This window comes from Simochromis diagramma, unplaced genomic scaffold (assembly GCF_900408965.1).
Source record: "Simochromis diagramma unplaced genomic scaffold, fSimDia1.1 OVJJ01000463.1, whole genome shotgun sequence".
Classification (NCBI taxonomy): domain Eukaryota; kingdom Metazoa; phylum Chordata; class Actinopteri; order Cichliformes; family Cichlidae; genus Simochromis; species Simochromis diagramma.
Window position 1 is genome coordinate 2,822,002 of NW_024386941.1, and position 288,358 is coordinate 3,110,359.

The window sequence follows — 288,358 nt, forward strand, 5'->3', positions numbered from 1 at the left end:
ACACAGACAAAGGCAGTAAATCTCCAGGGTCTGATTCAGTGGGAACTCAATAACTGTTGCCAACACAACTGCGGCTCAGTTTGTAATATCGTTAGAGAGGACTATTGAGAGTCAGGAGTGTTTACAGTGCAGCTGCTGTCATACTGTATGAATGACTCAGATTTTCCAGTGAAAGTTAATAGAATGATGCCAGGTACTAAAGGGAAACTGATAGAGAAGTTTGACATGATGTAAATAAATAGAAATGGTAAAACAATATGGTGCAAACACTTATCTGTGAATGCAATCAAATTTACAGGTCAGGGAATATAAAGTGACTATAACAAAAAAAAAAACACATTTGCAAAAGAAAACCAATATATCTAGATAAATAAGAATACTTGCTTTCTTTTGGCAAATCCAGGAACTTCCTTCACTGGAGTGTTTCTTTTTCTCCCACTTGAGGGAGACCATCCCTCTCTCCTGCAGCAATGTGGCACACACCTCTCTCAATAGATGGGAGACTTGGGACAACTGAGACAATGTAAAACTGTCAAGGTAACCAGCAATATGCTGAATGATCTCCAAAGGAAGGCTGCTTAGGGGATCCAGATTTTGTGCATCATTCCTTTGAGGACTGAAGGTTTTCCCACCTGCACAGAGTGATGAATTGGCTTTTGGTTGGAGAGCCAGAGTGCTGCCATCTTTGGAGAACCTAACTATCGCTTCCTGACCTGTTGGGTGAAACCTCATCTGGGTGAAAGTACAACCAAGGTATGCTAAAGGGCAACGCTGCTGAAACCAGCCATTTAGAGAGGCTTGTATGTCAGAATGCACGTTCTTGAAGTGAAAGCAGTATTCATCACGGCGAAAGTAGTGGCCACACATGTAGCTGAAGGCTGAACTTGTTTTGTTGTGTCTTCTAGTGACAGATTCTGCTTCGATGTATAAATAAAGACGACAAGGTTTACCTGCTATGACATCAGCTAAGGAAGCATCTTGCTTGAAGGGAGCAGAAGAAAAGATGTACGTTTGTGTTCCTATATCTGTGTAAAGACCATCTGTCGACACACTCTCTGAGATCGAATGTCCCTTCAGTTCCTTTTCCAGGGAGCACAGAAGTGTTGTGCTAACCTCTTCACACTTTGGAAGATCCTCAATTGAAATGCCCAGATCTGAAGTGTCAACACTCTGGTGTGTGGTTTGGGCCTTGCGCGAGGGGTCTTTCAAGTGATTGCGCTTTGCTCGATAGCTGGTAGGCACATTAAATGTTCGGACGCTTTTCACCTCAATGGGCTCCAGACTCCCATAGACAAAATCCTTTTCTCTTGGTGTGCAAGCAGCAAGTTGCCCAAAGTTAATCAGCATTACCCCATTGTGCACCAGATACATATTATATTCTGCAATGTTGACTTCTTTGCCTAAACGCTCAAGGACCCCATCTTGCCATGGTGCAAGGCCAGTGGCACCGTCCATGGTTCTGGCAGTTACAGGACATTCTCCACCCTGGTGTAATTCTTTCTGACTCTTTGATGATTCTTGGTCTTCCTTTTCTTTTCCTTTTTCTCCCTTATTCAGGTTTTTGATGGTTTGCTTGCATCCCTCCTTCTCCTTATTGAATATTTTCTCCCAGGAGCTATAATTTTGAATACTTGTCACATCCGTGCACTTTGCCAAAGTATCTCTCTCCTCTTGACTCAGTTCTTTGTCCAACTTTGCACTGCCATTTTCTGTATATTCAGCACCGTCTACAGAACAGCAAGCATTATCTGCAGGACTGTTGATCCCAGCAGCAATGTTTTGCACGGCAGAATCCTCCAATATCAACTCGGGAAAAATGTTCTTCATTTTGATTGATTGAAACAGCTGCTCTTGGTCCCTATGAGCCATAGCAACATCAAGATTTTCCTCAGTGTTTACCACAGGGTTTTCAGAAACATTTCTATAAAAGGTCAGGTCAGTTTCTGAAATAGGCCAGCGGTTCCACTCCTGAGAGCAACAGACCAAGCTGGCAGGACAGACCTCTAAGTGTTTGGCCAGCCTGTGGCGCAGCATGGTGAGAGGACAGCCATAATAAACATTAAGGCAAGGGACTATCTCATTTGGACAGAGAAGCTGGTGCTCTTCTTGCTTGCACATGTGGAGGCTTGCACCACAGTTTTTGTGACATTTCACGACTATACATGAAACAGAGGTCTGCGCAGGGACTTGACAGTGGACATTGTAACACTTGTCACAATGCTTATGACAGCCCACTGGCATCTTCATGCTTTTTACCTAATGAGAGAGATAACCCAGCACAGAAGGTAGTAACAGTAGTAAAATTTTCAAGTAGAGTAAGACTTAAAAATTTCTGATAGTTTTAAAAAGTGAAAATTACTTTACATACCATTTTGGCTTAAGAACACAGCAGCGTGATCATCTAAGAACAAGTCAAACCAGAAACATGTTTACAGTCACATGCTGACCAAAAAACTAAAATTCACAGCTGATAAGTTGAATTATATGTTCAGGTTAAAAAGAAAAAAAATATGAAAACCACAAATCTCAAAGTTTTTCTTTGAAAAAAGCAATAAGAGTGGAGACAATAAGAGAAATATTTCTCACCCTTTGTTCCTTTGTTCACTGGCACCTCTGAATAACCTCTGCACTGTGTCTGGACAATATAAATAGACACAACAAAGGGGCAGACAGGCCAGTGGGACGGGGCACCATTGTCGCACAGCCATTAAGAGCCAAGGTCAAGTTACAGTCTCTACCACTGCTTCACACTGAGAGGGTGGCAATCAAAGCAGGTCCTCACATTCTTAAAAAAAAAGTTACCCTGTGCTTAAAAACATAAACATTTCAACTTGTTTGATTTACTGAGTTTCCAACATTATAATGTTAAAACTTTATAATTCTATTCCCTCTGATTGAACTTATTTGTTTTGATTTCCTTTCAAAATAACATATCCCATAACTGAATGAATAAATTACTTAATAAATATTTTTTTTATTTGATTTTATAGATGGGTGGCATCTAAAATACCAAATCAGTTTTTAGATTCATTAAAGTTTTTTTTCCAGTGATTATTTAATTAATCAAAATTTGAACAATGCAGTGTGTTGGGTTAGGTTAGGCTCATGTCATGTCTTCCACTAGGTGTCACTCATACACTTTCAGACACTCTACCAATGTTTCGCCAGCCAATTCTTACTACATATTAGTTGCATTTACAAAGAGAAGAGAACATACTGTGTAGAGGTTTTCTGCCCCATCTCATCAGGAGGAGATAAAACAGGAAGCCAAGGCCGTCACTTAGGCGCCGTAAGATAGAAAGAATATGGTTTAGGCTTTATGGCCCTGGGAAGAAGCTATAAGAGTAACTGTTAGATACTTCGAGATGTTGCCAGACACCCTCCTGTGCACATCTCCTGTCCGGACATTTGTAATGCTCAAAGTGTTGTATGGAATAATGAGAATCGTATGGAATAAAGAGATTGTTGATTGAGCATTTATACACCGAGTGTTGCTCTTCCTTCAGCCCAAAGATCAAAGAATTGGGGTATTTAACACTATACAAATTTTATTGATGTTTTTTGAGGCTTTTTGAACTGGAAACTGCTGCAGTTGTGGGAAACATGGTTCTGTCGGGAATTATCTTCATCAAACAAAGCACTGGTTTAATAAATCAAAACTAATCCACTCTAAAAGTCTAGTAAGCAGTAGATCCAAATAGTGCATATTTGAAAATGTTTACATTGTTTCTCCCCCATTCTCTTTCAGAAATACTGTGCTATGGTACAAATTGGGAGACATTAAACTTCTTAACTAACTCTAACTAATTACACTCATTCAAAATGAGACTGGTGGAACTACCCTTTTTTATTTAACAGCACCATCCTATAAGCATCTACTGACACCTGTTTTCCACCCTATGTTAAATGTGCTGTAGACTGAATTTCACAACTGGCATCTGGAAGTTTGGAAGTTTATTTTTTCTTTTCACCTGGCACAGATTACAATGCAGAGCTTATCAGAGGCAGCTGGTTCACTCTCTATAGGCTCTGCAATCAGCATACATTACATCGAGCAAGAGACAGAAAGAAAAAGAGAGAAAGAAAGCCTACTCTAAGTAAAATTACTTTTTGCAACAGAACAGCAGCACAGCTCAGACTGGAGTTAGATTAGTTGATTAATGTCTGAAAATTGCTTCCAGTTGAGTGCAGAAATGATTTATCAGCTTTGTAAAATTGCTTCAAAATTTACTAAAACTCTTTTAAATAAAATTCAATCAAATTAAAACTTTGATCATTGCATTGTTCCCCAGCATTTAGAGTAAGAAAATGCTTTTTATTTTGTCTCTGCACATTGCTGGTGATGTGATTTTCTGTGCTGCACCATGGAACGACCAGAAACTGTAATTTGAAGGTTAAAAAAATAATTTGCATCATCCAGTCTGTGTTTTCAGTCACATCTGTGTTTTTAAAAACAAGCACCAGGTTTAGATTTTTTTATTTCTGGCATAAAGTTGGTGGAAAAAATAATAAATCAACACCTTCCTCATAAGTGTTTATTTAATATATGCCTGAAGCCAGCAGCTGGTTATGGTAATTTAGCATAAAGACTGAAATAGAAAGACTGGCTCTGTCACAATATCTAGTTATTGGCACCTGCAATTTTCAATAATTGCCACACTCTCTTCACCATCTTGTTCTTAGTTGAATAAGACAGTATAAATGTAGCTTTCATTGCATTTTCAAATGAGAGGTACAGTGCTGTAAAAAGTGTTTTTCCCTTCTTGATTTTGTAGGTTTTTTTGCACAGATTTTCACACATGTGTAAGATAAATGAATTTTAATTTTAGACAAAGATAACCTGAGTAAATGACAGTGATTTCATATATTAACTGAAAGACACCCAAACCTACCTGGACCCAGGTGAAAAAGTAATTGTCCTTAAATCTAATAACTAGTTGGGCATCCAGACTTTGACTAGACCACTAATTAACACTTTTTCAAGGCATTGTAGTGTTTTTGTTTGTTTGTTTCGTTTTTTGTTTCGTTTGTTAGTTTTTAAAGTTTTTATGTGACCAATGAGAAAATTAAAAACAACATCCCAATCATGTTTTCAAAAAATGTAATTTTCATACTCAAACTATTCAGTGTCTCTTCTTTACTAATGGATGTGGTCATTGTCAAAGATGTAATTTCCAATGACGCAGCTGGAAGGCAGCTGTAGAATGGGCCCAGTCAACATAATTATCAAATTTGCATTACATGGCATGCATATGTATTCACTACATTTAATATTGGAAGTATTTTAAAAATGTCACTATATGTTTAAGTCATGGTTCTACCTTGTGAACCAAAGCCTAATTTATGCAGTTAAGTTTTTCTTATGAACTGAATTTTAGCTGCACATGCTAAGTCAATTTGAACTGTGCTGATTAAAAGTTTTCTGAAAAGTTTTGATAGTGTTTGGCATACCAGGTAAGTGTATTACTTGTACTTCCTAACTGTGCTGTCATTTATGGAAAATGAGCACAAACCGCACAAACTATGTCACAGTTGGATGTTTGACATGCAGCACAGCACTATAAATTTAGTTAACCAAGCCAAGCAAAAAACAAAACAAAACATGGTGCTTCAAAGTAGAAGAAGGAGAGAAGACAAAACGATGAGAATATTCCCAGGACTTTGGACCTCAACAGCATTGTCAATACTCTGTTCAGTAAGAAATGTTGAAAAATATACACTAATGTGTGTGTGTGTGTGTGTGTCTGTGTGTCTCTGTCTGTGTGTGTGTGTGTCTCTGTCTGTGTGTGATTACATTAAGATAAGATGGGTCCTAAATATTCAGGTCCCATCTTATCTTAATGACCTTATAGTATCACCCCATTGGAGCTCTTCGCTCTCGCACTGCAGGCTTACTTGTTGTTCCTAGAGTATTGAAATGTAGAACGGGAGGGAGAGCCATCAGTTTTCAGCCCCCTCTTCTATGGAACCAGCTTGCAGTTTGGATTTGGGAGACAGACACTATCTCTACTTTTAAGATTAGGCTTAAAACATTACTTTTTGCTATAAGCATATAGGGCTGGATCAGGTGACCCTGAATCCTCCCTTAGTTATGCTGTAATAGGCGTAGGCTGCCGGGGGATTCCCATGATGCACTGAGTTTTTCCTTTCCAGTCACCTTTCTCACTCACTATGTGTTAATAGACCTCTCTGCATTGAATCATACATGTTATTAATCTCTGTCTCTCTTCCACAGCATGTCTTTCATCCCGTCTTCCTTCTCTCTCTCCAAACGGTTGCAGCAGATGGCCCCGCCCCTCCCTGAGCCTGGTTCTGCCGGAGGTTTCTTCCTGTTAAAAGGGAGTTTTTCCTTCCCACTGTCGCCAAAGTGCTTGCTCATAGGGGGTCATATGATTGTTGCATTTTTCTCTGTATGAATTATTTTTGGGTCTACCTTACAATATAAAGTGCCATGAGGCCACTGTTGTTGTGATTTTGGGCGCTATATAAATAAAATTGAATTGAATTGAACGTTTAGACATCTTTGTGAGGACAGAAAATTGGCACATCACTATACTTGAATTTGAAGGCATTTTTGAGGCTCAATATCTGGTTTTAGTGTCAGGGTTACAATTAGGTTATGGTTAGGTTTAGGCTAAGGGATAGGGCTGGGCTTTCATTTTCGATGGTTAGGGCAAGCAGCTTGGGAAAGCATTATGTCAATTAGATGTCTGATTAAGATATGAGAACAAGTGTGTGTGTTTGAGTGATATATCTAGAAGCTAGTCCTCTGGAAATAATTGTTGAATAAGTAATTTTGTAAATGAGTGTGCTTGTTTGGCACGGTGACCCATCCAGTCTGTCTGTGAGGATCTGTTGTTAATGGGAGTCTCTCTTCTGTTCCATGCTTATAGGCTTTACAGTTGTCTTCATATTACTTTAGTTACACTAAATCTGTTTTGGGCTTGTGGTAGACAAGTTGAAGAAGATGAACCATGTTTATAGCATAAGCTTTAATAAATGTGTCCATTACCCAACTCCTGTATGTTGTCCATCATGCAGATGAAAAGCTGTACTGATGATACTGATATTGCTTTGTGATCTTATTTTTGCACTCACACAATGTGTATGAAAGAGAGATTGAGCAAGTAAGTGAGTTAGTAAGTAAGAGAGAGGGGGTGAGAAGATGATAAGAGTGCACACCCTGCAGCCCAACACTTCCACTAGATCGCCTCAATGTAGAGATCAGGGATTCAGGAATGTCTAAGGATTTCCTCTGTTCAGTTGAAATATAGATGACACTCAATAATATGCAATTTTGTGATAAATATTTTTCTTATTAACTAAAAGTTTCACTAAAAGTTTGCAAAGCAACAAAATGTTTAACAGAACACTGAACTCCCATTTAATGAAACTCAACTGAATACTCAGCTTGAGCTCTCATGCAACCTGGCAGCTCAAGAAGACGATAATTGCCGCTTGTTCATTTTCTGTGGCATGGATTTGAACAATTCTGAGGCTGTGAGGTTAATGATTCATGGAAGCTTCATGTCATTTAACTCTAATTTAATGTTCTGAAATGTGACTGGACAGGTTTAAATGTTGAAAGAAAAAAAGTCAAATTTGATTAATATTGAAGACATTCAAAATCTGACAGCACACAGCAGGACTGCTGGAAGTATCGCAGGTTTCATGTTTTAAAATGAACGTTTGCTTGTTTTCACCAGCACATAAAACAGTGCAAACTTCTACTCTCTGTAGAACTTCCTATAAATCTCATCCATTCTTTGGACATTTTCACTTTTATTACCATTCTTCTTAAAGAATGACTCAATTCCGGGACCTCCATCTAGTTTATTATACCTGGTAAAACTAAGCCTAAACAACTGGGAATGCAGAAAGATGAAAGTATTACTGTTGAGATTTCAAAGGCTCGGGAAATTGTGTTGGTACTGTGATTGTTACAGAGCGTGGCCTGGTATAAATAAGCTCTATGCTTTTTTGAAAATCAACAAAAGTGAAAACATGAGGTCTGTATTTAACTGTATTTTAACTTTTAGGCTGATAAACCAAAGACTTTTTGCAATGTCTGGAACTTACGGAATGATTCGGTTTCTCTTATGAATCTCACAAATTAGTTAAAGAGTGAATACATTTTGTTTATTCTGTGATTCAGCGCTGAAGGAACATTCAAACTCCACAAAGAAGGCACTTCTGTCTTTGAGGTGGTAGTGCTAACCACTACATTACAGTGCTGCATTACATTGCTTATATGAACAGATTTTTAGGTACACCTCAAATCATGTGTAAAATGCTATTTGAGATAAACTGCATTCATCACATGTGATAAAAACCTCTCATACTGTTTTGTAAGCACTTGTTCCCCTTCTGTGCCTGTATCATATTATTTATACATACATACATACATACATACATACATACATACATACATACATACATATAGCTATGCTTTTTTTCAATCCAAAAAGGTCTATTCAACTCATTAAACCATCTCCATCATTTTAATGTACTATAGTCTTTTTAACCTGACACTGCAAATTAGCTTGCAGCTGGAGGATACATTTAATAGTATATGCCTTTGGGTGTGTATTATACTACGAAGCCCTTCTGGACGACATATTGTAGCATATGGTCATCCCAAAATAGAAGAGAGAATGTCTATACTCAACTTCACACCTAGTTTTTACTTTCTCATTATACAGCCCCCCTACTCCCTTCCCACTTAATTAAGAAGGTGTCATACACATTTTCTTTTAAATCCCTCTCCAGTTCAGCTCTCCAGCCTCTTGTCGGATCTGACTGAGTAACGAGATGGTTTGCTAACCCTGACCAATGAACATGCAAATGTTTATAGCCATATCAATTTAGCTTCCGGCCTTTCTGCACCCAATATTCTGCTTTTAATTACGAAGACTAATTAAAAGTACCTTGTAATGAAGTCTGTGTAGGTTCCCCCCGGGGCAGGGTACTTTGTGTCATTTTGCATCATTAATGCAGAATAGGCTGAAGAATGACGAATTTTTAAAAGTTGTAAATGAGACATTTTACTCCACTTGTTCTCCTAATGTCTGGAGCTAATAACTGCAAAGAGAGGGAGGACACAGTGTAGAAGAAGTTTTCAGTACCAAGTCATTTCATGCCCAACGTACAGCAATAATAAATGACAGATCATGTACAGTAAAATTCATGAAAGAAGTAAAACAGTTGTTGTAGACAAGTTAAATAATAAAGTTCACTGAAGCCATTTATCACTTTGTCTCTTCCACAGATCTAAAGTTTTCACACTATTGTATGCTGAGTTGGTAAAATGACACACGGGGGGGTGTCTTTGTTTGGCTTGTGTGTGTGTGTGTGTTACATCAAGTGACAATATGACAGAGGAACAGTTTGCGCTTGCATGATTGACTTAATGCACATGGAACAACTTATGTAGCTATGATGCATATCAGCGTCATAGCTATTGAACAGTTATTGTTGGGTCCATTGAGGTGATTTACCATGCATTAATTGATTTTTTGGGCCATATATCCGATTGTATTTCCTTAAAACATTTTAATGGGTGATTGTAATTTTGTGATTCCATCCAACTAATGGCCCATTCCAACTGAACACATCATTTATCATATGAAATTGTGGGCAAATTAAAAACTACTCCAAGCCAGAAATGTCCATATGTAAAAATCTAGGATTCACCCTCTTTGGAATTGAAATGGCATTTCAATGACCCTTGAGGTCAATAAAACGACGAATAGCCAATTAACTTGTGTGAAGTGTAGCATCAGCAATTTTGAATTTAATGTGCATTCCCCATTCTGTGTATATTTTTCTATACTTGCATTGCCATTAAACTGAAAGCACAACAGCTGAACTGTTTTTAAATATGCTGTTTGAATAAAAGTGCTTTGACATGATCTATCTAGCCCTGAGCTGCTCTCCAAAGCTGCATTTAAGTTAAATGGTAAATAGCCTATATTTGTATAGTGCTTTACTCAGTCCCTAAGGAACCTATACCTCTTTACACCACATTCAGTCATTCACACATTGGTGATGGCAAGCTACATTGTAGCCACAGCTGCCCTGGGGCGCACTGACAGAGCCGAGGCTGCTGGACACTGGCGCCACCGGGCCCTCTGACCACCACCAGAAGGCAATGGGTAAAGGCAATGGTCTTGCCCAAGGACACAACGACCAAGACTGTCAAAGCCGGGGCTCAAACCAGCAACCTTCCGATTACAAGACGACCTGCCAACTCTTGAGCCACGATCGCCCATAGTTAACTTAATTACATGTGTACCTTTGGGTTTTGGGGAAGACTTGTGTAGGGTTGATGATAGCAAATTTGCTGCAATACCACAATGAGCTAACTGTGGTGAAAAGTTCCCATAGAACTGAATGTGATTATAAATAAGTTTTGCATCTATGTTAATCCTTTCTACACAATTAGGCATTGTTAAAAAGGTTCATTGACGTCTCTAAACACTTTCAGTCTCTGAACATTTTTGAAGTATATCATAGCACCAGCCGGTAACATGCATTCATATTTCTTTGGTTTATTTATATTCAGCTAAATGGTGATCAACATGTTGAAGCTATTATTAAAACAAAAATCAGCTTAAAACACAATCACAAAATGAACTGATGCGTAATGGTGGTTCTGAGTGAAAGAGCCTCTGACGGTTGCTGCTGTTTGTGAAAGTATCAAATAATTTTCACTTATCGCCTCCCCATTTCTGCTGTTTGTTTGCACTGAATAATTTCATCTGTGATCCATAGGAAAAAAAAAAAAACCACACAAGAGAATGTCACGCTATAGACAGTGATAAAGATAATTTCTTGTCAGGTGCAGGTAGAACAGTCTCTGTGTGTTTCAGCTGCTGTGGGGCTGAGTGATAAGCAGCAGACACTGATAAGAGACCTCAACAGACTCACAGGATGTGACTCCCACTGCTAACCTTTTACTTTTCCAACAAGTTTAGTAATGCACTGCAATAGTGTGTTTAAATACACATGTTTCAATTGCAATTATTCTAAAAGCAAGGAAGCTAAGTACTATGAGCGTGCAGCATTTTTCTTTGACCGCTGTGCTTTTAAAACAGCAGTTGGGCATATTTACATAGATTTTTGTGTTCTTTTGTCTTCTGCTAACAACTCCAATGTACAACATGCAAATTGTTTTTTTTTTTTAAATAACAGCAAAAGTTATTACTGGGAAATTACACCTGTGTGTCATAAAGTGCATTCTGAATCCTGGAAAATCCAGCTTTCAAAGCTATTTTATATCATGCTTTCATAATTTTAAGGTGTTCATTTCATCTAATGTTTACACATGTGCCTATAGTTCCTCTATAACCAAGACAGGATTAGGAATTAATGCAAAAAGAAAGCAGCAGACACAGACGGATTGATTGAGAAGGAGTTCTTTAAACAAATGTAATGAAAAGACTAATGATATTGATTCAATACAAATACAGCACTAATAGCTCCATTGGAGCTCTTCTAAATTAGAAAAACTGATGGACAGCTACAGCTTAGTGTGTCTTTTCTTTGTCTACACTTCTATTCATAGGTAGAGTCACTGTGTGAAAACGTACTCTGCGCCTCTGAATTTTGTACTCATTCAATCAATGAAATCTTGACCTATAAAACATGGATCATACATCATGGGGGGGAGGTTCACAAGTTTACGTGCAAAAACTGGGAAACACCTCGAGCACACAAACAATCACCTCTTTTCACCCCAAAAAGCCCACACTCAGTAGATAGTCCATGAAGCCACATGGATCAGAAATGTATGAAATACCCTGCTGTGCTCGTCTCCAATTACTGCCATCGATGTTTACCCCCGATTTGGCCCAGACTCTCACAGCATGCCCTGTTGGTCTCAGTCTCCTACAACTGCTGCCTGCAGCTCCTCTCCAAACGGGGGCGTGACTCAGCTACACAACTCCGGGGGAAATGCCACTCTCATGCTCCATTAGTCTCTGCGTCCCCAGTGGATGAAGAAAAATGTATTCACTACTGGGATATTGCTGCCACAGACATCTAAATAGCAACCATTCGTCCTTTCTGCTGTATCCTCAACGCATGGAATGACCTCATAAATGGAAGCATACTTGTGGACAAATCAGTAGAGGAGAAACTAAGTTTATAATCACAGCATGCGAAGATCAGGAGGTTGACAGCAATTATTTTACCCTGAAATTGCGCTACAAGATGAATATGGGTTATTTTCATGCAAAAATGAGCAACTGAAAAGAAGTTGAAGCTGAAAAGAATTTTGTGAGCATCCAGCTGACTATACAACAAAGCAGCACAGTGACCTTCAGACAAGGTTTTTCAAAGGTTTGCTGCAGGAGGATAATGATGGCTTTAGGTATCAGCACATATGTACATCTACAAGTCACCATGGTTTTTTTTTCCATTTGGAAATCATGGTTTTGTGACTATTTGTCAGTCAGCCAGCCCTGTAGCTCTAAATGGGAGGAATCACGAAGCAAATGCTCAGGTCACTGCTGCAGTATTGATTACCAATGGAAGATGTCTGATTCTCTTTCTCAAGTCTCACTCTTTACCCTGCCACAAACACTCAGGCACACAGAGGCGCACAACTAAATTATACTTTGCTGTTAGTCTGAACTCATTTGCAGTCAAACTACATGCTGGAAATGTTTATGCACAAGCTGTACAACTTACCAAGCAAACAGCACATACTGTACATGCTGTTTGCTTCAAAACCAATTTCCAATTTACAGTTGAAGTGTTGTGCTGTGGGTGTTTGTCGAACATACAGTATCATTCATTTAGCAGACATTAAATCTGAAAGCTTGGTGGGGTGTTTATTGAAGTCCTGACCCCGTCCTCCGCTCATTAAATTGATTCATGGATTCAATAAGTGGGGCACGGGCAGCAGGTGCGCATGTCGGTGCACACACAAGGCTCATAGGCATCCATCACACTGATCAGGTATCTTCAGCTTCTTCGCCATGCAGCACTCTCACACAACCCCTGCAGATGTTGCTGGCTCACAGCCCAGTCACACCACAGGCTAAAGTGTCTACTGTGGCCTACACATACACATTCTTAAAAAAAGCTAATAGAGATACAAGAAGATGCAAAAACACGCCCAGAGGAAACAGGTGCGGACGTCTTTATTCTCCAAAACGTTGTGCTTGATGAAAATAGCTGTGTCATTTAGGTCAAATGCCAAATGAAGTTAAATTGTCTTCTGGAAAAAGATCATTCACGCTTCACTGGACATTTAGAGCCTGATTCTAATCCGCACATCTAAAAATAGATGCACATCTTTAAACTCCACCTCAGTGATGCTGGTGATTTTTTGAGGTTTGGTGAAACTATCACATCATCTACTGTTTTGAGGAAAAACAAACAGCCTGAGGTTAAACGCCATCCGATTTTGTCATGGGTAATGTATTTGAACTTGCAAAACTGTGTTATTTTACCTCACTATAACAAACATCTGACTCAATTATACTCTGAAATGGGATAAAAGACTAAGCTAGACAAGATCTTTAGGAATAGTTTATTATTTGACCAATGATAATGATAAAGTGAACATGAATAGATAGCGGGTGAATCTCTCTCTTGCTTAAGAAAGCCTTTGAACTGACGTGTGAATTAATAGTAGGACCATCAAACCCATTTATGACCTTTAGATTCCTTTTAACTAGTTTCAAGTTTTGATGAGCAAAGGGTGAGAAAGAACAAAGAAACCCTTGCATGTTTCCTGAGAACACACGCTGGACAGGGAGTGTTCTTGTGTGTTTGAGAGAGGAAACTGGGACACACTTTGCTCTATACAAAAAAAATTCAACAGAAACCAAACATTTATGGGGACACACACAGCACACACACACATTTAGACTAAGCCTGATTCTATATTCATCTCTTTCCCGCCTATGGCTCACCGAGTTCTAACGCCTTCCATCGTTAGTGTGTATGGATACCTTCAAATGAATTATACTGAATCCGATTTACAATATTTATGAAGGAATTTTTAAGGTGTCCACCAGTGACTTCTGATGTGCCTGATTTCCTTCTGTAATTTGAATTAAATAAATAAAAAGTTACAGTGAAGTCATATAGATGCATTCCTATTTAGCCAGCTTTTTTGCTTATGACATATTATTACTATGAACTCTCAAGATAAAGATAAATAGCACTTGGGATTTAATTCAGTGGTGTATCTTCAAAAATGTGGATTTTGTTTAACCTCATTACATACAATGTTTACAGTGTCTTTCACTTTTCATTGAAATGTGGTCACAATGAATGGGAAGCATGTGATTTGAGCATATAAACCAGTCCATAGAAAAGTGAGTGAAAGTTCCTCGTAAAAGTTTAGTGTAAAATTATCTGAGTAACCAGAACTTTGTAACAGAAAATTCAGTCCCTGCAGCCCAAGTAATAAAAGAGAGTTCTGGGTCATCACTTGGAGTGCTCTGTTTGGGTGTTGCCACCATGGGTCAATCATTGGTTTGTGGACTACCATTTTAAAACCTTGTGTTTGACATTTTGGAAAGCACCGTCTTTATTTTTTAAATTTTATTTTTAAATGAAATGGTGCATGATTTATTTGCTTCCAGAAAATTATGATCCTGACCTTAATCTCTTCACTGAAAGCTTATTTTGTCTGTCAGAAATTCACCTTTTCTAAACCATTAAAAAATATTGGTGACAGGGAACGGATGGCTATAGTCTGTTATAGCTTAAATTTGTAGCTGTAGATTTTATATATTTAATAAAGTGCTGATAATAGAAGATTATAAGAGATGCAGAGCTTGGGCCTCAGTTCTGTTCAAACGTTACAGCATGCAGTGGAGACTTGGATCCAGACAGTGTATCATTGCAACACTGATACATCACATTTTAACAAGTACATGCTGCCAAAGCAAATTATTCTATTCCAGCATATTTTTCTATAGTCAAATTCTTGGTCAAGTGTTCATTATAGTGGACAAGGTTCAGGTTTCACAGTGAAAACATGCACTGGTGAGAAACCAAATAAATTGCTTCATACCTGGAACACTATCATTTCCCCACGGACTGACTAATGACATACCGAGAGAATTTGCTTGTTATGACCTCATTAGCTTTGCAAAATAATAAGTTTTTGCTAAGGCATTTTGTTTACCCAAGATTTGAACTTATACCTGTGAGAAGAGATAAAATCACCCCCATCCCCCTCAAAAAAGCATGAAATAAACAAAATAAATAAATAACTAGCACATGATTAATGTTGGATAATGGTACCATTACTTGGTGTTGGTAAACAGGATGAGCCTCATTAACAGGCTGCCATCAAATATGTTTATCATATCTAGCAGAACAGGACTTTTTTTTAAGACAAGAGGAGACTATTTTGAGCGCCACGAAAATGTTTACACGAAACCATTAATATCACACTTGGATCCATTAAATCATTCAAACAGAATGAGGAAAGAATGACAGCAACAAATGCACAGTGAAAAAGAAACTGTTTTAGATGTGAAAACTGAACAGGAGGAAATAGAAAGAAACTCTGAGCCATAGTTTTCAGGTGGAAAGTTTATTGCTCGTAAACTTTTAATTTTATTTAACTAATTACTCAATGTTTTTGTTTTGTTTTTTGTTAAATTGAATTCTAAATGGAAAAAGTAGTTCTAATTAACCCACACACTCAGCAGTTCTCTTCCTTAGATGAACACTTATTACCACACAATTTCTATTTGTGGCAAAGCTGTGCGCTGTCTTTCTTATTTTGCTGTAGCCATTGTTTAGAGTTCAGCCTGTGCTGAGGTGACAGTCTGTAGAATTGTCCAGAGAAAATGTACTGTGCCAAGACTTGGACCTCAAACAAAGCAGTGCGAGATTTCCTTTCTTCTCCGGTGCCCCAAGTACAAATTCACTCTGAGTCAGTTTAATGTCTCTGAGGTAGAAGTTTATTTATAGTTCAGGAGCAATGACATCAAAAGAGAAAAGGGGGAAGTTAAGAGTACTACTCATCCTTAACACTGAAAGGATATTTGAAATCCAGGTTTAAGAGTTTCATCTGGCTTACTGTATGCTGGACCACTGCTGTCACTGCAGTTCACATTCAGAATGCCAAAAGCTCTCAACTCTGCTTGAGGAGGCACGGTTGTAGATGTGGGGGGAAGCCACTAGTGTCCTCATCAACACACAAATACTCCCTGCAACTGCAGCCATGGGCATGAAGCCACAATTAATGGGAAGTGCACGTCCTCTGGTCTCCTCTGAGCATTACATCTCTCACTCGTGCCTTCCTACAGCCTCTCCAAGTTGGTGCTTTATGGCCAAACATTGGCATAGCACTCTGCTTAGAGCTGTGTGCACTCACTGTGACTGACTCTTTTTCTCCTAGTTAGAGGTAAAAAGCACGTCATGCTTCTGACTGTCCCCACATGCACTTTCAAAATTGACAGTTTTCCTCCTTCCACAATCAAAGTTCAGTAAAGATGATGAAGCGGGCAGCTGACAGGTTTTTGTTGCTATGCAGTGTAAATGTCACTGACTGGCCAGGTCATGTAAATATAGATATATATATTTTAAGTGATGAAAACTGGAAAGAAGCATCTCATTTTAGGCATACAGCCCTTCCCACCAGCTCTTTAAAACTTCTGTTTGTAGCAGGTACCCAATCAGAAGAAAGCTCATTTACAGGCAGGGTTTCCTTAAAGAAATCAAAGCTAAAGCTTGTTTGACATAATGAATGAACAGTGAGCGGATACACAAAGGCGTGGGATAAAATTCAGAATTCAAAAGAATTACTGTGAATCACACAAAGCTGCTGCAGCAGACTACAAGGATGAAAATATGGAGCTGAAAATGAACATTTTAAGCAGAATAATTTATGCTTTTCATCTCAGTTTCCACATCCATAATATTAAGACTACCATATACTATAATGTGCATATGCAGATTTTAAAGATTGCAAAAATAAATATTCGGATCATTTGAATACCCCTCGTATGTTTCATAACATCATATTACTCTCATTTTTATGACATCTTCTAATTAAACTTTGGAGATGATGTTCCCAACTTCTAATTAACATCAGTTCATGATAATTATAGAGGAGATCCTTAATATGAGAAAATGTTTGCAGTACATGTATTCACTTTGAACTGACTGGCTGCAAAAATAAGTACGAAGGAGCAGCAGAGGCCTAAATATATGTTGTTTATTTCTTTTCTACACCAAATTTCATGATGCACTCTGTGTGTTTGATTGACAAGAAACTAAGAAGGTCTAAAAAAATATGTAAGGAAAATGCACAACTACATAAACAGCATACAGGTAATCACAGCACTGGCCTAGTATCAGTCTCCCACCTATCACCACTGAGGCACTGTGGTCAAAATCTGACAAGTCTGTACCTGCTGACTCCTCCGTGGCAGATAAAAAGAAGATAGACTTGAAGCTTGCATCAGTTCTTGAAGCCCTATATTTTTGGGGCTGACAAATTTTAAAACTGCACTGTGAGAAAAGATACACCACATCTACTTGATACCAGTGCTTGGACACGATGGCAATGCTATGCACAGACACTAAAAAACATCCAGTTAAGCAAAAGGCAAGCTGCCACTGGTCTGCTTTCACTGCTCTGAGGTCAGTTCAAAATCGGCACTTTGTGTGGAACCACAGCTAGCGTTAGCAAGTAAATGAGCTTCAGTGATTTCGCATTGTAAGAGATGAGCTTCTTCTTGCTAACCACCTTGGCCAACTTGTGTGATGCAGAGAAGATGGAGCATGAAAAAAATGTTAATAACTTTATTAGTTCATCAGCAAGGAAATCTTTTACGATGGAGACGGGACAGCAGCTCTAACCATGTGCAGTGTGTGACAATACAGCCAGATGCAGGCTCAGCATCAGATTAGCATCTATGAGAATGTCTGAATGTAATAAGTCTAACCAGCTGTTTTACAAACACTCCACCTAACATTTTTCATTCATATTTTTAATCCCTCCCGTAGATATTGACAGTTAGCCATGTCTACTTAAGCCTTTGACCTCAGTTGTTTTTTTGTTTTGTTTTATTTTTCATTATCAATACACTTAAATATACTTTAAAAAACGTGGAAAACATGGAAAGGGATGGGAATGGCCCATATTCCATTCTGTCTGGGAGTGCAGAAAAAATAAAATATTTCATGAGGATGTGCAGGTTGTAGTTGAAATTTTAGCTCCCGACAGACCCTAAAATATTTCCTTCTTGGTTTGAATGTGTACGGGGACCATTTCTGGACAGGATATGGACTTATCTGAAGAGAATGTGGACAACATACTGTTAAAAAAGGCAGTCCACAAACACGGCATGTCAGTGATGCAACAGTTTGTTGTTGTTTGTGTTGGTTTTTTGTCTGTTTTGTATGTTATGATTAGTAATTTTCTTCTTTTTTGATGAATGAAAAACTCAATGAAGACATTTTTTTTTAAATAAAACCTTTCACTCTATATTGAGCAGATTTGATCTGGTTAGTTAAGTAGCAGAGAGGGTTGTTAATTTCAGCTGCTTTGGTGTGTTAATGGAACTAACAACAGATGCACTAGATGGGCAACAATGAGAAATCTGCAAAACAGGAATAGTTTTGTAAAGCAGAGGCCACTGACATTGTTTCCCTCCTCATCATTTCTGTCTGTTTTTTTACACTTATTTTGCTTTTTGTTAGGGTCCATGTTGCAGCAGTGCCTACCCTACAGAGGTTGCACAGGTGTTCCAACTCATCAAGGACAGCAGATCAATGTGTGCCATTACCATAAGATTCTCAAGAGAATGGACGAGATTCTGGGAGACAGGCAGTTACCCTAAGAGAGCCAGACAGGGAAGTAGAAGCCCCTTAACCCATCAGCAGGACTGCTATCTGTTCCTTTGTGTATTGAGAAACAGGGTGAGCATTGCCAGAGCCCTACATGCCACTTGTTTGAATCTCTCTGAACATACAAACAGTAACAGATTTCACAAGGATGGCCTGAGGGCTTGACATCCTCTAGTGGGCTCTATGTCCACTCCCCGGCACCGTGGTGCATTTGACATAGAATACCAAGTCCACCAGTGACACCCTGTGTTTTTCACAGATGAGAGCAGGTTCCCCCTGAGCACATGTGACAAACATGAAAAGGTCTGGAGAAGCTGAATGTTATGCTGCCTGTAACATCGCATAGCCTCATCAGTCTGGTGGTGGGGCTTCTATGGATGTACAGAGACCTCTGCAGACAAGAGAATGGCACCCTGACTGTGAATCCTTTGACCCACTGTCAGACCCTATGCTGTTTTCACAATGTCCAGGAGCTTAGTGATACCCTGATCCAGATCTGGGAGGCAGCCCTCCCATTGGTTGTCTCATTAGGAGCATGCCCTGATGTTGTCAGGCATGCATACATATAAAAGACAATTCTGGCTTTTGTATAAAGGACTAAAAAGGCCTGCCTCATCATTTTTTTCACTTCGATTTTTGGGGGTTTTATCATTCTCGGTAGATTGATCATTTTCATTTTCATCAAATGATGTGGCATCCTGTTGTTAATACCACATTACCCAGTCTATATCAGTATAGATATCCAAAATGTTTTTTTTGTTTGTTTGTTTTTTCCAATTGCAAATTGAAGCATTTTCAAAGTGTTTGTTTATTTTTTTCGAGCAGTACATATATATTTCCCTTCAGTGAGTCAGCATGCCAAACATTCGATTCAATTAATTGTTATTTATATAGCACCAAATCACAACAGCAGTCACCTTAAGGCACTTTGCATTTTAAGGTAGAGACCCTATAATAATACAGAGAAAACCCAAACAATCAAAAACCCCTTTGAGCAAGCGCTTGGAGACGATCTGTACTTGCCTGTGGCAGTCATGACATAAGGGTCAGGGTTGGATTAGAGGCTACGGACTTGTATCAGCATACCAGTTGTGCCATGAAGATACAGCAACTTGGTCTTCAAAGACTACTCACGAAATAATAATCCCTTTTTCATTTCTGTAAATTGTTTTTGTTATATTTATTTGCATGGACAATTTTACATTTTAGTTTTTACTTAAAAAGATCCTCTGTTTGTTCAAGGAAGAGGATTTATCCTTTAAGGAAAAAAAGCAGCTAAACTGTGTAACAGTGCCCCAGTGATCCTCTATTGTTTTGTTAAGCGAAGAAGATCCTCTCGAGGGAAATCTAGGTACATGATTTGTTTGTTGAATAAAGAGGGACTGGGCCGGGTCATTTTTCATTTCGCCAGTTGAACTGAATTGGATTGAATTGGATTGAATTGGATTCGTTAAATTGTCATGGATCGAACTGAAACGCAGGTGTTTTTGTATTTCTTTTTCTTCATTGCTTTTGGTGCTTATTTATCAAATTTTTCCGAGAAAGACTTTTTTATTTTGATGGGCTTGTGTTTATAATACACGTGTTTATAGTAATTGTGTGGACATCTGTTTTGAAATGTGCTTCAAAATGTGAGTGCTTTTGAGTTAACGGAGTTCAAGGGGCCACGAGATCCTAATTCATAAATCCAGGTGGGGAATTAACCCAAAACATCTCTCAGATGAGTGGCGTCTGAAAATAAAAGGACAAAAGAAAGGTCATTTTTGGAAAGGACAGATTATGGCTCTCTTCCTGAATTCAGTGTCCCCTAATAGACAGGATATTCTTTATCTACCAAGATTTGTCTATTAAGCAGCAACCTTACAGAGTCCATGCAAAACTATAGACATCGCTGACAAAATGTTTGGAATGGATATCATCAAACCTTTATCCTCTGCATGGTTCTCTCCGCTGGTCCTTATTCCCTGGATAAACAGAAAATGTTTGTCAATTACACAGATGTTTATCCATTACCTACTGTTTAAAAAAAATTGGACTCCCTTCTCCAACACTGACAGTGGTTGTTGGCAATGTTAGACAGACATGTACAGCACTGGGGCCAAGATTCAATTCAATTCAATTCTTTATTTATTTGTCACATGTAGTTATAGCTAGTACAACATACAGTGAAATGTTTTTCCTGGCTAAAAAATACTCCCCCCGACTGTGAGAAACATACTAGAAAAACTTTTACCTAAACTAAGAGAAAAAAAAAAAAACAGGGGTAAGAATCATATATAAAAATGTAAAAGTGTATAATATCCTGTATAATATATATAAAAAAGTGTAACAGGTGTAACAGCCATGTGTTTGTGCTTATAAGTATATCCATAATCGTGCAAAGTATTGCACTGTAATGATTTGAAAAACTATAAAAATATACATATTTACATCAAATCAAATCAAATCACTTTTATTGTCACATCACATGTGCAGGCACATTGGCACAGCACATGCGAGTGAAATTCTTGTGTGCGAGCCCCACAAGCAACAGAGATGTGCAAACACAACAACACAAACGAGCAAAATACAAGAATGGCCGACCTGAAACTAATAAATATACGTACAATATATAATAGTGTATGCATTTCTGGATGTGTATACTAAATATTTTCCTACGTGTGTGTATGTGTGTGTGTGTGTGTGTGTGTGTGTGTGTGTGTGTGTGTGTGTATACACACATTTTTACAAATTAAATAGTAAAAAAAATAAAAAATAAAATAAATAAATAAATAAAATAATAATAATAATAATAATAATAATAATAATAATAATAATAATAATAATAAAATATATAAAATATACAGAGTTGAATATGTGCAAAACAAGTGGCATTTATATACAGTGTGGAGTGCATAATGTTGAAGTTCCAGTAGTGAAGCTGAGGTGTCTATGACGTGTTCAGCAGTCTGATGGCCTGATGGAAAAAGCTGTCTCTCAGTCTGCTGGTACGGGACCGGATGCTGCAGAACCTCCTTCCTGATGGAAGTAGTCTGAACAGTTTATGGCTGGGGTGACTGGAGTCCTTGATGATCCTCCCCGCTTTCCTCAGGCACCGCTTCCTGTAGATGTCTTGGAGGGAGGGAAGCTCACCTCCAATTATCCATTCAGAGCACCGCACTACTCGCTGGAGAGCTTTGCAGTTGTAGGCGGTGCTGTTGCCATACCAGGTGGTGATGCATCCAGTGAGGATGCTCTCAATGGCACAGTGATAGAAGATACATAAGTACAAATGTATATAATATGATAAGATAAGATAAGGTTCAGGAAAGAAGAAAGTAAAGTGCGAATTATGTACTATGTGTGAGATTGTCCAGCATATTATCCGGTTTGCGTTTTTGGTTGAGGAGTCTCACTGTTTGTGGGTAGAAACTCCTCCTGAACCTTTCTGTTCTTGTTTTCAGGCTGCAGAGGCGTTTCCCTGACCTCAGCAGCCTGAACAGTTTATGGGCGGGATGGCTGGAGTCCCTAGTGATCCTGATGGCCCGGGATCTGCACCTTTCAGCGTAGATGTCCTGCAGTGCTGGTAGAGGTGTTCCCATAGTGCGTTCAGCTGTGCGCACAACCCTCTGCAGGGCTTTCTGTTGCTGTACTGTGCAGTTCCCGTACCACACCATGATGTTGTTGCATAAAATGCTCTCAATGACACCAGTGTAGAATCTCCTCTGTATATTCTTGGAGATCTTAAACCTCTTTAGACGCCTCAGGTGATAGAGGCGCTGTCTGCCTTTACTAATAAGGAATTCCGTATGTGTGCTCCAAGTGAGGTCCTCGTTGATGTGAACACCGAGGTATTTGAAGTTGGAGACTCTCTCCACAGGGGTTCCATTGATCTGAATTGGGGTGTGAGTTTTCTCACCTCTCTGTCTTCTAAAGTCGATCACCATCTCCTTTGTTTTGCTGATGTTCAAGGAGAGGTGATTTGCCTCACACCACTTTGCTAGTCCATCCACCTCACTCCGGTAGGCCCTCTCGTCATTCCTGGAGATGAGTCCCACCACCACTGTGTCGTCAGCAAACTTCACAATGGAATTAGTGGGGTGTCTGGCCGTGCAGTCCGCGGTGTAAAGGGAGTAGAGAAGGGGGCTCAGTACACATCCCTGGGGAGCCCCTATGTTCAGTGAGAGTGTATGGGAGTACACGTCCCCTATTCTCACTGACTGTGGCCTCGCGGTCAGGAAGCTATAAATCCACCTGCACAAAGATGTACTAAATCCCAGATCTTGGAGCTTACCCGAGAGGGTGTGGGGCACTATGGTGTTGAAAGCTGAGCTGTAATCTATGAACAGCATTCTCACATAATTTCCACATCCCTCATCTAGATGGCTCAGTGTGGTATGCAGGACCTGTGCTACAGCGTCTCCGGTAGAGGAGAGTTTTCCATGTCCTTTTGGCCTTTTCCAACTCAAAGGTATGCCTTTTGGTATTAACAATGTTCCATCTACTTTGCAGAAGGTGATGGATGTGACCATAGGTGATCTCAGAGGCTGGATCTGTATCTTCTGCTTGGATGATGATACTGGACATAAATGAGGTATGCCAAACTCACTTTCAAACTCAAACTCTTCCAAATGTCATTCCAGGGCCTCTAGCGACACTGTTGATGGAAAAAAAAAATGTGTACAAAACTGTCTGTCAAAAATACAAATCAGGAAGTTTTAAGCTGGTGGGAAAAATGGATCGATCATTTTAGACAGATGCTTGAAACATCTGTCCTAAATGTATTTGTCCACCTCTTTAGAGATTTTGGGATATCTAGAAGATCTGCTTTTTTGTTGTTTTTATTTTTCCCTATCCATTAAATTCCAGGGGGAATTGTATTCATGTATTCATGGATTACTACTCTCATTGGGTTGAATTGTACACACTGCAGAAAACAGCTGGGGTCCAACACAGATACAAATTTTGGTTCCAGATGCACTGCAGTTATTTTCGGAAATTCTGCAGTGATCTAAAATAATATAAAGGCAACAAAACAGGTAAAAGGTATCACGTGAGTTGTTAGATATTTGATAGGAAAAAGATTTAAGACACGAATGTTCAATAATTTTTGATACTGTTGAAATACTTGTTCTGAAAGGAGCCTGCTTTCCCAGGAAAACGTTCCAACCCAAAGAGGACATTTCCCTTTATGGAAGCGTGTCTAACCTTAATATGAATCCCAATATGGATCACTCAACACAGGAAATATGACAGGAGTAATGCTAATCCAAAAAAAAAGATTTTTTTCAAACTTTAAAATGCTCTGTTCATACAGTGTAACATCTTAAATATTCATGTATGTTCCCATCTTAATTAAGGATGTTTGTGCCGTGTATGTAAATTGTCAAAAAGTGTCACAAAACCAAGGACATATATTTATTGATTTGTTTTTAACTTTTTGTCACCGATTCTGTTCATAATTTTTATGGACAGAATTTCTAGGCATAGCCAAGTGGCGGGAGGCTTTCACTTTGGTGGCCTCAGGATCTCATCTCTGCTTTTTGCAGGTGATGTGGTCCTGTTGGCTTCATCAGGTGATGGCCTCCAGCTCGCCTTGGAATAGTTCACAGCCGAGTGTGAAGCGGTGGGAATGAGAATCAGCACCTCCAAATCTGAGGCCATGGTCCTCAGCCGGAAAAAGGTGGAGTGCCCACTTTGGAAAACCCACTTATTCAATCTTGCCTTTCCCTCTAGTTAATATTTCTTTTATGATTTTATATCATGCACTTTTATGCTCATTTAAATTCTTGTTTGCTCTGTACCTATTGCTTTCCTATGTATCAGTGACAGCTACCTGCTTGCATACTTAGTACTTGCTTTGGTCCTATTTCTATTATCCTCCTCCTATTCTCTATCTTACTTGTTAAGCACCTTGGCATACCCTTGGTTTTTAAGTGTGCTTTATAGATAAAGTTTATTATTATTATTATTATTTGGGGACGAGACCCTGCCCCAAGTGGAGGAATTTAAGTATCTCGGGGTCTTGCTCACGAGTGATGGGAGAAGGGAGGGGGAGATTGACAGATGGATTGGTGCAGCGGTTGCAGTGATGCGGACGCTGTACAGGTCTGTTGTGATGAAGAGACAGCTGAGTGTAAAAGCAAAGCTCTCAATTTACCGGTCGATCTATGCCCCTACTCTCACCTATGGTCACGAGCTGTGGGTAGTGACCGAAAGAACGAGATCACGAATACAAGCGGCGGAAATGGGCTTCCTCCGAAGGGTGGCTGGCCTCTCCCTTAGAGATAGGGTGAGAAGTTCGGCCATTCGGGAGGGGCTCAGAGTAGAGCCGCTGCTCCTCCACATCGAAAGGAGCCAGTTGAGGTGGTTCGGGCATCTGGCAAGGATGCCCCCTGGGCGAGGTTTTCCGGGCATGTCCCAATGGTAGGAGGCCCCGGGGCAGACCCAGGACACGCTGGAGAGATTATATCTTTGGGAACGCCCCCGGATAAGCTGGAGGAGGTAGCTGGGGAGAGGGAGGTCTGGGCTTCTCTGCCTGGGCGGCTGCCCCCGCGACCTGGCCCTGGATAAGCGGAAGAAAATGGATGGATGGATGGATGTAGAATCTTTTTACACTTTGAATTAACAGATCTGTCTAAAATGCCATGCTAATGTCATGCTAAAGTATTTATTTGTATTCAAAGGAGCTTGCAAAGAAAAGCGTCTGGACTTCTCTAAGTTACTTGAAGACGTTTCACCTCTCATCTGAGAAGCTTCTTCAGTTCTAAGGTCAAATGGTGGGAAGTCCCAGATTTAAACCTTAGTGGGAGTATCCCCCCACAGAGGGACAAAAGGACCCCCTGATGATCCTCTAATCACCTGAGCCAAGGTGTGAAAGTGGGTGTGGGTCCCAATCAGCCAGGTTTCGGGTGAGCTCATTGTGAAACCTGGCCCCACCTTATCATGCGAATACCTGAGGTCAGATGGCCCAGGATGTGAGTGGGCGTTAAGGCGTCTGGGGAGGGAAAAATTAAATAAATAAGAGGAGGAATCAAAGAGGAATCTGATTTATTTTTATTAAGAGTAGAAAGCAGCTTCACACAAATCTATATCTTTAAAAAATTCAGATGCATAAGATTTAAAACTCCATTTCTGTGCATACATATATGTTATGATCAAAGAGGAATCAATTAAAAATTGATTTATTTTACTGAGAGCGAGCTGTGGAGCTGAACTCTTGGACTGTATTAAAAAAAACTATTTTGAATTTACAATGATCACATTACTTTTTGTTGAGGAGAGAGAGATGCAATCAAGTTAGTTTTTAGCTAGTTTTTAGCCATGAAAGTAGCTTTTTTTCTTTAGTGGAATTATTATTTTTTATTTTTAGATGAAAATGTAAGGAACCTATTAAACTCAGTGGCAATACCAAGAAATCCCAAAAAGTCCCTTGAGGCTCTTCTGTTTCTTAGACTGTATGTTAAATTAATTTTTTTATTTTATTCATCACATACACAATCATACACAGTACAACATGCAGTGAAATGCTTGTGTCCGAGCAGACAGGCTGCAGACCATCTCAGAGCTTGGTTTAGCAAGGGGAGGGTCTAGCCAGGACCTTTACTGGATAGATCTAACTTTCAAAGGTGTGTCGTCGTACCACTACGCTATCCAGCTATAGTTGGATAGCGGGTTTGTTTAGATCAGTCAATATTATTGCTATGACAAGTTTGTCTTTTTATCAATTCATACTTTACTAATTTATAAATTATCATTTTGATACAATTAGACAAGATCATTCCTGGTCTTTACCCATCATTTAGTATTTCATTAACAAAATCAAAAACAAAGCCGAACAGGACCTTTTTAAAATCAGTTTGCAAAAGGTTGCCCTCTGACTTAAATGCCTCATTCCTCATCCTTGTAACTGTAACATAAATGTCTGGGTGAACATAATGGTTATTGATGGCTCTGATGGCAGTCATTACACATGCTGTGGGCAGCATATGCTCTTCCAGTGCTCTTGAAAGTCCTGCGGGGTTTAAAGAAGGGCGCTCGTCTAGACCTGAGTGTTTACACCAAACCAATTAAAGTATGTGCCACTACTTTTAAGGCAATCGCGTGTGCATTCATAGTCGATAAATCTGTTGCCATTTTTGCTCATTATTGTGATGTTAAATTCACTTAAGGAAACAGAGCATGAAGAGGTCTCAAAATATCAATAATGTTACCCTTCCTGGGAAAGTGTGTAGCTACCATACATAGTTTACAGTAGCATTAAGCAATAGTATACTAACAGCACAGCTCAGTAATGTATGAATGTGAAATTTAGTTGAAACATTTCACCTTTGTTGTTTCATGACATGCATCACTATAACACTTTGTGGAGGTGTGAGATCACTGCTTCTCTGTAACATCTCTATGACGAACATCTCACTGTTAAAGGTTACTTATTGATTCAGCCTGAGTTATAAATGCCATGTCTGTAAAGTGTACTTGCGCTCCACAGAAACACCAAAGTGAAAGAAAGAGTCAAGTATGACATCAGAGCAGTAGCTCTCTAAATAAACTTGCAGTCCGGATAACTGTTCCAATCTTAAACAATAAAAAAAAAAGAACAACAATAAGTTTTGAAGGTTGTCATATATTAGTGAATGACATGTGTGACTGCTTTCATGGTTGCTGATTTTCCAACACTTGTTCCATTGGGGTGGGGGGCAGCAATTTCAAGCTACATTTATCGCCTTGAACTTAAAAAGAAAAGCTGTGATGTTGCCATGAGTGATGACTGTTTAAGCTAAGATGTGGCACGAGCATGTGTTTCACTCATCTTTCAGAGTAATATCTGAAATTCTGAATTAGATGTCAGAGGTGAGCAGTCGACTGTAGACTAATGGACATAGCTGGAGTGAAGATTCGGAGGGGTATTTTAATCTGACGTCCAGTAGGGGAGAGAAAAAAGGCAAGCTCGGTTTAAAGTTTGCAGATAATGGGCTTCCCCATTACAGAGTGAGCCACATGCAGTTCTTGTTTTAGTATACATTTATTCATAGGCCTCTTCACAAAAACATAGGCTTTATGAAAAAAACATTTTGGAGGGATTTTAATTCTCTTTTTTTTTGAACCTTCGAACAGGGGTTTTCTTTGTTTTTAACTTTCAATTTCCATTGTAACATGCAATGTAAACATACAAAGTCATAATTGATCTGTCTATATATATATATATATATATATATATATATATATATATATATATATATATATATATATATATATATATCTGGTAGTGTGGATCAGTGAATCGATGTCTCTATATAGCAATGACATTGGAATGTCGTTTGGACTGGAGAAGTGTAGTCGGATGGTAACAAAGAGAGGGAAGGTAGTCAGAACTGAGGGGATTGAACTACCAGAAGGCAACATTGCAGACATAGAGGACAGTTACAAGTACCTGGGGATCCCGCAAGGAATGGGAACCATGAAGAGGCCGCTAGAAAAGCTGCAACCACCAAGTACCTGCAGAGGGTCAGGCAAGTCCTGAGGAGTCAGCTGAATGGTAAGAACAAGATCCGGGCCATCAACACATACGCCCTGCCCGTGATCAGGTACCCTGCTGGGGTAATAGGCTGGCCAAAGGAGGAGATAGAAGCCACTGACATAAAGACAAGAAAGCTCCTTACCATGCATGGAGGGTTTCACCCCAAGTCAAGCACCCTGAGGCTGTACGCTAAGCGGAAGGAAGGGGGCCGGGGACTGGTGAGTGTCAGCACCACAGTCCAGGATGAGACAACGAACATCCAAGAATACATTGGGAAGATGGCCCCAACTGACCGAGTGCTCAGTGAATACCTCAGGCAGCAGAAACCCAAGAAAGAGGAGGGAGACGAGGAACCATCATGGAAGGACAGGCCCCTGCACGGTATGTACCACCAGCAGATAGAGGAGGTGGCTGATATCCAGAAATCCTACCAGTGGCTGGACAAAGCTGGACTGAAAGACAGCACAGAGGCACTAATCATGGCAGCACAAGAACAAGCTCTGAGTACAAGATCCATAGAGGCTGGGGTCTATCACACCAGGCAAGACCCCAGGTGCAGGCTGTGTAAAGAGGCCCCAGAGACAATCCAGCACATAGCAGCAGGGTGCAAGATGCTAGCAGGCAGGGCATACATGGAACGCCATAACCAAGTGGCCGGCATAGTGTACAGGAACATCTGTGCCGAGTATAACCTGGAAGTCCCGAGGTCAAAATGGGAGATGCCCCCAAGGGTGGTGGAGAATGACCGAGCTAAGATCCTGTGGGACTTCCAGATACAGACGGACAAAATGGTGGTGGCTAACCAACCGGACATAGTGGTGGTAGACAAACAGAAGAAGACGGCCGTAGTGATCGATGTAGCGGTTCCGAATGACAGCAATATCAGGAAGAAGGAACACGAGAAGCTGGAGAAATACCAAGGGCTCAGAGAAGAGCTCGAGAGGATGTGGAGGGTGAAGGTAACGGTGGTCCCCGTGGTAATCGGAGCACTAGTTGCGGTGACTCCCAAGCTAGGCGAGTGGCTCCAACAGATCCCGGGAACAACATCGGAGATCTCTGTCCAGAAGAGCGCAGTCCTGGGAACAGCTAAGATACTGCGCAGGACCCTCAAGCTCCCAGGCCTCTGGTAGAGGACCCGAGCTTGAAGGATAAACCGCCCGCAGGGGCGTGCTGGGTGTTTTTTGGTTTGTTTTTTTAATATCTCTCTCTCTCTCTCTCTCTCTCTCTCTCTCTCTCTCTCTCTATATATATATATATATATATATATATATATATATATATAGATAGATAGATAGATAGATAGATAGATAGATAGATAGATAGATAGATAGATATCTACGTCGGCAGGCAGGCAGACTAAATGGAAAATACAATAACTAAATAAGAAGAACATTAAAAATTGTCCGAATTTTGAATGGTTGGGCTTTGAATATTTGAAATTCAGTTGTTATTACTGAGCACATCACATCTCAAACCTTGACATTCAACCAAAGGTTTCACATGGGTTTTGGTGAGCATTATTGAGTGCAAACATATTCTAAATAGAAATTCAAATAAAATATACAGATAGAAAAGGACAGGTTGTTCTACTTGGGTTGAGTGTATGATGAGGTCAGATAGACTTTCATTATGGAATCTAGGCTTTGTCCCCATCTAAGAAAAGAAAACACAATGTGTGTATAGTTCTCAAAACTCACACCCACACAGGCCACCTGCTCTCTGCTGTCAGGCCAGTCTTTGAGCTCATCAACCGCCCCCAATGATCAGCTTGAGATGGTGATATAAAAAAAAAAGTGTGAGCACAGAGTGTGTATAAGAGAAAGAAATAGCCTCCAGGTCTGAAAAGTGAATCCAGTGTTAAACATGAATTTTTTTGTACTGCCAGACTGATCGTATTACTTTTGTTTTTTGTATTGTATTTATTTACAAAAGTTATTTTTTGTATTTTCCACATATTCTGGCATATTTGGCTCCTGGTTGTTGACGTTGGTTTGTTAATGCCCTGACAGTGTGTCTATGACTTTAGCCTGTTGATTAAAGATTTGGGTCAATCCCTTTGGAGATTGCTTAACATTTTTTCACAAGTCTGGTTGAAACAAAAAACTGCCAAATGTGTTGCCATGACATTTGTTTTATCATGGTCCCTTCAGAACAATGTTTAATAATCTTAACTTGTCATCTAGTGCCATTAATAGGTCACAATTATTTGTCTGCACAACTATTCGCAACGAATCCTTTATGCAATGCTTTAGTTTAAATGTTATTTATTTAAAACTGTCATTGAATACATTTTAAAACATCAGTAATAGATGTGACCTCATCGGAAGGTTTTACCTACTAAAAAAGTTTCACATTGTATTGTTAATAGCTCCCCTTATGTTTATGTGTTTCTAGAGTTCTCAATAACCTGTTTATGTCCACATATATTTCTGTCGCCAGGTAACATCAACTCAGTACAACATAATACAACGTTATAATCAAAGATGCACTATGGGTTTAACGTATCCAGTATCTCTGTGAGAGTTTCATAAGCTTCAAGGTTTTATTTAAAGTTGATTTCATTTTTTTCCTTCAGCAAATATAAAATGCTAAATGCAGCTACTAAATCCTAGAGTGAAAACAGCACAGGTACCTCGATTTCATAGATGCAACAGCTTGCGTTATTAAAGTTAATGCTGTTTATGTTGGTCATTATTGGTTTATACACATGCATTACTTTCCTTAATTGCCATATTGAAACAGAGGGGGTCCAGCGTGATTAATTGTTTTCTGAAAAAGAAGGACCTAACGCTTAAGAGCCTGCATAGTTTAAACACACTTTGATCCAGTGAGCCACTTTTATGCAGCACCATTAAACATTAGCAGCGAGAGTCCAAAATGTTAATAAATTCACCAAAGTGCACATATTAACAATCATAACTGCATGTTTTAACAGATTGCATAATTTTACAGCACATCAGTGGCTTCCAAATGAGTGAAAAACATTTTAATTTCAGAACATTTTGTCAGTTTTGACCAAACAACGCTGTTTAACACTTGTTATTTTTGTGATTCGCTTAAGATGTTTTCTAACTGAATGAGAAGAGTCTTTTTATATTATATTTACAGAAGGCACTATTCCTCCATTTGTTCACAGCAGCTCTCGTCTGCTGTGGTCATGTGTTAGGAGTCCATGCAAAACAACCATTGCAACATTAAACATATCCCTCAGAAGACAATGAATGCCTTTTTTAACCACATTCCACACAAAGTATAATGTTACAGGCTTGCAAGAGGTTTCTTCCTACTGGTATTTAACACATCAAACAGCAGAACATCTCAGTTAAATTTATTTGTTATTAAAATGACTTAAAGGTCCTTACACCACAGTAGAAAATTATACATCTCCTTGAGATTTCTTGTTTAAAAAAATATGACAGACAAATGTAGAAGCAAGAGACACAGAACTTTCATCTAGATAAAAGCAGAAGATAATAACCGATTAAATGTTGCTTACAGTTTTACAAATTTGAGCTCATTAATCCTGGACATAAGGAAAGAAAATTCCTTCAAGGCTCCCTGACTAGCCTCATATTCTATGTAAAGTTACATTTATTGAGGTAGCAGTAGCTGGTAATATCTATGGTGTCTAAATGCTTGTACATCAAAGTTCCATATGATATGGAGATGATAAAAGAAGAGAAGAAGCTTAAATTTTGTTTGAGACAAAAAAAAAAATTATTGATACTTATGATATTGTTCATGATGCTAAAAAATAAATAAATAGCAAAATAAACAGAGACAGCAAATAATATCCGCTTTCTTTTCATTGGGTAAATTATTATCTTTTATTCAGTCTTGACTTTTGTTGCTGACCTCCTGTTTGAGCCATGGGGTTGTAAGATATAATCCTGTGGCACAGGGCTTGAAATTTTAATCTTGCTTTGATGACTCTAATTTGCTGGTGCATCCACACAATAGGCTCACCTTCCTCTACCGTAGCAGAGAAAAAATGACTTTGCATGTCCGTGAACATACGGTCCAAATAGTGGCAGTTGTTTGTTCAGCTAACAGCTCTTTGAAAGTAGTTATTAGTCATAAAACGCTCCTTTGATATTTGCATGTGTGGTAACATTTTCAGTCCAATAGAGGTGTGATGGTTCCCAAGGAATGGCAGATTTATCCTCCCCTGCCAACATAACAGAGGCCCTATTTTCTTGTTCAGTGAAGTGGAAGTGGGTGGTTCAGCACTGTTTGCCAATGTAATACCAAACAGATCTTATACAAACGCAATTAGAGCAGTGTTTGGTTCTGTTGTGCATAAAATTGATTGACAATTGGGAAGTAGCATTAGTCAGATGAATTTTGCAGTCTTCTGAGCGATTGTTTTCTTCAGAGGAGAAAGAAGAGGTATTCTTCCTGTGAAGGTGAAGACTTATCCTCAGAGCTGCAGGTTATTATGCTGGAAAAATAATCTGCGAGTCCCCAGTGGTTTTAGATTTACAGGGCTGTTTGAGCCAATCCAAATATCTAACTTTTGCTCAATCATCTCACCCGAAAACCCAAAGAGAAAGACATTAGAATATGGTGACTTCATTTGTGAAAAATACATGCAAAATTATACATATTCTTAAAGACTAAAATACACATGAGCACACTGTAATGCAGAGCATTTTTATCTCAGTGCTCTCTGCTGCCCATCTCTCCTTCTTTCCACCATTCTTCACTGCATGATTTGCATTGCGTGAGCCTAGAAGCCCCCTACAGTGGGTCTCTTTGATGTCGGTCGGCAGATGGAAGTAGTGCTTATACGTATAGTGATTGCTGTGAACCACAAGTGTACCCCCCGCTGCTCTGCTTTTCTTTTTTTTTCTGAGCTTAATCTCTGTATTATTATGTTAGATAAAAACAGTCTGTGCTGCAAATAGCAAAGACTGCAAAATAAAAAGCCAGATTTGTTAGAGAACTGTGTTTTCTTGGATATTTTGAAAGCTTTGTTTCCCAAACATGAATGGATGGAGGATTAAATGTGGCTTTCTTTGTATTTAAAATTTGGAACTGATATCATCAATTTACCGTCAACGTGTTTTTGATGTTCTGGGGACCTGTTTATTCCGCCAACGATGGCTTTTTGGGAAGTTATTTTTCATGTCAAATTCATATTAATAAGCTATTAAGCCTTGTCAGAACTTAAACTTCTCTTCCCCAAACAACCTTGGGCTTCATTAACACTTTGAACCTTGGGTGTGTTTTCTTCTCGCTTCAGTGATTCTGCTTCAGTGGCATTTCAAACTTTTTCCGTTGTCCCTTTTGAGGCTCAATAAGATGACTAACCACTGAGAGTTGTGCAGGTTTAGTAAGAATAGTTCTGCTTGAATGACTGAGTGAGACATTATGTGTAATTCACATGCTAAAATGGGTTTTAATGATCTTTTTAAATCAGAATTTGTCTAATGCGGTGTTCACAGCAGTAGAGAACATACACCACAAAGTCTACAAAACAGTGATCAGTAAAATCTCATAATCGCACATAAAAGTGTGATGGTCACTTTGCCAGTGACACTTGGATGCTTCAGCTCAGTTTCAGCTCCCCAAAGAAGATGGTGGTCATACTATTTCTGCCAACAAATTTAGATCTCCTGGTAATGTGGAACTTATCTCAAGTCAAATATTTGCCCTTAGATGCTGTCAAGGAGAGTAAAGAGCCAGGGGATGACGGGAGACAGCTCTCTCCAGCCCCTTCTGTTTGCTCAATACTCATGGGAAGTCCTGATACAGACAAGTCAATAATGGAGGAAGCGCCAAAGCAAATGTCTCCTCGGTGGATGAGGCTGGCCTGGCCAATGTCTGTTAGGGATCAGTATTTAGACATATATCTCAAAGGCCTTTTTTCTTCAATTCAGTTTGAATCAGTTTACTTGTATTTTTTGATTTCAACTTTTATCCAGTGTTTGAGTGCTCCTTAATCAATTGCACTGACTCTCTGAATGCCTGGAAACACAATTAGTGTGAGGCTTTCAATAAATGCAAAATCTCCATCTATTTGTTTGAGAGTTTTGAATGTAATTTTCACACAGTCTTATGCCACAGAGCCTCAGAGTTACACTGCTGGTCAGACAAAAAGGATGCACTCCCGGACTGAGCTCTTATCCCTGCACACGTACTGCACCTTAAACCTGTTTGTGCCACTCTTGACAACCAACTTATTCTCATTCCCAGTTTGTTAAAATAATTGGTTTGGTCTAAGATGTTGGCCTTACTGAGATATATGCACAATGTCTGTTGGTGCTCTGACAACTGTCCATGACAATGTTGGATGCAGAAAGTAAAAAGTCTCCAGACAGGTGGCATGTGTTTTTTCAGTTTTGATGAGACAATCCTTTATCTACTAGAAAAATACCTTTCTTGGAGCAAAACATCTTTATACTAGCATACAGAGACAGTCATTTCATTCTGACTCCCTCCACATAAATGTGTATTTTTTTTGTCTCGACAATGGCAGTCCCAGGTGTTGCAGACAGTGTATTTATTCAGCAATATGCTATTGTAAAGAGGAATGCTGAATGGGGATAGATGATCTCAAGTCTTGGCCCAGGAGACACAACAGCTCTAAAATGATCTACAAAGCATTTGATAAATCATTCATTGAGTCGGACCAGTGCATTTATTGATAGAGCACTCAGTCCTATAACACCCCAGACCAGATGATGACTTCATTTGTTGTGGCTGCTTTTAGGGAAAAGCTGTGATATTCTGCACAAAGAGCTATTTAGGCAGCGAAAGGCAGAATGGCTAACAGTTGCCCAGAGGTTGGGTTAAGGGATATAACTCTGTTAGTTCAGGGTGTTCCTCCATCATCTTTAAAATAAGACAGGACAAGAAGACGTGTATGGGAGTATCCACCTTAAAAGAGAGAATAGAAGAAGAGATATTGATTTATGGCCTCCTGCAGCTTTCCTCCCTCATTCATCATGCTGTCTGTGTGCACGCCGCCATCACTCCCCTGTAGGGAGCTTCTCTTCCTCAGCCAGCCACTCATCCACATGTCTGGGTAACAAGCAGTGTGCTCCACTCAGACCCCCAGCAACCCCCTCCAACCCCTTTTCCTCCACCGCTTCACTGTCACACACCCAGAGACGAACCATGACAGGATTACTCACAACACGCAGGGTTCTGAAACATGGCAGAGCTAGATATGTGCGGACGAATACCTCCTGTCACAGCACATCAAACAGCCTTTTGATTCCAAATTCATGAACAGAATTCTCTGTTTGTCAGCTAACATGTTTGAGGTAACGTTTCTCTTTGACAGACATTAATAGATGATGGAATTATTTTTTTTATGTTGTTATTCCGTCTGAAATAGTAGCTCGGGGGGTCGTACGTAATGCTGCTTTATCATCACTAATTGACACTGATTGTGGGTGGTTGTGCATGAGTGATTATTCAGTCAAAATGAACACAGCATAGAGGAGCGAGCATGACTAGAAGTCAACAAAGTTGTAAAATTTGTAGCGTTTAATCAAACATTTTGTTGCCATGAACTTTTGACACAGTCTTCACACTCAGCAGCCTAACAGCGTGTCTCTTATGTTGCTTGTATCATTTTTGTCATTTTGCCACTCCTGAATGAAAGGCCAGCACATTCTCGAACTGGCAGGAAATTGGAGAGCCTCATAATTAGTCATGTTTTTACTTAGTCAAATTAAACTATGATCCACTATGAAGAAGGTGGGCCACTTTGCCACGAGTACAAAATGTGTCTCAGCCTCTTCCACTTATTCATAAATGGGAAATCCTGGTCTGCCTGCACTGTGAGTGCATGATGTGGAAAGAATTTCCATTTGGTGTGAACCAATGACTGCAAGGCACTCACTATGTGCAAGTATGCTCCTACATCTGTGGATATATGCAGTAGAAACTACTATATCTGTTTACAGGTGTGAAATTAAACTGAACATCGGTGCATTGAAATTAAAGATGTATGTATTTGAAGTATGTTTTCTGTTTGCACTGAGATCTGAAGAGAGGGACTTGCATGGCCTGTCCATGGTTGTACTTCAGAAAAGACATCAGACAACATGTCTACAGACATGGAACAATGATATGGTTGCACAGCAGACCACTGGCCTTGGAAAAGTGGAGCGACACTGAGCGGCTGGGTTATTTTTGACTTCCTTTTTGACTGAAGTATTGACCTTTTTAAGTCGTTTCAAAATAGTTACGATATTAAAATACCACTAACAGCCCCAGATATTATCTCTTGAATATAAAAATAAACTAAATACTCAAAGCTTTTTGATTTTTTTTTTTTTTTGCTTCTTTCTGTTGTATTGCGTATTATGCTGATATTTGCACATGTGGCCTTTCACAGAGCAAGTTTGACTTCTGTGCACAGATCTTAACAAGCCCTTGAAACAAGTGTCAGCTCCTTCATTATTCAACAAAACAAAGTGACAATTGCACCTGTGTGATACTGGCTCATCTCATCATGCTGAAGTAGTCTAATGCTAATTAGCACCGTTTCTCGCTATGGGAGGTCTAAATAATTTAATTGCTCAACTCCGTTGCTACATTCAGAATGCTATAATTCTAAAAGGATGTGTTATTGTCTTGAATTTTAATGACCTCCTTCAGAAAGTCATACACTCTTGTTGCTTTTTACTGCTGCGTTCTTTTAAAAAAAACATTTTGTGTGTCATTAATGCATTCAAAAACAGAGGTCTACAAAATGAGCCGTTTATGAATATTCAATAGAGGCTTTGCCCTTTTGAGAGAAAAAAAAAAAGATGGCCTTTAGTGATGTACTGCCAAGGAAAAAAAGAGGGAGATTTCTCCAGGAATCTTATAACACTGGGCTACGTGGTGGGGTTTTTTTGGACTTCTTTTCTTTGTCAAGATCTTGTTTTGAATCTAGAAAAGACATCATAATGATATGAAGCCAGAAACTACATTACAGTATGGTATTATTTTTTTCTCTCCAGTCACTGACAGAAACAAGAGTGTTATCTCAATTTGATCTTTCAATTTGAGTAAGATCTTCCTTCACAGCAATGCCATTGGCTGGGGTCATCCGTCCTTCACCCATACAAGGGCTTCACGAAGTTGTGCAGCCTACCTCACCTAACATTACCATTGCCTCTCATCTTCCATGAATATTATCCTGCAGCATAGCAACAGCACATTCTCATTCTATTCCCTTTCCCTTCCTTCAAGGCCCTCACAAAGTCAACCCCAATTTATTCGCAAGGGATGGACTCATCATCACTCTGACCTGCCTCGCGAGCCGCTCTCTGCATAGGGATAACAGAGTCCTGCTGCTCATTCACATGCTGCTGTTCACACTGTATTTCATATATCTTGACTCTAAGTCAAACCGATCCCTACTCAGTCAGAGAAAATTAAAAACAGCAACTGCATTTAGATGAATGGGTGTTAAATGCTCACAGTTGAATGGAATATCACATCACTTCAGTATTATTCTTTTTACCGGCTGATCTAATAATCCTGTTCTTTGGAAAACATTTTAAGTGCTGCTTTTATCAAATTACCCAAATAGCCCAGTCAGCCTAGTTTATGGTTGGATTTTACTTTCCTAGACTGAATTTGAATGTTTTGGGGTTGTTGGTTTTTTTTTTCATTCCTGTGAGCACAACAAAGGGAAATTTCCCTGACCCTTGTCATTGTGGGGTGAAGGCACAAATCCAAAAGCCAGATTTTTCAAAACTCTAACTCATAAATATTTTTCATGGCTACATGCAGCTGGGACTAAGTAAGAAAAATGTGCTGTTTGTGTTTGGTTATATCCATCTCCTGTTTACTTACAATTTGCAATTTGCTGATGTGGCAGACGTGCCAGAAGAAATAATGGGTCAAAACAAATGTGCATAAAGACAGATCATTTATGTCCAATATAACACAACATGTGTTTTGACTTTTAGTAATGCAAAGAAACCAGAGAGTTCAGACTTTGTTGTTTTTCTGTACAGCGTGAATTAACCATATGGGGATGGCGATGAAACCTGAACATCATGACCATCAATAATACACGAGGCTTTCTTGTTTTGCTTTCGTTTTCATTTTTGAACCGCATCCTAATATCTACATAAATATCTAACATTTCCAAGAACTCATCAGAGGCCAAAATACACACACGAAACTCATCTTTCCAAGAAGGAATAATATGTTTTGAATGTGAAAACTGAATTATCCTATTCTCTGCTTACTCATGCTGTGAGCATTGTCAGTTTTTGATATTTTACTATGAATGGTATCAACCTGGGCCAGCAGCTGCTGGTTTTGGATTTGCTGTGCTGCCTGACTGATTTCAAAGCAAGAAAGAGATTTTACTACCCTCCATCATGTCTGCCTATGTCAGTTTGGAAAGTTTCATGTCCTTCAAGAACAGTTCTAACTAATGAAGCCAAACTGAATCAGAGGCACCCAGGCTGCACAAATTGAGCAGAGGATCTTTTTCAACCCAGCTCATTCCAGGAACAAGTTCTTGTTAGAAAGTACTTTGAGATTTTCCCTGTGCACTGGATATTCTGCTTGCCATATTCATACTAATGCCATATTGAATATGTATATATTGGCTTTTAAAAATGAAAATCTTGCAGTGGTTTGGAGCCTATAAAGTTTGGGCTGTATCTTAAAGCTAAACAGATATTGTTGTTAACAAATCATTTTCAAAGGTGTGCTTCGTATTCACCATGTCTTAGTTGTCTCCGAGTGATGGAGAGCATGTGTCTGTGACCACGCGTGCTGTTGCGTGCTCCAGATCACCCGCTGCAGGCGTGACCTTCCCTCTCTTGCTGCTTAACCTAATCAATTATGGTTCAGAACAGAGCCAAGGGAGAGGGGAGACAGAAAGCCCACGACCTTGTCAGAGCCCCGAGGAGACTGTGAATAATTCCCTTTGAGCCCCGTAAAGAAGGTTTTTCTGGCAGGAAGAGAAGAGTAAAGGTAGCTTGTTAAACAAAGACGAAAGAAACTTAAAAATAAATAACATGGTAACAGGTAGAAAGCAAAGATCGGGAGCCACTAGATTATCAGAGGACCTGAGTCAAGTCAACTATCTGAGTTATGGACTGTCAAACAGTGAGAAACATTGAAATTACCTCAAGTATAGTGTCTTCACTTTACAGCAAGATTCTTTGATCTCCATAAAGAGGATTTAAAAAAATCCAGATATGCCTCACATTTCATTTTTGTTTACAAGCGCAATTGTAAACAAAAAAATCAAATAATAATAATAGGAATATGTTGATGTGACAGTACAGTTTTTGTGTTTCATTGTTACTGCTGTTTAGTGCTTATTGTTTTCTGATTGTTGTGACTTGACATAAGAATCTTTTGTATCTCTCTCCAAATTAGAAAATTTCTCATTTCTATTCAGAATATGAGTTCTTACTTGTGACGATGAAAGGCCTTAAGCTGTGCCAGATGTCTGCGACGCAACTCACTGACTTTTTTTTTTTTTATTATTATTATGTTGGGCATGTACAACAGAAATATTGCTAACAGCTACTTAGCTTTAGTAGCTGTGCTTCACAAAAATTGATTTGAGGCTTTTATAAACACATAAAGACAGAGACACAGAAAATTGTTTTCATTTATCAATACAGTGACGTTTTGATGTTGATGCGGCTTAAAGCTCAGCAGCTGGGGGTCTCCTCTCATTTCTCTGCAGAGGCCTGAAAGTCACCCTGGCTGTCCACTGGGCTGCAGAGCTGCTCCTCAGACAAGTACAGTAATTAGAGAGTGTGTGTAGTAATATGGAAGCTTCCGTAATGATTGATGCTTTCCTGATCAGCGGAGAAAGCCTTGCAATGCTAATAGGCTGAGGGGCTTCAGAAGAAGAAGGTGGGTCTATAAGAATACCAACTTCATTGATTTCTAAGAGCACTAACTTAGATGATTTATCTTATCTTTTTTTTCCTATTTAGCTCCTATGCTACCAGGATGCAATATGACAGAGTTTTTCTTTAACTGTAGCTTCTGTTAGCTTTTATTGTTAGTGTAAGTCAATTTAAGCTTTTATAGTCAGTGTAAGTCAATTTCGATGGTATCTATTTTTTCATACTGTCATACCCTCATGAAATTGATCCAATACTGTTTTTAAAACTGCCTTACTTTTAACAGATGCCCAGCTGATATCAATCTGTTTACAGCCTCTCTTTCTTTACTGTATGTACAGAAGGTTAATCACTACTACATGCGCTCCCACTGGTACAGCCTACAATATGATAGTTTGTCTTCACACTGCAAGTGGGAAATAAATCTCTGTGTGTGTATATCTCGTGTTTCATTAGCAAAACACAGAAAAAGTTTAGCTAAAAGTGTAGTGGTTTATTGTGCTTTTCTTTCTATGCCACACAAGCTGCATTACAACACGTGGATAGTGCTACATTAACCAATGGATCTGATCTATACGATCATCGAGTATGTATGTAAATATTTTATTGTAAAATTGCAAATGTATATACACTGACTGGGCACATTATCAGGTACACCGTGCTCGTACTGGATCCCCTTTTGCCTTCGGAACTTTTTTATTTCTTTTCCCATAAATTCAGCAAGGTGTTGAAAACATTCCTCAGAGATTTAGGCCCATATTGATATGATGCCATCATGCAGTTGCTGCAGATTTGTCAGCTGCACATCCAGACATTTCCTCTTCATCTCTGTAAACCCGAAAGATGGTTGTGCAGGAAAATCGCAGTGTATAACCAGATTCTATAAAGCGTCTTGTGTGGCAATGTTCAAAGTTCTTCCCAATTCTGATGAACTTCAGTAGGTCATCTTAACCATGTCTAGCATGCGAAAATACATTACTGTCATATTATTATTAACATATTATATATGTGTTAACAATCCATTGGACAGGTGTAAAACAAAGTGACTTGTGAGTGTTGCTCGACAGTCAGATGACACTTGTAACTGCAGCAAGCACATCAGTGGGCTGAATGGAGATGATGTGATGGCATAGCTAAAAGAAGTTATGTCAAGAAAAAGTAATTGGCAGTTTTTTGTCTCACCTTTTGTCCTTTATAACTTAACGTTCTCCCAAACAGGCACTGAAGCATTTTTCTTTTCCAGCACTCCTGGTACCCATCTTTCTGTCTCAGCAGCTACCTGTTCCACCCATAGAGACTGCTGCCTGCTTGCCAATATTGTGTAGTTCACTGCAGTACATTGTCAGAAAATCCCATCTCTGTATCAGTTTAAGAAATAGGGGTGTATGCATGTTTTTTGACAACACTGGAACTACCACAGCATCAGAATTTTTATAATAATTTATAACTTTTGGATGTTTGGATAATAAATGACAGAGAAAGCACAGGTATCATTTTAAATCAGCAATGAAATCAGAAACACATTTTATTGTTCATGTTCATGGTAGAGCATGTAGCATGTGGTAGACTAGCCTTGATAAAATGGCTAATTGGGGCCAAATAGGCTGGCACATGCAGCACTTTCTAGGGCCACTAGGATGTTGACAAATCTGGCCACTGGGACATTTATTACTATTCGTATTTGTCTAAAAGCCAGCTAGGAATCTTATTCATTCATTTTTCTGCACAAACTGTGGGTAATACCAAATTGTTTCAAACAGGGGTGCAGTTGTTGTAACAGGAACTGCTTTACAGTAAAATTTTCAAGACAAAATTCAACTGAATTATAATATCCATGGTTCTGGTTCTTTAGCTGTCAAAACTTCAGTGTCATAGAGTAATAATATATGACACGTACATGTGAACAGCGAAAATCAGGCAATCCTAAATGTTATTTTTATTTTGTTAAAAAAAAAAGATTTATTCATTCAGAACATGCAAGCACATTTCCTGCAATTCTTATTTCACACTCGGCCAGTTTCACACACAGTTACATCTGGAAGCTGCCCAGTGCAGCCACAGTCTGTGCTGAGATTAGTATTCAGGCCTCAAGAGAGTCATTGTAAAGGACACAGTAGTGGTTTGTGTTGCACAAATTTGTTTGGGTATTTCAACTTGCAACTTTTAATATCATTAGGCTTCGCCTACATCACCCGGGTTAAACATAATCATCTGTAATGGCTGCAGTGCACTCTACAAGATTTCTGCATTCTATTTCTATGGCACTTTAAAAAGGCTGGGCCAAATTATATGAGGTTATGTTTTACACAGCAGTTATTCATTTGAAATTGTTTTGCTGAAGGGTCGGGTGGTAATGCAACTTAGAGCCATTTCAACAGCTTGTCTCTGCATGAATTCTTGTCTTTAGAGCAGCTTATTACCTTTTCGCTGCTGTATTATAGCCTGGGGAGGGCAAAATGTTGAGTTGGCGTTACTATAAGACATGGTTCTAGAAGGTTTTTACATCCCCTACAGTCTAGTGGGTATTTCAAATCACCAAAGTGTCTTTTGAATAGACAAATGCAATAGCAAATCATGCAGAGTGATGCCGAATATAAAATTTGTTTTCATACGTGCACAAATATGCTGTCAAAAGATTTGTGTCCTCCCACTGTTCAGCTTTCCTCTTCTGCATTTTTGCTTTGTTTGATAGTATAACGTTCAGGAGCTACAGGCAAAACCTGATCCGAACCTAGATCTTAAACTGAGGCTGAGACGATAAAGTATGCATGTTCCCCCTTACCAGCCTGACCCGAAGAGCTGCAAACTACTGAAAGAATTTCATTAGTAAATGTTTCAGCTGATGATTTAAGCCTCCCATTACATGAATTTCATAGGCTGCCAAAACACAGCAGAAGCTCAAACTGGTAACTGAGAAAAAGTATCAGAGTAAAACTCTGATGGAGACATATCTCATTATTGTTTCACCTTATTACGGTTCATGCTTCTGTTGTCTCGACTGTTGAGACATCAGTTTGAGCTTCTGTTGGCTGATCAGTGGAGATTCCTACACAATTACTCCACAGAGGGGAACCCTGCTGTATGCTCTGTAGCCAGCTGAGTGAGCAGGACAACCTGCTGCCTTTCATATTAATTGGTGATAGTAGTTATGCCTGACCAGTGAAAGTACTGAAATACTTGGAGGTACTTCTGTGAAAGTCGGCTGTTAGAGCTCTAAAACTAATGCTCCACTGAACATCACAGGGGGTCCTTCTTCCTGTGGCTATCCAGTTATACAATTCTTCCTCTTTCTGCTGAATTTGTATATTTTATAAAGCATTTTTGTTACAGAGATCGATGTTTTATTTTGGGGGTTTTTTTTATTCTAATTAGCTTCTGCCAAGTCTAAGTATTAGAAACTGATTTTTAAAAAAATCACAGATAAAGATTAACGTTCTGTGAAGGGAGAATTTACTGAACTGCCACATCCAATGCATAATCCCAAAGTTGCACGAAAGACAACCATGTTTAAATAACAAACCGCATATGAACACTTTGTCATCAGGAAGTCAGTGAACATATGGTGAAATGGATGCGCCCTCCGCAGTTGGTTTACCTGCAATTTGCAGTCGAGCCTCCACACTGATTCCTGCAGCAGCCGATGGTAGCTTGTTTGTTTCTAAAACATCAATCATAGTCACCTCCTAATGACTTATTCATTAAGTTCTCCAAAACACACATCTAGATGATGAGACTGGAAGGAGCATGTTTCAAGACACACAGTTGCAGAGTCTGCAGTCAGCATTCTGTGGAATTAAAGCCACTATTAATCAATTTTAGCCGAGCTGGAACAGATCCCAGACGCATGATCCTAAGAGCAAAAGACTGAGAAATGTGCTCTGTGAGTTTCTGTGTGTGTGTGTGTTGTTGGTGTGTGAAAGAGACAGGGTGGAGGGAGTGCAAATTCAAATACTAATAATGACTTGTAAACCACAGATAAACCGTGATGTCAGCACAAAGATCTTTATAAACTGGAGAACAATTAACTCCAAAAATGTATCTCATTTTCTGGTTGAGTGACTTTCTGATGGTTGCACACCTTCGTATTGCAAGATAATTATTTTCATAATGGTGATTAGGAGCTTATTCCACTGTTGAGTCCACTGCAAATCACTTGAGATGAAAGAGCCAGTTACACGCCCAAAATATTGTGTGATTGGCACCATAGGAAGCGTCATGCCTTACACTTTATGTTTTCCGGTCGGGTAAGGGAATATTACTGTGATCAAGGATGAATTCAAAGTGTAGCTCTAGGGTACAGAAAGCCTTTCCTGAGCTTCCTGCAGGGAAAGGACGACAACGTGTGTCCAGCTGTCAGGCACAGCTGCTGGCCTCTGAAGTGATACCCTGGGAGGGTGCAGTCTGCAGTGGGTGGTTGCAACACAGCTCCTGAGGTGGCCCCGTCAATTGGGTTATGACAGTGCTCTACCCCTATTAAATATCACTGTGTCCTTGGATCGTGCTGCTGTGCTACTATTATTGCTCTTACATAATAGAAACATTATGACGTCAATATTTTCTTCTTTTGAAGTAATCCGTGCAATTTGGTGTAGAAATCGCATGCAGCTCCAGCAGAATTGAACTGACCACGTTTGGAGGAGGGAAAACAGTTTTTCATGTTGAGGGAAGCAGATTCAAAGCAGCAATTTTTTGTGCGTTGTATGTTTGTGGATTGTTGGTCGTTTTTTTTTAACCCCCTTGAAAACACTGACCAGTTTTCTCATTGGCAGTGAAATTTATTTTATTTTTTTTCATCGACAGGAACACATTTTTCATAGTCCAGAATTTTGCCACAGAATCAATTCTGCATTGCGTTCAAGACTCCAAAACACAGCTGGGACATCTTGACTGATATATGATACTTTGCTTTGTGAAAAACTCGCACTGGCTGCCACATATTCCTTTGCGTATGCTTGGTTTATCATCTGTGATTTGGAATGAAGACAGGTGGAGTGAGCAGTGATTCTCTCATTTGAGGGGCTCTTGGCTGTGCTATGACACATGGATAATCCAACAAGGAATCAATCATTACATAGTTATTGAGGTAATAGGTGAGCAAATATGTTTCCTGGTGGCTGTCCTTATTATTCTGGGGCTAGTGGGGCCCCAGGAGACTGTAGAGCCAGATGGAATTGAAGTGTTGTCACTACTGACTGAACAGGTAATGAATTACTCCAGGACAAATGGGCCGCCACAAGGGAGATGAAGAATCCTACCACAAAGGGAGAGAGAGTGAGTGGCAGCATCCACCAACACACTTTTCCCCAATTTTATCCCTGTAAAATATTTTTTCAGTCTAACAAAGAAGTAGTGAATGGCTTGGGGGTAAAAGAGTGAATGAATGATTCAATTATGGGGAACCCTTAGAGACAAAAAACAAAGGATCAGACTAAATATATTCAGATCCAAGCAAAGAAATTGTGACACAGCATTTTTTTTTCCAGAATAAAATTACATGATACACGATAGTCAACCTTTCCAATTATAGAGTCCAACCCTTCCCACCCTCTTCTTTTTCTGGCTCCTGTTCTTGAAACCAGCTGATTTGTTATGACATTAGAGTAATGGTATTTCTCTGGTGACAGTCATTGCTAAGGGATATGATTACGCTGTGGTAATTATGATTGTTATTTCCAATCACAGCTGAATGGAGTCGGAGTGTGTTATTTCAGCAGCGCAGAAAGCACCAGAGTGACTATCTGCACTAGATGATTCTGATGGGGGCGATTCGAGATACAAGCGTTCTGCTGGCACAAGCACTGACAAATGCATTCTGTATTTCTGCAGGGAGACAGCAGACAATCTCACATTCTCTGCAGGTGGATCTACTGGTCGCTGAGACAGCTATATGACTTTGACAACACTTCAGTGGCTAGAGCACAGAGTAGTATGAAAATAAACAGCAAACTCGGAATGTGATTTCTTTTTTTTTTTCCTTCTTTTTTTCCGCCTCTCTCTGTTAAACTAAAAAAAAGCACACTGTGAATAATCTAAGAAAATGTTGCAAATTAGTTTTTACTCAAATCATTTGGAAACAATTTTACACCTGAAGAAACATTTATTATGTTGAAGCAGCACTGGCACTCATTTGAATTGTTATGTCTGCCTGATTAATGCAAAACTATCACTGATTCCATTTACTCTTTTGGGAGGGGAGTTTCTAAAATTTTGGTGTTTAGCTGTTAAATGTTCAGAGTCGCAAATCACATTCCTGATGGTTCTGTGCAAACTTTGCTCCAGCAGACACTTATTATGTACTGTCGTTTGTTTACTTTCAATAAGCTGCAGTCATGGAAAAAAGAAAGTACACCCTCTTTAAGTTTTAAAGATTTTTGCATAAAGACATACAAATTAATCTGATGCTTAAGAAGTCTTTCACTTAGGTTGACAACAACGACCAGAGATAACACTTGACATGTTACACTGTTTCATAAACATTGCCAAAAAACAGGGTGTATGTAGATTTTCACACATTGCTTCTCACTGTTTTCATAGGGATAAAAAGGGAAAGTAACAGCCAGGTGCTCCTAATAAAATCAACTTGATTAATCAGCAAGTAGAAACGTTTTGGCAGTTTGCTGGTCTTTCTAATTCAGGTGTGTGAGAACACGATGACAAGACAGAAAGACACTGGCAACCTTAAAGAAGCATTTGCTGCTGCTTATCTGTCTTGGAGGGGCTATGAGGCCATTTTCAAACAATTTAAAGTCCATCATTCCAGAGCAGGAAAGATTAGTCACAAGTGGAAAACATTCAAAAGGTTGCCAATCTTTCCAGGAGTGGACATCCCAGAAAACTGATCCCAAGGTCAAACTGTACAATGCTCAGAGAAACTGCAAAAATCCAAGGAGCTGCATATCAGACTCTGAAAGGCTCAGTTAGAATGTTAAATGTTAAAGTTCATGACAGTACAAATAGAAGAAACTGAACAAGTCTGGCTTGCTTGGAAGAATGGCCATGACAAAGCCTCTTCTCTGACTGTGCTAAGATGCTCCAAAATGCTGGCAAATGTCGATCAGCTAAAAGAGCAATTTTAAAGAAAAGCCAAAATTCGTCCACAGCAATAGGAGAGACTGATACAGGAAAACATTACTTCACTGACTTGAGACCATTACTTCAATGTACTTGAAGTAAGGGCTACCTTGTGTATAATGACACTATGTAATATGCCATGTGTTGTTGTTCACCCTAGGTTCTCTTTACCTCATTTAAGACCTGCTAAGAACCAGATTATTTTCATTACCTAAAACATAAAACAATAGAACTGAAGAAAGGTGAACCTTCTTTTTACCAAAACTTTAAGTGCTTATTGCTGATGAAACACACCACATTTCTACAGTAGGTGACCATGTCACTGTTCCTACGCAGCTCTATAAGTTCTTACCAGTGTTGATTAAGTACCATTAGTTTAGTTTTATGTTCAGTGTGTTTCTAGCTCAAGCTGGAAAAAAACAGCTCATATCAGCATTACACTAATTGCAAATTAGGCTTTTAATGTTGTGCTATGTGAAACATAGTTGTTCCCATTAAACAAAAAAATAAATGGTTATCTGAGGTTAATAGCCCAGCAGCCTTTTTGAAATAGAGCGAACACATTAAGACTGAATCACAGCTGATGTGACAGCTCTGTTGTCCCAACCTCACGAGCGAGTGGAACTGCTAACTAGCGCTTAACAAGTGCTAAATGCCAAACTAGTGATCCGTTCAGTGACAATGGTGATTCAGTCAATAATGAAACTTCACTGCTAAAGATTTTTCCTGCTGGACACGTTTAATGATCACCAGCTAACTTTGCTTATCTGCCATGTAGTCCTTAGCACTGCTGGCAGAAGCACCAGAAAAATAAAATAAGGGCTGCAAAAGTTAACCAACACAAAGATGTTGAAGTTGATGACTAAACACAGAAGAACCACAACTACAACCAAAAGAGTTTTGTAGCTCTTTGGGAAACTTTTGGGTAATAACTGTGGCATAATCACAATGAGCAAGTGTTTTCATGTTAAACACAGTGACACGCAACATTGATTCATTTTATAAAGAAACTGATTGAAAATATATTAAAGGATGTTTTTTCTGAAAACACATTCTTAAAACGTGAATTTATGCATAATACTGTGCAAAGGTTTTGAGCCACTCATCATTTCTTTACATTTTGCTTCCATGGGGCCAGACTTAGTTGTCAATGTTCTCCGGACTAGCAGTTGTCTGGAAATTTTTCTGTGAACATTGGTTACTTTTTCACTCATTTTCAGCCTGGTCCTTGTACAGTAGCAGGAGCAGAATGATGTTGTTGTTGTTGACAGGTGACCTGTTGAGGGTGTCCCCTGCCTGTCGCCCTATGGTAGCTGAGGTAGGCTCCAGCCCTCATCCCGCCAACCTGACAAGGAATTGACCCATTTGCCAAACATGTTGCATATCTCTGCATGGTGTGCAGTGTGTCCTTAAATTTGAGGAAACTTGTCAAGTGGAGGACAAAAGAAGAAGAATCAGACCAAAAAATGATGAACAGTATCTGAATTTTAAGTCCTTAAAAAAACAGAGAAAACCTGAGCGATGCCTCTGGCCCTGACTCATCTACTGTTCACCAAAACTTCAAAAATGGTTTCAATGGAAGTCATCAGTGTCAGGTAGCCATTCATTACGAAGGGTATGACAGATTACATAAGAACCTAACTAGCATATATCCGAAAATTTCGTTAGTGCGAGGTGTGAAAGATAAATTATAATAGGTGATTTCATACAACAAAAATCATTTAGAATTTATTCATTTTTATTTTACTTTACTGTTTTACAAAAACAAAATACTTGAAGACCCGTTTCCCTTTGCAGGAGCTGGAGTGGGCAGTTGGCTGCATGTAAAAGGTCAGAATGGCCAAACCTATGAAATGCCTGATGTCCCAGGTCACTCTTTCTTTCCTTATGCTTAGTTTTTGGACATACTTCCAGTTTGACAGAACTGACCACTAGCCAGATCTCCACACCTAATCTCATGTTTATTTGTTTAAATAAACAAATTAGCTTTCAAGTGAATGTGTGTGCGTGGACTGCTTCTCTTGTTACAAGCTTAACCATGTTTGTAACACTACCAGGATACACACTCTGAAACATCCTATGCATTCTGTCATCCGTCTGATCAGTGGATCTGACTATGCCTGCATTCTTACTTGTATAGTTTATGACAAGTGAGTCCAGTCGCATGTGAGATAGGAATGAGAAAGTGTTGTTTTGAAGTAAACGAAGTGTGGCAAAAAGTGAAAGCTGCTTTAATCAGTCTCCATCCTGCTTTTTCTTGCACGATTGAACAAAGTATGCCAATGAGCACTGCGCTTAATATCACTAGCATACATATAGTAATCATAATATAAGAGAAATACAATTCAGTTCATGTAACCCTTTCATGAAACAGTACTCTGTTTATAGTAACCATCGTCCTTAATGTAAATATGTAAGAAAAATTGTGTATGTTTCTGTTCTGTGTCCTGTGTACTGTTTGTTTGTATATGTGTCTTTCTGGCTGCTGGTACAACCAAATTTCCCCTTGTGGGACAATTAAAGGATTATTCTATTCTATTCTAAATACTGTGTTACATGAAAAAAGAAAAGTAATCATAAGCCAAGGTGAGCTTGCAGGTTTTTTCAGGCTTACAGCTTCCATGAACAGCTGGCATCAGACATGTGAACTGCCTCCTTGACCTTCTTTCAGGGATCTTCTGGTCTCTGGTCGATGAACTTCAACCCTTCCCACTTTTGGTGATGTGCGCAGATTTGCTCTGGCGCTGTCCGTTTTTACTGTTCGTGCTATTTCTATTCGTTACTCTTATAAGCAGGGAAGCATTCTGAAAACTCAACCAGACCTTGAGTTGAGATTATTGTGAAGCTAAGAATGCACTATTTGTCTCTTAAGTTGTAAAATCACAGGTACATTCCATTTGTCATTATGTGCCAGGGTAAAATGGGTAGCATTTTAAAATATGGATGAAAAAAATATTCTTGTTTTTTCAAACTCTTTGGTCTGTTCTCAACCATAAGGTGCTATTGGTTTTCTTTTGAATACGTAGTGTCTTTTCGCTGTATCTTAAATCATGCTGTGCTTATATTTGTAGTTTCATTTCATCTCGTTTACTTTAAACAGACTTTAAATCTTCAGCCTCTCGCTGTGACTTTTTCCAGCCACTTGCATGCATAAAGACTCTACTCAGCAGATGTTGGTGCTACCAGTAATGAAAAGAATCAGTCTACCAACCAAATAATAATTTACCACCTCTATCCAGTCAGCATCTGCTGAGCAATAAATATAAATTGCTAGGCATGTTAATGTAACTCACCATCTGTACTAGTATACCTTTAGTTTTTTTCTGCAGTTTCTATGGCTGGCACGTGTGAACAGACAGATGCACGACTTACACTTAGCAAATAAAACACAGACAGAGAGATGAACATATGTACACAAATACAGTATAAACTATTAAAAAGAAATGCTCACTCCAGCATTTTTGCTAAATTGGAAGTACTGTCAAATATTGACCCAACAGAAATATCATGTCAGACATTTCCTCTTTTCTGCACCAAAAATATGTGCTCTCTTCTATATTAAAAGCAAAAGTTGCTGCTGCAGACTAAAGCAATGGTGAAGCAGAGAGCAGTGTAGCACAACACAGCTCTCAGAGTGTGTAATGAAGATAAATTAAGACGTTTTGTTCGTGGATACTGCTGTGCTAGTCCAAATGCTGAGGCTAGGCCATCTCCTTAGCCTTTTCTTGGGAAATTGGGATTCAGTCGGCTGCAACAGCACATACCACCCTACAAACTACAGATGTCACATTCTGACAATGTTAGAAGTGCGAAAGTGTTCACTCCAGCACTGACAGAAAGAGACAGACTTGAAGGAAGGAAGATTATGTAAAGAACAGGTCCTGCCAAGTAAAATGACTGATCAGAGACGTGTTCCAGCCATGCTGTTGATTTTACAGCCATAGTACTCCGGCATGTGTCTTAATCATAAATGAGAGTGAGTGAAACCCCTCAGGAATCTGCCCAAAACAATTTAAATCCATCATTCACAGCTTAACATGCTTCCAGCAAGTCCACATCAAAGTTAATTATTGTATTTGGAAGAAGAAGGCAATGTGGCGCTATACTCACAGATTTAACCCACCAGTATTAGTTTGCCTTAACAGTTAAGAAAGTTTTCGAACCTGCCATGCAAATCATGGAACATGTGTGTCAGGTTCTAATTTTTAATCCTTTTCTTGCTGCAAAACACCACCTCTCTAATTACATGGCATGGCTGTCTTCTTAGTGCCAACAGCATGTTGTCATGTTGTCCCCCAAAGCTGTAATTACAGTTCATATGAAAATTAGTTGGTTACCACCTAAATGTCTACTCAAGAAAAGAACAGCTCTATTAGACTGGTGCTAATGGGGACCAAACACAGATTATCAGTAGCTGAGGTTTGTAAAGACTGGCTGAATGTCTCCTTCCTCCTATATAATCAAACATTCTAATGTTGCGTGTTTGTTCCATAGCTGTAAAGATGCAAGATATACATGCCTCTTTACTGACAAACAAGGCATAAATTTAACTTGTGGTGGTAGAAAGCAAGCTAATAGGTTACACTACAACAAAATAGAAGCTGACATGTGCTCACTGGAAATATGGCAGATTTTTATTTAAAAACCTTGATGTGTATAGCCATTATGGTCTACTTTATATTCCAAACAATCCTATGATATGATTATGTAAACCGTTAATGTGTGGTTTTGTTATCGTCAGTTACAGGTTCTTTATTCTGTGTTTTTTGGGTAAGATTCAAAAGTGAGGCATTGCTCTTTAAAAAGTTAATTCCTTTTGTGTTACTATCAAACTTTGGATCAAGGGGCCTCCTCTACAACCATAATAGCATATTGTTCATACAACACTGAAAAATACTAACTGATTGATATTTCATATCCTCTCATCGAAAATAATCCGCTGACCGGAGGTAACGCTCTAAAATGATGATGTGTAAGGTAGTACACACAAAATATAATGGGCTTATCTTCTGACAATTCATAATGTACACTATCAGGAAAGCTCTCTAAACGATGTAAGTGCCAACAAGTAAAGCTGTAAAAAGGACCCTTAAACTACTTCTTCTCAAAAGATGTGATCTAAAAGCTGATAAGAGCTACAAGCAGCAGAATGGATCAATTGTGCAATAGGAAGAGCATTCACTCATGGGTACTGTTTAATTAATGATGGGGGATAGAGATAGGCTGTTAGCTCCATATTGTCAGTCAAACACGCACAGAAGAGGGTGGCAATATGAGCTAAGTAACTGATATGTGAAACAGAAGGCACTAATCTATACTCTCTAGTCTAGAACCATTAATGTTCTGCTGAGAGGATGGGGATGCTGCCACATGACACACAATTTTTTTTGTTTTAAATGCAGAAAAACAAACATTATAATAAATAATAAATATATAGAAATAAAGTTCATTTATTAACGATATAATAAAGTCTTCAAAAAGTATAATTTTAGGTTGTGAAAAGAGCATAAAAGAAGCAGTTGCACAGAAATGAACTGAGGACCCATGTTTAATTTTAAATAGAAGACACGTCCCACCTTTTTATCCTGACATAACTCAAACAAACGCTCTTTTCCACCAAAGGATTCTCCTGATCTTACTTTGAAGTTCAGTGAGGTAGTAAAGCCTATTGATCCGGGAAGTCTGCATGGATCTGAAGTCAATCATGATCATCAATAAACACTTGTCCTGTCAAACAGTCCCTTGACAAGGAGTCAAACATCACCTTCAGCTCTTTTCTTGGTTTGTTAAATAATTGGTTTTTCATTTTTGTTTTCAGATTCAGTATTAGTTTTACTATTGATATGGTTTTAAAATCTGGCATCAAAGGGTGTGGATCTGAGGGAAAAACCAGGCAACACTACATATCCTTGAACCTGCTTTATTGTCAGTTTGGTCTCTAAATATGACCTGAATTCACAAATGTAAATAGTGGAGTATAAAATAAGACTTGAAAAAATGTGACTGACTTCATAAACTCATCATGAATTTACTAACCTGACAGATCAAGAGAGCATTTTCTATCGACATCTACAAAGACTTCTTTATAGAAGAATCTCCACCTACTGGTCATTACAAAAAATGCAGCTTTAAGAGGCTCTACATTAGTTTTACTTTTCAGACCCTAAAGTTAACAGGTAACAAATTTTCCTGTTTAAATGAATACAGCGGAACACCAGGTGTTTGATGAAGAAGGAAAAATAAGCTTCAAGTTAATTTTGTATTTAAAACTTTAATCTGCGAAATTGGTGAAACATGCTAAGCCAAAGTTAGCCATTTGCTACATACAGTAGCTGTTTATTGCTTATTACCTTAACAAGGTGAATGTTAAAAATAACGATAAAAAAAAAACATTTTTTGTCATATTTCACAATAGGCTAAAAATGGGGAGAAAATTCAGCAGCAAGACTCGACTGGAAATGTATATAAAAATTAGTTTTAATAAATTATCAGTGCCTTACACATGTGTTAATGGGGCTGTAGACGTGTATGTATTAATGAACAAAAAGGGGGGGAAACCCAAGTCAGCATTATATGCGCACTCTTGAAAAGAGGGGGTATATTCAGCCATTTACAAAGCAGGTTTTTTCCACCCCCACTTAATCAACTTCAGCATCAAAGGGACCAGCAGATAGAAAAGCATATTCCGACCAAGATCTTTGTACAGTGGCAGAAACCGATGCACTGATGCAATGCCACTCCTTATAACTAACTAAGGGCCACCTTTTTTTCCTCAGCACCAGGGAGATGGGATGCTGCGCTGCAGACAGAGCCTCAGCCGGCTGCAGCGGTGGAGGCTGACAGAGAAGAGACTAAACCAAAGCTACGTCCAGCACGACGCACGGCACCTCCAGTAAGCTCCCCGAAGTCGAGGACGAGCTTTCACGCTTCTAGGGGGTAAAGAGCTCGAGACCGAAAGAAGTGTACCTGTTTCCTGCTGTTTGTGCTTAAGGATGTGCTGTTTGCGCTGACTAACCACATAGAGCGGCAGAGAGGAGGACCCGGACTTCACTGGATATAACCGCTGCCATTCCGTCGTTTGGGTCAGCTACCACAGCAGCTATCACCCGGAGACCGAGGACGACTTTTTTGTATTTCCGTGAGTATTTTAAAGTATTTCACTTTACTCGCATTTCTTTTATTTTTCCCATCGATTGTAGAGCTGGATCTGTAAGAGCGAACGCGGGTTGTCTAAAGAGAGACAAGTTCTGGAGATTACAACCTGGAGATATCCATGAAAAACATAAAAATAAATAAATAAACGAAAACCTGTAAGGAGCTGAATAGTTTTGGGGGGTGCATTTTAGATTTCAGACTGTCCGCTTTGCTTACTTCCAACCACGCTGCTTCAATAACTTCTACCTTTTCCAAAAGAGTGACAGAGTCAAAATTAAGCATGTGGGCGATGGAGCTGTTTCAAGATGCACAAAACACACAACAAAGTGTCAAATTGAACCATTTCAGCTGCTCATCGCGCCTGGGGCTAGCTGAAATAATGACTTCAGTTTTGAAGTCAAATTAGCGGTGTCCTACAGTAAAGCTTCAGCAGTCTTAAAAAGAAAAAAACAATGTGTAGATTTGAGCTCTATGTTCTGTGTAAGAAAAAGAGCTGCACTGTGAGGGCAGGAGAAGATCTGTGTTTTTGGAGGGAGGATTGGATTTTTAGGTTAGAATAGAACAGGAGGCTTCTAACACACCACTTACCACACAAGTAGACCCATAGGAATTATCCAATCAGAGATATGCAGATTTGCCAAACTCTAATTTTGCAGCTTGGTTGTGTTGAATGCAAAGTGTAATACTATGGTCTAAGTGCACTGGTGACAGTTGGTTGTCCACTGTGGCTTTTAGGCTCACAGACATGTGTTTGGATGATGCACAGAAATGAAATGGCTATTATTAAGCAATTACTCAATTAGGATATGTTTTCTTTTCTTTTTTTTCCCCCTTAGAAGTTTGCGTGACTTTCTGCTCAATGACAGTAATTAGCCAAGCGGTGGCAGAAGGAATTAAGTCTGTCAAAGAAAAATGCACCCTTTCAAGGTCTTTCTGCTGTCAGCAACTCCCCTGCTGCTTGGGGTTTTCTTCATTTTTGCCACTCCGAGGCACTAAGAAACAGCATTGTAATAATTTAAGGTCACTAAGTATGTCAATACAATATTTAAGAGTCATAAAGTTTTAAAATGGAACATTTTTTTTTTCTAAAAATATAGAAACTAGTTTTGTCTGCATCCTTCAGTGGTTCCCAGAAGCTGACATGTAGTAGCAGATGTTCAGATCTGCTTTGAAGGTGGTAGATGTTCATATGCAGCATGTATCTGTGAAGCTCAAGAAAAAGACAGACATTTTCCAACAGTAAAAAAACAAAAACAATAGTTCATTACTCCATAAATTGTAAAATTGTGAAATATATGGCATTCGCTTTATTGACTCCCAGCGTGTTACATACGCAATGGTGTAAGTATAGTTTGTGTATGTGAGAGTGGGATATGCTGAAAGAAAAGTAGCCTTCTCTCTCTGATTTGCCTCATGAATTGTTCTAAACTCTGTGGCCTATGTCACATACAATACACCGTGGCAGAGCTACACTGCTTGCAACATGGATGCAGTCAATATGGAGTTTTGCTACAATGTCAAAAAATTCAGGCAAATTCAGCAAAACCATTTGTATCTTTGTTTTCTTACAACAGTGGCTTTCTGTTTTATTATCCCCTGATTCCATCTGGTATATTTCACTCTCAGCATGAGGACAAGGCTCCACTTTAACAAACATGGAGCATTTATGACTCAAGGAAGCTTTCCATATTTGACCATGAAAAAAAGGGTAAAAAAACAGAAACCTCACCTAAATATAGGTCAAATTTAACACCAATAGCTAAATATCTTTGAATTATATCTCTAAAACTGTATAGCAGTGTTACAATCATATAACCCACATCACAGTGTGGCTCTATGGTTTTCTGTTAGTGTAATAGAGCATCCATTAAGACTTAATGATGGAAGTATAACTTGGAGGCATGCTTGGGATTTCAAATGTCCTATAATTTGCCTTAATATTATTATAGATGTATATCTATATTTCATAAGCCCTATGTGCTTAAATGATTGCCATATCAGTTCATTGTACAGCTGGGTTTAATTTCCTAAGATTATCTGAAAATGGCTCATCTCACCAAGAGATGTATAGTTCAAGTCACCAGATGCAGTAATCAAAAGGAGATTCACCTGCATATCAGGGGGAAAGGTGGAGGGAACGCACAGCTGTGCTTGTTTCACTTGGCATGAATTAGAGGTTACCCCTATCTTTATCATATGTAAATCAGTTATTTGCTTGCAGCGCATGCTTTAAAATGTTTGTAAATCCACATGGGGGCAGGTGTGAGATGAAATGCAAATTAGTAAATCGGCTAACCTTGATTGAAATGAAAGATGTCTTGATGTTACAGCTGCCCCATCCTCCTAAATTAAATGACTATTGACATGGGCCAACAGACACGCATTTAGGGTATGGCTAATTAAAAACGACAACTCTGGTGAAGGCCTTTGGGACACTTGGGGGAAAAAAATGCATATCAGCAGTGACAAGAGAGAGGCTAGGGATAGAAACTGTCTCACCACCCAAGGGAATCATATTTTCACTGACAAATCTGCAACTAATAAAGTGAAAACGGACAAAAATGTTGTGCGGAGCACAAGTGGCGCTCAACATGTCCCTGTAGAGTGTTGTGAGCAAAGCTATTCAAAGGATAATATGGTATCACACTATATCCTGCTTTATTGTATAGAGCACTCTGAAGCTACTTCTACGGTGACAAAAGCGCAGTGAGGCAGTGATAGGAAATTGCTGAGCATCCTCAAATATATAAACAACATGTTTTTCACTGTCCAGAGGATGCAAGGGCTTAATTTTGTGCTCAAAACATAATCGTGACTAACAATGTAGGCCCTGGGAATATTCCATGCAGTGATTTGAGATGACATGCATTTGTTGGATTAAAGAAATTCCTTTTAAGAAGTGTTGGTAATCTTGACAGTGGCAAACTCCTCTTTGGCTGTCTTCCTATCTAGCACTTTGTTTGTAAGGCAGGCTGGTCTAGCACAGCCTGAAAGACAAACATCCCTCATGACCCATCTGACAACTTAATTTATATAATTGCTTAGAAGCATCTGTGTAAGAAAGACTGACTTTCAGCACCCTCATCCACTTGTCACTGTTATGAATGACTTGGATTTGATGTCCAATGAGTCAAACAGACAATCTTAAGTCGCACTGACATTGCAATGCTAAAGCGTGTGTGTGAACAAAATAAGTACTGTTAATTTGAGCGCAGTTTTGCATCCTTCAGCCTCGTATCTTCATCTCGCATGTACGTCGCTGCTTTGATCTGACTCGTGCGCTGCAGCCAGGAGGTTGTACAAAAACACCACGCACCATGACAATTGTGTGAGTTAGCAGTGTGTAATTAAAACAAGTGACGTGACTGCATCAACCTGGGGCTTTCCTTTCTTGATTTCTACTGCTTTCAGAATGGCTAAAATAACTTATTTTGGTTTGCTAATATATCCCACAGCCTCAGGTTGGTTAATTATGCTGCCCTGGTATCATTTGTCTTTGGGCTGTCCTCAGTGTGTTTAATTTGAGCAAGTGATCTGAAGATACCTGCAGGCTTCCTCTGCGCCACAGCTTAAATATGTGCTTTTAAAGTGTTAAAGGTTATTAACTGAAACAAAGCAATGTGTTTATGAAGTAGTAGTTGAAATGAAAACAGGAACACACTTGTAATCAAAATATGGGTCTCTCATTAGTTGAAATGGTAAATCTAGTTGATTATCGGGGCAACAAGGCAAACCTTTTGACTTCATTGATGAAATCTGCGCAGTAGCACCCTGTACTCAACATGTTACTTGCGTGCTGAAATAGGTGTAAGGAAGGACTTTGTCAGTGAAGCGAACACCAAGTATTTGCAGAGATGGTATGGAGAGAGTAGTGATGATGGTGGGGAATAGCCCGAGGATGGAGTGTTTTTCAGTAGGCAGCTCCTGATTTTATGTGACAGTAAAGGGCCTTATCTACCAGGGCCATGATGAAGCACAACACTCTTTGATTTTTTATCTTCCAAACGTCTAACAATCTCATGCTCTAGACAGATTAGTGAGATGAAGGTGTAAAAAACTGGCTATGCAGTTTCATGGGAGTCAAATACAGGGTCTAAGGCTATATCTGCATCATGCTGATAGTACAAAATGAAAGATTAGCTGAATTTAGTGACACTTTTGACTTTCAGATGAAAGAAAGTAAAATGTGATTATATAAATAAATAAAACATTTAAAAAAATATATATGTAACTGGTAAACAAGTTTGTGTTTGTCAGATTGGGAATGCATTCAAAAGTGTTATAACGACAGACAAAAAGGGGTTGCTTGCAAGCTATGTGTATAATCTTCAATAGAATTTGAGGCATAATAAGTTATTGTTACCTAAGATTCATAATTTTATTTGCATTCTTTTTTATACTGTTATATATTTAATTTTTGTTACCTCAAGCAGGGCATTGATACGCCAAATGATTCTTAGGAGGCAATTTTTTTATGCCTCACTTAAAATTCATTGGAGCTCACACCAGACTTTACAGCTCCATATCTACTCCTGTGGTATCTTAATAAGTCTTACCTCCAAAGACACGGAGAGCATGAGCAGTGTTTATAGAAATCAAAGGAACACTGAGAAACCAGTGATTTTAATGTAACATTTCACAAGTCCTGAGGCCGCGCCCATAAAAGTAATCCAGCGCCACCCCCATCAAAGTAGTTCCCTTCTACACCACTTGCACCTCTTAAATGTGCGTGATGCTCTCAGTTATTGGAAAACTGCAACAGTCTCGGAACTTTTTAATCATGTCTTGAACATAATTAGGTCGAATTACCTTTCACATTTTAATCTTTAACCCTAGTGAAAATGTCTTTAGGCCCTGTTGCTTAACGGCTGTTTTCTAGCTCGTTATTGCATTAACGATTTTTATGTGCTGTGTTTTCTCTTGTAAAAGTTTGATTGGAAATGAGGAATCATCTTGAGAACAGTTTTGTTTGACTTGTGCTGTATTTTTATATGCATGTTTACACCATTAATTCTAATTGCAGGTTACTGTCAGCTCTTTCAGAATGCAGACATATTCTTTCCAGAACAGTAACCTCAGTAGTTCTTGGACACATTTCAAGTCAAGTCCTTCGTAGCGTCTGCTCCTTCATGATGAACCTAATAGTAGGGATTTTTCCAAGGGAATGCTGTCCATTAAAAGAAGAGAGTGTTTTAGGGTCACCTTTCTTGCATCTTGCATGTTGAGTTGTTATATTCCACTCTCATGCCTCTTTCTCCCAAGAGATGAAATGTGTATGGAGGAATCTGTTGGAAAACAACTGAGAAGGCTGTTGTGCTTAGCTGTCTTGTGCAGTACCTCACCATTCGGTCTCCTGTGACAGCAACAGTGAATTTATTCTATTCTTATGAATGCATAAATTCTGAAGTATTGTTTTGTTAGGCTATGATATAATGGTACTCATATGAATGGGCAAGACCTGATCTTGGGTGATTTTCATTTTCTGTACCCAACTTTGAACTTATATAAACACGTTAGTTAAAGTCAATGATCTTGGGATTGTGTGATAAAGGAATTCAATTTAACACACTTCAGTATATAGTATCCATGGTGTTAAAAAAAGGCTTTTTTGTCAGACTTAATAAGAGTAAAATGTCTTCCAGATATTAGGATGATGTGAGGATTCATTAGGTGTTGGGATAAGACAGACCCACTGATGCATTTTACAGGAAATAAAAGAAAGGATGCTGTTCTGTGAAGCATCTATACAAAGCTGCTATTGTGTTGTGAATGCTGATGTTTGGGTTTACACCATTTCTTGATATCAGCTGTCAGCTTGCTGTGAGAAGCATTGTAATGATACTGAAAAAAAATACAAGGGAGATTAAATATTTTATTTTTTTTCCTTTTTTGCATTTGGTTTCATTTTCATTTCTTTCCCACATTTCACAGTAGCTATACCATTACTTCAATATGTGCAATTATTTTATATGGTTTATATTTTAATTTTCAAGTCAACGTTACCCATTCTTAATATCTCTTTAAATTGTAATGCTGTTATGCTCTTAATAAAACAATAAGATAGGCAACCTCTGAGCACTGGGTGAGAGGCTGCTGGATTGTTTCATTTTCCAGCAGTTTGTTGGAACAATGAATGCTGCAGTTAACATAATGGGAGATTGATGAGAGATGTGACCGAAAGGGGGGGCTACACAAAAATGAAAATGCCAAAAGTTCAGCCTGTGAAAATAAAACTGGCCAAACCTTTTTTGAAAAAGTTCAGAACATTCACTAAGCTGTACAACTCTACAATTATTGACTGTAATTCTCATTCTAGCACATCATGAGCAACTCCGATTGTTCGGCAACTGAAGGCTTGTAATTAATCAGCTACAGTACGTAGAACATCTGCTGTGCAGGAGAGAATCTCTGGTCTGAAACACACACACTTAGATCTACAGTTTCTAGGTAATTGAATTAGTTTAGCTTCAAAGGGAAAACATTTATGGAATGGTTTCAAATGGTTTAAAGGGCCATTCTCTTTTTTTCCAAGTCTTATTCTACTTACCACAAACTGTTCTGTGGTAAACAGATTAATTTGTAATCAAGCCTCAGAGTGTCTAATCTAATTTTCTGCGTTACCTAAGCATATTTAAAAACATGCAGAGAGCCATTATAGTGAAGAAATTTTCAGCCCGTTTCTTTATTTCAAAGACAAGCCCGAGAAAGAGTCATCGCTTACTGTCGTTTGTTGGAAATCTTTTATTGCTCTTACAATTAGAGAACACACAGTCTTCAATTCGAGCAACATTAAGTTCTAGTAGTATCTCCTTTGTTATTTTCTCACTCTGTGTGGGTGAGGAAAGGATGAACTTTCAACATGGAGTGGAGCGCACACTGAAAACAGCTGGAGTGGTGAAATCAGAGCAGAGGAGAGAAAAGCAACTAGAATCACTGAAAAACTCAGAAGTTTTTGCATTGTGCTAAAAGAAAAAAAGAGTGCATATAAAATTGTTATTTTTTTTCTTTTTCCTCATTTAATTTCTTTTTTGTATGTATGTGAATCTACTGTCTGTCTGAGTGATCAGAAGATGTTGTAGTAATAAAATCTGGATTTAGCACTTCAAAACAGCAGCTTGAATTTGATTTGGATGTGTCTGCTGCTTATTACTATAATCTCAGTGGATCATGTTCCTTGTACTATTTCATTTTTTTCTATTATCTGATAAAAGGAAACCTCAATATATGTTAACAATGACCATTTAAAGGGAATATGTACTATATTAAAATATAGTATATGTGAGCAGAGTAATGCAGCAGTCAGATTATTCACCATTCATGTATATTTTAAGACCACTAGCCTTAGCCTTAAAACATTGTGAGCCCAAGATACCTTTGTCAGCAGACAGGTGTTCTCTGTGTTTGGCAAAAAGTAAGTGCAATAGGGCGACAGGCACCGTGCACCCTGGACAGGTCTGCAAAAGTTCATACATGGAAAATTTGTGCGAGTTACCTTCTGCAGACTCTCTTGGTTGTGAATGAGCTGACTAAAGTTTTTCTTTCTATTGCGAGTGCAACAGAACAGTTTTTTAACTACACTTGGAGCTGGATATATTTCTCAGGGATTGCGAGACTTACGTTTGTTCACTTTCCACTTGGTAAGTAACCAAGAGGACTTAAAGCAACTTAAATGTTACACAATGATACCTCTGAAATAAGATCCTGTAAATGACAAGTAAAATGTATATTTAAACCAAGTTCTGCAACAGCTAAAAGGTATAGTGAACTTTTAATTGTAAAAGTTGTAATGTAATGCAATGAATGTAAAGTGCCCAGGAGGTTACATCTAAATGAACAGGTTTTCTTTATATATACTGGCTCAATCAATCACATAGTAGATAAACCATACTAAGCTGAATTCTCCTATACAATAGTTCACGACTGGTTTACAGTCAGGTAAAGCCCTTTACACAACAGACGTGTAAAATCAGTGGAAATCAGACTCACCTATGCCTATGCCTAATGCAGCTGTTCATAGCGGCGGCATAATTTGGCTGGACAAATATGAAGCATTTGTTTTTTCAAACCATATTCAATTTTTCAGATCCGAATAAAGAGATCTGACAACTGCATTGGGCAATCATCTTTCTGCTGTTTTACCTCAGAAACACAGCTGGATGCAGCCCTGTGTCAATCGACTCTCTAAAATTATTTCTCTGCAAATCACATGTGGTCCCAGCTGTCCCAAGAAGAGCTCAAACTTCCCCACTGACATTCTGAAAAATGTATGAAAGCGTCCACGATACAGCTTCAACTACATGATCAAACCATACAATTCTTCCTGTTGCTGCCTTCCCCTGAGAACTGAATCTTGTTGACTTGATTTTTTTCCACTGTGCATTTTTTAATATGAATTTTCTGCAAAAATGCAATCATTTGATGTTTTATATGCGTTACACGATGAGTTTAGATTCTAAAATTTGGGAAATTTGTGCAGTTTTTTTCATAATGAACTTGGTTTGTAATGGTATTCAAATACAAAATAGGACGGAATCATTAGGACTGAAAAATGAAGCCCACCAAAATACCAGTTTATTAAAAGCATTGCCTCATTTTGAATTTAACATGTCTTTAATAAGTTGGGACCAGGACAGCAGAAGGCTGGAGAAGTAAATGGTTAATATAAGAAGCTTTTACTGCATTTTTGCTATTTACTAAGTTAATTGACAACCGGTGAGTAACACGACTGGACATAAAAAGAGAATCTTAAAGCTGTCTTCCCCAGGCCAAAGCTCATTAACTGGATTGAGACAAAGTGAAAAACTGTTTTTTGGACAGACAAATTGAATTTTTGGTTTGGAAAACATTAACACTACATTCTCTGGACTAAGGAGGAGAGGAACCATCCCACTAACCATCAGCATGGTTTTGTAAAAACTGCATCTCTGATGATATGGGGGTGCATCAGTGCCTATGGAATTAGCAGCTTGCACAGTGGTGAAAGATATATATGTGATTTAGAGCAACATATACTCCCATCTTGATCTGTTTCAGGGAAACCCTGGCATATTCCAATAAGACATTACTTTTTAAACAGCATGGCTTTGTAATAGAAAAGTCTGGGTGCTGAACTGGCCTGTCTGTAGTCCAGGTCTTTCATCAACTGAACACATTTAATTCAGGACTGTTGATCAGCTAGAATCGATCCTATATCAGACAAAAATGAGATAACATTTCTCTTCCGGTAGTCCAACAGCCGGTTTCCTCAGTTCCCAGATGTTTACCAACCGTTGATAAAAGAAGAGGTAATGCTACACAGTGGTAAATGTGGCCTTGTCCCAACTAAAAACATATTGAATGTTTAAACTCAGACATTGTACTATTTCACAAAAAATATGAGCTCATATTGAATTGAATTGAATTGAATTCAATAACATGTCTCAGAAAAGTTAGCGGCGGTGACAGAGGTATACTGGTGTTAATGCCAGAGGAGGCAGTTATTGAGTCAGCAGAGTGCTGATGACTTTTGTACAGTAGGAACCTCGGTAGGCTCTTTAGAATAACTCAGACTTTCACAAGTCTTTGGAAAACGAGACTGCGCGGTTAGATGCTTGATTTTATACATCTTTAGCAATGTGGTTGAAAAAAACAAAGAATTCTGATGTTAAGACGTGTGGTCCGATACTGTTGTCCATATAGAGAATAAAAGAAAAAAATTCCAAGTGGTTAAATTCATAGTTTATATATGAACACATAACTCCAATTTTAGCCAAATTACATTGGCTCCCTGTTAAATATCGCATAGATTTGAAAATTCTTTTGTTCACTTTTAAAATTCTGAATAATTTAGCACCCAGCTATCTTTCTGAACTACTCCACTTATACAATCCCAACAGAGCACTAGGGATGGGTATCGTTTAGGTTTTATCCGATACCAGTACCAAACCGGTACTTTTGAAACGGTGCCGGTGCTTAAATGGTGCTCGAACCGGTGCTTAAAGAATGGAAAACACAAACTTTGTCCAAAAACCTCTCATGTTTAGCTGTTTTTTTGTAAAACGATAACAATGTTAGCCTTTTCTGCAACTATAGGGGATTTATGGCATCACTCTTGGCTGGAAGCAGTGCTTAAACAATGGAAAAAACACCAACTTTGTCCAAAAACCTCTCATGTTTAGCCGTTTTCCACTTTTTCTTTGGTCATTTTAGCCTTTTTGGCCAGGGTGAAGGGAGTATCTGCCATCAAACACGAAGACGGCCGCATGTAACTATGACGGTGTTTGGTAGTTCACCTTACATGCATTAATTTAATAACGTGGTTAGTAGGGGTGCAACGATACACAAAATTCACGGTTCGGTTCGGTTCGATACTTTGGTGTCACGGTTCGATATTTTTTCGATACAAAAAAATGTTCATGCATTTTTAATTTGTCATTTATTAAAATTATAAATATATATTTTAACTCAAAAGTACAGTTTTTAAATTTAACCCTAACCCTTGTGCGTGTTTTTTATTTTGACAGCGAATGCGCACCTGCGGACCACTTATGTGCAGCCCTGGTTATTTAGCTCATCATATTGCAGCCACAGAAATTCTTTTGTCCATGAAACCATAAAGCTGCACTTTCTTTTTGCCTTATAGTCTGATTTGTCATAACTTCTCCGTTTTGTGGTAAGCTTTTCTTTGGCTGTCACTTCTTCACCCTGACCTGTCTTATTTGGCTCAGCAGAACTGAAATGCTTTTACACGCTCACTCACATAAGCTCAGCGATTCTCTGCGCGATCAACCTCTCACATGTTTAAGCTTGCTGCGGGAGATTTCACTTGTCATGTTTGCATAGTAAGCTAACGATTAATAAGACGATGTCAGAGGAATTGGTGCACAAATTATCATCACTCACAGATCAGTGCTGTCGCTCTCTATACACAGTTCGCACGATTGCAAAGTGAAAGCAAAAAAACAAGCGCAAATTCAAACGCGACTTCAATATGTCACATATTGACAGTGGCTCACCGATGCCAATGACATAATTACCCAGCTACATTTCTGAAAGAATGCAAAAGCATTGACATATATTTTTCCTACAATAGCCCGACGGGCAGGGAAGAGATAGATTTTGGTAGCCCGACTGAAAAAATCGCTAGCCCCAGGACGTCGGGCTAGCGATATTGCAAGCCCTGTATCTGATTGAGGAATCACTCATCTTTGGAAAAGAGAGTTTATTACAGAGAAATGGCTCTTTCCAAAATAAAAGCTATACTATCCGCTTCTTCTGGGCTATATTCTCAGCAGCATAAGGAGAATCATGTGCTAACAGCTGTCTAAATGACTCGGCTAAAGTTAGTAGCATGCTTGCTTTTTTTTGTCTGCTTCCACTTGTCTTTACACTAGGATGATGTCGGCGTAAATGTGCAGTCATATTCGTTGTGTTCCCACTAGTGCTTTCAGGTTAATCTCGTTGAAATGACCTTAACGCCACAACACGGCAAATCTCCGTTAACGAGCTACCGCCGATCGCTCCGTGCATGGGGCTAGACGGCAAACACGTTAACGAGCTAACTGCGCTAACACACTAGTTCACACCAATGTAATTGAGCATTGCATGGCACATCCAACATACTGTTTTACTTTAGTCCATGACTCGCTTACCTTCAGGGTCATACGTCACATGAAAACCAAAATAATTCCAAACGCCAGATCTGAATGTTGCAAGTAGAGCTTAACTTCTGTCTCGCTAGCTTGCCCTGCGCTCTTCCTTCTGACTATGCTGTCTGTGTTGAGCGCTCAGTGGATCTGCGCTCGACAGTGCAGCCTAGGCGGAGTAGTCGAACACAGATTCACTGAGCGCTCAACACAGACAGCATCGTCAGAAGGAAAATTGATAAAATAAATTACAAATGTTGTATTGTTCGATACATATGCGTACCGAACCGAAAGCACTGTATCGAACGGTTCAATATCGATACGAATATCGTTGCACCCCTAGTGGTTAGCCTACTCACCGTAAATTACACACGAACAACATTAAGCTACTCACGCAGAGAAGAACGGCTGCTGCTGCCGTCATCATCCTTCATCATTTCTGCTACACTGGCAGGGCTAGGGGAAAGGAATCTACTCTTCGGGTTTTTGGGGGATGTTGCTAACTCCGGGTCAGATAACAGGCAACCCACCCGCAGTAGATGTGCCCGGTGTGAGGTCTCACAGCAAGCTATCAAATACGGCGCATTTCTCGGCTTTTAACAAAATGCTATACGTCGCCAGGTGTTTCATCAGATTCGAGGTGTTACCTCCTTTGACAGTATCACAGTATCAGCTTAAAGCACTTGTTGCAGGCTGCTGAGTTTCCATCTTTTGCTGTGAAGAACAGCCAGACTTTTGACTGCTTCACCCTGGGCATTTTTAATCTGTAGCTCTGCTCTAAAAGAACGTACGTACCTGGTCCTGCCTACTACGCTCGCAAAGGTAAAATGATTGGCTGGAATCCAAAGTGTATGGCATCTCAGGGAAAAAAAGAGCACCGAAATAAAGCACCGAGATGTGCGCTGCTTTTTGGTCTGGTTACTACCGTTTATGTCAGAACCAGTGCTATAATGGCACTGGATACCGGTACCCATCCCTACAGAGCACTTAGATCGTCCAAACACATGCTCCTAGCACAACCTAGGTCTCGATTGAAGTCGAGAGGTGACCGGGCCTTTGCAACCGTGGCACCTAGGCTCTGGAATAAACTCCCTGTTCATATTCGTACTGCCGAGTCTATCCAGTCTTTTAAATCATGTCTTAAAACGTATCTTTTTACTTTGGCTTTTGATTCTAACTAGTTGGCTGTTCTAGCTTGTTGTGTTGTTACCTATTGTTTGTGTCCTGTTTTATTGTTTGTTTTAATGGTCTCGTGCTTTTACTGACTGTGAAGCACTATGGTTAACATTGCTGTTTTAATATGTGCTATATAAATAAATAAATTTTGGTTTGATAATTTATTATCTGGAAGTAGTGTGTGTGTGTGTGTGTGTGTGTGTGTGTGTGTGTGTGTGTGTGTGTGTGTGTGTGTGTGTGTGCGTGCGTGTGTGGCCATTTCTTATTTAGATTTACTGACTGTTCCATATACTTGTGAAAAGCCTTGTGTTTTCAAAGTAGCCAAGACAAAGGCTGAAATGCTTTAATCATGTTGGTTATTGTTCATGGTCATCTTACAACATCACCCTCGGGTTTTCCTACAATACAAATCTATTTTTGAACCACTGTTTCACTGGTGCAACATAATCAAATTTGCATGAACTATTATCTGTAATTTGTTCATTGCGATTCGTGATCCCGCTTTAAAGAAATTATGCCAAATAGAAATTTAGTTGCTTATATGAACTAGTATATAGCATCACTGTGTTCTCCATAGTAAAAATGAAAGCACTTTATCACTTTAGGATCTGGACTGTTGAGATCAGATTCAAATAAATTGAGGCTTAATTAGGTGTATATATCATTGCCATAAATATTACCATGGGACTGCACTGAGAACTGCACTGGGAATGAATGACGAAGAAATACGTGGCTATGTTTCGGTAGCTGTTGTTTTTAATTTTTAAGTCACGAATCTTCGAAATTGACCACACATTAAAAAATAGTTATTCCTAATCAGACTGTTAATGCAGAATTCTTTTAAAAGCATCTTTACTACCAGCTTCCATTCTGTGGACCACACTATAGTTACCATAGCAACTTGTGCCCCTTGATTTGAGCGAGGAAAATCAGGTCACATTATTGCTATGTTGGAAGCGACCTTTACTTCACATTACAGATCTAATATTTGGATTCCTCTTTCCTGCCCACCATTCACTTTGCATCTCTGCTTAATTGTCTGCATTCAGTCAGAAATCAACATAATCCCAAACATGAATTTTAATCTTGATTAAATGCATTTTGGTTAAATTGCAGAGATTGTACCATCAAAGCAAGATTTTTTAAAATAAAAGCTCATCTTAGCATCTCCTTTATTTTTCTTTTTGTCTTTTAGCAGATAAATCCATTTACACCACTTCTGTTTCAGAGCACCTCTTTTAATTATCTGTGTACCAACAAAGAATTTACAACAAAATTCCTTTGTTTTGTATATTTCTTCTCATACATCTATTAAGAGCTACTAATTTATAGAATAAAACATCATTAACACATTAGTTTAGTTGGTTTTATTCAAATGTACCCTGTTACTTTGTTCTTAGCAATACAAGTGGCTGCGTTAATTGTGCAGACCTGAGCTCTAGAGATCCAACAATTAGTTTTGAGACAATCTCCTTCTGTGCCAGATCACATACTCATTAACTCTCAATTTTCAGTAGAGCTCATTTAAAGCATAATTGTGTGACACATGGAAACTGTGGTTCTGCCAGGGAAAATTTAAAGTACAAAGTTTCAGGTCCTCAAAACTGGTGTGTATGTGTGCATTTGTTTGTGTATTTGTGTGTTTATGAAGCAGTCTTGCCCAACTGTATGATACTGCAAAACCGTGTGCAGAGGGTAAACAAATGTAAATATGGTAATGTTTCCCTCACTATTTACACACATATATATCCACACACAACCTATTTTTAACAAAGCTGTTAAAACAAGTTGTTTCTGTCCAAAAAGCAGAACAAAAGAGGGATATTCGAGAGGAATATTTCTGGGTGCTGGATTGTTTAGTGCCAGCCAGTGCATGCAAAGCTGTATTTTTATCGGTGTTTTAAGGTTAGAAGAACGGATTAATTTACATATATTTTCTGATGAAAAAGTAAATATAACCAGATGCTGTAAGAGATTATGCCCTTTGGTATACGTTGGTATTGCGCTAGAAATGTGTTTAATTTATGGTGAGAGAAAGTATTTTAATTAGAGCAGTTAAACAACTGTAAAATGTAATTTATACCAAGCAGTGTATAATCTGCAGATCTGCAGTGCTTAGCATTTTATTGAGCATGGAATGATATGCCCCACAACCCATTTCACATCCAGGAGAGGTGTGACCTCTATGCTCCCCCCCCCCCCCCCCAAATCTGTTGGTGGACACTTGTAATGAAACAGAACCAGTGAGCTTTTTCTTTACTACTTTCCACACTTTGATCAAATATTTCTAGTTATTCATTTGATACAAATACACATGAACTTGAAAATTAATTGGACATATTTTTTGTTCAAGACGTTTTAAAAGTTTTTAGAGTTCAGCTGTCTCCTTGATTGTCTCAAATCAGCAACTCTAAACAAATGAAAGCAGTAATTATAGTTTGGGGTGAGTGACATAACCTCAAAATGATATCATGCTATTTCAAGGATATTTGCCAACATGTTATCAGTAATTGCAGCTTCCAGGCAGCAGCATTTATTAGTGCAAATAAAATGAAGGACAATATTCTTGCATTTTTTTTAGTAATGTGCTGTGGGGATGAACAAAAGTATTTGCAGGAGGTTGTTGAAGTAGCTCCATTTTTACTAAATCATAATGAGAGGCTACCATGTGGCTCTCACTGTCAGATGTGCCTAGACCTGACTGATTATCATGTGTGCTAGGGAACATAAACACAGGCAAGTTGTATTTTTGAGGAATAATTTTATTATTGAACAACAACCATGTTCTCAATGAACCCAAAAAACTCATTAATATCAAAGCTGAATGTTTGTGGAAGTAGTTTTTAGTTTGTTTTTAGTTTTAGCTATTTTAGGGGGATATCTGTGTGTGCAGGTGACTATTACTGTGCATAATTATTAGGCAACTTAACAAAAAACAAATATATACCCATTTCAATTATTTATTTTTACCAGTGAAACCAATATAACATCTCCACATTCACAAATATACATTTCTGACATTCAAAAACAAAACAAAAACAAATCAGCGACCAATATAGCCACCTTTCTTTGCAAGGACACTCAAAAGCCTGCCATCCATGGATTCTGTCAGTGTTTTGATCTGTTCACCATCAACATTGCGTGCAGCAGCAACCACAGCCTCCCAGACACTGTTCAGAGAGGTGTACTGTTTTCCCTCCTTGTAAATCTCACATTTGATGATGGACCACAGGTTCTCAATGGGGTTCAGATCAGGTGAACAAGGAGGCCATGTCATTAGTTTTTCTTCTTTTATACCCTTTCTTGCCAGCCACGCTGTGGAGTACTTGGACGCGTGTGATGGAGCATTGTCCTGCATGAAAATCATGTTTTTCTTGAAGGATGCAGACTTCTTCCTGTACCACTGCTTGAAGAAGGTGTCTTCCAGAAACTGGCAGTAGGACTGGGAGTTGAGCTTGACTCCATCCTCAACCCGAAAAGGCCCCACAAGCTCATCTTTGATGATACCAGCCCAAACCAGTACTCCACCTCCACCTTGCTGGCGTCTGAGTCGGACTGGAGCTCTCTGCCCTTTACCAATCCAGCCACGGGCCCATCCATCTGGCCCATCAAGACTCACTCTCATTTCATCAGTCCATAAAACCTTAGAAAAACCAGTCTTGAGATATTTCTTGGCCCAGTCTTGACGTTTCAGCTTGTGTGTCTTGTTCAGTGGTGGTCGTCTTTCAGCCTTTCTTACCTTGGCCATGTCTCTGAGTATTGCACACCTTGTGCTTTTGGGCACTCCAGTGATGTTGCAGCTCTGAAATATGGCCAAACTGGTGGCAAGTGGCATCTTGGCAGCTGCACGCTTGACTTTTCTCAGTTCATGGGCAGTTATTTTGCGCCTTGGTTTTTCCACACGCTTCTTGCGACCCTGTTGACTATTTTGAATGAAACGCTTGATTGTTCGATGATCACGCTTCAGAAGCTTTGCAATTTTGAGACTGCTGCATCCCTCTGCAAGATATCTCACTATTTTTGACTTTTCTGAGCCTGTCAAGTCCTTCTTTTGACCCATTTTGCCAAAGGAAAGGATGTTGCCTAATAATTATGCACACCTGATATAGGGTGTTGATGTCATTAGACCACACCCCTTCTCATTACAGAGATGCACATCACCTAATATGCTTAATTGGTAGTAGGCTTTCGAGCCTATACAGCTTGGAGTAAGACAACATTCATCAAGAGGATGATGTGGACAAAATACTCATATGCCTAATAATTCTGCACTCCCTGTATATTATTGATATTGTAATATTACACTTAAATTTAAAGAAATATACCAGTAGGATTGCAGATGATATGATATGGCACAGCGCTAATTAAAATATTCAGGGCTAAAATGAGTCCTTGACACTATTTCAATATGACCTTTGTTATACTGTCATCTAGATGGATGGTAGAGCTGGAATACATAGATAAGACACTAGATTTCCAACATTCATTAGAGTTGGTGCATTTTACATTAAAATAGTAACTTTTTCAACTAATATATAGTTGAACACTCATTTTACATTCATCAGGAAATTTTGTGAAGATCCGTTGATGGGTGTCTATGCTGTTTATTCTAAAATGTGTTGACTTTGCAGTTTGATTTGGATTTAAAACTCCTTTTGGGAATGCTTTTTAAAAAAACTGGAGATCAAAATGCTGTTAGAGCCATTTACTCATGAAATACATCCTTTACAAGGTTAGACACTATTGATGTTTTTTTTTTTTAAAATATAATCATTCACACTAACCTCAGCCAAAAAAAAAAAAAAAAAATCTTTACATTTATTTTTCAATTGCTTTACTTTCTTAATAGAAGGCCTGAGAAGGCACCACACTGACTGAATTCACAAAGAAAACTTGAATGTTTTTGTATTTTGTTGTTCACCTCGCTGCTAAAAACACAGTGTGAACTAAAGCAAGACTTTTATCAGTATAAGTTACTAGCATGAAAGCAAAAAGATAAACAGGAAAACAGGCTCTCTTTATCTTACTGAACCTTATAAATATGACATGTTCAAAGATCCCTTGAGAAATGTGCACCACTCAGAGAAGTGGGAGACAGGGGAATACATTTCAAATGGCCTAGTATGCGCAGAGAGTATATCTTTTTGGAAAATTGAGTTGAAAATCATTAACATGACAAATTTGTCAAGTCTTACAGTTTAACGATGAAGGGTTTACCCTGCCACTATAACAGTTCTTTCTGAAGCAACAGTCTTATTTGAAGGAAATTAACATATTTATGACTCAGCTTTCATTTTGATGGGGGGAATAAAGGTTTTCACCAGGATGAAGATGACCTTTTTTATATAGCAAGGAATAATCTAGCCTACATTAGTTGGTGGACATAACTTAATATGTTTTAGTTGTTGCTACATAAGTAAAAATATATCTTGAAGACAGCTCTTTGTTTACTTTGTCTTTTACTTTGTATTTTTTTTTTTCTCTATTTGTTTATTTATGAGTCAAAATGGCTAACAGGACCAGAAGGCTAATATGGTACATTAGCAACTTTAATGGTCAGGTTTTGCCTAAAACCCTGGCGCTTTGATTGAGGGATGTTAACTTAAGACTGGTCTCTCCCACTGGGCTTGTAATACACTGGCAGAAAACCCACATAACTATTCTTTGTAATGAACTAAATGAGGTGGTTCAGGCCTATGCAGAACAGCAAAAAGAAATCACCAGGTGCTATTTTGATCCAGTCAGCCAGATTAGAGTTGGCTTGATTAGACTCAGGTGTTGGCATTCAGGCTATTGCTGGAGGTTAACACATCATTCACAACATTAAAGGTATTCTGGTGTCCTTACCATTATCACTCTACTCTTGTTTTGCAGTATTACAGATGGAAATTTCATAAAATAGTCTGCCAAGCACAAAATGACAAAAACTTTCCACTTTTAGCTGTTGAATTGGAAACAATCTGCTTGTTTTAAAGTCTGAACACAAATGTATTTAGAAATGGTGCCTGCTTTAAAGAGGAGATGTCATGAATATGACAATATTTAAATGGTTGTTAACATGCATGTGTCCTTATATGTTCATGAAGTAAAAATCAGAGTTTCTGTGTGAACCTTGGACAGAATTTTAATGTTTACATGTATTGTTCTTGCCTCTGGATCTCTCAGGGTCTTTTATCCAGACTGCTTTACGTGGAGCGCAACAGCTGGCCTTTTGCTTTGACTTAGTGATGTTCAGCCTGTAGCTGCCATGTTGATCTACCTGGGTCTACTGTCACCTGAGGCTCTCTTTGGCCCCATCTGTACTTGCAGATTTGAAGTTAAGGCAGTTCAACAGGGACTGATGGCTGGCCTTGCAGGACAAGCTTTACAGTAAAAAAAAAAAAAAAAAAAAACACATAGATAGTGTCTAACTATCACTATTTTCCCCCACTACCTTCCATTATTTCTTTTGTTTTCCATGTATTGTTTTTTTCATTTGAATTATATTTAAAGTTTGATGTCATTCCCTTTTAATGATGTTTGTTAACTTCATGAATCATTCATCCATCTATCCATAATGGGGAGGCAGGTGAGTGGGATAAGTCATAGGGTGAGGTGCAAGGTACATCCTGGCCATGTTGCAAGTCCATCACAGAACCCAGACAGACAACCAGTCATGCTCAGATTCACACCTGTGGCCAATTTAAAATCACCAGGGAACTTAACAAGCATGTCTTTGCACTGTGGGAGAGAGCAAGACTACCCGGGAAAATCCCACAGTCACAGGAAGAACATGCAAACTCAACACAGAAAGGCCCCAGCCAGCAGGTTGCTTTGAAGCATAACCTTGTTGCTGTGGGGTGACAGTACTTACCACTACATTACTGTGCTTATTATGAATACCCATGTTAAATAATCCAGATCAGAAATCCTGATTAGTATTTTTGCCTTACTTGGCAGGCTTCTTGATGCTACGTGCTTCCTTGCAAATATCTGCTGAAGGTCAGTTTAATCTCTAGATGGGCTCTGTAGTAACTCCAACATTAAAATAACATTGAAAACAATGATTATCTGCCACAATACAATATAGGAATAATATGTGATTGTACTGGTTGTATTGCATTAAGTTTAACTTTATACTTTGTCAAATATATTTTCCTTAAACTTAAACTTTTAAAAAAAAAAAAAAAAATATGTAGAATACATTGTCAGTCTTCTCCTAAAAAAACCGAAATGGTATTCTTTGCTTTCTGTGTATCCCAGCAGCTGCAGAGACGATAACCACTTGCAGCTTACTGCTTTCTCAGTCCAAAAACAGACATTTGAACAGCCTCAGTATGCATCTTTGCTCTGATTTTAAAACAATGGTGGATTTTAACATTCAGTGCATTCATTTCATGATGATGTAAGTTTGTGGAATGTATCACATTTTTACTGTAAGGATTATTTGCATAGTTATCACCAGACTGCCAAATTCTAAAAAAAAAAAAAAAAAAAAAAAAGCAGAAAAAAAAAAAAAAAAAAAGCTACTTACTTAATAGGAAGGCAATGTCAAAATGAAAAATGTCTGTATGGTTGAATTCTTTTACATATCTTCATATATGTGTGCCACGTTGCTCATTTGGCTTTAAAGTGTCAGTATGTTCTCAGATTCAGTCTTCTCTAAGGACATATAAGTATTTCAGGCACACACTTAATTCTCCCTTTTTCATCACAACAGCCAGGCAGCACATGTAATTTTAACACTGTGAAAGGAGGTAGCTCCATTCAGGTGTGCACTATCTCATGGTGAAGACAATAATTGCCTGTTCTCCTCTTCCCTTTGGTAATTGTCTTTTGATTGAGGTCATCGGGACAATTAAAACCATTGAGGGGTGAATAGTGGCAGCCAGAGACTTTAGAAAGCAATGCTAGGTGGTAGAAAGGATGAACAAAATGTACAGAAGAGATAATTGTGTGTGGGAAGACCTAGTGAAGTCAGGATGAAACAGAATGACTTGGCGTGCTTTATCACAATCTATTAATTCTATGCCTTTTTCAAAAATCTGTTAGGGTAATAGAGTGTTCACAGGAGTGCAGTTTTCTATTTTTAAGAAGTTATACGTCTGTTATGTAAAGTAGTCACTCAGATTTCAGATCAAGTGACAGAAAGCTGTTGCTTTTTTTTATTAACAACAGACACTTCAGTGCCAAAGGCCAAGATAAAATGAACTCGAATCTGTTGAAGTCAATTTAACGTGAAGTACCTCTTACCTTCACTTGGCAGTAATGGAAACATCTACTTTGTTTTTACAGTAGGATTTTAAAACGTCAGTTGAGTATATTAGAACATAAAACTTTACAAATTAGCAAAGCTTGAAGGTTTACCTATAGTTGAATACTTCCATTTCACTATGCATAATAATGCATTATGCACATGTGGTTTTTTTAGAAGCAAAATATAAAGAAATAACAGTGAAGAGTTTTATATGTAGTGTGTGTGTGTGTGTGTGTGTGTGTGTGTGTGTGTGTGTGTGTGTGTGTGTGTGTGTGTACACACAAATTATATACATATGCATGTGTAAGCGTATTGTGTAGGTCTGAAAAATTAAATTTATTTTAAGAACAAATTAAGATATTTTTCTTTAGTTATACAAAATTATAAAAACTTTTGATTAAAATTTTATTTTTTCCCCTCTGTGCTCATTTAAAATAAAACATTTTAAGAGGTGAGCCTCCAAGCATACTTTGCATTTTTATGTTGAATTAGGCTGGATGATAATTGTTATTATCATTATTGGTGGCTTTGAAAGCTGACATTTAAATAAAATAAAGTAAGTGCTTTGAGGCATGATGAGGCGTTGTGATTTGGTGCTATATAAATAAAATTGAATTGATTAAAAAAAAATCTGTACAGAACAAATGCACAGTGACATTTAAATGCTTCAATTTTACTTTTAGAAATTTGTTTTTTGTTTTAAAATAACATTTACATGTAACCTAAAGGGTAGATGTAGAGCTGGAGAGGTGGCTCAACTGCCATTATTCTTAGACATAAATTCATTTTAGTTAAATCTAGCTATTCTTTGTAATTGTGCATGAGAAGAAAGTAGGTAGAAATAATATTTTCTTATTTTGGTAGTCATGATTTCAAGACTACCAAAATAACTTTAGCTGCATTAATCATGATTTCACATAAACCCGTGGTACCAGAAGAGGTAGCAGCTTATTGCGACTTTAGGGCATAGCATAGATATAAAACTAATTAGCAAAAATATTCGTAAATACCAACTTTTGATTTATGTAATTGTGCCAGTATGTTAACAGGGCAAATTACCACATCTTAACTGCAGTTGCTCGCAGCAGACATTATGATGTTGGAAAAAAAAAAAAGGGGGGGGGGGGGAGACACCTGGTCATACTTCTGAATTAAGTGAAATAACAAGTGGTTTTGCAAGAAGATTGTGAACTATCATTGAAATAATTTCATTTGCATAGATTTCTGCTTGGATTTCCTCAAGACCACGAAATGAAAATAGAATTTAAAAAAAAAAAGTAAATTACGGTTAGAAATATACATTATTATTACTCAGTGGAGAAAGCTTGGTAATGCGAGGATGTCATCTCTGATCTTTGGGAATGTTCATGAGCACTATTGTTCCATACACATTGCCTGTAGTTCTAATCAAAAACAACAGCACACTGATTAGGAACATTCATGTTGCTTTTGTTAAATTTACACCTTTCTCCAGCAATGTGAGATTGAGTTGAAGCTGAGACTGATTAGAGTGGAAAAAATGCCTTTCTTTAAATTTTATTTATACAGTGCCAGATCACAACAACAGTTGCCTCAAGGCGCTTTATATTGTAAGATAAACCCTACAATGTGTCACTCGATTAGAATTTGTAGTGACAGATTTTTTTCCTTCTAATTTTGCCCTGTATGTAGTGGAATCTACAGCAAACAGTAGTGATTTTTTTTAAGTTGAAGATTTAAGATTAATAAACAAGGTTTACTGTCCAGAAATTACAGCTGTTTTTCTAATCCCCCATTGGCAGAGGCTCAAACGTAAATGGACAGTTGTTTGAATTCAATGAAGAAGGTAAACTAATGAAACCTCTGGATGTTAGTGCCACATTTATACTTATTGGTAGCTGCTCCCTGGAACTCGCAGTATAACGTACATAGAAATGTTGATGCAGTGATGGAGGCAAAGCAGGTCATCTCTTAATTGGAAGGTTGTTGGTTCGATCCCTGGCTGTTCCAGTCTGCATCCCATGTTTATACAAGATACTAACCCCAAGTTAGGTAACTCCTACAAAGCATAGAATAAAAAGTGTTTATATAACTGGGTGAATGAGGCACGTTGTATAAGCATTGTGAGTACTCAGGTAGAGCTGAAAAGCGCTATATTAGAACCCGATTTACCATTGTAACGTTGGACCCAAGAAACATACGCTGGAGCGAATATGATGACAGCAGAACTTTTATTTAATACTGTGGTTTTTACTGGGACACAGACACTCCCGCTCTCTCTACTGCTGTCACGTCCGCTTCCCCCCTCCGGCCGTCACTGCCAACATATAAAGAGACACAATCACTGTCAGATCCCAGCACACCTGTTCACCCCGCCCCTGCGCCGCCCCAGGAGCTCACTGCGTCACCCCTCCTCTGCAGCTGGCCAGAGACCACACCCAGCCAAAAGGAACAGCGCAGCGCACGAGTAGATTACACAGGCCTGAATAAAAAAATAAGTGTTTATTCTAAATGTGACTGATTGTTTTGCTTTTAAATGTAGCAAATTTCTCAACACGGTCGTTGTTTTAAACATGTGGATAAAGATTTTGTCAGTGTGTCAAAATCCAGATTTCAGCTGTACAGAGTAGCAGCTTGGCAAGTGGCTTGTGTGTTAGCAGTGTTTCCTATGGTTAATGGACTGTGGTAAAGTCCATATTTCGTTGTGTTCACAGGATCAGAAAAGGAATATTTATATGACAACAGGTTTATTGTGAATTCGGCTGTATTAAAGAGAGAAGGAAAGAGCGGAGGAGAGACACAAACAGATGCAAATGAATGAAACGGAAACCCAGCTGAGTTTAGCTGCACTCAAGCACTTAGAATGACATGAAATGAGAGAAACACATACCCCATACTACTATTGGTTATAAACTGGACATTAACATTTTCAAAATTCATTGTTCTCCCTCAGCATTTGATTTCCATCAGACCTAAGAACACTGACGCTAACAGTTATGATTGGTAGCAAATTCCTCTTCCTGTGTGGACATGGTTGTTTGAAGTATTCACTACACTTTCAGTTCTTAGACTGATGGAAAAACATGAAAGTGTTAATTTACTAATTTGAAGTCTAAATTTGAAGTCTACATTTTGAGTATTTTCAGTATAGCTAAAAACTCATCTTTTTAAACTTGCTTTTGGTTGATTTTGATTTTTATGTTTTAGCTTCTGTGAAGCACTTTGTGATTTTTATGTTGAAAGGTGATATATAAATAAAATTTTACTTATTTATTTGCTGTCACTTAACCCTTCTTTGATACACTGATTTTTAAATTTGGCTCGGGTCAGCGTCACTACCAGTGGTATGAGGTGATACAGCACCTGGACCCTACAGAGGTTGCACAGGTAGTCCAACTCATCCAGGTTTCCTTTTGTTTGTTTATTTATTTGGGGCAGGGGCTTCAGTTATTTCAATTACAGCCTCAATTTAAAAATCATAGTGCTTTTTACTACTAACAGCATCACGTCTAACATGTGTGTTTACCACACGCTATTATACTCTGCTTAGCACTAATATAGGAAGACCTAAGCAATGAGGAGACTGAACACCTTTTAATGTCAGCTAACATTAGTTACCTACTTTAGTTTAAGGCTTGAATGTCATAAAAACCTCACAATGCAATGGAATTTTATTCCATTGGAACCTTTAAAGCTGAAAATCTAAAATGTAGTTATATCTGGATTGTTTGATTTAAAATCTACTGTAGTGGTGTACAGAGGCAAAAGTAGAAAGTAGTCTTATTCTTCAAATACTTACACACCTAACTGTATATTAACAAATTCAGTGTCTAATTCAGTTTTTGTTTTTTCTGATGCTGTCATGATGCACATCAAGACTTGAAACCTGATGTCATGAAGTGACCTTTCTGGATTCATTGTCATTCATTATTTCAGCCTTTCTGGAGCCAAACCAGTGAGACTGAAATAATGAATGACAATGACAATGCGGGCTCGGATGATGGTATTTTTGCATATTGTATCAAAATGAGTCTTATTTTAATGTAGCTCTATGATTCAGGGATTGTCCCCATGTCCCAGTGAAGGCATTGTGGATGCTGTTCATGTGTCAGGAGTAATGTTATGACTGTAGCAGCTCCAGGATTTGTCTGTAGATGTCTAACTGTCTGTTCGTTTGTGAACAAGACGGTGATCAGATTTACTTGTTGATGATATTGGTCAGGATTGGCTGATAATAGATGTTATGGTATCAGCATTATAATTTGTATTTGTATCATAATGCAGGAAAGGAATGATAGTGGAGTGTCTATCATGTGACTGTGGTCTTGATAGTCTTCATCTTAAGTTGCTTACTATTGTAGTTCGTGCAGATACATTTTTAGCAATGTATTCCACAGTCACTCACAACATTAAAATCACAGACTGGTGAAGTGTACTATTCTTTTTACAAACCATAGATCTTCTTCTTAATACAATTTGTTGGGCTTCAGAGCTTTTAATAGTGAAAACAGGAGATAAATCAAAATTTTACACGGGTGACTGTGACTCTTGTACAACAAAATCACCAAAAATGTGAGTTAAAAATGTCTTTGCTGTGTTTGGCTGTATTTACTTTCAAAATGATCACTATCTGAGGCTTCACTGCTCACTTACCCAAGGTGTGAGGCACTTGCAAAATATTAGGCACCTCTGTTTGTTGGCGCGGAGGGGGCATGGTTCCTGTACCATCAGTGGAATGTCATTGGCTAAGCAGTAGGATACTGTAAAATTAAAAAAAAAAAAAAAAAAAAAAATCTGCTAAAGTTAGCAACAGTGAGATGAGCTCAAGCATGACGGTCTCTGCTGTAAAAGAGAAGGATGTCAAGTGGACAAGGTGACCTAGTATCCATTTCAAAAATGCAGGAAAAAAATCTGATTCCCAGAATAAGCCCCAGAATTGAAAACAAAATACTTACCCAGTTAAAAAAAAAAAAAAAAAATCAAAACCACAAAAAAACTTAACACGAGCACTTAAGCAGCATCAAAAAGAACCCAATCCTTCTAACTGAGTCTCCATCAAGCAACCCACAAGCGCCGAAAGTTAAGCAGCATGCCCTCTGAAGACACCACAGGATGTCTGCTTGGGTCCTGTGTCCATGCTCTGACTGATCAGATGGGTCATTGCAGGATATGAGGCACTTGCAAAATATTAGGCACCTGCCTAATATTTTATGTATGCCATAAATACTGTTAATGATCAATAGATTATGTACCCTAACTGGTTCATGCTGACACATTTAGGATTCACTGGTAAACATTCACATACTGTCAACAATATGGGATCAAACATAGAAAGCCTTAAGCTTACTTTATCTAGCAAACACTAGATCCCCATTGTAAATTTGCACAATTCTTTAACTTAATAGTTTTTGCTCTAATTTGCTGTATATAATTATCAAGTTTAATGAGTTTTACATGCTTTTTTCTCTCTTCATTAGTAGAACAGGTTTTGTTTTGTTTCACCAAGCTATTCTTTTTTTTTTTTTTTTTTTTTTTCCACACTCACAAAAAGGTTAGAATTGGCACATGTAGATGCACTGTTAAATGTTAAATGAGTCACTTATTACACTGCTTCGTGTACTACGTGAGGCATCTGAAAACAAAAAAAAAAATCTTGAAAAACGTTGCTGTTATAATTTGGTGCATGTTCTATAGTAGTGTTTTGCATTAGATTAAGACTTCTGTATGAGTTTATGGTCCTGGTGGAGTTGTGAGTAATATATGCTTTAATAGCTGTCGATGTCGGGGTGCTCCAGTTATAATGAAATAATAATGAAATAATAATGAATGTAGTTGACATGGAGACTGTGAGATGTTTAATTGATACATTGGTTCACAGTCAGGCGCAAGTAGAACGGGATGGCTTTATTTCTATTGTGGATGCAGTCAAGGAGTCTGCTTGCCCCTGTTAGAGCAACAGCCTCAGGAAAGGAGAAACTCAGCAAGACTCTGTGACTGCAGTATACTGATAGAATACAGAAAAAATACAGAGCCAAGATTAAATTTATCAGGAAAAGACGTTTAAATGTGAACCATAACAAAGATCAACCACACCAAGAGAGAAAGCTGGTCAAAAGTAACAAAAACAGGGAGGGAGTGCTACCAGCTTTGTCTCAATATGCACTGAAATATAGAGTCTGCCTACTTGCACCTAAGAACAAGAGGGAAGAGATGAGAAGCAAGTGGGGTGAGCGAAGAGAAGAGGTACAAAAGGGCATGTAATAGCCCTTTTGTACCCTTTTGTACCTCAATGTAGACAACAGTGGTAAAACACTAAAAAACGCAACAGAGCAGAATATGTAAACGTGCAGTTGTCAGGAGGTGTTCTAAAACAACCTGAACACTGACATGGCTCGCAGATTGATTCCTTTTGTTGCATTTGCCACCTGCTTCACCCTTAATAGTGTTATGCATACTGTTTACCTCACCCTGAGGTTCCATGTTATTTCTAAGCACACACCTCATTGAAACGAGTGGCAAGTGTAGGACCAGGAACTTACCAACTAAGGGGCTCGACAACAGGACAAATAAAACACTGTCTGCCTCAAAGCAAAAAAGAACCATGCTATAGTTTTGTTTTGTTTTTTTAATGGGTTGTTTTTTTTTTTTTTTTTACACTTCAATCTAGTAGAGGGGTTTGTTTTCAGGACACATTTTCTTAATGCTGCTTACTTTCTAATATAATGCAATTTTGTTCTACTGCACATTATGTGTAGGTCCATAGACACAAATGCAGGAAAAGTGGGTTGCTCAAGGGCACATTCAGTGATATTAGTTGAGGGGATTCATCTGCAATGTATTTAGTATATATTCCAAACATTCCAATTCAGGGACCAAAAATTTAAGTCTAATCAAAAGTTCGCTTCTCTAACATTCATCATTATCCTCTCTTGTAAATGGTCCAGCTTATTAGTTGTTTTTAAGAGTTTGCCCCGGCTTTAACGTTTACAAATGGCTTGTCTTGGTCAAAGGAGTGAAACGGTGGCAAGATTAATCCCAGTATTATCATGTTTTAACCTCACCCTCTGCTTTCGGATTAAAACCTCTAGAGTGTGTAACGAGACATTTTAAAGAGCTTAGTAGTTTGTCTTGGCGGAAATACAAATATATCTCTAAGCTGTGTTTTCTGTTATACTTACCTAGATTTATTTTACCACAGCAAATGCATGAATATGAACATGTAAAAGAGATGATTTAGCTGAATCATATCTAACTCCAAATTTTTCTGTACATATTATATACTTTAAGTCCTGTAGTGTAGTATCAGAAGAGGAACCAGGATGCATATGGACAACAGATTAATAAATGGGTGAATAAATTACAACTGAGTCATTCAGCTGTATATAATTAAGTTTGTTTTAGTCTGTTTTCGGAGTTGCTTCCAGACCTCTTATAGGAAGAAGCTTGTCACTATCTGCTGTGTGGCAGGCAGGATGAGGACCCAAAAGGGTAAACTAAAGATGGCAGCTTTATTGCTGGAGAACCCCAGTACTTGTACAGAAAACTAGATACATTAAACTCAAACCACAGAATTAGTGAACCCAGAACTAGGAAATACTGGGGGCAGGCAGGACACACAGACAGCACATGGGAGTGGTACGACGTGACAACAGCTAGAGGAAACCACAGGGCTTAATACACCAGGGAGTAACGAGGGGATGGGAAACAGGAGGGAAGCACAGCTGGGGCTAATCTGACATAATGAGATAAGGAAACAAAGCAGAATACGCTGACATAGGACACAGACTGTCAAAATAAAACAGGAAGCATGAGGCATTCACAAGGACGTGGACTTGACACTGAGACAGACTGGAGAGACAGAGGGAACGTGGAGACAAGCGTGACTAGATGTAGAGCGTGGGACACGGGAAAGTACAGCGTAGACATGGGAACCGGGAATAAACACAGGCTAAGATAAATACTAAGGGAGGAAGAACTACAATCACTAAGAACTAAAGAAAACCAAAACTGAACAACAATAAATCAAAGAATCAAATAATATAATTACAAAGTTTGAAACAGAAATACTCAGTCGCAGACCCAGAACTCTGACAAAGCTGATCCAGAGGGTTTAATCTCTATGAATCTGCTGGTAGAACCTGTGGAGGGAGCCCGTTTTTGGATGCTGACAGACATGTGATCTTGGTCGTGTTTTAAGGATTTTTAAAACTAAAACCAGAAATGTTCAGCTGGAGCCTCCATTGGCCCCCTAGCTGCTCCGAGCATCCCACAGTGTCATTGCTGCAATCCCAGTCTACATCCCACAGATATAAAAAGGTGATGGGGTCGGTCAAAAAAGGAAGCATGAAAAAGATGATGATGTAAGGTTGGGATTTGGAGTAGCTTTGGAAATTCACTTAGTCCAGTATGATAATAATATCTAATCACAATAATAATAATAATAATAATAATAATAATAATAATAATAATAATTTGACAATAATAACAATAAAAATAATATAAATATGGAGAATAGAGTAAAGGAATAACAAAAAAGCAACAAAAACTCAATTTTAGCAATAAAAATAGTAATCGTAAACAGAAGAGGAAGGTTTTTATGCTGGAAAAAATTATCAATTGTGGTTAATAAACTATATCAGAACCACAGTTATGGTAAATTAAATAAATAATGACCTAATCTTACCTTTCATACATTTCCCACTCCACATTCCCACATTCATTTCAGTCTAATCCAATTAGTAAAAAAAAGAAAATAGTTTAGCATATATGTATATGTGTGTGTATGTATGTATATATATATATATATATATATATATATATATATAGTTGTATAAAAACATTTGTGGTTCTGGTACAATGTGTACATGTAATGTTACAATAAGGTTCAGCATTATCATTCTTTGATAATTACAGGAGCAAATGAATATGAGTATGATCAGTTCAGTCCACTAAATATGAGCAAAAGTCTTGCTCATATTTATAAAGTTGTAAAAACTTTATAAAGTGGTCTTAATTTTTAAAAAATAGTTCTACAGGCTTTCTGAAGGTCATACAAAGTCTTTCTTTGGACACTGACTACTTTTTGATCACTTGCAGTCCGGTCCTTACACTTGACTACATTCAAAATAATGTTAAGCTACTTAGCACTGACCTATGAATCATTCAAGAATTACAGTGAAAGGCACCTAACTCAAGGCATGAACCACTGTTGTCTCTACACAAAACAGCCAATATAGCAAGCAACCAATTGTAAATCATATAGTTTACTTTTACCTTGCTACTAGCAACATTATTCAAAAACACATTATTGGTTCCCATTTCTTTAGTTGAATCTAAGTAAAAATGGGATGGGTGTAAAATAGTATTTTTGCTACAGATTACAGAAAACATACACAAGTATTTTTGTACCTAGCAGCTCTTTGATTCCCAATGAGCTATTAGCTGAAAACTTGGCGCATCTTGGCATGTTGTGCAGTATGTCCTTAAAAAGTCTGAGGAAACTGGACAAATAAAGTACAAAAGAAAAAGTGTCTTTAAAGAAAGATCAATGGCAGATGAATAGGATCTGGAGGTCTTGTCCTTTAAACTGAGGAAAATAGCTTAACTGAGACCTGACAAAGGACCTGCCTGAGAGATACATGTGACCCTAAAGTTGATCTTCCTTCTGTTCACTGAAGCCTCATCAGACATGGTCCCACTGGAAGGGTTCCCTGTCTTATGAAAAACTGAATTATGAACTAAATTTGAATCAAAAATTTAATTAATAATATCTTCAACATGTAGAAATGAGGTCAGAAAAGTGGTTGAGTGAAGAAGAAAAGGAGTAAAGGAGTGGAGGCTCTGTCATGTACACACACACACACACACAATGAACACTCTCAGTCATGGATTGGCCTCCCCAGAGCCCAGACCTCAACATTATTGAAACATTGCGGGATCATCTTGATAAAGAGCTGAACAAAAGGCAAAAGGAGCTTTGGGATATCTTTTAAGAAAGCAAGAACGATTGTGTTCTTGTTCTTGAGTTTTATTGAAGAATAAAGGGGGCCATGCCAAATACTGACTTTGAAGCCTGTTAGAATTGTGCAAAAAAGCCTTTATATACATTTCCATTTATGATTTTATTCATTAAATCTTTGCACTTATTTCCCATTTTCCTTGAAAACTATAAAATAATAAAGGGTGGCTCAAGACTTTTGCATAGTGCTGTATATAATATATAGACACCAAGTGTTTATATGACAGTATGCACAAATGAGTGAGCAAGTGCAGCAGAGATGAGCATCATAGACTTGTGAAGTGGCTTCACTCATCACCTCTTAAACATATTTTTAGCATGATTATAGTCAGATGTTTGCAGAGGAGCAGGCAGATGTTTGTGGCTGCCAGTGTCCTGAGTATTTGTGCTTCTGCTGTTGGTATATTCTACTGATGCAGATGCTACTGGAACTACTTTGTGTATACTACAGCTACAATTTGTTTTGTATATGTACAAAAGATCCAACACCATGTTGCCCAGTTGTTTTATTACTTTATTTACTCAGCGTGTTGACAGACTCTGAGAGTAAGATGACAAGTTACACACTGCTTTTTGCAGGGCTGGAGAATGTATCTGATTGCATACATCTGTTAAATTTCAGCAAATAAACATTTTGTGTGTGTGTGTGTGTGTGTGTGTGCGTGTGTGTGTGCGTGTGTGTGTGTGTGTGAGAATGTGTTCCTATCAGTGACAAATGCTGTAATATACTATTGTGGCACTGATTACATTTCTGGTCTCAGCATTTGGTAGACTTACCTTTCCTGATCCACAAAATGTATGCTAATTGAAACAGGTGACAAGGTGAGGCAAGGGAGCGTGAAAATGATCATTACAACCACAATCTGGATATCTGTGGTAGCACATTTGCCATCACGGCTTTCATTTTCCTGAATGACTCAATATTTGTTGTGCTGATACCTTTGTTAAAAAATACAAAGGTTACATCCAAGACATCATTGTTTTCAAGCATAAATAGAAACATGTCCAAGTTGTTGAATAATCCATAACAAATTGATGAATTTCAGGGGGGGCTTAATATTTCTGGTGACAAAAAAACTACAAGCATACAGCAACAACAGGTCCCGTCAAAATACACAAGTGTCACGCTACATTGTAATTGAATCATCATAATTCATTCCATTTTTAGAAGGCTGTCGGAAGCATCTAAATTATGTGCTTGTCCTTCATTGTGTAAAATTCCACAATATCCTGCAATAAGCAGTTAATGAGAATATAGCTACCTGGGGAATGTTTTCAGGCAATGTTTGCGACTGGTGTTGTTCAGACTCAGCCTGACAAACAATGTCTGCACATATTTAATGGAATACGTCTTGTGAAAACACAAAGTAGAAGCATCACAATGAGGACTGTCAGTGGACATTGTTGTAACCTCTGCACCACCTCATTAATGCTCCTCTAGCTAAGCTGTGATCGGCTGGACAGAAGTGTTGCAGGATTCAGCTCCACAGCCCCCTAATGTATATAAATGAAAAGTTGCAGGCTACTGTGGAGTACTGAATATTCACTCTTTTTGTAGATCACTTTGTCATGTAGAAAACAAAATATTTGTCTTTTAGTAAAATACAAACTGTTAGAATTCTTCAGCATATGATAAGAGTGGCTAAATAAAATCTTTGAGTAAAATGTCAAATTAAGCATACATTAATTTTATGCTTGTGAATTATTTACTTTTTTTGAGCCCAGTTTCTGGTTGTACAATATCCATTGTATTGGCTTGTGAATCAAAGGCTATCTAAAATTGTTTTCCTCCCATGTGAAATTTACGGTTGACTGGAAAATGAAAGCTGATTCAACAAATGGCATGTCTGGCAGAATTCCGTGAAACACAGAGCAGTTGAGTTGGTTAAACCTTAGGTTGTCCAAGTACCAACACACTTTACTTGATGCATACAAAAAGGACCCGTGATCTCTTAAAATGACAAATACCTGACAAATATATATATATATATATATATGTATTGACATTCCACTTCCTGTTAATCACAGGTCACAGGTGATGCTAAATACTTTAGATTTCTTTAAAGAACCCTATTCATTCATTAGTATATTTTGATGCCTAAACTAAAGTGATGATCTTTATTTCATCCTGCAAATATGAATAAGCCATTTATATCTGACTTACAGCAGAACCAAGAAACATTTTAGCTTATATTCCACTTATTGAAGGATTACACTTCAAACTTATTGTGCTATCAGACAGCTGCCTAATCAGAGTCTAAGCCTAGATAAATGCGCTCTGCTGGAATTTAAAACTGTGACATTTATAAAAATGTCCTTCTCATATACTCATACGCTTTAGTTTCTCTGGTACAACATACCAAATACCCCGCTACAGCAATATTATGTTTGCATCATAAGACATCAGCGCTTTAAGAAATCTTTTAAAATAGGCCATGGTGACATGCTAGCTCTTCTCTACTAAATTCTATTAAGGACAAATGAACAACAACTCACACAAGCAATTAAAAAAAAATGTAAACAGTTTTCTACTGCAACTGAAAACATAAGATAAAATGACCAGAGACACGTCCTCTCAGCCACAGTAAGATTCCCAGCCATCATCAGACAGCAGAAGCTGTCCTATTGAAAGTACACGGGTTTGAGAAAAAGCAACCCAGTGTCTCTCATCAGCTTAAGTGTGCAGTGGACTGATGTGAATTTTACTCCTCAGTGACTCTCACTACAACTGAAGCAGTTTCAGGGCTCACATACCAGACAAGCTATAGCATGAATAGTATTCAAAGGCACTGCACCTTTTTCTAGTAGAATTACTGCGCTATATTTTAAATAGTCTTATTACACTACCTGCAAATGTAAGTGTAAACAGTGTGAAATGGTGTGGGATATGAAGTTTACTTAAGACTGCTACTAAGGCAACCTGATACAGAGTATCGTCTTTTTTTCCTCTAATATCCACAAAAAAGAAAGACACTTCTGGTTTCACTTATCACCTGGGGAGTAATGTGGGAGTAGTTCAGTCCAACGCGTGTCCAGGAGTTTGTGTGTCAATGAGCTGACCCATGTGTTCAAGAAAGAAGAGAAACTGCTTGGCTGTCTTAGGTGATTTTCTGTGTTTTAATGTATGCAGAATCCTTCTGCTCATGTTCTCTTACGCTGCTTTTGTATGATCTATTTTTACTCCCTTGTATTCATGTGAGACGCACAAAAGGTCAGAGAGAGGTGAAGGAGGGTGAACACTTTTTTTCCAAAAAGAAGAGAAATTTTCAACAAGCTGTGCAGACAACTGTCTAGACAGCATACAATCAGCTATTTAATTTATTATTTTTTTATATTACCAAGCATGGAAAGAAATAAGAAATGGCTAAGAAATAGGAACATAAAAACATATTCCTCATTTTGAGTCTGAGTTTGACATTTTTTTTCACCTGTAAAGAAAAAACTTTACAGGTGCCTTATTTATAGGGAAAATAGCTGATTGCTTGCAGTGAACAAGCTTTAGACAAAAAAAACTGCATATATTACAAGTAAGAATAATCTGTTTACCTTGCTTTCTTCTTTCTCTTTCATTTCCTTATGTTTTTCTATCTTTCTCTCTCTAAATAACAGCCTAATTTCTGTGTTACTAATTATTTAACCCAGCAGTACTGCTGCTGCATTGTGCATTGCAGGGGAGTGAATGAGGTGAAGCAAAGACAAGGACGGATAAATAATGAATGTGACATAACTCCTACTGGATCTGGACATGCTTCCCTCAACCCTCAGAGCTGTCTGTGCAGCTGTGTTAATGATCTAAATGACACAGACTTAAATAAAGATAAGAGACACTGTCACTGAGATAAAAGTGGAAGAGAGCAAAATAAAAAAAGAGATTTTAAATGAATGCACTCCTGTCAGATAACTGGGGAAATACCACTTTTTAATATAGAGATTATTGACAATGAGCATGAATAACAAGGTCAGCAAACCTTATTATAAGCACAGGCCCACAAAAACTGTATATTATGCAATATATATCCTGTTAGCACTGTAGACTCATCTGTAAGTTGAGGTGCAGTGGATATTTTATTAGTGTTTGCTATTGTGAACATGTTTTATGCTTAACTTATAACTCATTGTACTGAATAAAAAAAAAAAAAGGACTTTTGTGCAGGAATGAAACATACTCCAGTATTTTTGTTTTTATTTTATTTTTTTATGTTTACTGGTTTGCTGAACCAAGAAAGTTTATTTGTTAAAAAATGCACTGGGAATGATCTTTTAATAGATCAAGCAAAGCAATCATTAAGTTTGAACAAGTCTACAGGAGATAACCTTCATGTCCCTCCTCATGCAACTATACCACCGTTAGTCCAAGACTGGGTTTGTAATTAAAATTTAATTTTCCATTACCACTTTGGCTTCCAACAATTATAAAAACAAGATAACTGAGATTAAACGATTATTGTGTCACATCCGATAATGCAGTAAAGCCCCAGTTTGCTCTGCATTATCAATCCATTGTTTGAATATTCACCCACTGAAAAGAGAAAGGTGAGCTTGGGCTTTTACCGTCTTAAGGCAGGTCAGATTTACTCTACTGATGATGTGTTTTGGAGTAGTAAAACGCTCAGTACGAGAGGAACCGCTGGTGCAGACGTTAAGTGGATGTGCTTGGATGAGAAGCCAATGGTGCGAAGCTACCATCTGTGGAATTATGACTCAATGCCTGTAAGTCATAATCCTGGCTAGATGTGTTGATATCATAGTGCCATGAAAAGTTGGTGCAGGGAGCTGTTCATAACGCAGCTGGGGCAAAGCGCTGGATGATGGTCAGCTCTCTGCTGTGTTGCGTCACCTGTTTGTGGAGAATCTGGTGTTAAATCACCTGCAGATGACACAATTATTACTATTCACATATTATTGTGTATTTTAGTTTGAAGATTAAAATAGGTTTAGCTGGTCGTTGAATTTTGTGTATAAGAATTGGTTTATAAGGTTTGTTTAGTTAACAAAAAAGCCTCTTTTCTCTCTAATATAATAAGCTAAATACAGCTGAAAATAATTACAGACTTATAAAACGCGCTCCTTTTAAGCGTTAAGCAAAAGAGTTAAGCAAAAGGCGAACGTAGTGCTTTCAAAGAGTCCTTTATATATTGTAGCTGCGAAACATTCTTTATCGTGAAATTTCAAGGATTTTGTTGCTATTCACAAACGATTCACACTGTGTAACTGCAGCATGCGTTTGTCACTTCAGTAGCCAAGCTGGTGTCAGTCACTATCTGATTACATGATGCATGTTGGATTTTTCTCAGTACAAGATGTACAGCAGTTCTGTGGTATAATGGGAATTTAATAGCCGTGATAGACTGCATGCAATTAGAGAGGGTGTGAAGAGCCCAGGATGGGATAGTAGTCTTGCCCACTGTATAAATTTTGCATGAAATTATGGAGTGGGAGCAATCTTGTCATGTGTAACCCCCCTGAAGTCCAGATTGTGTGGTGTGAAACATCCCTGTGATCATGTGATAAGAAAATAAATGCACACTCTATTCAGTGAGATTTTCACAGGGATTTTTGATTGACAGCTGTTGTGTTCTACAGGGTGCTTCTGGTTGTATGTGATAAACAGAGGTACATCCTCCCACCAACTGATTTGTTTCCTAATGTTTGTAGGCGCAGCTTTAATGAAGAAGCAGACCTGCTAACATTCTTGCAGAAGGGACCTCTTCAACAAGTATGGGGTCACCATGGAAACCATTCCTCCTCCTGTCTGTCATCAGTGGCCTTTCAGGTAAGAAATTCAAGAGCTAGTGTTCAGAGACTATTTAGAAAAGATGTACAGAATAATTTAAAGTATTAATATTACAAAAAGACAATTATACAGTAATATCTAAAATGATAACTTGCCGGGGATAAATGTGCCACATGTAGGAGAATTTATTTATTCATTCATTTATTGGTGTCAAATATCGGGGATATTTTTTACACTTTCACATCTTTAAAAAGACACGTTTTGTATTTAAATCCAAGAAGTTATGTGCCAGGTTCTTCTTGGTGTCTAAAGGAGATAAAATTGGGAACACATTTGCACACCTTCTGTGGCTGCTGTACAAAGTAATTACTCATTACCAAGTTTTATTTTATACATACCTTTCTACCTAATTAATGAAGAAAGAATAAAAGTACATTTACGTAACATGAATGTATATCCAAGTACCTTTAAAGTATCAGGCAAGCTTAACTGGCTCAGTAGTAATTAGTTTCAACATACCAGTGCTCCGCTTTGTCTGTCTGGTATCCATTATCTTCCCATGCTACATCTTCACTAGTGTGCTTAGCAGTGAGCGCAAAATTTCAAGTTACGGATCAAGCGACTCCCTTGGTCAGTCTAGAACATGGATTTGCCGGTCTAATGGATTCTGCCCTTTTAACAGTTCTTTCAACCCACCAGAGAAGGGTTTGTGCACTCTGGGCCTTTCTCTGAGCTTCATTTATGGAAGTCAGAGAAGCTGCACTGACCTCACTGGTCTGCCTGTTAAACCATAATAATAAATGGAAACAACTGTTTCTTCAGTTTTAAACATTGTCTCTTGAGGCTGTTTGCTTCTGAATAAATTGTGGGCATATTTTTTAAAGTTAGGTATACTGCTGTAGAGCAGTATTGTACATTACAACCTTACAAAGGAACAAAGCGAGATATAATTTATTTTTAGCTGCTAAAAACATTATTTAACTTGTATAGAAGTGACATGAAGCAACAAAGAAAAAAAACCACAAATCTTTCTTTTCACTTTTCTCATTTTATGGTTCGAATGAAAATAGCTCATCCTGTATAAAACAACCATTGTTGTTCAGGCAACTATTCCTGATTCAGTATTGTGTGTTGTTAGCCCACATTTGCCACAGACAGAATTTAGGGTGGGCCACTCAGATATATTAATGGTCAATTTGGTGACAAATTCAAAAATGTCTAGCTCCAACCCACTTCCTCTCATTTTCCCACCAACGGGCTGGCTGGACAAGTTGCCTCTGTGATGGTCCTTGATATCACTCAGCTCCCTCTCCAGAGAGCCTTTAATCTTGTGGTCAGACAGACTCCCACTCCACTGTCTTGGACTGATTATATTTCTTAGTTAATGATTTTTCACAGGGTACTTGGCAATTTAAGTATTTGCATAGGAGCACTAAACATAATTCTGTGGGGGGAAAAAAAACGCTTGAATTATTATTCAATAAAAAAATTTAACATTAAAATTCGTTTCTTGGGACTGTCACGTAGGAAATTTCTTTTATACCTTTGATTGTGACCCACTGTTTTGCATTCATTAGATTGTGAATATATTTTATTTTATATATTGACATAAATCTATTACACATGGTTTTTTGTAGACAGTACAGTTTGTACCACAGAATGCCAATTATTCACAGTGCTGCATAAACATTACAGCAAACCAGACATTTACCACAATTTGAAAATGTTAACATCCCAGCAACTACTGTATACTGTTCAAGAAAGCCAAAGTGTGGGCTCCCAAACCTCTGCTACTGGTATTAGCAGGGAAGCTGCCTAACAAGCCTCCAGTGGTAATTTGAGCTTGAACTCCATCAGCTGACAGGCCTGAGCTTGTATTTCAAAAGCACCATAAGGTTTGATGTAGTCTAATCATAAGCATTTTGAACTGCTGTCTGTAAACTGTAATCATTGCTTCCCCAGGGATTTTGTAAAAGCAATGCGTGGAGCGCTTGGGAATGTGTGAATGAGATGGTAAAGCTGATGACTGACAATTTTGAGTTAGTTTTTAATCAAGCTGTTTTTCGTCACAAAGTGTCCAATTTTCAACTTTTAAATGCAATGCTTTTACAATACTTTTGAATCCCATTTAAAACCTTTGAAAGCAATGGTCTCAGTAGAGCTTTATGCACAAATAGAAGCATAAATATAAAAGGAGTTGTTTAACAAACTGTAGAACACTCATATATGGTAGCATTTGACAGCTGACCATCACTGACAGTGCTGACCACTGTCCATCACAAAGTGTGAAGGAGGATAATTATAGTGAGTTCCTGTTTTCTATTTTCTGTATAGCTTTTTAATGTGCCCTAAACGCATGAAGAAATGTAAGAGTTTATTCTCCCTTTAAAAAAAAAAAAGTATTTTAAATTCACAAGAAACTGCAGAATCACCGCAAAGTGCAGTGACTATTGAAAGCTTTTCAGCCTAACATGAGCACTTAAGAAATTTCTCATAAATGGCTTGTGTGTCTCTATGTGGGTGTCTCTTTGCTTTATGTGCAATAACAGAACAGGCCACGGTTGCTATAGAAGATTCTGATTTTTCAAACATGAATAGAGAAATAGGAAAACTGGTTGGAGAGTCAACAGACTCTGGTTCACTAAGGTCTACTATGGGACTTAACAATGAACCGAATCTTACAGTAGTAGTAGTACATTTGGCACAAATTCCCAATGAAAACAATACTACAAGGTATTGGTGTATGTATGAAGGTGGTAAGAAGATATCAATACTAACAGAAATTCCACTATTAAGTAACTGTGACTTGGACTTTTTAAAATTAGCTGACAGGAAGTTACTGTGGAAAAGAGAAGAGTTTTCAGTAATTCTTTTTCTGTTTGTCAAGACTTCAACAGTTTATCAAGTTTATGAACAGGGACTTAGCGGCTTGTGTAGTTAATTTGGTTCAGTTGAGCCAATTCTGTCCATTGATTTTTGATCTCAGGATTTGGTTTCCTGGTTCCTTAGATGTGTACAGTTGACAGAATTTGCTCTGCTTGCTCATTATGGGTGTCTCATCTCAGTACTACTACAATGACTTCTGTTGTCTTCCTGCTTTGTAAACTAGCTTCCTTTCAGAAAAAAAAGAATGCAAGGTTGTTTCTCCTTCTGGAATATAGGTGAACATATGTTCACATATACTGTTATGTACAACAAACTCAAGTATTTAAATGCTGTATATTTTTGCTATATTATTTTTAACTTGGTATTTTTTGCACTACACATATAGTGACATAGAAAGAAGGAAATACAAAGAATGTCATCAATTCTCCTACACTGATGACTGCAGTATTCACTGAACATATCTATGCAATTCAGCTGAAAATTGGATACAGGAAATGCAGTCTTTGTTTCATTCTTGTGTGATTTAGTCGAATGACAATGCCAGGAGATTTATCACAGTGTAAACAAAAGTATTTCATGATTGCATAAAAATCTAAAAATAAGACACCTACTGTTATGCATGTGCATATTTTTCATTTTCTTTAACCTTTATTTAACAGCATGATATGACTTTAGATTAAATTGTCTTTTGCATGTGTGTACAGGCTACAATAGACAGCAATACTATCAACAGAGTAGTAGTGCACGCGCGCAGACACACACACACACACACACACACACACACACACACACACACACACACACACACACACACAAATAAAAACATCTAAATTACACAAAACACATATGCCAATAGAGAAAAATACAAAAACAGCCAAAATGTATGAATTATAGCATCTGTAAAGCATAAACCAGTAAACACATTGTCTTGAGCCAAAATATGGGGGTAGTAATATTGAGTCAAGACATTGTTTTGCAACCTGAATAACATCCTAAAATCACAAATTCAGTTTGTGAGACCAGCTCCATTTAGTTGAGGACTCCAGGAGGGCAGAGCTTTAACTCAGAATACCCTTTTCCAAATATTTGGGGCAGATATTGTTGCTTGACAATGACAAGTTTTTAAATTTGTTTGCCTTCATTCTTCTTCAGCCAAACTTTTCAAGGGACTTCTTTTCATCATTCATCCATACATTAACACTAATTTTTGTCTTGAAGGTAACTGAAATGAATAGAGTCCAATTGTTGCAAATTTGTTGCAAATTGTTGTTACCTGAAAACTGTGATACCACAAATAGTTTGGGTCATAATGACGTTGAAGTTGAATCTTCCATATGTGGACTCTGAGGAAGAGCTGTTCAATTTATACAACACATATTTGACTAATGTTGTAATAATTATATATATATATATATAGATAGAGAGAGAGAGAGTTGTAGTTCTCCATTTTAGTCAGAACAGCACTGCGAACTAAGTGTGCTTTTAGTACTCACAACTATCAGAGATGTGTCACATTTTAGTAAGAGTGCCACACTTCAAACTGGTTTTCAATATTATCAGCAGTAGGAGCCGTGAGCAGCTGTTCCCACAGGTGTGATGCTGTCTTTGTCTAGTATAATACTTTTGACACAATGGTTTGTATAATGGATTTTTGACCCACTGTTCTCCATGAGAACAGAAAATACTCAGTTTGAAGACAGTAGTTGCTCCATTCTATTTTACTTTCCCCTGTGCCTCTCTTCGTTGTCATAGAAGGGTGTGGACCCTTCTATGACATAGAAGGGAGAGGGCACTAACAAAGTGGGTTGGGTAGGCATAATGTCTGGGGCCATTTTTTTTTTCTTTTTTTCCCACCTCAGTCCACCAGTGATTGAAATATAATATTTCTTGGAGTGTTAAGTGTGGAATGGTAATTCAGCTTTTCCTTGGTTAACTCAGAGGTATCTCAATATTAAAAGTGGGTTGCAGGGAATATAGATGTGTAGTGCCGTATAAGTGATGCATGAAGTAATTTTCACCAAGGGCAAAAGAGTCAAATGACAGAAATATGGCTGTGTGTGGGGAAACGAATGAGTATTTGCATGCAGTACACAGAGCCGGACCATGCAATGAATATATATTGCTGTAATTGTATACCTTGAAAAATAAACTTTAAAATATGGAGTTGTTATAAAAAGTGACACCCCCATTCCATAACTGCATCTCCCACTAGCCTAGCATCCCAATAATCCAAAAGTCATGGTCTGTTAGTCAGTGTACAGGAAAAGCAGTCATCAGTAATCACAAACCTGTGCTAACCTGGTACATTTAAACCGTGTTGAATACAAGGAATGTGGATGTCATGTTCCTGTGTTTCCTGTACATTATTTGATCAGTTTAAAATGTTTCAAGATTAATTAATTTCAACATGTTGGACTTCACCATCACACCTTGAACAAGTTGTTTTTAACTTACTTGTGTTTCCTATTTGTTAATTCCTCTTCTATTTTCACTGTCTCTTGTGCTTTATATTTCATTTCATTTCCACCTCTGTCTCATTACACCAGCTGTGTTCACTTCCCCTAATTGCCCTCTTGTGTGTGTGTATATATATATATATATATATATATATATATATAATGGTGTCTTTCCCTTTCACAGTGTCTGTTTTTGCTCCTTGTGTCATCCCTGCCCAAATTGTCGAGTCCTATATGAACCTTGCTATTTGGATTTTGGGATTTTCCATCAGTTTGAATAAAAGTGTTTCCAGTTTGTTCGATTGTCTACAGAGTCTGCATTTTAAGTTCTGCAAATGCATGACAGTGGAGTCTATTTTTGGTCCAACCATCAGGATAAAGAAAACGTATAACCTCCTCTGACTTTTTTTTTTCTTTTCGGATTATTATGCATCTTCAATATGAATTTTATGTTAAGAAAAAAAAGGAACAAGTACAAGCAGCATACTGAATTTACTCCCACACTTTCCATCAGGAGGTATGACACATTAATACCATAAATCATACAGTACCATTGCGGTTTCATTGTTACTGTGGCAAGGTTGAAGCAACTCATACAATCCCCATCGTACGCCAAGGATCATGAAAAAAGACTGGGTTTTAGTAAGTAGTCCACTGTGATATGAGGTGAAGTGAGGTTGCATATGATGTATGGATTGTTCTATCTGTAAAGATATTCCACTGAATAAATGGTCTCAAGCATAATCAGCTTCAGTCAATATAATCTTCCTGTGAAGGTCTTCATTAATCTTACAGGCTATGCCTAATCATGTCCATCTACTTGAGCACCCACGAATGTCTCACCTACTTACTGTATGTTATTCTAATTAATTTTTCACACCATTGTCCAGAGGCTGCCGACAAAGCCCCACAAGACTCTCATATTGTGCCCTGCACAGTGTCAGCCCAACGGCCTAATACAAGTGGATAGGTTTTCAGTGTTTCCCCAGTGTTTGTTTCTCCAGATCTCACCTCTGTTAACTCGAAACGTGTCATCCTCCTTTAGCCTCACCTTCACCTCTGTTGTTGTTTTGTTTGCATGTTAAGTCCCTTGTCTCAAATCCATGTACGTGTCCTTTGTAGGCACACTGCATAATAATTTAGAGTAGCTTATTACAGAAAGGTGATCTCCATTAAAGTAAACGTACAGTCTAGTAGTTTAAAACCGACGTCATAATAAAGACAAGGTAACAGGAATGTTTGACTTTTTGTTCTTTGTTCAAGTATAGAATGGCTGTTGCCTCCTTTGTTGATGTTATCATGAAGGTGGTGTTAAGACCTGAAACGATCACCGATGGCATTGCTCTGGAGCTCCCTGAAATACAGCAAGTGCAGGCCTTTCACCAACAATGAGTGTGACTGATTTTGCACCCACTGAAAGATAGGGATCAGCAGGATCTGCAAGGGTCATTGCTTTTATCAGATGAAGGTGACAGCTGACAAGTGCAAGTGCCCGTTGGCTTCAGCAGTCAAACAAATAAAAAAAGTTATTTGTCTGACTGCTGTATTTGTCAGGATTTAGGAATGCTATTTTTTCCTGAGAAAAGACAGTGATACGTTTTATAACCTCCACCAAACATTGTGTCAATTAAAGCATGCATGCAGTTTGTACAACATCCCTTTAACGTTATGTTATGTTTATTATAATAGTAACTTTTTGTTTGTCTGCTTGTCTGGTACCTAGGATGCCAGTGTATAATTTTGCATAGTTTTTCCAAACAAGCCAGGGAGCATGCATGTCTCTGTTAAAATCAAATATGTATAGTTTTATTTTAGTAGCAGCATCAAGATATCTGGTTATAGGCTCTGCTTTTTTCTTGTTAAAAATTCCTTGGTGGTGCCAGAGGTGAGACAAAAATGGCTACACTGCTTCAAGCTGACAGAAAAGGCAACAGTAACTCAAATAACAACTTGTTGTCCAAGATATGCAGAAGATCATTTTTGAATGCACAACACATCCTACCTTGAAGCGATGACTGTAGAGCAGATCAGCTATAGGAGGAGAAGACTGCACTGGGTGCCACTCAGCCAAGAACAGAAAACTGAGGCCACAGTTCATAAGGAACCACCAGAATGTGACAATTCAAGATTGATAAAATGTTTCCCGGTCTGATGAGTCTCAATTTCTGCTGCGGTATTTGGATGGTAGGGTCACAATGTGGCATAAAAAACATAAAAACACAGATCCATTCTGCCGTGTGTCAACACTTCAGGCTGGTGATGGTGCTGTAGTGAGTATATTTTTTTGGTATACTTTAGGCCCCCTTGTACAAACTGAGCATCATTTATATCCCACAGCCTACCTGAGTGTTGTTGCTGACCATGTGCATCCCTTTATAACTACAATGCACTCATGCTCTGATGGCTGTTTCCTGAAGGATAAAGCAGCATGCCCCAAAGCTCAAGTAATCTGAGAATGACAATAGATATAATAGCACCTTGTTAGATGTGGTTGAATAGGAGTTTCACACCATAGGAGTACAGCAAACAAATCTGCATTAACTGCATTATGCTATCATGTTGATATGGACTAAAATCTCATAGGAATGTTTCAGCACCTTTTATATATAATATAATACCTAAAGAGTGGCATGTGAGTGTATATCTTTTTTATGAAGTCAGTGGAAACAATAAATAATATTTGGATGGCTGTTACAATATAAATTCATTGAAATGACAGTAGCTTAATCACCACTGTTGTTATGTACTTTACAGGCACTGCAGCTTTACTATTGCATTAAGTGGTAAAGCTGTGTTAGTAATTCACAGTATTTTATTGTACCGTCTTGAACCCCTGGCATAATGAGCAACGACTATGTACTAAGCTCAGGTGTGTCTGCATTACTCATCCATAATGGGTGAAACTAAGCTGTTCGTGTGTGACTTAGAACTAGTTTACTGATATGAAGGAGAAAAAGGCTTCATCACTGCTTCTTAGGGCCTCTAAACACCAGATGCATAAAATCCATGCCAATATTTCATGAGTTGAAAATATTTTTCTTACTCATCTACTCTTAATGCAACCGTTCACACCGACCATGTAATTTAACTGGACAAATTTGCAACATTTTTTTTTTTTAAATCAAGCTCAATTTTTCAGATTTTTTTAGATTTTTGGAGGGATCTGACTAAACAGATCGGACAAATCAGATCACTGAATTTCTGTAGATGTGTAGTGAATACACAATGAGATGGAAATACTAAAATATTAGTCTTTCACTTCAGACACAGCGAGATGCTGATCCGGGTCAATCGGCTCTCTGAAATGATTTCTCTGCCTTTTCAGATGTGATCTCAGCCCTGCCAACAAGACCTCAAACTGCCCTACTTACATCCTGCAGTATGTACAAAAGCGTGATACAGTTTCAACTCCTGGATCAAACTACGAAATTCTCCCTACTGCTGCCTTCTCGTGAGAATTGGATGAACCAGAATCTCAGTTTCTTAGTTTTATTGTTAAGAGAAATCAGAACCAGCTCATCATGCCTCTATGTTGACGTAATTTTTTTCATAATGCATTTTTTTGATGACTAATTCATCACAAAAATGTAACGCGTTCAGTGTCTACATACATTACACGGCAAATTTCGATTTGGAATTTTTTTTATTTTTTTTTTCACAGTGCATTCAGTGTGTAACAGTCTAATGCTTGATTTAGTCTTCTGCAGGAAATATGTACATCCCAACTCAGGTTACCTAAATCATGTAACCAGAAACTCCTTTTATCCCTACACTGCAACCTTCCATGACATTCAAAGTCATTGTGGTATGCCTCAGCCAAACTGGTAGTACATATAGACATTTCTCGGCAGATGCACTCCAAGTTACACAGAAGGTTGTGGCATTGGGTTAAAATGGGGTTCCCGTTATGGCGAAAGTTACGATGTAGATCTGACGCAGAAGTATAATTCACGTGCTAAGTCTATATATGTATTGTAAAAGCTATTAAAACAATTAATAATACAATTAGACCTATAAAAGCAATGACAAGTATTATATTGTTTCACAAAGGGCAAGACAAGATAGGATATAAAAAATGCTTTATTTATTCCAACGGTTAGAAAATTACTGTGTTACAGTTATTTAGCTACACAGTAGCTTATGCCGTTGATTTAACAAAAGTCGCACACAGGATAGCACAAATTCACAAAGCCACCAATCCAAAAGTTTTTCAGAAAATCCTTCAAAAAATACCTAGTAACCAGTTTCTTTAGCTTGTCTCAACCTGACTGTCAGGAATTATGACTGTCTTACTGGTTTATTACTTTAGGGACACTTAGGTACATCAAGTATAATACAATGTAAAAAAAAATGAAAGCTACTTAGACCTTAATATTTAAAAAACACTAGATTATCATATCTGAGTGTGTCAGAATTGTGATAGTCCTACAATAGCTACAGTATGTTATATATTAAATGAAACCATAATGTTGCTCAAGCTCATGAGTATTTTAAAATCCCATGCTCCCTATAAGTATGACTCATTTTGTACTGTGAAAAACACTTCTGGGCTATTTTTTATGGTTCCGGCCCAGTCTGAATTTGCATCAAAGGCTTGTGTTAATACTCTTGGGGTAAGCTTTTATTTGATTCACTAGTCCTTGGGTAAAAATTACCCCTCATAGTTTTGTACTCTCTCAGGTATCCTAATGATTTGATTCTGATTTAGATGCTGTTGTTTGGTTACAAAATGATACATCCATTTCTATATATGCACATTCATAGTGTTGTAGTTATTATTATTTATCACCGTTAAAGCCTGATGAATCTAGTAACATTATTATTTATTTCCACTGCAGGAAGTATGCCAACTGGCATTGATGAGATACGGCATGTTTACGTGGAGATGTCCTGTTTAGCGAGAGAAATGAGCTGTATGTCCTGACAGTATTTTAAATCTTGACTAAATGAAGTCATTGCAGCTGTCATCTTTTAACAGATCAACCTGTTTTATAACAAGCTGTTTCCTTGTAATCATTCAGCTTCTTTCAACCATTACATCTTAGCTGTCAGTCAAAGATACTAAGTTGCTTTATACATTTTTGCATCAAATATGCTTAAGACCAGTCTGCTTCTGATAGCTTGGCCTCAGCTCAGTTATAAAAAATGCAGTTATATATTGTGTTCTGAGCTCTGCTTGAATTGCAAAAAAAAAATCAGTGTGACAAACACGATCATAAGCAGAACTTTGTGTGACTCACTCTGTATTCCTGTGTGACTCTAAATGTTCATTGCAGGGCATGACAGATCTTTCTAGTTTTTCTCCAGGGTTTCTTTACCCTACACCAGGCCTACAGGGTCATGTTGCCAGGCTGCATACCCATCATCTCATACATAAGTAACTACAATTCTGTGCAAAAGTACACCTCATGTCTATATATTTTGTCTACTAAAGAGTCAGACTTCTTTGCTATATTTTTAAAGTGGTCTCGAGCAATTGTCTTCAAGCGCTTTCAAAGTTTTTCGCCCCTTTCCAATGATTGGATTTAAAATACACTGACCTGACCATTTTCATAGATTTATTGGCACTGACCTGTGAATCCTTGAAGGCACCTAACTCTAAGGATGAGACACTTTTGTGTCTACACATTATAGATAACTTAGCAAAAAATGAAATTTAAATCATATCTTTAGGCACTTTGTTACTAGTAGCCTGTCACAAAGAGAGCATCTTTCGTGACTGAGGGCCCTCGTCTGTGTGGTAACAACTGGGTTTTCAAAGCTCATTTTCAAGCATGTGGGAGAAGTCCCTAAGTGTAGGAACAAGAATGTTCTGAGGGTGAATGTGTCACTGCTGGAAACTGGACCGAATACCATTGGTCAGTTTCTCAAGCAGCCTTGACACATGAGACCCACATTCCATCTCTACAATTCCTTCCCTCCGTAACTGTGAAAGCATGCTGACCAGTGATCGTACCTTTAGACCAAACATCCTGAAGGTCTTGGTATCTCCTGATATGAGAAGTTGCCTGTCCATTAACTCTGCAATACGCTGAAGGGTCAGCTGTCCATACTGCTGGTTGAGGGCATCCATTGTGTTGGTATAAGGGAACCTAAAGTTGCTACAGGAGTCGGCAATAAGCAGCTTAAGGTGATCCAATAATATCTGGAAACTGAAGCGTTTTGTTGCATCTGCTGGGAGAATATTTTCCTGGGCCATCCTCAACCATGCAAACTCCACTGGATTTGGGTATACAAAATCTAGGATGGTAGGCATGGGGCCCTGTAGTACCCCCACTGGACTCTGATGGGGGACCCATGCTCCTCCCATGCAGGTAATGCATGGGATGACAGGATATGGCATTATTTTTGTGCCTCTATTCTGGGCGCACATTTAAAAAAAAATTGCAAGTGCAAATGTTGCATTTTGAGTAGAAAATTATTTTGAGCAAAGAAAAGCTTAATTTGAGCAAACAAAATTCATTTCTGCGTGCAAGAAATGTATTTCAGTGTTTGCTATTATCCATATACACACACAATAACAGCTCCTCTCGCTCAGTTGTTGCATTTGCTCTTGCTCAGATTTCTGCTCTGTGTGCTGACAGAAATCTGTGGACCTGCTCTCAGTGTGTTGCTCAACATCTCTGCACCCTACACGCTCAACTCTTTCTGTACACGTTATAAATGTGCCACAAAACCAACCATTCACAGACTTGGATGCGAAGATTCTGATTAGCTGTTTTGTTCTCCAATCAGCTCACTAGCTACTCTATTCCGGAAGCACTGTCCAAAATGTAGCCAAATCCAGTGGAGTGGTTTGCTTTAAGCTAGATTAAAACCAACAATGGGCTTAAAAATGATATATTTTAAAATAAATAACATACTAACCAAAAATAGGTTTAGCTACACTAATACATTTCTTGTACACAGCAGAATTTTGTTCACTCAAATTAAACTTTTCTTCGCTCAAAATTATTTTCTCCTCAAAATGCAACACTTGCATTTGCAAAATCTTTTTATGTGCACTCAGAATAGCGGCACAAAAATAATGCCATAACAGGAGCACTTTTTAACAAATACTGCATTTAAAATATTTATGTTGAACATTACAAACAGTGCTAATATAAATGCATTGCATTATTACAATGCCATTAAGCCGTATTACTGAGGCTCTAAAAAGTAGCTAAAATTTTATTTTGGAATTCTCTCTCAAGTTAATATGATTTGTACCTTTCCAGGTGTTAAAGGCACATTTAATGAAGTACTGAAAGGTACTGTTGCAGACATCAGCAGTGAGAATATGATTTACACCACAAACTAAGCTGATTTTTGGCAGGATAAATGGTTTAACTGACTACCAACCAACTACTAATTGCTTTGCTTTTCAATGTTCAAACTCACAGTATCTTTAATTTCAAATGGAGTTCCATATCCTGTTTCTCAGCAGAATATGTAATACTGTAATTGCCTGCTCTCCATTTGCAGATTGCTTTTTTTTTTTTTTTTTTTTTTTTTATGCAGCTGACAAGTCCCCAAGGACACATAATTATTTCTCAGTTTTGTTCAGTTCTTTCACAGTACTTTATCATGTAGGGTAAGAAACTCCCACCCTCCTTTGCAGATATCTGATTAAGTTCTTCTTGAGCTTTAAGATTATAGTCTTATGCATTTTAGTTTGAGCCATATATTTGCACAGGATTGGTTCCATAGTACCAGTAATTTTAGCTATTCCTTAGCTGTATCGTGCGGTTGCTTTGAAACGTGTGAAACGAGGATTAAATTTCAAGCAGAAAAATACACTAATTGTTTATGTTTTCTTGAGTTATATTAATAGTATCACAAAAGTAAAACGAATTGGAACAATACCATTAAAAAAGTGGACTGAATTCTTCAGAAATAAGCTGCAGACATTTATGGTGACAGCGATGACTAGTGACAGCCTCGACGTCTTTTTTCAGAGAGGATATTATTCTGAACCTCCACGGTCTCTTTGACTTTAAAGGAATCTGTTTCTCTCCTGTTCTGTTACACTTACCATTTTATTCAATTTGAGACTTTGATGACAGTAATCTTCAGAATATGCAGTGTGTCTGTGGTTCCTTTTAAGAACTGCATGTTTTCACCTAAGGCATCATAAGTGCCTTTTTAGTCAGTACATCAAATGGTGCTACGCAGCAGATGCTCCAAAAAAAAAAAAAAACAGACTGTATGAGAGGCAAATGGGAAAACAGACTTCTAGATTTAAATTGTAGAATAAAAAAAATGTTTAAAAAAAGAAATTAGAATCTTTATGGGTAATTTCACACCTTTTTAACAGGTACTGTGGTAGTGATTTTGAAAATGACTTTTATATTAGGTGGATATTGGGACTTTAACAGACAGATATTTAATCTTACACAAATCTCTTAGACCCTGTGGTTACAATTTTACTCAGAAATTAGATCAACTATATCATTTCTATGCATTTTTTAGACATTGTAAGGTGTTTTTTTCTGTTTATTTCACTCTCTGAGTTTTACGACACACCTGCTTTCTCCTTTATTTTTGCCCGTGTGCTATGCCTTGTTTGTAAGCACTAGTTTGCTCCAAATTATTCTATTCCTTGCAGAATGAAAACTGACTAGAGTTGTTTTGCTGCTGAGTTTTATACTATACACTACACTGGAGTACTTTTCTCTTTGTTATTTATTAAAAAGGTTAGTGCTTTCGTAATTTGTTCTTTCAATTTGGACATCGACTTGCTGCAACAAATATCCACTAAAACTGAATTTGTTGTTATTGTTGACAAATTTAACTTCAGTTTCAGTTAACATCCTGAACATAAATGATTTATCCTTAAACTGTGTTCCACATTTTTTTTTCCCCCAGATTTTGCAAGAGCTGTTGCAGCACGGCCTATATCATATGCAGCAGTATTACGAATGAAGCCAGACAGCTCTTCTTCAGTGCTCAACTCACGCGGCAGACCTCAACACTACAGCAGTGGGCTGGTGACTCCTGACTGGCCTGCTTTCTCCAGTCACCCCCTGTCAGCCCTGAGTCTGCATAGCTCTCAGGAGGACTATAGAAGCGAAGGTAAAACTAATGGAGCAGTCAAAATCTCAGTTTGTTTTCTCTCAAAAGTTTTTGATTTGTTAGAGTTTGCGTTCATACTTGCATATATACAACCAAATGTTTCAATAGGGATACATATATATAAAAAAAACAAAAGCTTATTAATGGGAGAATTTAGACAATTTTTTTGCTGCATAGAAGTCATCTCCCATTTTATCCATGGATACCTAATATTTGGGTCCCTTTTGACTTAATTTACACTTTATAGTATACATTGTTTAGCAAAGTAGGAAGAGAAAGCTGAGTATGTTTTTTCTTTTATGGCATAGTATGTCTTACTAGCTATCAATGTCAGCTTCTAACTCCTTATAAGTAGAGAGCGCCACTTTTTCATGCTATTTTCTGTTGTTAGTTCTGGATTACATTCTCAGTCGGGGTCAACTACTTTCAAGTCACCCTATACAGGAGTGAGACCTGAATTGTGAAGTTCAGATGACAGTGTTCTCACCCGCCAAAATGAGCCTAACCAAAAGGGAAGGCACTCCAGAGTTTGACTGAGCTCCTCCAAAAGTAATTGGTGTGAATGCACTCTGCTATGTCTGCACTCTGGCAAGAGTTTGCCATATTAGGTTAGACTTTATATGTTTCTCTATGTTTAGGTTTGGTCTGGAAATGAATTGTACCTATCCGTTATCACCGCATTCTCCGGGGAGACCAGGGTCATGCCCTTTGTAAAATTGAAGTGGGATCATTGCAATATTGTGCTCACTGTGCTTCTGCCAGCATAGAAAGAAATAATGGATAGCTATGTCAAAGACAAGATGTAATACCCCAAATGCACAATGGAAACACAATATCATAAATTTACATGGGTCACTTAGTGTCCTGATTTCAAGAATTAATAAGTCTTGAGGATCTAATGACACATTGATGCTTTGATGTGATTAATTACATCATGCTTATTGCATCTGGAAGGCTCATTAATGGAAATCTGAAGCAGTTTCTCTATTGTCAAACCGGATCAGTAGTTCCTAATAAAGTGAGTCATATTAGAAGCAGGCATAAAATTATAATATCTAACCTTTTTTTTTTTTCATTTTTTGTTTCCTTTGTTACCTTCTTTTCTGTTCCAGGCGCTTGTCTATTCCTTTCTGCCTATCTTTCTGCCTTTTTTACTTTCTGACAGCATTATCACTAGGTAGCCATAAAATGACTTACATCTATATAACCAAGGTGAAGGTAATGCCTCTCCACTGTCAGTGTTGACAGGACCATTATACCATTGCACCGGATTGATGTTCAGTGGATGAAATGGATGCCAACAAGTAATGTACCGTTGGTGGATTGAAGGGGGTATTGCGTTTTTTGACTCTATGACTGACAGATGGCCATGACACTCGAAGTTGAATGACACATATGCTTGTGTATGTGTTTGTATTTTCTACAGACAAACACATAAACAAATACAAATGCACTTAAAGAATGATATGTGTTTTTTTTCATCCAACTCTCAAGTGTTTTCAAATTATCACAAACATGTTGGTTGAACAGCTCTTCAGTATTGCTGTGAAGAAGTAATTGTCCCATTCCTGATTAGTAATTTGTTTGCATATTTGTCATACTTAAATGTTTCAGACACATCAAACAGATTCTCCTATTAGACTAAGATACAGAGTGTAAAAAAAAAAAAATATAGATTTTAATTGAAAATACCATTCATTAAGAAAAAAAGCTATCCAAATCTACCTGGCAAAAGTCATTGCCCCCTAAACCTAATAACTGGTTGTGCCACCATTGGCAGCAAACCTGCAATCAAGCATTTGGCTGTTAAGTTAATTGGGATTCCTAGATTGGCTGTAGGTGTAAATGTGAGCACGAGTAGCCATCTGTCTCATGTCTGTTTCTTTGTTAAACCTGTGATGCACTAGCAACCTATCCAGGAGGTTGTCTTTGGAGTGTGACTAGAAGCCTCAGAGGGAACCCACACAGACACAGAGAGAACATACAAACACACTGAAAGGCTCCAGCCAGATGGTGGATTCGAACACAGGACATTCTTCCTGTGAGACAACAGTGTTAACTACAGCATCACCATGCTGCCCCTAAATAAAAAATAAATGCATTTAAAAAGTGTTTAATCACAGTTAATTAATTATTTAACAAGCAGGGTAGTTACTTTTTCCCTTAGTAAGTTAAATCGGCAATTAAAAGATAAGATAACTTTTATTAGTCCCACATGTGGGAAATTTGTTATCTTACAGCAGAAAGTGGAGAGTACAAAGTTACAGTAGCAAAAACGTTTGAATAAGATAAGAGAATAAGAATAAGAATAAGATACTGTACTACAATAGAATAAAAATACTTTATACAACAGAATAAAATACAATGTTGTCAGAACAGAATTTTGTATTTACTCAGGTTGTCAGGTTTCTTTTCATATAAATTACATTAAATTGTGTCAAATAATTGAGGAAAAAATTGTCCTTGAAGCACAGATTCTTTCCCAGAAGCCTTGAAAATTGAGGGAAGTCTGGAGCCTGTTTATTTCTCCTTAATTGAGTATGTGGGTTGCACCCATGAAAAACTTCAGACAAATTGACATTCAACAAATGTATTAATTTAACAAGCAGGTACCTTGGTAGCATCTGGAACAACCATGCACAGCTGCAAAAGCCTGGCCTTTCATCCTCATGCTAGTGACCAGCATAGTACCACACTGCTGTGGGATGGCATCTCATTCTTCATCCAGCATTTGCAGCAAGTCAGCCAATGTGGTTGTGTGTTTCTGACATAAACAGCATGCGAAAGCTGATCCCACAAGTGTTCAGTAGGGTTAAGATCAGCACTGTAGGCAGGCCATTCCAACCTCTACACTCACAAGGGAGTCTGGAGGGAGTCCCTGATAAACCCTGCTCTGTGAGGACGAGTGTTGTCATGTTGGAGGATAGAGTTCAGTCTCAGACTGTGGAGATATGGGATTTCCACTTGTTGCAGATTCTCAAGTTGATCTCTCAGTGTCGGGATTGGCTCCAGTGATGACAAACGTTGCCAGTGAGGGATATGCTGCCCAACACCATCACACTGCACCCACCAAAATCCACCAGCTGCCAGTGTACCCTGTCTCTGACATCCCATATTATATGGAACTTGGCCTTCAAATTGGAGAGGGTACTAGGACACACTAAAATAATATTGCAACCTGGGTTTTGCAGAACATTAGCTTGAAGTTTCCCTGTCCAGATCTTTGGAGCAGATATCAGTCTATCAATCAATAATTCAATCATTCCATCAGAGTACCCTGCCTTCTTGTCACACTCCAAAGACAAACTCTTGAAATAAGTTGCTAGTGCATCACAGGGTTAACAAAGAGATAGCCAAGAGACAGACAGCCACTCGTGCTCACATGTAGACCTAAAACCAATTTAGAATGCTGTAGGAGGATAGAGTTCAGTCTCAGACTGTTAACAGTCATGCCTTAGACTGTGGGAGGAAACTGGAACGCTTGGAAAAAACCCAAACAATCACCAAAAGAACATTCAAACACCATATAGAAAAGTGCCAGTCATTCAGTGGTTCAAACCCTGAGGCAACTGTACATAGCACTGCCCCACCGTACCCATAGTAAAGTCAGTTAAATCCATATTATGTTTGCCTTTGAGCGCAAACAGAATGCATATGAATTTTTCCTGTGGCTGTCTGCACAATAATGCATTGTAAATAATATACTGTGTACCAGAATTACAGTGTTGCCAAGAAAGACAGTGATAGTCATTTATTGTTTAGGCTCCAGCATACTGGATTTAAAATTAAACACTAAGTGTGAAACTTAAGTGTTAATTTTCTGCTTTAATCTGAAGGTGTTTACATCCTCACTGATTGAACACTGTAGGAATTCTCTTCCTTGTTAAACATATTTCCCTCACTTAAGGAGATGAAACTTAATTTAAATATTCAATACTGCTGGATGTTATTATATATTATATATTATTATCAGATGTAATAATATATCATTCTTATAATAATATGATTTAGACTGATGAATTAGGTCCACATATTTGTATGCTGATTGACATCACAATAAAAATGGGTGCTGCTCAGCTCGATATTATCTAATATCACTTCCTGAGTTTAATTACGTTTTTTAGGTTGTCTGTCCCTATATTTTTCTGTTCCTGCAATATATAAATATAAATATCATATAAATTCCATGTGAATGTATATTATGATAAGTCAATTCTGGCATTTCCTGCACCTTTTAGCAACATATATTATATGTTATGACATGGACTCACCTGAAACTTGATTGAGTTTGAAATACAAATATTTTAATAATTTTCAGTGGCCCATTCCCTAAACTAAGCGGGACAGGTGCAGCACACTGATATTGCTGAGTTTATGTCTGAATGTGCAGACAGAGAGCCGTGTAAATAAGATGCAGAAAATGTAAAGACCTGATGGGCTTCTTTTATTTTTAGAACTAGTAACACTGCAAGGACTGACATCAGTTGCTTTATATGCACTGTAAGGTTTGCAACTTAATATTGATTCATTTTCCTCCAGTGATGAGGATATTACTTCAAAAGCTATTTATTTCCCTGTAGAACAATGAATTGCTGACAGTATGAAAGAGATTATATACAGCGCGGGAAGAAAAAACAACATGATTCCCATTTTGTCATTGGATTATTTCTAAATAGCGGCAAATACTCAAGATTGAGTCACTCGTATTGTTGCATTGCTGACATTATGTACCAGATCAAATGCAGTGTCAGCTAGTGATGAATGCCCTAACCGTGTATTAAAATGGGTTCTGGGGATAATTCTCTGATTGTTATTGCCATGTTTATCTTCCAAATGTTATCTCTCCAACTCTCACACACGATGATGCTCTGCTCTTAATGACAACGGTTAACTGAACTAAATCTATGGTTACAGTTGTGGCCACAAATGTGACAAATATTTTGGATGTCAGAGCCAAAACATGGAGACTGTAAAAAACAATCTTGAGAAAGTGGCTCACATCCAAACTGGGTGCTGCAAGAATTTCAGTTCAGTAGTAGAGAATTCAATTGAGGATTGTTATGTAAGATAACTAAATTATAAAAATTACATTTTACACTAGCAAAGTTGCCATTAACTGAATGTACTGATAGATTCTGAAACTGTTAGTGTTGTCAGGAAAAAAAAACATTTTTTTGTGACAAAATAAAGCAGTGTTACTTCTGTTATTTGTTTCTCTTTTCTCTCCTAAACCAATTAAAAAGTATCACATAAATAAACAGTATTGCAAAATATAGTATAAAAACCTTCCCTAAGGCCAACTAAAGCAAAATGCTCAGTGTAATTATGTCTGTTAACCAGTTGGTTGTTAAGCTGGCTGTACCACTGGCATTGCATGGAGCCACTGCAGGTTGGAAGTTCAATGATTATGAAGTTAACAAAAATAGCTGATATTATCATGCTTAGCTTTGAGTTTTTTAATGTCAATGAAAGGTAGGGAAGGTACATGTTAGTCTCTGACGAGGGCATGCTGCTGCTTAAACTACTGATTTAAACAGCAGCATGCATGACTTGCATATATATATATATATTTATATATATATATTTATTCAGCTACTATATTCTCCTGTGTCACATGCAAACTTCAAAGAAGCTCTGTTTACAGAGCTTAGAATATCCCTAAATTCATCATCTCACAGAAAAACAATTCTTTTGAAGAACACAAGATTCAGCTGTCTTTTGCAATGTCTGTAAATCTGATGTGTAATGCAACTAGGAAGCCTGCCGTACAAGGTGCATCACTTTTCTGTTACCAGCCGAATGAAACAAAGAGCACTCGGAAGAAACAACGCAACTGCAACAGGGACTGTCAAGCAGAAAACTCCAGGGCTGAATGATACTGAAATAAATAAAAAAATTACTGACATTTCGCTTCTGTCTATTATATATTTCTTTTTTTTAAAAAGGCAGGCTTTTTCCCCGGCTGACTTGAGAAGCTCTGTTTGATAATAATTAATTATTCTACAATCTTTGAGGTGATTTTTTTTTGGGGGGATGTGCACCAGTATAGAAAAACTGAAAAATATTTTTTGGGCGTAAAAACGATCAATTCGTATACTTTAATACTATACAATACACCGAACACTAGAGGAGACGCCCCTCTGAAGGCCCATCATTATTGCTCCCTTCCTCAGGAGTGAGACTATTTTCTCCAGCACCATGCTTGTCGCCGAAAGGTGGATGCTCATGGCAGAATGTGTAACCCCTCCTTAACAGGTCCCATTTTGTGGGAGGGAGGAGTTGCAATCTGTTCAGAGAAAAGCAGAAGACTGGCACATTGAGAGAGGATGTACCCATGTGCCCTGTCCTGCTTGCTGGCAAGAAGGCTGCAAGGACGCCTGCACAGTTTTGTTTGGCCTGCACCCCAAACTCAAATGTTGCCTTTTTGTTAGATGCTCATTTTGCAGTCTGCCGCTCAATAGGTAACAAACTGGGTGTTTTGTAAATTGATTTTAAAATATTTGCACCAAAGAACCCTTCAGTCGAAGTAAATCAACTTATATGTGTCATAACAATTTAGTTTTCCTTGTCTGACACATATCCTCTGATGTGATTATTGACACATTACTGTGTAAGTGCTAGAAGGACATTGAAAACATTATACCTCCAAAAAACATTGATGTCTGGGTAAGTTTTTTGTAACCTGTAGTTCAGTGGCGTTTACAACTAAAGTTTTCTCTGTACTGTTGTAAAACAATCGTGTCTTGTATATATTGGTATAGCAAATTGGTTGACGGTTTCATCTTAGCTCTTTCATTAAAATCTATTTAATGAGGTCACACTGTAGGTACCTCTGGACTCCTAACAACCCATGTGTCCCCCATGTATGCTGCACGCTTTCAACTAAAAGAACAAAAGTATGACAGTTTTCCCTTTGAACTGCGCACATGCATTTGATGACAGTTGTGCTCTGTGCCTTAAAATGAAAGATCAAAAGTGTTCAAAATGTCATATTTCTTTGCTTTTGGGATATCCTATGAGTTAGGAAGTCAGTGATGTGGTAACGCATGGCTGGTAATTTTCTAGTGCGCAGTATGCATTTATAAGTTTATTTACCTACTGCTTACTAATAACAGAGGCTAAAATAATGATCTAAGATAGATTTTTAACTTGAGGTCACAAAAGTAACAGAGTAGTAAATGCCTCTAAACAATGTGCAGTTATTAATTTGGTGTAAGAAATAAAGATACAAGATAACTGATGTCAATAAAAAATAAACAGAATATAAAATGAACTGTGGAACAATGGTCAGAATTCCCATTGTTCCAGCTTCAAGTCTTCTTCCTAGAAGACTTGAAGCTTGTATAGCTGCAAAGGGCGGGCTGATATTAAACCCTATGGATTAATAACGGGATGTCACTCAAGTTCATATGCATATTAAGGCAGACAAGCAAATACTATTTTCAATACAGCGTATTTGAAATGAGCTTGTGTTCCCATTTAAACGCAATGGTCTGTCTTATTACATTTGTTTGTATATAGCAATTGATTAATACCATATTAAAGCACTTATATTAGAGTTACATACAGTAAATAATTTTGCTGAATATCAGATAAGGTCCTTTTAGTGTGTGTGTGTTGTTGTTGTTGTTGTTTTTTTATTTTTTTAATGTATTCTTGTGCTTGCCAAGAGTGTTATTTTAAAAAAGAAAGAAAGAAATAGAGGCCTGGTATCCACCATAGCAAAGAAGGTGAACACTGCAGAAAGATTGACAGAAAAAATAATGCTTGTGTTATAATATTCCCTCCAACAAATAAAAAAAATGCCTGTTTTCTGCTCAGTGGCAGCATCTTTAAATTATTCTGTAAAAGGACAGAAACAAATCTGTAAGAAGAGAAGATGGATAACAATACCGTACTAATGTTATCAGTCCCCTAACATGGTTGTTTACCATTTGATACCTTTGTTTAGCAAACTGTATGTGCTTGGATATCAAGTGCAAAGCCCAAAGAGATAGAAGATGTACACTCCCAAGCCAGGGCAACAAAAATACTTTAGTAAATAGCAAAGTCAGGACCATCACTTGTCTTTCGTTAATCACTCGCCCATTTAGTCAAACAGTAGTGTGTCCAAAAACGTCTAAAAGAAATGGGATAAAAGCTTAATGGATAATCTTAAAGGTTTAACTTATATCATCATTCATTTTTAACATAAGAAACCTAAAAGATTACCCTGAGGAAAGGATCACTTCTAACTTCAAAAGCTGTTATAGCTCTTGGAAGGACAATGCTTTTCAGGCGTTCTTGCTCAAAATTCAGTTTAGAGTGCCATTTTGAGGATTACTCAGTTCTTTGTAATGTTAGAACTAACAGATTAGTTATAAAATATATCGCCCAATCTGGAATGCACTAATTAGCCACAATATGAAAAAACAGACAGGTGAAGGGAATATTTTGTCCATAGTGCAGTGATCTTCCCTCAGGTCCTCACATATATCTGTTACTTTGACATGGACTAACCACTGGCAGCAACCTCCCTCAGCAGGAAAATGTAACCTGATGGCTTAAGAATCACAACAAGGAGTCCATCAACCTAGCCTCCAAGCTCTCTAGATCCCAATCTTGGTGACCATCAAAAATGCACCAAAGCAAGTCCAATCCACAGCGCCCCATCTTGTAACCTAAAGTCCCCAAATCCCACTGTGCACCCCAGACTTGTCATGTCCTTGCCCTGACTTGTCAGAGCTGTTTTTACAGAATAAAAGTGATACACACAATATTAAGCAGGTGGTTTTAATGTTGTGAAAAATTGCAAATTTCCTACTGTTTCATGCACAAATCAAATTCCAGAGTTCATAGAAAGCCCCCTGGCACTCTGTTATGATAATTATAATCATCTTTTCTCCATCTCTTCTTTTGTTGTAGAAAGTGAAGAGTTTGGGCCTGTTTTTATCCAGGAGCCAGATGATGTTATTTTTCCTTTGGATTCTGATGAAAAGAAAGTGGTGATGCACTGTGAGGCACGGGGGAATCCACCACCCACATACAGGTGTGGCATTTGTTTGTCTGTGTGCTAATTGAAATTTCAGCTTTAACTCTAAATTAGTTGGTCATTCATCACAAATATAACAAAAACCTTATTCCTCTTATGTTTTTCAGTTGGTACATCAATGGGACGCAGGTAGATTCAGAGGCAGATTACCGCTACACATTCATCGACGGAAACTTAATTATTTCCAATGCAAGTGAGATCACTGACTATGGAAAGTACCAGTGCAAAGCAGAGAACAGCATTGGGATTGTCCTCAGTCGAGATGCTTTATTACAGTTTGCATGTGAGTATGATTTCTCTGCTTTATTACACCAACTTTCTACCTAGTAAAGTTCAGATAACCGCACTGTAAGTCAGTATTTATTAAAACAAATGGAAACTGCATTTCATTTTTGACAAACTAAGAACTTCTATGAAGCAAATACTTAGCTTTAAGCCCTTTTGTCTCTCTGAGTCAAAATAGCCCTGTTTGGTTCTAGGGATAAATAAACACTATGCTTTGTTTTGTTTTGTTGCTGAATATAGTTCCCACAAGCTCCATCTGATACTGCTAAAGGGGTATATGCACTCGAGTGCAAGTGTTAAATGAGACCAAACTGCACGTTTCTTCCCACAGTATAATAAATATCAGAGGGTAAGGCAACAGCACACATGGAATCACCAGGGACACTATCCTTTAGTCAAAATGCATTGTTGGGGTGCTCTACAGTTTCCTCAGGGGCAATGACCATAATACTCTTACCAGTAGTTTACCATTCTCAGTCACTGAGTTGTTGCTAGAAAGAAAGGTACACAGTCTCATCCAGTGTTATGGAGCTTTAGAGTTCCTACAGAATTACTTAAGAGGCATCACTAGATTGGCCTGCAGCTGTGTAGCAGGCAAAATGGATGAACTTCTCTATAAAAACACAGCATTTCTTGACGCCCAGAGAACCAAGTGCTTTCTTTACTTTTGGTTGCATCCATTCACAAAGTTTCATATATATCAATATGATCCAAGTGAATAAAAATCAAAAGAGGACCAGTCCTAATTTAAGTGTAAGGCAGATTGCTTGGCAGGCTGGAATGCCCAGATGGTAAAGCACAGGCTTCAAAAAAGTTGTGCCTGTTTGTGAGGAACGCAAGATGTACTGCAACATGTACCCTCATCTGTGTTCTCAAACATATCCAGATCTTTTTCTCCTCCTTTTTAAACTTAAGGGTCATGTACAAATTTATGCTTGAGTTTTTTACTTCTAAAAAAAACAAACTAATCTACAACCAATTTATCAGGTTGCATTATCTATACCTAATATTAGCATTATTTTACTGCTATGCTCTTATTATCCCATTTAAGCACCTAGTGTATTTATAAGTCTAAGCCCAAAGCATAAAGATGTTGAACATGGCAAACATGGGAAAATATAGAAGGTGTTTCCTTTGTGAACTTCCTTAGGTTTCACAGTGGAGGACCCTGACAGCTAATGCTGTTGACTATCTCAAAGTAGTTCTCATATCCGAGGCTATGGGTATAAGAATAGATACATGTGAGTGAAAATTTAAAAGGTAAACATGAACCTTCATCCTCTATATTCAGGGAATCCAGTGGCTATGTTATACTACTGTGGGTATTTTGCTGGCGTTCTCATGATCCACTCGGTTCCTCTTGGAGGAACTGATGATTTTAAATTAATACAAAGTTGAACAAAGTTTCAGTTGGAACTGAAACTTTGTTCAACTAATTACCATACTTCCCATACTAACACACTCTGTTAATTCATTTAGGTTTTTTTCCCCCTTTTAGGGTATTTGTTTTTACTTAGAAGATGGTTAGTAGTGTGCTTCTGAAGTTTTAGGCCTTACACAACAACTTCAGACAGCACTGAATGACAGCAAATGTCTGTAATCCCCAGTAAGATTAAGTAGAGTACCAAATAAAACTGTAGAGTCCACCATTGTTTCGATAAATTTAAACTGTCTGGGCCTGACTCTGTATCAACCATCATATTTAAAGAGGCACATTTGTTGTATTTCAGCATTGTGTTTTAAAGAATCAGTTTTCTGTTTTGCAATGGACTCTTTATGTATAGCTTTTTTAGTTTTGTGTAAATACTTTTTAAGTTTCATTTCTATTGATCTAAAATCAGTAAAGATGCATTTTTGGGGCAACCTCCAGAGCATATGATTTGTTTTGAAGCAAATAAGGGTTTGTGAGATTTGCAAATCATTCCATTTTTATTCACACAGCATTCCAACTTTTTTTGGAACTGGGGTTGTGGATCATATTTTGGTCACTCTTTGTTTACTGTTGCAGTTCTTCAAGTGTATGCATTTTGCTTTGGTAATCATCTTGAAAAGCATGTGGTTTGAGCAGATAGTGAGGTTAGGGATATGTTGTGTTGATTGGCAGGTGTGTCAGGTGAGATGATGGCCAACTGTCACACATCAACTTCATCCAAACAGCCTTTCCACAAAATTGGATTTTCTAGTTTCAATAACAGGCAGGTCATCATGTTGTTACTATAGATATATATATAGATATATAGATATAGATATATCTATATAGATATATATAGATATAAAATTCAATGAGTTTTATTCAATCATTTTTTTTTCTAATCACATAATTTTCATGCAACAGTTTCCTTGCAAGGTTGCTGATATACAGAACACACTGCAAGTACTGCTGTTTGATACAATCCTTACACATAGTTCATTATGCTAAACTGTTATACCTGAGAGCAATAAAAAATATGTATGCACAGAAAACAAAATTCATATGATTTGTTATGATGTGATTAAAAAAATAAGCTCTAATAAGAGAAACTTTCTAAAAAATTTCAAAGATTGTGTGCTATGTTTAACAGCTGCCTTGTTGTTTCCTTAATAATGATATTTAACATGGGATTTGTGTGACTGAAGCTGCCTTTGCTAAACCATGAGCAGAAATAGTAGTCCAATCATTTCTTCTCTTCACTAGATTCATTCCAGGGTTTTTTCTACCATGTAAAATAACACATCTGTGTGACTGTTTCTTTTGCTTCGTGCAGTACAAATATTCAGCAGCGTGAATGTGCAGTAGGCTACATTTCTTTAAAGTGCAACCCTTCAAAAGGCTAGCCACAGAAACAAAGAAAGGTGCCCTGCAGCACACATTTAAATGCAGAACCTTCCTTCGCTCTTTCAGCATATCAAATGGTGGGTATTTATCACTCAGCATGAAGCTCAACTTTTCCTTCCCTTTTCATGTTAGCACTGCACATTTTTATGCAGTAGCACAGTGGTTGATTGCTTTACCTGGTTCAGATTCATATGGGTACTTCTTTTCCATGTAAACTGAACGTTTTAATGGAGTAATTGATGCTTTATTGAACTAGAAATCAGTGTTCAAGCTATGTGACTTGTGGAATGCATTACACGCATATTAAACAGCATATAGAAACCTGGCTTCTTGTAACTTTGACTTTAGATTGGAACATGATTACCCCAGTTAGATTGTAGAATTTAAAGCACAGCGCTGTAAATACTAAAGTCCTGCACCTGGTCTGAAAGAAGCCTCCAACTTCTATATAGTACCTGCAGCAGGTTGAGTTTGATTCACGCCTACTTAAAATACTAAAGGTTAATGGGCTTGATATTGTTTTGCACAAAAACTTAATAAGTACTATCAGAGAACATCTTGAAAGCCTCATCATAATATCATCATAATAAACATTCACAGCCCTTGTGTGTGTGTCAGTTCACCTAAATGTTTTTGCTACTTTATATGACTCAGGAAACTTTTGTTCTCTATTTCACACATTACAGTAATGTGTGAATTGTAATGGATAGTAAGTCAGATGAGCTATTGCATCTCTGGTTATGTTATATAATAGTAATAATAATTAATATTATTATTGGTTTAAATTTATTTTAAATAAATACATTTTTTTAACTTATTGGACTGAATCAATTTGAGTAGGCTGTCGGTGTCCCTCATTTATGGTGGTGGCTCTATGTTAATGCACTGTATTCATTTATCTCGCTATAGATAGCGGCCATACTGATCACAGCCCTGCTTCACTGAGTCATGAGAGAGTAAAGAGTGGACAAGGCAGAGTGCATGGGGAAAGGTTGAGTCAAGGCTCTATATATTCTATCCACTGGTCGTGTACTCTGTTCGAAAGATGTTTCAGTAGGATGCTTTTTTTCTCTTTGTTTTGAAATTCTGAGCTACTGAACTCACACTTGGGCTGCTTTTCAGCCGTGACTTTGAAGGCAGCAGGCAGAAAGGAGGCGTCTGATCTTTCTCTCCGAAGAGTCCTTCTCCCCCTCTCTCTTTTTGCGGACGTGAGGCTGGCCAAGGCTCAAGTCACTCCAAGCTGTACAGTAGTAATGAAATTATCAGGATGCTTTAAATCAAGCACTGGAAGAGCCACACACACCACTCTGATATGTTCTACATTATCAGATGTAAAGCTCATTGATTGAATTGATTCATACTGACCTTGAAACAACGGATTTACATTAAGCACCTGTTCCTTTGCTTGCTGCAGATTTCATCACTGACTTGGATTTTAAACATTTATATGGACATATGTTGACTTGTAATTTTTCTGGAAGCTTTAATGGCCATGTTTTTTTTTTGTTTTTTTTACGTTATTGAAAAAGTCAATAATATTAACTCGGGTACATAGCTTTAGCTTGTAAAAGGACGTTATATTTTCTTCTGGTTTCATACCATATTTAATGACTGAAGCACCCACTTGGTCTTAATTTGTCCTGTATGTTAAGTGATCATTCTGTCTATATAGCTTTTTGCACTTGTTAATCAAATAGTACTTCAGATTTCTTAGTGCTTACCTGATATCCCCCTTGTGTTGCTTCTTCCTGTAAAATGTTGAATTTCCTGTGTGCCTGGAGTTGTTTCCCAGGAATTGTCTACCTTTACCGTGTGTTTCAGACACACATCATAGCAAGTGTAGGCCCTTAAAGTAAATATACTAAAGTCTGGAATATCATTCATTATTGACAAATTTAGGCAAGCTGCCCAAGAAGACCCTTCTCTCCACAACATGTAGCCTGGCAGAATTTATTAAAGGGAGAGAATATACTGAAACGCTCATATCCACATCTGGTTGCTGCCAACTCCCGCAGCCACGTTGTAGGTCTGTAATTACTGTGGCTGTACTCGTGTCTGTGTTATTTACTCACCAATTACTCACTCAGTCATTTCATATTTTATCCTATTTTATCATTAGATAAAAAATCAATGTAGCTTCCTCATTGTCTGCTTACTAATTAAAGACATTGATCAAAGATAATGCATGAGTTATGTTGGAATCAAAAAGGGAAAAGATGTAGAACAAAGCTACACTGACAATAGAAGACAGGGTGGTGACAGCTGCGGGTGAATCAATAGGGAGCGCAGAGACAATCATTTCCATCCGTGCTCTGGTGGCATGCTGTTTCCAAATGGGCCAAGGTGTTATGACAGAGTATCTCTAGGATAGCTGTCCAAGACAATTAAAACAGGAAAAAATGGCAAGACAGCTACGGATGGGAATCAGAAATTGGTTCCGGTTCAGGACCTGTTCCAATCTATCGGAACTGTATCACTCCTGCTTTTTCCTTTTATCGGTGCTGGCATGTTTTCTGACATGAGCACATTGCACAACAGTGACATCAAAGTCATAACTGTGAAGCATGTGCAAATGTGCAAACTTTTTTCTTTTTCTTCTTTTAGGAAATTTTATTTAGGCGCAGAGAAAATAAAACAGTTGCATTAATTCTAAAACCCCAAGAAAAAAAAATACAGGAATCAATAAGCAGTTGGTAAATCATCCAAATTGTAAGTAGGTACTAGCAGTATTCCATCTATTTGCTTCCGCTTATCCTTTTCAGGGTCGCAGGGGGCACCGGAGCATATCCCAGCTGTCATAGGGTGTGAGGTGGGGTACACCCTGGACAGGACGCCAGTCTGTCGCAGGGCTAACACACAGAGACAGACAACCATTCGCACTCACATTCACACCTATGGGCAATTTAGATTGTTCAATTAACCTATCCCCACAAAGTGCATGTCTTTGGACTGTGGGAGGAAGCCGGAGTACCCGGGGAGAACCCACGCAAACATGGGGAGAACATGCAAACTCCACACAGAAAGACCCCGGCCTGATGTTGGAATTGAACTCAGGACCTTCTTGCTGTGAGGCAACAGTGCTAACCACCGTGCCACCATGCTGCCCCACTGGTAGTATTATCTGTAAAACTCATAGAAATACCTATCTCTAAAGTCAACAACAGTGAAAAACATTGAAATGTGGACAAGCCAATTGTCCCCATCTAACACTGAATTGAATGTAAAATGTGACTGGAATCAATTTTAGATAAAAGATCAATCACAGTTGTTTGTAAAAGACATTAGACATTAAAAGAAGCTATCTTCAGTCATTGGGATTCCAGGATTTTTAATTTTGTGTGTTGTTGTTCCAAGATTGCTCACTGTCAGGAGCTGATAAACTGTCCATTTAGTGCTGGATCTGTCTCTTTCTAGGCACAGGAAATGGTGGGCATAGCAAATTGATTGGTGGTGTGGACTGAGTGCTTGCAAATCCGAGTTGTGTGGCAGGTCATTCTATTGGGTGTTTAAATGAAAAAGTGCCGTATACCCAATGTTTTTTTCTTTTGTTTTGTTTTTTTTTTCTTAATCTTTCAATGTGGTCACTACCTGAACTATCCTTTAGTTATTTCACCAAAACAAAGTTCAGTAATCCAGTGAGGGGTTTTTTATTTCAGTTTTTAAAGACACTGACTATGCTGTGTATATATAAACATGATATTTAAAGGGCATGTACCACAATTTTCATTAAATGTGCCACAAAGTCAGTTTCACAAGTCACTCTGAGGCATAATTGTAAAGACTATGGAATGAAGGCCATGAAGACCTAATCACCTGCCCCAGGTTAGAGGTCTGTCACTTGAGCTCCACACTTTGCCATTGCTTCAGCTAAATGGTAGCAGCCATCATTATGCTCCAAAAAGCTACAATTCTGGAATGAAACATCCATTGTTCTACTCATGAACAGTAACAACAGGGTCAAAAAAAACATACTTGGACACATAACTCTATAATTGTAAAGTTCCATGTAATTTAAATTAGAACTTATTAAAAAAGTAAAATAGAAAAGAAAATGCAACTTTCTGGTTTTTACTGGCTTTTAACATTTTCCTGTTGTTGTTTTTTTACCACTGTAGTGGTTCAAAGTACGTAGTTTCAAAAGAAATACATAAGCTGTCTGTTTGTTCTTTGTCTCTCGCTGAGTACAGCGTGTTTTTGTGCAGGTACTATCACTCGGGGAGAACAAAAGCTTTATTGTTACCTCACCAAATCAAAATTACTTCCCTCATCAAATGATGAAGTCAAAGGCTATCAGCAGAAATAATGATGGTTCTGTATAAATTCATTATATCTTACTGTATTTGTTTTTATTTGCACTGAAAGCTTTCGTTTCCATGCTGTTCTAGATCTTGGTGCTTTCAGTACAAAGGCCCGGGGTGGGGTTTCTGTGCGTGAAGGCCAAGGTGTGGTACTCATGTGTACCCCTCCTCCCCATTCACCAGGTAAGAGTTTAGTTTTTCAATCACAGGCAGAAGAAGAAATTCATTTTTTGCTTTTATTACCACTCCAGTGTAAGTTATTGCTCCCACTGTTTATTTTTATGTTATGCATTGTATTTTGATTATTTATATTTCATAGCTGTTCACTGTCCTGTCTATCCATCCATCCATGCTGTTCATATTAGTGTGCCAAGTTACAGTGACCAAAGAGCCAGAACTCCACTTATGAAAGATTAAATTTACTGGATCATTACAACTAGAAAGAAATGTTACACGGCCAATTATTTCACACAGCCACCATCTTAAATGCCATATATTTAATATCCCTCTCTATAGTCGTCCTTAAATATAAGCTCTTATGAGGTTTTCTGTTTGCATCAGCTCTGTCATTCTCCTGCACTGCACCCATGGGAACGTTTGCCAAGTGCTCTTCAGCACCCATACACATTTCTAGATGCCATTTTGCATCTCATGGTAGCAACCAGAGAGTCGGTGACAAAATAGCTTGTTTAAAAGAGACGCAGTCAATAATTAATGTTGCGTAATGACTGACAGATGTAAGTGTAGTACAGAGTTTTCTCAACCTTAAAGTTTTTCATCAGTCATAGTGCAGATGTTGCCCTTGCTCAAGGAGTATGTGTGAATATGAATTTTTCACAGGGAGTTTGAAAATCAACCCCTCATACATACATGCATTTAATTTTTTGACCAAGGTCTCTTCTTGAATGCTTGGAACTCTGATTGGCATGTGATTGAAATCAAACACTGGCGATGATGTTAGCATGATGACAGCATAATGGAAATAGTGATTTTCTGTCTTTTGAAATTTGTTGCAGTCTTACTACTATAAACTGTAAAATTGACCCAGGTTTCATAATGACATACTTTAAGTCCCCCGTGTCGAATTGCTTGCATTATATTCATTATGCGGGCCAAGTGGATCAATACAGAATATATTATACAATCACTCAGCCGTTAAATGCGTAATTCAGGGCAACTGCATTAGATTTAAAATTTATTAGTCTAACAGAAAATCAGCATTTAAAGAGTAAATAAGAAAATCCATTGAAAATTTAATCTACAAAATACATTTGTGCTACACAGAATAATTGAAGGACCTTAGCTTGTTGATTAAGAAATTTCTGGTTTCCTGTACCTGTTCCTTGTATATATGTGGTTAAATGATACAGTAAGATACAAACTGCTTGTCAGGGAACAAGCTTGGATATTGTTGTCTTGATTTCTATTTTATAAGCTTACCTTCCCTCAACTATAAACCTAAGCTTCTAAGCTTTTACAGCATTGCATTTATCCACAAAAAGCGTTGCTACACTAATCATACTTTAGGCCAAAAATGAATAGTACTTGATCTCCCCTTTTTATGTTGTGATATTAACTTTTAGGTTTAAAAGGGATATGAGAGGCCAGTCTCAACATGTTGTTGAGCCTTTATTTTGATGCTTATTTTTTCATATTTACAGATTATACTCAAAAACACAATACAGGTAAGATTATGATTTATTTCTTCGGCATTGCTTACACGAAATGAAAAATGATCTCAAAAAACTTTGATTAGATGCCTCATCCATAGAATATCCTACTGTGATGAATGCTTTGGTGTGTCACAGTTCAAATTCATATTGAAGAGGGAGTGCTAAAAAAATGTTTGGGCTAAAATGGCTGTGGGAGGATTCAAAGACATTAAAATGCCACTTATTTTGCAAAGGCCTTGTGAGTAAAAATAGCTGTGAGTCACTGAGATATGAAAAGTTGATCATCTTCCGTTTGATGGTTTTGAGAAGTTTCTGTGTGTTTTGGGTAAATGCTGCGTATAAAGAATAGAAAGAGTGTAATGAAACTCTGGCGTCTTTGACAATGCTTATTGTCTAGAACAAGGTCTGTTATCTTTTATATCAGCAATGATATTCTGTGTTAAGTTATTCTTTTTAGTTTTACAGGGTCCTGTTTGACTTGTGGACCAGAATCTGGAATATCACTATTTTACCTGTTCTTCCCTCTTCAGGGAAGAATAGCAACATATGATGCTAACTTTGGACAGTAATCTGTTAAAATACAGTATTTAGGAGTCCACTAACACTGAGCTTAAATTGAGTGTTGAATTTAGTCATAAGATCTGTGCACTAATAATGTTGCATCTTTAAAACATCAGTTATTCATTATTTACCAAGAGGACAAGAAGCTTATCCTTTCTTTGTCTGTTTCTTTCATGGATTATGGATCCAGATCAAAGAGTTGTAGCACAAAAGTTCAATGTTCAATGGGATGCAGCATTCCACAGATTGAATTTAATTGTGTTTCACACTTTAATACTGATCTTGGCTATGTATAAATGTGTAACACATGGAAATATGTCACAGTTTAGCTCTGTATTTACCATATTCATCTATCCATTTATCCATACATTAAACTGTCACTTCTGCCACATTCATAAGGTACAAATGGCTAAAATACAATACATCTTACCACTTTATTTCATGGGTCAGGTATTTATATCTTCTACTCTTACTGCATTTTGTTTGAAATCTAAAAAAGATTGTGATCCATCTACATCGATAATCATTCAGAATTGTTTGCTATAAAAGCCAGCTAAATCTGTTTTTAATGACTCTGAATACATTCATAAGCACGTTCATACACATGACCAAGCTTATTGGAATCACTCTGTCCTGGAATAATACCCTATCATATGCTAGTTTTACCTTTCTGATAATCACCGGTTAATTAGATTAACCTCCCTGCAAATAACAGGGTCTTTAAAGTCTTCTTCTCTGAACTTTAAGCACCTTAATATTATTTTTTAGATTAATTTAGTCTGTGATGATCAATTGGCTTTGTTGCTACATAAAATCCATACTCATGACTCCTTTAAATCATCACTGTTTCAGTATTATATTGAGCATTAAGCAGTGTTAGGCAATAAGCAATAATGCAAAATGCATCTATACAGTACTTTAGACCATTTCATAACCAGTGTATTTGTAGTATATAAATGTTATATTTCAGTACATTGCAATAGTTTATTTGTTAAAGAGGTTAAGAAGACCTTTTTGGGTACTCTTACACAGATAAAGAGCTGATCAAAATTCATACATGTAAAAGTTTTTTTCCTAATGTGTTCAGTATCTGTCTTAACTTGCTTTTCAGAGATTATCTACAGCTGGGTGTTTAATGAATTCCCCTCGTTTGTCGCCGAGGACAGTCGACGCTTCATTTCCCAGGACACGGGAAACCTCTATATTTCGAAGGTGCAGCCCTCTGATGTAGGAAGTTACATCTGTCTGGTGAAAAACACAGTGACAAATGCAAGAGTTCTGAGTCCCCCAACACCTCTGACACTGAAAACCGACGGTGAGTGTTTTTTTGGGTACATAACGCAGAAAATTTTAAAGTTCAGTGTTTGTTTGACAGTAACAGAAAGCTAAAACTACATTTTATATTCTGCGTGTGTACAATATTGTGTAGAAATGCATTTGGAGGAAAATTTCAGATCAGATAGGTTAATAAAGTCGGGCGTTCTTCTGCTTTCCACTGAGCCTCATGTTTGTAGAGGGCGTTTTGAATTCCATACACACCATAAATAGATAGTGAGCAATGCTTTAACATTAGTGCGGGGAGCCTTCTTAGCTCACAATGTGCTTTGGTGAAACTGGCCATCGGGGAAATCATTTTCCTGCATAAAATTAACTGAATCAATGGCCCTTGCTGTGGATGGGAATTTGCTCTTTTATACTAGCCTCTCAGGAGCCATGGTGTGGAGTTGTTTGTTGGATACAGGTGTGGATTTCACCTACAGGCTTTTTTACATCCGACTACACAGAGAAACGTCCATCACTTCACGCAGGTGCCTGTCTTTGTCAAGGTTTCAAAGAGCCACTGAGATTACATCCCCAGTGAATCTGTGAAATGGCCTCTGTGCCTCAGAAACACGTTTGTTCCAAATGTTACAACGCAAATTTACCTCTTTACAATTACATGCCTTCCGGCAAGATTCTTGCTCTGTATTTGCATAACCTTGTGTGAAGTGGCCCTCTGAGACATACAAAACACTTTGCACATAACAGTGCTAAATTGGTTTGTGTCTCTGTAACTGAGCAGCAAAATGTAGTCATAAGGGCATATGGTCAGTCAGCTATTAGCATTTTAATATTTTTCATGGTTGGATAAAGAAACAGAAGATTAGTTGTTGCTGTGGGGGGTTTTTTTTTCAAATAGTGAATGAACGAAGGAAAATCAGTTCTGCACCAACCGTGTCCTATTTGGTAATGACACATGGGTTGAAGAACAGCACACTCACCTGCAACACAACACGGCCAAATCTAATCACTACACCTGTAGGTCCATTACGCCAAAGAACGTCTTGGCATCTCTTGCTCAAATCTCATGATGCTTAGCAGCCTCTTATGTTGTGAATTTGGGTGTAAAATTCTGAAAATTACATTGGCGCACCTCACAGCAGTCGCCCAAATGTTGCCGTGCTGTTCCCACCCTTCAGTCATTGGAGTCTGACCAATTAGACACTGCAATCTGTGCCTCAGTAAAAATGAGTGATTATTACACAGCAGACAGTTCAAGCTGGATCTGTGCGTGGCTCACCACTGTCAGCTCCAGCCCTCACTCTCTTAATCAAAACAAGCATCTGGGTTCCATTATACCCAGCTGGAGGCCATTGATCGTCAGATCACAATCCACCTTCAGCAGAACGGGGCTAAACGCTAAACTCCAGACTAATACACCTTTTAAAAACAGTTCATCTCAGAAACACCTCTTTGATTTTCTGCTTTAGTGAATTTCGAAGCAATTGCACAGTGTTGCCCTACATAGCATTATTTTGCTGTGGTTCTGGATGTGAACCAGTGTAAAGCACGTACAGCGTATACGTACATAGCTGTTTTGTTGCTTTTGCTTTCCCTCTAACATCCTTCTTTTATTTAACATATAGATATATTATTTCCATTAAATACAACACAAACCTCAAAGCAGTTTTACATTAATCAGCTTTGCGTTAGCGCCTATCGTGTTTACTTTAGGTGTGCATGCTTTAAGCTGTCAAATAATTGCCTTTATTGATACTTGTTATGCATAAAAACATTACAAAGTAAATTGTCACTGATAGTAAACTGATTACAGCTTTAGAAGTTATGGATGCATGCTTTTATATTAACTCCGTAAGACCCAACCCATCAAAAAATAGCCAGAAAATTCCGATTTTTTGGAACTGAGATATTTATTAACCCTTATTACAAAATCCACAAAAGTTTTTTTTTTTTTTTTTTTTGCTATATCATGGTGTTTATAATATCGCATTTGATACATTGGGCGTTTTTGGCAACTTTTTGTTAACAACAATTTTAGACAAAAAAAAAAGAGTTTAGTATTGATCATGTTGATGAGATAGAGGTCTCAGAAACTCATGTATTAAATATGATACAAATGGCATTATAGGGATAAAACAGTAGCTAAATCTGAGGTAATAAAACAAAATTCAAGAAACTGGACTGAAAATTGCAGATATATTCATGTCTTATGGTTAGTGAAAAATAAGGAATTTATCCATTAATAAATCTCATGTAGCTGGGAGAGTACCTTATAAATACAGAAATGAAACCAAAATCTATGGTGTATTTTTATTGTTTATACAGATAAGTGCTGCAATTTTTATTTGGGCTTCGGCAGCACAGCTGTTATTAATGTCATAACATATTTTCTGTCTCACTACTGTGTCAATAATATCAGTGAAAGACAATGTTTGCAGGCACATCTATGCATGGGCATGTTTTTCTCTGCTTCACTTTACTAAATTATTATTGAAGACCTCCGGTTCATAGATATATCGGATGTCAGAATGATTTTTTTGGCCAACATACTGTAAGAGGCATAGTCAAAACAACTCCCTGTCCTTGAATGAATACACATTTGAAAAGGAAAGAAAATAATTGTCATTGTTCTTAATAGCACATTGTATACGTCTATGTTCTTTTTGAAGTTTAAAAACATTTAATTTAAAGAGCGTTAAATGTGCTATTTTTAATGAAAACAAATATATAATGTGCATATAATGCATATAATCTGTACATGCACAGATTAATTAATCAAGTGCATATATAACCCGGGGTTGTCAGTTTATTATTTTATTTTATTTTCAATTAAAGTTTCAGAAGTTTTGATTTTGATCGGCATCATAAAACCTATCTGTTGCTGGGTCAGAGGCCTAATAATACATTCTTTTAAATTTGTATTAACTTGGATTTTCGGTAAAAGTTAACAGGCATTATACTTTGAAATTGGTTGGCAGAAGAATGAAATACAACGAGAAAATAATCAAATTTTCATGTGATTAATAAATGAAATTGGAACATAAAATATAATGCTACGCTGTAGGGTTGGTAATGTTTTAGCACACCGAGTCTACACATTAGTTCTTCCAATTCTATCAAGTCCAGCCACTGAGACTGAATATGATATTGAATATACTATGGCAAGAGCCAGTGAAATATTGCAAATTCATTATATGTGAAGGGCTGCTTTGGAGCCATAAATGTTGAGAATGAGATTGAAATTGAAAAGTTCTTTGGAACAAATATCATAAAACTCCTTTTCCATGCATAGTGGGCCACAATTCAATAACCCCACTCCCTTTCTTCATTCATTTTATCACATAAAAAGTGTCAGGTGCATGTAGTAGAAGGTGTAATTATGGTTTCTCAAATGTCATGCGGGTCATTTGTCCTGGTGCTCATGTACTTTATAATGCATGTGGAGTCATGCTACACATGCTCTGATATGTTTTGATGTGTATTCAGGTTCAGCTGTGGATGTGTGATGTTCAAATGCAATGATTGTGTATTTAACATTACCGTATGTCACCGTTCTCTTCACGCTGCTGCTAAGTGGCTCTCTTTGTATGCCTGCAGACTTTCCTGTTGGTTGTTTATATATGTATACACTGTTAATCTCTGTGTAAAAAGTAGTCAGTATTGCCTTCACTGGCACAATATTTTGCAAATCGTTGCCAGAGTCAGAACAGAGTTTGGAGAAAGAGCTTTAAAGTATGTCACCCCCCTGTTTTTTCCTGGAATCATTTACAGAAGAACCTGAAATTGGCAGAATAGATTTTCTTTGAGGGGTTTTATATCATTTTTTAAGGATCAAAAAATGGTTCTCCTGGTCAGTGTGAATGCTCCTGAGGATGCTTTTGTTCTCATATTATTGCATGTGAACTGGATGCTGTATTTGCTTGCTCGTTGCTTGTTGTGTGTCAGTTATATTTGCTCATTTATATTTGTATTTGTTACAAATTCTGCTTCTATCCTGGCCTTGGCTCTTGAAAAAGAGATTTTAATCTCAGTGAGACTTTTACCTGGATAAATAAAGGATTTAAATATAACACATATTTTCCTTTGAGAAAAGTAAAACATTCAGATAATATTCGTATTGCAAACACCCATTTAATAAGACAGATAACAGTAAATCCCTTTAAATGATGATGTTTTTCTTTGTTACACTTTTTTTTCTTTTTTGTTTATTACCATCTCTGACACATCATCCTAGTAAATGAAAATAAATAGCCGGCTTAACATACAGATGAATAAACAAAGGAAACGTCCTCTGGCGATGGCTTAGAACAGAGGTGTTAGTCATAGTGGCACTTAGCAAGACTGATAACATGTTATCACTTGTGTCCTTCACAATGTGTTTGTGAATTGTTGAGCGGATTACTAATTCTTGAGGACAATAGTAGGAGTCATTTTGTGTCTTCTGCTGGAGAATGTTTGTTTTTTGTTTGTACGTCATCTTAATGTGCTGTTTGTGTTTTCGTATAAAGCCAATATGTCACCTACAGACTTTTCCTTACATTCCCACATCTTCCAAGTATCTGCGACATATTAAGACAAATTAAATTGCAATCTACCAAAGTGCTAACCCTAGCTAATCTTGCTCATGCTTTAACCCACTGTTTTTGTAGGGATTCAAAATATAATTATTAAGTTGTGTGCTTTACAGCTCTGTCAATTAAATAGTCTTATTAAAATAACACTGTATAAACTTAAGGTTCATGGTTAAAATGATTTTCCAGATGGTGTGCAAAATATGCATTCCACACCTAAACACTGCTTTGATTTAACATACTGTTCATTTTAAGAGGTTTAACCAACACAAATCTCTAGGAAGAATACACTTATAGCATATAATTTTATCCTTCAGTTGTTACTCTTATTTTGAAAAAATTGCAGGTGAAAGAGGAAATGGGTGCCTAAATTATTTTTATTTCTTTGTTTGTCTGTATATGGGCAACAAAGTTGAACAAATTGTCATAACATCATATTGTTAAATCACTGCAGTCTGTTTCTGTGTCCACACTGCAAGACGCAAAGGAATAATAGCAAACTGTAGACCAACCAGCTATTGCAATACCTGCTTCTAATGTGTACAATTTCTCTTTCTTAACCCTTTTCAGGTGTCATGGGTGAATATGAGCCCAAAATTGAAGTGCATTTCCCTACATCTGTTCTGGTTGCCAAAGGAGTCACTGTCAGACTGGAGTGCTTCGCTCTAGGAAAGTAAGTAAACAAGGACATATTGCGCAAATATTGGTAGTTGTTTATTACAGCACTATCATTATTAATCACCAGGAACAGTAAAGTACAGCCTATCGCTGCTCTGTTGCTGAGAGATCCTTTAGATAATCCTGCCTGTGTTTTTTTTTCTTTCTTCCTTAAATTACATTATTCCATTACCTGAATGGGAAGCAGGCATATCTTGTCTTCAGGCAGTATGTTAAGTGAGTGTAGAGAAGTGCTGCATCGTAGCTTGGCTGTTAGATGGCATGTTAGTGCATGGTGGGGGTGGGGGTGGGGGGACTGAATGGGGAATTCAGCCCTAGGGACCCATGTGTTCTTATAATTGAGAGTCCTAATGTAGCTGTGTTTCCTGGGTGCTTTCAGGGTCCGTTATGAATGTAGAAAGCCAAGGTTATGTGTTTGGAGGGAAAAAAAAAGGGAAATTGGTAATAGTTGTTTGCCAGGAGGGAACACTCTTTATTCCACAGAGACTAAATCCAAACCACTCTCCACAGTTACTAAAGTTAGTGCTACTGGCTTCAATATTGCCTTTTGAAATATTTATTTTCTTTGTCAAAGTTCTGAAATTGGGAAAGACTTTATCTCTAAACACGGGTAGGTTAGATGACGAAAAGGGGAACTTTATTGGTAAAATCAGTCTAATCAGCAAGATTGCAAAACCACTGCAGTGGTGTTTTATATGACACAAAATAATTCTGGTAATAATTTATCATCTTTGCTCTATTTTATTTAGTATTTATGCAGTATAAATTATTCATTCCTATCTTAAGTGTAAACAGTCTCTAATCTGCGGATGACTAAGGGCCTCATAATTGTTTACTTTGATTTAATTTAATTATCCACATTATGGTGGTCATTTCCTAAATATATAGACACTGTATTATAATCTCACTCCCCTTGGCTTTTTCTATCAAGCAAAGCAGGAGTTTCTGAACAGTCTGCTTGATGGGAAACCCACTGAACAGCCAAACAGCTTGAATTCTTGCCCTGTGCCTCCTTCAATGAAGTAATTTGTGCATGATAGCTTTCAGTCAGACAGTGATCCCAGTGACTTACCCTTTTACGCAGAGATGAATGATTTATCAATGCACCCCATTAAGAAATGCCAGTCTTTATATAGCACTGAAAATGAAGTTAAAATGGGTTTTGTACTCCTGTTGATCAATATGTATGATGGCACTGCTATCTAGTACAGGGCAGAAAAGCTCTTTGTGTGAATGCCAAAGCTCCTTGATGTGATTGTCTGAAGGGCGAAGAGAACAACGAGACAATGAAAACAAAAACAATATGAATACTGCTCTTAACTTGAAGGAATTTTGAACTATGTTCACATCATAAGCTATTTTAGTGATGTCTGTAGGAATTAATCAAGATTTTTGTTTAACTGCACCATGTAGAGTTAGTAATCACTGTGGTTCCTGAGTTCCTTCATCCATAAAAAAGGTAAATTACAGCTTTGACTAGAAATAATAAGCAAAATACATATTACACAGTTATACAGTAATTCCAGAGTCCAGTGACTTTGAAAGAACCTTTGAAAAATAATTTCAAAGGTATTTTTAAAAGCAGCAATTTAGATAAAGTAAAAATCTAACTAATTAAAAAGACATTTTTGGTTTCAAGCTCCACTCATAAATATTTGGCCTTTTGGAAGTTTTTATCAATGATGTGCTGATTTTAATGTTGCCTCCCTGAAAAGTCTGAGGTGTTTTTGAGGTTCTCTTAGAGAACGCTGTGGACTGAGGGAGGCCTTTGGATCATAGTCACGAGTGATGGGAAGGTGGGCTGGCAGATTAGTGCAGCAATAGCAATAGGACTGTTGTGCTGAGGAGAGAGTTGAGACGAAAGGCAAGGCTTTCAGTTTACCAGTCCATCTTTGTTTCAACCCTTACCTTTGATCACAAAATCTGTGTAATGGCCGTAAAAATAAGTTCAGAAAAACAAACAGCCAGATAAGATTCCTCCGTAGGATGGCTGTGCTGAACTTTAGAGATATGGTGAAAAGCTCAGACATCCAGAAGAAGCTTGGATTAAAGCCTCCGTGTCAAAAGGAGAGTTAGGTAGTTCAGGCACCTAGTTAGGTTGCCTCCTGGGTGCTTTCCTCTGGAGGTGTTCCAGGCACACCCAGCTGGGAAGAGATCCCAGGATAAACCCAGAACCCACTGACAGATTATACATCTCATCTAGCTCTAGAACACCTAAGGATCCCCAGGGAGGTACTAGAAAGTGTTGCTAGAGAGAAGAACATGTAAAAACAATGCTCAGCCTGTTATTACTGTGACCTAACTTTGGATAATTGTACATTAGATGGATTGATAATTATAAATGCCAGAACCATGCACCCTCAAGTTGAAATCCTGCCTTCACAGGATCATCTATAAGTAACTCTGGAAAGTGCAATTCTGTTAGCTGCTTTTATTTCAAGGGTTACTAGACTATGAAGTTCATTGTAGTTCAAAAAGCCTTGTACATTCGATGGGTTACACATTCAACCCACTCATTTCCACTTAAAATATAATATGTAGCATGTGTTAGAAGGTTTCATCCAAATTGCTTTAGAGTAGTAGATATACTTTTTAGTTTCAGTGATCCCAGAGGGAATCAAGCTCTTGAAGCCCTGCAGTTAAAGCTGACCACTTAGTCAGCATGAAACTGTACCTCTTAACACAGCACATTTTATACTCTCTGTGCTGTTGTTAATGTTTGTGCTCTGATACAAACGTTAATAAAAACACCTTTGTCTTTCGTTTGGATACTTCTTTTAAAATGGTTTGGAATTTATTTTTTTTTTAAAGAAGAAATTGAGAGTTAGCAAATTAGCTAAATAGTGAGGCATTATCTAGGAATCAAGTTCTTTATTATATTTTGGTATTAGATTTCATTTTGCACCTTTTATTATGGAACAAGTCCAGATGAGGGCACATCAATTGTGTGGATTGCTAATTAATATGTAATCTGCAGAGCTTGCCTTTAGGTACATTTTTCAATTGAAAACGATAACACCTCACATAAACTCCAGTGTGTGACTCATTCAAAATGTTAGGGTATGAAATGCTTACTTTTAGAGTTTGATGAAACAGACCACAATCACCAGGGTTTCAGAGTCTACTGTCTACCTGTCTGCAGCTTCAGGAAGATGCTGACAGGAAGACTTCATACAATGAATGAACCTGTTCCCTCCCAGTCCAGCAAACATGTGCAGGCCCAGTGCTTATTATTCAGTCTCCAAAGCAAAATCCTTCCATGGACTCAGGAAGTTTTACCCCCATCGTCCAACCTCTCACAGTCCCTACAGATTTCCTTTGTTATCTGACTTGTCAACAGTGTAGTTGGAGCAAAGGTCTCCAGAAAATTGTCCATCAATAACATACAATGAAGTGCATCACAGCAACTCAGTGGCACATTCATGAATACTGATTAAGTCTTTGTGACTCTTTCTAGTAAAGATAGAGTATACTCATGTTCAGAAATCTGGAGTTTTGGTCATTCTAACATGTTCTTTCTGGAAACTATAAACTATTCCTATTCACAAGTCACGAACATCACACGGAGGTTCTGTCCAAAATGAAAAAGAAACATTTGTTTAATAAAACGTGATATGAATCCTAATTTGAGTCCATTGCAGCTCAAGGGAGTAACATTTCTGTCTTGACTAAATGATTGATGGGTTCAGTGGAGCTTTGTATGGTGTCACTTTTCTATCTTTCACAAAACTGTCAAATCTAGTCATATAGTCACTACTGATACTGTGCTTATACATAGGATGACATTCACTCTCTGCATGTGCAAGTAATCTATCAAAGGGATCTTTAGGGGAATACATGAATAAACAGGCGTTGATAATGGTTGCTGGAATATCAATTATTTAAAAAGAAAAAACCCTGATCTTGTAATAACCTCATTTGAATAATGTCCCTTTTCCTCTAATGTCTGGTATCTGTTATATCTATTATATATATATTTACTGTAACAAGTGAGACACATCTATCGTGGGTGGTCAAAGGGTCATTGTTTGATATGCAGAGCAGAACATTAAATTACTATCATGGGTTTTCATGACTTATGTGCAAATGAAAGATGACAGCCAAAGTTGTCTTTTACCTCAAGATGTTGATAGAAATTATACAGCATAGTGATGGAACTAATTATTCAATCCCCTGCTGTATTTAGAATCACGCTCAATTAAATGAGTGAGTTTGTTCATCAATAAAATAAATAAAATGAGCAGTCTCTAATTTTTATGGTAGTTTGATACAGAGAGACATGATATGAACCAAAAATACAGGAAAAAACATGTAACATGAAAAAGTATTTGATCTGCCACAAACCAGCCAGAATTCTGGCTTCCACAGATTGGAATCATTCAGTCAATTATAAATACTCCTAATCTCAGTGTGTATGAAGCACATCTGTCCACAGAATCAATTTTTGCCTTTCCAACCTCTCAACCTCACCTCACCAACCTCTTCACCGCCAAAGGAGCTGTCAAAGGACAGAAACTGTAGACCTGCAGAAGGCTGGAATTAGGGCTGTTCGATATAACGATATATATCGGATGACGATATAAAAACATCTATCGTTTCGTGGTGTCGCAAAATAAACTGTTTACGGCAATATTTTTTCATCGTTTTGATGGTCACTGTAGTGGCTATATTAATTTCTTAAAGTTCTCTCTTTCTCTTATATTTTATATAACCACACTACAGACGGACAAGCGCCTGTTTTTATGCGTTGTGGTTAGCAACAACGACGGTAACAGCATTACTATGGCGTTATTTTTATGCCACTATTCTGAGCACACGCAAAAGAAATTTGCAGGTGCAAGTGTTGCATTTTGAGGAGAAATTTATTTTGAGCGAAGAAAAGCTATTTCAAACACTGAAATACATTTTTTGCAGGCAGCAATAAAGTTTGTTCACTCAAATTTAGCTTTTTTTTTACGTGTGCTCAGAATAGTGGCACCAAAATAACGCCATACATTGCGTGTCCGCTTGTTTATGTTCCACATAAACCTTTCACAATAAAGCTCAAGATCCTGTTGAGACTTTTCAAAATAAACTGAATCACGTGAAAGAGCAGATTATTTACGGATGAGAATTAAAGAAGAGCCGCCAGGTGCTAAAAAATAAACCTTACACTCAAACGTTAGAACAGGCTTTTCCCCGCAGCACGCCGTGTAATAAATACTCACAAAGGAAACGGCGGCCTTTACAACTTATGTCTAAAAATGTATCGTTTCATGCATCGGTTAAAACACTCGACTCCAGCTACATGACGCGCAGCTGGAAACACTTCCCGCAAGACGAGCTGCCCGAGATTCACAGAATTTACAGAAAATGTTACATTTTTGTGATTTATATCGTTATCGGGACGATAGAATTCTTATATCGGGATATGAGATTTTGGTCATATCGCACAGCCCTAGCTGGAATGGCCTGCAAGAAGGTGATTAATGTTGCTGCAATTATTTAGAAGTGGAAGAAATATAACATGGTCATAAATCACCCTTGATCCAAAGCTTCATACAAAATCTTGCCTCATGGAGTGTTGATGATCACGTGGTGAATCAGCTCAAAAAATATGGCAGGAGTTTCAGAAGGCAGTTGGGACATACCCACCAAGAACAGCAGAGGTAACACAAACTGCGTTGTGATGGATTTTAGTCTTGCAGTGTCTGCAAGGTCCACCTGCTAAAGCTCTTTACATGAAGTTTGTATTTGTATACATTTTTATGAGTCAAAAAAAGTTCAATGCAAAAGCATCATAAAGATTCTTACTTCAAACTTTTAAACCACTTGTTTTCATCATCCAAAAGTCAATGATCATTAAAGAGGGATATCAGTGATGGAGAGTTGAAGATGCAAAAGGTTTAAATATCTTTTAAAGCTTTCACAGGCTGCATATATTTAAAATTTATTAAAGACAAGTCCTAAATTAATTGGAGCATTTGAAAGTGTCATTACAAGATCATTTATCTGTGAGTATATGGTACATGTTATTCTAGTCCCTTTTCTTAAGGAAGCCCTGAGTTTGAATTTCTTTAAATGATTATTTCTGAATTGAATCATGATCGTACTGTATGTAATTCTGCTTGTACACTTTATACTGTAGTTCAGTATTATTTATGCTACTGTATTACATGCTGTGGTGTGCCATGCTACTTTCTTCTTCTCGCAGCCCAGTGCCAACCATCACGTGGAGGAAGATAAATGGCAACATCCCCAAGAAAGCAAGACTCCGTAAATCTCAGGCTGTGCTAGAGATTCCCAATATTCAACTAGAGGACTCGGGAACTTATGAATGCAAAGCTGAGAATCCAAGAGGAAGCACTGCTTTCAAGGGACATCTGCAGGTCTACAGTGAGTCTAAGTATTTTTACATGTTTTGTCTTCACTGGTTTAGGGAAAAAATGGCACATTTTGATTATGTGGTGTTGGCAAACACCCCACCACTACCACACACACACACACACACTCCATTATTATGCATTATCTAAGAATGTGCTTGTATTAGCACAAGTGTTCATTCATTCCAGGAATGACAGTCTAACCAGCAGCTCTGCTATTTTGGTCCTTCTGAATTTCTTACTCATTTTTCATAAAGTAATCTTTGCCACTTAGTGTTTTCAAATTGAAGACTGTTCCTTAGGAATTTGCTGAACAGCCCGTGCTATAATTATGTATTGATCTACCCAAGATAATCCAAGAGCAAGGATTTATCACAGCAAGGAATGTGTTGTTTTGTTTGAGCTGAGAGAGAACTTAATAAGTGTGTCTTCTTCTAAACTATATCCCTGTTCATTTGATGCTTAATAGACTTCTGTGTTTGCTCCCAGGTGCATAATTTGATTTTTTTTTCTGTATTGTTTATATTATTAACAATTATTATTTATTTATTGATGATACATCTCATCTAAAAAATACTGAAGAACTGCAAAATTTAATCAAGAATTTTCATTATCTGTTTTGTGTTTGTGTATGATTATTCATTTTGGGGTGAATTTCACCTAAGAACAGTTTTTAGTTTTCTAATAATGAATTTCTGCCTGGTTTGTCGCCTTCTGTGATCATAAACTTATCTTTGAGGTTGCATGACTCCCAGTTCCTCAGTATTTGTGCCATGTGCTAGGCCCAAGATAATGGACTGCTTCAACCTTGGTAGGACACGTTTCCAAGGCCCTGTTCTTCTTGGCAACCTCCATTCTCTTGACATCACAAGGAGAATAGCGAGCCTAATTTGTAGCAGCCTCACACTAAATGTAATTTACACAGGTTAGCTGGTAGTTTGCACTTTTATTGTGAGGGAGACCTTTCTGACCATAATCACTCAATCAAACCACACAAAAAAAGTATTCTACTGAAGGTGCCATATGGAAAGAATAGAACGTGCTTGGCATGTTATTGTGAGAGAAACAGCTCAATAATGCGGGTGTCACACTGTCTGCACACTGCACAAGAAATAAACCACAGTGAAATGTGCACCATTTAAGTTGGGAAGGTGTGTCATAGTATATGCTAATTTGGACATTATTTGGAGGATTTAATTTCTTAAACAAAAACATGCCAGAAATATATGTATAAGCTTTGGCTAAGCTAAGTAAAATATATTTAAAGTGAGTTCTAAAGCCAAAAACATCATCAAAAAGTTGTCACAAGAAGCATTACAACTTTTTGGTTAGACTTACACACACACACACACACACACACACACACACACACATATATTAGGGGTGCAACGATACTCGTATGGATATTGAACCGTTCGATACAGTGCTTTCGGTTTGTACGCATATGTATCAAACAATATAAAGTTTTTAATTTATTTTATCAACTTTTCTTCTGTCTGTGTTGAGCGCTCAGTGGATCTGCGTTCCACTACTCCGCCTAGGCTGCACTGTCGAGCGCAGATCCACTGAGTGCAGCACAAGCTAGCAAGACAGAAGCTAAGCTTGTTGCAACATGGCAAATTGAACCTCCCCCACCCTCATTCAGATCTGGCCTTTGGAACTATTTTGGTCTTCATGTGAAGTATGACCCTGAAGGTAAGCGCATCATGGACAAAAGTAAAACAGTATGTCGAATGTGCCACGCAATGCTGAATTACATGGGTGGGAACTACTGCGTTAGCGCAGTTTGCTCGTTAACGTGTTGACATAGTCCAGTCCCAGGCGCTGGGCGATCCGCGGTAGCTCGTTAACGGAGATTTGCTGTTGTGGCGTTAACATCATTTCAGATTAACGCTGACAGCACTAGTGGGAACACAATGAATACGACTGCACATTTACCCCGACATCATCCTAGTGCAAAGACAAGTGGAAGCAGACAAAAACAACAAGTACGCATGCTGCAAACTTTACCCGGGTAATTTAGACAGCCGTTAGCACACGATCCTCCTTAAGGGGACCTGATATGTTTAATATGCTGCTGAGAGTATACCCTAGAAGAAGCGTATAGTATAGCTTTTATTTTGGAAAGAACCATTTCTCTGTAATAAACTCTCTTTTCCAAAGATGAGTGATTTCTGGATCAGATAGATTTATTTTTTTATTACTTTGTTGTTTCAGCAACATTACATTTAAAAACTGTACTTTTGAGTTAAAATATATTTATAATTTTAATAAATGACAAATTAAAAAAGCATGAACATTTTTTTTGTATCGAAAAAATATCGAACTGTGACACCGAAGTATCGAACCCAACCGTGAATTTTGTGTATCCTTGCACCCCTAATATATATATATTGATGTTTGCCTATAAGGTCTTGTTTGAGAGTGAAAGACATTCAAGCTAAAAGGGATTAAAATAAACTAGAAATACTCTGGATTTGTGACTCGCTGATTAGCATTTTCTTTCCCGCACAAGACTGACAGAATGTTCCTGCCCCAGTAAAAGGTTCTTGTATATTTTATAATCTTGTAAATGTACAAGAATTTAAAAAAGTCACAACCACAGATCAGAGGTGCAAGATGGAAAGAGACTAGAAGATAAAAAGAAAAACCTACAGCCTATACAGTGTTAAGATCTTGAGTTGTGAGAGAGATTTTCTGCAGTATGTGGAGTTGAACAGGAAATGTGGATGGAGCCTTGGGAACACAAGAAAGTAGGCTGTGGAGAAAAAGAGAAAAGTCTGATGGTGAGTCCCCAGGAAGGGCAGTTGCTTATTGCATAGTTTGCCTTGGCCTTGGACCAGCAGTGAAGTGGAAGGAAAGATAGAAGATTTTGACATACATGATACAAATAAGTGTAGCGAACAAACAAGGAAAATTGCTTCAGTGCTTACTCACTTGGGATTTGATTTGATTCAGTGCAAAAGTGCTCCTGCCTCTTGACATAAGTTTTAGTTCTTGATTTCCTTCAGTTACTATGACCTCCCTACAGTTTTGAGCATGTTAGCTTGACAATAACACAAAAACATGAAAGTGATCCCTACGAGAGTGGCTTTCTACACATCGGAGCCCCAATAAAAAGCTGGGCTTGAAATTTTTTTTCTTGCAAAATACATGCAAAACCAATTTGCATGGCCTGTAGTACTAATTAATATAAAGGTTTAATACACTTACTTCTTGTCCCCAAAATAAGCCATAGATCTGTTGTGCAGTACATGAATCAAAACTTCTCTTTTGCTTTTTCATGCTATTCTGTTTCATGTTACCAAAAAACATTAAGGAGTGCCCAGATTTGAGGACTTTTGTGTTAAGTGATAAACAACAAATAAAAAACATTAGTGTACATGAAAGAGAATGCAAAAACAAAAGGCTTGATGGTTTTAAAGATTAAAATGCTCAAATTAACTAATTAAAACATAAAATATTACTGAGATTAATAAAAGCAACATGTACACAAACATCAAATACATGGCACATCTGATTTGAAACTTAATTTATAAATTAGTAATCGTAATAGTTTATTTTTAATCAGTGACTGATTTTATTCAACTCTAATAAAAAATTCAGCCTTTTACGTTGTACGTTGACGATGTATTCATGCATGCACGTTCTTGTACCTGGTGTGCATTTCAAGGATACATTACTTATTCGTAATCTTTTTTTCTATCTTCAAGCCCTCCCGCAGTGGGTCAGAATGATTAATGATACTCAGATGGATAGTGGAGAGAAGCTCCAATGGGAGTGCAAGGCCATTGGGAGGCCCCGGCCCACCTATCGCTGGCTTCGTAATGGTTTGCCCTTGACATCGCAGGTACCCATTTTACTTCACAGTACCCTTTCTTTTGCTCTATGGAACATCTGAATCATCCTTGTGAATCTTCACATCGACTATATGCAGTAAAATCCTGCAAATTATCTCCGCATCCAGGAGGGACATTCCTTTATTCTTTTTTCTTTTTTTTTTTTGTTCCAGGGTCGACTTGAAATAGTGAATGGGGAACTGACCATTCACAAAGTGCAGCAGGCGGACTCGGGAATGTACCAGTGTGTTGCAGAAAACAAATATGCGGCCATCTACTCTAATGCTGAACTCCAGATTTTAGGTATGAGCTAAATGGATTTAAGTTGAGCAAAAGAATGTATCAAAAACAGAAAGGATTGGTGTGAATTACTTTAATTATGTTACTTTCCCTTTCTGCATATTGTTTTATTGAATGTCTGCAAAGAATAAATTGCAGACATTCAGTATTGACAGTTGAATAAGGTACTACATGATAGGTAAGGGCGGGTTGCTGAAATGCAAGCGGAGAACACTGAACTGTGAGATGTGCTGATTGCCAATCAATGGTCCCTGATTTAACCCAGGCGGTGGGCGGCATGAATAAAAGAACGCCTCTTATAGTTATATTCAGTGAGGTGTCTGCAAGCATTAAGCTTAGGAGAGTCCTGAATAGTTCTACCTTATTCTGAGAACAAAAACCAATGACTTGTAGGTATAGATTTATACTAATGGGAGCAAACACTAAGAGGAAGACATCAATGGTTTCTTTGATGGAGTTTAATGACTCCATTAGAATCTTATCTTCGCTCTATCGTTTGTCATCAAAGCCCAGACTACATTACTTCTCCCATTACTTAGGAAAACAAATCTTCGATCCGAACATGAATTTCATCGGTCATTTATTAGTCAGTCATTACTATTATCACTTAATAATCACTTATAACCATTAATATATCGGCCTACATGGTCTATATATTGATGGTGAAGTTTTCTCATCATTTCTAACAGAGTATCAGAGTATATGTATCTTTTTCTTGTTGCTGGTTTGGTTTTTTGTACATAACAAAACCTCCATCAGAAGCACTTTAATGATATTAAAGGCCAAAGAAGCTGTGTTCTTTCTTGAGGCTCCTGGGTAAAAAATATAACAGTCATACTGAATAGCTGTCCACTGTTCTGTCTTGATGCAGTATTTTCTCCCTGTCATTTTCTATACTGGGACACATCTGTGACACCCATTCCCCTTTCATGTTTCCCTGAGGGACAGTTTGATTTACTGTCTGTATGGCTTGCCCTTTTTTGAAGGCAAGTCTGTGGCCTTTTGAAAATCTTACTGCAAGTGGATATGTTTTTTGTTTTTTTGCCCAATATTTAAAAGATTAGTATAAAACCAGTGTAAAACAATCACTGCTCAGTTGATTTAAATTCAAAGGCTTGCCTGCAAGAACCAAAAGTGCTGTTTTTCTAAAAAGTTTTATCTGTGCTGACGAGGAGGTGCTTTTTGCCCTCCTTGGAGACAGAGTCACACTTGTGATATTTAGAGACTGTTGACGAATGTTTTCATAAGTATAACCCCCAGGCACATCTTCCTGGTGACCTGTGCTCTGTGGAGATGTCCACAAGCAAACACTATCAGGACAGATTACATGACTAATAACAGCCTGCAGATGAGCGATCACTAGAGGCTATGTGGGGGCAGCGGCTGCCCTCACGTCTGTGATCTTGTCCTCGATCCAGCTCTTACGGGAGCGTGGCGGGTGAAGTAATGCGGGTACTGCCACCAGCAGCTGTAGGCCTGCTCTTATTTTGATTAAAACAAATACGCACAGCAACTGCTCTGTTTTCTGCTACTTTCGTGTCTAGAGGGACCTCTGCCACTCAGACAGCTACTGAGGCTCAAAGACACAAGTGTCACAGGGAGAGAGGGGGTCAGCCTGTAGCTACAGATGGGATTGAATTGTCATTGTGTATAATGTCACCTATGAAGCATCATTCAGAATTTGAATAATCACAGTTGACTAAGCCCTGTAGCCTGTAGATGGCCTTGATTTGTAACTAAGCTATATGCTAGCACCACAACGTTAATGCCTGAAGCCTTTTTCTTACAAAATTATTGCTTCATTTGTTTTTGCAAGGCACTTATATTAATTGAAATTTCATATATATATATAGATGTGTGTGTGTGTGTGATTATAATACATAGCCAAAGTGGCTCATTTCACAGTAAATAAAATAATACATGTATGCATAAAAGCTCTCCTTGTAATACTTGTTATGAAAATTGTAGTTATTTGCAGTAAATTTCGATTAACACAGTGTTCTGAGTCATGATGTGCCAGCCTGAACCCTCTAGCATTTTTAAAATAATTACTTTGAAATACCACAGCTGAAAAGTCAGAACTGCATTATGCTTTTAACTTTTTTAAGTTTCAGCAATCGCACAGTAATTAAAGCAGCAATAAGCATCAGATATATGGGGTTTTTTTTGTTTTGTTTATTTAGTTTTATTTCTTAAGTAAGCAGGTGAATTTGAAAACAGTTTCAGATGAAATAAAATAAAACAAGAATCCAAATTTCCACTGAACAGATTATTCAGCTAGCTTGTGTGGAATTTTGCTGTAAGTGGGGGCTTACATTCTGGTAGAAGATGGTAATACTGCATTTTGTTAGAAGTCATTTGATTCATAGATTGTTTTAAAGCTACATCCACGATCAAATGTCCCTTAAAATAAGCACTTAAAGTAGTGAATCTTTATTAAAGAAATATTTGTTGTTTGTCTTACACAGCATCAGCACCCATTTTTCTCCCCAATCCCATACGGGTCATAGCCACACTTGGAAAAGATGTGTCATTAGATTGCAAACCAAAGGCATCACCCAAACCACGGATAACATGGAAGAGAGGAGACCGGAGGATAATACCAAATAAAAGGTACAAACATGACCACTCTCAAATGAAAGTAACTTTTAACATACTGGATATCTTATTTTGATCTTGTTCATTAGAATGCATGGAGTTTTTAAATTGTTTTTGTGCATTTGTCCCTTTGCATGCAACTTGCAAGAACCTCAGAGCTAATAGCTCTGCTTAGGATATTTGAGTGTGTAATGCGTGTGTCATCATGTTAAACTTAGAAATGTGACATATGTTCAACACGGTGTATGGTGTGATATGGTTGTTTTCATAAACCACTGTAGATACATGTCGTGTGCACTGTGTACAGGGGCTCAATGTTACAGGCGTGTCTATCAGTAGGGTAGATTTCTACTCTTAATTATGATTTTTGCTTTTAAACAGTATATCACCACAAGCCTAAGATTATGTACAAGTATTTGTGTAAAAACTAAGATAAACATGTAAAACACATAATCTACCTTAAGTAGAGCATCCTGTATAATAATATGTTGTTAGAATTGTTTCAGTGTTTGGAAAGAAATCTTTTAGACTTGACAAAGGATTCATTTCCACTTTTATCACTGGGAGGGGCAGCATACATTTTCTTTGAATAGTCGTAGATTTACAGTGCCGCAGCTCTTTTTTGTAATAGAATCCGATTTTTAGTTCATCTGTACAGTTTAGAGAATAAAATATTATGAGAGAAAGTTAATTGCTCTGTAAAATATGTATGAAGTCATGAAAAGTTTGTCTCCCTCGATATCTTTATATTGTTATTCATCCTAGTTTTATGGCATAAATTCCACTGTTATCATTGGAGCTCAGGCCCTTGAGGAATTGTCTACATGTCTTGTTGTAACACATCACAGTTTCATTACTGTAACTGAAATAAAGTGTCACTGCTAAAATAAAACACCTTAGGTACTGGCAAAGCTCTGGAGACTCATACTCAACCCCACCTCCTTCTCAAGGATGCTGACAATTTAGACCACACAATTGCATTTGGAATTCACATGCAGTTTGATGCATCATCTTTTATGAGAAACATCTCTCCATTGCACCTAGAGGGGGCTGAGCAAGGCGCGGGTCTATCAATCAAACTGAGCGACGCCGCTGAAATTATCAGTCATGGCTGAGCATCTCAAGTTTTGAGTGAGAGAATGGAACCTTTGTTTATCGGCCAAGATTCAGCAGTCTGTTGAACAGCCTCACAGCAAGGACAGCCAGTTGATAATCAGATCCTCAGTATGTGGCTCCTTCAAACAGGCAGGGACAAATCTTCCTTTCTCTAACAGGTGGAAGAATATTCAGGGATTAGTTTATCAGGACCGTTTCAGAGGTTAGTGGAAGTTTGTGCTATTTATTTCATTTTCGATTAAATTTAAAATAGTCTTCATAGGGTTCTTTTTGACATTTTTCTTGCAACTGATGGATGGGTCGTGATTAATGACGCTAAGGTTTTTGTCAAACCTTTGCAGATGTTTTTCATATCACTACACAACCTTAATCTTGTTTAATATCTAACTTCAAATAAACTGTCTGAAATTGCTAATCTCTCCCCTCCTAGTAATATATAATTCACTATAAAGTGCGACCTTTATATTTGTGAGGTGTTGTTGTTGTTTTTTTTCTTTATAAGCTCTACAATCAGTGTTTCACATTTTCGTATAGATTTTCTCTTAACATATTCAGTGTTTTGATAATCGCAGACTCAGATCTAATTACAATTTGACATCTTATGCATTGCAACTTAAGGTCGCTATAGTAGGTTAAGCAGGTAATTGTGTGTTTGTGGGAGGTGCTGTTCAAATGGAGATCAATCTTGTGAGAGGACGATTTCTATCTGAAAAATCCAAAATAGAGACGAGGAGATATGCGTTTGCAGGTCTTGGTCAGAGTGACTCCTGTAAGGATTTTCTGCCATTACCAATAGTAAAGAGTTTATGGGTGTAGAGACGTCCTATTCATGAAAGACCGGGAGGAATCGAGCGTCACGTTTATCTGGCATTGACAGCTGTGCTGACTTAATGAAGGTTTGTAATTAACATGGATTTCCACTAATGTTCAGGGCTTTTGTCTCTTAAATAGAAAGTATTAATCCTATTAGTTTGAAAGCACATGGCAGACTCATTTGAAATCTACAAACACTTTGTTTGAGAGCCAATCAGGAAGAGCATAATTTCACCATTTTTTTTATTATTGCAAAATGTTTTCCACAAATAATTTAAATAGGTTACTAATTTCATATGTGAATTATTATATTGTTGCAATCTGTTTTATTTCACTTCAGAGATCTTTCTTTAGATGAAGTTTTCAAATCCTATAGTTTAGCTGTGATCTTCTTATGTTTACATCACATATTCTGTTTACCCAGCCTTCCCTATCTTGTCCTTTCTGCCTCAGTGTCCTTGTCAGATGTAAATTTTTTTACGCTAATTTGAAAAATGTCTCCTGGCTGCAGATTGCCACAGAATTGTGTATGTGTGGCAAGATTTTTTAGTCACGCCCTCGTGAAGATCCCCTTGCCAATTTTAATCACCTTGCCCATGATGAAAGTGCTCAGTGTTGTAAATGTGAATGCCAAATAATGTGAATTAAATTACGGCAAAAGACCGGAAAACCTCACACCCCCTTGTTATTTTTGACGAGTGAAATTAATTTTCTAATTAAAAAGAAAAAGTACGTGGATGCACCTCAGTTGCCAATGGTGCGAGTTCATACACTTTTATATATCTTGCCTCAAAGGCAAGAATTTGAAAAAACAAAACTAACAATAATTTCAAAGTATTAACCACCTCCCCGTGATGTTTATGTTTAAAATTAGACATAACATAAACATAAACATCACAAAGGAATCTGTTTGCCCTAGAGAGCAGCGTGACATGATCACAACATGGTCACAATGCCATACTTTAACATGAATCCTGCTCTATAGCCATCTGCTCACACACCTGCTCTCAGGCTTTTTGTATATAGTTACAGCCACAGCTATCTTATGTCAACCAATGCATTTTCCAGCTGTTATTTACAACTCAGAGAGAAATGTTAAAACCTAATTACTATTGTCTTTCAACTGGAGACGGGAAAGCTGTGGGATTGTGGCTGTTTCTTTTTGTGTCTCCGGTGTGTATTTAAGGAGGGCAGCTTGGTGACATGTACATCTGCATTTGACAGTTTTTGCTTTAGATACATTAAATGAACATTTAAGGTTTCTCTGGCGCTACCATGAGCAGTCTGTAAGATGAATGCACTATTTATGTATACCTAACAAAGAATCTTGTCATCTATTCTTATTATTTTACTTTGTGTAGTGTTCTCTGCAGATTTTGTACTGAAATGTTTCATCAGTGACTTTTAAATTATTCTGCAATTAGAATAAATTGCAGCTGATTGTGTTCTTTTAAAGATTAAATATAGCAACGCATTGTAGTGAAATTGAAAGTCAGAGAAACAACTTTCTCTGTTCTTGACATCAAAACCTTGTCCTCATTATCTTTAAAAGCATTTCCCTTTAATCCTGTGCATGGTGGAGCTATTTAGTGGTATCAAAAAATCAAATTCATTTTCACATTTTTACTATGATTAATCTTTATTTCATGTGTTTATTTTCATAGTTTGTTGAAATCGAATTATATAAACAACTTTAAGATGTAGATCTAGTTGTTAGTATTTCAAGCATATCTCATGAGATTGCATATGCTCTTACCGATAGTGAATGTTACTATTCTTGTAACCCGAACAACCCCAAAACATATAACCTCATGCTTGAACTTGTTGTTTGAATGTGAATTTGTTTCTCATACCAGTATTGATTTTTGTGTCCTTTCTTATAGGATTATGCTGTTACGGAACAACACTCTGAAAATTGTTAACTCCAGCCGAGCGGATGAGGGGAACTATGTGTGCCGGGCAGAGAATCAGTTGGGCTCGGCAGAGATGACTGCCATACTGTGGGTAAAAGGTAAGTGATGCCCTGAAGGCCTTTATTTTCTGCCAAATTAGCACAAGTCGGCCACCAGTAAACAGTCCCCAATGTCATTTTTTCCTCCCCACCTTTGCTCGGGTGCCAGGGAATTTATTGTGCTTGCTCAGCCGTGAAGAAGGCCTCTCACATTCAAGAATCATATTACAAGGACACACTCTAGCAGTGTAATAGTATGTCTCATAGCTGCACTGCGCACAGTTTAGAACAGAGCTAACCAGGATATTTATCTGACAAAGGTGAGTGTTTTTGCCCAGGTTAGGCTTGGGTTCCCGTGATTGCTCTGCCTCTGATGTCACAGCTAAATGCACTGCCTTCCGTTAGCCTGAGGTGACAGTGCAGCAGCTTTGTGCTTTCAGAGGCCATGCGTGTGGTGCTTAGCCCGAGCAGAGTGGAGGTGACTGTCGGGGAGAGTGTGGTGCTGAGCTGCAAGGCGACACATGACACGTCACTGGATGTGGCTTTCCAGTGGTTCTTCAACCAGAAACCAATCAACTTTCAGTATGACGGTGGCCACTTTGAATACATCCAAACAGTAAGAGCCCGAGTAAGAGCAATAGTACTATTAACAGCAATTTTAACACATTTGCTTTTGTTCCTATCTAACTATTTATCTCTGTCTATCTAATTATCTGCATAAATATCCATATGTTCTGTGTAAACAGAAGGCTTTTTTCCCTTTTGTTTAATTTAAATTTTTCCACATTCATTGAGCCTGTCAACCAACCTATTTAAGTTAATTTTCCTACCAGTATTCTTACTGAACCAAACACTTGTTACACCTGAAAAAGGATCAGGTCCGCCAAAGGTCAGACACCCTTGTGGTATCATCAAAGCGAGTCAATAAATAACCCATTTATGCATATCAAAGACAGTCCTTTTGTTTTGAATTTCACCTGTGAACTGTGAAAATGAGACACTGACTCATACTGGCTCAGCTTTGAAGGTTTATCAGGGTCACCAGTGATTTAGTATGAGAGGTAAGGCTATTGTCAGCTTTTCTTCAAAGCTGACAAGCTTGGCTTGGTTATGGCAAAGTCTAAGATTCTGCTCACAACAAGTACACGGTAGTTATTCCCATCTAGAGTTAATATAGCACAGTATCTCCTCTTTGACTTTTATCCTCTAGAATTGACCAGGGTATACAGGATCAATGATCCTTTATATGCGATGTACCAGCAAAAGCAGAATATACACAGAAAGAAATGTAACCTTTGGCTTCCCTCAGCTACAGGACTGTTTCACTAACCTTGTCTTTTCACCTTCTTCATATTTATCTTTGTTATTTTTGCTGGACCGCTTCTGACCTCTATGTTTCACTTGTTTGTTTAGGACCAGCAGATCAATTGATGATCAATAGATCAATATATAATTTTCTGCCTCAAGGTGCAACATTTTTATACAAGTTAATTTAGTTTTGTGTTTTTTCAGAGGTGCTTTTTCCCTCTCTGCAAAAAAATAATTGGTCACCAAGTTGAAAACAAATCAGCAAGCTACTAGCAGGGAGTCCTGTTTATGTCACTATTCCTTTATCAACAGAGGATGTTAAAATCACATCTGCCCTGATATGTCCTCTGCTACAACCTGTCCTCTAGGGAGGAAGTATTTGCAGTGACAATTCTTTACAGGCACAACAGAAGCCTGGCTGATGCATGGTTTGTAATTTTAATCAGGTTTCCTGCTAAACAGCTGCCTGTAGACTTTGAATTATTCCCAGTCTTGCCTTAGGCATTTCTCATTTCAGCAGAGAGAAAATACGGGTAGCTGAAGAATGTAGCACCAAGCAAGCACCTGAATTAAACAGGAATTTTTCAAGCCACATGAGCCTCTACAAGATGTAAAGGAATCACACTTTTTGTGTCGAGCACATTTAGGCTTGCCTAATACCTAACTTTTTAATGCTTTCCTTTCCCAATTGCAGCAGTCTTCAACAGTGGATCTGATGATTAGGAACATTTTGTTGAAGCATGCTGGGAAATACGGGTGCAGAGCCCAGACCAGCGCTGACACTGTATTTGCAGAGGCAGAACTTCTTGTGCGAGGTAAGCTTGTTATCTGGCAGTACACTGTGACGTCTTGCGCGCTCTTTATTGCTGGCGACTTACTGCTTCTCTTGAACTAATCCACAACTGCAGTACAGAATTACCGTATTGCACACTCTTGGAGAATTTAGTCCAAGTCACTGTGCCACTTGGCTAGCTTTTAGGTGAACAGGAACATTGACATAATGAAAAACTATCTCGGTGAACATATGGGCCCATGTGGGCCCAAGACAGACTTTCAAATTTAGTGAGCCAGTGCTTTAAAGCTGTTAGTAATTCTCTGAAATAATGTTAACAATTTCTGGGAATCTATTAAATTAGCCCAATTTGTTACAAGTGCAGCTCATCTGGGAAGTTGGTTAATTACAGTGATCATTAGAGATTTGCTCCTGCTGGGGACAATTGCGCCAAGACTACTTCCACATTATTGCCCCTTTTTGATCATTTCTACTAATTTTACATTATCATGGTGAATGTCCTCAGCAGATGTTGCATCTGCATGAACAGGTTTGCTATGTGCTGTTAAATAGATTGACTGAAATGTCTAGTGATCAAATGCGTTGGTTATTTTTTGATTGTTGCTGAAAATTGCCCATGCAAGTTCTGGGCTTTTTGTTTTTTTTGACTGTTGTAATGACACATTAATGCATTGTCAGGCTAATCATCATTTTATGAGTGACACTATTTAAGCCTCATTGCCTGAGGAGTTTTCATGGGAGATGGCAGGAATATTTATAATGAAAGCAAATCTATGTCAAGTTAAGCTTTGCCTGTTGATTGTCTGTGTTATAATCGGGCAATACTTTAATATCAGTGGTTGGTGAGTGACACTGGAATACTGTTGTGCAGGTAGACTCAAACTGTTAGTGTTGGGGTTTAAAGTAAACCTCGAATGTGTTTTATTTTCTCTCATATATAACAATTACAATGGTTGACGCTCATATTTAATAGTCATAATTTCAAGTAATGAAGTCATATTTTTAACCTTCAGCTAAAAAAATATATTACTACTCTTATATGTAAAGATGTCACTGAGTATGTCACTCAGCTGGTGGCTGATGCCCTCAGATGTTGGTGTGTTGGTGGTCCTTGTCGTCTGGGGCTGGGCGCTCATGTATGTACCGGCTCACTCCTGGTGGCCGATTGGCAGGGCCTGGCTCCTGTGGCCCGGCTGGGCCCCTTCCGGGGGTTGGGATGCCCTCAGGCCTCTGGCCTCTGGGCCTGAAGCTCGGTCCTCTCTGGCACAGCTGGCTGCCGGCAGAGCCCGCGGGCACGCCACTGCAACCCCCTCTGGCCTCTGCTCCGTAGCTGCTGGGTGACCTCTCGTTTGGGGCTCTACTCAGCTCTTCCCAGGAGGGTGGCACGGTTCCCCCCCTTTTGGTGGTCCTCCTCGGGCCTCTGGATATCTGGGGCCTGGATCTCCTCCATACCTGCTTCATACCCTGGTGGACGGGGCTATGGCTCCCCACACACCCTAGCAGATCGTTACATGGAGAAACCTTTGGAATACAAGCATGCTGATCCACACAGGTGTACACACAGGTGTACACACAGGTGTGCACACGGGTGTTCACAGACGCGGACTACACCTTTCTTGGCTGCTGCCTCAGAGCACATTGTGTGCTGTCTATCTTGCGTGCTGCACAATATCGTTTAATATTTAGTATCTACTGTTATCTACTGCTAGCTAGTTTATTGTGATGGTGCTGTTTTTATTATGTTGCTCTTTTTTTTGTTTGCTTTCTCTTCTGTTTTTTTTTTTCCATACAGGTGATCCAGGTGTTTTGTTTGTTTTTCTTTCTTTCTTCCCCCCCTTTCTCACCGTCTCTTCTCCCCTTTGGTTTTCTTTCTCTCCCTCTCTTTCTTTCATTCTTTCTCCCTGTCCTATCCCCCAGTCATGTCTGTCCCGTTTGTAGCAACCGAAAATAAAATAAATTCATAATTATAATAAAGGTCAATCAAATGGACCAATATGGCAAGGCCATGATGATCCACTTGGTGAAATAAATCCGCTTGGCATCTTTCTTGGCCTTAAGACAACAATTCTGATGGCTAAAGATCCAAACGGGACACAAAAAAGAAAAAGAAAAAAAAAAAAAAGATGTCACTGAGTAGGGATGCTGTGTCATTAATATGATCATCTCAGGCTTATAGCAGTAACTTTCTTTTCTTTTTCATTTTTGACAGCCAGCCAATCAGAGGGGAGATAGTTTGAAAGAAAGTTATTCTTTAAGGGAGAGGAACTATGAACAGAAACTCCACTAAAACCTAGTACAACAAAAATAGTTTTGTCTGTCGTTATTTTACTTCTTCTTCTTTCTTTTTTTTATTTGACATTGTGGATTTTTCACTTTTATTAGAAAACCTATGGTGAGCAATCAGACAGGTAACTTGGGATGAAAAACGGGTGGGGGGGATTTGCAACACAGCTCCCTTGAAATGAAATATTATCTGTGCTATTATTAGTATGTAAAATATGCGATTTAATATGCACCCCTAGTTATGAGCCACAGTTTAATATGTTTTCATTACAGCTGACAAAACAAAACAAATGCATTAGTTAATAACAAAAAATATAAAACATGGTAGAGAAGCACGAATGCATCCCCCGGACATCATTATAGGTGGATATTTGTCTTGTCAACTGCACATCTGCAGAAAGGATGGTATTTATCACTGGCAATGGCTAGCATGTATCGTTCACATTAATTTTGAGTTGATGCAGTTATTTGCATGCAGACTTCAGTTTTTTTTTTATATATAATGAAAATATCTTTGTTTCCAAGATACAAAACATCTACAATTCAAATTGTTATTTTAAGCATCTGCATCATCTGCAGATACAACATTTAAATACCATGTACTATTAATAAGTAAGGACATAAAATAAACAGTAAGTTGTCTCCTACCTGTAAAAGCTTAAGCTGCTAACTAGCTGTAGCTAATAGAAATCAACTCATTCACTGCCCAAACACTGGCAAAACATTCCAGATAGACGCCTATGACGGTAATTATTTGGATCCCACAGTGCAAAGAAATGGCCCTTGCAGTGTAGCTTTCTCATGGGCACTTTTGGGGGGACGCAGTAGATTGATTTTCACTGAGCGCGCCACCTGTCTGCTTTTTCATTTACAGCTGTTCCCTCTAGAGTCCTTAGATGTTTGCTTTAGCTGCAGTATACGTTTACCTCTGAAGACTTAGGTAAACATATGTTCAGCTGTATTAAAACAGAGGAAGGTCTGCCGTCCAGTCACGCTGAGCAGAACTGGCAATTCCCTCCAAAAATCCAAAAAAGGAAGCGTCACTATCCCTTAATCATCGTCAAATCCTTGGCAATGAATCTGTGTCAACCTGCATCCTGCTTCACTTTAGTCAGTTTAGTATGTTGTGTTCTTGTCTGGTGTCTGTTTGTGTAAAGATTACAACAGGGAGCTGGTTTTGTCACCATACACGCACAGCTGCATTTCCCTCCTAATGCTTCCGCAGTTGCATCCATTAGTGTATCTAATTATAACAGCCCATAATGAAAACATCACAATGGGCCAGCTTAAAAATTGATTCAAACAGCAGCAAAGATTGATGATTGTTTGGTTTTTTCCTTTTTTGCGTGGCCATTTCAGAAGCGTTTTTCTTTTAAACTTTCAAACATGTTTTATCTGTGTCTCCTTTTTCTTCCACCAGGCCCCCCCGGACCACCTGGAGTGGTGATAGTGGAGGAGATCACAGACACCACAGCCACTCTGTCGTGGACACGTGGCGTCGACAACCACAGCCCCATCAGCACTTATAATATACAGGCCCGAAGCCCATTTTCATTAGGTTGGCAAACTGTCAAAACAGGTAATCAATAAGGAGCAAATTGCAGCCTGTAGATCTGGGAGGTTAATGTGAGGATATATACAAAGGTCGTAATCCTGCCCAAAGTTCTATACCAAGATAGAGAATCAATCCAACTAGATCAAGGTTACTGTTTTCAAGAGAAACAAATACAATTTTCTTTGGCAATCTTCTCTTACTTATATTAAAAGTTTGAATTCCTCGTTTTAAACAGTTGCTATAGAAAAAACTATGAAAACAGTGCTCTCTGATGCCCATGTAAACATTGCCTTCTACATGTGAGATTTTTAACAGTAGGAATAGGATACGATAGGATAAATAAGAAGCAAATTGATCGTATTCACTGTTTCATTCATTCAAGTGTTTGAATGAAGGCTATGCCTAACAGAGTATGAAGTCACTCCAGTGCAGTCCGAGTTTATTTTAGTTCTAGTTTATCTGCTTGTCCATGTGAGTCATGAATATGCAGCTGAACTTACCTCTACGACTGTGTATGATTGCTTACTGTCTGTGTTCAAGTTTTATCTCTTCAGGCTTAGTGCTTTTCTCCTTGCACCTTGGAAGTTGGTGAATTTGTTTCTAGATAACCTGGTTAGCAAGTGCATTTCTAACTAACTGTAATATTAAATATTTAATTTTTTTAATTTTAGAAGGCTTTAAAAATGCTCTTGTCGTGTATAGTAGTACAATTAAACAAATCACAAGAAGATATGTTAAAAGTCGATATCTATGAAGTTGTCTTAGGCTAAAATTAACTATGGGGATCATTTATGTCAAGTTGTAAACATGCTTATTTTTTCCAGTAAAGTTAAAATGAGACTCTGTTGGAATTGACTATTTTTGAAACTGCAGTTTCCAACAAAATCGCACTGTCATATCCCGACAATGCTTATGGCTTTAAAAAGAAATACTGTCTTACCAAGTAGTAGTACAGTAGTACAAGTTTAAATAAGAACACTTATTAACTAATACAACATATTACCCTTCCCTCTTGCACTCATACCACTGTTCTCAAAAGGGTAATTTCATTTTGCTCCTTGCCTTGTGCGTGTTGAGCAAGAGTCACTTCATCTTCCTGCAGACACTAAGCGAAGGAGGAGATGTGGCTGATGCGCCCGTTTGTTTCAGTCTTTGAGGCTGGTGCTGTAGTGCGACAGCTAGTCGGTCTTAATAAAGAACATGAAACATAGTTTTCTGTCATTTTCTAGTTGAATTCGGCTATTGTTCAGAGGTGCTCAGCAGAAAGTAATCTGAGCACATATCAAATGTCACTGGTGTGAATTTTAGTCAGTGTCATGTCAGCAGTAAGTAGGAAATTAACCTTTTGGGCTTGAATTATAAAACCGATCTATGTTCATTTAGTAAAAAACGCACTTTCAGTGCTTAGAAAGAAATCCTTTTCTTCTGTAACTACATGGAATAGCCATCAATTACTATCACTTAGCATTAAAGAATGAAGGCTTGCTAAGCGTCGTGTGTAATCCATCTTAATATGGCGTGTGATAATTATAGCAGAGTTTAAGGTGTGATAATGATTCATCCCCACAGATATATAAATCATACTTTGTATACCCTCCTCTCACATCATGTCTGTTCAACTACATTTAATTTGATAAAGCACAATTAGGTCTCTCTGATATATTGTCAGTGTTGAACTTGTTAAGATTAGCATGAAGGGGATTGGGTTTTTAGCTCCTGCTCCTTACAAACAGAGTTATCAGCTCATGTTTGGAGAGCAGCCTGCTTGACAGAGTGATCTCATTGTGAGCCGCTGTGAATGATAAGAGTGTAAGCTCCACTGCTTTAGAGACCTCTGGTTCATTTGTGACATGGATATGCTTTCAGTCAATGTTTGTTTGTTATTGCAGGATCAATATTGACAACGCTTGATTATGGCAGTGCTGAAGCAACTAGATTAGTTGCATTATCTCCTTGTAATTCTATTATAAATACATTCATAAAATCTGATTTATTTTTTTTCCTTTAGTCTGAGGCTGTAATTTAATTGCATTGGTTTGTTCTGCTGAAACTGCAAAAAATGGTTGAAATCACCTTCACTCTGTGTAACGTTTTAAGCTGTTGTTCATGCGTCAAAATGCCATATATCACCTTTAAAGCAAATTGTGTAACATCACCACCTGGTGTGAAAATATAACAAGTCACAGTGAATCTGTGAGGATGATAAAGAAGTTGTACAGTCCATAAGAACAAAGGAATCTTAGTTCACACTAGTTTTTAACTGAAAGGCAGGTTAAAATCTCCCAACACTGACATTTTGCATACAGGCATAAATTGTGACCCTTTTTTATGTCATCCTACAGTTTGACAGGATTAGATTTAAGAAATGTTATGCACAGTATGTTTTCATATGTAGACTTTGTCAACAGACTTTGTAAAAAAAAAAAAAAAAAAAAAATTTTGTAGGCCACAATCCAGGCTGTGTTGCTCTTCCAGATCTGTGCCACTTCTTGCCTGTTTCAGTGGCTTTTCACAGTGAAACACTTACTTAGTTGCATGATTGAAGTCAAAACCTTTGATTGTTTGGCCATAAAAAAAACCTCTGGCCTCTCCTGGTTGCATTTTATTTCTGTTTATTGCATGCTATACTATTCTTTGGAGAGGATTTTATAAAAGGCATATGATACCTTACTGATTTATTCAATGTGCTTTCTGCAAACACCTTTAAAGCGCTAAGCTGGCACTTAGGGTACTTACCTATTATATACTGTACATAAGGAAAACTGAAGTGCTATAACTGCAACGTTGTTCTGAATAAATAAACGCACAGGAAATACTCTTGTGTGCAGACCCAGAGCCAGTGACAGGAGACATGGAGTCAGCCATGGCTGTGGAGCTCAACCCCTGGGTGGAATATGAATTTAGAGTGGTGGCCACCAATGCAATTGGGACCGGAGATCCTAGTGCACCTTCGAGAGGAGTTAGAACTAAAGAAGCAGGTAATACAGATTTTGACAGACATCAGCTGTAAGAGCACAATTATATTTATTATAGTCAATTCAAAATCCAGTTGATAACTTATTGCTGTTAGAGAGCTTAGCTGTTGCCCCCATATGCCACTTCAGACCCATGTTGTATTCCCACTGTTTATGTACTCTATTTTAATTGGGGAGGACGTTGAAAGTAAGCTGCTTATGAATGTGAATTTCAACAAGTCTAGTGTTTCTGTAAAAGCAGCCAGGCTTTTAAAGCCCCAAGGCAACAACACAGCAAAATATAGCATTTACGGTGAGCAAAAATTCACTGTGCTGCTTCACTAACTGCTCATTTTCTGTCTGCAAAATGCAATAATTATAAAGGTCAGTGGTCATTTCAAAGTGGCTTATTTAATCTGTCCCATCTCTTCAGCGTAATTAACAGACTAATAGCTGTATCTACGCACAGTTGTGGTAATCCATCCCAAAGTTACAATACGTGATCTAAATGTCAACAAATAGGTTCCAGTTCAAAACACAGCACTGGAAACCTACAATAGCTCTCACTTTGATTGACAGATGTTTCAGTGAAGGCACAGCCACCAAATAAGGTAGTTTTTTTTTTTTTAGCTGTTTTCTGATGCTTTGACTATAGTTTTAAAAAAGGAGATTTTGTAGTCAGTGTTAACCTCTCTGTTTTCCACAGTCCCATCAGTGGCACCATCAAACGTTAGTGGAGGAAATGGGCGCAGACATGAACTGGTCATCTCGTGGGAGGTAGGTTTTCTGTCCAATTCACTCAAGTTTGACAATGTGCAAAATAAACGAATGAATTAAATGTGTTAAAGGCAAATCCCTTAATTTAAAAATAATACTTCTCACGAGCACAAGATCCAAACATTGGAATTCCTCTGAGACCGTATAATCATAAGCAGAAATAGCACATAAATAACATATAGAAGGATTTTTCTTTGAAATTCAAGATGCTAAATATATAAACATACTCCTGTTTTTACAGAATCTTATAAAAAGCTTGTCAATGTCTTGAGGCCAGATTGAAGATAGAAGAACAAGGAATAATGACTGCAATAATCAGTGCAAGTCAAAGTTACCCTGATAATAAATGTTACCCCAAAAGGATTTAGAAATACTAATACCATTTTTATTATCTTATCTCCGATTACTTTTATTCTCTGGATTCATAAAATAGTGCCTCTCGTTTTCTCCTGTGACCCTGTAGAACAAAGCAGTGCCTCTGGTAGTGGAAACCCACATGCATAAAGGCACATCATGATGATTATTTTTAGGATCATTTACATGAGTAAACATAAGAAGACATCTATAGCCTGTAAATATTCATCATTTAACTTGAGGAAGTATTACTCACTAGGATTAAAAATGTGATAATGGGACTCTGTGTAAGGAAATTTATCATCGCCTAGACGCGTCTGAAACAGCATGATGAGAATCAGTAATGTAATCCGAGAGTAAAAACGAGCCCACTGCAAGAAGGTTTATTGTAAACATCACTAAGTACATTTCTGACTTTATTCACTGTTTAACAGTGACTACTAAAAAGAAAAAAAATGCATATCATCTAATAATCATGTAGATGTTGCCGTCACATGAGCTGCATGTGCTGCTCATCCTAAAAAACTTCACTTCCTGGGAATACTTGTCAGACATTATTAAGGAGGATAAAGCATGGTTGATGGATGACGGTAGTCCTTGTGGTTCTAAGCTTGAAGGAAATGGTCTGATGGTTTCACGATACACAGATGATTGCATTCGTTTCCAGTCAGTTGCATTCACTTGAGGTGAGATGCGATGACTAGCTGCAGTAACGCTCGCTGTGTTTTTAGGGACTTGCATTTGATTGTCATGCTATTCCCAGAACCATCAGCGTGAGATCTAATTAACACATAGACAAAAGTTTCAGCAGCTCGAAAAAATAAAACGAGATCTTAGAGAAGTTGTGACTCTTGTATAGAACAAATTAATAGTACCTGTGATTACACTATCCTGCTAATACAAGGTTTTACATTTCCTTTTGTAAGAACCAAGTTTGGGATACAGCACTGTGCAAAAGTGGAGAGTCAACTCTCATTTCTTTATATTTTCCTTGGAAAAATTGGAAATGTGCTAACATACACGGATATGTTGTTTTTGCTACGGAATTTCTAGACACAGAACTGGTTCATCTTTCGATTCAGGTGACTTTTCTGTGCTTGAATATATAAGGTCATATAACACAACATAGGTCAGTGTTAAGTGCTTAACCAAGAAAGGGAAACATTCCTCTTAAAATGTTCAGATACAAGGACTAGGCCAAAAAATGATGGAAAAAGCAGCCAATGTCCAAAGGAAAACTTTGAAAGTAAAAACAACTTAACTTTACAAGAAAGTCTGGCTTCTTGGAAGCAAAATGGTAACAAGATGAGGGGTGACTCAGCTTTATCACAGTACTGTAGGTATCAGAGAAAATTGTGTAGTGCACAAATATACCTCATTAGACATTTTCTACTCACTTAAAACTTCCAAAATTAACATGTCTTTAGACAATGTGCAAAGGCCATAGTTCATAAACAGCAGGGCTCTATTTACATGTAGGCATAAGTTGAAGGATGAACTTGAAAACACTGAGGTTGCTTCTTCAGTTCTAGCTGTTTGTGACTTCATGTGCCCCAAAGTGAAAGGAGACAACTCAATAATGAGTTGGTAGAGTGGCCAACTACCGAGAATGTGTCATGGTGTGCTGTGTGGCAGGCAGGAATTGGACCCAAAATGCAGGACTCATGGAGGCAAAACGTGAACTTGAAGGCAGCTTTATTGCTGACCAAAGCAAAACCAAACAGAAAACCTAAACTGGAAAGCTAGAACCAAAATACACAGGAGAGACAGGAGGCAAAGGAATACACAAGCTAAGAAATATAGAACAGAAACCAAAACACCAGTAGTCATAAGCCAAGAACCAAAAGGAAAACAGCCCAATAAACAATAATATAGAATCAAAACACTGGGCCACAGGCCCAGGACCGTGACAGAATGGTGTCAAACATGAGTGTGTTTTACCCACAACCAAGGCTTACCTGCTGAGAGCGCAAGTGTCGAGTTCACATAAGTTTTTATCGTTTCCTTTTGTGAAATACAAAGCTCTTGAAACCTGAATTATTTATTCATTGTTCATCTGTCCACTTTCAGCACATCACAAAACTAACACATACAGTTTCTTGTCATGGCATTGTTGCTTTTATTGGCCCACTACACCTTCTGTGTGTACACGTTATAAAGTTTCTAACAAGCAGTGTTTCCCAGTGTCAAGCCACTAATACCGGCATTCACTCCAAAAGTTATTAATCAAACACCTGACTGTTGCAAAATACCCAAACCTGTTTTTTTATGTTCACCAACCTTTTCATTTTGATTAATTATTCTACTGTAAGTAATCGGCCGTGTTCTTGACAGATTGTTACGGTTCGCACATTGAAGTCTGTTGAAAAACATGTAGATCCGTTAGAAATGATTTCTCCACTGATAATTTCCTCAAAACAAACCATTCATGTCAGTTTCCCCCTTGTGTCTCCATTCACAACACCGGGCAACCAGGGAAAACAGCTGCACATTCCATCTTCTTCTGAACATGTCTGGCCACAGTAACACCTGGAGGTGTGCAGTTCTAATTACAGTCCAGGTGTGCATAGTCTGTATGCTTGATTGCAGCGATGTTTTGGAAAAAATGTTAAAATTTTCCTAAAAACTAGAAAATGAATTTTGATAACCCTAAGTTATATATTTTTTATATAAGAATACATTTTTATTTCTACTTCCATTCTACATGTGGCACGACAGTGGGACTGATTTGCAAACCAAATACAATTGTGCACTGTTGCATAGAGAAGACATAACTGTAAGATTATCTATTTTTTTATTGAACACCAGAAACAAAGAGGTAAACCACATTTAACTATACTACCGTGAAATAAGCTGTAGCACTACAGAATTCTTTCTCATCAGCTGTGTCAGGTGTAGGTGGTCAAAAGCAGACCAAAGTGCGCTTTTACACCCTAAACTCAAAAGTTCTTGAAGCTTGGGCCCTCGGTGTGTTGCTGATTGAAAAGAATTTCTCTGCTTCTTTGTTACTGTAACTTACTGCAGCTGTCATTTCCAACAAACACAACAGTTTGCACTACATACTGGAAAGTTCCTCAGCTGTAGAAACAAAGATAAAATAACCCAGGTGGTGATGCACTGAACTCCAAGGCAGCATTGACCCTTTTGTTAGGAAAGGCAAGGGAGATGCACATTATCTCCCTTGCCTTTCCTAGGGGGGTATATCACATAGGATGCCATGTGAGCTGTGAGGGGCTCAGGTGAACATTCATCATTAGGGCAAAGTGACCTTTTTCCATTTAGACACAGAGACGTGGGAGACCCATCTGCTGTGATATACTGGATGATTTTCTCTGACTTTCATTGAATTTATACTCAGATATGGAAAGTCATTGGCCCACCGGGACAGAATAGTTTTCCTCAGGACCAACCGTTGAACTGGCTGTTGTACAAAGGCAGAACATACACGAGATAACAGACTAAACATCTGTCTACAGTCATTTCCAGCACATGTGCAGATTGTGGTTATAAATGGCTCTGCATTTCAACATGTATAGATGATGTGTTGGGAGCTGTGGCAATATTACCAGGTTTATTACAAGCTTATTATTAACAATGGCCAAGGAGTGGCTCAAGATCATAGCTCATTGCATTTTAAACAGGGTTCTAATTTAGCCTTGAGAAATTTGCTTAAACATCACGGATCTTAAAATTAGAGGGCGCAACTTGGTAATAATTGCAAAAATTGCTGACACAGTTCAAAGACGGCCAGCTGGGCCGTTTACTACACAGAGCTACATCAGTCTGGCAAGTGATTAAGATGTACTGAATTTAAAATTTGGTCCCACCAGAGAGGCGCAGTAAAGATTAACCTTGACTCTTAGCGTCATGCTCTCTAAATCCAGAGGTGTTTATGAAAATCTGTTTGTAATCTCAAGCTACAATAGTTGTAGAAAATATAATAAGTTTCACAACAAGTAAGCGGGATATTAGTATGAACCATTTCCAAGTGGACAGCCTGGCTCTCAGCCAGATTCAGGCCAATGCAGCTACTGAATTGCTATGAGCAATTGCTGAGAATTTGCAATTGAGATCAGCTGAAGGATACATTAACAGGGGACCAGTGAACAGATGTAGAGGCAACTGACAGTTATTCTTGTAGTTATTAAGTATGGGAGCCCAACTGCCACTGGGAAGATAACCTTCACATCAGGAGATGTGCACCTCCATGGCACATTATGGGGGATAATGTCCATTCCAGATGGGATGCTGTTTGGTGGTAGACCATTTCCTATTTATAACTCAAGAGTGTCATTAGCTTGGCTAGTATAGCACAATGACATCCATCTTATAAATACCATAGCGCCCCATGTTGAGGGACGCATAAAGCTCATAAAATAACGATTGATGCTTGGTAGGACACAAAAGCCTAATAAAGAGCCCTTATGAGTCATGCGTGAATTTAAATAATTACAAACAACAATTTCTTGCTCACGATTCTCCTCATAAGGTTATAGCTGTGACTTTCGTTCACGCACATCCATGATCTGAAGAATTAGGTTCTTCCACGAGTGGCTCGGCATAAAAGTGAGAGCGAACATTATTCAGTCTCCTCATTTGTTTTCATTCAGACATTTTCTCCAGTCAGATCAAGTCACTTGTGAAGTAGCGAGCCTACAACAGTGAAAAATTTAAGTGCTTCTTCAAGAATTATATTGTCTCTCTGCCAATTTTGGGGTACAAGAATTGGTCACCCATCAGGAAGTGTGTCAGTTTTCGAGAGAATCACAGCACAATGCTGAGACACTTCACTTTGATACAGTAGCCTCCTTCTGGTTCTTGGCATTTTAAGTAGTTTTAGCTCTACCCTATTTGTTCTTGCTTCTGCTAAATGCTTTTGGAAATAAATCAAGACTCTGTCAGTGATCAATGGAGATGGATATTAGAGGAGACGGAGCAGGAATGTTAGCCCTTTTTGGCAGTCAGGGCATGTGAGCGCATGGCAGTTCCGCCTTTCCAATCATCTGTGGAAAGTTGTCAGAGCCTGGACAGCCATGGTGGGCAGGGTTATTAAGCAGGATGAATGACTAAACAGTCTCTGCAGCTTCATTCAGCCATCTCTTTAGAGGCGACTGCGAGAGACTGCTTTTACACTTGTAGCCAAAGGGAGGACCATTAGTGATGCCTCCATAGTCCCCATCACTGAGCCTTAAGACTTACCTCAGTTCAAACTCTGTCTACACTTATCTGTGACTATCTCACATCCCAAAGTCTTTCTGAACTTAACTAGCTAATTTGTTCATGCTGTTTTGTAAAGACCTGTGTTCCTTGGCATCTCTTTCAAATCTCTGCCAGACGTGAGAATAATTTTGATGGAAGCTAATTCATTTCCACTGATCATCCCTGTAATTAGGCAGTCACGGTGATTGGTCATTGTCGAATGAAATGTGAACTACATCTCTATTCCCGCGCAATCCCCCTACAGACCAGATAGCTAATGCGGGTGATGCCTTCAGGGGACTGTATCACTCTGAAGCTTATGCAAATCAACACATTACAGCAAATGCAGCATACTTGCCAAAAACAGGTATACAGGTGTTTGTCATTTATTAAATTTAGCCAAAGATTTAATCCCTGCAGCTCATATTTTAATTAGATTCTAGCTCACTTAATAAATTGGCACTTGATTTGATGAAGTACAGAGCAGCTGTGGAAGACACTTCCCAGTTTCACCACTATAGGAAAACCACAGATAATCACTGGAAACCCGTGTCCCCAAAATCCTCCTGTCAGACATGGAAAGATAAATAGCTACATAATGGGCACAACTGAGCCAGATATGATTTGTTTCCATTGCTCAAGACTGACTGCATCTTTATTAATACTGGCAGACAGTTGCAGTAAATGGGTAGGAAATTGAAAGCTGGTTAAACGGGATTACCGCAGAGGAGAAACTTCTTTTTTCATTCAATGAGATCCTTGCTTTCAATGATGAAGCTGTCCAGATTGGAAATTGTGCAAATGATGCACTTTCAGTCAAAGAGTTTAAGTGCTGCTGAGCTGCTTTTGTATTCTTATACCAGTGAAATACACTCCATGGTGATTGAGTCTCCTCCTTCTGTGTTTTCAGCCTGTATCTGAGGAGTTCCAAAATGGTGAGGGTTTTGGGTATATTGTTGCATTTCGTGCCAACGGGACACGAGGGTGGAAGGAGAAGATGGTGACTTCCGCAGACTCTACGATGTACAAATACAGGGACGAGACCTTCCCTCCTCTTACCCCCTTTGAAGTGAAGGTTGGTGTCTACAACAATAAGGGAGATGGGCCATTTAGCAAAGTTGTCATCATCCACTCTGCTGAGGGGGGTAAGTTAATATTCATGCTTGTATGAATTTTAAAGACAGAGGAGGAGTTGTTTTCTCCATTAGATCTTCACTGTTGTTTTACAGAGCCAAGGGAAGCGCCGTCTGATGTGAAAGCTTACGGCATTTCTTCCTCAGAAATTAGAGTGACTTGGAAATCGCCCACGCCTGGTCCTGGAAAACCAAGAGGATATGAGGTTTGTATAAATTATATCTGTGATTGTTTCTTTGCACACTTGCGGTGTGTGACATTTTGTAAAACGTTCTCCTTCTTGCATTGTTCTGTCCTTAATTTCTATTAATAGGTCAGCTACTGGAAGGACATGGAGCTGGAGGAGTCAGGAAAAAAACAACAAACTGTAAAAAATGAGACATCGATGGTCTTGACAGGATTAGAGGGGAACAGTGTGTATGCCATTACAGTAAAAGGCTTCAACAGCATTGGCCAAGGTCCTGGCAGTACTGCTGTCACAGCCAAGACCAGGAAACCCCGTGAGTACAGCACTGACACTAATCTCATAATACTATATATGGAATACAGGCTACTTGTTAAGTTTGCTTCCCTGTAAAAAGTGTAGTAATTGACCTAGTTGGCTGAAGCTCTCTTTTAAAGTCTTTTTAAATTTGGACTTTGGGTGTTGTGTTATATCCATAGCTCCTGCTCAGCCACCAGCCAACCTTCACTGGCTTCAGGAGGGCAACAACGTGTCCTTAAGCTGGGACCCCGTGAAGGCAAAAGACAATGAGTCTGATGTCATCGGGTACATGGTAATGATCCATCCTTATATTGTTCAGTTACATAAAATCTGGTAAATTGTTAATGCAGGGAGGAAAAGTTCCCAAACAAAGTATCCTATCCTCGATTTTGCTAAAGATTGATCTCAAACTCTCCTCGTCTCCACATGAGTAGCCGTGTTTATAGTTTATACACTGTGGCAAATAATTATTTGATCCCCTGCTGAATGCGTATGTTTGCTAACTCGCAAAGAAATAAACAGTCTTTAATGTTTATGGTCGTTTCATTTTAATGGAGAGAGACGGGATGTCAACGAAAACAAAAACACATTACATAAAAGTTGAATAATTATTAGGATCAAATAATTATTTCCCCGACTGTATCTTAGAGAAATGATACCTCTCGAAAAGATTGAAAAATGACCTATGATACACAACTATATAAATGCAATAGGTATTACCATTACCTTCAGCAGGGTTTACATTCAAACTACTACTTTCTAATAAAAATTGGCTTGCAGCATTTCTACTGACCTAGTCTTGTAACAAATAAGAATATATCTGCAAATACACTTAGCTTATTTGACCATTTTTTTCTTTCATAGGGGTCTGAATGCACTTTTAGTGTGATATACGAAAAAAAAAAAAAGTGAAGTAAACCTTCAATGTGCATATGTAATGCAGGTGTTACTGAAACAGGAGGGCAGAGGCCACAACCAGGTGACAAGAACCATTAACCCTTCAACCATGCTCTCACTGCCGGAGGGAGGCACTTATGTCATCGAGGTGCGGGCGCTCAGTGAAGGGGGAGAGGGAGCCTTCAGCTCCCAAGTTCGACTTGTCACTTCCTCTGGTAAGCTGGAAGCTGCTTAGTTGCCTCTCTTCTCACTCACATTACATGACCTCTGAAATCCAATTTCTATGCACAAGCTGTTTTCTCTTTGTAGCAATCTTATGTCCTGCCCTTAATTTAGTCACCACAGCTGTTCAGCGAGCCAAGTTTTCTTTGGCTAATACTGTTTTAATTACCTCGCCCACACAAACCTTCCTACTCCTGCACAGCCAATTAACTTCTAAGCAACAGAATGAACCGAAACTTTGCAGTGTTACGTGTGACCAGCCAGATTTTAAAGGCAGTTGCAGTTTTCCTCTTTGTCTCTATATTCCACCAGTCATTTTCCACCCTTCAGGAAAAAGATTATTTCCATGCAGCTACACACTCCCGATATATAGACCACTATATTGAATACATAATTTAGCATTAAAAAGAATTCATCTTTGTATTGACTCTCCTCTCATCCACTTGCTTTCCTTAGGTGTCCGAGCAAAAAGCAACCAGTGCTCAGTGCACTGCCTGCCACAGAGCCTAACATGGACTGCAATCCTCCTGGTTCTTCTGGTGCCTTCAGTTTCCTGGTGAGGCCACGGTGGTGTCCTCACTTTCATGAAGGGAGCCACCAGTCTTCTGCTCCCTTTTTCTCTCTGACTGCCTGCTTGCTTCGGCCTTACCCATCTCAAAGGGCCTGAGGTGTGCTGAAGGGGTTTGATTCTGCCAGTTCACATGCAGCTCTTCAGAGTACCTCCTTTTCAATTCAGTTTTCTTTGAGGCCCCGGACATTTGAGTTGCGCCATTCTTTCCAACATCACAATAGTGTTGTACTGTAGTATACATTATGTGGAAGGATTTGTTTAATCACTTAATTTAACATTATGTGTTCCTCTCAATGACTGGCATCTAACTACTTCCAGACGGCTCCTACAGCTCCGGGGCTCTACAGAGCATGAACAATTCCTTGAAAGCTGCTGTGGTAGTAATACAGGGATCAGCCGACCTGTTTCTTTTCATTACTTATCTGCATCAATTTACCCCTTGGCTGCCTAACAAGCAATGCAGCAGAGGCTCAGTAGAGATAAGTGCATTGTTTTCTTATTCACACATTGAGGAGAAAAAAGTTTTTTTTATGGAACCAAGAATCTTACTATTTCCAGACTTGCTTTTTGTACATTGTGTTACCTTTAGAGAAAAACAGTGGTGTGTGTCAGCTATGTCAAACTCTGTTTTTTGGTAGCAATTAAGCAATGCTTGGTGATACAGTTTGTTAACTGTTGGATGTATGGAAGTAGGAAACAGTGGTTTGGGTACATGCTGTGCCCAAACACATTAATAGACAAAGATAGCTCTGTACGGACTCCTGGTGTCAGTACAAATAAATGTGATGTATATTTTTTAAATGATTGTTTTTGGAATTTCTGACTTTCAGAAAAGAATGTCTGTTCGTATAGGTGTGTGTGCGTGTGTGTCCATGAAATAACTCAAATATCCAGTAGCTACACCCAAGGTATCCAGAAAACCATCTCTGAACACAAAAATGACACAAAAGGGTCAAACATTGAAGCAGACGGACTACAACATCAGGTGCTCATCTTCTGATGACTGCTTCCATCAGGACAACAGGCCATTCATTCACGTATTTAAACTAAAACTCAAATCATATAGAATCTTGCTGAGCTATCACACAGGTTTGCATTTTAAGGAGTCTTGGCCATGTGTCATGTAAGATATGGGTAGATTAAATTTCACATGCGTGGCATTAGAGGCCGCAAAACTTTGTGTGATAAAAGACACTCTGCAGAGCCAAATAGGACAGTATCAAGAGTATCTCTCCTTCCTCCTGGGCTTCTCTCTTGCCTTGTCTGCAGTAAAAGCTTATCTTACAGGGCAGAAATCCAAATGAATTTGCCTCAAGTGTAATTAATGTTAGTATGGAGATCTATAGTCCTAAAGCCTTCTTGCCTGAACCGACCTTTTGCTTCCTCTGCCTCTAGCTCTGTGGACTCTATTACAGAGTCAGAGTAACCTGGCTCACCCGCGCAGGTTCAGACAAGGGTGCTGGCTCAACCACAAGAGATACGACCACACAGCAGAACAGAGGACGAACACTGCTCCGAGCAGTGTCTATCCCATAGATACTCTTCTTTCGGACTTCTCTGTTTTGGTTACGTTCAAAAGGGGAGGATGGTGAGAGTGGTCTCCTCTTTCTAACTTGTACATCATTTCTGTCTGTAGTGCTAAGCATTAAGCTGTTTAATGTCAATGGAGGGGTTTTGTGGTGCTTTTAGCCTGTTCAATGATGTCGGCTCAAACACATGCCTCCACACAAGTGCTAATGTACCAACCTTTAATTATTCATGCAGCACCTGACTGTGTTGGCGCATCTGATTTATGATAATGGATTATGTATCCAGCAAGGGGACCCATTTGGTTCAGAGAGCCAGAAGCTATAGTGTCAGCAATTAAAACATGAACTCCCCCTAGGTTAATGTCAGTGTGTGTGTGTGTGCATGCATGTGGATGTGTGCAGGATATACTGTGCTTTTTAGTAATCTACAGTATATTCAATGGTATTGGGTCTAATGCATATTGCTTGAGATTAAAAAAACAATATTTTTGCTGTTTTTGATGACACTACTTGTAGTTACATTTTGTATGTTAAAAATAGGCTGCTATTACTGTAGTATTTGAATATTTTTAATGACTTGGCCATAGAAATAGACATAAAAATATTACCTTAGGTACATTTTTCTAACGTGTCTATAACCTGACCTACCTGTCTGTAGTGTGACTAAAGGAGTCACACTACACTGGTTTTGATTGGGTTAGCCGCACACCGACTAAAATGTCAAACCGAAAGCGGAGCAACCTTGCTCCGAAAACAATATTTTTGGAATTTAAATTTCAAAACAGATTGGATGATTTGAAGCTAGCATGCCACGTGTAAAGGTTGTCCCCTTGTCATTCTGAGTTAGCTTTCTCTGACACTTGCATCATGCACACAAGGAGGGTGACTCTGCTGTGTCAAAAACAGCCTTTCAAAAAACAACCAGCCAATATCTTCATACTGCCGCTTCATGCATTCCCTGCTGTCCTTCCACTTTATAAAACTTAGAGTCAAGTATTAAATTGTCTTTGCAGCGTTGTTGTTCAGGGAATCGCTTTGTGATTTAGAACTGAGCGATCCCTGTGACTTTGCTTTTGAGGCAGGTCACAGTTTAACACTCGTCCTGAAATTGCCAGAGAAGAACTGCGAAGAAGGGTCCTCCAACAGATGCAGCCGCTACAGTGAGAGGTAAACTGTAATATCATACAGTAAGAGATTTTCACATGCACTTCCATGTTTTTTCACTTAAAAAAAGGTCTTAAATCATACAGTTTTGGACAGATTTATCATGGGAATATGTTTGTTTTCTGAATCTTCTTTTAGGACAATTAGCAGATGCTACTAAATTGAAGGAAATATTTGGTTAATTTTATAGTAGTATGTTTTTAAAGGCTTATATGTGATATAAATCTGATGTAATATAAAATTGTATATATAAATCATTTATTAGCTGTTGAGTCTGCTTTACAGGTCACGCTGTATGTTTTGGTATTTAAATGTAAAAATATTACTCTTGGGACTTCTGATTCTGCAAGCTAATTTGAATTTGTTATTCGAGGTTTCTGTGATGTTTGGATTTTCAGCCTATTGGCCCCCCCGGCAGTGACAGGAATGGCAGAGAATGAGAATTAGGGAAGAATGTGAACAGAAGGATTAAAGGAAGCGCTTTGTAGTGAGAGTCAACAGAAAGCATCGTATTGCATCAGTCCACTAATCATCAAACACGATGTCTTTTGTCCTCTAAAATCATCTTCTTGACCATTTATTCTGAGGAAACCAAAATGCACAGTATGTGCAATATTTTTGACCTTTACATGACATAAAATTGTTTTCCTATTTTTTTCTTGCATCATAATTTATTTTCAGATTGTTATCCTTCCTATTAGCTGTAAATTAATGTCACTTGGTTTGCCGGTTAAGTCTCCAGGTTAAGTAATGTTGTTAAGATATTTGAACAAGTGTTGTTCAATTCAGAATTCAAAAACAAGTGTAGTGTATAAAGTATACCCTCTTCAGAACTAAACCCTGCCTGTGTGCTGGCAGATGGTGTACTATTAAAGGGGAACTTCTTGAAATACGCCAGTTAATCTGATATACTGTGAATCCTCACTCATAAGAAATTAAAGCAAAAGGGCCCCGCAGTGAGGCCTCATTAGGGAGACACATTTAAGAGTAAATCTAAGAAGCGAGAAGACAAATCTGGTTGATTAAACTTTCTTCTTGTTCTTCACACTTTGTGTTTTTCCTCTGTTTCTACTCTAAACATTTACCACTGAAATATAGTAATGAGATATGGGAAAATGTCTGGCGCTTGCTAAATCACATGATGTCTGCCTGCAAATAGTTTCCAAATATGATGTCTCATGCTGCTCAACAGAGAAAAAAATCAACATTTCCTAGATTTTTGCCTGCAGGTGTATTTCCTTTCAGGGAATAAGAGTCACATATGGTGATTTGTTTATACAGATCTTGGAATTCAGCCAAATCCCTGCAGATTGGAGACAGTGGTGATTCAGTTTTGGAGATCCGAGCTACTTTTCTCAAGACCCATTGTGTGAGGAAATATAATGGGATGGATGTGTAAATCTGGGGATAAGGAAGGAGCAGGCTGTATAGGAAGATTTAAAGGTCAAGCAAGAAAGCAGTCAGCTTAGTTTAGACCTCTGCCAAGACCTTATAATCTACCCAGTTAGCAGTTACTTTCACAATTGCACTGTGCAGATAGCTGAATATATAAAAGTAGACTAAATTTGACCCAAAGGTGACACATCCATGAAGGTCAGGGGGTCACCAATTTCATAATATCTGTTTCTAAGGGAAGCAATAACAAACACAATGAATTATCTATAAGAGTAATGTATGACACATACATTGTTGCAATGGTCTAAGGGTAATAGTGTTCATGAGGAGTTTTGTGCAAGTTTTTCAGGACCAGTTTGAAGCTTGGTTCAAGCACCCTGAATAAATATATTCAGCTACACAGTTTTGTTGACCTTAAAGTATCTTAATAAGATTGTGGTTCTGTTTTCAATTTGCTCATATCTAAAGTTGTCTGTAACTCTGTATGGCACACTGTCATTAAAATTTCACATTAAAAAGTAACATCGGGCAGAGGTTAGGACTGATAGGAATTCAGCTATTTAATCTAGAGGCATCTCACAATATTCTTACTTACTTGTGGATTTAGCATGATCTGAAATCATTAAAAGCATATATTATATGCCCCATAGAGCTATGTTCAAGTCAATCCAGTAGGCATGCATGAAAGTACTTGACTGCCCAGCAATCATTTTATACGTTCTTAGTTTAAACCCCAGTTATTTTATTTCTCGTTGCTTAAATAGAAATGAAAAGTAGTTTCAGAAAGACTCTCAAAAATTAAACATTTTAAGGCTATAGGGAATGTAGAGTGAATCCACACGATAATATCTAATTGTTTCTAAATTGCAGAACAGAAAAAGAGCAGTCATCACTTCCTTTTCAAAGAGGTAACTATTAGTAGTAGTATTTTTTTTTCATTGGCCATCAATGGGCCATTCATTAAAACTACACAGGTGACATTTATTGTGCATGTTGAAAGTTCTACCAAAAATGATCTGAAATGTATTGTTTCCTTGTAAATTGTATGTAATTTCATTAGTATAACCTTCTGGTTTTTTGTCTAGGTTATGGGTATAATGTGCTACTTTTTTACAATCTTCATAGTAAGTAGATTCAAAGATAATACCTAATGTTTTATTCATTGCTTTTAGAATCAGATGAATCAAAGTCCTATCGGTGTCTTTAATGCACTGGCTTCTTTCCTGATTGAACTGTCCTGTCCTGCCACTAAGACCTTGCTGCAGCCCCCATTCTCTATTTTCCATGACAGAAGGAGACAAAGGTAAATGTAGGGTTTATCCTTGGTCTGAAGTCTGGCTGTGCAAGAGAGCATCCAGTTCATCGCTTGGCCTTTTACTGCATCATTGCCTACTTTATAGTAAAGCCAGGTGCAGCGAACCTTTCGTAGAGCTGACATATTGCCTGATTTAAAGATTCCCTGGGCGGCAGGCCACAGTAAAACCTGGATCAGTTGAAGGAATCTGAGGGTTCCTTTAAAGTGAAACTAAGTCACAAAACAGTAAAGAGGTCACACTATTCTGCTTCTTTTTGGTATTCCTCTGTAAGTTTAAATTGGCTGGATTATCTCAAAGCTCCATATTTGCTCATTCTGCTGCTGCACTGAAACACGTGTGAATTTCCATGACTGATAGAATAAAGTCGAATCCGTGTCTGGCAGCTTCTTTCTTCATCTGGCTTGACTGAAATATTGATTTTCAAAAGTTTCACAATGTTCAAATCTTCAGTGTGCAAATTGCTCATCTATTCAGTTATGGAACCACTTGAGGAAGGATTTCAAATAATTTCATGTTGCACTTCTTACTTGAGTGACTGTTAATTTCATCTGGATATTTGAAAAATGAAAACCCACTACCCCTTGACTGCACCTAGAAATTCTGTCCATAAAAAAAAATCAGTCAGAGTTGTGGCAGAGTTCAACACCCACCAGGAACCAGCCTGACTTGTTGTTGGAAATGTGAACTAGCATCTCGATGTTATATGGGGACTGCATAGCCCATAACAATAGCCCATACTCTGAAAGCAACTCCTCAGGACACAGGTCAAATGCCTCCTGCATTCAAGCTTGGACTCTCCAGGTGGACTCCTCCTCGTCTGTTCCCTGGCATAGACCTTCACATGGAGGCTGAGGAGTGTGAACTGCTAGAAGTTGGAACACATCCACCAGTCCCCATTCTTAAGGTGAGAACCAATACCGTGGTCCAAATTTCCATGCAATGTTATAGAGGTGTGTCACAAAAAGAGGGCACATCATCCATCCCGTGGGCTCTGCCACCATGGAGTTCTTTAACTACCTCAGGGACTCTTCCCACATCCCCAGAGTCTGCTTCCTGAAAGTGTAAGTGGATTTGAGGAGAACCTCAAAATATTCTTTCTAATTCCTAACTTTCCTTTTAATTGCAGACAACAGCACATCATCCCAAATGAATATAGTGCGAGTACAGCATAGCTTCACCCTTCTGAATCACCTGACAGTTTCAGAGTCACTACTAGGCTAACCAAAAGTTTTGCTCCATGGCCTCAATGAACTGCTCCCACAACAACGTTTTCAGGTTTTGTTTTTTCCTGTTTGCAAGAGTGCTAACCACTCTGCCACACTTGGCCTGCAGGTACCCACTACCTGACTCTGAAATCCCACAAGCCAACCGATTTTAAAAAAAAAAAAAAAAAAAAAAAAGACTTCCTCTTCAGCTTAACAGCTCAATTTACTTCTGGTGGGTGTGTCCACCATCTAGTTATTGCCAGGCAGAAAAATTACAGTCACAGCTCAGTGCATCATCCTCAGCAACGAAGGTTCAGAACATGGTTCACTCAGACTGAACATCCACAGCCTCCCTCAGAGTGCTGTCCCTCAGATTTCTGCCAGAGGTTGAAGTTGAAGATATCTTTGACTGGAGTCTCTGCCAGTCGCTCTGAGTCTCACTGTATATGTGGGCACACCAGGTCTGTCCAGAATCCTCCCCCACCAGCTGATCCAACTCACCACCAGGTGAGTCAGCGCCTCTTTTCACCCGAGTGTCCAAGACAGAGAGTGAGCAAAATCATTTATTAGTTTAAAGTAAGTTTAAGTTCACACTTTGTATGCAGGACTTTTGTGATATCCCCCTCTGATAATTCTGCTTCCACCCAAATGAATTGGATGTTAATACATTTTGTTTGTGGTACTCGCAGTATTAAAAATCTCAGCATCAGTGCTTTAATGACAACAATGTCATGTGCTCTGGATATTTTACAGGTTTTTATGGGAAACAGTGTCTACTAAGAAAAGGACACGCGGTCTAGTGGACCAGAGCTGGCCAGCCAAAGCAACAAATCTGACCCCACTTGATGGTTTTCCAAAGAGTGTTTTTTTTTGTCATAAAAATGAGCTGCTGTTTCTATTTTAATGATACCAGCTTTATTTCACAGTAAACATCTAAATGTCCACAAGTTGAATAAATTTCAGTTCAATAAAGTAAAACACTATTGTTTACTTTCAAAGTACCCTACATGCGAATACTTGTGCTGTTGTAAATTCACTGTGATCTAAAATGTACATTTTTATCTGCAGGTAGTATCTGATCTTTATAGCAGCAAAAATTAAATTAAACTAATATAACTACAGCAGTGCCAGAGTTTATTTTAATTTAGTCTACTCTGCAGAATAAAATAGCTATTGACAATCGCTGGTCATTTTGGTGTATACTTCATATGGCCTGCAGGCAATCAACATCTAAAGGGTGGCTACAACAATGATACTTGTAGAATCAATACCTGGATCAATACTGTACATAGTGTCAATACGCTCAGGGCTTTAATCATTCATCTCTGATGTCTTGCACAAGGTTCTGTCAATGCGTCTTTCCGGTATAACAGCTTCACATCCTCAAAGCCCAACAGTAACCTGAGGTATAGTCCAACATGAGCGTCGGCATCCTCCTAGATTTTTGAGTGAAACCAGACATACACATATGCTACAGAATCAATATACAGGGAGTGCAGCTGTTGTAAGGCCATGATAAATGGGACAGACTTGAGGTGATTGAGCATGTCTGCTCCGATGGTGGTGCATTTAAATTGGGCTGTGCGTGTAAATGTTTTCCCTTAATTGGTAGCCAGAAGAGGTTTATCACCCGAGGTGAATACAGATTTGCAACATGGCAACTGAAAAGAAATTCAATTCAGATTTAATGAGCTTAAGACTGGATATCTAAGTTCACATTGATAGGCTGAGGAGAAAGAAACTTCTTGTTTTACTGACAGTTATATATATACCTTTTCTTCTTAGTTTTTTAACTGTGATTAATTTTCTAGGTTTGACCAATTGACTTTAAGCTGAAATGAAGTAATTGCTCTTTACCCTTCATCGTGCTACGTGTTTCCCTGTGTGGTAGGTTTAGCAGACTGATTTTTTTTTCCCTTTCTTTAAAAAAAAGGGGCTAAGTTTAATTCTGAAAATGTCCTAAAAGCAGCTGTGGTGGACCATAGATCACAGCAATCGCTTTTCAGGTGAACTAGACACAAAGTCTGTAGTGCTGAGGAGTTTTCTTGATTAACGTGTCCTCTCAGACAAATAGGTGCATTAGACAGCTTAGGGACTTTGGTGAGGGAAAAGCAAAATAAACTAAAGGAAACAGCTGCAGGAATCTAGAAAGACAAAGCAGAGACGAGAATTACAAGAAGCCATCAAATAATAGCGGGAGCTAAGATCTTTGCACATGGCAGCAGGCAAACTTGTCACAGTAAATGATTTTTAAAAAATGGCCATGCACAGAATGTCGATACTGCTCATGAGAAGATATTGTTGAGAGAGCATTTGACAGTTTTAACAACTGAAAATTCTTGTCAAGATTAGAAAAACAATTTTACTGCTCAAAGAAAAACAATTCAAGGAATTTCTCGTTATGTTAGAAAAATCGAAATAATCTGATGCTGTGGTGAAATTATTGGGAAGGCACTGCATGGAAGCACCGACATCAAGCTCGTGTACTGATAGATGACTGCAATAAAGTGCAGCTATCATTGCATTTTTCAGCCTATGTTGATGATTCTGGAGGTAATGGGTAAAAAGGAGATTTTACATGAATGTACTTGGTATCAAGAACGCCATTTATAGAAAAAACATCCACTGAAATCAATTGAGTCACTGATGTGTTTGCGGTAGTGCATACTGGCATCAAATCAATATAATATGGGCTTCAGAACATCCTGCTGGACGTCTTAACTGGTGCAATTGGTGGATAATCTTCTGAGATTTCCTCTGGGTTTCTGTTTCAGCAGCTGCACAGTTTGTTTTAAAGGGTTCAGTTTCGGGGTTTTCCATGCCACCAGAGCAACTGCGTGATTACTGTGTTTTCTTCAGAGGCTCCATGTATAGCCTCCTTGCCTGCTGGAGCTAATCTCAGTTTAGCATTTCCAAACAAAAGCTGCCTTTGTGGTTACTCAAACAATTGTAGACCACTAGAAGCCTCTGATCACGCCGTTTGTGAAAACAAAGACATGCAGTTTTCTGTTTGACTCTTTCTCAAATGGTAGTTTATACATGTAAGCCACATCTCCCACGTGGTCACCGGCTGGCCTGTCCCTAAGACCAAGGAACCTTTGGCATTAACACTTCTGTCTTTATGAGCCAAATGTCTCGCAGACATGCGTTAGAATATGCAAAAGAATGTAAAACTTTGAAGTGTTGTTAGTGCATTTTAACAAAAACAACAACAAAATCTAAAGGAACATTTAATAAAATTCAAGCATACAGAAACTGTTCCCTGACCTCTCTGTCTCTGTCTTCATATTACTACTGGATCAGTCTGTCTGTCTCTTATGATATTATATATAAACATATTATGAAAGATTTTTCTTTTACATGTAGTCTGGTCTATCTACGAAAACCTAAACTGATTAAATATATTTTCACTAAAATTATATTCTAATATTACATACATCGTTACTAGAATTTATTTATAGATTTTAATAACATTTTAAATGTTTTATTTAAAATTATGAATAAAATATTTAACACATAAACTACAAGCTAATTTACCCATTCTCTGAGAAAGACAAAACGTAGAAGCCGCTTTTTAAAATTCTTTTTAAGGTTGTTTATGATGTCCTAAGAAGGTAAAAAATAATAATAATTTAGATCTAAATAACTTTATTGCTTTGTGACATTGAGCAATGTCACATCACAGCCTGTTTACAATCTGCAGATGTTTTATGACAGAGGGATTTGTTACAGCTGAGCATCCAAATATCAGATGTCCCTTTTCCCCTCCTTCCTATAATACCTTGCATTTAACAGGCAGAGATGTTTGGCAAATCACATTGCGCATGAAAGCTATGGGTATAATCTGCTTTCAAGAAAAAAAGATAAGTGAGATTAAACCAGGCATACATGAGCTGAAAGTTTGGGCTGTGTTGATAGTGTGGTAACTCTGATGCCTTATCTGTGTGCAATATATATAAACATCCAAGTGTTGAAAACAGAAGTTATACCTACCCTTTCTTCTTCGGGGTAGCAATTTTTTTTTTTTTATCTTACTGTAAATAAATTTTCTTGTATAGAACATGACACTATAACAGCAGAATACCTGAAGGCAACCATTTAGAATTAGAATAAATCTTTAAAGTGGAAGCTGTCACTCACTTGGTTTGACTGACATAACTTCTGATGTGAGGCAAACGGAAAGTGGTTAGATAAGCCTTTTGTCTTTGTCTGTTAAATGCCTCGACCTTGGATTATTGAGCTTCTGTCAGCTGCAGTCTCCAATCCATGTTGCTTATTTGCCACCATTGTGCTTGTGTAAGGACATTCTGCAGAGGAGATAGATGGCACTTTTAAAAGTGTCTTTACAGACACTCAAGACAGTCATTAGTTGTGACCTCACCTGGCACGCAGGCGTAGGCTGGGAGGCTTATTTTGTGATGTTTAGCGTTATGTTTGTGAGTGTGAAAATAATAACTTGACATTTGCAAGCAGCATCTGCTGCACAGTGAGTGCTGCGATGAAAAATGTGGGAATGTGGTCTTACTCGTCCATTTTGGGAAAGTGTTTTGGACACATTGAGAAATGACTCGGTCCAAATGTCACTATGGGTAGTTTACTAAAGTTATGCCTGCTTGGATACCAAACTAATTTAACTAATGTACCAAAACATGACTGTGTGCTCATAAATCTGGGGATTGTTGCAGCAGCCTGTTGGTTTCCAAAGCTGTGGAAAAAGTCCATAATCTCCAAATATTAAACACTTCATTTGCACATTGTTATAAATGGCACTACATGAAGTTTGTGTTTTAAATGTTCATTTAGATCATTTCTGCCTGGTAATGAGTGGGCAATTTCTGCTTACATATTAGGCATTTTATTGTGTTTTACAATTTTGTGTGCGTGTGTGTGTTTGCTTTTCATTGTGCGTTATAAAAAGATGATGTATATTAAGTAAAGCATATTAATCGCAATAACTCATTGTCAACTATTTTAGGTATGCCGTGTCCAACTCGCTGTCAGACAAAACCTTTCATCTTGAGTGACACGGGGCAATAACCCTTTGAATTAGCAGGGCATTAAGGCCAGACTGTTTAACTTTTGAGAATACACACATCCATCCAGTTTCCTAACTGCTCACCCAACTTAGCAGGACACACACATTACATTTGAATCAATAAGTAACGAAGCATTTTAGCTCAATTATGTGCACTTAGTAATTTGGCCACTGGTAGGTAAACAGAGCAGGCTTGACATAGACATTGCTTAGTTTGCTGCGTGCATTATTTGTGCTGCTGTTACACGGCATGCTTACTAATCCAGATTGTCTAATAATGACTTTTCAAAGCAACAGAATCTTTGCTATTCTTGTGTAATTACCATATCTGGCCGGTATTACTGCTATTCTGTAAAGGTTACCTAATCTTTATCTTTATTTTATTTTTATTTTCCATTTTTTGTTATGAGCATCTCAGTCTCATGTGGCCTTTGTTGCTGTACAGAATATGTTGATTTTGCATCAACACAAACATGTAATAATGGCAGACAAAAGTACAATTCCTTGAAAAGGAATTTCAGTTAGAAGCAGTATAAAGTAGTATAAGCCGTTGTTGTTGACTGCTTGGACAGCATATCTGTCTGCAATTATTTTTTTTTCTTTCTGGGTCTCATAAAATGTCCGGAGAAGCTTGATTGAAAGGCGCAGCTGTGATGCAGCATGGCATATTGAATATGGTCTGTGAGGCATGAGTCTATGAGCCCTTGCTGAATTATATAATGGTTGATGAGGCTGGTACTGTTTTGGATGTGTTGTCTCTCATGTGTGCCAGTGCTCAGGATTTGGCTTTTCTCTGTGCTCTGTGGCAGCATTTAACCTGTCAAATGATATTCTATGCATCATGCTGATGGACTGTGAAAATCTTAACTTAATCTTAATCCATTATAACCATGGAAACGTGGGCTATATTAATATCGTTGCCGAACATAAAAACAGCAATGACTGAACCACTCAACCATACAGTGCTTTTAGTAGTGTGGGATCTTTTTAGGTATGACCCACACAAAGACCCTTTTTTCCCTTTTCAATTACCTGGCACAAAGCTTTAAGGATCCCAGAGAGAGCAAACAAAGCTTCTATCACTCAATCACTGTGTGCTTTTAAAATGGAAAGCCACGCAGTTATTAAGCCTTTCCTTCAAAACACATTCCTCTTCGAGAAAAGTGATTTCTTCTGAGAAAGCTTTCCTCAACTCACTGGTATTTTCCAAACATGAAATTGCCCCAATAACAGTTATTCAGCCTGAACTCTACAGATATTTTTGTTTCATCTCCAATAGACAAAGATTGCCTTTATGCCTTTATACTGAATGTGACATACACTTAGAATGTGTTGTTCGCATTTATATAGAAAATGCGTGACAACTTGGACATCTTAAACAGTGTGTTTCTATGAGGTGACCGAAGTAGTTTATCTTATGGGGAAGAAAATAAATACTCAGCAGCTCAGTGACACTCAGTGTCACCAGTTGTAACTGCTCACTTATATTTACTCACTTATATACAGTATATTGGTTCACCAAAGAACATAATACTCCTTCTTTGCCTCTGGGATATTGCCATATCACAGTGAGGCAATTTAAAAATTTCAAAGAATTGTTTGTGTGATTTCTCCTTTATAATACGCTCTGGGAGTTAATCTCTTTGGCCACTTTCTCCGTGTCAGCAGAAGAAATATTGGCTAGATTGAATAGAGAAACTTCAGGTGACATCGGACTAATGGGCTTTAAATTTAACCATGAGAAGTGAAGATGATTGGAAAAGTTTTTGAAGGAGGTAAAATTATAATACAGCCTCCCTGAGGATGAGTCAAAAGCATCGGAAGACCTGTGTAATTCTCTCTCTGATGGCAACCCTTAATACTGATTTATCTGATCAAGAATGTCTCAACAGCTTTCTCAGTTCTGCTCATGGAATACTAATAAACCATTTAATGAAGGCTAAGTACAGCAAGAACTGAACAGGACTGGGGCCTTACATACAGCTGTGACCTCGTTTCATTTTTTTCTCTGCTAAAAATGTGCTTATTTTGTAGTAACTTTAAGCCATAATTATTTCTATTAAAATAATACATACTGTGGGAAATGGTAATACCACCGCTCACATTGCAAACCTTACTTAAACTCCCTCAATCCACAAAACTTACTAAAGCCTGGTGTTTGATGAAAAACATATAAGCAGTGGCACCATTTCCAACCAAAGTGGCAATCAAACAGGATGTCTGGTCAAAAGCATTGGGTCCAGATGGAATAAGCTACAAAGAGAAAATTATCCAGTTTTACATGCAATCTGTTGTTTTCTGGTGGGACTAGAATATTGATGGGATCCTATGCTGTTTACTCCCAGATGGTTGAAACGAATTGTCTAATAAATTACACCAGTTAGTAGATATGTCTCAAAATTTAACCATAGTTCTTTGAAAGTGCCATTTTTTAAAAGTAATGAACAAGTATTTGTGATACGGGGTTTCATGTTTTGCTACAGAAAAAATGCAGTGGAAGAGTGTGTTTTCATATTGTACCATTATAAAAGCTTCCTCTCATTTTGACTTTAGATTTTTTCCTCCCTACAAATAGATTTGGAGTTTTCCTGGTCAAAGGGTACGTGATAAGAATATAAAGAGCAGCGGATCCTTCATTTTTCAGTGACATATTAGATGCGAACTATTCTTCTTTGAGCTAAAATAGAATCAAAGTCTTTTCTCAGATATGGAGGAAATCAAAAGCAGCTGCCAGCAGTTGAAGCTCTAACCTGCATATATCTGGTTTTAAAAATAAGAACAAAGGTTTCTCTTTAGTGTAGTAGCACTAAAATCTTTTAAGTACTATTCTCTGCTCCAAAGTTTAGCCACAGATTTTCACATCCACAGTAGTGATTGTCGATGTACCAAAACATCTTCACAGTGTGGGGGCAAGATGAAATCTTTCAAAGGGTAGTTTATTTGGCTCGATGGAGGCATGCTGCGGCTGAGAGGCTTGTTTTTTTGAATATCTGCTGTTCCAAATTAAAGCCAAAGTCCCAGTGAAGCACACAAACTGTTTGCTTACAAAGCTGGTGGAGCAGCTCTTGTAATTTATCACCCAGACTTAAATTTGTGCCTGGGGTCTACCTGGACAAGTGTGACCTTATGAAGGTCAATGAGGTAAAAAATAAAACCGCTTTGCTCCCGAGAACAACCCTTCTTATGTATACTGAGAAGATTTGTAAGTCAAAAGCTACACATGCAGAGACACAAGGCAGCTTTCATGTGTGCTGGACTGTATTTACTCTTTGGATCTAACATTTTCCAGAAGATGTGTCCTTTACCTGACACCGGATTCAACTCATATGCGACCGTGGCATTTCAAAGTTAAAAAAAAAAGAAAAAAAAGCTTACCATCCTAGTTTTCACTGTGCAGAGAAAAGCAATAAATTGAATCCCTGTGGACACTCCATGCTTTAGAGATGTCTCTTTCTGTAAAGAGGAGGTAATCACGCATAACTGCTCAAACATCATATGGACACAGGAGTCATAAATGAGAGAATGGCACTTGCCACTTTGGCAGATTGCATTGTCAGGAGGTAAACAATGGAAAGAATGAGGAAGGACTCATCTGATAGGAAATGTCAGAGCATGATTGGATTTAAAAAAAAAACCTTCTAAATTAGGCTCATTAATCACGAGCTAGGAAAACAGTGACAGGTCTTGTTCTCAAAAGCTCTCCTCTGGAACTAAGCTGAGTGCCACCCGGAAATTGCGCAATTACCTTAATACCTGATTTAAATGAAGAGTATGCATGGTGGTGTCAATTGTTAATTGGGGAAAACAGCTCATATTATTTAGAGGTAATTGCCATCACAAGAAGTCTAGTTATCTAATCCTATCTTTTTTTGCATAATTAACAAGACAGCATTGGCTTAAATTCACTCAGATCTGATGGTTCCCTTTTGTGCAGGAATGTGACTGAATGTTTTCTATAGCATAGTCATAAATGTAAGCTGCATCCCGACCAGTAATACATGTCAAGTGTGACATCTTAAACTCTATCATCTCTGCACTTTCAGACGAAAAATTGAGAGCTGTGTATTGAGCAGATTTTTTTTTCATAGTCCTTCTCAGTTATCATATTTCACCCAATAACCCAGTTCAGTACTGCAGAGTGCACACAGCAATTAACTTGAAGCAACAGGGTTTCCACTAATGTATCACATCTCTCCGCTCACTGTGTCAATGTAACAAACTGCACCCCCGAGGGCTGCTGCTGCAGAATGATGGCACAAGAGCTGGAATTGACGGGAGCATGTTAGGACCCAAAAACACCCCCCACCTCTCCCACCACAATGAGACCAGACAACTTCTCACAGCAACTGACTATCCCGCTGTGCGATGCAGCAATATTAGAGGAAATCTAATCAGAAGACCCCTGACTTGTGCATAATTTATTGCAGAGCTAATTCACGCTTATTCTGCATGGATTAATGATATTTGTTGTGAAATCCAAGTCTTTTTTTTTTTCCCATTTGAGCTGCCCATTCTCAATCAGGCAACATCATTGTAGCCCTGTTTAATGCAGTGAGAAAAAGGATGAGGATGTGGGAAAAGAGTGTCTCACATATAAATTATTTCCCCACTTGCGAAACAATGTGAAAGATGTCTCACTCACTAGTGTGTGCAACAAGCTTGTATTGCTCAAGCATGAGTGGCTTGTATATGCGTGTGCAAATGCTCCAAGACTGTCCTTTAATGGGTCATAGTTGGTCTCCTTAGGTGAATTCACGGAAAACGATATGTGCACCGCCTCTCAATAGACTCATGTTGGCATGACTAATATGAATGTGCGAATGCCTTCATGAGTGAGGAGTACAGGGGCACAGTTCTCTATTGAGTCTCATCTTAATTAAACCAAATTTACCTCAAAGACTCTACAGGCGGCTATTTTAGATTGCAATTAGCCATGCTTCATACAGCTAACCACTCGTCCTCAAGTCTCCACTGGTGTGTTGTTAAGGCGGTATTTTTGACCACTTTTTTTTTTTGCAAGATTTCTACAAATGTAGCATATGGCTGGAAACCAGCACATATTTATCTTTATTTTTGTGGAATTACTTGTTTATTGAACCACTTGCTTTTCTACAACAATATACCAGAAAACATTATTATAGCTAATCACATATCCCCAGGGAAACTCTCTGGACTTTTTTATCACATGCAAATGAAATATTTTAATGTTGGCCACAATGAGTGTTATACCTCTAAATGAATCCCTCCAGGATCCTGTTGAGTTTCATTCCCAGACTTGAGATTTCATCACCGTAAATGCACACGTGTAAGGACACACATGCTCCCACTGTTTTTGATTCCTCAGGTGCAGCCAGAGGCCAGTCCTTGTTCCAGTTCCACATGCTTGCAGCTGTTTGAGTGTAACTCACTTCTGCTATAAGTGAGGCATTTTCATCTGTGAGTTGCAGTCAGAGGAAAGTTAACTGTCAACCCTACAGATAATCACAGCTGAAAGAGTAACCCACAGAGGGTAATAGGGATGGATCTTTTTCAGGTGGTAAAAGCTTGAACTTATATCGCTCACCTATGGATTGCAGTGCATTGTGCACTTTAGTTTTATGGTTCTCAGTGAAAAACTTTTATATTAAAACACTGCAGCTTGCTCACATCTCAGAAACACTCATATATATCATTTTGATATTGAGATTAATTATTATTATTTTTTATCTTACTGTATTTGAAAATATAGTTTGACTACAGACCTACTGGCCATTGCTGGAATCTGATGGTAACACACAGTAACAATTCAGCTGTAGTCACATGACTTTGCCTGTAAAGGTTATCTGCCTCTGCTGATTTACCTCACTGCTACCTAGAGTAAGATCAGGTTTGTTGTTAGGAACGGTTGCTAGTTAGTTACCAAGGCAGAAATGTACAAGGCCACAGGGTGAAACTTAGAAAAAGCTTGTCTCTACTTACAGAGCTCCAGTCTGCTCTTAATTTTGAAGCATTAGGTTGTTATTGCTTTTTCATTTGTGGGTTTTGATTATAGTCATTGCTGCAGTATCTGCATCTTCGTGTAGTTATTACTTTAATCTTTGCTCAGAGATAAAGCCTCTTTCTCTCCCTCTGGCACTGTAAAGCATCATAGGTAAAAACAGTCATCCAAAGGATTTAGTGTGACTGGTGACAAAGCCTGTGCTTCACACCTACCAAGATATTTACCTGGAGTGTAAAATCATTATTGCTAACCTTTAGCATGAAGAGAATGTGACAAATCCCTGCCTCCAACTAGGCTCTAGCTTAATTACTTCCATTTACCAAGGTATTAGTTTAGATCCCTCTTCTTAAGCTCTCGATGATGCCAGTGAGATGCCATGGACATCTGCAGAGTTTACAGTTCACAATATTAGAAAGCAGCACCACTGGCATAATTTGACCAAAAAACAGTATATTTGGTGCAGTAGACGCTTTAAGTGTGTGCTAAGATATCGTAAAATAACAAAAGTGACAGAGGTCATTTAAGAAATAAATGGATTTTTTTTTAATGCAAAAGATTTCTATAGCATTGCATACTGTGGTTGTATCTGAGGCAAAACAAAAATTAGTTCCAAAATTCTCGCAATTGGCAATTCTTGTTTGTATTTCCACAGAAACTGAATTCAAATTTTAATCTCTCTATATATTTTCTCTTTTCAGTCATTTGTAGTTGATATAGAGATAAGTAGGTTGATTTTTTTTTTCGCTTCTTCTTCTTCTTCTTCATTATTATTATTGTTATTATCATTATTATCATTAACGTAATTAGGTTTAGTGTGAAACGCAGAAATCAGCTTAATTTTTTTCAAAATAACTTTTTTCGTTGCTTAAGTTAATGATGGACCTACCACATTTGTTGTAATCTGTCCAAAACTAACCAGCAGGAGTCATACGACCACTGTTTTTTAAGGTAGCCGACAAAAAAAGCGAAGAAAATCAAAGCGGAAGTGAGGAACTAAGCGGAGCAGGAAAAGTTTTTAGGGGGAACTTAGAAGTGGCTATTACATCGGAACTACGTGATGAAAAGTAAAAACCTTTGTATGCCTAGTTACAGAGTTTAAAAGCCAGCGTTGCCGTTGAGGGACAATGGGACTCCCCACTTTGGAGTTCAGTGACTCTTTCCTGGACAGTCCGGACTTCAGAGAGCGTCTGAAATGCCATGAAATAGAACTGGAGCGGACAAATAAATTCATCAAAGACCTCATTAAGGATGGGAATATGCTAATCACTGCGCTCAAGAGTAAGTAGCCCAGCATGGCCTTTTTTATTCTTTCAGTCCACAAATAAAACTACCTAAAACCTAGAGGCGACTTTCAATTAGCGGACACATTCATTATATTTCTTTTAAGACTTTTGTGCTAGTGTTTGAATGGTCCCGTCTCTCTTTGAACTGAAGCCACCGGGAGCTGAATAATTGTTGTCCTACTGGGAAACATTTATATTACTAGGGAAAAGCTTAAATCTATACAAAAGCCACATAATTCATTATTAAGGTTGTTGCAATGCAAGGGATTTGTTTGCTTTGTGTCTGCTTCCCTGGCTTCAATGCATGCATGCAGAGGCTTGTCTAACAAATCCCAGTGTCAGAACTGTTAGTGTCATATAAGTGGGTTTCCTCTGCTTTAATATTCAATCATAAAGCCACTTTCTGACATATGGATAACAACACTGGGGGTTAATTCATTGATAGAAAACGTTTTTTCTCTGAAGTAAGGAAAATACATATTGTGGGCTTTAATGTCTGCATGAGGATGTCAGTGAGGATGCCAGCATTCAATTTGAGAGGTCATTGTCCTCTCAAATTCCAAGTTAGGTCTCAGATTCCACCATGCTGATTAAAGTCGACTTCCTGCTCTTTCCCTGTGGGGAAGGAGTTTGGTCTGTTAACGTCAGAAGTGTGTCTGTGAAATGGAGAAAGATTAGAAATATAGGTCTAATAAAAATGGAAAACAGCTGGGTTGAAATAGAATGGGAAGGGCACACAGCATTGTGCCACACTGCGCACACTAACCCATCACTCACCACTGTATTTTTTTTCCCACAGTTTAACTCAACATGGGTCTGTCAGACTTTGCTGTGAGACGGCATCATTCTTGTCATGCTCTTACCTTTTTAATCACCATTCCTATATGTTTTGCTTTTTGCTGCTCTTGTGCTTGAGGCAGCGAAGCTGAAATTGCACCTTAAGCAGGGAGTAAGGTTGCAATATCCAACAATTTACACATTTAAGCGGATCTATTATGCAATTTAACAATTTTTTTGTGTATTTCTTCTTGGACTCTGTTAGAGTCCAAGTGTGATTCACAGTTCAGAGTTATCTTGTACTACTTGGTGCAGACCCCAAATTCATAGGGGTTTTTTGAGACAAGATTTTCACCCTTCCTTTTAGCAAACTTTCTTCTGACTGGGTGACCCTGACAAACCAAAGGTTTCAATGGCAAGTGAGCGGTGCTCCTGTGCTCACTTGCCATTGACTGTTAATATACCATACCATGGGATAGTAAGTAAAACTAGGCTTGTGTCTGCTGTGTATTGAGCACTGAACTGAATTTTAATAGCCTAAATTATAATAGTCCAAAACAAATTAACTTGATCTCACAAATGACACGTCTTGACTTAATTAACTCTTCTGGACTAATCAGCCAATTTGAAAAACAGGACACTGATGCTTATAATAACCACATCTTTGTTTTTTCAGTATCTAGTCTGGCAGAATGAGTTTAATGGAAATTTATATTGATAAATGAACACAAAGGCATACAGTGTTTAACAAAGTAACTTTTAAGTTTAAGCTCTTTGCGGTGTTGTGCTGTATTTCTTCCTTCTGGTTTCAGTTCCATATATCTGTACTAAGCGTACATCAGATCAACAAAAGTGAGGAGCACTTAGTATTTGTATCACCCTGCCATACCGTTGTATTGCTGACTCTAGTATTTCTCAGGGCAGCTGAAGGCCAAACCTATTTCATACCTTTTTTGCAGGAAAACTGTTCCATCAGTGGACAGGGCATCATAGGTGGACAGTAATACCCTTCTCAATGTTTTATTCACAACAGGGAGGATATGTCAAAGGCCTGCGCAAATTGTTTAATACCAAATAAGACCTTAAGACTTCAAGATAGACTATGCAGTGGCAAGACAGTGGCAAGTGGTTTGAGACTTTGATTGCCTTTGATGGGTTTATTGATGTAGAAACACTGCATAGTTAAGGCTCTACTAGATCCCAACCTACACGCCCCTCCATCTAGCTGATCTGTTGCTATATTGAAGTTTGAAATGAGAAATTCTTATTAACCAGTGTTTCGTGTTAGTGCGTCATCTTCCACAGTAAATAATCCTTAAACATGACCACAACATTACCAGTGTTTGAGCTACTTGGAAGGAATTTTCCATTGTGTTTGTCTTTCCTTTGTAGTCATGAGTGTCTCAGTCCTTTAACTGAATGCCCAGTTTCAGTCAGGAGTAGGGAGAGAGTGCAGGAAGTGAAGAGACGGAAGTAAATTATTGATGGTCTTTAACTTGGGACGCCGTAGAGGTTTATGACCCTTTATGACCTGTCATCAGTGGTGACATTACTGGAAGATATTTAATGGATCTTTTTTCCTGTTATCATCTCATGTTTCACAGCTGTAAAGTATCCTATAATGTATTTTTCTTTAAATGCTGTCTGAGTGAATGAGGTCTGTTGAGCCAGGTTGTTAATGTATTACCTGCAAAGTGGTTTGACATGTGCTGAAACTGCACTAACTGGCTCCATATAAAGTCAAGCATATGTTTGTTATGGGTAATTAAAGAGGGTGATTTTCTGGCTTTTAGGGTTAGTAAAGAAATTTTGTGACTACCATTGTTGCAGTAGTGAAGGAAACACTTTCGTCTGGAGTCTGTGACGTTTTCACATTTTAGATGCACTCTATTAGTTGGGCCAAAGTTTAAGTCATTTTAAATGTTTAAATACTTACCTCACACGATATCTTTAACTTTTTGTCATCAGTTGAAAATTAATTCTGTAATCTGGTAACAACCCCAAACATCCAGCCAAAGTCGTAAAAAACGATTTCTAGTCATATGTAGAACAAGAAGACTAACAGATGGTATGGCCCCCTCAGAGCTCTGGTCTCAACACGGAGGTGGTCTGGGATTACATAAAGAAACAGAAAACAGTGAGACAGAAGGACTTTGACTAGTTCTCAAAGATACTTTAAAGAAAATACCAGCCAAATACCTTGAACTGCTCCACTTGCTACATCTTAATCTCTGTGATGACTGTTAAAATATACCTGTAATGTGCATATGAATGTGCAAATGTTTCCGTATGTTCACGAACCAGCCTTGATCGTGCAGTTACTTTATGCAAATACACAGATAAAAGAAACTGTAGCTTTTCATGAATCAATCACCATTTAGATATTACAAATCTCTGTACCTTTGGTACTTTATATAGGCTCAGTTTCATGAAGATTGGAAAGGCTGTCTAAGCTGAGGTCAGGAACAAACATGACACGCATATATTACGATCATTATGGTATGATATGCAAGATACAATCAAAAGGTTCTTTGACTGTGAATATACAACTCAAAGACCTTACCAATCATCTCTAACTATAGTGACTTGTTGCAGGGATATGCAGCTCCCAGCACTCCAGCCACTTTTGAAGCTGTTCTTGAAGTCCCGTCCGTTAAGCTCATCAAGAACAATTCGTCATAAACCCTGGATCACTTCCAATCTGACAAAATGGCAATACTTCAGCATAAATGTTTTGGGGCAGTCGCTGAAATCTGATGGGATATGACTGCATTGTAGTAGTCAAAAGGTTGCCATCTCACCACAATTCAGATACCTTTAGGTAGAGCAGGGCGATATGACCAAAAATATTTATCACGATATACATTTGAAAATTTGTGATAACGATATAACTGACGATATAATTGACACTAGACAAAATACTTTACAACTCCACAACTTTATTAGTGCAAAAAAAAACAACCCATCAATGTATTTTCACTTAAACAAGCAGCTGTTTTTTTATGTGCATTAAAGTTATATAAAAATGTAACAGTGCAAATGCAAATTCCTTGCTGACAGTTTAACCAAAAGGCATTTCCAGTGGAAATTGGCCGACACATCCTCAGCATAACCGTGTATAATATCCAACGACGGCCCGCTAGCATGCGCTACCAAAAATAGTGCTTTGTTGTGTATCTGACGGACGAAAGCTGACCCAGCTCCACACCACTGAAGTTGCAGCATTTTTACAAACCAATTCTGGTTCATCCGTTTCATTCAACGATCCGCTTTCGCCGCCATGCTTTTTCCGACGTGTGCGTATGAAAACAAAGGCACTGCGCATGCGCGTTTTACCCATATTCTATCACGATATTTCATTTTTCCCAAAATTATACCGGTATTACCGTGAACGGTATGATATGGCCCAGCTATACCTTTAGGAGCCTGAGGACATTACAGTAAAACTTGCTATTGATAGTTTAACTTTGTAAAACCCTGCTAATGTCCAAGAAAACAGAGTAGATTATCATCCTACTCCTAAACTAATGTGCCTTCAGTTTTAGAGATTGTGACTTCGTCTATTTTTAAGCCCAACTCTCGTCACTAGTAATGATTCTTGACGTCAAGGTTGTCTGAGGATCCATGCTCTATTGTGAAAAATCTGTGTTACACAAGTGGTGACATTACATAGAATACATACTGACAGATGTTGCTCGCATGTGTCAGTGCTATTCCCAATTTATCACTAAGAGAAAAAAATGTAAACTTCTTTGTCCCCCTTCATATTAATACTAATGATGAAGGTTGTGGTTTAAAGATTTCTGAAACACGCTGTTTAAACAGTGATATGTGTCAACAGTAATTTGGTCAGGCGGATGTAAGTTGCGCGGTTTACACCTGTTGTAAATTACTAGTATTTATTATACCCTATACTTAACTGTATTAATTCACTAATTATCACTTTGGTAGAAGGGTGGGAGAACCACAGATACGAGGTAAATTATCATACATTTAACATGTGGTTGGCAAGTTTATTTTAAGAGTATAAGAGCAGAAAGCCACAGAATTGGAGGCTAGTGTCTCTTATATGAAATCTATTTGGTACCTTCTGTAACTTATGTGATGACAGTGTCTTTACTATGCAGCAAATTGTTTGATTAACATTACAGGTTCTACAACATCCTTTAAGAAATTTGGACACAGATACTCTTGCTGTATTTTCTATAGAATGAGTTAAACCATGCTGCAGTAACAGAAAAAAGTGAATAGTTACAGTTACAGAGAATATACTCATGGTTGACAGGCTAGTGACATTTATAAATATGTATGAAGAACGTGAAAAATGATGAGCCATAGCTAGTCTTACTTTGGCAAGGGGATCTCTAAAGACCTACGTAGACATGGGCACACATTCTTTTGGGTGACAGCTTGTATCCGTCATACATAATTTGTACGTATTTGTAACACAGTAAACAAACAGTTTGTTCCTTGCACTTAGTGTCATCAGAATGTACTTTGGTTAATTGTGCATCACCACACATCCTCCAGATATCCACTGTTCTGGCCCGGAGCTTGGGGTTCCCAAAAAATTCAATCCAAACTTCCAGGTGTTCCAGATGCTGTCTAATGTTATCTTCCTGCAAGATAACAAGTTCTAATTGAAAGCAAAAAAGATTTCTAGATCTTAAGTATTAACTTTTGTGACATCTAATGCGTTTCAGTGAGTGGAGACAGATGAGCTTAGTATAAAGTGGAAGACATGGTTTTATTATGCTACCTGATAATATATCTCTGCCACCGCCCCATAGCCATGCCTTTCAGCAGTGACGGAGTGATGCTTCCTCCTTAGGATATACAATAATGAATGGCTGACACGCACGGGGACTGTTATTAAAAGAAATCAGTATTTAAAAAATATGTAAACAGCAATTCTTCCAACTGTGCTTAAATAATTTAATGCTTTTATGTAACTCAATATAGTTATAATTAGTTGCTGCTATTTTATTAAATAAAAAGATGACTTGTAGACTTTTGTCAAAAGTGATTTCACAATAGCTTTCAGCTTTGGGAACTCTAAGTGTTTGTTTGTCTGAGGACAGATGATGCTCCCAAGGCTCAGCCACAGGAAATGTCCTGTAAACATGCTTGTATAACCATCCCCCATCCGCCCTCAGATAGCATTTGGCCTGACATCATTCTGCTTTACTGTGTGGGTGTGTGTATCTGCTTTCTCAGTGTCTGTTGGACTGTGACTAAGGCAGACTGTGTGTTGCCGGATTATGCCATTTATAATATATCGGTGCTACTTTGACTACATTGATGAATTTTAACTCATGTAATGGAAATGAAATGTAGAGGTAAATTATGCGACTTGTTTAGCAATAAAGCTGAGAGAAGCGGTAAGCATAGCTGCTGGAGACGTGGATATTATGTGAACAGATTTTGATAAAAGGATTAGACGTTGTATTCCTAAAAGCTGCTTCCCTTCAGACTGTGCAAGAAAATGTGTTAGACTTCATATTGAGGTCTGTTCTGAAGCACTCTGTTGTTAGTCTGTCAGTCAAACTGATTGTCACAAAGAGTACACCGTTCTCAAGCTCACAGTTAGCTGACTTACACTGAATGCCAGGTATTGTGGTTCATATGTATTTCACCTCCATAACATTCAAAATTCAATAATTAATCATTCAATATTTTTTTGTGTGTGTCATCCTGAATACAAACTGAAATATATAAATGTATATATAATACTGTGTAAAATGTTTCCGAATCCCCAGGCAAGTTAAGATTTTGCTTGGAAAAGTTGAAAGTAGGTGCAGTGATTTATTCAAATGTGTAATACATGGAAATACAGTATAATACAGTGAAAACAGAGTTTGTACAATTCTAGTGAGCTTGAAAGTCAATATTTGGTAGGGCAACCTTCCCTCCTCAACTCAGCCTAAACTCTCTTTAACAAGGTTTCTAATAATTTCTTTAAGAGCATTCAGGAAGTGTTCTCGAGGATTCTTGAGGAAATTCAAAGCTTTTCTTTGGATGCTGGCTGCCTTTTGTTCCATTCTGTCAAGAAGGACCCACACTGCTTCCATAATTTTGTGGTTGGGGCTCTTAAAAGGCCAAGAGGCAGTCATGACTAAGTGTTCCATTGGGTGGTTTTCCTATAGCAAGTGCTTTTAATGCATTAGAAGTGTGTTTGAGATCATTGTCACATTTGGTCATAATTTTGTCATTCACACTGTGTCAACTGAATAGCTGGTTTAGGGTTGAAATGCAGCCCTATTACAAAAACCACCATGATTTACAGATGGCTCTAGATACTCACTGTGGTACCTCTTTTATTGGTGACATTTTGAACCAAAAATGTCATCACATCATAAGACATTTTGCCACGTATTGTCGTATGTAGTTTGGTGTTCTTCAGCCTTTTACCTCTTCCTTTTCTTAAGACTGAGTTCTTGACCGCCACACTTCAAGTGAGGCTGCTTCTGATGGGGCTTTGGTGAACAGCAGATCAGCTGAAGAGAGGAGTACATCTCTTGGGGCCTGTGTCAGATATTTGCTGGGGGATTTTTTCTTAAGGATTTGACTTTCAGATACTGTTCATCTGTTGTAGATAGTTTTTTAGACCTGACATTTCATTTTCTGTCCTCTACTTGTCCAGTTTTCTCAAACTGTTTTGTCGTGTTTTGAAGGACTAACTGTTCACCGTGCTGAAATATGCCACTCTTTTGAAATCACCTTGTTGGTGGTCCTTTTCGTTGTCCTTTTTCATAGATTGAGCTAAACAAATGGGAACAAATTATGTTTTTGGAATAGGCTGCATTTAGCAATTTTTTAAAAATATAATTTAAAATTGGTGCCTGTTGTGCGTTGACATAACACTGGTTCATCCTTGGAGTAAGGTGTCTTTTATCCGCTTGAATCGTTCATAGGTCAGTGTTTAGTGACAAGGCCTAAACTGTAAAAAAGCTAAAAAGCTAAATGTCCTTCGGAAAACTTGGAGGACAACTCAAGACTGCTTTAGAAAAATGACAAGAAAGTCTGACTCCTTGGAAGCAAAATGCAAAGAAATGATGGGTGGACTTTTTCACAGCAAATGTATACTAAATGTGTACCAGTATATACTAACTAAAAAGATTTGTCCTTTATATTTGTCCACAGTGGGTTGAAATAAAAAAAAAAGTGATATTTTTGCAAACTGAATTGTCTTTCTTTAAAGTCTGTACTTAGCTGTTCTTTTACTAAATACATGCTTTGTTAAGTCTTATATTGAAAAAGGCCTTTGAGAACTGTTACTACTGTTACTACAAAGTAGTAATCGAGCTGATTTTATCAGAACTTTTTTGAGAAATAAGTTCATCTCTGTTAGAATTTGTACCAGATGTGTTCTCGATGTGTCTTCTGAAAGAAAATCTCTCAACTCAGTCTAAAGGCAGTAGACCTGGTGATAAATGGTAGGTGCTGGCCTGTCTGCCTTTCTTTTTTTTTCAATCCCGCAGAATTGCAGGGGTAATAACTCTGATCTTTTTCTTTGGTGCTAAAGAATAGGCTGTAGCATTGCATCAGCCTCACATCAAAGACTCAGTGTCAGTATCTTCCATCTTCTAAGTTGTTTTCAGCAATTTAGATAGCTGAAAATGATGTAGATGTGTATTCTGCATGAATATGTGGGGAAAGATGGTGTTTTTCCTCTTTCATTCTGTGAACTCTAACAAATTTGTTGAAAGAATTAATTAGCCAATACTTAATAGGCATAAAAGCAGATTTTTGGATATAAGTCATTGTAAATGACAAATTCACTTTAGTGCATAAAATAATTGAGACATACCTAGCTTCACAATAATGACGTGCAGTTCTTCTAGAAAATACAAAATTGCTGGATTAACTTTCTTTGTTTTGAAATGAGAAAACAACTGTTGTAATTGGAACATGGGGGACTACCACGTAGGATTTTAACTGTGAAGTATTTTGTAGATATGCTGTGGTTTCTAAACCCAAGATTTCAAACTGAATCTCTTCCATTAGTGCTTAATACATTCATATTAAGACCTCTCATGAGTTGCTAATTTATTATCCCATCTTAAACCACATTAGGGGGTTGAATCTGCTAAAAATACTAGAGTTACTGTGGACAAAGTTGCCTACTACAAATGCAAGTTACAGTCATTGCTGGATATGTATCGCTGACAATGCCATTAATGGCACATGATGTCAACATTTGAGAGCTATGTTTTTCACCATTCACCAGTAACAACAGACTATCCATGAATCCCATTTATCTCTAATGAACACATAAAAGTAAACAACAATCTGCTGGAAATTGTAATTACATAGCCATGTGTTTGTGGAAATCCTCAGCTCTCTATTAGTGTGGGGAGTTTTGTTACATAAATAAACTATTACATTTTGGTTACAAAGCTATATTGTTAGGCAGGGTTTATTCTAAGTAGGCTAAGCTACAGCTGATTACCATGCCATGTTAATGACCTGATCCAAAAAGGCCTGAACAAAAACTAGTAGTAAACACTTTAACTGCCAAACTCCAGAATTGAGTAAAACTGCCTGTTAAAGGTGTTGCTTGATGCTACAGCTGGATATATTAGATGAGGCTCTGTTTCGAACAACAGCTTGCGGTGGGAAAGTTTCTGTATGCTCCGTGAGTGCAAAGGACTGTCTGCTGGCTCTGATGCACTATCTCCCCTGCTGGGTGACTGACAGGCAAACGTAATAGTAAGCAGGTGGAAGAGGCCTTACCTGAAGGGCCGCTCTTCCATTACAATCCCTCCAAATGGAATCAAAGTGGCACAATGCACCCCACTGTTGCATCAAAGAGATCTCCCCATCTCTCATTAAGCTTGGTGCACAAAAGCTTTCCCCTTTGAAGACCTTCTCATCTGAAATCAGCAGTGTCTCACTGACAAGATAAAGTAGCTACGGTGTTTCTCATTGCAATGTTGATATATAGGCAAAGAGTGAGCTGTCTCTACAAAAAAAGAACATTATTGCAGATTGCTTTTTTTTTGTATATGTGCCTCAAGGAAGGCAAAGATGTATAGCAAAGTCAAGGAATGTAGCTTGTAAATGTGACACAGAATAAACTTAAACTCACTGTGAGTCATTTGGGGGAAGTGAAAACTTGTAGCTATTTAGCACAAACTGGAGACGAGTGCATAGTAAAGCTTTTTAATGGAACACATTTATTCCTGCGACTTAAGGTTTTAAAAGCTTTTCTGCATTAATTTGTGTTAAGGTACTTCATTATAACCCCAAAGAATTATTTAGAGGAGTGAAAGCACAACAAGGATGCTGCTGTGTAATTAGTGTTATAATGAGTATGTCAGTCACATTGTACGGTGAACTGGGAGTGCTGCAGACAGATGTTGTAATATGCCTGAAATTTAGCAGGTCAATTGGATAGTTTCTAAGATTCTTTTGAGATATGTTTCTTGAGTTTGCAGGGATTTTTGTGTAGAGGAAGTCTGTCAACTTTAAAACTTATTTTGAACTTAGTGAGGGTTTCAGAAATGTAATTGTTTCATAACCACCATCTTTGCGACTTGGGTTTAAAAGGTTGACATACTAGGAGGAAGTTTCTTGTATTAAACTGAAGCCTGGATCAACTAGAAATTGCTTAATAGATTTTAACATAGTATCAGTGCGTTTTACAGAAAATGAAGTAATGATGTTTGATTTCCTGCTGGGGAAATTGTTTCTTTTTCATGCTTTGGATACTAAAACCCAGGAGGGTGTTAATTTGGTACCTTACATATAAAAGTACCATAATCATGATTATGTGGTTCAACCAGACATAGAAACTATATGTTTTATTGACTGAGATATAGTTGCCACCCCAAAACTAAAAATAACTGAATTGCTCTTGTAGAGTGTATGGCTGCTATGACTATCCGTATTAGTCAAGTCCTAATAGTGAAATAAGTATGCAGTGTTTGCAGGAAGACTTTCAGGTTCAAATGTAGTGTTGTCTGTGTTTTGTCAGGCGCTGTCAGCAGATGGAATTTGGTAGTATGTGGTTGCCCTGGAGATGAGATAAAGGTTGTACCCAGGGGGTTTTGTTGTGCGATGACTGACAGCCATAGTTTCTTTCTCATATCTCTCACACTGGGCACTAACTGGCGTAGCTTTTCCATCCAGTAACGTCTTGCCTGGGTGGTCAGACCTCTGCTCTTTGATTAAAACCTATACAGGAGGATGGTACACAATACTATTGTTCCTTCAGTTACCTCTTACTGCATTCTCACTCTGAGAAGAATCATTGCTGTAAGTTAAATACTCTAATAGGAAAATACAGTGCAGACTGAGCTAAAATGTGTGCTGAGTATATAATTAGACAACAATGTTTTAAGGTGTTTAATGTAATGAGTAAAATCAGAAGTGGGTTGCTTCCTTTTTTCACCTCCCTTACTCAGGCATCAGTATTTTTTTCTTATACCAGTGTTTCACTTCATGTGGTAACATTTTCAGATTCACGCCTTATACGAGTTAGGCTTGTTCCTCTCATATTGAAAGCAGAATGCACCAAATTCTTGTTCCTGACAGAATAGGTGTATAAGAATAAGATGAAATATTCAGGGAACCACAGAGACTATAGTTCCTATATACAATGTGTCCTTTGTTCCATATTTTCTTCCTTTCTTACAGAATGAACTACTGATGTTTGGTAACAGTGTTACATGTGATGCATATTATTATATTTTCTTGATATGACCAATACAGAAACTGAATTGCTTTTTGAAGTTGTGAAGACTTTGCATTTATTGTATTTAGTGACAGTCCATTATGCATTGGAGGCTACAACTGCCTTAATTATTCATAGCATGCATTCAACAAAGTGCTGGTAGCATTCCTTAGAGTTTTTGATACTTATTGATATATGATAGCTTCACAAAATTGTTACAGATTTGTAACCAACACCTTCATGATGGATCTTGAAATATATGGTACATGGTTGCTTTTCTACTCTACCTGAGTACTCAAAGTACTTTTTACAACTTGTCTCATTCAGCCAAGCACTTCTTTCTGTGCTTTCTAGTACTTTCTATCTAACATTCACACACATTCATACTCAGAGAGCAGCTTGAGGTTAGTATTATGCTGAAGGCATGCAAAGTGGAGCAGCCAAGGATCAGACCACCAACCTTCTGATTAGTATATGACATGCCCTACCTCCTGAGCTACATTCACCCTAATATAGTGACTGTGGAGGACATTTAAGTTGCAAACTCTGTTTAAGACTATATGAGTTATGTGACACAGCACATTATCCTGCTGAAAGTGCCCATTAGAACATAACAACACTGTAGTTATAAAGGGATGGACACAGTCAGCAACTGCCCAGTTAGGCTGCTGTGTGTAAATGATGTTCAAATTGGCCCAAGAGGCTTAAAGTGGACCAGAAAGCAGCCCTTGTCATCATACCACTAGGAGCAGCTCAAACTGTTCAAGGTACATGTTAGGAGAGATTCGTGCTTTCTACCTCCACCATATGAATGTTACAGCACAAATCAACACCAATGTCATTACCCATATTACAAATTAACATGTTTCCAATGTTCTAATACTATAGATATATGTTCATATATATATATATATATGTATCCTGGCCAAAATAGACTGTCTATTTACCAGAATGCCTTACCATTAGCCAGTGGTACTACCCTGCCAATTTTGTGAGCCTGTGCCCACTGTAACCTCAATTTTTCTAATCTTAGGTGACAGCAGCCTATTGGGCACCAGTAGCAATGGAATGTTCATGAAGTCTCTTGACTGGTCTTTTAATTCTTTAGCAGAGTAGATTTTCTTGGCCATGTCTGCATGCCAGATGCATTGAGTTTGCACAGGTGTAACAAATAAACTGTCCAGTGAGTCTGTGCATTTAGATGCAGATTTCCAACAGTAAACATTCATGTTCAAACCAATAAAGCCTGGAATATGTTATGCTGATTACACCTTTACTGTTTCCCTGGGGATAAAACAATTAAGCTGTTCATTTATCTTCCTTTATACTGATCCCCCTGCCATTTATCTTTGCTGCTGCTAGTTTCAGTGGGATGGTTTCTTTGTAAGTGGTTGTGCTATATTTTCTGGAATATACATAGTTATTTGTGCTAATTCCTGATCTTAGTAAATAATGCATTTAAATAGAAAATAAATACATAATTGTTGCGCTAGCTCTCGTTTAAACATTGCCCAAAGTAAAATGTGGTACATTTGTTTTCCCATTGAGGTATAGTTATAAGCGAATCTTACCAGAAAGATTCAAAAGACTCAAATCTTGTTCTTCTACTTCGAGTTGCTTCCTTTAGCGGTTGCCACAGTGGATCAATTGCCTCCATCTCACCCTATGCCTATCATCCACCTCTGTCACACCAACCCTCTGCATGTTCTGCTTGTCTATATCCATGAACCTCCTCAGTGGTCTTCTTCTTTTCCTCCTGCCCGGCAGTTCCTTATTCTATATTCTTTGTTCAATATATCATAATTCCCTCCCCTGCACATGTCTAAACCATCTCAGCCTTGCCTCTCTCTTTGTCTCCAAACCACTCAACCTCAGCTGTCCTTCTGATATACTCATTTCTAACCCTGTCCGTTCTGGTCATTCCTAGTAAAAACCTTAGCTTCTTCAAACCTGCTACCTCTCTGCTAGCTCAGCTTCCTGTCTTTTTGTTAGTGCTACTGAATCCAAACCATAAATCATAGCAGGCCTCACTACCATCTAGTAAGCCTTCCCTTTCACATGTGCTGCTATCCCTTAACCACAAATCACCCCTGACACTCATCTCCACCTTGCACTCTCTTCTTCCATTCTCTTGTGCACTGTCCATCTCCACACCTTGTACCTTCATGGTTACAATTACTCATTCACACACACGTAGGTATATTAAAATCTATTTTCACAAGCACATTTATACAAATATCTAATTTATTATAAGATCTAAAGTGTAAATCAATCAATCTTCATATCAATGTTCATTATATGTGGGTATAAAAAACTGTCAGTCACCTCACCTATAAATATTATACAGAAATACACACAATCACACATATTACACTCTGGTTTCAAAAAGAGCAGTGAAATCAGGTTTATTATATAGACCTTATATTGTTTCCCTAGTCTTTACTTTCTTTGTGCCCACGTAATTCATAACACAGCTGCAGAAACTAAATTGCGAGTAATAACAATACACACTTTTTAGAGGATATTATTGGTTCACCAGTGGTTTCTTTTTCAGTACTAATTAGAGTGAGTGAGTAACGAACAAAAGTATTGTAATTTTTATTAGCTATTCAAGCTATTCAGGAAAAGCGCTAAAGTATTGACCAACTTCTGAACTAGTTTGTGCCCAACCACTATGCTTATTATGGGTAATCTAGTAGTTTGAAAAAGGTTGAAATGAAGGACATTTTTTTACCTTTAAGAAAAACCTTAAAAATTGGGAGCTGCTTTATTTATTTACGTTGAATGCTAATGCTGAAAGTATCCCTTTTTGTTTCAGTTTCATAATTATATATTTTTTTCTACAAAGCTCATTCAACTCCCTTCTTTTTAAGGAGAGCACCCAATCTTTTTAACAGTTTAATGTTTCCCATGAGCAGCCCATAACTCTGTGATTAAAGAATAGGAAATCAATACAAACTGACTCCATCACATTTACTTTTGATAATATAAAGATTTCAAGTCTGTGTCGACTCTTTCATTTGTTATTAAGCTGAAGTCTGTGAAGTCAGCTCAAGTGAATTTATTTGTACAGGCCAAAATTACATGCAATGGTTTACAGAGATATGAAACATAAAAATACATTAAAAACAAGAAATGAAACAGAATCATCAACATGTCAAAGAGAAAAAAAATGAAAAGAGAAAAAAAAATAAAGTACAATGAGCTAAATAAAACCCGTTAAACAGAGACACAGAGAACAAGAGAGAGAGATGGAATGAGAAAACATGCTTGCAAATAATAGTCACTGCAGCTGCATAATTAACATTTCTCTCCCCCATTATGAAACCATTGGACTGAGTAACTGAACATTACCTTTCTGAGCGACAGAAACGCCACCATTTCCTAAACCTTGAGCTCTTCTGAACCTATATTATTTGTAAATTCAGTTCTTTTGAGGAGAGAGAAGATTTAGTATTGTTCAAATAAAAGTACATTTGTTCTATAACTATTAAGATTACTCAAGATGTGCCGTATAGTACTAAGGCATCAATCAATGTCAATTACCTGTGTAAATATTATTCAGCTATCAATATTAAGCAAAATGCTTAAAGAAGAACCTCTCTGAAAGTTTCTTGAAAGTATCCACAGACTTTGCTTCCTTAATATTTTGAGGTAGACTGAGTTTGGGGGCAGATTTAATGGATGTCTACAAATTTGGCAGTGGAATATCTAAGAGTGCAGATAAGGTGATATTTTGGTAATATTGCTGAGATGAAAGGCACAATTAATGCGCGGCTTTATGCTCAGTCACTCCTAAATAAGCATGACTCTTAACGTCTGGTTTTATCCCGTATGTTTACTTGCCAAATGAGCGCCTTCAATTTCATTGAGGTAAAATAATTTCCTTTTATCTTCATTAACTTTTATTTATTTATTTATTAATGCCAGTTAAATTCAGGGCTAGAGTTCAGCATATATAGTTGTGTGTCATTGCGTTACGGCAATGGCAACGTTATGGCAATGAATATCGCAGTAGCAGACCAACACACCTGAATTTTTCATCACCCCAAGAAGTGCCATTAGATTCCTGATCTCCACAGCTGAAAAATAATTTCCTACTGGAGATATTTAATCCGATTCAGGAAATAGCATCATATTAGGAAAAACCTACAAGTAGTCATGATGGTGAATAAAGTAATCAAATTTGCCAAAAGCTAATCATAAATTAAAAACAGCCTTAGCATCATAGTTGAGTGTTAAATCTCTAATTATTATTTTATTTTATTTATTTTTGTGTGAGGGCAGGCTTGAATGCCTTCTGTTAAATGATTGTTGAGACAAAGAAAAGAAATAGTTAAAAAATATACTTTAACCTGGAAAGTGAAGGTTTGCGTTTTATTTCAGCCACACAATTACATTAAAGACAGGAGTGAAATTTGAGAATTGTCTTTAGTGCAGATGAAGAATGTGGTAGGGTTAATATTTTTTTCTGATATATATATATATATATATATATATATATATATATATATATATATATATATATATATATATATATAATTTTCTTTTTTGTAACAGGATGGAGTATTCCTCACATTTTCCAGAGGTGTGATGTTCCTCATCTCAAGAGAACAATAGTCTAGGGTTGCCTTCATTATCAGCAGTAATTTTTCAGAAATAATTTCCTCTGGCTTTTCTGACAGCTTTGTTATAAGATGCAACACTTTCTTTACAAGCTAGTAGATGGACTTCTAATTGAGTTTTTCTCCATCTCCTCTAAGCTACTCTGCAGACCCTTTTGAGCTCCTAGATAGAGGTGGTCAACCATGGGGATGATTTAACAGAGCACTTTTTTCCTACTTTGATTGGCATAATTAAATCTAGTAAATTAATTAAAGTGCTATTTCTTGTTAGTCATATCATCAACTGAAGAGTTAGTATTAATTTTGATGTCTGAGAAAATGAGTTCAGATATATTAAGTTCGGTGCTGCTATAAAAGACCCTTTACTTGATACTTTTATGGGTTTTTGACCACAAGGAAAAATAGCACCAAAACACTGTAGAGCAGTATCAGAGAGTGGAATGTTGTAGATATGTACAGCACATATTAAAAACAGAACTGTGTGACCATGCTCATCAGTAGGCCCATTAACCAAAATATCCCATGACTTTTTGGCCATTGCTGTTGCCATAGATATAAAGCAATATCAAAAATAATTTTGTCGAGGATTTAAATTCTATTATTTCAGAGTATTCTGATAAGCAGTGAGTAGCTTTTTGAATTGTGGTTTGTGGTTTATTAATTTTAGAAATGAGAACATTGGTTTTGCAAATGAACCAAGAGTAACAACATTGATGTTGAAGCTGAAGAATTAAGACAAAAGGTAAAGACCATATCCTGTAATACCAAAACTTTTGTTGTAATTTTAATGTTGCATTTTCCTGGGTTTTGATAAAGACTGTTAGGAAACATTACATTCAGGTGACTGTAACATTGGTAGGTTTGGTAAAGGTTGGGTTAATCTGAGCATCAGAGTTAAAAGATCATCCATTATTGATGGTCCTGTGAGCACACCCAGACAACTGCAGCAGGGCATCGATCTGAAATCTGCAGTTTTAGAGTCAAAGTGGGAACGATAGGAGCGCATCAATGGCACAATACATTTTCTGAGTTCCTCTCAGTGCTGTTCAGTGCAGCCTCTGCAACATTTACAAGTGGTCAGACAATCTTAAAACAACATATTTTTATGAACACTTCAGTGTGTGGTCTATTCGAGAAGAGAAGCTGTGAAGTTGTCTTTCTTAAATACATTGACATTGAATGAATCAGTGCTGACTGTTAGGGTTAGAATAATATCAGACCTCTCAAGCAATTTCTGTTCCTGTGAACTTTAGATTTTGTAACTTGATGGTTGCTCTTAAACTTTTTTTATTGTATTAAAGATAATTTGGAGCCTTCTTAACGAGCAAAATTCAAAGCTTTTTCAAGTATAAGAACAAACTGTATGCAAGCATGTAACCATAAACCTACGTGTGCCATTTACACTTGAGACCTGTAAAACCGCTGGTACTTAATAGTACTTAATGAGTCTTTTATATTTTTAATGAGTCTATTACATAAACACAGATTTAGCTCTATATACTGTATCTGTGTCAATTTTTTTTTTTAACTTTTGAGGGGTTTTTTAGGTAAAGACTGTTGAAGAGAGAATAATTAAGGTAAGAAGCAATTAGTGAGTCATTGTCAACAATAGATATGAGAACACTGCATACATTTGAACTGAGTGGGCTGGCAAATAAAAGGCAAAAGGCATTTTAGAATCTTTTCCTTGTTTTGTTTTTAATTATAAATCCAAAAGAAAGTTGAAATGTTGAAATATTCCCTCACGTGCCCGATCTTCACTCATTATTAAAATTTCACCTCAGCAGGCCCACACGTTAACCTTTACGTAACTGAGATATGAAACATATTAGCTTCAGTTGCACAATTAAAAACAGAGCAAAAATAACAACTGCAAGCAGGAATGAGGGAGCCAAGTACTTCCCAATAACAACTTCATGTGATCATGTCAAAAGTAAGGCTTTTTCAATTGGCTGCATAATGCTTCTAAGGCTTAACTTGAAGATTATCAGGACTAGTTATGATGGCAAGTCAATTAGGCTGACATGACTAGTTGACATATCTTGACCTTGACACCCCCGCACTTTTACCAGATGCAAGCGCTACTAATTATAAGCAGAAATGCTGAACATCATTTAGCAATACCTTTTTCTTCTAAAATGTATAATATGATCACTTCCAATTTTCTTTGTGCTGTTTCTGCTGCTTGTTAATGTCGGTGACAGGGCTGCAGTTTACCGGATTTCCTTAAAAGCTTGACTTGTATGGTACTTGTTCTGGTGGGGAGCAGAGCCAAAGTTTAACAATATAATGGGTAAAGTAGATTAGATGAAAAGTTGTTGAAAAATGCAATAAACACTGCCACATATATACAGATATACGCAGCAGTGTTCATTGCTATATATGGCATACATGAGATTGCATCTAATTATAACATGGCTGTGCAGTTTAGCGCAGCTACCAGGTTCCTCCACAATCACTAATCCAACGACACGAGGGAGTGACTGCAGTCGTTCTTTACAGAGCATATTCCAATACAAAATATTGTATTCACGTCTTTTGATTTATTTGTTCCTGTTTCATTTAGGCATTCAGTCTGAGAATTTCTTCACTTTTTTCCTGCTTTTTATGGATGCACTTCCTTTTATCCTGTCTCCACTGCCTGTGTCAACCCGTCTGTAATTCCCTCCCCCCACAGAAAGCGCAGAGTGGAGGAGTACTGGTAAATGAAAGATTTTTACCAGAAATACTTTTTATACTTAAAAGTCGACTGACTTGGGTCCACAGGAATTTCCTAGGTCTGAAGATCAGATGAATGATTATTAAGTAAACCACAGAACACACAGATAGAAGTTACTGAATTCATTGAAAAGTTAAGTTTGACGCATCGTGGCATGCTCAAGAAGTAGACATTAAAATGAAGTGACTGCCCCCAGTTGGTGTTCAGAGCTACAAACCAGTCAATTTGATTGGTTGGCATAGATTCTTACAGCAAAGAGACAAATAAGAAGATGGATAAGAACTCTTCTGGTGTCTATGCAGCTTCATTACTTGGCCCACAATTATAAGTGAGTCATGCGCTCGGTTAGCTTTATAGACGTCATCACTGTAGTTACTCTGACCCTTTCATTAAATGCAAAAAAACTGCTGCATTTCTTTCCTCCTTGTGATTTCAGTTGTAACTGTAATTAGATCTTCTCTTGAATCAACGACCTGATTTCTACCATACATATCATTGGTTTATAGTGTACATCTGTGTGTAAGATGGAAACCAGATTTTAACTGAGTACTGTTTATTTTTGTCTCGTCCAACAGTTTAAAACTCCCTGGTGTAAATGTGAAGGTGTGTATGTCTTTTAATGTGTGAAAATATGGAGAATTTTTGTGTAGCTCTCTCTCATCCAAGCTGTTATTTGAGGGAGGAGAAAAATGAAACAATAGTAAGTTGCAAGTTGATGTAGCCTAATTGGGGAAATTAAGTACATTTTTTAATATCCCACATAAACTTTTGAAAACTGTTGACAAGGCAGGCAGAAAAATGTAGATATAAAAAACCATTAATCAGCTATTAAATAGTTTCGTGCAACTTTTTTTAAGCAGCAACAGAAGTTAAGCTCATGGTGAGGTGTCTGTCTGTTCCCATTTAGTTCTTTTCTTTATTCCATGGATCAAAGAGAAAGTGGGAGGTTTTATATAAGGCAGGTAGGGTTCAGGAAATGATAACCTAGTCTTTTTTTTCCCATTGAGAGCATTAGATCAGAGACTGTTGAAGCACCTCTAATTCTTGACTGGACATGTTACACTCTGGTTGACTCATCAATCCAAACAAAGAGAAATTGCTCTTGGCTACTTCTGGCTCATTGCTATTAAGTCAAAGGTATAATACTTTGTATGAAGTAAACTTGTTCATAAACTTGTAGTTTTATGCATACAAATTTTAGAGACAAAGAGCTTACAACTGTGCTGCCTGCAGCTCTAACAATGATTGCAGGAGGTCAGCCTTGTAACTTTCTGACTGCAGCTTGAATCAATTTTCTTTGTTATTGGATCATATTTGGACCAGTTCACGTGCTATGCTGCGGTGTTTTGTTTCTCATTGCCACATTTGTAAATATGCCTCCAATCTTTATTGGACTTTATCTTGCTTCTATTCATCAGCAGTTATTACTAAGGCTTATAGATGCTGTTGTCATACAAAAAAATACTATGAAATTCTCCTGCTGTATTGTTAAATTCTTGTGGCTCATTTAAATCTTTTAAAAAATTTTCCACTGGCAGTCACACGCACTTGTGTTTTCATAGCTGGAAGGTTTTGGAGTACAAAAAATGACAGTACTCTCTGGAGGTTGTCAAAAAAGACATTTGATCAAGTTAAACTGTAGAATACAATAAAATCATAGATTTATACCTATAGCAGTGGGGAGTATCCAAGGGTGGAATTGTTCTATTGATTTGTATTTTCTGTGTGGGCTTTATCATTTTTGAGACAAAGGTTAGGCAGTTCATCTGGGCTTATTTTTTCAGATCCAGGTATTATGATCAGGCACCAGTAAATATTGCAAATGTGTGACTGTCAGTGGGCTTGTACATGGACAGACAGCAGTTCATAAAAGTGCATTATTTTGTTATCTGCTGTTATGAATTGTCAAGCTTTATGCTATTGTCAGTTTTCCAATGTTTAAAAGGAAAATATCTGTAGAAGTAGTAGGGCTGCAGTGATTTATCGAATAACTTGAATAACTCAATTAAAAAATATCCTTGAGTCTTTCCTTTGATGACTTTGAGACTTGCAGTAGAAATGAATTTAGAGGCCTTTTTTTGCATGCCAGTAAAAATGTACATGGGTCAGTAAAACTCTGAGCCACTGACCTGGGCTGTTAGGCTGGACACTGAATTATTGTTACAATTATTATTAATATGTACAGTATGAGAACACCTCTTTTCAGCAACAGGAAACGTTGCATCAAAGCACAGGTCAATCCTCAGTTCTCAGAATGTTAAGATGCTCACTTTTCTTAATTGAAGGCACCACATGCTATTTCAAAGGCTTACAGACCACACTTACTCATTCACTAGCACACTTCAGCGTGCAGGCAAACACAAAGACACCATACACATGAACAAACCATTGATCTATCTCATCCATACAATACTTTTAGAAGCATTTTTTGCCTCCTACTAATGTAAGAAAGCCTTTCAAAAAACCGAATAAAGGCTGTTTAATGAATGTTTTCATTTAGTTTGCGTTCAAAAGAAACCATTGAGCAGTTGATTTTAAAAGACTTGACTTTTGTCTGTTTTGAATATTAATTGTTGCCCATTAATAAGATAAAAACTAGGCCTATTTATATGCTGATGTTTTATGATGCAGCTGTGGTGCCCGGGGAAATAATTCCTTGCAACTTGACAATAATTAAAGCAATGCTATTGGATGTGGTGGTTATCTTGATATGGTATAACCATATGAAATTTCTGTCATTTGACTATCCACACGTCAGTCTCAACTTATAGAACTTGTAGCTGTTGTCCTGGGTTCTGCTTTGTTTCCGCTTTGACAACAAGTTCTGGGAGCAAAATTTTGGCACCCTTTACCAGGTGTTGCAAAATCTATTTCCAGTTATTGTGTGGGAAGGGATGGGGCACAAGGCTTTTGCTCATAATTGGCAAAAAGATCTGTTATATGAACTGAAATAAATGCAGCAACAGAGCAGAAACCAGTAATTTGTCTCTGTGTCCACTAAACTTTTTTGATGTGGAACAGCAGAATATGTTTTGCCCGAAGTGCGTCTTGTTTTCAGCAACATGCATCTGCTTGTTCCCATTTTGTGAAAGTGGAAAAGCAAAATAAAGTAAAATCTAGTGCAAAAGCAAAGTCTGCGAATTATATATGGTTATTGTGTATAGTCCAAGGAGGTTACATTAAATTTGCATTAAATTACATCACATTTTTCTTTTATAATGTACAATAAAATTTGATTCATGTGTCTTCAGTGTGCTTTTCATCTGTGGTATGCCTCATCTGATGCTCAGCCCATCTGATTTTCCAGATCTTTCTGCTGCCGTCCAGAAGTTCTCCCAGTCTCTGCAGGAGTTCCAGTTTGAGTGCATAGGAGATGCAGAGACAGATGATGAGGTGAACATCGGTGAGTCCAGTTTAACAAGGCACAGAGTATTCATCTCCTGCTAAAGTTTCACCTCTTGCATCACATCAATCAGATTTTTTTTTATCTGATTTCTCTTTTGTTTTATGTTTTAGTTTCTCGTAGGAAAACAGTTGCTGTGCCCACATGTATCATGCGGGCACTTGTCTTGTAAAGGTCACATGCTCAAACGATTCGTTTATAGTTAACCTGTATATTAGTAAAAGTAATTAACAAAGAAAGAAAATGCTGTAACACTAATGCTGTTCATTTTTTCAAATAAAATCCAGCGTGATCTTGGAATGGGGTTTGGCTTTGTGTATGGATGTTAAGCTTGTCTGCTGTGCATGTATAATTAATGCTATTGATTTGCTTATGATGCTTTTCCTGTATCTTTTCAAGCCTATATGAGATCAAAGGGACTAATTGTGATCAGTGTCAGAGATTAATGAAGGTGCAAACCTCCTAGCCTCCAAGAGGAATATGAAAGCAGCTGTGCAGAGGGCCTCGTTGGCTCTAATGGGCATGACTCCCAGTTTGGCCTCCTCTTCGTCTCTGTTTTTTGCACTGCTCATTATCCCCAGCTTGAGTCTTTCGCTCTGTGGAGCTGTAGACTGCTGAATTACTGTCCATCTGTGAGGGCTAGACTAGATATCGACCTCCTCTACAGGCTGTAATGTTCATCTGAATGCAAAATGAATAGTCCTTTTTTTCCCTCACAAAGCTGTTGTTACTGTGTGATGGCCATGGGTGCAGGAGACCAATTATATTTATTGGAAAAATCCACATCCAAATCTAAACCTCATTAGAATCAAGCACACTTTAATTAGAGACCCTTCCCTTGACTTCCCTTGTAATTAAGAATCTGATGATCTTAGACTCAACAATGGATGTTTTAGCAGCGCACCTGTAACTGAACCTTTTTGGCGATGCATGAAACTGGCACAGGAGAAATGGTTCTGATGACAGTTTCATGCCACGTGTTGGGAAGCATTTGTGTACTGTGTTATTTATAGACGTTGGCAAATTTGTTTGGGAAGTCTTTAATCAGGATCAAAGTAAAAATGAAAATGCAAAATAGTGTTTGTGTGATTTTGTGTCCACGTCTTCAGTATCCTTCCTGCAATACTACTCGGTTCATTCACCATGTCAGGGAGAAAAGGCCACGATTACTATTTGAGGAAAAAAACAGCCTGTTGAAATCAATCTAGTCATCAATGAAACTGAACTTTCTGACTGACATACCTAGACCCTTGTGTGAATGCCAGCCATGATCTTGATGCAGTATTGGTATAGTTCACTTTGATGCTCCTTACTTCCCCACATAACATTGGGATCCTGTATGTGCTGCCAGACAGGTTCATCTGACCTTCTATTGATTTCAGTCTATGACTTCCTGCAGTGACATTCACATTCCAAGCCAGAATGGGGCGAAAAGATTGATGTGGCTATAGAAATTTAAATCTTTAGAAAAGTTACAGCCCCAACTCATAGAAGGTCAATCCTTTAGTCGACAAGAACTGTTCAAATGTGGAATAAGTGAGATGAGCAAAAATCCAGCTCCGAAATGTTAAATATGGAACAGAAAAAGCATCATTTTAAGCACATAAAATTGATTGTAAACATACAGCTCTTGTTGTTGTCTAGCTACAGTGTGCAGAAAAATGTACATTTAAACAGCTTATCTTCCCAATTCATCTGTTCCTAAGGTACTAAACTTTATTTAATTTAGTGATTCACCGGGTTTATTGCCTTCCCTCCACTTAGCAGTGAATGATATGCAAGTTATAACCCCACTTTGACTCCCATTTCCTTTCTTCACAGTCTAATCTTGTCCCATCAGTGGCTCCAGCTGTGCCCTTTACCCCCTGAGAGGTTTTCACCGTTGATAGAGGAACTGGTAGCATTAATAGGAGGCCAGCCTGCCTGCAGGATCACTGGCACAAAATCATTGCTCCCCGGTCTTTAAAAGCTTTGGTGTGTAAATGGACCAAAGTGTCTAAGATGATGCATGGGTCCCTATGCCAGGCTGTCGGGGTTGATAATGATGTTACTGTGTTGGCAAGCAGAGCAGCTCGACCGCTGCTAAATGGCTAGACATAGGGTGACACAGGGGCTGACCAAGACAGGCCACGTTGTATCTGGCCTTCTATTTAATGAAGCTGTAAAGCTATCAAGGCACAGTTCTGTGTCAGATAAGCCTCGATGCATTGTATGCTGAATTCATCTGGCCCTGCAAAATGTAATATAAACCACTGAAGTATAACCCTGATGGCAGGAACATATCTCTATCACATCAGTCTCTCCTGTATTGTGACAGTATATTGCAAACCCTAGCTGTGGGAGAAAATAAAGGGAAGCAATCAGTGGGTTCAATTGAAGTATTGTTTTTTGTTGGTTTATTATTCCTTTCTTTTTACTGCTGGTCTTGGCTTAAATTGGACAGCTGCATGCTTTTATTAGGTTCTAAAATGTACTGCACTGAAAGGTCTGAAGCTGCAGTGCAAATAAAGATTTTAGCATCACGCCTCTCCAGTGCTCGTAGGGTGCCAGGACCAGCTGACGTTTAACGGCTATGCTTTTTTTTCTGCTTACGTATTTTTTTAATCATGTGACTGTGTCAACAGCCCAGTTCACTGTGTGTACTCTCTCAGCTGTGAATATATTGTGAAATGGGGACTCATACATACTGATATATATATTGACCAAACATTTTAATATGCCGATATGTCTTATTCTGTTTCAGCCCAGTCATTCAAAGAGTTCTCGCAGCTGTTGAACACCGTTGAAGAGGAAAGAAGACGCTTGGTAAGAATCCAATTTTAGACACCAAACAAAACCATAATTAAGATTTCAAACAGAAGCGCTGCAGTCTTTATTGCATCCGGTGATTGACAGCGATTTTTATAACTTGATATACAACAATAAAACAAAATCGCATTCACTAAAGCAAATATTGCCAATTATCTAGTTAATAGTTTCCTCTTATTTTATTTTGCGTGCTGAAAGTACGTTCACTTTTAATCTGTTTGCTTTGCTAAATCCAAACATTTGATTTTAAACATGGATTTTGTGTCTGGAATTTATAGTAGTCAATCAAGACGATAGAAATATCAGTGAGTTTGTGGTTGCGGTGGGTGGTCATATAAAGTTTTGCCGCAATGCTAATGATTAGTTGATGTAGTTGTAGCTCACAAAAAGCAAAATGGAACAGTAGCTGTTTATTTTACCATAATGAAATCAATTTGATTTGTTACTTATACTGAGTACTTAGTGGATCTGCTGTACCCTGTTGACCAGAGCATCACAGTCTCTAGTTACACAGCTTTACTAACTTAGTTTATAAGAACATAAGCTATTACTGAATTATAGAAACTGACATTCTTTAGAGGTTTTTATTCTTGGAAGAAACATTTTTCCTATGGGTTTCAGATGACTGGAAGTCAACAGTGCATAACATAATGATTGATACAGGTAGTAATATGAAAATACATTAAAACGGCAACGGAATGGAGAAACTTTGGCAAAACAATTTAAAGCCCCACATTTTCTTTGATGGATTTTTGAACTAAGATCGTTGGCTTTTTTTTTTTAGCATGGTACAAAAAGTGGCAGTTATGGCTCCGGTTGGCTGGTCTAAAGGTCAGAAAAAAAGGCTTCCAACTCCGCTGAATGCCTGCAGACAAACCAGGCATGACATAAAGGGCAAGGGCATTGGAGGGGGCCAGAGGGAGGGGCTTATGCCCCACCTGGTGTGAGAATGTTGCAGAACTGAGCCCACACACATACACACACACCTCAAACAACAGTATGGCTTTTTTCTTAGAGGATAAGCAGTTGACAGCAGACACGTTTTTTTGTGTGTTTGTCATAATTTAATTTTTTGGCTAATGACAGTATAGAGATATCTGTTGAAAAGAACAGAGTATTTGTCTGTGCACACCTCCACGTCATCTTATCCATGCATGGTTTTTCTAAGTGTGGATTAGACGTAGGGGTGCAACGATATTCGTATCGATATTGAACCGTTCGATACAGTGCTTTCGGTTCGGTACGCATATGTATCGAACAATACAACATTTGTAATTTATTTTATCAATTTTCCTTCTGACGATGCTGTCTGTGTTGAGCGCTCAGTGAATCTGTGTTCGACTACTCCGCCTAGGCTGCACTGTCGAGCGCAGATCCACTGAGCGCTCAACACAGACAGCATAGTCAGAAGGAAGAGCGCAGGGCAAGCTAGCGAGACAGAAGTTAAGCTCTACTTGCAACATTCAGATCTGGCGTTTGGAATTATTTTGGTTTTCATGTGACATATGACCCTGAAGGTAAGCGAGTCATGGACTAAAGTAAAACAGTATGTTGGATGTGCCATGCAATGCTCAATTACATTGGTGTGAACTAGTGTGTTAGCGCAGTTAGCTCGTTAACGTGTTTGCCGTCTAGCCCCATGCACGGGGCGATCGGCGGTAGCTCGTTAACGGAGATTTGCCGTGTTGTGGCGTTAAGGTCATTTCAACGAGATTAACCTGAAAGCACTAGTGGGAACACAACGAATATGACTGCACATTTACGCCGACATCATCCTAGTGCAAAGACAAAAACAACAAGCATGCTACTAACTTTAGCCAAGTCATTTAGACAGCTGTTAGCACATGATTCTCCTTATGCTGCTGAGAATATAGCCCAGAAGAAGCGGATAGTATAGCTTTTATTTTGGAAAGAGCCATTTCTCTGTAATAAACTCTCTTTTCCAAAGATGAGTGATTCCTCAATCAGATACAGGGCTTGCAATATCGCTAGCCCGACGTCCCGGAGCTAGCGATTTTTTCAGTCGGGCTACCAAAATCTATCTCTTCCCTGCCCGTCGGGCTATTGTAGGAAAAATATATGTCAATGCTTTTGCATTCTTTCAGAAATGTAGCTGGGTAATTATGTCATTGGCATCGGTGAGCCACTGTCAATATGTGACATATTGAAGTCGCGTTTGAATTTGCGCTTGTTTTTTTGCTTTCACTTTGCAATCGTGCGAACTGTGTATAGAGAGCGACAGCACTGATCTGTGAGTGATGATAATTTGTGCACCAATTCCTCTGACATCGTCTTATTAATCGTTAGCTTACTATGCAAACATGACAAGTGAAATCTCCCGCAGCAAGCTTAAACATGTGAGAGGTTGATCGCGCAGAGAATCGCTGAGCTTATGTGAGTGAGCGTGTAAAAGCATTTCAGTTCTGCTGAGCCAAATAAGACAGGTCAGGGTGAAGAAGTGACAGCCAAAGAAAAGCTTACCACAAAACGGAGAAGTTATGACAAATCAGACTATAAGGCAAAAAGAAAGTGCAGCTTTATGGTTTCATGGACAAAATAATTTCTGTGGCTGCAATATGATGAGCTAAATAACCAGGGCTGCACATAAGTGGTCCGCAGGTGCGCATTCGCTGTCAAAATAAAAAACACGCACAAGGGTTAGGGTTAAATTTAAAAACTGTACTTTTGAGTTAAAATATATATTTATAATTTTAATAAATGACAAATTAAAAATGCATGAACATTTTTTTGTATCGAAAAAATATCGAACCGTGACACCAAAGTATCGAACCGAACCGAACCGTGAATTTTGTGTATCGTTGCACCCCTAATTAGACGGTTAGAAAGCACAGTTGTAGAGTATAAACAGCACAGTGAAACATAAAATGCTTGGTAGTATTTTTGCTTTTACTTTTACTTTATTTGTTTTAAAGTTGCACATCTTTAAAGTTTAAGTTTTACAACTTTGTTAGTTCCCCTGAGTCGATGTTTTCATGCAGAAAAAGAACATATCCCGTGTCTAGCATTTAAAGGTAAAAGTAGCTGTTTATGAAAGTGGCACTAAGAGATGTCTCAAGGCAGCAATTACATTAGTCTACATACTTCAGCTGTACATCTGATTTAAGAGGTCTGATATGCAAATGTGACCAGCTGCAGGTTAGCAGTTACAGGTTTTGCAATTACCTCAGACATTTTCATTAGGACTGTGTTCACCGTGACGGAGGAATCTACAAACTTTATACTGCCACGTTTTTTAGACTGCAGAGAGTAAATGTTTGATACCAAAACTTTTATTTGAGATAACTCACTGAAGTTTAAGGTACAGATCTCACATAGGTTTGCATGTCTACAATATGTGGTTATTGTGGTTACATATATACAGCTATACTGACAAGCATTCACCCTCACATTCACACCCCACTTCTCACGCTAGGTAGCTGGGATGGGCTACAAGCTACCATATCAGATAAGTGTTAGACGATGGATGGATGGATGGATGGATGGACATGGCTATACTGTACCCATGCTTCTATGTTCTTGGATAGGCTTGCAATATATTTCTAAAATTATGTAGAGTTTCAGTGAATGTGAATGCGAATCTCACAGCTGACACTCAAAGCACAACTCAATTTTATGATGGAAAGAGTTGCACTTAAAGAAATGGGTCATCTCTCGTTAGACTACATACCTTTAAGGAATATTGTGTCATCCTAATCATTTTACAAGAATAAAGGTAACATTAATAAATGTATGTCACCTGTGAAACATGTTTCTTTTCTTTTTTTTCCAAAGCTCAGATTCTTACAAATGCATTAGATCATGCGTCTTCTTCGCAGTTAGTCAATTAATGCCAATCTATTTCACTGGCATCGGAAATTTTAACCAAGGTTAACCTTTTGTTTAACCAGGAAGTGAGTTCTTGAGATAAATAAGCTGTTTTGCAAGCCTGTCCGGGGTTGATAATGGCAACATTAAGCTAGCATGTTTTTTTGTTTGGCTTGTTTTTGGGGTGGTTTCACTAATCTGAGCTCCCAGAGAAAAACCTGCACAAGCACCCTAAGAGCTTCTTGCTGTGAGTCATTAGCAAAGCAACAATTGATAAATTATTATTCCATGTGCTCTTTGGATGTTGCATCAATGCAACATCCAAAGAGCATTTTCTATACGTAAACATAATTATCATCTAATAAAGAGCAGCAGGCCTTTCATTAGTGAGGTTGCCAGGCAGGCCCTGAGTCAGAAGGAGACCGTTTAAGAGCTTTGTATTTGAACAGTGATCGTGGAGATTTCGTCTGCTTTCACACAACATCAAAATTCTTACAAAGTTAATTTTCACTGTCTGGGCCCAGAATATGCTCATAGAAGTGATTCTTAATCTGGCGAGATTAGCTGCCTGGATAAATAAAACAAATAAGCTGCTGATTCTTTTCACATTTCTAAGTACTTTGTTAGATTTGGGGGAAAATGTGTTAAGAAACCCACATGCTGAAGAGGGATGCTTATCTAGTGCATTCAAATGTTGGGAGTGCCTGACTTTTCTCACTATTGCCTTAATTGCTGTGTCATAAACTTGTGCTTGAATAAGAGAAAGCAGCAGCTCTGACACCTGTGTTGCTCTGAGCTAGGAAGTAGTTCAGGAAGTGATGCAGAGCTTTCTAATTAAGACACCTGCATATACAAAGCATTAATGCAACGAAGAAAGTGCCAAAGTCTTCTGTATCTTAATTTAAATTCATATACCACGGGTAGTCATAATTGCTTGTTTGTGTGCCTGCAGCACCACTTCTAACAAACTTGATACTGAGTATGGGTGCATAGATGGTAGCATGAAATACAGCAAAATGTGTGTGTACGGTATATTAACTTGTGGGTGTGAAACACCAGTGTAACCTTAGAAATGAAAATCTTGGGCTATGATGGAATCAGTGGTGGGCATAAATGCTTCTTGCATGATTAGTTAGAAATATCAAAGGAAATAAATGTGTTTTGGATGCACTGAGAGTCTAAGGTTTGTACAGGTTATATATACAGGTTTGTCCTCTCCTGAATAAACATGCACTGTTGTTGTTTGTTTATTGCTTTTTGCATCTTTGTGTGTAATTCTCTTCCTCTGGGATGCTGGTGGTCATCTGGGGGCTGACAAAGAGGGTATAATTTATCTGTGCATTTATTAGGATTCAACACAAATACTAGGAAGCTGACACTAGTGCTACTGTAGACATAAAATTAAAAATTGACAGGACAGATACATATTAAAGCACGTTTGCATGTGCATTAATATGTAAATATTATGTAGTCGTGTCATTTCAAAATGGTGAAAAAAACAAAAACAAGTCAAAATGACAAGCAGAGACAAGCTGAACTGGATAAGAGAATTTAAATGACGGCACAGCTGAGAATCCAAAGTCATAGAAGTAAATTTAATAAATCAAAGCGGCTATGGCTAGGCAAAGAAGCTATGGGATGCAGCACTTCATTCATCTTTGATAGATTTAATAAGTAAAAACATATTCATAGCACACACACACACCCACTTCCCCCCCTACTTGCTTGAAAAGTATCCTCTTTGCATCATCTCGCCTCTCTTCACCTAGCAGTCTTCTGTCTCCTCAGATCTCTGGAATATGCAAGAAACATGGTTCTGATCTCTGCACTTTGAGCTGATTGTAATGTGATGCAGGAAGAAACGCTTTTTCTTATGGTTTTCTTTCTTTCTTGTTTTTTACCTGTGTGCATTCTAAATCTCTTGGGACACAGGTGCAATGTAACTAATGCCTTAGATAAACTTTGTATTTTTTTTAATCCCCGTGGTGTGAAAAAGTGACTTTTTGATATCATTTTCCAAGAAGATTATTCAAGGATTTTGTTTACTTTGAACTGAATGCTGCCTTATTTTTTTCTCCATTGCTCCTATATATGAAATGGAAACTTTAAATGACTCACATGACTTGGGGCATAAAACTGTGAATGATGCTCCTCAGTAAGCTACAACAAGTAATTTTTATAGAGCCAAACTGGTTATACCAAGTTCACTGATTGATATATACGTCCTAGTTTCCACTACAATAGCATCTTGATTTGATTTGAATGACCATTCAAATGCTTTCGGAAAGCTTTGATGAGTACAAGAATGTCATATTTGTCTTTTAATCATTCTTTTTTGTAGCAGATCAAATAAAAAAACAAACTGCCCTCAAACTGTTAGCATACATCATTTTTGTACAGAGAAGGTCAAACGTCCATAGATGACCACAAAACAAAAAATGAATGCTGTAGCACCCAGAATTTAAACACCTTTCAAGTCAAGTATAAAAGCTGATGAAAAAAGGTTAATGACACCACAGAGCTTATAGAGCTATTAAATTACTTGTTTTGCTATAAACAACATATTGGTGGCAACAAGCCAGTTATGTAGGAATAAAAGAAAAAGGGTTTAATATCAAACCCTTTAGATTCTCTAACCTTGCAGTCAGTTTAGGTCTCAGCTGAAAATTAATAATGAATTCATTTTTATTTGAAATGATTAAAGGAATATAAAATAAAGTCGAGTTTCTACCTGGTTTTTCTACCTGGTTAGTCTCGATATGATAACTCCACACTATTTTTTTTTTTAAAACAGCTGGAGTGTTTTGTAAGGCTATACTCAAAAGACTGAAATAACCCATTTACATAAGCAGTCAGACCCTTCACTTCATACTTGGTTGATTCACCTTTGGCAGCAATCGCAAACTCTAGTCTTCCTTGGAATGAGCCACAAGCTTGGAACAGCTTTCTTCTGGTTTCTCCTATTCTTGGCAGAATTCTTTTAGCTTACCTAGTTTGATGGAAAGTGTTGGTGGATAACAACCTTGAGGCCTCTCCAGAGATTCTCCTGACTCTGGCTGAGATACTCCAGGACTTTTACAGAGTTTTCGAAAAGCTGGTCCTGTGATTTCTTACTGGTATGATTTGTTGTTGTCAAAATGTAAAACTTGTCTGACTTGCCAAACATTGGCACCGTTTTGATACTGCCTCTAAGACTATGCTTGACTATGGGGACGACTGCGAATTGCGGCCAGATTGTGAAATTATATTTTCAGCATATACGCGCTTTTCTTTTCATGGTCTGAGAGTTTGTCATGTGCCTTTTGGCAAACTTCCAGCACGCTGTCATGTGCCTTTTTGTGATGAATGGCTTCCGCCTGGCCATTATACCAGAAGGCCTGATTGATGGAGTGCTGCTCTAATGGTTGTCCTTCTGTAAGTTTCTCCCATTTTCCCAAAGGAAATTTTGATCTCATTTATAGCGACCATTCGGTTAATCTAGTCTGACCAAGGCCCTTTTTCCTCAGTTACTCAGTCTGGCTGCTGATCAGATCTAGTAAGTCCTTAGGTGCTTTCAAACTTCTAACATTTAAAAATAATGCACCATGTTGTTCTTTGTAGCATTTTTAGTCCTCTTGAATTTTCCCTATAGCCTTTTATGGATGTTCAGGGAGATTATATCCCTCTGTCTCATTATTTGGCTTCCCCAGCTGTGAGACCTTAAATAAACAGTTACATGACTTTCCATTTAATTAAATTAGGTAAAAGTTGACCACAGTGAAAATCACCGATAGAAGCAGAATAAACCAGAGCCTAACTGCAATTCTAATAAAGTCTATTGTAGTCGAAGTCTAAATAGCAGACAGGTATCTCACACTGAACTACAAAGATGCAACAAAAAGTACTTCACAGCTTTTAATTCACAGTCAACTTTTCACTGTTACTGTGTGGCAATGCACAAAAAGGAAACTCCCTGAATCTCTTCCAGATCCACTGTCACAGTTTATGCATCTGACTGAGACAAACCAGGAGAAAAGTACAGATAACCAGAAAGTTTCATCTCAGTCTTTACAGCAGTTGGTCTTCAGAACTTAATTAGCACATCTCAAGCCAACACATGTTCACCAAATGTATGAAACATTTCCTAACAAGGAGACTATCCTATGCTCAAACCATGAAATATTGTGAGATATATCAGCTGAGACTTGACTCTCTGCTATTGTTAAACCACAATCACTGCCAGATGGTGTTTCTATTTTGCAGGTTTGTTTCCCCTAATAGATTACAGCAGACAGATGTGCTTGCAGCCACACATTAGTAAAAAGAATAGAAAAAAACTTGTCATGCTCAGACAGAGCAGTTGAAAACTTTCAGAAGCTGGCTGTGGGGGAAAAAAAGGAAGAACCCCTCCATCTAGTACCATTTCACATCTGGACTGAATCTGTAAGAAAAGCACAGACTGATGAGAGTGACTAAAAATGTAGATATTTCAGACTGGATATAGAGGAAATATGCATGTCTCAAATCAAGGTCCCTGTCATTTCTGGAGTATTACCTAGCGTGCTTTAAATCTAAGTTGCCTCTGGTGCTTGGACAAAATTCTTACCAGTAGCACAATTTCTGCAGGGTTTGTCAAGCATGAAGCTTTATATTGTCTGTTGGCTCAGCAGGCAGCCAGGCCTAAAATCTTTTTGCTTTGTGGCTTGTGATTGGCTTGTCAACTACCCAAGTGTGTTATTCCTCTTAAAAACTTCCCAAATTCTATCCTGGTAAAAAGATTTTTGCTATTATTCCCCAGTTGATAACCCTCCAACCATCAGAGAAATAGTGAAAATGGTTAAAGTTCTGCATGGTTGCATGGTTCAGCATTGTTGAGCATGTATGGCATTAAGGAGAAGAAGGGCAGTGCCCTGATGTTGGGGCTCTTGGAGTGATATCCATGTCCCCTGGGATAAGGCTGCGCTGAAAAACACATTGAGTTTTCATGGTGTTGTTGCTTCTGAAATGGAAGAAAAATCAGGTATATTTTTATATTTTGGTTACCTTAAGAGCAGCATAATATATTTGGGGGTTGGGAACAACTGAATTGCAGTTACTTTAAAGAACAGGCATGCGTAAACACATCAGTAGATAAATAGCCCAAATATTTTAGTCACCTTTTGCACAAATGTTCGCTTTGATTGCAGTTTGCCTTTATATTCGAAATGAAATGTTTCAGAAGATTCTGTCTCTCAACTTGTTACATACTGATGCTTCATCAGGACACCTACCAAGACAGCACAGTAACTCAAGCAGCGCAGTAGCTCAGTGTCTGCTGTCACTGCTGTGTGGAGTTTCCATGTGCTTAAGTAGTTTTCCTTTGGAAGCCTGCGTTTCTTCCACTATCAAGAACTTCCAAGGTTTATTGTTCTGTCATTGTGCCCTTTACGAAGACACTAATCTGGAGATGGAAGAATAGCAGCCAACAGACATTCACAGAAGAAGATGGGTATGTTGTGGGCAGCATAATTGCCCAACTTCCCACTGCAAGACTGGAGCTGGAGTCTATTCTTAAATTTTCCAGACTGCAACTACTCCTCCACAGTTATTTAAAGGAGTATCAAGAGCATTAAAATGCAATGTATACAATGCCAATATATATATATATATATATATATATATATATATATATATATATATATATATGTGTGAGACAGAGGGAAATACACTTCTCAAATTCATTTCCCCCTTTATTAAAGAAAAGCATTCCCTAATAGTCCCTCAGCTGCATGTGATACATTTATTCCCCATATTGAATTTCCTTTGGTTTACAAGTCATTCACAGACATGCAATTATACATATTTTGTGTCTTTGCCTGACATTAAATGCAAAAAGTGTGTCTGTGGTGAGCAATATGCTGCTGCTGTTTTCCCAGGATTTAACAGTACAGTAATTCTGCTATGTGGGTAGCTTGTGTGCTGGCCTGTGAACTGAGGAATGTCCCGTTGACCCTGAAACAACACAGTGAAATAAAGACAGTCATTGTTCTGAGGCACATTCATGGTGGCTTGTTTAATGAAAGTCTGAAAAGTATTTGGAGTGAACATCATCAAACCGTTGTGCTACACGCCCCAAAGCTAAAGTAAACCTCAGTTAGTATGAGCAAAAATTTCTCTGGTTATCACCCACTCTGGTTAATACATGCCGGCATGCTATGGCTATGTTATTTGTTTAAGAAATCCTCCACATGCAGTGTTTGACTGAAATTCTTTATTGCAATAGATAAATGTCATTTTAATTTTAGATGTTTTCCTTAAATCTACTGAGGTTTATATCAAGACTTTGTAATAATAATGGATTGCATTTTATATAGTGATTTTCGGGGCCCTCAAAGCACTGTACAATTCCACTATTCATTCACTCACTGGTGGAGGCAAGCTACAGTTGTAGCCACAGCTGCCCTGGGGCAGACTGACAGAAGCGAGACTGCCATATCGCACCATCAGCCCCTCTGGCCATCACCAGCAGGCGGTAGGTGAAGTGTCTTGCCCAAGGACACAACGACCAAGACTGTCCAAGCCGGGGCTCGAACCGGCAACCTTCCGGTTACAAGACGAACTGCCAACTCTTTAAGCCACGATCGCCCCACAAGTATCCCAAATCCCCACTTTGGGATACTTTTAGGATATTTTCTTGGAAAAGAAAATATGTTCAAAGTAAAGAATCTGTCCTATTTCATGATTCATTTTCCTTCTTGTGACAGTCACTTTTTACTTCCAAATAATGTGCTAGGTAACGATAATGCTTTAACAGCATAGCCCCCCCCCCTCCCAAAACCAATTTTCTCATCAAAGCAGGCCATGTTGATTGGTACTGGTGCATGGAAGTTGTGACTTCCGATCATGCAGTGAGTGATAGAAACCAGAGAAATAACCTGAAAGAGTTGAAGATTGTCACTGTTTTGAAACCAGTTCATAACACACTAGTGTGATTTCTTTCCTCTTCATTGCTCTTGTTATCTTTATGCTTTCTGCTTGTTACTGTTACACTTGAGTAAAACAAGGTCACTGATTCATCTGATGGAGAGCATTTTCTCAGTGTCTGGAGACAGCTGCTTCTCCAAAAGTGTGGAAACCGAGGCAACCACCAGAAGAGCTGTTTACTGATATGATGTATTTTTCTGTTGCTGGTGTCTTTTAAGGAGACACTGAGCCTTAAATGCTTAAATGCTTCACCGTGGAAAGGAGTTTTGAGAGTGCAACATGCATGCAAGAATTAATGCAGAATATGTTTAAACGCTAAATGTCTGCATGTTATTTCATTAGAAGAGTGATTTCACTGTATGTAAGTAGACACGCCAGTCCAACGTGTCAGTTTGCCTCTCCAAAGCGTGAAATGGACACACATGCAGCACCAGCAGGGCGAGATAAGATATTAAAAGCCAAGAAGTCGGTAGTGAGCAAAAAAGTGGGAAGTACATTTCAGGCTCCTTAGTCGCCAGAAACGATTAAGCTAGGCAGCTAATATGTTTTTACATGAAAATATGTTAATAAGGTCTGTTTAAACACTTTCCTGTTGGCATGAAATAAAATATCTCCCTCTGCAGATTACTGCAACTTCTGCATGCGTGTACATTTCACACTTTGGAGAGGCAAAGCGTGAAATGGCAAAGTGTGAAATGCACACGTGTCTGTTAAATGTTTTGCCGTGATACTGAGGCTACGTCCACACGTACACGGGTATTTTTGAAAACTGAGATTTTCAGTTTTCGTTTAAAAAAATAATCCCGTCCACATGTAAACACAGAAATGAAGAAAAGCGCTGCTAGGAACATGCCAAAGCAACAGGTGGCGATATATTCCTAACCGTGTAGAAATGTTGGCCAATCAGAAGTCTAGACGCCTCGGTGGGAAAAAGTAAACAAATCTGGGGCATAGAAGCAGAACCCAGTGGTATGTGTGGAGGGACAGTAACTGTGTGTGTATATGTAAGCATTTAAACACTGAAGAGAGTACAAGTAACAGTATTGTAGAAATTCATTTCACCAAAACAATAACGTGGCGCACAGTGTGACGTCAAAAAAGGCGCACACCTTTGACGCTGCGCTTTCTCCGTTTTTCTCGTCCACACGTAAATGCAAAAATGGAGTTTTCGAAAATATCCACCCTGGCAGGCATTTTTTAGAAATCTCAGTTTTCAGTGACCAAAAACGCCGTTTACGTGTGGACGAAAGATGCAAACGGATAGAAAAATCTGCGTTTTCAAAAATACCTGGGTAAACTCCTGCTAGGGTGGATATTTTTGAAAACTCAGTTTTTGCGTTTGCGTGTGGACGAGAAAAACGGAGAAAACACAGCGTCAAAGGTGTGCGCATTTTTTGATGTCACACTGTGCGCCAGGTTATTGTTTCGGTGAAATGAATTTCTACAATGGCGGACTTACACAAAATACCATTACTGTTAATTTTACTCTCTGCAGTGTTTAAATATACACACACAGTTACTGTCCCTCCACACATAGGACTCAGTTCTGCTTTTATGCACCATCTTTGTTTACTCTTTCCCACGCAGGCTGACTTCTGATTGGCCAACATTTCTACACAGATAGGAATATAGCGCCACCTGCTGCTTTGGCATGTTCCTAGCAGCGTTTTCCTTCGTTTTTGGCTTTTACGTGTGGACGGGATTTTATTAAAAGACGAAAACGGAAAATCTCCATTTTCAAAAATACCCGTGTACGTGTGGACATAGCCTGAGATGCTCACTCACTCATTGCCAGGTGTACTAACTTTTACGGTCTTTTAAGATTTAGCATGCTAGTTAGGCTTCGACACACGTTATTATGACGAATAAATATTACTGCTTTTTAATTACCAAGTAACAATTTCTAAATTAATTTACAATAATGTATAAATAACCTTGTAAGATTTACCAAAGTGTTATAGATTTTAGCACATTTTTTATTATTGTTTTGAGTTCCAGTTATTGCTCATATTTTAAGGTACTGGTAAGGCCCAAATGTTACTCAGGAAAACTAGGTAAGAATATCTGTTTATCACCACTTTATAAAAATCTAAAAACCTTTTCCATTTTGTGGCTCTTTTAATATTGCAGCTCTTTACCTGCAGACTGTTTGATACATAGGGATAAATGTGTGCAGACAGCAATCACAGCAGCCTCAAACTCTGGTAGCAAGAAAGGTCAAGCAGTCTCTAACTGTGCTTAAAACAAACAACAGAAAATCCTCATGGGACCCACAAACCAGCTACTATCTCCATTTCAGCAGTTTCTTTATATCCTTGCTTAACAGCTTACTCGCCAATCAGATGTGTAGGGCAAACGTGTCACATCTATCCTCACACTGTTGTGTTACTTTGTCTGCAGTAGGTTTGCTTTTATTTCATAGCTCATAAAAGTTAGGGAAGAATAGCTTTGCAGCTTGCTGCAGGTGCCACTGCTGCACTAGATAAAGATTTAGCTCAACGAGATTGTTACCCCCCTGACACACACACACACGCACACCTTCTCGGCAAAACAATCTGCAGAGAGAATGACAGACACGCATATCTATTGCAGTCCCTCTTCTAATAAAGGTTGTATCCCATTGTCAGCATGAAATAGAAAGTTTTATTTTGTCATGATGATACGGACGATAATGTTTATTATGCATTTAACGCACTGTATTAATTAGGTTTTGGGGGCTTTGCTTCCACATCTTTAATAAGTTTGACTAATTCCTTTTTGGTTGCTGCTGCTATCACTGTGGTTATTGGTGTGGTGTTATTGTTGCTGATATTTTTATTTGATGCCGCCGGGTGTTACTAGGTGTAATACAATTCAGGACAAAGAAGTACAGACGTCTAGCACGCAGTCTTTTTTCATGTAAGGCACACCCACTCATGTTATTGCATTTAAAGGCTGCGCCAGCAGTGCTTGTTAACATTCCTCAGATAGTCATCAGCAGTATTTCTCTACTGGTTTTTACACTTAATAAATTTGCACAATTATACATTCAAATTAGCTTCATTTCAGCCCCAAAGGCTTTAGATGACCATTTATAACTGACAGCTAAACAAAGGTGGGAACCTAAATGGGAAAATTAAATCACCCCCAAGAACGAAAGCCACTGTAAGCATGCTTAGTTAAGCCAATAACTTAATATTTATCACCAGGAGACTTATTCGTGCTGCAAAGGAAGAAGGACTGCTATTCTAGCAGATAACATTATATTATAACAAATAGATACTGACCAAAATCTACTGATTGATATGATTCTTTCTTATAATATATAATAAACAAATCAAACAGATTAAAATTAGGACGTTTTTTGTATTTTTCTCGTTAGATGTTAACCATTCTGGAAAATTGTGACCTGTTTCTGTCACAGGATTTTACTAAATTGTCACAGTTGACAGATTTTCACTTGCAAGCACCCACCGATAAAACACCTTCTTGTCAGGGCCCAGTTGGCTTTTTACAGAACTGTTTTTTCCGCCTGGAGCCACATTTTCTTGGAAAATGTGCGTGAGGGTGAAACTGCTACAACAACAACAAACAGAAATATGCTTTTTCATTTGAAAGATAGTGCAGCACGGTGGCCGAGCGGGCTTTTATGACGCCTCTTCAGCCAGAGAAAAATGGCAAGCCCGGTGTGTATGCATGTGGGTGAGTTTGTGTGTATTCAAAAACCAAGAGATTCAGTTGATTTGCAATGAAGAAGCACGGCTTTAGGTGTATTAAGTTGGAGTTTCATTGTGAGGACGCTGTCAAAACGGAACGGGCAAAAAGCCTATAAAAGTTATTTACTGCCCTGTTATAGACTTACATACTGAAACCAGTGAGACGGCGCAATATATAGTTTAATGCTAGAGTGATTATAAACTGCAAGTGAAATGCACCAACACAACCAAGGAACCACGGCCACGAGATATGCACTTTAAGCCATTCTAGACGATCTGAAACGTAATAAATAATATAAATATTTGCATAGAATATGAAATGGTTTTACCCAAACAGTGTTTTAGCAGCAGTTGTAAGTCATAGAGGTGAACATGAGAGGTGCTCTTCTAATAAAAGCTGACCTAAGTAATGATTATTTACAGGCTTTCTCTGCAGTAAACATAGATTAAAGAGGAAACTTAAAAAAAAGTCTGATATCCAGCAGAATATTTTTATTAAGGGAAAGATGAATGATACATGATGTTTCCAAAGGGTTTAAAGTTGATATTCACATTTAAATCGGTTCTAAAGATGTGTTTGAAAGGGGAAAATTTGAATTGGTACACTTCACAGTATTCAATTTGAGCTGGCCTTGGTGGCATTCTGGTCGGCCTCTGCAAATTAACCTCAGAGTAACACTTTTGATCTGCTTGATGTTTAGACTGGTAAAAGCAGGAGCATGGGAAATACAGCACATTGACATTCCTCTCCCTATCTGATAATGAAATTGCTTAGCGCTATTGCATCCTTTCAAGCATCACACTGTGCTCGCTCATATGGATTTAATCCTGTTGAGAGAGGCTGTTGCTGAGGGCATTCGGCACAATGCCAGTTTGAAAGTAATCCATTGAGTCTTAAATAAGATGGCCTCTTTCAAGTTTAACTGTCTGAATCAGCTTATTGGAAGATAATAATCAAAAGTGATCGGAAATCTTGAACATTTTAAATGTATTTTCCATTGCTTTGAATGTAATATGCATTAACTGAGACAAGAAGTAATCACGCTCCTATTATATCTAAATCCTGTCAGATTTCAGGTAGCAGTCGCCTTCAAGGACAATTAAACTCAGTAGTCATCGTCTCAGAAATCCAGAGAAGAACAAACTTGATATTTTTATCTCGCTTTCAGTCGCTTTCAAATATTAGATCATAATCTCAAAAGCCTGGAGTGCTGTGTATTTAATTGTCCTGTCTATTTAGCTGAACATGAAAAAAGTGTCGTTCTTGCTGTTGAGACGGTAGATAACACAACGACTTCAATACGACTGGAGGATTCTAACAGCTAAGAGATTATATTTTTTATATAACAGATCTGATGACCATCAAATGTCCTCTGTGCTTCTGGTGGAGTATTACTTGTAACCAAAGAGACTTGATTTATCTTACAGAGCTCCATTATGCTTTTAAACCCCATCTGGTGATGAATCATTTTGCAGGTTGCGAGATGATATTTTATATGTGAAGCACTTCCTACTTCAAATTTCCATCAAGCACCTGATTTTAGATGAAAGTTAAAGACTAAATGTTCAATTTTGTTTTAATATAACCTGAAATTATTTCAAATTCCCCCAAATGTTATTTGAGTCAAAAAGAGTAGTTAAAAAAACACACAAGCTCAAAATTACTGAACAATAGATTCTCAAGGTGCCCTGTGGTATCTGGCATGAAAACCTTTGCAGCAGAGACCTTAAATCTGGGCAGATGCTAGCTTGAGCCACCACAATCAGACTTATTACAGTACATCCCCCAACTCCCTTACCAGTTCATGGTTTGTCTTTCCTCCTATTTTCAGTTGTCTTGACAAAATAATTTGGCTTACCTACTCATCCTCATCTGTTCCCTTCATGTTTAATATATGAGAGAGGGACAAGCTGCTATTCATTTATGTTTGAGTAATCACAACATTTTGCTGGAATGCTGTATGTTGTATGAGTAATTGATTATAGTATTAAACAGTAGAAGTTTCGAGATGTTGTGGTTTTGAAGTTACTGTACTGTGCAAAAGTCTTGAGCTACTCATTTGTTTTATATGTTATTGGTTTCTGATTTTCTGTTTTGAAGTCTGTTCTGTTTTTGTTCTATTTTTTAGTGTTGTTACTATTAGGGCTGTTCAATATAACGATATATATATCAGATGACGATATAAAAACGTCTATCGTTTCATTTTACACTATCGTTTGTTTCGTGGTGTCGCAAAATAAACTGTTTACTGCAATATTTTTTCATTATTTTGATGGTCACTGTAGTGGCTATATTAATTTCTTAAAGTTCTCGCTTTCTCTTATATTTAATATAACCACACTACAGACAGAAAAGCGCTTGTTTTTATGCGTTGTCGTTATTTCCACATAAACCTTTCACAATAAAGCTCAAGATCCTGTTGAGACTTTTCAAAATAAACTGAATCACGTGAAAGATCTAGAGTATTTACAGATGAGAAGCAAAAAAGAGCCGCCAGGTGCTAAAAAATAAACCTTAGACTCAAACAGAACAGGCTTTTCCCCGCAGCACGCCGTGTAATAAATACTCACAAAGAAAACGGTGGCCGTTACAACCTATGTCTAAAAATGTATAGTTTCATGCATCGGTTAAAACACTCGACTCCAGGTACACGATGCCCAGCTGGAAACACTTCCGGCAAGATGAGCTGCCCGAGATTCACAGAATTTACAGAAAATGTTACATTTTTGTGATTTATATCGTTATCGGGACGATAGATGTCTTAATATCGGGATATGAGATTTTGGTCATATCGCACAGCCCTAGTTACTGTCACCATCTTTGTTATTTAAGCCAAAGGGGGCTGTATTTTAACAAGAGTGCTAAGTTATCAGCTAATGCTGGCAAGCTAGGTTAGAAAGCTACATCCATAAACATATACAAAGAGAGATTTCTGCTAATTACTTGTAACACAATAACACGATAATTTCATTCAATTGTTTTCAAATTAAAACACAGTTTTCTTCTCTCGTTTCTTGACATTTACTACAGGGGCTAACTTTAAAAAAAAAATCAGCTCTAAAGCTTAACATGGGTTTCATTTGAAGCCCTTTTGAACAGCTGCAAGATTGGTGACTGTAGTGTAATTATAGTGCATTATTACAACAAGTAAAAGTTACATATTTACTCTACAAGATTTTAACATCCACATCATAAAGGGAAAATGAAAACACTGCAGGCTAAAGAGATTGCATCTTCCTTTTCAAGTCACTCATTCTAGTTGGGTTTGGAGCTGACAGGGTTATTTTTAGACAGTGAAAATATGCTATGATTAATGGTTCAAAACAAAGACTCCATCTCGAGAAAGTCTGTGTTCAGAGGACTGTAGCTGGGAAGCTGATAGTCATTCTGAGCTGACACCACTAAATTAGTGCTGTTATCATAGATGTATCATAGAGCCCAGCCCTTAGTTTATCACTGGACAGAATAACACCTTAAATCAACCTTAGAGGCATGTCATTTATGGCAGTGCTTCCTGTGCTCCACCAGTCTGATGTCATCTGGTCTCGGTGGGTGAAAGCTCATACACAGAAAATTCAGAAGCACCTTAATGGCACCTTTTTGAACTGCTCACCTGCAGTTCAACATAGACAGTAATTGACACAGTGTATCTCAGCTTTTCAGTTTCTGTCTGGAATAAAAGCGGAGTGACTCCTCCAGAGACCTTTTTTCCGGTCACAGGAGAGGTCACCAGTATGTAGAGACATACTTCAAAAATTTAAATGCATTGCCAATTGAACTTGTAGAGCTGTGCTGCTGCACTGTGTTATAACTCACCAAGATTTGACAATACTGGTGCATCAAAGCTCATATAAAAAGGCTCCGATTTTGTCTGCCTTGCAAGACTATTGTTGAGTGCTTTATCTCATAGATCTGCTGCACTCATTTCGGTTCCGTGCAGTCACACACTGTTCATTGTCGCTGGCTTAAGAAATATTATTAAATGTGATTGCTCCATCTTCCACGTGTATTTTCAACTGTGTTCGACTTAAGCTGAATGATTCCATAATTTCCTGTGTGGCACATTTGTAGACCAAGCTTATTGTTAAAAAAGTGAATGGCTGCCAGATTACATTTTTGTGATATTTTTCTTTCTAATAATTCTTTTTGAAATAGTCTGAAGACTCTGGTTCTATCTTTCAGTCAAACTGACGTCTGTCTGTATCACTGCTTTCTTATGATTTTCATTTCAGATTCAGAATGCAGATGATGTGTTGATTACTCCTTTGGAAAAATTTCGTAAGGAGCAAATCGGCGCTGCGAAGGTAAGAGACCACCTACATGTGCAATTAGTAGCTGAACAGCGCAGGATATTTCATGTATTCTGACACACTCACCTCCTCTCCTAAGCCCCTTCATTTTCACTACAGTATGTAAATCATTAATTAAAAGTAAAATGTGACACTACCAAGAGAAGTGCCCTGCCCCTAATTAATGAGGCTAGTAGGGGGTATAAACAAATGTGTTGCTCTGCAATTGTGATCTTAAACGGTATTAACTCTTTTTAGTTTTCTATAGTAGTTAGTTTATATTCATTAAAACAAGACATATTGGACATTTACTATTTCTGTATCCAACTATGTTAATTAACACAAACTACATTTGACAGATTCCCCGTTTTGAAAACCACATTAATAATACAATACTTTATCCCATGCCATATTTCGCTTCATTTTTATATAAAAATAAACTTTTTTGTGCTGTGAAAAGGGCACTGCACGATAAAATTCTAGCTGCAAACTTTCAACATCTAATATATTTCACCTTCACCCATTTTATAATCAGATTACTTTAAACCTGATACGTATAATGCAGTCCTCACTAACCTATTGCATACAGGCTTTTGATATCAGTAGGGGTGTTGCTTGAAGGCATCCTGGTTCCACAGTGGACATGTTGTTGAGGCTGAAGCTGACTGCAAAGAACAGTGTGGGTTTGTTGCCACAAGCCATGCTTTCATTCCTGGCCAACGCAAAGGCATAAAATGAAAGTACAGCAGCTCGTTTGTGGTTATTCCCTTGGTGAGATCACACATGAACAAGCTTGTAGAATGCAAGCCTTTGCACTGCTCTCTCACACAGTTTGCAAGTTCATTCCTAACTTTATACTGAACTATGAATCATTTGCACATCTTTACACAACCCTGACCCCTGTGATGGTCAACCTAGCCTCAAAGTTAGACTCGCACATTTTGATTTATTTCACATGACTTGACAGCCACTGGTCTGTAAAAGCAGTCACCTTACTGTACGTCCAAAATAATGGAACAATCTCTCTTCACAGCGCTGAGGTGTGAACATAAATCATCTCCTTCTTCTGTCCAGGCCAAATAACCGATGTCACTTCATGTCTTAGGCATCACATGTATCTACCATAATGAAAAAGCACATTTTGCTTCCATTTCTTTCTCTCACTTCCCCATCACAGTGTTCAGTGCAATTGCATTGACTGACTATGTTTATAAAATGGTTCCTTAAAAGCCACAGCCCCTGTCACTCCCACTGCTGCTTATTTCCTCCGACCACTTTCTCCTAATGGCTCTCTCCTCCTACGGCCTATCCCCCGCTAAACATTAGCCCAACTAGAGTGAGATAAAAGGCTGACATCATGAGTGGCTGAGCAACTTTCCACTGTTCCGAGAATCTGGAGAGATCTGCAGGCTGTCTGACCCTTCCAGTTACTGCATTTCATGTCTGAGAACATAAGGTGGACAAATTGGGAGCTCTTGCCTTATATGGGTGTGCTGCGAGTAATCCCAAAGAGGTTACGTACCACTGTATCAGCTTCTTAGGCACAAGCACAACACTTCCATAGCAGCAACTCGCTAGCAGATTGACTGCAGCACTATAGGACATATTAGGCACGGTCTGCTTAGCACAAGGCTGATCCAAATGTTTGGAATGAACCCCCTCAAACTTCAGTGCAGTCTACTGTAAATACACATGCTTCCAGAACTCAAACAATCACATATTTTCACCGGAGCACCATATGCACTGGCTGCCAGACTGTGATGTAGAACTGAAATTGTTGTTACACTTCTTCTTTTTACTCTCAGGTATATGTTTCTGTTGCTTTCCCAGGTAACACAAACAATACTTTCAGAACTGAAATAAGAATTGAGAATGATCCTAGTTTCTGTTTATTTATACTGCTACAGTGACCACAGTTTACTTAATGGAGAGTAAATATGATGAACAGTTTGCTTTGTTCACCATGTTTAGTGTTCAACTTCTAAAACATCTGTAATATTCATTTGTGTTTAATGAATATTCATTAATATTTTATGATTTTTTTTTTTCAAAAGTGGGCCTGAAGTGTCACATAGAGCTGATGTTAAATCAGTACTAGAAAGCTTTGTGAACATTTAGGGGGGCAATGTGTGTGTATTTAGTGGTTGTCAGACCTTGAAATTTAAATAGGCCCCAGGGACACTTTGTCAAAGGAAATACCAGGGGGTGTCTGGCTGTGGGTGGCATTCTTCCTGTCTGAAATTTTGACACTATTATATTTCCTTCAAAGATCGTCTTCAACATTAGGGGCACTGTGGGGGTCCCACACTTGCTGAGTGTGAGGAATTAGTGCAAATAGACCCAATTGGGATACAGATGGCCACCAATGATTTGCAAGGTCCTACTGTACAAAGCGTGGTTAGACATCAGATGATTCTTAACTAGATTAGATATGACTTTTCCATCTATGCTGCATAATCCTAAAATATGCTGCTGAGTCAAGGGATCAATTAAAGTGGCCTGGGGATACACCTGCCAGCTGTGGCCAAAACCTTTGCAATCACACAGATAGGAACAGTATATTTTTATATCTTCATTAACCTTGGAATTTTTCAATCAGTCACTAGATGTAGGTAAGTGCCTCTTTGCGTGCACTTGACTGAGAACTTTTACTTGTATCCAATATACTTTAAATTGTATTAAAATACTGGAAAACAGGGCTGGCCCACAGACCGTATAAAAGATGATTATAGCTACAGTGATGTCAACTGCTGATTTCTAAAGTCCTGTTTTTGAGCCTGAAGATAAGCGTTTTCATCGTTAGCATCTCGGTTTCAAAGAGCAGGATGTAACAAAGAGGAATGGACTGACTGTAAAGCTGCTTGCTCATTGGCTAATGACTCGTCAATCATAAGTAGTTAGCTAATCAGCATACCATAGATAAGTCTAAACATAGTGTGGCCAAGATTTACAAAGAAGTTCTACTGAGAGCATAAACTCATCAGATCAGTCTTCAGATCCCTTCTAGTGTAATGCAGTGTAGGATGACTTTGTGTAACGCCATAGAGTAGCCAATTATGAAGTGTTTTTTACACTAAAAAATAAATGACATTTCATTTAGAGAGTTTCAAAAAAGTTCAACTTATCCGTAATTATATTAGGGATTTTTGAGCTATTTAAAAGTGAGAAATAGCTAGCTACTTCCGTTAGCCATTGCTAACAGCAAGCCAACAATTAGCTTTCTGTAACAGCATGGGTTATGGCAGTGGGAAAAGATGGTGAATTCTCCTGTCAGCTCATAGTTTTGGTCCTGTCTGCCTGATTTAATCTGGCTTGCTCACCTGGCACTGGATCCCAGAATTGACAATGGAATGTTCCATGCAGTACAGCACGGAGGTGGATTTAACATGTTTTTATATTACAGACTAGACACTGTCTGGCCTTACAAGAGCCAAAGAAGACAAACTGCCTTTACTACCCTGCTCTTTTAGCTCTCATCGCAGCCATGAAAATGTGAAGTGAGCATACCTCCCCCACCAGCAGAACTTTTGAAACACTTCATTTTGAAAAGAAAAAAAACAAAAAAACCCTGGGCAACATAGAGTTGTACACGTTTATGTGTCACTACTTCATTAACTATTCACAACAATCAATTAGTTGAAGCACAGACAAGCTGGTCGGGAGTCAGGAGCTGTCAAACACACAAACAGATTCACACTTTTACTGTGAAATAATTTGTTACGCAGCAGCTGTCTGATCAGACAAGTCTGAATATTTTTATGTTAAAAGTCTGATCCATTTATTAAAGTTAAAAATATTTGTTTCAGTTTCCCCCTTAAATTCAAAGTCAGTAACAGCAGTTGTGGTTATGTGGTTATATTATTGCACAGATGTTAACCATAAAAAGTGGGACCTCTCAGAATATTAGTACTTATAAAAACATGGGAGCAGGCAGTCTGATAATGAACTAGTTAGGGTGTTATTATTGTCTTGTTAAACTTCACAGAAGAGATGTTTCCTCTCAAACATATAGTGTTATCTTTCTATCTGATTTATTTCAAGGGTCAGTTAATCCAAATTACCAAAGCAGAGTTGACAGGCTTCAAATATCATCATCATATCATTTCCCTCCACAGCCCACAAGAATTGTTTTTAAGTATTCTTGTAAGCCATTGTTTACTGCTTAAGATTACACTGACCATGATAGAGAACAGACTATAGAAAAGAGTAGCAAACTAATATGAAATAAACTGGTGCCATGAGTTGGTTTTCCTTCTACCCTTAATTTTTCTGAGCCACCAGGTGCCCTTGAACCAAAGTATGATAAAATATATTTTATCATTTCCCAAAATTCTCAGGATGTTGAAGATCCCCTCCAGACTCCTTTGTTGATATTCGCTTTGAATATTAATTTATGTCTGATATACTTTTTTTTTCAAATAAAAAAAAATATATAAGATATGCAGACTCAGGTTTCCACATAGTCCCCTGGCTCTGCAAGAGTTCCCAGATCTGAATACCAGATAAGCCTGCACTTTTGTTACAGCTTGCCTGGTAAGGAAGCACCATTTTTTTAGCGGTTTAACTAGCAAATTTAATAAAACGTATTAAACAAAATAACGTAATTTTAATAGATGACAAAAATATAAAAATGATTGAATGTGAAAGGCAGTAGAATATTTTGTATTGGATGTATTTGAGAGTGGATATAGTTTGTCTGAGTTGCACAAAAACAACATGAAGGAGCTAAAAAGAAAGTGAGAGGGTAAATATAGGGCAGCCAGGCGAGCCGACTATCAGCGCCGGTTTTATAGCCTGCCCACCTAGGTATCTAAAACACATGCCGAGGAAAGGAATGTTGAGAGTAAAAACTAGGGGTCATCACAGCCTCGCACTTGTCATACTAGGACTGGACTGCAAAAGAATTTTAATGGCAGAAAGTCCTGTTTACTGGCAGAGAACTTCAGCACATCTGAGTTTCCCATTGTCAATAGAAGATTTTAAAAAGGACTTTGGGTTTGACACAAAGTTAAACTCCAGATTCCAACCAAGTAGAGGTTGCTCTGTTCTGGGAAACTGCATAAACAACCACCCCAAACTTACTGATGAGTATACTTCTTAATATTTATTGAAAATGTATATTATGATAGGCCGGGTACATCAAAAGCAAGAAAACTTCAAATAACAGTGACTGCAACTGATTGTTAAAGTTATAGCCAATATATTAGTTGGTGACAGATTAATTAATTATGCTTTGACCTTTTAACTACATTGTGCTTATAGACTGTGGTTGTGTTTGTTCACTATACGAGAACGACACATCCCAGCTGTATTAACATAAAAATCCATTGTATAATCAATGAAGGAAGTGCTGTCCTAGATACTATGCATTGCATAAAAAGGTTAGCAGCCTGTCAGTTATTAGTGTCGTAGTGATTTATCAAAAAATGCACAAGGCGATAAGGTAAGAAGAACAAAACGAGCTTTGAAAACATTTCTCCTAAGAACTTGAGATGACAGCACCGTGGATGATGCAGAGACTCAAACTTTGTGGTGCAAAAACAACAAAACGCATGAATAATGCGATGCAGATTGAATACATTTCTTTTTGTTATTCTCGTATCTGTTCCATCACTTCCCACTGTGCCCTACCCAATAAAGCAGAAACACTATTAAAACAATCTTTCTGAAAGTAATTACTTTTTCTCCTGATCATCAGAATTTCACAAGGCAGTAGACCTTGAGAGGTCGGTCTTTACCTGTTTTAAGGCAGCAGCCGTTCGCTGTAAATATATAAGATATTGCCTTTCGCAAAAGAAGTATATTAAATCAGATTATGCGCAAACAGTGAAATCATCCCGAAAAAGAAGAAGGATGCCTACAAGCATAAAGAAAAATTTAACATGAAAGATGGCGCTGAGTGCAGCTGCTGTGATAGCTTTGTCCCAGCTCATTGATAAGAAAGGCAATAAGAGTTTGGTAATATTTTGTCCTGTTATCCTGAAATAGATCAAACCATCTGAGACGGTTGGCTTTTTGAAATCAACTATGTTCTTTAGTCTGAAATATTTGTAGGAGGTAACATTATATAAACTAGCAAGGCCAGGCCTGCAGTGCTTGTTTATTCTTCATTATATCATTGTATATAGTGTGACAGTAAACACAGCTGAAAGTGTTTGTTACATTAATAACTTCTTAAAATGCTAATTTGTCTAGTTTCTTCAGATTTCGATCAAACAACACCAAACAACAATCTATGGCAGAAAAAAACAGTTTGGCATCGGCAGAGAAGATTTTGCCGAAAAGAGACGTTTTTCTTCCCGTAACCCACTTACTCAACTCTGCTGCTCAACCCACAAATGCAATTTCCTTACACATTTGGCAGCATTTAATGGCAAATAAAAAAGCTTCCAACAGTACCCTGCGATAATACATGATTCCCAGCATTTCTTTCAACCGTTGTATTGAATAGGGGTATTGGACTGTGAGGGCTGTGAATTTCTAATGGTACTGGTACCAACTGCTAAATTTCTGGAATCAACACATACCTGACTGGAATCAAATTTATAACATATCAATTTTAACTGTGATTTTTAAAAAATATTCATATTACTTAGATGCAAAACCCTGCTGAATAACTTGCTTGTTACCTTAAAAGTAATTTGTGTGGCCTGAGAGAACTTCTTAGTCACAGACTTAGTCATGAGCCAAGCTGACCTATGATATAATCCAAAACAAATAATCATCAAATCTGTCATCTTATTAGGAAGTTCCAAATGTCCAAATGATTCAAGTTGTTTTTCCCTATTTCTTATCTCTAGATTAGGTGGTAAGATGGTAAGAGGAAAGCTTCGCTTGACCTTGATGGGAGAGATGCCTAAGGGATCCTTACAATACAGACCTACTGCATATTCAAGGAAAGCTTGTCAAAAGATTTTCTTTTCCAGAGTATAATAAAAAAAAGCTTTTTGGAGATATAAAGATACCAGCGTTTTTCTTGCTGCATCTTTATTCAGCCTTTAAAAGTTGGTCTGTGATATACCAAGAAAATCCCACTGTGAAACAGAAAGGCATGCATACTATATTGCGGACTCTTATCTTTATCACTTTAAAGCCAGAAAACAAAGGGACTGATGAATATTGTTTAGACTAAAGCTTTGCGTTTTGCCTCACACACGAAGGATCTTTTCTCTGTTTTTTTTTTAAACTGCAGAAGCAGATGTTGTAATTATTTCATACTAATTGGCCAACTTCTTGTCTTCTCAGCAGGTGGGATATCAGGTAAAGATGGAGACAATTATTTATTTATTTATTTATTTATTTATTTATGTGGACCACATCCAGCTCCTGTGTGGTGAAATCACACATCAAAATAACCCAGCTATTGCTATTTAATCACCATTCTGGACCCCTGGTCCAATTAGCCGCCTCTAGCGAGCTCATAGAGATTTGTTTTAAAGTTTTCCCTTTCATGTCACTGCTCAGAGAATCCGTTTAAAATGAACAAGCGAAGAGATATCCCGCATGTGATTCCTCGCTAGACATTGATGTTTGTGTTCTTCCAGGATGGACAGAAATGAGGAAGTGTAGAGTAACAGTGTGTGATGGCTGGGGTTCTTTCCTCTGCATACACGTGCACAGAAACGTTCGACCTCCCTTGCCGCTTGCATCTGTTACCATGGCGATGAGAGGCGTAGAAATGATGGCCCTGAGGCTCGTTAGGGCCAGTGTCAAAACTAGCGATGTGCAGCTAGTGTCCAAATATTCCTCCTGCAGTCTTCATATCTGTTCTCAGCATCCTTTCTATAGCAAACTGAGAAGTCCTGATGACCAGAAAAAAAGCCGCCTGCAGTTTTTCCTCATCGCTTTCCTCCCTGCAATGTTACATTAGCAATTAGCAAAGTTACCCATACTACAGCTGCCATCAAAGCGCTCTTAACAGCAACATTAGACTTTTCTAGTTAGAAATTCCACTACAGAGCAATCTGCATCAGAATATTCTCTTCCTGCATCTGATTTATTCATGAGAGCGAACAAAGCAATCAGATGAGGAAATCTCCCAAGTGATAGGTTCATGTGTGTTTTGTGCACCACAGAGTGTCGGGAAGTGCTTTGACTTTATTCATTCCCAGCTAGATGATTACTCTCCAACGCTGGCATTAGTTTGTGTTAGAAACTCCCACTTTGCATGTGCTTGAGGGTATACATATATATATATGTATATATATCCACCCCAATGTCTTATGTCCCCACATGTTGGGCTTCAAAGCCTTTTCCTTGCACTGCAACTACCTTCTCTTGAAGACTTTTTGCAATTTAAATGCTCATATTCCACTCTGATTGCACAGACATATCCAGGGGCTGGGGGGTATGATCAACACATGGACAAACCAAGAAACACCTGGTGTTCTGCTAGGGTATCATTATGGTAGCACCAGTTTATACACGTCCTGCTTGGATCAAAACAAAGCAGTGCACTTTGGTGACTTAATCAGGCTGGCTATGCCTCACATATTCACTGTAGCTCTGAGTCACTGCCTGCACTTTGTAAGTGTGAAAGAGTTAGGCCAGACAGACAGAGAGAGGTTTGTTTTTGGGTGTTTTTTTTGTGAGGACTTTTCTGGTGTGCTCACACTGGTCAGCAGCGCTGGGAGATTCCTGCTGTGACTGTGGGGCTCAGCTAAACCTAAAGCTCTTAATTTAATGTGATCTCCAGTGTGTGTGTGCATGTGCGTCTGTGCGTTTGTGTGCATGTTTGTGTTTTCCCCAGGGCTTCTGCTGTATGCGTGCTCACAGAATAATGTCACATCACAGTGGCAGAGAAGACAGTCAGCTACCTTTTGTTCTCTAATAAAAAAAAACCTTAAGGGAAATTTATTTCCTGTCAGCTGACATCATTTTTAATCATGTATTTATTTTCTCATCCACCTGTGTATTTCTTTTTCTTTGTTTCAGGAAAGAGTGCTTATATACAACAGATTTTGTTTCCCCTCCCTCATTGCAGAAGAGATTATTTCTGAGTAGACGTGATAAGAAAGATGAAAATGAGATGCTGCTACATTAAATTATCTATTGATTTGATTTAATTCTTGTTGTATGTTGAAATGTTACCATGTCTTACTGTGAATTCCTCCACAGTTTTATTTCTGAGGTTTGCTGGGGCTGAACGCTGTTCTAGGTCATATCAGTAGCTAGCCGATTAGACTTGCTAAATTTCAGGGCCATGGGAATGAAAATAAACAAGAAGGATCTGGTTACAGTGGCCGTTTCCTCACACTTTCCCCAGCCCCCGCTTATTCTGCCTCTCCGCTCCTCTTTATGAATGTTTGCATTGCGAGATGAGCTTTAAGTAGGCAAAGCTTGGTTTAGAGGTCAGACTTGCAGATGAGGCATTTGAATGTCCTCACTGAGACAGGTTTTCACTGCTTGGGCATTTTGATTAAGTACTATAAAATGGATCTTCTGCGGGGCAAAATGTTTAATTTCTTTGTTCGTGCACTTTATGGATCGGCATCTCACATGAAAAGCCCATTTCCTGCGCCTTCTTCAGAGTCTTCTGAAACATGCTGACTGAATTCTGGGACTTGTAACTGTTGAGACTGACTTGTGTCTGTCGGTGGATAGCAAAGCAGAACAAGAAAAGAGATGCTAACATCAACTGGCCAGCTATGTGACAGTGCCAGAAGCATTATGCTATGTGTGATTTACAGTGCTGTGGGTTTCACTGTGAAGTTATGTACCTGCCTGTGAATAACAGAATAACAGTGCATTATTCTCACATGACCCATCGATATGCCGACATTGTCTGCTCCTCTGTGCGTTTGTTATAAGCCACTTTGAAGACCTGCAATAATCTATTGTCAGAAATTTTTAATTACATGTGGCAAATGGCATGAGAAACTGTAGTTAGACCTCCACCTAGTGGCAATCCATTCCCACACCCCCAGATCGGGGAATAAGTGACACATTTCTGGTAATGTTTAAGCCTTTCATGTGTCTTGTGAACCTTTTTAGGAGGGGAAGAAAAAGTTCGATAAAGAAACAGAGAAATACTACTCTACACTTGAGAGACACCTCAGCTTGTCATCCAAAAAGAAGGAAGCATATCTGCAGGAGGTAAAAAGAAAAACAAATTTTCTCATCCTGCAAACGTGTCTTTGAATAATGCAGTTTTATGGTCAGCCGAGTGTCTTTGGAAAATAAGCTGCTTGTGTGCTTTGCTGTGCTCCTTACCCCTCTCTCTAACAACAGACTATTTCCACGTGGTGATACAAACATTAACTCCTAGGTTGACGCTTGTCGTCGTTGTGGCACTAACCCTGGTTTGTTTGCTCGTTCTCAGGCTGACATGCAGATTGACAAGGAGAGACAACTCTTTTATGATGCGTCCCTTGAGTATGTCTTCAAAATACAAGAAGTGCAAGAAAAGAAGAAATTTGAGTTTGTCGAGCCAGTAAGTGAAGTGCCAGTTTTATATATTTCTCTGCTAAATTAGTTCTGCATTTTAAAGATGAAGGAGTACATTTTCATGCTTTGATATATTTTATTTGTAGTCAAAATACCACCAGATCTCTGTAACTACTACTACATTTCTTTTTTTTTTTAATGTCTATCATCCTGGAGTGAAGGCAGGTGCATTTATACAACACTCACAGGAACATAACCACACTTGTATATCCCACGTATTTGTCATCTTCATCACAAATTCTTTGTAATGTAGTTGATCCATTTGGGGAAGCTTGTGGGTAAAATTAGATGAAGTATCGGCTGTCAAACAAAAGAAGACAGAGTGCTAGTGCAAATCAAAGGCTTTATGAAAGCCCCTGCTTTATAGATATGTAGAGTCAATTTTAACATCTTTAGTGCAGATGCTACCAGGAAACATTAAACTTGTTTCCTATTAAATGTCTGGGAATGTGAGATGGGTGCAAAGTAGCTTTTTCAGACGTCCTACTCCCATTTGTTTACATCCACTGGCAACTTACCCACAACCCTGGCCCAAAAATGTAAATCTCCGGGCCCCAGGTAGTGCTCAAAATATGACAAGGCTCAACCTTGTGTGTGATGAATCTGGGCAAAGAAAAGATGGTTCATCCTTGAACATTTGATATACCAAGCCTCAGCCCAGAAATCAAATCAGTGGTTGTGTCTGAAGGTTTTACTGAAAGCAACTCCATGTTTGTGGGCCACACTTGTTCACGCAAGAGATGGCATCAGTTTGTTTCTCTGTAACAGTAGATCTTTATGCTTTATTTATGTGTGTATTTATTTATTAATATATTTAGATGTATCCACAATGGCCATGGATGTTTGTGTGTTCTACAAAAAACAAGATCAATATCTGTCTGCCATAAAAGCCGAAAACTTTTTTAAAATTTGATGATTTTTTTTTCCACTAATATCCTTTTTTCAGTTTTCTGCTTGTCAGTACAAAGATGTTCAATAAATTATCGATTTAAAAATAATGAGACTCAAATTCCTTCAACATGAGATTTAAAAGTGAACATCAACAATGTAACAAAAAATTCTGACAAAATGATTGGCAGAATAGAAAACAATGTACATATCATTGAGATGACATTATCATAATAATAATAACAATAGAAAAACGTCCGGATTACTTATATATTATAGGTAGGATATTCTATTATATGCTATTATAAATGTTTTCAGTGTGTAGAATGGATGTTCTGTTTTACAAGATGCCTTTAAAAAAACACTTGCCCATGTAAATAGGCAATCAAGTTCTTGTAATGTTTATTAACTCGATAATTCACCAATAAATATTGTTCCATTCCAGCTCCTGGCCTTTCTTCAGGGTTTGTTTACATTCTACCATGAAGGATATGAGCTGGCTCACGAATTTGAGCCGTATAAACAGCAGCTCCAGTTCAACCTACAAAACGTAAGTCTCAACACCTCAGGGGTTGTACACAAAGGCAACCAGCCACGTAATCAGATTCTGCAGCTTATCATACCCTGATATAACAAGCGGAGTTTTCACAAATGGATAGCTGTGTGATTAAATGAAATTCTTTGCTGCGCCGAGGATCGATATTTTCAGTGTTGCATTGCAGGCAGTAACTGTAGGCCATTTTATGGTGTGTCAAAAAAGACTTGGGAGTAAAAGTCTAGTTGCTGCAGTGCTGCCTTGTTCCATCACTATGTCCTCTCTACTTAGGTCCTGATGGTTCAAACATCTCTCTGACCCAATATGTCAGTTCTGTTGCCCTTACAGTTTCCACTCGGTAACCCTCTCTCGGATGCAGAGATTTCTGATGGTTACTGGATGAATGGAGGCTGCTTCACCACTCACTGAGATATTAAATGGCCTGATATTGACCTTTATGACTCCAAATAAGAGGCTGACATCTTCAAGATCGTGTTCTAATTTTAAATGACCTAAAAAGTATTATTTAAAAAGTCTAATGATAGTTTTTATTTATTTGTTCTTTGAGAAAAAAATAGATGTGTTTTTATTTTGAGAGATCAGAGATAACACAATGATAACATAACCCTAAATTTCCCACACAGACACGAAACAACTTTGTGAGCACCAAGCAGGAAGTGGAGAAGCTGATGAAGAGGATAAGGTCGGCAGATCAGGACTATAAACCACCCGGGCAGTGGACGATGGAAGGCTTCTTGTATGTCCAGGAGAAACGTGAGTCTTCCTAGCTGTGCTCCCAGCCATCCAGGCCATCTCACTCCCCTTCACTTTCAAGTGAATGGTTTTACATCCATCACCATAAACATGTCTCGAGTTCTCCCAGGCCTCTGCCGAAGAGATCCACTCACACAGAACTCATAATTCATCCTGTTTACGGATTCACTTTGATGTGCTCTCAAATGGGGGAGTTACCACAAATGGTAGATTATTATCAGCAGCAATAAACAACTTTTGATTTATCACACTAAAATTGCAAATTGATTTTCAGAAGTCTTTCCAGAAGCCTGTGATTCAGTGAAAAATTATTTTGCCTCAACTAGTGTTTTCTTCTGCATTTGTTCTGTCCTAGGTCCTCTGGGATGCACTTGGACACGTCACTACTGCACTTATGAGAAAAGCAGCAAAACATTCACCATGAGCAACACTGAAAACAAGTCAGCTGGGAAACAGGTACTTTACATTCACTTTCTTTTTTTTTTAGTTTAACATTTGCACGATAAAAAGCTAAGAAAAGAAGGAGCAGAGTGTAATCTGTGTGGAAAAAAAAGAGGCTTAAAGGCATGGTTAGTCCCGGGAGGAGAAAACGGAAAATGCCAGATTGACAAAACTGCAAATTAGGCGTAGAAGACAAAAGACTCGTTACGTCAAGGCAAACAAACATGTTTTATTTTTAAATAACAAAATGAACAAACAACACCGCAGGGGAATTCAAGGAATGAAAATAGTCCGTTAAACTAAACAGTTATAGTATCTTGCTTTCTAAGTGATCTAATGAATGTTTACTTCCTTTGTAGGAATTTATCGCTATGACTTAATGACACTTCATGTAGATCAAATGATAACTGATAATTATTTCACATTTTATGTATTAGATGAAAAAAAGCTTCCAATCAATCCTTTTTTTGTATGTAGTAATTGGATGATGATATGGAGTAACTTCCACAGGGAATACTGCTTAGCGCTGCTGCGTCTGGTACAAACCGACTGAAAATGTCAGCATGGTTTTGAAGTGTTTAGCTATCGCAGTTTAACCTTTTATTTTTCACAAAAAAGTATTTGTAGAAATACAGGTTCCAGTGAAGATTTAAAAAAATATGTGCACTTCAGTGCCACACAGATTAAAAAATTATGAAAACGTACTTTTAAAGAACTCCAGTAAACTTCAAGGGAGAAATTATTTAAAAAAATATCCCCATAACTGTGAGTTTCCGTGCATTTTTCTGCACATGTTACAGATATGGCTACATTCTGATTTACTAATGATCTCAGTTTCTTTTTATTTTTGAATAAAATCGAATAAAACACAGAAACCCACACACAGATGGAGAGGGAGAATATAAAGCCCAAAGCCAATGCAGGTGCAGGCGTATTTTTATCCACATATCTGGTGTGTTGCAGTTGGCTACAGTCAGTCTTACTGGCGTGCACAAGGGGAGGATGTGCTGTATGTGAGATATGGCTAATTCTCAGAAAGAAAGAACAAAACCCGTTCAGGAGGTAATTGAATTGGTACTTTCAGCTGACACTGAGGGCCTCTAATGGGAAATGAAAAACAAGGTCAATGATATAATGTAATTTTAAAACTATATTTTCGCGTGTTTAAAATCAAGATAATTGAAATAAAAGCTCTGCTTCTTGATAAGTGGATGATATGAATGCGTGCAATCAAGTAGCTTTGTTTGGGCTGACAGCCCAAATCAATTTTTAGGCATATGAAGATTGCATCGAGCTCGAGTTTAGAAAGTCTGAACCACCAAAAAGAAAAAACTAGCAAAACAACAAAAAAAGAATTTTGCAAATCCAAACCACAATGGTAAATGTTCTGTTTTTGTTGTTGTCGATGATTAAGGTTTTTTTCATTAGTTTTTCTCTTTTTTCTGTATTTCCAATCATATTTTCACAAAAGCACTGGACGCTCCGGATACATAAATCTTCTGGTTTCAAAGTACTTTCTGTGTCTCTCACAACAAACACACAGCATACATATTAGTCATTTCAGACTTGCAGTTGTAAATATATTCATTTTCATTCCATAATCATTTTTCATTGTATTTTTAACTAATTAATGACGAGTGTGTTTATTTCTAGAATGGTCTTGTCGTAAATCAGCCAGAGGTGTTCAAGCTCAAGTCCTGCATTCGGAGAAAAACGGACTCCATCGACAAGCGTTTCTGCTTTGATATTGAAGTGGCAGAGAGGTCTGTGATATGTATCCCTGAAAATGTCTAATAGCTTTCATAGGGTGAAAACACATGCAGAATGTATTATGTATTGCCTTAATCACCACCTACAGCCAAAAAGAAAAAAGAAAGTCATTGCACATCGCCTGCTGAATACTCATATTAGTAAGATAGCAGTTGGACACACTTTTTTCTTGTTAAAACTAACTTAACATAAGAACGACGAACTGCACGTGACATTTTGTGTTATGTTGAACTCACCAATACTGGAAATTAACCCAGATTCCCCCTGGAGTACACAACGTTTGAACATGCAAGAGCTGTTCAGGTTTGATTAACATCTTCAAAGACTCGGTTTAACAGTGTTAGACGTAATCAGCTCTGTTTGTGTCCTGCATGTTTCTCGAGTCCTCTCCCCCCGCTCCGTTTGCTGTATGTCTACATTATCATTATTTTTTTTTTTCTATTTTTGAACCCATCCCATCTTTTCTCTGTGTTCATGTCAATGTAGAAATGACATCTGTCGTGGAACTCTTTTCAGGCCGCTTCAGTTTTTCTGTAAAGTCCGGTATGTGAACTGACCAGTGCTGCCCTTTCAGTGCAGTTGCATGTGCTGCATGTGTCCTAATCATGTTGTTCACTCAATATTAAATCCAAACCTAATGAAATCCTGCTGCTTTCTTAGCACTTCACAAAATCTGACTTGGTCACTTGGTCAAGACACATTCTTAAATTATTTCTTCTTGTCTGCAATTACTCAAGTAACACACAATATTGAACTTAGAATTAATTCCTATTTTTTTCCCTTTCTTTTCAAAACCTTTGGCCATGTGGGAACATTCATAGTTGATTTGTTTTTAATGTTTCACGGGGAAATAGGATTACATATTGGGCAATGATCAAAAACATTTAAGTAGCTGTCAGCTGATTAACACTGGCTCAATTGACCAAGCCATCCATTATGAATGCTTGATATCAGTTCTTTATAGTGATTTGTACCCCAGAATAGAGTTAGCACATCACTGTGTGTTAATGTTGCACTGCAGCAGCAGGCTCAGCATTGCTCACGCTCGGTGAGTGTTGCTGAGCATGGACAATAACTGCAATTTATTTGCAGGACAACTCATTTATCATTAACTGCGCTGCCCCAAGGTACGTGTTCTAACCACAAGGACAATGTGGGCCAAGCTCCAGTCAGCTTCAAGCTCATCCATTAATCCCCATTATAATAAACATGCTGTTGCCCAAGTTTAATCAGGCCAGCCATCTCAGAACCTCATTTTTAACGGGTTGATTCACCCGAATTAGTAAAGAGGTATCCAGCTATGCGGATACTTTTATTTGCCCAGATTCTGAGATAGCCATCTCTGAAACATCCTCTGCCAGCCCAATAAAAAGAATTTCATTTGAGCTGCTCGTAGCAATGAAAGAAGAGTTTCATTAAAAATTTACCAGCAACGTGTCTTTCATAAGGACTTAAGGGAAAATACATCCATTAAAAAAATGATATGAGGTTGGATGAGGGTTTTGGGAAAGAGATGTTGTTAAATGATTTGAGAGCAACACAAATATAAATATTTTCTTCTGCGTTCACCTGTACGGCTGTGGAGTCTTTAATATTGGACAACTTAAAAGCTGGTGAAATAAATGCTAAACTGTCTGCATGTTAAAGTATCAGTAGGGGTGTTGTTAAAGGTGTAGCACTTTTTTTGTATTTTGGTTGAAATGACCTTTAACACATGCAAGCTGACACAGCTCCATGCTAGTACTAACTGCCACTACTGGGTGGGGTGACGTTTTTTGTTTGCCGCCATCATCAGATAGTGTTCTATAATTGTGTTACAGCCAACTGAAGCAGTGCCACAAATCAAGGCATAATGCCCCAGATTCTCACTACGCTGCACACAGTAAGGTGAAAGCAGATAAAGCCGTATGCATGTTGGGTGCAAAAATGAATCACTCTAATATTAAGAACTTGTAGCTTTTAATTGGAAGGGTAATGTGAAGCACAAAGTGAACTGAGGGCATAGATTGAAGTCAAGCATTTGCACATTAGCTATTTTAGTTACACTAGTCCTTTTATAGTGGTCTCAGCCAATATAAACATGGTCTGTCGAGGGGCCCCAAGGAAAAGAGATCAGACTGAGACCAGCTTTTCTCTTAAATCTTTCCAGGCATGGCGTTATGACACTGCAGGCACTGTCAGAGTCCAACAGAAGACTGTGGCTCGAGGCCATGGATGGCAGGGAGCCGGTAAGGAACTCTGCCTGTTCTTCTTTGAAATATTCATTCGGTGCTGGCTGCAGTTGGTCAGGTTTTTTTTTTAAGTCCTTTGTTTGGCAAGAAGACAATGCCAAAAATGAATTATTTGTCACTGGCACCCTCTTCTGGTGGCTTTCTGTAAGGTTTTTTGTTGTTGTTTTTAGGAAACCATGACCTCACCATTTACTTGTGCTAATAATAGGACAGTCTACTCAAATTAGATTCAGTGGGAATAAGGTTTTGACATTATCCTTTTCTTTCAGCGATTTTTTTCAGTTTTCAAGCTAAGGTAACCTTTACATTATAATGATTTTTGTAAACTCTCTCTAGATTTACAACCTGCCGGCCATATTAAGCAAAAAAGAAGAGAGTGAGTATTGTTTTTATATCTTTCCAAACTCCTTCAGGATTAAAATGTTTGCCTTTCAAATTCTTAAAACGTAAGATAATGAGATCAACAACATACACATATGAAAGAAATACTCGTTACCTATGACTATGCCTTTTCATTAATACTATAATTTTACATATGCCCACTCAGCAGGCATAGCACAGCCTCACAGTACAGGGCTGTGCTATTAATTTGAGCAGCGGCATAAGGGAGAGCTTATTATCCCACATGACGGGCGGTTATCCCAGGCAGTAATTGTCCTTTCATTTCTGCTCTTGTTTTGTGTTACAGCATATCTTAATGAGGCAGGCTTCAACTTTGTAAGAAAATGCATTGACCTGGTCGAGATGAGAGGTGAGGCGCTTCAATCTCTCAGCTTTCATGTGTCAAATGATTTGAATGCAACCTGGTTGTAATGATTAACAATGTGCTCGTTAGTGGACTTGACAACATGTTGCACTGGCACGAGTCCTAAATAAACACAAAGTCTTAGGTCCTTGTTCCAATTCATCCTTTTGCTTTTTTCACTGCCACACAGGCATAAACACAATGGGACTGTACAGAATTGGAGGCGTCAATTCTAAAGTGCAGAAGCTGATGACCACAGTCTTTTGTAAGTAACTAAAATCAAAAGTATTATCAGTGAACTAATGTACCAAGTCAAACCCCTTATTCTGTAATTCACAAGTGTCTGAATCGCCATGGTAATGTATGAATAGTTTTCTAACGTGATCTTTTCCAGCAGAGTGAGGAAAGAGGTCCTCCTTGTGGTAGGACAGTGTAACAGCAATTGGGCCTTATATTATGTTGTCATTATTTTATTGAATTACCCAAGGTAGTCTCGTCTGGATATATATATAACACATTTGTACAGGAAATGTCTGAATGAGTTTGTTAAATGTCTCTAAATCTTGACCCCCAGTGCTATGAGACACCACACACGTCACTATTTATTTTCAATTCTCCTTTGAGTCTCTTGACACAAGAAGAAAGTGTTTTCGGTCCTCGGTTGAGCAGCTTGACAGGTCATGTCATGTTGTATTGGTTTCTTAAGACAATTTGCAGCTTAAACTTACCTAGTGGTCATATAACAATAAAACATCTTTCCAATAGCATCCAAAGCACCTGTGGATATGGACCTGGACCCAGACATGTGGGACAACAAAACTATCACCAGCGGCCTGAAGAATTACCTCAGGTCAGCTCGCCCCACCATCTACGTGCACTTAAATGTCAGGAGTCATCCTTGCCTCCATAGTGCCTCTTTGAAACCTCTCTGATGATAGTCATACATTAAGTGCTGCGACTGACTCACCAAGGATACCAGCTGCATTCACAGGACCTGTGTCACTCAGGAAATAAATTGCAACTGTTTCTTTTTTCTTTTCCATCAGGTGCCTGTCTGAGCCTCTAATGACTTTCAAGCTCCACAAAGATTTTATCATGGCTGTCAGTAAGTTACAGTTATAACATATTACATATTTTATCAAGTTCTCTATTATCCTTTCTTGTATAGAACAGATTAGGAAGATATTGGTACAGTTCAAATCATATAGCACTAATGAATCAGGTGCATCTGATAACTAACTAATTATGTCAATTGCAAATGTTAAGCAGGATTTATGTGAAGAGATGTTGCATTAGAATTTTGAAAATCTTTATGAAACATTTTGAATTCATTTTAGAGATTTGAGCTTTGTGAGCACTACGTCTGGGTTATCAACGCAGGGAAAGCAAATGAGTCAGGACTAATCTGATTAAATCATTTCTATCTGAGGAAATACTTGTATGGATCTCAGGTCATCTCAAACTGTGATGTCAGAGTGACTCGAGTGTGACTTTGTAATGAGAATAACTTTTTTTTTTTAACCGTAAAAACCGTGAACTTAAACATTTAACATAACTTAAACATTGAGATAAATTTGCTGATATGTCCACTCGTGGGAAGATTAGCAGCTGTCCCAAATGCTTTGCAGTTTTTAATAATCTTTCTCACTTCGCAGAATGATGCACATAAAATTGCAATTCTCACATTGATGGTCAGCAAAAGTTTCTTCTCGTCTTTCCTTCTTGGCACTGTTGCCAAAAATCTGAATGCTACAGACCTGCAAACTGCCAAAACGTTTATAGAGGTGGTCGCATTCGCTGATGATCAGTTAATCAACTGTGTTTGATTAGCAGCTCCTGGCTGCTGCTTACTCTGTTCATTTCAATGGAAGTAGTAATGGCGTAGTTAATTGTTTACACACTACTTGTGCATTTTGGCTTAGTTTTGGGGGTTAAGTGTCAGGGTTAGAATTAGGGTTATTTTTATTAAATAAATAATGACACAGTAATATGTGATGTATTGTTCATGTGAGATTGTATTTACCTCATTTTAAGACCTGTTTAGGGCCAGAAGATAAAACCTTAGAATTAAAATGGGATGTACTTCCTTTTTCACACAATTACATCTGAAATATAATTATTCCATAAGTCAGTAGTGGCCAGCATTTCTACTCTTCCCTCATTTCTATTTATTTTCTTTCTCAGAGTCCGATGATCAGAACTACAGAGTGCGTGCTGTCCATGCTTTGGTTCATAAGATGCCTGAAAGAAACAAGGAAATGCTGGAGTTACTAACAAAGCATCTTGTCAGGTACATGTTCTTGTAATCAATCAATTAACTTGCAGACTTAACGTTACCTGAAACTAATTAAAGTTATCTGAGGCACTGCACCGCAATTGCAGGCGTCTCGCCAACTCTCACTATCTCGTAGACCAAAAAATATCACCTCATGGTTAAACATGTGAATTATTAGGGCAGCAATACAGGACTGCATCCTACGCTTGTATGATATGCTTATCTTCTAAACGCAGAGTTTCTGCACAAAACCAGTCTAACCTGATGACAGTGTCAAACCTGGGCGTCATCTTCGGGCCTACATTGATGCGATCACAAGAGGAGACAGTTGCCGCCATGATGAACATTAAGTTCCAGAACATTGTGGTGGAAATACTCATTGAAAATTTCAACAAGGTGAGTCACAGTTTGACTTTGAATGGCCTGGTATGCTTTTAATTATATCTGCATCAATAAAAGCATTCCTCGTGCAGCAGTTTTCTGAAGTAGAATATCCATATTTCCTTATTAGAACAGATTTATAGAAAAATCTCTTATGGTTTATAATCATTTTTCATGTTTCTCAAAAAACGACACCTAGACAGCAACAGATAGCAGAAGACACAGACGAGCGACAAGAATAATGTGTTTTATAATGCTATATGAACTTTCATATTCCAATGTTTATGTTAAATTCAATTGACATTTAGTCATGTGAATACATTGTTGCCACTAGTAGTATCATACATAAAGCACAAGCCGAAACAAATGGCTGCATCAGCACTGTGTATGTGTGTATTTCTCTGTGTGACTGTTTGCGCGCGCACTTGCGTGCATGAGTGTGTGCTCTGTGCCGTGTGCTAGAGGCACATACAGTCAAACAGTTAGCAGAGGAGAAAAAAATAGCAGAAGCTGGCTCTGAGATTAAATGTAACAAGTTCACATATATTTGTTTCATTTTTTAATTTAATTTGTTGCTTTTAAGCCAAAAGCTGAAGGCACCCAGTGAGTGAAAATGATTGCATTGGCTCACAACATTTGATGTGGCGTGCCTCTTTAAATACAGGATCCATGGAGAAGGTTTATTTCTTACAAGTGATGATGGTTAAGTATAATTTCAATTCAGTATAGCATTGTCTTGCTGAAATATGCATGCCTTCCTGATAAAGACATCTGCATCGGAGCATAGGTGGCTCTAAAACCCATCTATATATACCTTTCAACATTGAAAGTGTCACTCCAAAAGTGCAAGGTACCAATTCCATAGGCACTAATGCAGTGCCATACTATGAAAGATGCAGACTTTTTAACTAAGTGCTTATAATATGTAATGGTTCCTCTCCTCTTTAGTCCAGTTGACACTGCAGCCGTGTTTTCCAGAAAGAATTTAGAATTTTGATTTGTCTGACCACAGTTTTCCACTTTGCCTCGGTCTATTTTCAATTACCATTGGCCCAGAGAAGACTGCAGCATTTGTGGAGCGTGTTCAGATATGGCATCTGCTTTGATCCATAGAGCTTTAAACTGCTTTGTGGATAGCAGAGTGAACTGTGTTAAACAATAATTTCTGGGAGTGTTACTGAGCCTGTGAAGTTACTCTTAAATAACAGAATCATCCCTGATTTTAACACGGTGCTGCCTGAGGGAGAGAGTGGTATTCCCCCAACTGTTTCTTTTTTTTACCTCTTACTTTTCCAGCCTTTTGTCTCTAGCCGAACTTTTTTTAGATGTGTTGCTGGCCTCAAACTCAAAATGAGCTCATATTGTAATTAAAAGGGTATATTTTTAAATGTTTTCTATGTTCTATTGTGAATAAAACACAATTGACATTTACAAATCATGCCATTATTTTTTTGTTTTGTTTGTTTGTTTGTTTTTACATTATACACAGCGTCCCAACTTTTTAAGAATTGAGTTTGCACAGACAGCCTGTTGAAGAGAAACATCTCGCTGCCCCATTAAAACTACGAGGTTAGAGTAAAAGGATCAACACTATCAGATGTTTATATCATATCAGTTAAGAGTTCAAGACTCCTTCTATGTCAACTACCACAATTTTCCTCTGAAAGTGGAAAATGGTTTGACTTCCCACTGTCACCCTAAGAGCAGGTTTCATGGACCTAATTTCTCTCTTCCACACTACCCAAAATCAGGAGCATTTGGGGGATTAAAGTGAAGCTGGATTTGGGACTTTCAGGGATGGGTCATGGCTGCAAATGCATCTCTCAACTCCTTGCCTCTTCTTTAAAATTGCCACAGTTAGAAAGAAGCTCATGGGGCTCTTCTCTGCATGCAGTGAAATGTCTGTGGGACATAAGGAAACTGTCAGAATGGAACTGTAGGAGTTCAATATGAGAGTATCTGATGTTAATATTAAACATTATTCACCACAACATCCAAGTTTGATAGTTAAAGGCCTAAAACAGTCAGCGACTATGGACCAGAAGGTCAGTTTGCATAACCTCAATCTAGAAGAAGGTAAGTTAACTACATCCTTGTTGCTATCACAGTGATTTTTTTCTTGTCTCTGGGCAGCATATGTTTCTGCAAGGAAGACATTCATACCCCTGTTTAATTTTTGATGAATCAACCCCTCGCTTCTGAAGGGAGGGTGGAGGTGTCAGCATTATGTCTTAAATTCGGTGTATGGGCTGTCTTGTGAGGTGAATAAGCAATGGACAGAATCAGCTGACTCATCAAGAGAAATTGTAATGACGACCCCAACCATGTGCTCATTGTGCTCATGCTCCCTTTGAGCTTTATTGAACTATTTCAGTAGGTGTTATGGAGAATGGATTGTTGGACCCAACAACAATGTGCAGTTAAAAGTTAGAAGTTTTAATTTATCCACAGGATAATGATGCTCAACAAACATTATGATGTCAGAGGTGAATGCACAGTCATTTGAAAACTTTTTCCTAGGGCATGAAGCGGGAGAAAGTTGGAGGTTAACACATTTGACTTGTGGCATTTCTGTCTGTGGTCTCTCTGTGCACAGTTTAAGCTTTGCTGGCTCCCCTTAAAATCAAGATGCGTGGCTGCACCCTGAGTCAACATACTGTCAGTCTGCCCCAGGGCAGCTGTGGCTACAACTGTCGCTTGCCTCCACCAGTGTGTGAATGTGAGAGTGAATGAATAGTGGAATTGTACAATGCTTTGAGGGCCCCGAAAAGCGCTATATAAATGCAATCCATTATTGCATTTATTTATGCGTTCGTGGCTCAAGAGTTGGGAGTTCGCCTTGTAATCGAAAGGTTGCCGGTTCGAGCCCCGGCTTGGACAGTCTCGGTTGTTGTGTCCTTGGGCAAGACACTTCACCCGTTGCCTACTGGTGGTGGTCAGAGGGCCCGGCAGCCTCGCCTCTGTCAGTGCGCCCCAGGGTGGCTGTGGCTACAATGTAGCTTGCCATCACCTGTGTGTGAATGGGTGGATGACTGGATATGTAAAGCACTTCGGGGTCCTTAGGGACTAGTAAAGCGCTATACAAATACAGGCCATTTACCATTATTATTATTATTACTATGCTCCATCATCTAAGACAGCATAGGAATCAAAGGTCCTAATCTTGTTTCTAAGTCTTATTTTAATTACCTTTAGTGTGACTTTAGATAATATAATCTGTGGGTTCAAGTGCAACACACTGGATATCTGGGTTCTCTTCATTATGCCTGGATGCTGACTTGAGCAACATAATAATAAAGAAAACAAAGCACCATCACAATAAACTAGCTAGTCATAGATATCAATAGTTACTAAATAATAAACGATATTGTGCAGCACGCAAGATAGACAGCGCACAATGTGCTTTGAGGCAGCAGCCAAGAAAGCTGTAGTCCGCGTCTGTGAATACCCGTGTGTACACCTGTGTGCATACCTGTGTGGATCAGCATGCTTGCATTCCAAAGGTTTCTCCATGTAACGATCTGCTAGGGAGTGTGGGGAGCCACAGCCCCGTCCTCCAGGGCATGAAGCAGGTATGGAGGAGATCAAGACTCCAGACATCCAGAGGCCCCCAGAACACAAGAGACCAAGGAAGACCAACAGAGGGGCAGCCGCGCCACTGTCCCAGTAAGAGCTGAGGAGAGTCCCAGATGAGGGCTCACTCAGCAGCCGCGGAGCAGAAGCCAGGGGGAGTTGCAGTGACGCGCCCGTGAGCTCCGCCGGCAGCCAGCTGTGCCTGAGTGACCGAGCCCCAGGCCGAGAGGCCGGGGCCACCCCACCTCCGGAGTGGCCCGAGCGAGCCCCAGGCTCCAGGCCCCGATAAGCGGCCGCCAAGGAGTGAGCCGGTGTGTACCCAGACGCCCACCCCCAGACACAAAGAACCACCAACGCACCGACACCTGAGGGAGTCCGCCACTGGCAGGGGAAGTGGTGGTGGGTGGAGATAGGCCTCCAAACCTTGGAGGGCCTGAGATGTCCCCAGAGAGGTGGCGTCTGATACCCAACCTGACATATAGACACAGACATACAGGCACACACAGACACAAACATCCATTCCCACCCTCATGCTCTCATAGGCACTTACTCCACACTCAACCAACATGGAGACAGACATAAAGAGACGCTGTACACACAATCACACTCCCCAAGCGTACTCTACAAACCGGGTCTAGGTACCCTTGCCCCTGGAGGGGGGAATTGCACCCAGACCCAGGTGGTGTTACCCTTTTCCCTGCGGTTGGATGCTGACTTTTGCACCTAAAACAAACACCTGTTTTGCACCAGAGAATTGTGTGGAGCATGATACTGTAGTTGAATATGAGCCTGTATTGGGCCTGAGGCTGCTATATAAACTGCTGAGGTACACACTGGTATTCACACGGAGAATGTTACTGGAAAGGTAGGTAAAGGAGAACAAATAGAGTGAGGTTTCAGTAATAATGGGTGGAGGTCAAACTGCATATAATGCGGCCATGGCCTGCTGAACTGGTGGTAACTGAAAATATAGGCCATAGGTTGGCAAACTATGCTAAGCCCCTGCAGATACAGAGGGTTGGACTTGATGGGAACATACAAAGGAACAGATTGGTGGCATTTGGTCAGGAGGCAAATTATTTGGCCTTTAATGGGCACTTGAGGTGCTTGTAGAGCTGTAGATTGGCTTCTGGTATATAAGGAGAGAGAGGTTAGGTGTCAAAACTCAATTTGAAGGTGTATGAGAAGCCAATGTGGAGCTATAAGGCACACAAGGGGTAGAGACTGGATTAAATGGCACATTAGCTTTTGAGGCTTATGGTTCCTGAACCTGAGACTCCATTTGGAGGACTGCAGCAGGTCTTTTATGCTTATATGGTGCAAAGGTACAGTACCTATGACTATGAACAGAACAGGTTTGAGCAAACTGGCAGGATTTTCCACTATCAAGAGTGGATACGGATTCAGGTAAATTTGGTTCAGATCGTATGTTCTCATAGTGAGCTTCACTACTATCATTACAGAGGCTGGTTTATTCTCTCTCTGCTATTTTCTGTCTTATTAAATCAGTCTCGACTCTCTGAAATGGGTTCTACACACTTTCTTGGTTGCTTTAGGGGCTCGCCCTGAAGTTCTACTTTTTTAGTCTCACAGATGCATTGAAGGCATCCATGCTGCTTCTCATGATCTTTTGGGGTTGCTTCTGAATCCTTTCCAGCTCAAATGATCAAGAAAAAAACTACAGAGATGTTTGTACTGGTTTACTGAACACCCAGTGTCATAGCCCAAAGGCTGTTTTAAAGGTGGACAATTAATGGCAGTTAGGTAGCTTGTTCAATGGACAAGCGATTGTTTTTTTGATTGAGTAATCAGTGTTTCTTTCTGGACCTGTAGATCTTCCACCAGCCTCCAGATCCCAATGTGCCTCTGCCCCAGCCCCAGAGTCGACCTGGCTCTCGCAGGAGCAGGGCCATCTGTCTGTCCACCGGGCCCCGAAAACCCCGGAGCCTCTACACTCCCACACTGTGTCTTGCAGATGCAGATAGTGAGTACCAAGGAAGTGATGAGTGTCACAATTTGTTAAACCACGCCTTTAATATCTTTTAGGAATCTTTACACACAGTCTCCTACATTTAGGCCAGCTCTCTAAAGCTAATGAATAATATAATATCTAAACATTTTTTGTCTAAATTGCAAAGAAGCGAAAATCTTTTACTTGCTAAGCAGGTTTTAATGAGGGCCTTGTGTGCCTCGTCTCTGGTCCCTGCATAGGTGACGCTTTGAGCAGCAGTCCAGACAGCACCCCCATGGGGAGTATGGAGTCTCTGTCTTCCCATTCCTCTGAGCAAAACACCTCCTCCAAAACAGCTTCCTCTAGACAGAGGACATGTCAGGACAAGTCACTCCTGGACCTCCGCCGGACACCTTCACAGCTTTCAAATGGCCCCCAGAGTGCCGTGTTTGTCAGCAGTCCCGACTCGAGCTCCAGGGAGGACACGGGACGCACAGATGGCGAGTCAGAGGATGCTCTTAGCTCGTCCTCAGTCAGCACAACACCAAGGCTGTCTCCTGCACCCAAGAAAGCCCCACACTGTCGTGCTGACCTCAGGCCAGAGCTGCTAAACCGCTCAACTGCACCCTCTCTCAAATCATTGCATATATCCGAAGGTACGATAATCGTGAAGCGATGCCATTTGAAACGTAATTTGCAGTTATTTTGACTTAAAATCAAGTCGATCAGAATCTCATGAAAGTGAAATTTCAGGACAGAATAGATAAACTGGGTAGTTTTCACTGTTACGATTTATCCTTCAAGGGCTTTCAAAAACTGACAGTAGCTCGAGAATATTTTGTTATTTCCTGATTTATTTGGTGCAGCGTGATAGCTGTTCCTTAGTGTCTGCCTTTTGTTTCTATGTGTCATTTGCGAGTTATTATTTGTATGTCGCCCTTCAGGCCACAGGAGCTGCTCTGGATCTGTCCAAAGTTTATCAACACTGGAGTCCAAAGAGAGTTTAAAGCCTACTGAGCACCCAAACCTTCCACCAAAACAAGCGATCCGCCGCAGGATGGACACTTCAGTCAGCAATGGCTACCAAAGACCTGGCTCAGTGTAAAGAGCTTTAAAAAGCAAATCATTTTTCTCATCACAAGTTAGAGTTTTAACATGTCTCCACAAAATAAATACAAGGCAAACAGGCTTTTACATATATACTTGATTTTCTTTCTCCCTTCCTCTCTGTTTGCCCTCTGAGTTTTCTGCCTCCTTCATCTGTTTACGAGCATCGAGAGGTTTCTAAGGACAGATGAGTGCGTGTTGTGAGATTTATGTCTTTTCTGCTCTGGTGGGAGAGCTGGCCTTAATTACGTTCTGCCTGCTCTCGGGTTGCCGTGACCCAGCGCCAGTCTGCACTGGATCTCTTGAGATGAATAGATAGTTTGACTTGTCTTGTCTAAGAAGCCAGTCACACTTGTCTTTCAATTAGTTTTCCCGTATAGCATCCAGCTAGCTTGCCCTAGTCTCTGTTGTCCCCATGACTCTGGGGTTATGTCCAGGGTCAAGTGCGGCCTCGTTATATAGTTTAACTCAGTTGAGCTTTGTGTTAAAGCTGAGTCTGCCAGGAGGAAGGAAACCTCCCACATTGTGTGGTTAAGCCTTTCATTTCATTCTCAACAATGAAAAATGCTGGCAAGAGCAAGTAAACCAAGACAGCACTGATACATTATAATAGATAACACACAGTTACACTGTTTCATTATTTTAAAATCATCTTAATTGTCACTCATGCATGTCTTTAATGGCATAATTACAGCTTGACATACTTTACACAATGAAGTGCACTGAACTCTATTGTTTTTTTTCCGATTGTTTTCAGGGTGGCTGCCCGAGCATTGCTTTTTGAAAATGCCTCCACCCAACAGTCTGCTCCAGTTGGAAGGTGATAAAAAATGACAACCCCAAACAAGAGTTTGACCTAATCGATCCCACGCTTATCTCCTTAAATCTGCGATTACAAAGCATATTTTTGTTGTCTTTACAGAGATGCCAAGGCAATGTATTCCTGTGAGGCAGAGCACAGTCATGAGCTCAGCTTCCCACAGGGGGCACACTTCTCAAACGGTGAGCAGAAAAAGCGCAAACACATAAGCACATTTAACTGTCTGCTTGTAAGCCGACCTTCGCTTTACAGCAAAAGTGCTCGGATTCGAGATTGCAAATGATTCGTTGAAAGGCTGATCGGAAGTGTAAATACTGCACACACAAAGGGGGTAATTTGCCTGACCTGTGCTGACAGCAAAGAGCAGGAACTTGGTGAATTTCCAGTGTTGAAATGGAAAGTTTTTGCTCTTAGCGCGACACTCCCATATACATTATGAACATCCAAACAGTGCCAAGATTTTTTTTATTGCCTCCTGCTTGTTTCCATTAAGAGATGACTTGGCCCACAAACAGTCTAGGCAGGTCACTGTAACCTAGTAATGAAATGCACCAGTGCCGGTTTCCTCTTAGCACAGCCAGCAGAGCCAAATGCAAAAACGTCAACAAATGCTCCCCACAATTTACTAGCAGGCAGACTTTTATTGTTCTCCATTTTCTCTACATCTGAATTCAGCACATCTCTGCTAGATTGTATTTACCGGACATTTTACAGCTGTTTCCCTTTGTTTTGGTGAATCTCCGCAATAATTTAGTTTAGTTTTAATGGTTTAAACTGTTTGCGTTTCTTTCACGATGGCTAAAATTCAAATACTTCATGGGGACTGAATCTGAAGAGCAGACTAGCCCAGAGCCCTCCTCAATCTAATATTCAATAATTCTTGTAAATTATGCAGTCAAATATAGGCTCAGTGATTCAAATCAGCTTATTCCAGATCAGAAGTCTGAATCTGTTTTTTCACTGGCTCGGTATGTTTTTCTCTCTTCTGTCCTGTAGTCTACCCCTCTGTTGAACCAGGCTGGCTCCAAGCAACATACGAGGGAAAAACAGGTTTAATCCCAGAGAATTATGTTGTCTTCCTCTGACAGGTGGTAAACTTTGCATCTTTTCATGGTATCCATGGAAAACAAATCACACAATGTGCTTAAATCTCCCTATTATTATACTAATGCATATTATGCATTTTTAGCAGTTATCAAGCAGGTCAATAATTGCTTAAACAGTGCGACAAGTCCAAAGATATACCTCCCTTACTGTAATGACTATTGTGTGCTTCTGGAGAATGGACATTATTGTTAGATTTAACTATGTTGCCTGCTGGCTGCACTGAGTGACAACGTTCACTTACAAAATCACCAAACAATATCATATCCCATTTCACACATTTTATTCTCAGAAAAATATCATATTTTAACTTCCCATTATATTAGCAAAACATATTCATCAAGAAGTTAATGAAAATCTGCTGTCTCATAAACATTTGTATTGACTGTAATTTAACAAGCTGTGATTTAAAATGAGAAGATCTATTTGAATCTAATAGAAAAAAAATGTATAATGGGTTTGCACCTTAATTTTCATGTTTTTGTACTCTGATCATTGCTCATCCACTGAATCTCCTCACTGCTGCAGTGCACTTTCTGGTTCAGTAGCTACACGGTACTGTAATGTACATTAAAGTTTGTAAGTCTTTTTCTCTGTAATTCCACATCAAAAGATATTTACTTCTCATGACATTATTATTTTTATTATTACTATACACTGCTCACAATGATATATATCACATGTTTGTTTTATAATGTTACAAATGAATGTTACGAGAAGTGTCCTTGATACGCCGGTGTACTGGTAATGACAACTAGACAAGCATAGCGTTAACAGATAAAGTTCTATTTCTGTCACAGCATTTTTCTAAAGAAATGTTTCTAATTACATAAAAAGTTAACTTCATTGATACCGTTTAAGAAAAGCATAAAAGAAAAATCAACAACATGGTCACTTTGAAGTAAAGGTTTCTCTGGCTAGCCAAATTGTTTCTGGGAGTGCATTTTTAGTTTCGCTGTTGCCAAGATCAGGATGTTCTTTTCTTTTCCTTTTACATGTTAGGAATGCAAAGCAGCCTTGAACAGCGATGCCGGTCTTGTACTCCCTTAGAGTCTGAATTTGCAGGGGCAAGTTATATCATTGAAATGATATTCATATCCCAAATATGTAACATTTGGCATCCTTTTATATACTGGAAGTTTGATGCCTTGGAGACATCTGCTGTATCCTGACAGTGCATAAACATGTCTATAAATAAACTTAAGCATGATAGACCAGTTGTCCAAATTTCTTTGCTATAGTTAGTGAGTGGAGATAAAGCTTTGTAGCAGTAAAGTTCTCCTCAAGTGTTCTTCCTATCCATAAAGACATGACAATAAATTTTATTTTATTTTTTACATTTGGACCCTTTAATCTTGTCAAGCCAGTAATGTTTTACTTCAAATTTGTCACATTTCCTGGCCAAAGAACTCAGAAGTTGCGATAACTCAGGAGAAAATGTGGTTATTGTCCTGAATGGTCTGGATTTCTTAACAGTGCAACATTAATGGTAATAAACATGTTTGCAGTTGTCACTTGCATTGCATTAAGATCTCATTATTTACATGTACATTTATGTTGATGCAGATATGGATGTAAATTAAAGCTGGTGAGCTAAGTTTTGTTAAGAAAATATGGCTCATAGGTCACTTTTCGTTCTTATAAATATTTTAAACAAAGTTATTTTAAAGGCTTCACCTTCCTTAAGTAGGTATGGTGAGTTACTATGCTGGTATCCTGTATTGATTAGCTTAAGTCAAAAATTTCAATTTATTCTGCACCTTTCCTTGACAAATGTTAGCATTTTTGTATTTTTTTTTTATTTGTTTTGAATACAAAAATATCTCTAATGGTTTTCTTAAAACCTACTATGTTCAAAGCAAGTTTTATACACAACTTGTAGGAATGGAAATGGTGGATACACCTGAATAAAACATAGGAACTTTATTGATTGATGCCTCTAAATGTATAATTTTCAAGATATGTCTCTGCTAAAAAACATTTTAAGAAACCTGGTCATCCTGTTTAACCTCAAGCAAATTAGAGGCATTTTGGCAAAATGAAGGCTCTGAAGAATCCAGTAACAATGGGATGAGTAATCCAGACACAAGCTGTCTTCACAGAGCTGCAGTATCTGTGTTGGCAATGTCATTTGCTGTGGAATAAGAGGGGCCTCACCATGCCAGCAAGGACCTTGGGAAGCTGGGAGGCAATGACCTCTGACATCATCTCTGGAAACTCCACTTTCATGGCATCTGCCTGGATGAAGGTACTCAAACAGAACAGGTTGACCTTCTTTACTATCTGTTAAAAAAGAAACATCAATTTGTGTCTTGGTAGTTGTTAAAGTGGCAAAAATATATATACGGTTATACTGAGCTCTGTGGGGGAGCCTACATCATGAATGGCATCCATGAGTTTGGTGAGGTGGTAGAATCGCTGGGAACTTGCCACGATGCCCTTCTCCTTCATTTGAATAGCCTTGGTCAGCTCCCGGATGTAGTTTTGTCTCATTTCATCAAATGCTGCCTGACTTTTTAATCCTTCAAGAGGCACTAAGTGCAGAGAAGATATTTGCATATTTAAAATTGCACTAAACATTTCAAAACAGTATTGTTAGAAGAAGTAAAGAAATACTGGGGAGATGTTATGCAAGTACCAGCCAGCAATGATTTTAAAGGTAAATGCCGTTAGTAAAACTAGGATTGATAGCAGTTGCTACATAAATCTTGTCACACTGCTTTTATAAAACTGTCTTTATTGTGCAGTGCAGCTGTAACTGATCATAGCTTAGTTTGTAAGTCTCCTTAACAGCGTAAAATAGGACCGTGCGATATGACCAAAATCTGTGATTCGGTTTATTTTGAAAAGTCTCAACGGGATCTTGAGCTTTATTGTGAAAGGTTTAGGTCGAAATAACGACAACGCATAAAAACAAGCGCTTGTCTGTCTGTAGTGTGGTTATATAAAATATAAGAGAAAGAGAGAACTTTAAGAAATTAATATAGCCACTACAGTGACCATCAAAATAATGAAAAAATATTGCCGTAAACAGTTTATTTTATGACACCACGAAACAAACGATAGCGTAAAATGCAACGATAGACGTTTTTATATCGTCATCTGATATATATGGTTATATCGAACAGCCCTAGCATAACAGTCTTACCTGTGTTGAGCAATATTATGGCTTTCATGCAAAGAAACTCTTCGCGTGTAACTTGAAGATTTGCAAACTCCTGAGGAATAAACTGTATCGCTAGACAGAGGTCGTAAATTGGAGATCTCCTCATTTGCTCCCTAATGGACAAAAGCACAAAATGGTTTACGTCTCTGGATAACCAGTAGACTCTCTCTCTACTGAAATCACTAACTTATGGATAAAAGAGTTCATGAATCATCACCAACCGAAAGCCATCTTCAATTGCCGATGACTGTGGTTACTTACTGGCTAAGAACCAGATCAGGTGCAAAGTATAAATGTTCACCGGTGACATTCTGAAAGGAGCGCCACCCAAGAGAGAACACCATCATGTTCATCCACGAGTACTGGATGAGTGTCATCTGATCATTGATGTGTAGATTACGAAAACCTAAAAAAAGAAAAAGAAGAACATTTCATTCATAACATTTCTTCTCGTATATATATGGTTTTCCAGTAACAGTAACATTTTTGTCTCAGTAGGTGTTTACAGTCATATTAAACTATATTAAAATTTCCTGTCAAACACTTGACTCGGTGACAATATTCAAGGCATTACAAAGTCTTCTATCTTGGCGTTTAGGACTTTAGACTTCCAACAAGGCCCGCCACTAGATCCCCATGACAACAACTGTGATGGCCCTGAGATGCAGAAAGCTGTTACCTGGGAGAGATTTTGACCACTTCACAATCCACATCAGCTGTTTCTCACACAGCCTGTTGAGACTGGTGAGCAGAAGATGGGGAGCATCAGCCTGGGAGCTGTCATGACCAGAGTACACCACCTCTGGTTCGATGTTTTCAAGGATGTTGAGCATTTGTTGGGAGACTTGTAGCTCATGAATGCCTGGTATGTAAGACATGGGAGTCAAGGCTTGGCTGTCACCGGGCATGGTCATGTGGGACCGGAACATCAGGGATGGGGTCAAACCTGCGTCTTTCAAGGCCCCAAAGCGCTTCAGTTTCCTCCCTGTGACGTGAACACAAGTTCTGGTTTGATCTGATGGGAAACCACTAAATTCGTGCCAATAAGACATTTGAAAGAGTAAAGTTTTTGAGGGTTTTTTTGTTGTTGTTTTTTTTGAGTCATGATTTTCTTTTTAATCTAAACATGCAGAATATTCTCTTTGGTTTTAATCATGGTTTCTTGGGACTACATGATAAATAAAACCAAATGATACCTCCAAGCATCATTCCTGCTTGATAGCACTTTCGAAGGCGACACGCAGGGCAATTTTTTCTCCGAATTTTGTCCACAATGCAGTCATTCCGCCCAGCACAGAGATAGCTGTGATGGCCTGTTGAATGAATAGGTACAGACAATGCAAAACATTTTTAGCAGTTCTCCATTCCAAATATGTAGGAAACGGGAGAGGTCTTTAATAAGAAGAGAATGTGTTGAAGAGTTCTTGACTATTAGCATGAATACTCTACTCCACGCTGAGGCAGCACTCTGGCAGAAAATTAGATAGAGGCAAGGCTGTGAGGACAGAGTGACATGGCCACGGTGAGACATAGTGGCTCTAATATATCTCACATTGAAAGATAACAGGAGAAAAAAAAACTCCAAGTGGAAGAACAGGATGTACACTAGTAACTGTGATACTGTTGCTAATAACCTTTAACAACTACCACAAAAGGTCATTATTATTCTTTTAACTTGGTTTTAGGAAAAATTTATAAAGATTAACATAGAAAATACATGTCTAAGCACTAAGAGAGATTTTTCATTTGTTTAAATATCGTAGTATTACGTTAGTAGTACATTGTGCAGCATTTTAAATGAGGGACATGAGGACAGAATCAAAAGAAAGAAAAAGACAGTAAGGAGTAAAGCAGTGAAAACTATATATATATATATATATATATATATATATATTCATACACACACACACACACATATACACACACACACACACTGTGGTTATTTTGACATTTGTTAAAGATTTTCTTTGCTCACCTTCAACCGCTCTTTTAAAAAATACTTTACAGCTCCCACACGTTAAGACTCCATAGTGGCAGCCAGATGCCTCATCACTACAGATCATACACAGTCTCTGGGGTGGCATACTGGGGGGGAAAGTAAATATATGTGAAGAGAAAAAATATTCAGACAAAGACTACTGAGCGCTGTGGACTCTGCATTAGATAAAATATTTTTTGTTACATTCAGAAATACCTAGAAAACCGTTAGTCGTTGTAAAATGATAAAGTATGTGTTGACAGTTGTGTAATTAATTAGGCTACTCTTTGATCCTCGAGTTACACGTGCCAACATTCACACCTATCCAAACTGTGTTAAAAGTTTTGCGACACTGTTATGATTAATATGATTAAGATTCTGTCGGCAGTTATCACGCTGAGTAGTAGTTACCCGGGGAATGTGGAGAAAGGAGCTGGGTTCCTCTGAGGAAGAGTCTGGGTCTGGTTCTGCATCACATTGTAGCCACTAGTTCTGAACGGGTCCTCGTTTACCCCCGCCGACTGTCCCCAATACTGGGTCTCACCTGGAGATGCTTGCATCTGCCAACGAGGAACATCAGTCTTATATATCGACAATTGCCCAGCTGTTTGCGCGTTGGGATCGAAACTTGTCGATTCACCTTTGCTAAGCCCTAAGTGCTGCTTCCTGTCGGTGTCAGAACAGGTATCGAGAGTGGAAATCTCGAGTGATGGATCAAAGTTGTGACAGGGGATGTCCATAATCACAGAAGGCTCCTTTTCATCTTTGATGAACTTGCAAGCCCCGGAGGTAGAGGGGAGACTTGCGCCTGGTAAACTTTCAGATGCGGCCACGTTTGTCCTCTGAAGTTTAACAAAATCCTCCCACGGAACACCATCACATTTAAGATAGTCTCTGTTACGGTCATAAAAATGTTTTGCTCCAAGTGAAGGATCGACTGTGTTACAGTCTTTAAAAACTGCGCAGTCAGGGCTTGAATTAAGACCTTGGATCAGTGTGTTAACGTTTCCAAAATTACGCACAGAGGACATGCAATTTAGAAACCGTGAATCGGCCGGCAATTTTGTATTCGACCTACTGTATCCAGCTTCAATCACGTCACTTAGGCTTGTTTCGGTGGAATCAGCGACCGAAGTACTGTTGGTGCCCATCTTCCCGTTTGTTTTATTCTCCATTTTGTGAACCTCTAAGCGCACAACAGAGAGTGGAGGGCGCTCGGAGGTTGGAAGGTGTATGATAAGCTGTGATTTGGTAACCTTCCTGTAGTCCTCCTCCCCGTGGAAAAAGGCAGTCACTTGTCTTTCTTTCACATAAGGTCTATTCCATTAATATATATCTATATTTTTTCACTTGTTTGTATAACGAAAAAAACATAAAACGAAGTTTTGGCCAATGTTGATGAGAGCGCAACTACGACCCCCAGTCGATAATCTCGGCAGATTTATAAGCATAACCTTGTGCTGGTAGTAGTCATCTTTAAAAGTCACATCGATTGTTTTTATTCTTGTTTCACATATTCGTAGTATTCCTCATTCTGACTATAACGGTCCTCCAAAGGTTGCCAGGGGAAGAATCCAAGACAAGACATCTATGTGGTTGCACTGCTCTCACACCAGACTTAAACAATAGACCAAAGAGGAGAATCAACAGTGCATCACTTCAATGCCAATGGTCTTTTGTCTCCGCCCTACAGTTCATGAATTAAGTAAAATATGGGGAAGGCATTATTACCAAAGGAGAAAGTACTATAAACTCTTATCGCCATCGGAAAGACGAAGATAAACCCCAGTAACTCGCAAAATGGATAATCATTTCCAACATCACCCTTGTGATTTCTGCTAAATCACAAACTTTTGTCTGTTTTATTAGTTTTCTTCAAAGGAATATTTTTTATAACTTTAACTGACTGTTTCCTTTTTCATATTTAATCGATTTCATAGTGCTCGGAAACTAACCCTGCGTTTAAGCATCATAATTTTACTGTAGACAGATGAATATATAAAAAGACTTTGATAAAGTGAAGACTATCACCCATGTGGCCATCTAATGGCTACTGTTTATAAAATTGCCCTTTACCTTGAATTACTTTTTTGTTTTATCTTTAGCCTCAACCTTGTTAGATATTATAGAGGGTTTTATTTTTAAAGGAAATGTGAATGTTGCTGATGCATGTCGTTATTATTCACACAACGACCTTGGCCCCTATCTCCTGCGTCATGTTTTTGACAACATCAGAAACAATTCTCATGCTGTAATTGTTCTTCATATCTCCATAATGTGTTCTTTAATGTGCTGCAATGGCCTAGTTTTCTCACAAGTTTTTAAACTTTAAATATAGCTCCCATTGACCACCAACAGGCTTCGAAAAATCCTCTCATTTAATCAAATTTCGAATATTTCAGACACATGGGTAAATTTCCTGGGGATGTTAATGTTATAGATTCTTCTGGTGGTAATTGTATCAGTTTCGCTGTTTTATAACAGCCATGTCTGTCCTTGGTGTAAATGCTTCACAGCTGCATTATTCACAGGCTTGACAGTTAAAGCCTGGTTGTAGCTTTTAGTCTTTCTGCCTCACTATATGGAGGCGAGCTGGATGTCTACATGACAGGTCACACTGTTCTCGGATATTTTGCCTAACACCAAGCATGAGAGAGCACAACAGCATGTGGTGCAATGATTTTAAAAACGCATAATCTCTCATGGGATGAAGATAACCCGAGTAACTTTAATAACATTAAATAAACATTATACTCGGGTAATTAATATTTTGACAAAGAACAACATTTAAGAAAAAAAAATGATACAGTTTTGAACATCAAGCCTGGAGTTGTGTTGATTAACTGAAGTTACATTAAAGAAAAAGTAACTACTTTCCTCCAGCTACACTGAGCGCAGTTATCAGAAAGAAGCTTAATTGAGTGTTGCGACTGAGACAATCAAACATATCTTTCTGTTTTATCTGAATCGCTTTCTGGTTTTCAGCACCAGATGAATTACCTCCAAAACAAATCATGCAGATGACAGCAGTCAACTCAGAACTGTAGCCTAGTCAAAGCAACAGGAAAAGTTACATTACAGTTCCTTTATTGTAGCAATAAGCAAACTGTTCAGACACAGGCACGGAAAAAAAATCAAAAGACAAACAAATTAATAAGTTTACACAATGGAGAAAATGGAGGAATTTTTTTTTATAATGAATACAAAATATGTAGTTTTATCAGCTAAGTTGTGTCTGAAAGTTGTGTGTTAAGTCTGTGTCACAGAAACATTTGGCCTTGACTGAATCCCTCATTAATGAGAACGATGGAGTGTGTCCAGTAAATACATTTCTAATCTTTATTGTTTTTAAGAAACCATATCCAGTGTATGCTTCTGCTCTTCTTTCTGCTTCGCATGCATTACTTCTTCCAGCTGCCTCATGAGCTCTGTTAGTGTCTTCTTATCGTGCTTCTCCCTTTCCAGGAGCTCAAAGCGAAGACTGGAGATGTCATGTTTGATCTCTTTCAGTTCACCTGAGGAACAGCAAGTGAAAAGGATAAAATTGTGTTTTTTATGTGATCCTGGCATGAAAAGTAGCCCAGAAGAACTTACCTTCATTCACTTCATTGTTATCTTTATCCCTCTGTGCTTTTAAGATGTATCTTTTAATGAGACAATTCATTATTTTCTGTAATAAAGTAACAAAGTCATGATTATAGTTTTATTCTGCTCTGCTAATTATTTCCCTCACACAAGACACAATTCGGACTATTTGGACTGACATGTTATGGGTCCTTATGTGTATATACAGCAAATTTATTTTATGCCTTATACTGTTTCATAGGTATGATTCCATAGATGACACCAAAATAAATTACGAACTTTGCACTTTTTATGTGCACTTGTTTATGTATGCAAAACCTTTATCAGGAAAGACAATTTACTGAAAGCTCCTTTATAAAGCAGTTAATCAACATTTGGAGATTTAAAAAGCTTTACTTGATGACGGGTTGGACAAAGAGATGTTTCCCCAGCCAGATCGTCCTGTCGTCTTAACTAAGACAAAAACAACCAAAAGAAGAAGGTGTTAACATAGGTACTTACAACCCCAACCTGTACCTATCAATGTGACAAAAGAAGGCCCTGTAGACCCGCTGAGATGATATATATTCCAACTAGTACATTCAACAAAATTTGTTTGCAAAACTTCCTTGATTAAAATGTCGTTTCATCAAACGACACTGGTGGTGCCTCACATTGTTAAGCTCCATCTCATTGCGTGATTTTTTTGTGTGTCTGCCGGGAGGTACATTCCAGATGAAATCCTTTATACTCAGCAATAGACAAGATACTGATTTTGGGCAGGGCACAAGATTGAAGGGCACAGGCAGTGTGCCACTATGGTCAAAGTAAGAGAACCAGAGTTTAGCTCTTGCAAATTTCCACTCGACATCTGCATCATCCTGCAGGAAAAAAACAAAAACAAAAAAGATGTAAATTTAAAACACTGATAAATTTGGCAATCGGGCTTAAGATACAGTACCAGTCAAATCAGTTCTAAATTAGAAATATCAGTGATGAAGTTGTACCTCAATTTCTTGGAAAGAGCTGTTAAACATAGCAATGAGCATATTCAGCAAGACGACCACCATGATGATGTTGTACACCCCGTACAGAACGTAGCCTACATTCTCAATGAACTTATGGTTGATGTCAATCACCACTGATTTCACTTCTGACAGCCCAAAGATGGCCCAAAATAATGTTTTAAAACTCTCTTCAAGCCTGGAGTAATACAGAAATCAGAATTTAGTATAGTTCAACCATTGTGCCATATTTATTAGACACGTTTTGTGTGTAAAGGAAACATTTGATCATATTTTTCTAAAAACTGCGTTTTTGAAGTCGTTTGACACTTACGTTGTAAAGGCATCATTGTGTTTGGCTCCAAGGTAGTATGAGTACAGATTGAACATTCCTACCATGAAAGCCACAAACACTGTTACGAACACCACCATGAATTTAAATATGTCTTTCACCGTCCTTCCCAGAGAGATCTGCAAAGGCCCGAAGCGCTCGTTGGCGGGCAGGATGTACGCAATGCGGGAGAAACTAAGCACAACGGCAATTGCGTAAAGGCCTTCGGAAATAAGCTGCGGGTCTGAGGGCATCCAGTGGATTCGAGCTGGGAAAAAAGAGAGAGAGAGAGAGAGATGCTGCATGTAAGAACAGGTTTTATGATCTAAACTTTGTCTCTGTTAATATTATTACTTGTGTTAAGATTTATAAATCAAATACCAATAAAGATCATTTTTCATTTTAATGATGAATTTAAAAAATTTAATTGGGCTAAGAAGATAACACCTAAAAGTTTGTCTCTTTGTCCAGTGCAACATTAGAACAAAATTAAAATCTAAGACCAGCAACCTTTTATTTTAACAATGTAAACAAATATTGAATCCTTACCCATAATACCAACAACACTTGAATTTTTTTGGTCTACACTTACCAAGCTGGAAATACTGTATTTCAAAGGGTAACGTCATGTTGGACAGGCTATTATGGTGCTTGTCAATATAACACTGGGCTGAATATGCATGCCAAAAAGCCATTAATCTGGCAGTGAAAGACGTCATAAAAATGGTGAGGATGCTAAAGTCTAGAAGGTTCCAGGGTTCTGATATGTACTCCCGGATGTCCTGGGACCAAATGTTGTTACATTCTTCCCAGATCTTCCCTGTGGAGAAAAAAAAAGTGATTGGCAGTCCCATTTTTGCTCTTATATGAAATAGTGTAATAAAATCTTATCATGTACAAACATTATTAATAAGATTTGGATAGTATTTACATCACATAGGAATTTTTATTGCTGTTACTGGTAAATCATGTTTGACATAGCTTCAAAGTCTGGTCTGTAGTTTGAGATTTTCTTGGTGAATGTGGGCAATTTGTATCATAGCAGATGTGTGAAGATTAATAAATCTTGAATGATTTTGATGTTCTTACCCTGACATGCACAGCAGTGTAATATTAAGAGGACCCTGACTAAAATAATGAGAAATCCATAAGTATATTGGTGAGGGACAAAGTGTGTTTACGCTTATGACCTATGACCCAAGATATGATGAGAATTTCCATCCAGGTGAAGGGCGTGGTCTTCATACGAAAAAGCTGTGAAGGGTAATCATGGATGGTCATGTTGGGCAGCAGTGAAGTTCCCTCAAAGCGGTCTGCTGCATTCAGGACCAGTAGGCAAAGAAATATCATGAAGGAAGCTGCATGCGCCACAAACTTCAGGAAAGGGCCGCCCATAAGTTTCCCAAACTGAAGCGAGAGACAACAAACAGAACAAAACCTAAAATCACATATTTTTTTATACATATTTCAGTGATATATTTTATACATCAAAAGATACATGGCAGTGCTTAAGCCAGTCATAAAAACTGAAACATTGATGATGAGAAAAACTTCACAGGAAACTAAAAAAGTCAGCGCAATCCTACATTACAGCTTTGTTAACTTAGTGTTACCAGAATTTGGCAATTTAAAGTTCAGCAGGCATAATGCAACATTTGTATGGCAGGTTATTAGGTTATGTGCAACTTTTTTTGTAAACTAACCTTACTTGATGGTGCTATCCAGTAAATAAAAGCCAGTATAGGCAACCCAAGAGCTACACCGAGAACAAGAAGAATCTTAACTGCTGTTGTTTGCTGGTGGAGTCGAGATAGGTTTTCATACCAGATGGAAAGGAGTTGCTGTTGGCAGTTTGGATGTGCCACAAACTGCCTCATTTGAGTTTAAAGGTATGTGTTGTTTGCGTGTGTGCATGTGTGTGTTCATGCGAGACAAAGACAGACAGACAGAGACAGGAAGAGAAAAGGATTACTTTACACACTTTACATATTCAAACATGAGGTTGATGAAGGAAGCAAGATTGATTTAAAAAAAAAAAAAAAAAAGCTAAAGAGTGCTCATGTGCTTACCTTCTTAACCTCATATTTTATTGCAAGTTTTAACCTAATCAGGTTTTGTCTGTTCGTGGTGTCTGAGCTACGATATGATTCTTTGTCCCCATTTAAAATAGCCTCCACTTCCTCTGTGTTTCGACACAAATCCAGGAGCCCCACCACAAAGTCTTTACACTGCATGGACAGGTTCTTATAATCATTCTGTAACAGAGAACAGCAGCATATGCACTGTGAATGAGTGAAGCACATAAACAGACTGGCGAAAACATCAATATGCATCCTGAGTGAACACTGTAATTACTGTACCTTGAACTCTTTCTCAGTGTTGGCCAGAACTGCAAGCTCATTGCTCAGTTCCAGCGCTGCCATCACAGGATCTTCACTGGAGAGACAGAGATATGCTGGGCTGGCTAGACCTTTATATGCATTGATGCGGGACTGTGAATGGCTGAAAGAGTCATGCCTCCGCTGCTCACTACAGGTCTTGCACTGACAGTAGTAGTCATGGGGTCGTTCTATCCTGGCTCCCTTAAGAAGAAGTATATGCACTATTTCATACTCTTGGCACTGGCAAGCCAGAATGATGGGAGTGATGTCATGAGAGAACCGTGTCCCATCCTCATCATAGGAGAAAAAGTCATCATGCATCTCTGCCTGGCTGGGGCTGTTAGTCAGCCTTTGACTGTCTGCAAAAGCCTCGTGGTTCAGTATGGCCTCTACTATGCGAATGTAACCTTTACTGATGGCTAACAGCAAAGCATCTCCTATTCTGGCGAGGTCTTTCTTCTTTAGAAGAAGTCTGGTAAGTTCTAGATGCTCATTGGCAACAGCCAGCTGCAGTGCATTCTGTCCCATGTAGTTGACACAGTTAACATTGAGCTCTGGCAGCTCTTCCAACATCCGCCTCACTTCAGGGATATTGCCATATACTGCAGCTTCTAAAAAAACTTCCTCCTTCATAGAAAGGCAAGAGGAAGAGTGAGGATGAAATGGGTAACCGGCCCCCCAAAAAGCTTGTCTCCGGGGTTTGACCACAATTTGTCTTAGCATCGTGGCTTTCTCTTCATTGCTCCATCTAAAAACAGGTAAGTGTATTTAGTCATATGATCTTTAACACAGGGCTACAATCACATTTTAGGTTTGTAAAATTATTTCTGTAAGCCAAAATAGAACTACCTTTTCAGCTGGTAATCCCTCCTTTGCTAAAGTAAGATTAATAATTTCTCTCGAGGAAGATAAACAAATATTCTATTGCTTTAAAGGATAATTTTTTACCTTATATCACAAAAAGGGCTGGACAATGAGACAGCAGTGATCCAACCAGTGACTGAACAACAGTGTGCACAGTGGGTCTCTGCTGATTTATAACTCACACTAAATGTGTGACACCACCCACAGATTCATCATCTGCTCTCCTTCATTTCATGGGAGGACACTGACCATTCAGCCTCTGCTGGATTCACATGTCTTTTTAATTTAGTTACTGTTGAATAATCCAAAATAGACTATACATAACACCACTTGCTGATCATGGAAAACTTAGAACGTGTTACGTCTTAACCACAGACATTAAGCTGAGGTCATACCTGATGACAGTGACTATTTTTATTGCTAATTAAATCGCCATTTTTAAAAGAGAAAATCAACTTTCTGCTCACTAATTACATTTGAATAACAAGGTTATCTGAGGAGCTAATTGCTTCAGCACAAATAACCACCATGATGACAGAAGTTGACGATGTCCAGTGTATTCAGTCATAATTAGTGACATTAGTAACAAGATTTTAAGTAACTGAGCAATCCGTTAAATGCATGCAATACATGCAGAATTTGTTCTGATAGAGGGGCAGATCGTTTATATTTGCGAATACAATATAAACTGAATATGTATCCTGCTGTTAGGCCAGCGAAGGTGAAAAAATCCTTATTTAAACCGAAGTGGTTTAAATAAGGATTTAATAAGTGAAGATCAAAATAATATTTGAAACATATTTTCTGGTGAACTTTGTTTCCCTTCCTATATCATCTAAAGAGCTAGATGGAGAAAACAAATGAAATGAAAGATTTCTGTAGCATCGTAAAAGTAGCAATAACATCGATATTATGGAAATATAACAATATCATTATCTGTCATATATATATATATATATAGAGAGAGAGAGAGAGAGATTTAAAGGGGGAAAAACACGCGCTTCACTAACCTTGGGAAATACTGCTCCATCAGATGATTTATTAATTGTTTAATCTTTATGACCCAAATCTGCTTCGGTCATCGAGCTCATCCTGTAGCCTCTGGACCTTCTGTCAGAGTGGCTCTAACCCTGCGTCCAGTGTTGACTCTTGACGCTTACAGTGCTGCATTTGCACGCCCAAAGGGCGTTTTTCCTTTAGAATTTCCTTTGAAATATGGGTATTGGTGTGGGAATTATATTTATCTGTTATTTACTTTATTTTCAATCAATCTTCCCGTAAGCCCCCTAAAGCAAGATATTAAAGCACTTTGACAAACTGGGACTTTGGATCAGCAGAATCGCTCCAGCATAACAGGTTGTGTAGCCGAGGGCAAAGGGATTATATGTAATTACCCGAGTGCAGGATAGCAGCAATATCATCACTATACCCATATACAGTGTTTGACAAAGTAAGAGATAAAGCAGCGGCCCACTCGTCCGTAAAATGGCATACACAATCTGGAAAAAGCAGATTTTCAATAATCCTCTTAACTTCTGTTTTTATTAAAGATAAAAGGTAATACCAGCCCATCCTCGTATTTTACAAGCCCTCCTCTAAGAGTAGATATAAAAGCTGAGTAAAAACATTTTAACTATCCCACAGAAAGTTTTTAACATTAAAATGTGGATACCTTTAATTTCCAAATGTGCCTGAAGGCGACATGCACGTCTGGAGGAGTCCTGCGCCCTCTGCTGGACATAAGAGAAACAATCGCCTCTCTTGGTTGCCAAGGAGTCGCGTCCTCGGTCGCTATCATGGAGCAAGCGTACACAAACACGGCTGTGGACGTATCAACTTATTCGGATTTTTGTTCTCACTCTTTTACACAAGACAACGAGGCTGTTACTGGTCAGGGGAGGTCGCAACGATGTGGAAATTTACGCTACAAGTTTCACTTCGCCCTGAAAATGGTTGAGTGACTTAATCCGGCGTACTACGTTAGCTAAAAAGGACAAGTTAGCAGCTGCTAGCCGATTGAACCTGTACGTCTGCTCGGTGTCAGCGAAGATCAGCAGCCTCAGAGGATGCAAGTTCTTCAAGATCACTTCTTCTACCATTCGTATCCTACATGCATGAAGTTATTTGTGTTATAGAAATGTGTGTCGTGCACCCACGCTCGTTTTAAAACAAATGTAGAGTTCGGTAATGACCCAACTTGAAACTTTATTCGACCTGCTTGTATAATTCACGAGAACTTAATCATTACTGATTATTACTTTTACGCGACACATATCCTCTGACTACCATCAACAACTGCTCTCCTCAGCTGATGACTACCAGATATTCGAGGTTGAGAGATCATGCAAGTCTCGAGAAGGAGAGACAGCTTTTGGTTGAAGAGCAGAAGATATGCAAATCCCGAGCACGCAAATTCTCCCTGGAAACCAACCGACGCAGGAAGTCAGTTGTCAAATGAATATATATTATTTTTATTGTTGGACTAACAGCAAAGTTTCATCTAAACAACACACTTCTGTCCGATTTCTATAACCTATAATCTATAACGCTCCCAGAAACCCATTTAGAGAAATATGTGCAGCCCATTTAATTTCAGCAAAGTAGGCTGTGCTTTGCTGGTGTTCAGAATGGGCCTCTGGTTCTGTCCTTGACTTTGATACTTTATAGGATCAACTGTGCAGACAGGATTTCACAATGTAGACCTGGAAATAGATCTATGTTTCCAGAGAGGTGATTAAAGCTTGACTTCTTTGAATGCTTAAAGCTGCAAAGTTTATCCCGATGAGGTTCAGATCCCTTGCACCTTCTAAATATGTGTTTCCATAATTGGGACCTGACGCTGAGAGGTCCTGTTTTTAAACCTAGTGCACTAAAAGCATGTTATAGCAAGGATGGCTGTAGGCAATGGTCAGGCTTATTGCGTAACATCAGAACAAGGCGTAACCCAAGAACAAGAGGAACCCCACAAATTAGATTTGTTCCTTTAATGGAGGGGCAAATTAAACTGTGGATAAGCTTACCCATAAACGTTACATAGATTGCATGAAATACTATATCTTCACTTACAGTAATACATTTCAGTTTTATTTTTAGACAGCAGAATTTCAATCTTTAACATGATTTTTCACACGTTAAAAAAGGCAGCATAATTAGGCACAATGTTGCACATCCAGTTCATGTATAGTTTAATGACACTTTTTCGAAAATGAATTTTCAGCTACTATAAGCCTTTGTAAATACAGTAGATAGAGGTACTTCTCATGGCTATTTAATACACTACTGCTTCTGACATTTAAAAAAGAAAACAAAGTGGAATTTTATTTACACTACTACTGTTGTTACTGGCTTCACCAGTGAACCCAGGAGTGAATGGTGTCTTTAATTTATTAATGGCTCTGCTGAAAACATATCTCTAGGCAGGGACTCAGGTTTCTGTTTAGCCCAGACTAGATTTAATAAATTAAAATGTGCCCTAGGTTCATGCTCTTCCCTTTTTCATGGCTCAGGGCTTTGGATGAAAGACGGAAGCAGTGGGATGTGCAGGAGCAGTGCCTAAGAGACCGCATCCTCCAGCAACGCAGACTGCAAGTACAGGACGCAACTGAGCGTTTCCAAAGAGCACATTTACCCCCTTCTGAGAGGCGCCGACAATGTTAGTAGATTATACAGTTAGCTCCATATATATTTGGACACTGACACAAGATTTGTTCTTTACCTGTTTACTGAAAAATATTCCAGTTATAGTTGTATAATGGACATGGACGGAATGTGCAGACTCTCAGCTTTCATTTGAGGGTATTCACATTCAAGTTGGATGAAGGGTTTGGGAGTTTCAGCTCCTTAACACGTACCACCCTCTATTTCACTCAACAGTCTTGACATATTTTGGTTTATTTGTATGTTTTCCTTTGTGTCTCATAGCTTTTAAAAGAAATGTTGCAAATATTGAAGATGCACTCCATCAAATTCAAGGCACCTTGAATTCGCACACTCGGCAGTCCTCTTTCTTGTCCAGCAATATAAACGTTAATGGGTAAAAAAGAAGCAGATTTAAACTTCAACCATTATCTTACTGCATACCAAAAATAGCCAGTCACTGCTTATTTATATTCTCCTTTCTCTTTTAAAGAAGCTGCTCCCCATCTCCTAAGCCACCCACGGTTTCTAAATCCTCCCACCGCCAAGCGCTTTCTGCTGTGGAGGCCTACACAAAACTCCTCCTGGAACAGAGCAGAATAGAGAGCGAGCACGATCACAGTCCACAGGTATTTTGTTTTTGTTTGTTTTGTTTTGTTTTGTTTTTTCATTTCAATGTGCAGGAAACAACACTACTTTAGTGTGACAGCTCTTCTGCTTTTTTCGAGGCCACAGTTTCTTTCAGTCGGCGCTTAATTGCTGTGGAAGCTCTGAGGCTGTACTTACTGCTTGTACTGCTTCTACATTTTGGCTATATTTTTAGTAATTAAATAAAGACAGAGTGGAATATGCCATGTGTTGTAATGCCGTATTTAAATAATTGTAGAACCTGGTAAGGACCAGATTTATGATGATTTTGTTTTTCATTTTTCATTTTTTTATATATATATTTTAATTAATTTGCATAATGACTGAAACTAGCACGACTGGACAAATAATGGGCTGTTTATAATATTGGGGAAACCTACCTCAGTCACCTGAGACTGAAGAAGTCACTTGGATGAGTGTTGAAACGTTTCTCCCACTGAAAACGTCCAGATGAACAGAATCAATCTTGGGGGGGATTCCACTAGGTGGCAGCATTGTAACAAACCTTTTCCTGCAGTAACGGTCCCTGTGGATGCTACAAACTGTAGCACCCTCTAGTGCAATGTGTGTATATTAATAGCTGTTTCAGAATGTATATTATTTATAACAGTCTTCATTTTCATTTTGTGGAAAAAAAAAAAAGATCAGTGGCAAGGACGCAGGGGAGGTCCTTGTAAGCACTGATAAGCAACGGGCATGCCTGTACAGTTGTAAAATATATTATTTTCCACTTATCAACTCCTCTCTGCTTCCATTTTCCAGGGTAGCCACCTGTCTGATTCTTGTCTTTCTGAGAGCCTTTCAAGTAAGGATAGTTTGGAAAATGAGGATTTCAACCACCTCACAAAAACTCTGCAGAGTTCCTATTCATCACTCTTGCTTGGCACAGAGAGGACCCATCAAGACCTAAGAAAGCAAAATGACTTGTGTCATCAAACATCAGACCTCTCAGCGATGATGCTTCTCGGTGATAACTTAGTCCAAGCAAATAAGCGGCATGAACCAAACCAGAAAAAACTAGATGAATCTGGATGGTGTAATAATAAGATAAATGTTTCTAAAGCCTCGTGGGAATTCACATCTATTGAACAAAGACTTAAGACAGAGATCCAGCCTGCTCTGAACAACTGTAATTTATCAGCTCATAGTGAAAATGTTAGTGCTGACCTAGAGCCCTATGAGATGAAAACTCGACAGAACAGCCCCGGTGGCAACATCATTATTGCAAATATAGCTGCTCTTGGCAACGCAGCACTCGATTCTTCCTATCCTAAACAAGAGGGCCTCTTGGCTCCCAAACAGGAGAGGATCCAAGATGACAGACAATTAAAATATCCAACTACAGAAATCCCTTTGCTTGCCAAAAATAGCAACAACAAAGACATTTTGTATGGGGATCCCCCAAAGCCAAATATTTTTTTGTACAACAGTGCAACAGACAATTTGTCAAGAGAAAGCGCTCTTCAGCAAACAGGAAAAGAAAACAGCGCTCTGTCATCTCACAAAGAATGCAGTGCTTCTACAAACAATCTCAATAAGGTTACAAACTCAGACTCCAATACTAAGAAGCCAATAAATACAAAATCCATGGAGCATACCTGCTTGTCTAATATTCAGTCAGATACGTACAAGTGTCTTGAATGTCCTGAGAAGGAAGTCGAGAAAATACCTTTGTCATTAGAGACGTCTGATTCGGTATGTGAGGTCAGATATAGTAAGGGAATTCTTAAAAAGCAGTCCAAATACATGGATTCCACTTGTGTGTACGGCTCAGGGAATTTGATTTTTGCAAAACAAGTAGCTTTAGCGATCAGGGATAGTGTTGAATTAGCACGGAGAAAAAAAAGGGACCTGGAGGGCAATAACACTGTCAAAAAGAAGCTGCGTTGGTTTGATGAAGTGCATGTGGAAAAAGAGAAAGATAAACAGAATAAAATGAAAGGCAAATCCTTCAATCTCTGTCAACCAAAAAACAACTCGAACGACCACCAGCTAAGTCTTAGTGCGTTCTCAGGGACTCCCAAGACTGGACCCGGCATGACCCCTGCAGCCTCCACTGGTTATCAGTTTACAAAAGAAGCTTGGGCAGATGTTCAAGTCAACTTGCCCCAGCAACAAACCGATGAGGTCAAGGTACACCGCAACAGCATCAGAGCCAGTGCCCCCAAGGTCCCTCGGAAAGAGCACTTTGGCAGAGCGGGTCCTGTTTCCTCACGAACAAGAAAGGGCACGGTCATACGACCTCAGTCTGCCACCGAGGTTAGTCAGATTGCCAAAACCCAAGGGAAGGTCATGGTGCCACGTCCACCTCCTCGGATGGAATCTGCGGAGGAAAAGACGCCGTGCATCACCAAAATTCCATATGGCAGGGATCACGCGAGCGCCATCAACAAACGGGCCATGGCTGTTGAGCAGGTCCTGAACAAGAATAACTCAGAGGGCCATTGCTCAGCTAAAACGCATAAAGAAATAACAACAGAAAATACTGTTTTAGACACACCACTGCCACCGTCATACGCCTCCCCACTCTCAGAGGGCATTGTGACGAGCATGCCCAGTTCAAGTCATCAGGACACTCACCACTACAGAAGAAGGGGGGGGAATGCATGTAATGAAAAAGACTTCTGTTTAGATTGTACTCCCACAGATGAAGAAATTTCACAGCTCTGGCATGGCGTCCGCAGTGCCTTAATGACAAAGGATGGTAATGTATATTTTAGCTGACAGCACTACACACGGCTTAGGGTTAATTTGAGTGCCTCCAGAAATTTTAGGGTTTTTTTTTCTACCTGTTCAAGTTCATATTTTACATTTTATAATGTAAGTAGTAGCTACAGTACTTTGAGCGTAAAGAGGAACAATCTTTAATGCTAATCCAGTCCCAGGATGCTGTTTGACTGTGTTCAAGTATGTGTACAAGTATGCAGAAAATAATCTGCATGACATTTGTGAGATTTTATGACTATTTTTAATCATTATTCCACTTTTTTATTATTTGTAGTAATAGGCTGTGCTTCAAAACATCCAACTGCTTTTTTAAAATTTAAAAACAAATTTTACATGGTGTTCCAGACAGCACAGTCTGGAATATGCTTGTTCTTGTAGTTATGATACTGGTGCATATGTTTTCTTTCAGCAAAACTGATACTCAAAGCACCAGCCCTGGAGAGAGGGCGAGTCTTAAGGAAGCCCTGTACAGAGAAAGGCAGACAGGCTCCTGGCTCAGAGAATAGAAGACTTCATCAGATCTCTCAGGTACATGCGTGCAGTTGCGTAGTTGCCCTGTGGGAGGTGTGAGAGTAGTTGGTAAAGATCAGTAAGTGGGTGTGTTTGAACTTGTTTTGTTGTTCCTTTTATGCTGTCCAAAGTGTTCATTTAATAATTAATGGTGCCAAAGACAAGCGTTAGGGATAGACACGAGTTAACGATACATTTTTTTTGTCATCACAAATAAAATAAGACTTAATTCATCTCTGGCCTGCATAAAAATTAAGGTTAATTGTAGGTCAGACTAACAGAATAAAATAGAATAGAAATCTTTGTCTTAAGCTTCCCAGACAAAGGGAACAATAACAACGAGCAGTTAGTAAAAAGCTAATAACTGATGTTGACTTAGTGACAGTTCATGTGTTGTGAGTGTGTGTTGTTTTTTGCAGCAAACAAAGCAAACCGCAAAGCTGCTCAGAACATTACCAAGCACTTACAACTCAGCCTTTCCAAATGAAGGTATTATGTTCTCTGTTTGTGTTTACATTTATTTCATAATTCAAGCAAATGTTGAATGTATTAGTTAAAAAAAAAAGTTACTCTTCTGTCATGTCTTATGCTTTATAAGAGCTTTCTTAACATTTTCTTTTTTGTTTTCTAGTTTTAGGAAATATATATAATGTAACTTAAAAAACAGGGATATAGGAATTTAGAAATCTGATAGGACAGCTGCATCATGCATTAATAAGGTGAGAGTGTCTGCCTTTAATGTAATCTCAGATTTTGAGAGTGCAGCCCAGTTACACCTCGCTGAAGTGCATGCTAAAGGCCATCTGGAAGAAAAGGGTATAGTGGCTGCCATGGAGACAGTCCAAACACAGAGATCTGGAACAGTAGACCAGTACAGCCAACAGCAGGAGCTCACCAGCATTTCCTTGGAGGAGAAGAAAATTCTGCTTTGTCTGGATCGACTCAACCACCAGCTTCAATGTAAGCACTTTGTGAAGGCCGTTAAAATCAGGCCAGAATTTTTCTGACCTGTGTATAACAGAAGAGTATTAACATGATGTCGGTGCAGCGTAACCACGCCAACCTGTTACTATTTGCAGGTGTGCAGGAGCGTGTTGGGGGCAATACTAGCATGCATGGTCTTGTACTTAGTGATGCACCCTATGTAAGTGTTTAGCAGGGATTTCTTTCTTTCCTCAACAGAAAGGGTGACTTTGTTGAAGATAATTCATTTCTTAACTTCTGTCTCCATTTTCAGACAAGAGAAGTGAAAGCATCAAACCATAACAAACACTGTGGATCCTCGGCTAACAATCACTCTCGATACCACCAGAAGTCCTGACTTGAAGCTTGTGTTCGCCACAGCAGTCTTGAGCCCTCGTCGGTGCACTTTATGCTGAAGCATGTTGTTGAAACAAGCACTTATTACAAAACAAGGAATTGTGTCTTTTTAAGTAACTAAGGATCTGAAATATAAACAGCCTTGAATTGCAAAGACAAAAAAAGACATATCAGCAGCCTTAGAGCACACTTAAGCTACTGACTATCAAGCAATCTAAGTCTGAAGTGCCTATTTAAATGAGAAAGGCTTTAATCTGTTTTTATGTTACAAAATGCAAAGATGCTCTTGTTTCAATCAATACATGACCAGCCCTGACTGCAAAATATACAAACACTATCAAATTGTATATGTTAAATGTTTAAAGGTGTACCATTCTGTATTTATTTTGCATAGTAACACTATGACTTGGTGGACTGTTTTGCAGCAGTTCAGCAGTGAACTGAATAAATGTTGTTGACAGTTTGCTGATAAACTCTGTGTTTGGCAGTGTTACAATCAGTGAATTGACCGAGGCCTGGAAATGGTTTATGAAAAGTTTTGCAGCGTTGAAGGTGTGTTTGTCTTTCTTTTATGGCTGTGGAAAAGATGATTATGGCTACTGGACTCAACCTACTGGCTTAACAAGCCGAGCCTCTACAGCGAGGTTTCTGCAGGTTTCTCTTCAGATTGCACCTATGCTGAATTTTATTTCTGCTTTAAGGCTTAATTTATTTAATATTGCCCTCAATCTATAGTAACATCAAAAGACAAAGCATGCTATTATTTGATACTAGTTGTTGTTTAAAGTGTATTTAATTAAAAACTTCTCTGTCTTCCTTGGCAAACAATAGGTTCAGTGGGGGAAGACGCTGTAGGGATTATTGATGTGAACTGCCCCTCCTTCTCTGGCGTGTCTGGGTTTGTCCCTCTGTCAGCCTGCTAGGACTTGTTCCAAGAGCTGAAGGAAGCCCAAGCTCATCTGAACAATGATGGGACTTTTTTTTATAGCTTAACTGCAGGTTTCTTTGGTGCTCCAAGAAGGAGCTATAAACGGTAATGTGACAATGGTGTCTCATTGCCACATCGAGTCGTGCATCACCTCCTTGTTAGCTTACACCAAAACTGAGAACAGCAACAGAGGGAAACAGTGTATTCATTTTTAGCATATGATTATGCCCACAACAGCAGATGCACTTTGACTCGTTACATTTGAAGAGATTCTCCAGTGAAACATACAAACTGTCCAATGTGGTTAATTGACAATGAGCGTCAGTGTTATTTCTACCCAGTGTGCATGAGACGATTATAAAGGGAAGAAAACTACTTTTATCTGAACTGATGCTGATATTTAACATATTTGAGTCCTACCTATTAACAAGAAACTGTCTAGTAATGATACTTAGACTGCCCCAATAAAAAAGGGGAAAAAAACAACATAAGCGTGCACACAAATAAACACAATCATGTAGAGTAAGTGTTCGTGTTCAGATAAATCACTGAAATTCTGAATATTCTGCTGTAGGTTTGCCCTGAAATCAGTTCCGTTTGGCCTGGCACCATTATTGTTCACAGCCATTATGCTATACAATGGTGAGTGTAATGAGCTTTAAGCCTTAACCAGCACAACACCCAGAAACTGAACAAGAAAAGGCAAGAGTGCTGAAAATAAGGGGAGACATTTTCACAGATGCAAGTTCAAGCTTGTGCTTTGGTCTGTTGTGAAGCTTAAGCTGTCAAGTATTTTGTCTTCTTTTGTTACAGTCCATTTAACACGCAATGAATGAGTGTCTGGAAAAGCAATATTGCATGCAACAAAAAATGACCGAAACAAACCTTGGCTTTAAAAAAAATCTGAATATCTTTTGTAATAAGACAATATGCACATGGATGGAAGGTTGGAAATTGTGTTTTACGTGTTTAGATCAAATTTGTAATGATAACAATGGTTTTAACGCTCAGAAAATGAGTGATAGCTAAGATTTATGCATAAAGCTGAAAGACTGTAGACAATAACATAGTTGTACGTGGTTTGTTCATGTTTAAAGGAAGTCAGAAAGGAAGGGATAGACACTGCAATAGTTTGTTTATTGGGATAAATACCGATTGTACACTGCAGGGGGCGTGCGAGCCTTCTACTCACTTGACTGTAGCAACAGTGTGTCAACATATCTGTAATAGCCAAACAGAAGAGCAAAGCGCTTTACACAAAGTGGACTCATACAGCTACACTTTCGATCACAGGTTGATTCTGCTTTATAGCGGCCATATAATCGTTTCTAGTAATATCCAATCGAGAGCAGTGAGGAGGATGGAAGGCTTACAAAAAGTGACCAAACTCGGCGTGGTGGGTGGTCCTCTTGGCGCTGCCGGGACACTGCAGTCCATCTCTTTAATGTGTCTGACTGCGTTACAATGATGTGAAAATGGCCACTTTCATTGAAACAATGGACATTTTTTTGACTGGCAGCATGTGTGCAAAGACTGTTTCCTTCATTCATCAAATTAGAGCAACTTTTAAAACAATAATCAAGTATTTCACAAATATTAACAGTTCTCTCACTGTCAGCATTTTACTAATCATTTATTAGACACATCAAAGTTTAGCAGGACAAACATGAATTCCTACCAGTATGGTGGATTACAGCGATGTTAAATGTTTCTAAGATTTTGGAGGTGCAGCATTGTTAAAAAGTATTATCTGTCCAAAAGCATGTGAGTTGAGTGTGACTCTCAGTCTGTTAAGGAGGTTTACAGTGTCTGTGGATATTTAATAGATCTTCATAATGATGCATTCATGGATGTATGGGAAAAGCTGAAACAGAGCCTCTATATCCAAAGAGGGTGGATCTTGACAAAATGATTTCTCAATGGGAGAGGGGCTGCATTAGCATAACAATTGTGGGAACTGCATGGGTCTACTTTTCATGAGCACTGTAACAAAAAAAGAGAGTGAGAGAGAGACAAAACTGTACTATTACACATAGTGATGATAGTTTTTTTTTCTTATCTTTGCTCAGATTCTTGGGAAAGTGTTTATCTGTATTTTGTCATAATGTTATCAATAAATCCTGCAAAGAAAAATGTGATCTGCCAGTGTTACTTTAGTCAGATTTTCCGTTTGCAAATGCACTTTATTGTAAGTTTTTATGAGCTTTAGTTCAATATAAATTTGATTTTCGTTTTCTTTTTGGTCCTTTATTTTCTTGTTTTTTACACTATAAAAACTTTGGTAACTTAAAAAAAAACATGTACAAACTTGTACAAGAAAATGTCACTTTATAGCATCAAATTTGAGTTTCATTTGGTTACACTGTGTTCATCTGTGTGTATATATTTTCAGTGCATCTGCAAGTTAGTTTAATGAAACTTCCTATGTAGTAGTATTTTTTTCTACAAGGCATCCAGATTTGGGCTAGCAAATGGGCCATAAATGGAGACCATAACTCATAAGGTCTTGCCCAGATTGTCCGGTCGAAGATTACATAAACTGTAAAGGATATTACAATTCCATTTGCTGTCGAAATAAGTAGATGTTAAGGTTAAAAAGTTGTGACATGTCTTATCAAAAATGTATCTTTTGGTACATAATCTTTTACTTTTAATTTCACACTTTGTTTAATTGGGGAAGGTGCCCGCTAATAAAGGGCTTGGCTTTTCCAGTCTACCTTTAAACGCTCTTGTCCCAATCGGAGCCGTAAGTCCCGCCCTATTGGTGATTACGTCACTGGCGTCATAAAGTTTGATGTCCTCTCCAAAGTTTAGATCCGACTGGGGCTAAACTTTTTTTTTTTTTCTAGAAAGTGAGCTGCGGAGATTTGTACCGCTCACTATGAGCCTTGCTTAAAAGAATATCAACAACAGCTTGGACTTGGCCCGACACTCAGAAAAAGTTGGACTCTTTCACTCAACCGTTTGTGGTGTTTTTTCGTCTTTTGTGGCTGCATCTGCGTTTTTTGGGGGGACGAGAGCATAAATTCCAATGTGGAGTTTATGCGCTTTGTTACGTTAACAAGTATGCCAGCAGGAAAAAACAGGAAAAGGCTGTCTTTCATTGCAGATTTCGACAGCTAACACACTTTGGAAGAATATCAAGTGCTCGACTTGTAAAGTTTAGAATGACTCCGAATAACTTTTACTGAGTGTCGTCGAGATTTTCAGATTTCTCCCGGCGTGGAAAAAAAGTTTGGGATTGGCTCACGTTTATTTTTTAACTTCCGAAACCTAACTTTTTTGGGACATAAAGTTCGAAGACTGTTTTGGGACAATGGATCCGAGCCAGCACAACCCTCCTGCCGGACACCAAATCGTCCATGTACGGGGCGACTCTGAGACTGACCTAGAGGCGCTTTTTAACGCTGTGATGAACCCGAAAGTCAATACCGTGCCCCACTCTGTGCCCATGAGGATGAGGAAACTGCCAGACTCCTTCTTCAAACCCCCAGAACCAAAGTCTCATTCCAGACAAGTAAGCCCGCCCTGGTTTTTACTGTGCCCGTACTCAGAAATCACAACTAAAAAGCAGGGCCCATCTTGTCGAGTTTCGGCCTTCAAGAGCTACGTGACTGGCACTTAGTTAATAGTTACTTCATCCTTCTCTGGTGCCATTTTTAGCCTTCAGCGTTATTGTTTTATTGGTCAGTCATCTTTGAACACACTTTTTTTTAAGTCTTTAAGATATAATAACTTTATTCAGGCGGACTTGTATTGACATGCTTAAATGAGTGTGCATTTCCATTGATGGGTTGTTTTCCCCCCTCAAACTGCATTTAATTTCCATTTAACACATTTCACAGCAAAAAAACAAAACAAAAGAGGAAAAAAAACCCAAACATTAAAACAGCAAAGGCCGTGAGGGCTTTATAAAACGGCGGAAACATTCTCTTGCAGTCTTTGGCCGTAAGTAACCAAGAAAACCGATGAATATTGCTTAGCTTAGAATAAATTGTGATTAGATGAGTGACAATGTAAAAATAATAAGGGATGGTTTGGTTAATAATTCATGTATAGCTATTTGCAGACTGATAACCGTCATGTTCGTATCATCTTAAATTTCGAATCCGACTTTTTTATGTAAACAACTTGATTTGCTGACAGGAAATCATATGATGGTTAAATTATCCTATATTCACCCACAGCCCCTCCCCGATCCCTTCTTCCATTTCCAGCTCTTCCAAGTTCCCGGTCGCTCCCCATAACGCTGAGGATTTTTTGTAATTAGTGCGCATGCGTGTTGGTGGCAAGCCCTGGATACCTCCCACACCCGAATAAGTCAAAAACATGCCTTCACATGCACATGAATAGAATTTATATACACTTTAAAGTGATTACAAATTATAAGGAGTGACTCAGATATTAAATGGGTAGAAATTATGTAGACTAGTACACACTGTCAATAAATTAAGACTGTTCTGTTTTTCATCCTCAATCCATTATTGCACTTGTATTTGAAACAAACAAAGCCTCATGTTTTTTTTTAATTCTTTCATAAATGTTTAATTTGTCTTTACATTTGCATATGGCCTTTTAATTATTACATGATAATTGATGTTTTTAAGTGAGGGTTTTCACTCAAACTCCCCAAAGAAAACTAACTGTGTTGTCTCTCAACCCTAACACAGGCCAGCACCGATGCTGGGAGTGCCGGAGTCCTCATCCCTCACCATGTCCGTGCACACTCATCCCCTGCTTCCTTGCAGTTAGGAGCTGTTTCTGGTGGCTCACTGTCTGGCATGGGCTCAACAGGGGCCTCTCCTCAACATCTTCGTCAGTCTTCTTATGAGATTCCTGATGACTTGCCCCTACCAGATGGGTGGGAGATGGCCAAGACTGCCTCTGGCCAGAGATACTTCCTCAAGTATGTATGCTGCCATGAAGTGCATCATACAGTTTGTAAAAGCCTCTGAATGCTTGCAACCTGAAATGTTTTGAAAAATCGGTGATATTCATCTATCTTAACTTTTTATACTTATTTTATACTTATACTTAAGGGCGATCGTGGCTCAAGAGTTGGCAGTTCGTCTTGTAATCGGAAGGTTGCCGGTTCGAGCCCCGACTCAGACAGTCTCGGTCGTTGTGTCCTTGGGCAAGACATTTCACTCGTTGCCTACTGGTGGTGGTCAGAGGGCCCGGTGGCGCCAGTGTCTCGCCTCTGTCAGTGCGCCCCAGGGCTGCTGTGGCTACAATGTAACTGCCATCACCAGTGTGTGAATGGGTGGATGACTGAATGTAGTCTAAAGTGCTTTGGGGTCCATAGGGACTAAGTAAAGCGAATACAGGCCATTTACCATTTATTTAACATTATTACATCAGACCTTCAGAAAATCCCCAAAATGGAAAATTTTGCCTAATTTTATGAGAACATTTTATATTTGTGCAAGTTCTAAAAAATGTGTTTAAAATCTTTGATTGCAATTTTATACATACATATTGTTGGAATGATCTTACTGATATTTACAATATGTATATGCCTGCTTATAAAGCAGTACAATCACTGGTTCAAACTTTTTTTTTTTTTTTGTTGTGACAATGAAAGTTACCAAAGAATTGGTCTTGTGACAGGTCTCTATAGAGACCTCTGTACTACAAAGCAGGATTTAATCTTATCTGGGTAACTTCTGGATTAGCTCTGAAGTTTAACCCTTAACCCTAACCTGCTCCGGAACAGGTTAGGTTCCTGATTAGAGATCAGCAGGTATGAAATCACCACCTTCTGACCAGGCAGTTCTTCAGAAACTGGCGTCACCCTTCCTGAAAAATCCCTCTGTGGGTAGAGTAGGTGGCTCTAAAGTTTTTCAGTAGTGTCTAAAGTCTTTGTTAGCTGATGAGCATCGGTGATAAATCTAGATTCATTCCCATATTTGTCAGCAACAATTTTACTCTTTGATAAGTGTTAGTCAGTAATATACGATCCTAAAACAGGACACCTATACTGCACTTTCTAACCTCATTTCAAATTTGTACATAGACTAAGCCTATATTTGAATTCTGTTGTTGTATTTAAACTTACTCTTAAATACTTAAAAGACACAGATTGCAGCTGAGAGAATGAAAACTATAACTGTCTTATGCAAATTTGATGGGAATAGTTGATAACAGCTCATCAGATTCTCCAATATCTTAATGGGATATTTTTATCTGTTAACTCAGACAAGTGGCTACACTTTAATAATAGCTTTCTAACTAAAGTGGATACAAATACTTACATCATTTATGTAACCTCTTCATATTTTTCTCATTTTAAAGTTTACTCTTTCTTTGTAAAATCAGCTACTAGTACACTAATCAATGTGATCAGACATTACCAGCACCACCTCTTTCATGTGAACTCACGTGTACCTCGATTGGGAAGTCCTGGGTTAGCTTAGTGAGTTAATAACCAGCTTAGTGTGACCACTTACCCCGAACGCCAGTGTTAGGGTGAGTAAATCTGGATAACGAAGGATACCCTGGGTATGCTGAACTCGCTTCGTAGTACAGGGCCCAGCTCTCAATACTACATCTCTATTCAGCATACATTATGCTGACAATGATTTTCAAATCTGTTACACAATAGTTGCCACTGTGTCCAGAAAGAGACAATTGCAATAGTTAAATTGTAGGTTATTAAATTTGGTGGGCTCAGCAAACAAGAGAAGTCTTTTGAGCAATGATTGCTGTATCTAGTGCTCCTTTTCTTGGTCTCAGGTTTCAGTAGAGACAATGGAGCACTGTAGCTACCCCAGACAGCAAAGAACAGTTCTGCAAAGCTCCTCTGCTACTCAGTAGATCTTCTTCGCATTAATGATCCATAGTAATGTAGATTTCTTGTTTGCAGGTACTGTAGAGACCTTTAGGCTTGTCACAGGATGTATCGATTACTTCTCGGGTTTTGAGGGCTTTGGTTCTTTAATACTTTTTTGTGCATTTGTTACCCTTTTTATTTCCACTATCTGTAGCTCTGGGCAAAGATGGGTTGAATTATTCATAAAAGTGGCGTGCTTGTCAACAATTTATGTTAATTTAATCTGCTCATTGTGAAGCCTTCTAAAGTTTATGAACTCTTCAGCAGCTCTTGTTTAAAAAAAGGCTTGACACTCAAAGTCCTCATTCTTTACTCAAAGGCAAAATGTTGTCAGTTCTAGGAAATGTTACTCTCTGACGCAGAGTCTGGACAAACATGATAGCTTCAAACTTACTTGGATCCCAAAAAAAAAGAGAGCTTTCATTACCACATGTTTTAAGGTTGCACATCTGGAGAACATCTGGCCCATTTTGTGGAGGCCAAAAAAATAATGGACA

At 38.3% G+C, this 288,358-nt stretch overlaps 7 protein-coding genes across 18 annotated transcripts in view; 4 read left to right on the forward strand and 3 right to left on the reverse strand.

Annotated features, from left to right (window-relative positions):
* LOC120737238 (F-box only protein 40) overlaps nucleotides 1-2,637 on the reverse strand; it is a 4,706-nt gene extending 2,069 nt beyond the window's left edge. Inside the window, exons 1-3 of the mRNA XM_040037825.1 lie at nucleotides 2,587-2,637; nucleotides 2,369-2,401; nucleotides 385-2,256 (exon numbers count right to left, since the gene is read on the reverse strand). Coding sequence (XP_039893759.1) covers nucleotides 385-2,256; nucleotides 2,369-2,371 — 1,875 coding nt within the window. The 5' untranslated portion in view covers nucleotides 2,372-2,401; nucleotides 2,587-2,637. The remainder of the gene's footprint in view (nucleotides 1-384; nucleotides 2,257-2,368; nucleotides 2,402-2,586) is intronic.
* Nucleotides 2,638-54,009: 51,372 nt separating this feature from the next.
* cntn5 (contactin 5) lies at nucleotides 54,010-173,011 on the forward strand. Of its 4 annotated transcripts, none has more exons than XM_040037625.1 (25): nucleotides 54,010-54,379; nucleotides 91,085-91,202; nucleotides 105,353-105,559; nucleotides 114,464-114,587; nucleotides 114,698-114,873; nucleotides 122,076-122,171; nucleotides 123,650-123,673; nucleotides 125,334-125,537; nucleotides 130,645-130,747; nucleotides 136,946-137,127; nucleotides 140,828-140,964; nucleotides 141,127-141,256; nucleotides 143,722-143,866; nucleotides 147,664-147,791; nucleotides 148,172-148,359; nucleotides 149,734-149,854; nucleotides 153,536-153,694; nucleotides 156,499-156,648; nucleotides 157,331-157,401; nucleotides 163,865-164,099; nucleotides 164,184-164,293; nucleotides 164,402-164,588; nucleotides 164,752-164,864; nucleotides 165,516-165,684; nucleotides 166,148-173,011. In XM_040037625.1, exons 2-25 carry the CDS (start codon nucleotides 91,148-91,150, stop codon nucleotides 166,249-166,251), a joined length of 3,318 nt encoding a protein of 1,105 aa, XP_039893559.1. In that variant the 5' UTR covers nucleotides 54,010-54,379; nucleotides 91,085-91,147; the 3' UTR covers nucleotides 166,252-173,011. The 4 variants fall into 4 exon arrangements, with proteins under 4 accessions (XP_039893559.1, XP_039893560.1, XP_039893561.1 ...); XM_040037626.1 differs by having other exon boundaries at nucleotides 148,172-148,347; XM_040037627.1 differs by lacking the exon at nucleotides 123,650-123,673.
* An 11,842-nt stretch (nucleotides 173,012-184,853) lies between these two features.
* Nucleotides 184,854-259,486, forward strand: LOC120737072 (rho GTPase-activating protein 42). 4 transcript variants are annotated; one of them, XM_040037522.1, is made up of 25 exons: nucleotides 184,854-185,164; nucleotides 207,276-207,371; nucleotides 210,115-210,176; nucleotides 228,875-228,946; nucleotides 238,925-239,026; nucleotides 239,253-239,363; nucleotides 240,711-240,815; nucleotides 241,445-241,574; nucleotides 241,930-242,030; nucleotides 243,669-243,778; nucleotides 244,272-244,328; nucleotides 245,935-246,013; nucleotides 246,353-246,392; nucleotides 246,705-246,767; nucleotides 246,952-247,026; nucleotides 247,527-247,611; nucleotides 247,808-247,866; nucleotides 248,946-249,051; nucleotides 249,273-249,432; nucleotides 254,824-254,974; nucleotides 255,202-255,597; nucleotides 255,886-256,042; nucleotides 256,806-256,868; nucleotides 256,971-257,050; nucleotides 257,865-259,486. In XM_040037522.1, exons 1-25 carry the CDS (start codon nucleotides 185,011-185,013, stop codon nucleotides 257,951-257,953), a joined length of 2,703 nt encoding a protein of 900 aa, XP_039893456.1. In that variant the 5' UTR covers nucleotides 184,854-185,010; the 3' UTR covers nucleotides 257,954-259,486. The 4 variants fall into 4 exon arrangements, with proteins under 4 accessions (XP_039893456.1, XP_039893455.1, XP_039893458.1 ...); XM_040037521.1 differs by having other exon boundaries at nucleotides 184,855-185,164; nucleotides 255,190-255,597; XM_040037524.1 differs by lacking the exon at nucleotides 244,272-244,328 and having other exon boundaries at nucleotides 184,855-185,164; nucleotides 255,190-255,597.
* pgr (progesterone receptor) lies at nucleotides 259,101-264,702 on the reverse strand. Of its 2 annotated transcripts, XM_040037528.1 has the most exons (9): nucleotides 263,757-263,867; nucleotides 263,528-263,676; nucleotides 263,114-263,223; nucleotides 262,335-262,451; nucleotides 261,818-262,123; nucleotides 261,400-261,544; nucleotides 261,121-261,251; nucleotides 260,349-260,506; nucleotides 259,101-260,255 (listed from the first exon to the last, which is right to left on the reverse strand). In XM_040037528.1, the coding sequence occupies exons 2-9, from the start codon at nucleotides 263,674-263,676 to the stop codon at nucleotides 260,100-260,102; spliced, it is 1,272 nt and encodes a 423-aa protein (XP_039893462.1). In that variant the 5' UTR covers nucleotides 263,757-263,867; the 3' UTR covers nucleotides 259,101-260,099. The 2 variants fall into 2 exon arrangements, with proteins under 2 accessions (XP_039893462.1, XP_039893461.1); XM_040037527.1 differs by having other exon boundaries at nucleotides 263,528-264,702.
* A 122-nt stretch (nucleotides 264,703-264,824) lies between these two features.
* On the reverse strand, nucleotides 264,825-272,724 carry trpc6b (transient receptor potential cation channel, subfamily C, member 6b). The gene is made up of 12 exons (XM_040037526.1): nucleotides 272,271-272,724; nucleotides 270,376-271,144; nucleotides 270,085-270,270; nucleotides 269,719-269,883; nucleotides 269,206-269,422; nucleotides 268,608-268,835; nucleotides 268,019-268,283; nucleotides 267,688-267,883; nucleotides 267,355-267,561; nucleotides 267,098-267,154; nucleotides 266,711-266,786; nucleotides 264,825-266,631 (listed from the first exon to the last, which is right to left on the reverse strand). Exons 1-12 carry the CDS (start codon nucleotides 272,288-272,290, stop codon nucleotides 266,465-266,467), a joined length of 2,553 nt encoding a protein of 850 aa, XP_039893460.1. The 5' UTR covers nucleotides 272,291-272,724; the 3' UTR covers nucleotides 264,825-266,464.
* Nucleotides 272,725-273,003: 279 nt separating this feature from the next.
* Nucleotides 273,004-281,212, forward strand: cep126 (centrosomal protein 126). 4 transcript variants are annotated; one of them, XM_040037807.1, is made up of 11 exons: nucleotides 273,004-273,361; nucleotides 273,928-273,990; nucleotides 274,767-274,912; nucleotides 275,182-275,293; nucleotides 275,390-275,525; nucleotides 276,307-278,248; nucleotides 278,681-278,799; nucleotides 279,201-279,270; nucleotides 279,532-279,741; nucleotides 279,861-279,925; nucleotides 280,019-280,188. In XM_040037807.1, exons 1-11 carry the CDS (start codon nucleotides 273,327-273,329, stop codon nucleotides 280,100-280,102), a joined length of 2,982 nt encoding a protein of 993 aa, XP_039893741.1. In that variant the 5' UTR covers nucleotides 273,004-273,326; the 3' UTR covers nucleotides 280,103-280,188. The 4 variants fall into 4 exon arrangements, with proteins under 4 accessions (XP_039893741.1, XP_039893739.1, XP_039893740.1 ...); XM_040037805.1 differs by lacking the exon at nucleotides 273,928-273,990 and adding an exon at nucleotides 273,583-273,702 and having other exon boundaries at nucleotides 273,005-273,361; XM_040037806.1 differs by lacking the exon at nucleotides 273,928-273,990 and adding an exon at nucleotides 273,583-273,702 and having other exon boundaries at nucleotides 273,005-273,361; nucleotides 275,393-275,525.
* A 2,613-nt stretch (nucleotides 281,213-283,825) lies between these two features.
* Nucleotides 283,826-288,358, forward strand: part of yap1 (Yes1 associated transcriptional regulator) — a 22,371-nt gene continuing 17,838 nt past the window's right edge. The window contains exons 1-2 of one of the 2 annotated variants that reach the window (XM_040037776.1): nucleotides 283,826-284,546; nucleotides 285,700-285,935. In XM_040037776.1, coding sequence (XP_039893710.1) covers nucleotides 284,346-284,546; nucleotides 285,700-285,935 — 437 coding nt within the window. In that variant the 5' untranslated portion in view covers nucleotides 283,826-284,345. The remainder of the gene's footprint in view (nucleotides 284,547-285,699; nucleotides 285,936-288,358) is intronic. The other variant, XM_040037775.1, reaches the window with a different exon arrangement.

Excerpts from the sequence above, each read along its gene's own strand:
- cntn5 (XM_040037625.1), top strand. The coding sequence starts at position 91,148 with ATGGGGTCACCATGGAAACCATTCCTCCTCCTGTCTGTCATCAGTGGC. Across the intron at positions 114,874-122,075 it reads TGCTTTATTACAGTTTGCAT|ATCTTGGTGCTTTCAGTACA; the intron begins GTGAGTATGATT and ends ATGCTGTTCTAG. Across the intron at positions 149,855-153,535 it reads GGCAGAACTTCTTGTGCGAG|GCCCCCCCGGACCACCTGGA; the intron begins GTAAGCTTGTTA and ends TTCTTCCACCAG.
- LOC120737072 (XM_040037521.1), top strand. The coding sequence starts at position 185,011 with ATGGGACTCCCCACTTTGGAGTTCAGTGACTCTTTCCTGGACAGTCCG. Across the intron at positions 244,329-245,934 it reads CAGTTTTTCTGTAAAGTCCG|GCATGGCGTTATGACACTGC; the intron begins GTATGTGAACTG and ends AAATCTTTCCAG. Across the intron at positions 247,027-247,526 it reads GCTGATGACCACAGTCTTTT|CATCCAAAGCACCTGTGGAT; the intron begins GTAAGTAACTAA and ends TCTTTCCAATAG.
- pgr (XM_040037527.1), bottom strand. The coding sequence starts at position 264,291 with ATGGAGAATAAAACAAACGGGAAGATGGGCACCAACAGTACTTCGGTC. Across the intron at positions 263,224-263,527 it reads CCTTTCTCCACATTCCCCGG|TATGCCACCCCAGAGACTGT; the intron begins GTAACTACTACT and ends TTTCCCCCCCAG. Across the intron at positions 262,452-263,113 it reads TTTTAAAAGAGCGGTTGAAG|GCCATCACAGCTATCTCTGT; the intron begins GTGAGCAAAGAA and ends TTCATTCAACAG.
- trpc6b (XM_040037526.1), bottom strand. The coding sequence starts at position 272,290 with ATGGAGCAGTATTTCCCAAG. Across the intron at positions 271,145-272,270 it reads ATGGAGCAGTATTTCCCAAG|ATGGAGCAATGAAGAGAAAG; the intron begins GTTAGTGAAGCG and ends ACCTGTTTTTAG. Across the intron at positions 268,836-269,205 it reads CATCATATCTTGGGTCATAG|GGAAGATCTGGGAAGAATGT; the intron begins GTCATAAGCGTA and ends TTTTCTCCACAG.
- cep126 (XM_040037805.1), top strand. The coding sequence starts at position 273,327 with ATGCAAGTTCTTCAAGATCACTTCTTCTACCATTC. Across the intron at positions 273,362-273,582 it reads GATCACTTCTTCTACCATTC|ATATTCGAGGTTGAGAGATC; the intron begins GTATCCTACATG and ends GATGACTACCAG. Across the intron at positions 274,913-275,181 it reads TTCTGAGAGGCGCCGACAAT|CTTTTAAAAGAAATGTTGCA; the intron begins GTTAGTAGATTA and ends TGTGTCTCATAG.